At 33.9% G+C, this 256,722-nt stretch overlaps 4 protein-coding genes and 1 pseudogene across 13 annotated transcripts; 4 read left to right on the top strand and 1 right to left on the bottom strand.

Moving 5' to 3' along the window:
- The first annotated feature begins 13,541 nt into the window (after positions 1–13,541).
- Positions 13,542–14,235, top strand: LOC114102061 (ubiquitin-like protein ATG12 pseudogene; annotated as a pseudogene).
- A 3,317-nt stretch (positions 14,236–17,552) lies between these two features.
- Gnrhr (gonadotropin releasing hormone receptor) lies at positions 17,553–40,964 on the top strand. Its single transcript, XM_027947343.2, has 3 exons — positions 17,553–18,074; positions 37,518–37,737; positions 40,720–40,964. The coding sequence occupies exons 1-3, from the start codon at positions 17,553–17,555 to the stop codon at positions 40,962–40,964; spliced, it is 987 nt and encodes a 328-aa protein (XP_027803144.1).
- Positions 40,965–57,198: 16,234 nt separating this feature from the next.
- Positions 57,199–149,071, top strand: Uba6 (ubiquitin like modifier activating enzyme 6). Of its 3 annotated transcripts, none has more exons than XM_071614322.1 (35): positions 57,199–57,307; positions 59,572–59,634; positions 78,037–78,131; positions 78,815–78,843; positions 82,590–82,684; positions 83,298–83,409; positions 89,403–89,483; positions 92,521–92,643; positions 93,797–93,920; positions 96,163–96,266; positions 97,700–97,762; positions 98,481–98,557; positions 100,907–100,973; positions 106,497–106,640; positions 107,634–107,701; positions 109,279–109,357; positions 109,744–109,824; positions 113,040–113,117; positions 114,840–115,021; positions 116,297–116,402; positions 118,080–118,169; positions 118,278–118,358; positions 119,049–119,177; positions 121,003–121,054; positions 121,309–121,372; positions 122,337–122,406; positions 123,881–123,952; positions 126,720–126,837; positions 127,870–128,063; positions 129,002–129,129; positions 129,995–130,082; positions 131,045–131,139; positions 133,675–133,777; positions 136,754–136,793; positions 148,911–149,071. In XM_071614322.1, the coding sequence occupies exons 1-34, from the start codon at positions 57,237–57,239 to the stop codon at positions 136,775–136,777; spliced, it is 3,150 nt and encodes a 1,049-aa protein (XP_071470423.1). In that variant the 5' UTR covers positions 57,199–57,236; the 3' UTR covers positions 136,778–136,793; positions 148,911–149,071. The 3 variants fall into 3 exon arrangements, with proteins under 3 accessions (XP_071470423.1, XP_071470422.1, XP_027803117.2); XM_071614321.1 differs by lacking the exon at positions 148,911–149,071 and adding an exon at positions 137,818–138,312; XM_027947316.2 differs by lacking the exons at positions 136,754–136,793; positions 148,911–149,071 and having other exon boundaries at positions 133,675–135,965.
- Stap1 (signal transducing adaptor family member 1) lies at positions 141,500–173,432 on the bottom strand. Of its 5 annotated transcripts, none has more exons than XM_071614323.1 (10): positions 173,221–173,432; positions 169,041–169,112; positions 164,718–164,831; positions 162,653–162,709; positions 157,859–158,031; positions 155,951–156,079; positions 151,010–151,079; positions 149,040–149,161; positions 144,512–144,586; positions 141,500–142,079 (listed from the first exon to the last, which is right to left on the bottom strand). In XM_071614323.1, exons 1-10 carry the CDS (start codon positions 173,338–173,340, stop codon positions 142,022–142,024), a joined length of 990 nt encoding a protein of 329 aa, XP_071470424.1. In that variant the 5' UTR covers positions 173,341–173,432; the 3' UTR covers positions 141,500–142,021. The 5 variants fall into 5 exon arrangements, 4 of the variants coding, with proteins under 4 accessions (XP_071470424.1, XP_071470425.1, XP_027803119.1 ...); XM_071614324.1 differs by having other exon boundaries at positions 149,065–149,161; positions 173,221–173,431; XM_027947318.3 differs by lacking the exon at positions 144,512–144,586 and having other exon boundaries at positions 149,065–149,161; positions 173,221–173,430.
- A 6,865-nt stretch (positions 173,433–180,297) lies between these two features.
- Positions 180,298–240,667, top strand: Cenpc (centromere protein C). Of its 4 annotated transcripts, XM_071614319.1 has the most exons (20): positions 180,298–180,480; positions 185,256–185,302; positions 190,022–190,092; positions 191,894–191,988; positions 195,861–195,954; positions 202,593–202,878; positions 203,623–203,835; positions 208,088–208,284; positions 208,420–208,698; positions 211,591–211,767; positions 215,098–215,389; positions 216,996–217,142; positions 217,370–217,452; positions 226,159–226,218; positions 228,384–228,488; positions 229,234–229,362; positions 230,374–230,469; positions 232,433–232,587; positions 235,495–235,585; positions 236,648–240,667. In XM_071614319.1, exons 1-20 carry the CDS (start codon positions 180,463–180,465, stop codon positions 236,716–236,718), a joined length of 2,706 nt encoding a protein of 901 aa, XP_071470420.1. In that variant the 5' UTR covers positions 180,298–180,462; the 3' UTR covers positions 236,719–240,667. The 4 variants fall into 4 exon arrangements, with proteins under 4 accessions (XP_071470420.1, XP_071470421.1, XP_027803153.2 ...); XM_071614320.1 differs by lacking the exon at positions 208,420–208,698; XM_027947352.2 differs by having other exon boundaries at positions 208,088–208,698.
- Positions 240,668–256,722: the final 16,055 nt, after the last annotated feature.

Here is a 256,722-nt window from a genome sequence, read left to right as displayed (position 1 = left end):
AATGAACTTAAGCTTAACATCTCAGTTGGTTTCTTCTTTTACCTTCTTAAGCCCCATGCCTGTACCCTGCATCTCTTTGTTTTTTAGAATTTTTTAAAAATTTTAATTTGTTATATATGAGAACAGAATGCATTACAATTCATATTGCACATATATAGCACAATTTTTCATATCTCTGGTTGCCCACAAAGTAGAATCACATCCTTCATGTCTTCATACAAGTACTTAGGGTAATGATGACCATCACATTCACTGCCTTTCCTAACTCTGTGCCCCCTCCATTCCTCTCCTTCCCCTTTCCCCTTTGCCCTATATAGAGTTCATTTAATCCTCCCATTTCCCCCTCCCCAGAGCATATTATGAATCAGCATCCTTAAATCAGAGACATAGGCAGAGGCAATTAAATAAATCATAAAAATATTATTTTTCCAAAAAATACTATATTTTAAATATTTGTTAACTTATACTAATATTTCTAAGCTAATTTCAGTGGCACTATAACATACTCCTGCCATGTTGCTATTCTTACTATGATACCATATAAAATTAAATCTTTTTATTTTTTAATTTATTTTTTTATTTTTTTTATTATTATTTTTTCTCTTATTTTTTTTTAAGTTTTTTATTGTTGGTTATTCAAAACATTACATAGTTCTTGATATATCATATTTCACCCTTTGATTCAAGTGGGTTATGAGCTCCCATTTTTACCCCATATACAGATTGCAGAATCACATCAGTTACACATCCATTGATTTACATATTGCCATACTAGTGTCTGTTGTGTTCTGCTGCCTTTCCTATCCTCTACTATCCCCACTCCCCTCCCCTCCCCTCTTCTCTCTCTGCCCCCTCTACTGACATTCATTTGTCCCCCTTGTATTATTTTTCCCTTTCCCCTCACTTCCTCTTGTATGTACTTTTGTATAACCCTGAGGGTCTCCTTCCATTTCCATGCAATTTCCCTTCTCTCTCCCTTTCCCTCCCACCTCTCATCCCTGTTTAATGTTAATCTTCTTCTCATGCTCTTCAACCCTACTCTGTTCTTAGTTACTCTCCTTATATCAAAGAAGACATTTGGCATTTGTTTTTTAGGGATTGGCTAGCTTCACTTAGCATAATCTGCTCTAATGCCATCCATTTCCCTGCAAATTCTATGATTTTGTCATTTTTTAATGCAGAGTAATACTCCATTGTGTATAAATGCCACATTTTTTTATCCATTCGTCTATTGAAGGGCATCTAGGTTGGTTCCACAGTCTTGCTATTGTGAATTGTGCTGCTATGAACATCGATGTAGCAGTGTCCCTGTAGCATGCTCTTTTTAGGTCTTTAGGGAATAGACCAAGAAGGGGAATAGCTGGGTCAAATGGTGGCTCCATTCCCAGCTTTCCAAGAAATCTCCATACTGCTTTCCAAATTGGCTGCACCAATTTGCAGTCCCACCAGCAATGTACAAGTGTACCCTTTTCCCCACATCCTCGCCAGCACTTGTTGTTGTTTGACTTCATAATGGCTGCCAATCTTACTGGAGTGAGATGGTATCTTAAGGTGGTTTTGATTTGCATTTCACTGACTGCTAGAGATGGTGAGCATTTTTTCATGTACTTGTTGATTGATTGTATGTCCTCCTCTGAGAAGTGTCTGTTCAGGTCCTTGGCCCATTTGTTGATTGGGTTGTTTGTTATTTTATTGTCTAATTTTTTGAGTTCTTTGTATACTCTGGATATTAGGGCTCTATCTGAAGTGTGAGGAGTAAAGATTTGTTCCCAGGATGTAGGCTCCCTATTTACCTCTCTTATTGTTTCTTTTGCTGAGAAAAAACTTTTTAGTTTGAGTAAGTCCCATTTGTTGATTCTAGTTATTAACTTTTGTGCTATGGGTGTCCTATTGAGGAATTTGGAGCCCGACCCTACAGTATGTAGATCGTAGCCAACTTTTTCTTCTATCAGACGGCGTGTCTCTGATTTGATATCAAGCTCCTTGATCCATTTTGCATTAACTTTTGTGCATGGCGAGAGAAAGGGATTCAGTTTCATTTTGTTGCATATGGATTTCCAGTTTTCCCAGCACCATTTGTTGAAGATGCTATCCTTCCTCCATTGCATGCTTTTAGCCCCTTTATCAAATATAAGAAAGTTGTAGTTTTGTGGATTGGTCTCTGTGTCCTCTATTCTGTACCATTGGTCCACCCACCTGTTTTGGTACCAGTACCATGTTGTTTTTGTTACTATTGCTCTGTAGTATAGTTTGAAGTCTGGTATCGCTATACCGCCTGATTCACACTTCCTGCTTAGCATTGTTTTTGTTATTCTGGGTCTTTTATTTTTCCATATGAATTTCATGATTGCTTTCTCTATTTCTACAAGAAATGCCGTTGGGATTTTGATTGGCATTGCATTAAACCTATAGAGAACTTTTGGTAATATCGCCATTTTGATGATGTTAGTTCTGCCTATCCATGAACAGGGTATATTTTTCCATCTTCTAAGATCTTCTTCTATTTCTCTCTTTAGGGTTCTGTAGTTTTCATTGTATAAGACTTTCACCTCTTTTGTTAGGTTGATTCCCAAGTATTTTATTTTTTTTGAAGATATTGTGAATGGAGTGGTTGTCCTCATTTCCATTTCAGAGGATTTGTCGCTGATATACAGGAATGCCTTTGATTTATGCGTGTTGATTTTATATCCTACCACTTTGCTGAATTCATTTATTAGCTCTAATAGTTTCTTTGTAGACCCTTTTGGGTCTGCTAGGTATAGAATCATGTCATCAGCAAATAGTGATAATTTAAGTTCTTCTTTTCCTATTTTGATGCCTTTAATTTCTTTCGTCTGTCTAATTGCTCTGGCCAGTGTTTCGAGAACCATGTTGAACAGAAGTGGTGAGAGAGGGCATCCCTGTCTTGTTCCAGATTTTAGAGGGAATGCCTTCAATTTTTCTCCATTCAGAATGATGCTAGCCTGAGGCTTAGCATAGATTGCTTTTACAATATTGAGGTATGATCCTGTTATCCCTAGTTTTTCTAGAGTTTTGAACATAAAGGGATGCTGTACTTTGTCGAATGCTTTCTCCGCATCTATCGAGATGATCATATGGTTCTTATTTTTAAGTCTATTGATGTGGTGAATAACATTTATTGATTTCCGTATATTGAACCAGCCTTGCATCCCAGGGATGAATCCTACTTGATCATGGTGCACAATTTTTTTGATATGTTTTTGTATCCGATTCGCCAGAATTTTATTGAGGATTTTTGCATCTAGGTTCATTAGAGATATTGGTCTGTAGTTTTCTTTCTTTGAAGTGTCTTTGTCTGGTTTAGGTATCAGGGTGATGTTGGCCTCGTAGAATGAATTTGGAAGTTCTCCCTCTTTTTCTATTTCCTGAAGTAGCTTGAAAAGTATTGGTATTAGTTCCTCTGTAAGGTTTTGTAAAACTCTGCTGTATACGCATCCAGTCCTGGGCTTTTCTTAGTTGGTAGTCTTTTGATGGTTTCTTCTATTTCCTCAATTGATATTGGTCTCTTTAGGTTGTCTATATCTTCCTGACTCAATCTGGGCAGATCATATGACTTAAGAAATTTATCGATGCCTTCACTATCTTCTAATTTATTGGAGTATAAGGATTCAAAATAATTTTTGATTATCTTCTGTATTTCTGAAATGTCTGTTGTGATATTGCCTTTTTCATCCCGTATGCTAGTAATTTGAGTTCTCTCTCTTCTTCTCTTTGCTAGCATGGCTAAGGGTCTGTTGATTTTGTTTATTTTTTCAAAGAACCAACTTTTAGTTTTGTCAATTTTTTCACTTGTTTCTTTTGTTTCGATTTCATTAATTTCAGCTCTGATTTTAATTATTCCTTGCCTTCTACTTCTTTTGCTGTTGTTTTGCTCTTCTTTTTCAAGGATTTTGAGATGAAGTATGAGATCATTTATTTGTTGTTTTTTTCTTTTTTTAAGGAATGAACTCCAAGCAATGAATTTTCCTCTTAGAACTGCTTTCAATGTGTCCCATAGATTCCGATATGTTGTGTCTGTGTTTTCATTTATCTCTAAGAATTTTTTAATTTCCTCCTTGATGTCTTCTATAACCCATTGATCATTCAGTAACCTATTGTTCATTCTCCAAGTGATGTATGCTTTTGCCTTCCTTCTTTTATCGTTGATTTTCAGTTTCATTCCATTATGATCAGATAAGATGCATGGTATTATCTCTACTCCTTTATATTGTCTAAGAGTTGCCCTGTGACATAATATATGATCTATTTTTGAGAAGGATCCATGTGCTGCTGAGAAAAAAGTGTAACTGCTTGATGTTGGGTGGTATACTCTATATATGTCAATTAGGTCTAGGTTATTAATTGTGTTATTGAGTTCTATAGTTTCCTTATTCAACTTTTGTTTGGAAGATCTGTCCAGTGGTGAGAGAGGTGTGTTGAAGTCTCCCATGATTATGGTATGGTGGTCTATTAGACTCTTGAACTTGAGAAGAGTTTGTTTGACGAACATAGCTGCACCATTGTTTGGGGCATAAATATTTATGATTGTTATGTCTTGTTGGTGTATGGTTCCCTTAAGCAGTATGTAGTGTCCCTCTTTATCCCTTTTGATTAACTTTGGCTTGAAATCTATTTTATTTGATATGAGTATGGACACACCTGCTTGTTTCCGAAGTCCATATGAGTGATATGATTTTTCCCAACCTTTCACCTTCAGCCTATGTATGTCTTTTCCTATCAAATGCGTCTCCTGTAGGCAGCATATTGTTGGGTCTTGTTTTGTGATCCATTCTACTAGCCTGTGTCTCTTAATTGGTGAGTTTAAGCCATTAACATTTAGGGTTATTATTGAGATATGGGTTGTTCTTCCAGCCATATTTGTTTATTTCTGTTACTAAACATGGTTTGTTTTCCTCTTTGATTATTTTCCCCCCCTTTACTGTCCTACCTCCCACTGTTGGTTTTCATTGTTATTTTCCATTTCCTCTTCCTGTAATATTTTGCCGAGGATGTTTTGAAGAGATGGTTTTCTAGCTGCAAATTCGTTTAACTTTTGTTTATCGTGGAAGGTTTTAATTTCATCTTCCATCCTGAAGCTTAATTTCGCTGGATACACAATTCTTGGTTGCAACCCATTTTCTTTCAGTGTTTGAAATATGTTATTCCAGGATCTTCTAGCTTTCAGAGTCTGTGTTGAAAGATCAGCTGTTATCCTGATTGGCTTACCCCTAAATGTGATCTGCTTCCTTTCTCTTGTAGCTTTTAAAATTCTCTCCTTATTCTGTATGTTGGGCATCTTCATTATAATGTGTCTAGGTGTGGGTCTCTTATGATTTTGCACATTCGGCGTCCTGTAGGCTTCTAGGATTTGGGATTCTGTCTCATTCTTCAAGTCTGGGAAGTTTTCTCGCATTATTTCATTGAATAGATTGCTCATTCTTTTGGTTTGAAACTCTGTCCCTTCCTGTATCCCAATGACTCTTAAGTTTGGTCTCTTTATGTTATCCCATATTTCTTGGATGTTCTGCTCATGGTTTCTTAACAGTCTTGCTGAGCTGTCTATGTTCTTTTCAAGTTGAAATACTTTATCTTCATTGTCTGATATTCTGTCTTCTAAGTGTTCTACTCTGCTGGTAGTATTCTCAATTGAGTTTTTAAGTTGGTTTATTGCTTCCTGCATTTCTAGGATTTCTGTTTGTTTGTTTTTTATAACCTCTATCTCCCTGTATAGTTGATCTTTTGCTTCTTGGATTTGTTTATGTAATTCATTGTTGAAGTGATCTTTCATTGTCTGATTTTGCTGTCTGATGTCTTCCTTGAGACTCCAGATCATCTGAAGCATGTATATCCCGAATTCTTTATCTGACATTCCATCTGCTGCAGCTATTACCTCTTCTAACGTTGAGTTGACCTGCATTGCTTGTGGTCCTTTCTTTCCTTGTCTCTTCATACTGTTCGCGTTTCTTTCTGCTTGGTGAAACTTTGTGCTATTGAATTTTCCCCCTATATATTTATATTGGTCTTGTATAGTTGCAAAGTCTCCCTCGCAGGCGCGGGCGGCGGCTCTGCCCCTCCTCCAATTGGGGCAATATGCCTACCACGCCGGCAGGCCGCTGGGCCTGTTCTGCCGGTCGGTAGCAGGTCTGCCTACCTTGCAGGCGCGGGCGGCAGCTCTGTCCCTCTGCGGGCTGCTAGGCTTGTTCTGTCGGTGGTCGCAGTTCTGCCTACTTTGCAGGCGCAGGCAGCGGCACTGCCCCTCTGCAGGCCTCTGGGGCTGTTCTGCCGGTGGGTCGCAGATCCGCCTACCTTGCAGGCGCGGGGGGGGCGGCTCTACCCTTCCGCAGGCCACTGGGCCTGTTCTGTTTGTCGATTGCAGGTCTGGCCTGTTCTGTTGGTGGTCACAGTTCCGCCTACCTTGCAGGCGCGGTGGGGGGGGGGGCGGCTCTGCCTCTCAGCAGGCCGCTGCTCCTGTTCTGCCGGTGGGTCGCAGGCCCACCTACCTTGCAGGAGTGGTTGGCAGCTCTGCCCCCCGCGGGCCACTGGGCCTTTTCTGTCGGTGGTCACAGTTCTGCCTACCTGGCAGGCGCGGGTGTGGGGTGGGGTAGGGGGCAGCTCTGCCCCTCAGCAGGCTGCTGGGCCTGTTCTGTGGGTGGTCACAGTTCCATCTACCTTGCCGGCGCGGGGGGAGGGGGCGGCTCTGCCTCTCAGCAGGCCGCTGCTCCTGTTCTGCCGGTGGGTCGCAGGCCCGCCTACCTTGCAGGAGTGGTTGGCAGCTCTGCCCCTCCGTGGGCCACTGGGCCTTTTCTGTCGGTGGTCACAGTTCTGCCTACCTGGCAGTCGCGGGGGGTGGGGGGCGGCTCTGCTCCTCAGTAGGCCGCTGGGCCTGTTCTGTGGGTGGTCACAGTTCCGTCTACCTTGCCGGCGCGGGGGGAGGGGGCGGCTCTGCCTCTCAGCAGGCCGCTGTGCCTGTTCTGCCGGTGGGTCGCAGGCCCGCCTACCTTGCCGGTGTGGTTGGCAGCTCTGCCCCTCCGCGGGCCACTGGGCCTTTTCCGTTGGTGGTCACAGTTCCGCCTACCTGGCAGGCGCGGGGGGTGGGGGGCGGCTCTGCTCCTCAGTCTTTAATTTATTTTTTATTTCTATTTGACAGCGGAATGCATTACAATTCTTATTACACATATATAGGACAATTTTTCATATCTCTGGTTGTATACAAAGTATATTCACACCAATTCATGTCTTCCTACCTGTACTTTGGCTAATAATGATCATCACATTCTACCATCATTAATAACCCCATGTCCCCTCCCTTCTCCTCCAACCCATCTGCCCTTTCTAGAGTTCATCTATTCCTCCCATGCTCTCGCTCCCTATCCCACTATGAGTCAGCCTCCTTTTTAATTCTGCTAAGAAAAATTTTTTAAACCTCAACATTCTATACTGTGGAAATTATTAAAATTTTTTAAAGCAGGAAATATTGAGTATTTTTTAATAAATGCTTATTGAAAGGAACATCAAGGAATTGTATGAGTAAATGAACCTCTCTTAGAAACAGCAGAGACTTTATAGAAATACTTTGAAGAGTAGAATAAGAAAAAAGAAAAAAATTGATAATATATTATACAAAAATCAATAGGATATCAATTTCATGTTAGCTCAACCTTACAGAAACTTAGTTTGAAAAAAATTGATAATTTTATAATCATGCATATTTTTCTAAATTCCATTTTTAAACCATACTTATATTATTATATACTTCCATCATAAATTCTTAAATAATAGAGTTATTGGAAATCTAGCTTTCAAACTTCCAGTCCTGAAAATAGTAGAATTAAGATATATTTTAGAGTTTAATTAATTTATGAAATAGAAAAGCTAAGTGTGTCAATAGCTTATCAACAAAAGAATAAGATTAAAATCAAACTAAATTTAATAAAAGTAATCCACATGAAGTTTATGCAAATAAAATTTCACCAAAAATAATCATGAAATGTGTTTGGAAAGATAAGATAAAGAAATAAACTTTTAGCATTTCTTTGCTATCCACAAGTACAATGCCTAATATGAATGGTCAATAAATGTTACATTACATACTTTTTTTAATAAATATGATAATCTTGGTAGTTTCAGTTTGTTATATGTTCTTTTTTAAAATAGTAAAATGTTATTATTTTCAGTATTTAGTGAATATGTAATTTTTAAAAAATAAACTTGACAATTATGCTTGTTCTTTTGTCATTTCATATATTGATAATTTGTATTATATATGCTTTTTATAAATCTGATATCCATATATCTTACATTAATTTTAAATCAAATTTCTTATCATTTACCTCTGACACATCTATATTGAAAAAGTAGTGACCTGTCTCATGGTGTAATTCTTCAAATTAGATACATTCTAAGAAAATGAAGGTGAATTTGTCTTTTTACATGCTCTACATAATTTAACACAGCTCTAAAAAGTTTATGACTTTGAGAATTCAGACTCCAAGTATTTTTTGTGTAGATACTTCTTCATAAATAATAGTTGACATTCTTTCTTCAAATTCTATCAATTAAACTTCAATAAAAATACTTCTTGGGGCTGGGGATGTGGCTCAAGCGGTAGCGCGCTCACCTGGCATGCAACCGGCCCGGTTCGATCCTCAGTACCACATACAAAGATGTTGTGTCCGCCGAAAACTGAAAAATAAATATAAAAAATTCTCTCTCTCTCTCTCTCTCTCTCTCTCTCTTTAAAAAAAATACTTCTCTAAACCAAAAAAACTCTTAGCAAATATGAAAAAAATTTGATGCAATTCCTTGCATTTTATCATGATAATGGAATGAAATTACAAATCAAAACCAAAAAAAAAAAACCTACTGAAACTATAAACATATGGAAACTGAACAATACTCTTTTGAAAGATAAATGAGTGATAGGAGAAAGCAGGGGAGAATTTTAAAAATTCTTAGACTCAAATGAAACTAGTAATACAACATACAAGAACTTTTGGGATACTATGAAGGTGCTTTTAAGAGGAGAGTTTATAGCTGTGAGTTTCTATATAAGAAAATCAGAAAGATCCCAAATAAACAAACTTATGAGGCATCCCAAGGCCCTTGAAAAAAAGAAAAAACCTATTCCAAAACCAGAAGGAAGGAAATAATGAAGATCAGAGCTAAAATCAAGGAAACTGAGAAAAAGAAACAATACAAAGGATCAAAGAAACAAAAAGTTGATTCTTCAAAAAGATAAACAAGATTGATAAACCAAAATAACCAAAAGAAAAAGAGAGATTAATAAAATTAGAGATGAGAAAATGAGAAATCACCACAGATATCCCAGAGGTCTAACAGATCATTAGGGACTGTTTTGAAAACTTATACTCTAATCAATTAGAAAACCTAGAAGAAATGATACATTTCTAGATACATACAACCCACCAAAATGGAATCAAGAGGATATAGAAAATCTAAACAGACAAATAACTAGCAATGAGAAAAGCAGTAATAAAAAGCCTTCCAACAACAACAACAAAAAAAAGCCTAGGACTAGATGGATTCTCAGCTGAATTCTACTAGACTTTTAAAGAAGAACTAATGTCAATGTTTCTCAAATTATTCCATGAAACAGAAAGAGATGGAACACTTCCAAATTCATTCTACAAAGCCAGTATTATACATATACCAAAACCAGATAGGGACACATCAAGGAAAGAAAACTATAGATCAATATCCCTGATGAACTTATAGGCAAAAATACTTAATAAAATATTAGCAAATTGAGTTCAACAACATATTAAGAAGATTGTATACCATGACCAAGTGGGTTTTATTCCAGAGATGCAAGGATACTTTAATATATGCAGATCAACAAATGCAATTCATCACATACATAGAATTATGGACAAAAATTACTTGGTCATCTCAATAGATGCAGAGAAAGCCTTTGACAAAACTTAGCACCCTTTCTTGATACAAACACTGAAGAAACTAGGATAGAAAGAACCTATCTCAACATCAAAAAGGCCATACATGAAAAACTCAAAGTCAACCTCATAGGAAATGGGGAGAAATCAAAAACATTTCCTTTCAAATCTGGAACAAAACAAGGATGTCTACTTTCATCAGTCCTATTTAATATAATACTAGAGAAGAAGATTAACATTAAACTGGGATGAGAGGTGGGAGGGAAAGGGAGAGAGAAGGGAAATTGCATGGAAATGGAAGGAGACCCTCAGGGTTATACAAAATTTCATACAAGAGGAAGTGAGGGGAAAGGGGAAAATAATACAAGGGGGAGAAATGAATGACAGTAGAGGGGGTAGAGAGAGAAGAGGGGAGGGGAGGGGAGGGGAGGGGGGATAGTAGAGGATAGGAAAGGCAGCAGAATACAACAGACACTAGTATGGCAATATGTAAATCAATGGATGTGTAACTAATGTGATTCTGCAATTTGTGTACGGGGTAAAAATGGGAGTTCATAACCCACTTGAATCAAAGTGTGGAATATGATATATCAAGAACTATGTAATGTTTTGAACAACCAACAATAAAAAATTTAAAAATAATAATAATAATAATAATAATATAATACTAGAAATTCCAGCCAGAGCAATTAGGCAAGAGAAGAAAAATGAAAGGAAGAAGTCAATTTATCAGCATTTGTAGATGATATGATCTAAAAAGTTCCAAATAAGACTTCTAGAGCTAATAAGCAATTTTGGAAAAATAGAAGATTACAAAATCAACATATGAAAATCAACAGCTTTCCTATATACCAGTAATGAATCTGCTGATAAAGAAATCAGGAAAATAATCCCATTCACAATAGCTTCAAAAAATGAAATAAAACACATAGGGATAAATCTAACCAAAGAGGTGAAAAAAACTCTACAATGAAAAGTATAGAACATGAAGAAGAAAAAGGAGGAGAAGGAGGAGGAGGAGGAGGAGGAGGAGAAATAATGAGAAGATGAAAAAATATCCCATACTCATGAATAGGCAGAATTAATATTGTTAATATGGACATACTACCAAAAGGGATATACAGGTTTGATGCAATACCCACCAAAATACCAGTAGCTCGGGAAGTTGAAGCAAGAGGATCATTAGTTCAAAGCCAGCCTCAGCAACTTAGTGAAGCCCTAAGCAATTTAGCACAATCCTGTCTCAAAACAAAATATAAAAGGGGGCTGGGGATGTGGGTCAGTGGTTAAATGCTCCTGGGTTCAATCCCTGATACAAAAAAAAAAAAAACCAGGAGGTATAATACATGACTTAAAATTATACTACAGAGCTATTGTAACAAAAAGTCCATGGTACTGGTATAAAAACATACACATAGACTAGTAATACAGAACAGAAGGCACAGAGAAAAACCCACACAATGATCTGATCCTTGACAAAAATCCAAAAACGTACATTAGAGAAAAGAGTATCTTTAACATATGGTGCTGGGAAAACTTATTATCCATATGTAGAAGAATAAGACTTGACCCTTATATCTCATTCTGCACAAAAATCAACTCAAAATGGATCAAAGACCAAAGACTTAGACCAGAAACCATAAAACTCCTAGAAGAAAACAGAGTTAACACTCTAGCAAATAGGCATAGGCAAGGACTATCTCAATAGAACCCCTAAAGTTTAGGAAATAATGCTAAGAGTTAATAAATGGAATGGCATAAAATTAAAAAGCTTCTTCACAGCAAGGGAAACAATTAATAATATGAAGACAGAACCTATAGAGTAGGAAATAATCTTTTCTAGCTACTCTTCTGATAGAGAATTAATAAATAGAATACATAAACAACACAAAAAAAACTACCAAAAAAATCAATAAATGGGCAAATGAATTAAACAGACACTTCTCAAAATGGTCAACAAATATATGAAAATTTATTCAATATCATTACAATTAGAGAAATGCAAATCAAAACTATCCTGAGATGTCATCTCATACCATTCAGAATGGCAGTCATCAAGAATACAAACAGTAATACATACTAGAGAGGATATGAATAAAAAGGAACACTTTTACACTGTTGGTAGGATTATAAATTAGTATAACCGCTATGGAAATCAGTATGGAGCTTCCTCAAAAACTAAGAACAACCATATGACCCAGTTATACCACTCCTCGGTATTTATCCTAAAGAATTAATGTCAACATACTATATTGATACAAGCATACCTATGTTTATATCAGCACAATTCATAATAGCCAAACTGTGGAACCAGCCTAAGTATTCATCAACAGATAAATGAATAAATAAAATGTGATATATATGTAGTACATATGTGTATTATATATATATATATATATATATAGAGAGAGAGAGAGAGAGAGAGTGTTTTATTCAGCCATAAAGAAAAATGAAATTATGTCATTTGCAGGAAAATGGATAGACTTGGAGACCATTATGTTAAGCAAAATAAGCCAATCTCAGAAGGTCAATGGTAATGTTTTATCTTATATGTGAAAGCTAGAGAAGAAAAAGAAAAAGAAAGATGGGGGCAATCATATGAAAAAGAAAGGGATATCAGTAGAATAGAGGAAAGGGACCAAGGAGTAGAAGAAGAGAGAGGGAGGAGTGCTAGGGAAGGATATTGGACAAATTATATTGTTAAATTGTATGCATTCATTAATATGTAATGACAAATTTCACCATTATGTACAACTATTATGTACCAATAAAATGTGGAAAAAATTTCTGTTTTACCCATTTGGCAGTGGTTATAGACACAGTCATTCTTGATAAGTTGTGTTTTGAGGAAAAGGAGAGAGAAAAATAAAGGATAAAAAGGAAAACCAAAGGAAAGCAAAGGAGATAATAATGAAGCTCATTTTTTCTTTGCCTAAATGGAGATGACAAAAGGCAAAACATACTTTAGTAAAATTGGATTTTACCATGAACATTCTTCCTTTGTTCTTTTGGTTGCTCACCTACACATGATAGTTTTTCAAGCTTGTAAATCTACCCAGTGTTTACCTTGTTTTGTTTTGCTTCAAGCATATGGCCCTGATGAGATTAACTGATATAATATATATGCAAAGCCCATGAGTTCTTAATAAAAATAAATCAGGACTGTTTTGTTATAAGGAACCCATCATAGCTAATGTAATAGGTACAAGTTTTATGGTCACAAATCTTTGGTATAAAAAATCTCTCTAAACAAAAGGAATAAAAAAGTGATCTCATGAAAATAGAAGGGAAACCAATAGAATAGAGGAAAAGGGATTGAGCAGGAGTGAGGAGGGAGAACATGCAGAAGTACTGGGGTAAAAAGACCACCAAATTATGCTATGCCCATTTACAAATATACCACAATGAATCCCACTTTTATATATAATTATAGTGTAAAACCGAAGGTTAACAGAATTAGTGTATTATCCTCCTTCCAGGTACCTTAACTCCTAAGCTTACTTTCTCAATTGTGTTGCCCTCCTGAAGCTCCTCTGGAATTCAGGTTATAGCCAGGACCTCCCACCAATGAAAGCTATCCAAAGAAATGCTAGTGTTGGCCACTTCTGCTCTCGCTTTCCACTGTGCAATATGGCGGAGGAGCCTGAGTTGGCGTTGCAACTTCCTTCAACTGCTGCTGCTGGCGGTGAAGGACTTATGGATGTCTCCCCAGAAACAGCCACTCCAGAGCCCCCTTCTTCTGCTGCAGTCTCGCCGGGGACAGAGGAGCCTTCAGGCGACACCAAGAAAAAAAATGACATCCTACTGAAGGCTGTGGGAGACACCCCTATAATGAAAACAAAGAAGTGGGCTGTAGAGCGAACCCGAACCATCCAACCATCATTGACTTCATCAAGAAGTTCCTTAAACTTGTGGCCTCGGAACAGTTGTTTATTTATGTGAATCAGTCCTTTGCTCCTTCCCCAGACCAGGAAGTCAGAACCCTCTATGACTGTTTTGGTGGTGATGGTAAACTGGTCCTACATTACTGCAAATCTCAGGCCTGGGGATGAGCCACAGAGAAAAACAGCTTGCTACTCAAGATGATGTTTTCACAGAGGAAACGGCTCCATAAAGTTCTTATGCTGTGATGAGACTTAACAGATATCAACTACTCAGCATGTGTCTACTGTAACTCATATTTATACATAAGAAAACCTCTGTAGAGTGAATAGACTAACAAAAATATGATTTGTGTTAATACACAAGTCTTCATAAAAGATTGACATCACAGTATGCCTGTTACTCCTGCCTATTACTACCATTGTTTCAGATCTGCCTCCAAGATTGAAACTACATGAACTTTCATTACTAGTTTTCAAAATGATTGAAATTGTTTACTTATAGAACTGGCACTCTGCTGATTTCTTTCATGGTAAAAATTAATTTACTAATAGGTTTTTCTATTTCTTTTTAACTCATTCAAGGAAACGTCAGTTAGGGGTATAAGAGGTTTATATTTTTTCTGTTGAATTACCTTGTCAAACCAAGTCACATTGACCTCTTAGCTGAATACCTTACATAGTCCATTAGAGGGCAGTCCAGCTGATAAAAAGGGTTTGGTTAATCCGGTTCTACATCTTTGCCAGGTGAAAGGAAATAAGACTTTTCTTGTTAATTTCTGGCCAATATGTAGCCAAGAAAGCAAGTATGTTGACAAACTGGAAGACTTTGAGAAAATAATCACAATTTAATTATGCTGGGAAACAAAAATTTTACAAATTCTAGACAAATGAGTTTTACAGGATTTTTTTTTTGTACTATCATTTAAGATTGAGTCCCAGTGTTGTGCTGCTTTATAACTTATTTAAACAATGTCCAAAGAACTTGCTGAGTAAATCATTGTGTACTTCATATTATATTCAGATTGAAAGTATTCAAAGAATAATTGTAAAATAGCCTCAAATTTTATGTGTATGTCATGCCATGACTAAAAGAGTACCATTTTTACTGGTGTGGTTAGACTGCTCATTGCTTGAAGTGAGATTTAACTTTTTTTTCTTCTGTACTTTATTTATCATGCATAATATTTAAAGCCATTCCATAAATGGAATAGAATGTTCAAACAGGTTTTGTGACACGTACTATAATTTCGAGTGTTTGTTTTCAAAGATAATATCGTAGGAAGGATGTGATTTTTATGAAAGTACTTGAGCTACACTTACATCCTTTAAATCCCAGAGTGCACTTTATGGCTAGGGTTCAGCCACATATTAGCATGAGGATATGCTAAATAACAATTCACTTTACAGTGAAGAAATTGCTATTCAGTTCTCATTTTCTGCCTAAGAATGTGAATTCTTGATTTCCCTTATACCAATGACCCTTTATAATAAATGAATATGGCTAAAAAAAAAAAAGAAATGATAGTGTTTATGGGGCAACTTCCAAAGATAGGACCTGAGTTTCATAATCATTGTTTTCTACAAATTAGCTTCAGGGTCTTCACCAGTATATATGTCATTGTTATTATTCTTGTGGTTAATAAACATAATGATATAATGAAAAAAGTCTCTCTTTGATATCTGATATAAATATGATTTCACTTTCTCCCCTAAAATCTCAATACCTGAGGGTTCACAAAGTAATATCCTTTAAGCTAGTATGAATCTCTGGGATAAAATACTATTTTTTAATATTATGAACAGTTTATGTTTCTAATATACTTTAATTTACTGAGTATGGTATAGAAAATATTAAACTGATAAGTGAGGCAGGTTCTACAACTGTGGGAGGATTTTTTAAATACCTATTAATTGTTATACAGGGAAAGAGAGAAATAGATTTATCAATGTTGATGAAACTGGCTTATAAGACTTTGGCAAATGATCATATATAATGCAAATGGTGTTCTGGGTCACAGGAATCTAACCCTTTATTTTCTATAGGAGCAATGATTCAAGATTCACTAATTCAGTGTTGTGGTGACTTGATATAACTGAAAAATAATGATAATCAACTGATACTTGTGTATATTTGTGCTTAAAAATAGATAAAATAGATGTGTTACATTTTTCTTAAAGATATATTTCTCATAGTTTTTGACTTATTCATTCCTCCCACTAGTTATTCCAAAATAATATATTTCAAAACCAAAGTACTCTTATTAGAAAATATATCTAGACCTTTCAGAAAGTCACTTGGGAAGTCAAATTCCATCCAAGTCTGAAAGTAGTGAAAAAAGCCAGTAATTCTGGGCATATAGTAACAATCAAAGCAATGGTCTAAGCTGTTGAAGATCCAAGAAGCAGTCATTGCAAAGGGAAGCTGAAGAGACACATCAGACATGGCCGATATACCCATCTAACCCATTCTAGTACCAAACAAACTCCTGAAGGGCCTGAATGATGTGTTCACTTTTTATAATCAACAAAAGCTAAGAAAGTATATATAGTAGATATTTAGTAACTCTTTGTTAAATAAGTGAATATAAGACAAAATAAATGAATAAATAAACCAAGTAAAATGGACCATCTAAGTAAAAAAAAAAAAAAAAAAAAAAGTCACCTTTATCCCTGCTTTGGCTGCCACAGAAACAAACTAGTTGATAAAGTATTCAAATCAAACCAGTCCAATGTTCCTAAGTGACATCATCAAGCATTCGTCATGAAAGTTAAAATAGTAACACAGAGAAAGATTTTAAATAATCTCAATGTGGAATGATCAGATAAGATGTAAAGGAACATAAATATATACATATATAAGTATATGTATTTATATAAGAAGGAACATAAATGTATATATATAAATATAGTACAGTATTTATGCAAATCTTCTTGCCAATATCTAGTTGTTTTATGGAACTTTGTGCCATAATAATAATTTAAGTAAAATCTTTAGACAATTATAAAATCAAGGCAATAATTTTTAAATGGTTAATCTTTTTACACTAACTTAAGCTTGGATAATCTGACCGTAAAGACTGATTGATAAATTTGAATACAGCCTCATTTGTATTTGTTCAGATTGATTCTATAAAAGTAGTAATTTCTTGTTTTGCATAGGATAGTTTAAATTAACATATATGCCTAGTGCTTGAAAGTCAAGAATGCATATTTGAAAAACAAAACAAAGAAACATCTTTGAGAAATGTATTCAAATCTTAAGACAACAAATGTAACTGGATCAAGTATTTTTTTTCAGTATTTTCCTTCATTTTCATTTTGCACCTGTATGTTGAGCAGAACCCAAAAAAAGTTAATAGCATTTAAAAAATCTCTTCATTAAAGATATTCTAGTAATATTATGAGGAACTTTTAAAATTCAAAATTAGGCTGCAAGTATCCTTCTTCACTTAGGAAAAAATGTTGTGAAAACCAGGCCATCTGCTGAGGTGGTACAGTTACATTTGGCCCTCACAATGTGTTTTAAATCCTCTGTTTTAGTATTATGTTGGATTACAAACCCACAAAACAAGTTCACCTTGATCTTTTACACTAAGTCTAAAGTATCTCAGGGACAAAATTTGACATAAATCTAAACCTGTGATGTTCCCATCTAAAAAAAAAAAAGGCAGAATTAAAAGGGGACTTTAGGTTCAACTATAATAAAATATCAGAAGTACCAGAAATACAAGTCTGGAAGCTTTATCATTGGGGAAGTATGGCAAACAATGCCTCTCCTGAACAGAATCAGAATCACTGTTCAGCCATCAACAACAGCATCTCACTGATGCAGGAAAACCTCCCCACCCTGACCTTATCTGGAAAGATTCGAGTGACAGTGACTTTCTGCCTTTTTCTACTCTCCACCACCTTTAATGCTTCTTTCTTATTGAAACTTCAGAAGTGGACTCAGAAGAAAGAAAAAGGGAAAAAACTCTCCAGAATGAAGGTGCTTTTAAAACATTTGACATTAGCCAACTTGTTGGAGACTCTGATTGTCATGCCACTGGATGGTATGTGGAATATTACAGTCCAATGGTATGCAGGAGAGTTCCTCTGCAAAATCCTCAGCTACCTGAAGCTTTTCTCCATGTATGCCCCAGCTTTCATGATGGTGGTGATAAGCCTGGACCGTTCCCTGGCTATCACCAGACCACTAGCTGTGCAAAATAACCGCAAGCTTGAACAGTCCATGACCAGCCTGGCCTGGATTCTCAGTAGTATTTTTGCTGGACCACAGGTAATCCATTATTCATGAACTTGTATTATTATGGTGATCACAGATTTCCCATCTAAATCTGAGTAAAGGTCTTATTAAAGGAAGCACATGTTGCATTATTTTTAAGAACTGAGGGTCTAGTAGTCAAGGTGGTGTTTAATCCTGATCAGTTTCCTCAAGAAAATTTCTTAACATCTCTAGGGTTCTGCTCCTTTATTTATAAAATGGGGTAATACCTAATTCATGAGCCTTTATAATAATTAAATTAATCATGTATTAAAATATCTATTATAATATTTGATACATAGTAAATGTTCTCTAAAAAGTAGCTATGCTGAAATTGAACTCATCCGAATCCTTTTTTTTTTTTGAGATGGAGTCTCTCACTATGTTGCTGACTAGGATGATTCAAATTCACAATCCCATGTCTTAAATTGCTGAGTTCCTGGGATTACAAGCATGCACCACTGGACCCAGCTTCTTCCATTTTTCCTTTTCTTCTAATTGACATACTGTAATGGTTAATTGAGAGAATTTTTAGGAATTATTAAATTTGCATAAATATTTTATAACTGTTTTTATTTGAGGTTTGTTGAGTAGAAATTAAGAGTTTCATCACTACAGCTAAGGGAAAATTATTTTGACATGTATGTTGTTCTATAGTTTGCAGTTGGTAAAACTGAACAAAGAGAGAAAGTGTGAAATCTTAGACTGGAAAAAAATGAATACTTTCCTGATTTGGGCTCAAGTTAGGTTTTTTTTTTGTTTGTTTTTTTGTTTTTTTTTTTTTTTGGTGGTGGGTTTGGGGGAGCACTGCATATTGAACTCAGGGGCACTCACCCACTGAGCCACATCCCCAGCACTATTTTGTATTTTATTTAGAGAGAGGGTCTCACTGAGTTGCTTAGTGCTTCACTTTTGCTGAGGCTGGCTTTGAACTCCCAGTCCTCCTGCCTCAGACTCCCAAGTCGCTGGGATTACAGGTGTGCCCCACTAGAGAGATGTTGTTGATGAAGCTTTATTACCATGGGTGTGTAGGCAGCAGGCCCTTTTCCCACACCTCTGGAAGACATACATCTCTTCAGATTGCCTTCCATAGAAGGAGCATAACAGATTGACCTGCAGAATCTGCTTTTTCAACAATTACATCTCTGAAGAAAATAACAAATGCTTGCAAATAACAAGATCTTTTCACAACAAATTAATCAGTTGTCTCTATGCTTACAAATGCATTATATGGTAAATCCAAGGTACAAAATTGTGTTAAGAAGTAAAGTCAGAGTTTTCTAAAATCCTCCAAAAAATTTCCTTTTAAATTCTAAATCTAGGGGCTGGGATGTGGCTTGCCTCACATGCATGAAGCTCTGGGTTCAATCCCCAGCACCACAAAAAATAATAGTAATAATAAATCTATCTAGCCATTCTAATCTGGCCAGATAGTTTAAAAACAACAGGCCATGGGCTAGGGTTGTGAATTAGTAGTAGAGCGGTTGCCTAGCATGTATGAGGAATTGTGTTCGATCCTCAACATCTTTAGTAGTGATCAAATCAACACCACATTAAAAATAACTAACTAAAGTTAAAGTATTTAAAAAAACAGGCCAGGTGTGGGGGTGCACACCTATAATCCCGGCAACTCTGGAGGTTGAGGCATAAGGTATTTGGGCAAGAAAAAATAAATGAAGTATCAAATGTATTTTTCCAATAAAGGCTAAAAGGTATGATTAATTTTCATAAGAAACTTGTTGAAGTGAAAGACTGAGAGTTAGGAACAGTGAAAAATTAGATTTGGTGGTTTCTCCTTTCCTTTGATTTCATGATATTATAAAACACTGTGATTATATGTTTGTCTGCCTATGTTTGTCATTAAGGTAAACATTTTTACATGTACAGACTTTGTAGTATGCAGCTTAATATTTATTTTTCCTACTAAGATACCTAGTAAAACTTAAATTAAATGCTTGGATACTGGGGCTGGGATTGTGGCTCAGTGGTAGAGCCCTTGCCTGGATGTGTGAGCACTGGGTTGGATTCTCAGCACCACATATAAATAAATAAAAAATAAAGTTACATCAACAACTAAAAAATATTTTTAAAAAAATGCTTAGATACACTAATATATACAACTTGTGTTTATATCTCAATTAAAAATAAATTGAACAAAATGTTTTTAAAGATTGAACATTAAAAATGGGTAAGTGAATTAATGATTATGACATACTTATATTACAAAAGACATTGATAGCAATAAAAAATCTAAAATTAATGTGAGAACCTTTATGAGGCCTATATAAGGAGTAAAATGGCATTTCAATTTTTTTTAATTTTCAAAAAAGTAATTGTACATATTTATGTGATATAATGTTTCCATATATCACATTTAGTAGTAATCAAATCAAAATAACCTTCCCCTCAAACTGAAGTTACTTCTTTTAAACAAAAATATTTTTTAAAAATACATGTAGAGCCAAATAGGGTAAAGTAAGACAAAGAATCTTTTCAAATAATTTAGCAAGTAAGTGATTAAATTGAAGGTTGGGAATGGAATTGATAGTAAGAATAACATTTCAAATAACAACATCAAATAAAGCTTAGCAACAGGGCTGAGGTTGTGGCTTAGCAGTAGAGCTCTCACCTAGCATATGCGAGGCCTTGGGTTTGATCCTCAGCACCACATAAAAATAAATAAAATAAAGGTATTGTGTCCAACTACAACTAAAAATATAAATATTTTTAAAAGCTTAGCAACAAATTGGCTCTATTTAATAATACAGCAAAGGAAAATAAAGCTCCAATATTTTTAGCCAAAAAATTTGAATAGTAAAACCTCTGAAATAGGTAGATGGAGAAGTATTTTTCTGCCAGTCTGTTTGAAGACAGTGGGAAGGCAGAATGTGGGAATAGGTTTTAGCCAATTAAAAAAAAGGGGGGGGGGGATGACTTTAGGACATGACTAATGACAATGTAAGATCATTGTATAGATACAGCTATCAGGAAAATATTTGGGATACTCATATAGATGAAAATACAAACAGAAGTGGAAAATAAGACAGTTTGTGATAATAACTGAATGATATATCCACAGTTTCTTTCTCCTTGAAAGAAGTCTCTCAGAAGCTCTACCTAAAATATTGATTTATTAATTCAACTACTTTCCTCTAAATATATTATAGCAATAATAGAAAGACAATGCCATATACTGTACCTATCCATTTTGGCACAGCAAAAAGAAAATAAGAACTTAACTTTGAATTGTTTAGAAATTGCATGTAATGGTCTGACCTCAAATACATTGTTCTACCAGAGATTTATGTGACTATTTACTACAAAAAAAATGATAGTAATATTTTACTTTGTATAACAAATGACTCATTCTTACTTCCAATAATGCTTCTAAGTTTATAAAGCACTCTGCTAAAGTTTCCTGAAAAAAAAAACTCATGAATAAGAATTTTCTTTCTTTTTCTTTTTCTTTCTTCAGAGCTGGGCACACCCAGGGCCTTACACCTGTTAGTCAAGAGCTCTACCACTGAGCTACATCCATCTACAGACCTTTTTAAATTTTTATTTTAAGACAATCTCACTAAGTTGCTGAGGCTGACCTAGAACTTGAAATCCTCCTGTCTCAGCCACAAGTGTCACTGGGATTAAAACCATGCACCATCAAATAAAAAATAAAAAATCTAAAATTAAGCTCAATTGAAAATGGCTTATTATTTTGTTTTAATTCCTTGCCCTCTCATCAAGACACAGAAATTCTTTTCTATATGGGAAATAAATGCCATTTAAAATTCATATTGCAGTATGTATGGGGGAGAAGATGTGAGCCTTTTCAGTTGCTATGTAAGTTGTTCTATCTTGAATTAATCTATTTTTGCAATACTGGTGATTGAATTTAGGGCTTCATACTCACATGCTACATAAAGTTTCTTCCACTGAGCTGTACCCCTTTCCTTTTTGTTTCTCTCTCTTTTTCATTTTATTTATTTATTTATAGTACAGACTGAACCCAGTGGTGCTCCACCACTTAGCTACATTCCCTTTCTTGCTTATGTTTATACTTCTGTATGCATTTTTTAAATTTGAGGCAGGTTTCCCTTATTTTCCCAGACTGGGCTTGAATTTGCCATTCTCTGCCTTAGATCCCCTGAGTCAGATTATAGGTGGGTGGTTGCCATCTCACCCTAAGAACACACCCTAAAGCTAAGCCTAGCAACATGCAGTTCTTTATTGAGCACCTATTGTGTTACATGCATTGTTTCACATGCTGGATGCTTGAATTTAATCTAAGCAGATTAGATGTTACTTTTGCCAGCAGGGTGATACACATCTCTAATGCTAAAGACCAGGTTACCTGTGGCAGGACGACAATAGTCTGAGGCCAGTCTGGGCAACTTAGCAGATGCTGTATAAAGAAATGTTTGGGAATATAGCTCATTGCTTACCCTGTGTGACAATTTGAATTCAATACTCAGTACCACCACTACCAAAAAGAAAAAAAAACAGGGAGGAAGAAAATAAAGGAAAAAAGGCAGAAAAATAAAAGAAACAGAATTGGAGAGATTTACAGATTTTTTGAAGCTTATACTCTGGTGGTGGGTTAGACAAATCATAGACATAGGTAAAAATATATTGTAAGTGTTCAGGAAAAAAAGGAAGGGGAGAGGTTTAAAAAAATAACTCAAAAGTTTTTTTATTTGTAGACTGTGACACATAGAATGTGTCATGTGTTACCACATTCTATGGATAAGCCCATTGACAAAGTCATATCCTGTTGTGACCAATTTACATCAAAAGTGTGACTTTAATCTTCATTCTTTGATGCATATAATGGTTGTTTATTACTTATGTAATTCAAACCACAGTTAAAACAACAAACTAGTTGTCACAACTCAATCCTGGAAATCTGGGGATTTATGACATTTTGCTAGAGCTCACAATGAGCTATTTTAAATTGACCACCTTGGTTTTCTACCTTCCTAATTATTAACCTCAGAAGCTAAGTTCTATGATAGTTTGGGAATGAATGTGTTCTCAGAAGTTTCAGCAGAGTGTGGTAAAAATTTTAAACTACTTGCTAGTAATAGATTTTTTTTAAATCCTATGTGGAGTCCCAATAAACTAAATAAATGTAAGTGGACCCTTTCTGTTTCAAACAGGCATAAAGGAGAACCACTCTTCTTGGCTGTTCACTAGCCCCAATTCATACTCCCTTTAAAGATTTTGGATTGCCCAGGAACAAAGTTTGAAAGCCAGTAGGATTGTAGAAATGGCATTCAAATTTCAGTACTCTCTCTTAGAGTATGGGACTCTGAACAAATAACTAAATTTAAAAGAGTAACTGTAAAGAATAAATTATGTGACATATAAAATAATCCAGTATGAGACTTTACACTTTATTTTAAACTCTCAATTAATGTTTGTTTTCTTCTTTTCTTTTCTCCTTCCTTTTTTCTTTCTTTCATAATAGTTTTTGAGGTCAGGAAAGAAAAATACAGAAATATGAATAGTAAAATGGTTAATTTGTTAAGAAACAACAAAAATAAATGCTTATATAAGCCAGGTGCTATGGCACAGGCCTGTAATCCCAGTGGCTCCAGAGCCAGAGGCAGGAGGGTCAGGAGTTCAAAGCCAGCCTCAGCAAAGTCAAGGCACTAAGCAAGTTAGTAAACCCTGTCTCTAAATAAAATACAAAATAAGGCTATGGATGTGGCTTAGTGGTCAAGTGCCCCTGATTTAAATCCCTGGTACCCCCCTCTCCCCAAAAAAATGCTTATATAAAGATTAATCTCTTCAAATTTTTTTAAAATTATAGCTTGCCTTCTGACTGATCAGTAAACTTGGCAACTATTCTGTGGTCACAAAACTATACTACTCATTCTGAAAGTTATATATCCAGAGCATAATTCAAGTCTTGGAGGCATCATATCCAAAAGTAGGGTGGGAAAGAGGAAAGGAAATGAGAGAGGAAAGGAGAAAGGAAGGAAGTGAGGGAGAAGAGGAGAAAAGAAGGCAAGAAAAAGCAACTAACACACACCCTGGAAGTAGCTCTGATTTTAAACTATCTGTAGTTAGGCTGGTTATAAGTTGAGTAAAAAAACATTTCCTAAATTAGGTGTGGGTATATCTAATTAAAAATCACATGCTTTTTAATGAGAGTCATCTGAGACCACAAGAATTCCAGAGTAGCAGATTATTTAGAGAAAGAGTTCATATCCCTAGTTTATCTGACTTAATAGGGAGTATTACATATTGACAGTTTTAAAATTATAGTTAACTCAAGCCTGCAGGCAAGAAATGTGAGCCACTCCTTAGTCTTTGGTGTAAAGAAGTATGTTCTGGAGATGTGTGGAGGCTTGCCTTGACACATGAGAGAATTCCCTGGTGTAAAATGCACTTCTGAATTTGAAGAGCAGTTTAAATTCAATTAATATTTACTTCATATGTGCAATATGCCAAGTACTGTGCTAGAACATAGTAGAGCATGCTAGCAGTAGCAATAACAATGAGGATGATAAAGAATACTTGAAGATATAAATGTGTGCCAGGAATTGTGCTAAATACATGTAATATTTCATGAATGTTCCAACAACCCTATAAATTGGTTCAATTAGTATTCTTACTTTACACATGAAGAAACTAAGCCTATGAATATCATGTGATACCCATGATTGCTATCTAATGAGTAGAAATGTCAGTATATACTACCAACTCTGTAGAAAACAAAAATATCCCTTCTACCCCTTAGTTTTTATGTGGGTTCTTTGGATGGATCTAGGAACCCAATTAATACAAGGTGGTTAGCAAGAGAAAAGTGTAAAAATTTTGTTAAATTTATATGTATATCAGAATTTTACAAGACAGTGAAATTTGAAGAAATGACCAAAGCATGATACTTTTATACTTTTCAGGCAAAGAAAAACAACATTAGTGCAGAAACAATAGCATAAATGGATGTGTGGAATAGGGAACTAAATTCTAGGGGTGTTACTGACGACACATGAAGAATGTACAAGCTGGTGAAAGAGAAGCATTACTAAAAGAGTTTGTTATTCAGGTTACTGCAGCACCTGTTACAGTCTCTGATGGTCCAGGCTGTTTTCCAATCTTGGTATTTGAAGGATGTCCCTTCCCAAAGAATCTTTATGGCTTCCTGCATGTAGGGAAAATCAAGCTGAATGGCTCACTTCCTCAAGTTCTTTTCAGCTTGAAAAATCAATATACCAATTTGGCATATTTTTCCTTGACTATTTCAATTCCACAGCCAGAGCTTTAAACTACTGCATTCTACACCATTATGTATTCAGCTATTTCCCTTTTTCTGTAGAAGGCTAAGGAAAAGCTTAAGGTGAGACTAGAAGGATAAAAGACATCAAGAAAAAAATATGGTATGTATTTATAGATATATATTTATAGATAGATATATAAATACATATGGATACATATAGAAGTTGTGTGCCTTGAAAATATCATAATGGTTAAGATTAATATAGTGCTAACTGTGCACAGGCACTGTACCAATTGCTTTTCATGTAATAATTCATTTAATTGTCATAACATCCCCTAAAGGTAGGTACTATTGTTACCTGCACTTTAGAGGAAACTAAAGCATTCCATCTGAAGATAATTACCTTTGGAAAAATTAGGTAATTGTGTGATTACTGTGGGGTATGTGAGGGTTAAAGATAATATTCTAAGAAGAAATAAGCATTCAAAATTGCCTATGAAGAAGAAAAACAGAATGTTCTTATTTATGTCAAAATAAAGCAAACATCGATAAGAACTAGAGTTGGGGATAACAGAGGGAAAACACAGAAACTAAAGAAATATAATCCAAGGACAAAGGAATTACAGAGAGTAAAATGAATCCCTATATCAATCACTCAAATGAGCAGGCCTTGAAGCACAAAATAAACCAAAGCAAGACTAAAGCAAATTAATTGATAGGCAAGTAAGACTGCGAATTTCCATATACTTTTATGTATTTCTCTTTTAAAACTATCAGTCTATCTTGTCTCACAGGTGGCATATACATTCTATAATATCCACAACCAAATATTAAATTCCCTTATAGAAAGATATATCTGGCTTGTCTTTTACGGTAGAGGGCACCTGATATATTTATTTTTAGCAAGGAGTTGCTTAACAAATAAGCATTTATTAAATAAAAATGATAACCAGTAACTCAAATCATAGAACTACATTTGAAAGTCAGGGTTATTGAAAGTTTCATCATTAAGGCTTAAATATGTGAATTATTAAGGCAAGAATGTGGTACAGTGCAAAAGCAGAAAGACAAACTCAGGTCATCTGATTCCAAAGGGATGGAGGAAAATAGTAAACTTAAAACAAAAAAGAAAATCTAAGATTCTTGAGTTCTATGTGAATTAAACCCTCCAAAGATTTCAACTCACACATCTGTTTGGTATAATACAATACTAAACTTTAAATATGGTCAAATTAGAAAAAAGTATGAAAAACTGAAAGCCTCATTTCATAATGTGGGAAAAAGTTGGTCTGGATCATAAGATAAAATTAGTCAAATGTACTTTTGTTTCTTGACTTAGAGATTGATAATATGACTATTTGTTGCCCTCTAGTGGATTATTTTTAAATTATTTTCCCTTTGAGGTTGGAAAAAAAATGAAACTGAAAATCAACTTTCTAATTATAGACATAAGAAACAGGATTATTTTTCTACTCAAAAAAGAAAAGAAATATTTTGTGTTACCTTTTAAAGCATCATATTCTATTTCCACTACTATATTCCCCCCAATCCCAAAAAGGATAGAACCCCTGAACCTGTTAAATAAATTAAATGGTCTTAATTCAACAAAAAAAAAAAAAAAAGAAAGAAAGAAAGAAAGAAGAGAAAGAAAAAAGGTTACCACTAATTTAATTAAAAGTATTTGGTTCCTATTATTTGCTATCAGTTTAAGAACTTGGGCTCTCTTATCCTTTTATTTTAATAATGTTTCACAACAAAATGAAGTTTCTCAGTAGAAAGCTTGGAAAGGACTATATAACATGTGCTTGATAAATGAAGAAAAAATTAAATAAATTCCCATTAGAATTTATTCTTGAAAACTACTTGCAATAGTTAAAGAATTTAACTATAATGCTCTAATACAAATAAATAAAAAAATAAGTTTATTCAGGTTGAGCTTTTATAAGTTTTAGAATAAAGAAGGCTGTGTAACAATATAATTTCTCATTCAGAGAAAGATTGCAAGCATCATACAAATTTTTTTTGGATTTCTGTCATATATAGGATATCTATCTCTATATATGAAATGTAGATATTTCATATATAGAGATAGATATTCCCTAATATTAGCATTTTCCTATATTTGCTTATTTACTTTCTTTCTTCATACACATTTTTTAACTGTTTAAAAGTTTCAGATATTATATCTCTTTACTTCATTTTGTGTTTAAGACCTTGTTCACACATAGCCCCAGCATAAGTTTCTAAACAAGGAAATTAGCGTTGAAACAATACTATTATTCAACCTATGCACCATGTTTAAATCTCAACAGTTGTATTTAGTTTAATTTTATACTCTTCAAAAGCTAAATGAGGGGCTGGGATTGTGGCTCAGCGGTGGAGCGCTCGCCTAGCATGAGTGGGAACCGGGTTTGATCCTCAGCACCATATAAAGATGAAGGCATTGTGTTGTATCCATCTACACATAAAAAATAAATATTAAAGAAAAAACAAATGATTATGTGGTGGAGTCAGTTGCATGTCTCCTTAGTCTCCTTTTAGCTGGACCATTCCTCAGTCTTCTTTTGTGTTTCATAACATTGACCTTTTCTGAAGGGTGCAGGCAAGTTACTCTGTAGAATGCCCTTCAGTTTGGTTTTGTCTAATGTTTCTTCATAGTTAGATTCACTTTAAACAGTAATATCAAAGAAATGACACTAAGTTCTTCTCAATGCATTATCTAAGGAGGCAGATTCTGTGAATTGGTTTCATTATTGGTAGTGTGTGTGTGTGTGTGTATGTGTGTGTATACACAGAGATTTTCCTTACTTTTTTACGGTTTCACAGCACTCCATAGTGTGGTCTACCATTTAATTTATTCAGCCACTATTTTTAAAACTGTCATGTAGATTATTTTCAACATTTTCAGTGACAAATGCTACAACTAATAATCTTGTGCAGACGTATTTTCACATTACAGAGGTATAAGTGTATGTTCAGAGTAATTGCCTGGTGTAGGATTGCTGGATCAAAGGAAATCTTGCATTAGTTCTCCAAAGGAGCAGAACCAAAAAAAAAAAAAAAAAAAAAAAAAAAAAAATATATATATATATATATATATAGAGAGAGAGAGAGAGAGAGAGAGAGAGAGAGAGAGAGATTTATTAGATTGGTTTACATGAGAAGAGATTGGGCTCACAAAAGCCATCTGCAGGCTGCACAGCCAAGGAAACCAGTAGTTTCTCAGTCCAAGAAACTGGAAGCCTCAGAATAAGAGGGACCAATGATGCAGCCCCAGTCCTAGAGTGAAGACCTGGAAGCTCCCTGCAAAAGTGCTGGTACAAATCTGCATTCAAGGGCTAAAGAACATAAGGGGAAAAGGTTCATTTGTACCTTGTTGGTGGGACTGGTGACTAGTGTAATCACTCTGGCAAGCAGTATGGAGATTCCTCAAAAAAGTAGGGATGGAACTAACATAAGACCCAGCTGTCCCATTCTTGTGTATTTTCTAAAAAGATCTAAAATCAACATACTACAGCATGAAACCATCTCAATGTTTATAGCAGTGCAATTCACAATAGCTAAATTATGGAATCAACAATAGATAAATGGATTAAGAAATTTTGGTATATAGAGACAATTGAGTTCTACTCAGCCATGAAAAAGAATGAAATTATGGCTTTTGCTAGTAAATAGATGGAAATGAAGAATATCATGCTAAGTGAAATAAGTTAAACTCAGAAAATCAAACATCAAATGTTTCCTCTCATGTAGAAGCTAGAGTTAAAAAAAAAGGAAAGGGTGAGGAAATGATAGGTTAACATAAAGAATTAATGAAATATAAATTAATAGAGAAGCAAAAGGAAATCTAGCAGAGTAGAAGGAGAATGGGAGAGGGGAGGGACAATGGGAAAGAAAAGGGGAATCATGAACTGAAATCGATTTCCATGCATGTTTGAGTTTGTCGGGATGAACACAACTACTATGTATAACTATAAAGTTCTAATAAAAAATATATACATGGAGTCCACTGTCCACAGGAGATGACGGAACCAAAACAAGCACTTGCTCAAAAAGAGTGGGCCATGGGCATGGGACATTTTTTGTTCTGTCTAGACCCCCAGCCTATTAGATAGTGTCATACACATTCAGGGTGGGTCTTTCTCCCTTATTCGGCCTACCTACATGCCAATCATCTCTGGAAACACCTCAAAGACACACCCCCAAAGTGTGCTTTATCTAGGCAGCTCTCAATTCAGACAAGCTGACAATCAATATTAACCATAACAATGCATATGTAATTATAATAGTCATTAGCACATTTCCCTCCATAATGGTTGTGCCAATCTGCATTCCAAGTAGCATTGTACAAGGGTACTGATTTACCCACAGCCTTGCCAATAGAAGGTATTGCTGAACTTTTTTAATTTTTGCCAATCTCAATAGTAAAAATGGCATTTTGGTGTAACTATAATTGGCATTAATTCTATGAATAAGGATAAACATATTAGTTATGTCTGAGGACTTAACTTTTTTGGTAAAGCTTTTGTGTCTTTTGACTATTTATTTTTAAAATGTCAGTTCAATGGGGCTGTCCGTTTCTAAAATAAATTTTATTTTTTTTATTGGTTGTTCAAAACATTACAAAGCTCTTTTTTTTTTTTTTTTTTTTTAATTTTTTATTGTTGGCTGTTCAAAACATTACATAGTACTTGATATATCATATTTCACAATTTGATTCAAGTGGGTTATGAGCTCCCATTTTTACCCCATATACAGATTGCAGAATCACATCAGTTACACATCCATTGATTTACATATTGCCATACTAGTGTCTGTTGTATTCTGCTGCCTTTCCTATCCTCTACTATACCCCCCATTACAAAGCTCTTGACACATCATCTTTCATACATTTGATTCAAGTGGGTTATGAACTCCCATTTTTACCCCAAAATTCAGATTGCAGAATCACATTGGTTACACATCCACATTTTTAACATAATGCCATATTAGTGACTATTGTATTCTGCTAACTTTCCTATCCCCTACTATACCCCCTCCCCTCCCAGCCCCTCCCATCTTCTCACTCTACCCCATCTGCTGTAATTCAATTCTCTCCCTTGTTTTTTTTCCCCTTTCCACTCACAACCTTTTATATGTAATTTTGTGTAATAATGAGGGTCTCCTTCCATTTCCATGCAATTTCCCTTCTCTCTCCCTTTCCCTCCCACCATTTGTCTCTGTTTAATGTTAATCTTTTCCTCATGCTCTTCCTCCCTGCTCTGTTCTTAGTTGCTCTCCTTATATCAAAAAAGACATTTGGCATTTGTTTTTTAGGGATTGGCTAGCTTCACTTAGCATAATCTGCTCTAATGCCATCCATTTCCCTGCAAATTCCATGATTTTGTCATTTTTAGTGCTGCGTAATACTCCACTGTGTAGAAATGCCATATTTTTTTAATCCATTCATCTATTGAAGGGCATCTAGGTTGGTTCCACAGTCTAGCTATTGTGAATTGTGCTGCTATGATCATTGATGTGGCAGTATCCCTATAGTACGCTCTTTTAAGGGCTTCAGGGAATAGTCCGAGAAGGGCAATAGCTGGGTCAAATGGCGGTTCCATTCCCAGCTTTCCCAGGAATCTTCATACTGCTTTCCAAATTGGCCACACCAATTTGCAGTCCCACCAGCAATGTACAAGTGTACCCTTTTCCCCACATCCTCACCAGCACTTGTTGTTGTTTGACTTCATAATGGCTGCCAATCTTACTAGAGTGAGATGGTATCTTAGGGTGGTTTTGATTTGCATTTCTCTGACTGCTAGAGATGGTGAGCATTTTTTCATGCACTTGTTGATTGATTGTATGTCCTCCTCTGAGAAGTGTCTGTTCAGGTCCTTGGCCCATTTGTTGATTGGGTTGTTATCTTATTGTTTAATTTTTTGAGTTCTTTGTACACTCTGGATATTAGGGCTCTATCTGAAGTGTGAGGAGTAAAAATTTGTTCCCAGGATGTAGGCTCCCTATTTACCTCTCTTATTGTTTCTTTTGCTGAGAAAAAAACTTTTTAGTTTAAGTAAGTCCCATTTGTTTATTCTTGTTATTAACTCTTGTGCTATGGGTGTCCTATTAAGGAATTTGGAGCCTGACCCCACAATATGTAGATTGGAGCCAACTTTTTCTTCTATCAGATGCAGAGTCTCTGATTTGATATCAAGCTCTTTGATCCATTTTGAGTTAACTTTTGTGCATGGCGAGAGAAAGGGATTCAGTTTCATTTTGTTGCATATGGATTTCCAGTTTTCCCAGCACCATTTGTTGAAGATGCTATCCTTCCTCCATCGCATGCTTTTAGCCTCTTTATCAAATATAAGAAAGTTGTAATTTTGTGGATTGGTCTCTGTGTCCTCTATTCTGTACCATTGGTCCACCCGCCTGTTTTGGTACCAGTACCATGCTGTTTTTGTTACTATTGCTCTGTAGTATAGTTTGAAATCTGGTATCGCTATACCGCAAGATTCACACTTCCTGCTTAGAATTGTTTTTGCTATTCTGGGTCTTTTGTTTTTCCATATGAATTTCATGATTGCTTTATCTATTTCTACAAGAAATGCCGTTGGGATTTTGATTGGCATTGCATTAAACCTATAGAGAACTTTTGGTAATATCGCCATTTTGATGATGTTAGTTCTGCCTATCCATGAACAGGGTATATTTTTCCATCTTCTAAGATCTTCTTCTATTTCTCTCTTTAGGGTTCTGTAGTTTTCATTGTATAAATCTTTCACCTCTTTTGTTAGGTTGATTCCCAAGTATTTTATTTTTTTTTTTGAGGATATTGTGAATGGAGTGGTTTTCCTCATTTCCATGTTAGAAGCTTTGTTGCTGATATACAGGAATGCTTTTGATTTATGCGTGTTGATTTTATATCCTGCCACTTTGCTGAATTCATTTATTAGCTCTAGTAGTTTCTTTGTAGACCCTTTGGGGTCTGTTAGATATAGTATCATATCATTCACAAATAGTGATAATTTAAGTTCTTATTTTCCTATTTTTATGCCCTTAATTTCTTTTGTCTGTCTAATTGCTCTGGCTAGTATTTCAAGAACTAAATTGGATAGAAGTGGTGAGAGAGGGCATCCCTGTCTTGTTCCAGATTTTAGAGGGAATGCCTTCAGTTTTTCTCCATTTAGAATGATGCTAGCCTGAGGCTTAGCATATATAGCTTTTACAATGTTGAGGTAAGTTCCTGTTATCCCTAGTTTTTCTAGAGTTTTGAACATAAAGGGATGCTGTACTTTGTCGAATGCTTTTTCTGCATCTATCCAGATGATCATGTGGTTCTTATCGTTAAGTCTATTGATGTGGTGAATAACATTTATTGATTTCCGTATATTGAACCAGACTTGCATCCCAGGGATGAATCATACTTGATCATGGTGCACAATTTTTGATATGCTTTTGTATTCAATTCGCCAGGATTTTATTGAGGATTTTTGCATCTAAGTTCATTAGAGATAATGGTCTATAGTTTTTTTCTTTGAAGTGCCTTTGTCTGGTTTCAGATTCAGGGTAATGTTGGCCTCATAGAATGAATTTGGAAGAGCTCCTTCTATTTCTATTTCTTGAAATTACTTGAAAAGTATTGGTATTAATTCTTCTTTGAAGGTTTTGTAAAACTCCGCTGTATACCCATCGGGTCCAGGGCTTTTCTTGGTTGGTAGTCTTTTGATGGTTTCTTCTATTTCCTCTTTTGTTATTGGTCTGTTTAAATTGTGTGTGTCTTCCTGACTCAATCTGGGCAAATCATATGACTTAAGAAATTTATCTATATCTTCACTATCTTCTATTTTATTGGAATATAGGGTTTCAAAATAATTTCTAATTATCTTCTGTATTTCTGTAGTGTCCGTTGTGATATTGCCTTTTTCATCCCGTACGTTAGTAATTTGAGTTCTCTCTCTTCTTCTCTTCATTAGCATGGCTAAGGGTCTGTCGATCTTATTTATTTTTTCGAAGAACCAGCTTTTAGTTTTATCAATTTTTTCAATGGTTTTTTTTTGTTGTTTCAGTTTCGTTGATTTCCGCTCCGATTTTAATTATTTCTTGTCTTCTACTACATTTGCTGTTGTTTTGCTCTTCCTTTTCTAGGGTTTTGAGATGAAGTGTGAGCTCATTTATTTGTTGGTTTTTTTCTTTTTTTGAGGAATGAACTCCAGGCGATGAATTTCCCTCTTAAAACTGCTTTCATTGTGTCCCATAGATTCCGATATGTTATGTCTGTATTGTCATTTATCTCTAGAATTTTTTTATTTCCTCCTTTATGTCTTCTGTAACCCATTGATCATTCAGTAACATATTGTTCACTTTCCAGGTGATGCAGGATTTTTCCTTCCTTCTTTTATCATTGATTTCCAGTTTCATTCCATTATGATCAGATAAGATGCATGGTATTATCTCCACACCTTTATATTTACTAAGAGTTGCCCTATGGCATAATATATGGTCTATCTTTGAGAAGGATCCATGTGCTGCTGAGAAGAACGTGTATCCACTTGATGATGGTTGATATATTCTATATATGTTGGTTAAGTCTAGGTTATTGATTGTGTTGTTGAGTTCTATAGTTTCTTTATTCAGCTTTTGTCTGGAGGATCTGTCCAAGAGAGAGAGCAGTGTGTTGAACTCACCCATAATTATTGTGTTGTGGTCTATTTGACTCTTGAACTTGAGGAGAGTTTGTTTTATAAATGTTGCAGCACCATTGTTTGGTGCATACATATTGATAATTGTTATGTCTTGTTGGTGAATGGTTCCTTTTAACAGTATATAGTGTCCTTCTTTATCCCTTTTGATTAACTTAGGTTTGAAGTTGATTTTATTTGGTATGAGTATGGCCACTCCTGCTTGCTTCCGAGGACCATGTGAGTGGTATGATTTTTCCTAACCTTTCACCTTCAGCCTGTGTATGTCTTTTCCTATCATATGAGTCTCCTGAAGGCAGCATATTGTTGGATCTGTTTTTTTAAATCCAGGTTACTAGCCTATGTCTCTTGATTGGTGAATTTAAGCCACTAACATTTAGGGTTACTATTGATATATGATTTGTACCTCCAGTCATGCTTATTTATTTATTTATTTTAATTTGGCTAGTTTTTCCTCTTTGGTTATTTTTCTCCCCCTTTACTGAGATACCTCCCACTGTTAGTTTTGGGTGCTGTTTTTCAATTCCTCTTCTTGTAGTGTTTTGCTCAAAATGCCTTGCAGTGCTGGTTTTCTGGCTGCAAATTCTTTTAACTTTTGTTTATCGTGAAATATTTTAATTTCATTGTCAAATCTGAAGCTTAATTTTGCTGGATACAGTATTCTTGGTTGGAATCCATTATTTTTCAGCGTTTGAAATACGTTGTTCCAAGATCTTCTGGCTTTCAATGTCTGTGATAAAAAATCAGCCGTTAACCTAATTGGTTTACCCCTGAATGTAATCTGCCTCCTTTCTCTCGTAGCTTTTAATATTCTCTCCTTGTTCTGTATGTTGGATATCTTCATAATTACGTGTCTTGGAGTTGGTCTATTACAGTTTTGTATATTTGGGGTCCTGTAGGCTTCCAGGATTTGGCAATCTATTCCATCTTTCATACCTGGGAAGTTTTCTAAGATTATTTCATTCAACAGATTGTTCATTCCTTTGGTTTGAACCTCTATACCTTCTTCTATCCCAATGACTCTCAAGTTTGGTTTTTTTATGACATCCCATATCTCTTGGTTGCATTGCTCGTGATTTTTTAACATCCTTTCTGCATTGACTATATTCTTTTTGAGTTGATAAATTTTGTCTTCATTATCTGATGTTCTGACTTCTATTTGATCTAGTCTATTTGTAATATTCTCGTTTGAGTTTTTAATTTGGTTTATGGTTTCCTGCATTTCTAGGATTACTGGTTGATTTTTTTTTAAATCTCTATCTCCTGGTAGAGTTCATTCTTTGCAATTTGAATTTGCTTATGCAATTCATTATCAAAGTATTCTTTCATTGTTTCAACTTGCTGCTAATGACTTCTCTAAGATTCCATTCCATCTGAGTCAGGTATGCCTTGAGTTCTTTCTCTGTCCATTTTTCTGATGCCTCTAGGTTCTCCTGTAGATTTAAGTTGTCCTGCATTGTTTGTAATCCTTTTTTCCCTTGTTTTTTCATGTTGTTCACGTTACTTTCCAACTCTGTTTAACTGCTGTGTTTCTGTTTTCTCCTATAAATTTGTTTTGGTTTTGTATATCTCGGTGGTCTCTCCTTTGTGGTGGGAGACTATGCCTAGAAATGTTGGGCTTTATTGTACTTTAAAGCTGATTTATTCAATTCATAAAAAGCTTCTGGATTCTGTATGCATATAGTAATTTGTTGTTTGGTCTTAGGACTTTATGTTTAGGTTAGGTGCTATGATGGTATGAGGGTTAGTATGTCTTGGCTACTTTGGAAGATTGCTCTACTGAAGGGGGATATTAACAGGCGATTGGATCAGGGTGTTTGGTAATAGCTAGGTATTTAGGAGCCCTATAGACAGCCTCGAAATATTTACCTATTTGCATTTAGACAATTACACATAATGGAAGACGTAATGCTTGGGATGAAAGTTGGGGGGAAGGGGAAGGAAGGTGCTCTTAAAAAGAAAGAGGGAGAGATAGATAGAATAGAAGAGAATGGAAAGAACAATAAAACTTGAAAAAGGAAAGAAAGAAAGGAGGAACAGGGGAGAAAAAAACTAATAAAATAGAAATTTTTTAAAAAATGAAGTCTTAGAGATCCATTTTCTTCTCTTTTAGTAGGCGGAGCTGTGCCCTCCAAGCCGAGCTTCTGCCCTCTATGTGCCGACAGCAATTCCTGTAGGGCGGCTCCTGGGAGTCTCTCAATCCTGTTAGTCCAGAGCCATTTCACTTCTCTGGCCCCTCCCCCCTTCCTCCTGCCAACCAGCCAGGCCCCGCTCACCAGAGGTGTTCCCCAAGGATCTGGTTACACTTGCAGCCCCACTGCGTGCCCTATTTCCCGAATGACTGAGCACTCTCTCTGTCATTCATCTAAGCCCCAGTGTTGTGGAGCGGTGATCTGGGAACTGACAGTTTAATTTTTGGTGGGCACGCTCTCAGAATCTGGCGGCTAAGACCTTGGGTGTCGCCACTGGTGGTAAGCAGAGTTGGGGATCGAGAATCCCCTCTGCTTCCCTCGGCCCCTACAGTCACGCCCACACCGCTGGCGGCAGTGGGAGGTGGGGGTCGGGAGTCCCTTGGTCCCTACAGTCATGCCCACGGAGAGATTTTTGAGGTTTCCCGGCTGTATGTATCTAGTGGGGGTGGGAGTCACACACCTGCTAAAGCGGATTCCGCTGGGAAGGAATTCCGTCGGCCAAACTCTGGTGATGTCACCTCTCTGCTATGGCGCGCCCCAGGCTCCTTGCTGGAGTGTCCAAAAGGAGGGGTGGGACTGGCCTGTCTCTGGTCTGACCTGTTCTCGGTTGGTTTCGGTTCTGGGTTCGCTATTTCATGAAGGCTTGGTTAGAGACCTCTTCATAGGGTCCCTGCTCCACACCTGCTGAGCCGCCTCGGAGGCTGGTCGCTGCACAGCAGCGGCGGGTGGCGGGTCTGGACCTCCACGCCGTGTGGCGGAGATTCACTCGTCTGGGGCAAACTGTCATCTCCAATAATCCTACTAATTCCCAGCAGGTCTCACTTCAGTGAAATTTTGCTAGAAGTTTCTTAGCAGGTAGAATCTGAGCATATTAATGTGACTCTCTGACCCCATTATTGAGGAGGTACTGAAAGCGTTGCCTCCCCGCCCGCCGCCATGTTGGGTTCCCCACACACACCTCTAAAATAAATTTTAAACATGTATTTAAAGAGTCAGACCCTGTTTTCGGCAATGCGGATACACTATAAGCAAAATCACTTGCAAAAAGTTAATTCAACATAATTGTACTTGAAAATGAAAGAACGGACAAGGTTTAGAATCTTGGGTGATGATTATTCTGCAACATTGAATAATTTCCAAAAAAAACCCCAAAATACTATCATTCCATTCATACTTACTTAAATATATTTGAAGTATATATCCAATTATAAGTTAACACAGAAATGCTCAAAAAAATACCAAGGAGCTTAGAAATTGCTTTAGGTAACATATATTAGAAGGATAGCAGGATGCAAGAAAAAAGTTTCCAAATAGTGTTTAAAAAAATAACATAAGTTTTTTTCCTTATTTTCTCATACAGTTATATATATTCAGGATGATCCACCTAAGAGATGGTTCTGGACAAACAGAAATTTTCTCTCAATGTGTAACACACTGCAGTTTTCCACAATGGTGGCATCAAGCCTTTTATAACTTCTTCACTTTCAGCTGCCTCTTCATTATCCCTCTTCTCATCATGTTGATCTGCAATGCAAAAATCATCTTCACCCTGACACGGGTCCTTCATCATGATCCCCACAGTATGTATTATTTGGATTTAGTGCTAATTATGTGCAAACAGTTTTTAAATAACAAAACTAAAGCAGAATGACTCTTACCCTATGTGCCAGATACTGTTCTATAAAGTTTATATATATTAGCTCATTTATTATTTACAGTCACCCCATGAGGTAATTCTTTTATTATGTTCCTTATTTACATGAGATAATATTTTCTGATGTTCTAAATTTACATCGAGAAATTAAAGAAAAAATAATTACTCCACTAAAACTTAGAATAAGCATTAGAAAATTGTTACTGCTGGGCTGTGAAATAATATATCAACACCCAATATCTAGAATACAGCAAACAACCTATTAAATGCTAGCCAATAAATTTGTTGTTTTAGTCAGTTTTTTCACCACTATGAACAAAATACCTGACAAGAACAATTTTAGAGAAGGAAAAGTTTATTTGGGGGCTCATGGTTTCAGAGGTCTCAGTCCATAGACAGCAGGCTCCATTCCCTGGAGCTTGAGGTGAGGCAGAACATTATGGAAGTGGGGATGGGAACAGGAAAGACAGTAGAATGAATCAGACTTAACTTTCCTATGTTCATGTATGAATACACAACCAGTGTAATTCTGCATCATGTACAACCACAAGAATGGGAAGTTACACTCCATGTATGTATAATATGTCAAAATACATTCTACTGTCATGTATATCTAAAAAGAACAAATTACAAAAAATTTAAATCAATAAAAAAAAGGAACATCATGGTGGAAGAGTGTGGTGGAAGGAAGCAGCTCACACCAGGAAGCAGAGAGAGAGAGAGAGATCCCAAAAAAGACAAAATATAAACTCCAAGGGCATACCCCCATCAAACTACCTCCTCCAGTTACACCCTACCTGCCTATAATCACAACTTAGTCAATCTCTATCAGGGGATTAATGCATTGATTAGGTTAAGGCTTTCATAATCCAAACATTTCACCTATTTTCTTGCTTTATATAGAATCATAAGCTTTTGGGAGATACCTCACATCTAAACCATAACATTTGTTAAACTGATTCAAATTCCCTTAATATCCACAAACAGAAATTATGACATGTATGTGTATGTGAATGTATGCATATATGTGTGTATTCATAAGTCAAACAATGTTAAATATGTAATTATGTCATCCAAAATATCATAGATGTAGCTACACATTTTTTCCTTTTTTTTCTTCAGTAATCTGGTGCACTCCCAAAACTAAAATTTATGAAATAAGCATGATATTTTGGCATGACATCTCAAAGACATGCTACCAATGGCACAGTATATAAGTCATATCTGGTATAAATAAATAGGGAAATCATCTTAATTATTAAGGAATGATCAGTTTGGGTAGATATTATCAAAAGGAAATAATTATAGTGATGCTGTGTAAGTTTCCACTTGCCATCCCAAAATGCTATTTAATATTTCAAAAACAAAAAGAATAGTGCAAAACCAATTTGCTTCTCAAATCTTATCCAAGAGAGATTCAGTTATGTAAGGATTGTTTAAGAATGGGACATGTGGAATAAGAAGATGAATCAAAAATAGGGGTTAATCAGAAGAAATATGAGTAGTACAGAGATAGAAGAAAAAGACAGGAGTAATAGTTACATATTTACTAACACTTTTAGCCATTTACTTTTTTATTTACTTAACTAAAATGCACTGTCTGATACTGCTAGAAACCATACTAGGTGGCCTAGTATCTATCCTGTTTTCATAGAGTCCATAGTGTAGCACAAAAGTCGGAGAACAAACAGTAAACCAATAATCAAGTATGATAATATTTCTAAAGAAGAAGTACAGCATGCTGTATCTATATTTTATCACATTCAGCCATTGTGCTAAGCCAAGAAGCTTTTTTTAAAAAATGTGTTCATTCATGATTGCTTTATTAATATACATAATATTTACAGATATCAATGATTGAATGAAATAATGTGTGAAAAGAGGAAGGCCCGGGCTGGGGATGTGGCTCAAGCGGTAGTGCGCTCGCCTGGCATGCGTGCGGCCCGGGTTCGATTCTCAGCACCACATACAAACAAAGATGTTGTGTCCACCAAAAACTAAAAACTAAATATTAAAATTCTCTCTTTAAAAAAAAAAAAAAAAGAGGAAGGCCCATAGCAAGGGATGCATTAAATGGTAATTAGTTTTGTCTGCTCAAAAAAATCATGACCAGTCTATATTCAATAAAGTATTTATTTTAACATTTCTAGTCAAAAATTAACTTTATAACATAAATATAAATGTTTTCCTCCATATTTCCACTCTTGGGTGATCAGTGAAAAAGAAACTGTAAATAATTTCTAAATAGCATTGTATGTTTCCCTCAAAATATATAATATGTGAAAAGTATTTCTTATTTTTAAATAGCACTTTTGGATTACAAAATATAAGAACAGATTTTGAACATTTAGAACTGCAGCTTATAACTTTAAAAACTAAGTCTTTAAATTCTAAAAGGGAGCTGATTAAAGTCAGCAATTCCATTGATTTCAATAACTTTCTTCACAAGAATAACCTATGAACTCTAAAAGTTACATTAAAAGTGGAATTATTTCAGGTATCATAGAAAGAAACATGGCTGAAGTAGATAATTTGGAGCAGCACACTTTCATCCATACATCATTCTTACTATCCTTAGTGGCAGGGACACCCAGTGAATCGGAATTCAACTCAGCTTAGCCTCTGTTTTCTTAAATTTATATTTCAATTGTTTGGGTACCTCAAATTTTAAATACAGATTAGTCTGTTGTAAACTTAAAGAACACATGCCTCTTCAATATTTTCTATTCATTATGTGATACAGTGTAAAACAATAAAAGTATGCTTTTTAAATAAATTGTCCTTATTTAAAATGCTAGAAATTTTCTCCTATAATATTTATTAGGTTGAATTAGTGAGTTTCTCTTTTGGACTGTTTTGGTTGTATGAGAAAAACTATCTTTAAACACCTACGCTTTTTCCCTAATAGAACTACAATTGAATCAATCCAAGAACAATATACCAAGAGCACGGCTGAAGACCTTGAAGATGACAGTTGCATTTGCCACTTCATTTATTGTCTGCTGGACTCCCTACTATGTCCTAGGAATTTGGTATTGGTTTGATCCTGAAATGTTAAACAGGGTCTCAGACCCAGTAAATCATTTCTTCTTTCTCTTTGCTTTTTTAAACCCATGCTTTGATCCACTTATATATGGATATTTCTCTCTGTAATTGACAGATTACACATGAAGTAATATAAAGAAAAGCAAGGTAATGAATTTATCCACTTGGGAATGACAAGAACAAAGCTGCAACATATTACATATAAAAAAAGCAGGATTTAAGTTTCAGTTATCATTCTTATTCTTTTTAGAAATCACATTGTCAAAGTCTCACTTATTAAAAAAAAAATAACCAGGAAATGTACTGAAAATTTTCTCCTAATCATGAACTTCTAAATTAGCATCTGCCTTTTCTGTCATTTCTTTTCACTTTCTCTGTGTATAATAAAACAAAGAGCAATATTATTATGTTACTAAATATGATATTTAAAATAACCAACACCTAAGGCAAAAAGATGGCAAAAATTAAGACTAAGAAACCACAACACAGTCCTGATCTCAGCGTGCTTTATAAGTTTTTCTCCAAAAGTGACTGAGTGGCAATCACAACTATTTAAATACAAGTAAGAAAAGATATATATGGGTTATGTTATATGTATAATATAGCCTCTGTTTTAATAATGTAAGAAATTTTTTGTTTGTCACCTGATCTTACTAAATTCATACTCCATAAATCATTGAGAAAGTTAAAAAATCAAGTAAATGCATAAGCAAAAAGATGTCTGAGAAATAAAAGAAACTGGAGAGAAAACTGTACAGTTTCAGTCAGTGCAGACCAAAGACTGCAAACAGCATTTGAGGAAGAAAGGAAAAGAAAACTCTTTGTAAATGTGAAACTAACACCTACTGATATAGTTTCCAAAATTTGTCCATACAATATGTCTTTTATTTAATTCAAACGTATGTTTACCCCTTCCATGAAAAATGCTAGGATGTGAAAATAATGGAAGTATAATGTACATTTAATGAGAAAAATATTATATAGGACTTAAAATAAATTCAACCATTCTTTTGTATTTTTAAATGAATAAGATACAATTATTCATATGAATTATGTAATGCCACACAAAGTATGGAAATAGGAAGTAATTTCCAAATATTCCAGTGTTTGAAAAATTGTCGAGAGCAACCTGCTGAATAATGTAAGTCCTTACTTTTCTTATTTTTCTCCTCTCATGCTTTCAGTTTTGTAGTTTTATTGTGGGATTCTTGTTTTCACATCCCACCTTATTTTCCAAATATGTCTCTTTTGAGCTCCTTCTTTGTATTCTTTCATTTGTATCTTCTTTGTTACTCAATTCATAACTTTAATTAACCAATCCATAACTCAACTCTACAGTTTGGGCATGGCTCAAAATCTACAGTGTGCCAAAATGCTCAAAGTTTGCATATAGACTCAAATCAAGATTTTACAATTCTCTTATATATTATAGAGAAGTAGACAAGTTACAATAAAAGAAATCTCCTCAAGGGCTATTTATACTCATTCCTAAATTGATAATAAATCTTTCTTCTGGATATAAAGGAAAAATAAAATACCTGCACAAGCTGCAATTTAAGGGCTTCAATGCATATGTGTTTAATGAATATATCTTAGTTCAGTTCTTATGTATTAAAAAAACTTATTTAGGTACTCTCTTATGTATTAAAAAAACTTATTTAGGTACTCTCTATTCCTTTTCATAAAAAAGGCATTTAAAAATACCTTTAATAAAGGGCTAATCAAAATCTGGAATCAGGGGTCTTTAATCTATAGCCCATGAACAGAACTATATTTTCTCAAAATTGTTTTTGTGTTTCCCTATTCATATTATTTTACGCAATTTAAAAACGTTATTTGGAACTGGCTAAAAAAGAATGGCAGCAAGAAACACCTAGGAGGCCACAGGAATCAATTTTTGACCACACAGAGATGTCTTATTATCCTGATAAGGGGTTTATAGGCTATATCATACTGTCAATAAAAGGCACAAAAAAGTTGAGAATGTCTGCTTGCCTTGTCTGTATATTTACAAGGAAGTTTATTATAATAAAAATTAATTTAAATGTATTTGTTTTGATATATGCACAATAATGGATTATACGGAAACTATATTGTTCCAGTATGTTTAATCATTCTTTTTAAACTGAGAAACTCTCTTAAGGTTCAATATGTTATGAGAAACTTTACAGATATAATTACTCTAAATCAGTATTGTAGCCCATAAATTATAATATGAATATAAACTAAAATTCATAGCCCAAAAATTAAATGTGACTTTTCAACAAAAGGTTTATAACTCACTGGAGTATTTCACATCTGATGTTACTTTAATTTATTCTATTTTCCAACATAATAAAAGATGAAGTTTCTTTGTAAAAGAGGAAATATTCTGAAGAGTGACTCTAATATAAGGTGAATCCAATATAAATCAGGTATTCTAGACTGATTTCTTTATTTAACTTATAAACTAGTTAAAATTTGGATTTCTTACAGCAACTCAGTTTAGTAGCTAAGTGACATAAACCAATAGCATTGAATTGAACAATAAATACATTAATTCAATTTTAAGCTATTAAAATAGTCAAAAAATATTGTAGTGTGGTGGGGAGATAGTATCACAATTATCTCCCAGGAAATATAAATCAGCATAAATAAGTTTAAAATTATCTTAGTGACTTCATCTCAGAACTCACATGGTAGTTCTAAATCAGAAATAACAGTTAAAATATTTTTAGAATTTCAGAATCAATGTCTAAGGCTTTACTAATTACTCTAAAGTATTTCCATATTAATAAAAGAATGTAGTTTGATATAATCTTGCTTATAATTTTTATGATTACATTAAAAATCAGGTTGAAAATGATTAGTTTAATTTTAGAAGTTCCATAGCATGTAAATACATGCATAGAAACAATAGATAAGCACATGCAAAACATATAGTTATGTGAGTGACTTTAAAATTATTTCTTCCTTTTAAATTTCTGTAATTAAAAATTCTCAAATATATATATATATATATATTGATTTTATTATGAGAAAAAAACAATAAATGCTAAATGTGTGGGTGTTTGTATGACTTTTATTTTATGCATCTGGCTGCCTGTCTCTCTCCCTTTTTAAAGACATAATATCCCCTATGTTCCCAACACCATCAATCTCCTTTGCTAACAAATTGTTCCCACTGGCATATAAAAATGCTTTATTACTTGAATCTTTAAAAATATCCTCAGCTATATACTTAACTTCAGCTTCATCTTCCACCATCCATTTCTCTATTCCTTTTCATAAAAAAGAAATAAAAATTTTTTCAAGAGTTGTCCACACAACTTTACTTCTTCTGTTCTCATTTGATCCTCAACACATATTAACTTGGATACTGATCTTACTACTCATATTCTTCTTAAGGTCACCTAAACAAACAGAGGTTTATTTCTTTTTGATTTACTATAATGTTTATTAAGATTCAAATGATCATCCATCCTGTCTGTAAAGAATTCCAGTGGAGGAAGATTGGGCCATCTCTGGGTGAAAACTAGAGGGAGGAGAGGTACTGGCTTGAGAGAGATCACATGACAAAGATGTGGGTCAGGAGATTACCAAGCACCAGAGAACTACAAGAAAGCTAAATTGATGTCTTTCTTTGCACAGGATGCAATAACAAAATGCCACAAGAAATTTACTTTTCACATATTTAAACACTAAAAAATAAAAAAATCAGACAGCCGGCATGGCTGTGTTCTGGGGAGGGCCCTTTTCCTGGCTTGCAGAAACTGCCTTCATGCTACATCCTAAAATGACTTAATTTAAACCTCATTACCTTTCAAAGGACCCATCTCCTAAAACCATTGCATTGCAATTTCTGGAACCATTTTGGGGGTTCAACATATGCATTGGATGTGGGCACAAACTCTTGAATCCATAGCAATGTCTAAAGTCCACACCTCCCCCTTCAAGTGAGTAAATCACATTGCCTTCACTAAGAAGCCTTATGCTATTTTTCTGATCATTAGCCAGTGATAACCTTCCATTTTCAAATATTTGTACATCTTCCATTGATTATTCACAGAAATGGTCATTGTCCTAAAATAGTGCTATATGTAAATCATCCTTTTCATCAGTCTAGTACATTTTTATACCCCTGAAAGGGGAAGGGTGAGGTACGTATTTCTCAACACTGTAAAGAGTGGTGGTGCTATGGTAGAGAAAGCCTAACATGGACACTTGAGTGTCACTGGACAGTAATGAAATCCTACACCAATTCACAACCTACTTAAAACACTCTTCTTACCTCTGTGAAACTATCCTCTCCTAGTTTTCCTCCTACCTCATTGGCAGTGACCTAGTGTTGTATAAGGTTCAGGAATGAGCTAACCTAAATATAGGACTTTAGGCTTTCTTGAATTTCTGCTGGTTGGTGGTAAAATCAGTTTTTAATTTGCCTATTGTTGACCAAATTCTATATGTAATCAAAAGTTCTCCATTTATGCAGCTTCTTACCTTTCTTTTGAAATAGCTGAGGTCTGTCTTCACCTCCATATACCATGGAGCACTCTAATTGTCTTTATATTAAAGAAAGGGGCAGTCTATTATATATGTATGTAAACCTTGATATTGAGCATTAACTTATATTGCAACAACTTAAACACATTATCAACCAGATTGTATCCTCTATCACTTTTTCTCTCATATTTTATGTCTTAAATGTCCACATATCAGAATTCTATACAAACTTGTTCTCCACTCTAGCTTTACCTTGAATATGCTTCTTTCATACTGAATATAGTCTAGCCACATTAGCCTAGAAGAGTTCAAATAAAAATCATATGTTTACAAGTGTGTGTGTGTGTGTGTGTGTGTGTATCCCAGTTTTCTCTGCTTGGAAAACCTACCACAAACATTTTCTGTAGCAGAAATGACTAATGCTTGCCCATAGTTAGTCAATTAAGATATGAAATGTAACCATTGCAATGATAATTGTATGGTTCTCTGTCCATGGTATCACATAATACGGTTTTCACAAATATGAAGGCAGCACTCACCATTAAGATGAGGCTATAGATCAGTGCTTCCCTGACTTCAAGGTTGGCCTCCATTACCAGCCTCCCATGGCCAGTTCCAGTAGAGACTGCCAAAGTAAGGGAGATGTGGATTCACTGAAAACACTATCATCATAGCTGAGAGCTGGGCTAGCCTAGACCAGCTTGTCATGCCAAGAGTGCCTTTGTGCATTGTGCAGATAGGTGAGGAGATGGAGGAAGAGGAGTGTTCTAAAATAAAGATAAAGGTTATGAGACAGTCAATGTAGATTTAAGAGGATTGGAAAAAGGAGAGAAATATCCATTGTCCATTCCTTTTGGTTTATCATATCTACCTGACTTCAACTCAAATCACCAGTATCAGGTTGTGCCTGTATATTTTTTTTCTAGTTTTAGCCATGAAAGTGAAGGCATTTAGATACAGGTGTGTGTGTGTGTGTGTGTGTGTGTGTGTGTGTGTGTGTGTGTATGCATGCAGAGAGATAGATGACATCTCCACTCTAGCTTTACCTTGAATATACTTCTTTCATACTGACTATAGTCTAGCCACATTAGCCTAAAAGAGTTCAAATAAAAATCAGACATACATACAAACTTAAAAAGTATATACTTGAAGTATTCACAAATGAATTGAAAAATTAAAGCAAGATAAGTTAGTGAGTGAACATGATGAGGGGTGGTCAGAAAAAGATCCCCTAAGGAAATGATATTTGAGCAGTAGCTTGCATTCTGCGAAGGAACAGAGCATACATAGGTATGGTAGACAAACACCCTAGTATGGGAGTGGTACAAGTTAACTACCTCTTATTCAAAATGTTTGGAACTAGAAGTATTTTTAATTTTTTCAGATTTTGGGATATTCACATATTTATAATGAAATATCTTAGGGATGGGACCCAAGTCCAAACATGAAATTCATTTGTTTTATATATCTTACAAAAATAACCTGATGGCTGGGTTGAGGTTGTGGCTCAGTGGTAGAGCACTTGCCTAGCATGTGTGAAACACTAGGTTTGATTCTCAGCACCACATATAAATAAATAAAATAAAGATCCATTGACAACTAAATAATATTTTTAAAAAACAATAGCCTGATGGCAATTTTATACAATATTTTTAGTGTGTTGTGTTTTGACTGCAACCTATCACATGAGTTTAGGTATGGAATTCTCTACTTGTAGTATCATGTCTGTGTTCAAAAAGTCTTGAATTTTCCAGCATTTCAGATTTTGGATTTTCAGATTTGGGGCAGTCAACTTGTAGGTGTAAAACTCTTCAGAAGGATAAAAATTTCACATTTTCTGTATCATCTTCCCTCCTCTTGGTTAATACTAATTACTCCCTCCCGTGAAAAGACAAAGCATTCTGTTTACTGCACATTTATGAACAACAAATATGTTAGTCCAGTGCATGCAAAAATGAAAATCTGTCAAATGGAAAACAAAACTGAGAGGAGCCCCAGGTACCACTAGACATGTGTCAAGGCAGAATCCAGAGTAGAAAATCACAGATCAGAGCCAGGCAGAATGAAATAGCAAATACACCAGGCAACAGAAACCAAAAGACTAAATCAACAATCAGTGAAGGCCAGAATTCAATAAAGAAAAGCTGACTAAAGGTAAGGTTAGAGTTAATTCAAATTATGAGAGGAAGAGGGTTACAGCAGTACAAATTGTGGTCCTACATACAATCAATCAACAAGTACATGAAAAAATGCTCACCATCTCTAGCAGTCAGAGAAATGCAAATCAAAACCACCTTAAGATACCATCTTACTCCAGTAAGATTGGCAGCCATTATGAAGTCAAACAACAATAAGTGCTGGCGAGGATGTGGGGAAAAGGGTACACTTGTACATTGCTGGTGGGACTGCAAATTGGTGAGGCCAATTTGGAAAGCAGTATGGAGATTCCTGGGAAAGCTGGGAATGGATCCACCATTTGACCCAGCTATCGCCGTTCTCGGACTATTCCCTGAAGACCTTAAAAGAGCGTACTATAGGGATACTGCCACATCAATGATCATAGCAGCACAATTCACAATAGCTAGACTGTGGAACCAACCTAGATGCCCTTCAATAGATGAATGGATAAAAAAAAATGTGGCATTTATACACAATGGAGTATTACACAGCACTAAAAAATGACAAAATCATGGAATTTGCAGGGAAATGGATGGCATTAGAGCAGATTATGCTAAGCGAAGCTAGCCAATCCTTAAAAAACAAATGCCAAATGTCTTCCCTGATATAAAGAGAGCAACTAAGAACAGAACAGGGAGGAAGAGCATGAGGAAAAGATTAACATTAAACAGTGACGAGTGCGGGGAGAGAAAGGGAGAGAGAAGGGAAATCGTATGGAAATGGTAGGAGACCCTCAATGTTACACAAAATTACATATAAGAGGTTGTGAGGGGAAAGGGGGGGGAACAAGGGAGAGAACTGAACAACAGCAGATGAGGTAGAAAGGGAAGATGGGAGGGGAGGGGAGGGGGGATAGTAGGGGATAGGAAAGGTAGCAGAATACAACAGTCACTAATATGCCATTTTGTAAAAATGTCAGTGTGTAACCGATGTGATTCTGCAATTTGTATTTGGGGTAAAAATGGGAGTTCATAACCCACTTGAGTCAAATGTATGAAAGATGATATGTCATGAGCTTTGTAATGTTTTGAACAACCAATAAAAAAAAACAACAAACTGTGGTCCTAGAATAACAGGACATATGTCATCAGAGAACTTATTAAATATGCAATTTGTCAGGCCCCATCCACTGAAGCAGAAATACCAGTGTGATGCCTAGCAAAGGTGTGTAAACAAGTAGACCAGGTGATCTTAATGTCTGATGAAATCTGATACCAAGTGGGCTAAAGAATCTGGCTATCACTGGGCTGGGGTTGTGGCTCAGTGGTAGAATGCTCACGTAGCATGTCCTAGGTTCGATCCTCAGCACTACATAAAGATAAATAAAGGTATTGTGTTCATCTACAACTAAAAAAAATTTTTTAAAAAAGAATCTGGCTATCAAATCAATGAGGGAAGGCAATAAGATGAGAAGGAAGATGATCTGCACATTATTTCAGTCAAGGGAAAAAAAGATATAAAATAAAATAGAATGAGTTTAGATGGCAACTGGCTTAATGGTGAAGTGACCATGATTAGGATCCAAATCTCTGGAATAGGATTTTGAATATTCTCTTTCATAAAGGGGCTGAGGTGCTTATACTCCCTGGGCAAAGCAGATCTCAATGCAATTATAGCATATTGCTTAGAAGGCCATCTGTTTTGTTTTTTTTTTTTTTTAAACTCAGGAGCTTAACCACTGAGCCATATCCCTAGCTCTATTTTGTATTTTATTTAGAGACTAGGGTCTCACTGAATTGCTTAAGATCTTGCTAAGTTGCTGAGGCTAGCTTTGAACTCATGATTCTCCTGCTTCAGCATTTCAAGCCACTAGGATTTCAGATGTGCACCACCATCTCTGGCTTTTCATCTGCTTTATATCTATGTTAGTGGAAGGTTAAACTTAGGAGCATAGTCACTGTTGCTTAAGTAGTTAAACAATAAAGTGTCTAGGAAATTATATTTCAATTACTAGTTCATGATGTTTTTTTATTGTGCTATATAATTTTTCAAACTATTTCTGGAAAATGTGATATGCATATTGTTGGTCTGTTTAGGCTGTTAAAACAATTTACCATAGTTATAAAAAACAGAAATTCGTTTCTTACAGTTTCTGGAGGCTAGAAATTCCAAGATCAAGGTGCTGGCAGATTTGATGTCTAGTGAAGATGCTCTTTCTGGTTCCTAGATAGCCATGTTCTTGCTGCATCCTCATGTGGCCCAAGGGAAGAGGGAGATCTCTGACCTCTTATTTCCCAAAAGCCCCACCTTCAAATACCATCACAAGGGGGATTAGGTTTTAACATGCGAATTTTGTGGTACAAAAACATACTCTATAGCATACATATTGTAATTCACAAAGAATATAAGTAATTATTCATATTTTAATAGGGTTATTTTCTTTACCTCTAGGTTTTTCTAAAAAGTTCCAACCAGTTCAAAAGTGACTACAAAAACATTGAGCAAAGAAGCTTGTCTTAAATTTCAGGAGGTTGGTTTCTTTCCAAATGTGTTCATGGAGTCCTGATCTTAGTGTTCAGTATTTCCTATTCTTTTTGACAGTCATGAAGCAGGGATTCTAACTGTTAAGGTCTAGTCATAACATACTAAAAAAACACTAGAGTTGAAATAATACTGAATTTGAGTCATCTCTACCTACAATAATATGAATTTATTCAAGCCTTTTAACTGCCTTGGGTTATGCTTTGTAAAACAAAGGGGCTTTACATTTAGATGACTGTTAAACATCATTTCTGAGCTAATATCCAATAATTTAAATGTACAAAGTGAAAGAAGTACATTTAAATATACTATGTAATTATAAAATATAATAAAGATTATGTTGGCTATCTTTACAAGTTATAACATAAACCATTAGATTTATAGAAATTCAACTTGCATATAAGTTTTCACTTATATAGTGATTAAAATGGGTTGATTCTAAATGTATTATAGTATCCTGGATTAGATTCTGGAGCAGGAAAAAAAGAAAAGTAAAATTAATGGAGAAAAAAACCAGTTATATCCCAGTAAAGTGTATAGTTAATAGTAATATACCAATGGTAAGGTCTTAGATTTTAAAAATGCACCAGGATAATAAGATAAGATGTAATCATTAAGGAAAGTTGAGTGAAGGGTATACAACAATTCTCTACACTGTCTTCTGTAAATGCAATATTATTCCAAACAAATATTTCAAATGAAACTATTGTTAAGCCTTTGAAATATAAACATGCATTCACAGGATCACAGAAATAAAGAAAAGGACTGTCAGATCAAAGTGGAGAAGAAGGAGTGCAAGGAAAATCAAAGACATCAAGCAGCTTTATTTATTTATTTATTTATTTATTTTATTTTTTTAATACACAACAGCAGTGGAAAGCATTATGATTCTTATTACACATATAGAGCACAATTTTTCATATCTCTGTATATAAAGTATGTTCACGCCAATTTATGCCTTTATGCATGTACTTTGTTTTTTGCATTATAATTCTTAATACACATATATACCATAATTTTTGTATCTGTTTGTATATAAAATATGTTGACACCCAATTCAAGTCTTCATACATGTACTTTGTATAATGATGTCCATCACATTCCATCATCCTTGCTAATCCCCTGCCCCCTCCGTTTTCCTCCCACCCACTTCCCCATCTAGAATTCATCTGTTCTCCCATGCTCTCCCTCCCCTCCCTACCCCACTATGAGTCAACCTCCTTATATCAGAGAAAACATTTGGCATTTGTTTTTTTGGGATTGGCTAACTTCACTTAGAATTATCTTCTCCGATGCCATCCATTTACCTGCAAATGCCATGATTTTGTTCTTTTTTAATTCTGAGTAAAATTCAATTGTGTATATATGCCACATTTTTAAATCCACTCATCCACTGAAGAACATCTAGGTTGGCTCCACAGTTTATTGTGAATTGTACTGCTATAAACATTGATGTAGCTGTGTCCCTGTAGTATGCTGTTTTTAAGTCCTTTGGGTATAGTCCGAAGAGAGGGATATCTGGGTCAAATGGTGGTTCCATTCCCAGATTTCCAAGGAATCACCACAGTGCTTTCCAAATTGTCTGCACCAATTTGCAGTCCCACCAGCAATGTATGAGTTTCCCTTTTTCCCCACATCCTAGCCAACACTTATTGTTGTTTGTCTTCATAATAGATGCCATTCTGACTGAGATGAAATCTTAGAGTGGTTTTAATTTGCATTTCTCTGATTGCTAGAGATGATGAGCATTTTTTCATATATTTGTTGATTGATTGAATATCTTCTTCTGAGAAGTGTCTGTTCAGGTCCTTGGCCCATTTGTTGATTGGGTTTTTTGTTTTTGGTTTTTTTTTTTTTTTTTTGGTGTTTAGCATTTTGAATTCTTTATATACCCTAGAGATTAGTGCTCTATCTGATGTGTGTAGGGTAAAAATTTGCCCCAGGATGTAGGCTCTCTGTTCACCTCACAGATTGTTTCTTTTGCTGAAAAGAAACTTTTTAGTTTGATTCCATCCCATTTATTGATTCTTGGTTTTAATTCTTACACTATAGGAGTCTTATTAAAGAAATTGGGGCCTAATCCCACATGATGAAGATTAGGGCCTACTTTTTCTTCTATTAGACGCAGAGTCTCTATTAATTCCTAGGTCCTTGATCCATTTTGAGTTATGTTTTGTGCATGGTGAGAGATAGGGGCTTAATTTCATTTTGTTGCATATGGATTTCAAGTTTCCCCAGCACCATTTGTTGAAGAGGCTATCTTTTCTCCAGTGCATGTTTTTGGCAACTTTGTCTAATATAATTTTAATTTTGTCCTCTATTCTATACCATTGGTCTACCAGCCTGTTTGGGTGCCAATACCATGCTGTTTTTATTACTATTGCTCCATAGTATAGTTTAAGGTATGGTATAGTGATGCCACCTGCTTAACTCTTCCTGCCTAGGATTGCTTTAGCTATTCGGGGTCTCTTATTTTTCCAGATGAATTTCATGATTGCTTTTTCTATTTCTATGAGGAATGCCATTGGGATTTTGATTGGAATTTCATTAAATCTGTATAGTTCTTTTGAACATAGTTCTATGGTCATTTTGATAATATTAATTCTGTCTATCCAAGAGAAAGGTAGATCTTTCCATATTCTAAAGTCTTCTTTGATTTCTCTCTTTAAGGTTCTGTAGTTTTCATTGTATAGATCTTTCACCTCTTTTGTTGATTCCCAAGTAACTTATTTTTTTGAGGATTTTGTGAATGGGGTGGTTTTCCTCATTTCCTTCTCAGAGGATTTGTCACTGATACACAGAAATGCCTTTGATTTATGGGTGTTGATTTTATGTCCTGCTTCTGAATTCAGCTATATTTTTTAGCACAACACAAATGCAAGAGGCAGGAGAGCTCTCTGAAATTAGAAAATTTTTCCTGAGCCCCATGAAAAAGTAAAAATGGGCTTGGACTAAGAAAATAAAATGTACTTTGCCATTCATCAAGTATTTATAACAGACATAAACAAAGTCAGATGCTAAGTTAACAAAAACAAAGGTTCCTGTCAAGAACATGTTTTAAAGTGTTGCAAAGCCCTCCATTTGAGTTATTGTTGATTTTTCACCCACAGAGAACCCTTTTCTCTAAAAAAAAATCATAAATTGTCAAAAAATTTACTGTTTGAACTTCTATCATTAAGATAAACATCTCATTCTAGCTAGAAACTCTAAGTCACTTGGACACAGACAAACAGCCTGTATTTCCAAACAAGTTGCAGAACCTCAAAAAGGTGTTTGTTGCTGGTGCCATGGTACAGGGCTGTAATCCCAGCAACTCAGGAGGCTGAGGCAGGGGGTTCCCAAATTTGAGGCCAGGCTGGACAACTCAGGGAGATCCTGTCTCAAAATAAAAAATGCAAAGGGAAGCTGGGGTTGTGGCTCAGAGGTAGAACGTTTGCCTAGCACATGTGAGGAACTGGGTTTGATCCTTAGTGCCACATATAAATAAATGAATATATATATACAGGTATTGTGTCCAACTACAATTAAAAACATATATATTGGGCTGGGGATGTGGCCCAAGTGGTAATGTGATCTCCTGGCATGAGCGGGGCACTGGATTCGATCCTCAGCACCACATAAAATAAAAGATGTTGTGTCCACCGAAAACTGAAAAATAAATATTAAAAAATTTTCTCTCTCTTAAATAAATAAATAAATATATGAAATTAAAAGGACTAGGTCTGTACCTCAGTGGTAGAGGTTCAATCCCCAGTACGAACCCCCAACACATAAAAAAAAAAAAAAAGATGTTTGTGGACACATTCTATTTATATTTTAACTGAATTGTTTCCAAGAATACAGAGTCTTTTGTCCATGTTACAGTTCAGATCTAAAGTAGATTGCTTTACATAGAGTCTTTTGGACCTACCAAAATGCTATTTCATTTTAATATCTCATAAAATCCACACTTTTCCAAATTCCTTCAATAAATCTATCTTTTCCTTTGTTTGGTGTAGCATCCCATGATTCCTTAGGAATGTGGACTCCCTTCTTGCCATGTACCCGACTTTCTCAAAATAGAATTTATTCCTGGAAGATTTAGGCTTGTTGAACTAACAAGTGCACTTTATACTAAAAATTCAAGAATACTAATTCCACATAAAAAGTGAAGCAATAATAACAACAAAGAGCATCAGTACAAATCTAGTGCAAAGCTACATGGAAAAAGATAATGAGGAGCATAATATCATTATCACAGACAATGTAAATATGCCTGAAAGAGATGCCACAAAATAGAACTAAATTATAAGTTACTATTTGGAAACCGGCTAAATGACATTAAGAATATGGTACAACACATGAAAGAACATGATTCAGAATTAGAAAAACTTGGAAATATGATGACAATGCAGGAAAATTAGTAAGCAAAAATAAAGTAGGTGAAATACAAAAGCTAATAAACGCAATAGAGTTACCATGAAGAGCTTGATGCAATCCCCATGCCAATATTTGTCAACTTCTTTTGGTTGCTATAAATTCATTTTGTAATAATCATTCAAGAGAGGTTCATTAAAACGACAGTATAATCAGATGCTGATATCATATCAAATGAGGATAAACATTTGCACTCTTGAACGTAAGAGTTGGTTTTACTAGATAGAAAATCCTTGACTTAAAGTTTTTTCCCTTCAATATCCTAACTATGTTATCTTTCTTATGGCATAAAACTTCACTGTCAAACAGTCTGGTGATATTATAATTATTTTCCCATTAGGTTCCTGTTATATTGTATGTTTCAAATAATTTTTACCATATTTCATCAAATCTAAGATGCCTTATGCTATGGTTTGGGCTCATGTGTTAAAGGCCTTGTCCCTAGCCCCATATGCTATTGGGAGGTAGTAGAATCTTTTAAGTTGTGGGGCCTAATTGTAGAAAGTTAGGTCACTGAAGGCCTGAGTTTTAAGGGGATATTGGGATCCTGGACCCTTCTTCTCTCTTTGCTTCTCAGCTGCCATGAGATGACCAGGGCTCTTCTACCACATTCCCTCCGTGACACTGTGCTGATGAGGACCCAAAGCAACAATGCCAAGTGACCAGGTATTGAAACCTCTGTAACTTTACTCCATTTAAGTTGATTATCTCAGGCAATTGTTACAACAATGGAAAACTGACTAATAAAGTATACCATTATATTCCATAATGTTACATGAGAAAATATATACATTTCAGTTTCAGGAATGTTACAGTGTGAAGAAATGTGGCTCCTATATAAAGTACAATAAACTCTATTTCTATTGCTGCATAACAAACTACCATAAACTTAGTAACTAAAAAAAAACTACAAATCTATTAGCTTACAGTTGTATACCTCAGAATACAGTCATAGCATCAGTAGGGTCTCTGTTCAGAGTCTATAAGACTCTGAACAGTCTATCAGGGTATCATCTGACTACATTATGATCTGAAGTTTCAGAGTGTTCTTCAATCACATGCAGCTTGTTAACAAATTTAATTTCTTCTGTTGTAGACCAAGACTCCCATTTCCTTTCTTGGCTATTAGCTAGAGGTCACACTCAGCTCCTATTGGCCATAATACATGGCCCCTTTCTTCCCTCTCCAAATTCAACAATAGAAAATCTTTCTCACATTGAATCCCCCTCATACTGTGAATCTTTCTCCAGGAAAAAAAAAAAATCAGTCCTTTCGAAAGGGAGAGAGGCAATACAAAATAAACATAAAATTTTATAATAATATAAGATTATAAAATGCTAAAAGAAAAGTAAATTATATTTGCTGCACTCTCTGTTTAAATTCTCTTCTGCTAGATCTTCACATGGCTCACATTATCTAGGGTTTGGCTCAAATGACATTCTCTCAAGAAGTCATCCATTACTACTCTATTTAAAATTGTCTCCTCCACACCTCCTCCAAGTCTTTTTCAATATCTTTATCCTTTATTGTCTTTAACATACTTACCACTTTCAATAATTATGCTTGCATTTATTTTCTATTTTAGGCTTCCAGTAGTGATACTGATGAAATTAGGGTGTACTATTTCCTGTTCACCCATCTACTCACTAGGTCCTAATGTTTAATAGGCATTGAGTAAATACTCAGGGAGAAAAGAAATAGGAAAGGGAAATTGGAATGGGGAAACTGACAGTATCTGTGGGGATGGTTTAGCCAAAAATATTTATACTTGCTAACTTTATAATAAGGAGAAATGACAGGATAAACCTAGTGTTAGAGCAGAACCTTAAAAGAATAGGACATAAACCAAATTCATTTTAATGGTTATGTGGAAAAAGTCCACAACTGAATTGAGAAACCTATCCCATAAGTGAGTATCCATGATGCCAAATAAGAACAACATGAGGTTTCCAAGTTTTGCAGGTATGCAATTTTGAAAACAGAATTGAGAGGTCCAAAGGATAAAACGGTTTTATCTTTCCCCTTATTTTCATATGAGAAGAAATTCTAATTAAGTAAAACTATTATACATTACATAAAATTATGTAATACCCAAAGTATATGCCCATTTTTAAAATCCTGCAGACTTTTCAATTATATGATTGTGTCCAACTATTTTCCAAAAAAAGAATAAAATGGGAGTCAATGGAAAGATATTTAAATGAGCAATCTTTACTAAAACATGTGTTCTGGTAATCTGACATGGATTAGCTCTACGACCTTGTCCAAGCCACAATGATCAAGAAGTTCTTTTCCTTCACCCATAAAATAAAGGGGCAAACTTCATAGCTCTAAAAGCCACCTGATTCTATTAAATATATGACAGCGCCTCTTATGCAGGCCAAATTATTCAAGTGGAAACCCCAAAATCTGGAGCTATCACCAGCTTTTTTTTTTTTAATAAAACAAAGGAGTTTCCTCTACTTGCTATAAAACCAAGGAATTGCAAAGCAGTCTCCAAATTTCGCGGGTCACTAGAGTCCTGTAAATGTGGCTTCTACAGTCAGAGTGACAGGTAACTTCAGTGTTTTAGTTACGTTTGCATGAGACAGGTCCGGGCTCAATAATGCCGGCCACTTCACTCACCTGCAGCAAAGACCGCCCTGTGGCCACACCCAAACCGGAAGCCAAGACGTCCCTGGGGTTGACGGGAAAACGCCGCCCGACTTCCAGCTTCTCCGGTCCCGCCCCCTCTGATGACATCATTGCACGCCCCTTGACCCCCCGCAGCCCCGCCCCCTAGCCTCCCTCCCATAGCCGGCGGCTGTGGCGTTTTGGCGGATTATGGAGGGATCCGATCTGGTGACCGCGCCTCGCGGGGAAGAGGCTTCCTGCTCTTCCTGGGGAACCAGCAGGTGAGAAGATGATGTGGCTGCGGGGCTGCAGTACCCGGACTCTAGCACTCTACTTCCCTTCGGGCGGGCAGGGAGCGCGCGAGAGGCCACGGGCCCGGCCGAGCCGAGCCTTTCCTGGGAGGCCAGGGGAGCGTGCGGGGTGGGTGTGGCAGCGCGCGCTTGGGCCTCTGCAGCCCAAGACTTTTCCTAAGGCGAAAGTCCTCGTCCCGCCTCTTTCCGGGCTTTTTCAGTTCCGGTGAGGGTCCAGCATCCTGCATCCTCCTGGTTAACTGACGTGAGGGGCTCTGACCAGAGCTAGTCTGGCCTAAGTCTCTCGCTGTGAGCTTCTCTGCCAGGTGCCAATCACCTTTCTTTTCATTTTATGTTAAATGAAAGCTAAGAGCGCCACGGTGCATTATCCTCCACTGGGATCATCCTTTGAAAACTATTGCCAGAGCGAACAAGTAAGGATGAATCAGTAGCAGTCAGGGCACCCTGAAGCCTCTGTTGACTATGGTGAAAAGGGGTTGGGGAAAGCCAGGGACAAAATATACTAGATACCTATTCATATATCCCAGTTGGTTAATCTTGTTCTCCTTTGCATCGTTTCCGCCCCTGCAGAATTAAGGCGGGAGATGACCCTGCCTAGGCCCTTACCAAGATTTTAGTTAGTAGTTCCTCTTTCATGAAGCATGTATCCTGTCCTTTGTCATAATACAACTTATCAAATATAGAAATGATGGATGTATTAATTTTAGGTAGTATGACACTGTTTATATACCTGTAGAGTTTCCATTACTTTCAGACTGAAGGATATTTTAAATACCATGGTATTGTCTGCCCTTTTCAGGTCAAATTAACTTGGGAGATAATAGGTAATAAAAACAAAGCTGCCCCTTAAGGTGAAATATTTTTTATTGTCTTACAAATTAAAAGATATTCTTAAAACTTTCAGTAAGGCAGAACTTTCTAAAAAGTAAATGCCAGTTGTAAACATAAGAATCAGGCTGGTTAGAATATAGTTCTTATTTTTTACTAAGCAAGTTTACTCACTAAACTAATTGTGCCCCATGCAAGGAAAAGGAACATGCAAATGTAGTAGCTATAATAGGAAACTGTATAATGAAAATTTTTATTTGTATATTCTATTAGAATGCCAAAACAGTATATTGTGTGTGTACATTGTTTTTATTAGGTGATCTCTTAGAATGCAGCTATCTTCTGGTTTGCTTTCATGAGTGCAGTCAGGAGTTTTGTAATAGTTATCCATTTAATTAACTAGAAGCTGATATCATTTGATGATGCTAATCAGTGTTGGTAAGTAATTGATAACATTTTAATCACATGTGTTTACAAACCCCTTGGCTTATTTATCAATGTCAGGCTTTAAAAATAAGACTCAAATTTCCTGCTATCACATTATTTTCAGAACCCCATAATTGATAATAGTTTTGCTTCCCAGATCCAGGTTTGGATTGCACTTTTGCCAAGATGGTACTAATCTCAGCTTTCACTATAGCTCAGGCTTCTATACCCCGGGCTGGGTAATTGTCTACAAGCCATTTCTGCTTCCCATGTTTCCTACAGATATGATTTTGCTTTGTGTACTGTGCTGTGGAAAAATTGGGACACACTACTGTAAATAATATATCACTGAAGTATATATATTTTGTCACTCTAATAAGTTTTTTAGTTTTTTTTTTTAATTTTTAAAATTCATTCAACAGATGTTTCTTAAGTGCTTCCTTTATGCGTATCATGAGCAGCAGGGGGAATTGAATTCTGTTTGGGTTCCTAATGTTTGGGATACCAGTTAAATATCAGAATATAGTTGTTTTGGCAGGTGTATAAAATCTGTAGGACAGAAAAAATCATACATAAAGAAATAGGTTATTATGTTATATGCATATGTTATAGCATATGGTTAATTCTTTGGGAATAAATGAGTTTATTTAGGAAGAGTGTGATTATAGAAAAGGTTCGCGGGACAAAATTGTTAAAAATATAGATCCATGAGAATAAATGAGCAATAACAAAATACCTCTGAATAAAACAATCATGGGCTGTACAATTTAGTATACAAAAGATAAAGCAAGCAATTAATAAATTTTAATTTTAATACATTTTAAAAATCAATGATAGGTAATGATATATTTGGTATCTAAAACTCTTCAGTAAATCATGAATCTGATGCCGTATAACTGAATATTGCATTCTAAATTGTGAGTATTTAATAACCATATCATACTTAAAGGTTTAGTGTTTTTGTTATTTTTTCCCCTCAGTGCAAGTAAAAATTTGCCCATCATGTCAACAGAATCTGTGGAGATTGATGATGCATTATACAGGTAAGAGCCTCTTGGAAACTTAATTTCCCCATTGTCCTCAAGTAACAAAATAGTATATTTGAAAATGCCATTAGGCTTAGTCAGAATTTTATATGTATATCCTAAGAGTTCCTAGAAGGTTAAAATTAGGGTTTCTGTGTGTGTTTGACTTTGTACTATATGTAATCTGAAAGCTCTAATAAAATTTAAATATCAGTTTCTTTAGATTTGAGTGACAGAACTAAGAGGGATTTTGCTATCCAATACAAAATATACCTATATGGTCTCTGTATAAAAGTTATTAGATTTCCTTTATGTAGTCATAAAAATACACTTTATGTACGTAGAATTTGGAAAGATGGGCTCATTGTGTATCTTGAATTACTCTTTATATGTGTTTATTTTTATTTGGGATGCAGAGTCAGTTGTGAGCACTTTTTTGGGAGTTAATGTATACCATTTGAGATGTTGATTCCAAATTCTGTTTTGTACAATACTCTCAGATAAAAAGAATGGACAGGTGTTCTGTAAATGGTCTCCTGATCACAAAAATGAAGATACCTTAAATTTAGACTCTTGGTCTGTAATTATATTTTTAGTGTCTTTTTAGTCATTTTTCTTCTTGGAATAGCAATTAGCAGCTCCCTAACATCATATTGGCTAAAGTTATTTTTTCTTTTTTATGTCCTTCCAACCTTGTAAAGCTGATGTAAGAAACACAATATACAGTAGACATGACTACATTTTTGTTCATAAAGCTATGTAAATAAGTAGGTTGTAGTTTGCTTGACTGAAAATTGTAGAGCATAGCATTTCAGCTCTTATTAAGGTAAGCCATTTTCTTTTACCTGACAAACATTATCTTTGGGTGTAATTGCTTGCACTTTGGATGCATGTCTTGTTGAAAACATCTTCCAGTTGTTTCCTAATGTGCTTTTTAAAATTTCAATCTCCCTTAAAAAAAATGTTATAGTAAATGCAGGAATCAATTTAAAATGATAAAGCTAGAGGTTTGTGTGGGAACTACTATACTACTCAATGCTGAGTTACTGCTTATAAGTTATCTTATTAGGAATGCAAAAAGTGAATTGTATTATAAAGACCATATGTGAGATTTTCATCAAGAAACAACCTTTATTTTCTCAGATTTAGAAAATTAACCTTTGGGTTGGGGATATAGTTCAGTTGGTAGAGTGTTCACTTCGCATGCACAAGGGCCTGGATTTAATCCCCAACACCCCCCTCTCTCCACCCCCCAAAAATTAACCTTTTATTTTTAGTGACAGTTCTGGAGATTTTTATTATTAGTGACTGAACTAAAAGTTTGGAAGTTGGTTGGGTTTTGTTTGTTTTGTTAATACATATTTATTGCTTAGTGAGAACTAGTATTAGACTTAGGACTTTGGACAGTGATTTATCTTAGAGACACATTACCATCTGTTATATGGTATATATGTCCAAAAAGAACATGACCAAAAGGACACTAAGAATATAATTACAAATTAGGAATCCAAACTTAAGGTGCCTGGTCTGGGGATATAGCTCACTTGGTAGAGTGCTTGCCTTGCCTGCACAAGTCCCTGGGTTCGATCCCCAGCACCACAAAAAAAAAAAACAACCTACAAAACTTAAGGTGTATTCTGAAACATTTTATAATCAGGAGATAATCTATAATATAATTTTCATATGAGAAATATAAAGTATTGTAATATCTTAGTGCAACCAACACATTACTCCTATTTGTGGTGATGCTATTATAAACAAACTTCTAGCACTGCCAGTTGTATAAAAGCATAACACATACAATTAAAAGCAGCACATAATATCAATAATGATAATGAGCATCTATGTTCTGGTATATGTGTTTATTATACTTTTTTGGTGTTAATATTTTAGAGTGCATTCATTCTACTTATTAAAAAAAAAAAAAGTTTACTGCATACAGTATTCTGTGTTACACCAACCACCTCATACATCTAATTTACCATTTCTCATGTGGTTGGTTTAATCTCGTGTTGTTTTATTCATCATGGTACATGTTATGGTTTGGATATGAGATGTCCTCAAAAGCTCCTGTGTAAATACAGGAACGTTTGGAGCTGAAATGATTGGATTGTGAGAGTTGTAACCTACTAATCAGTCCATCCTGGTTTGAATGCAGTGGGTGGTAACTGTAGCAGGTGAAATGGCTGGAGGAAATAGGTCACTGGGGGCATGCCCTAGATGGGTTCATTTTCACTATAGCTCCTTTCCCCCTTTCCTTTCTTTGCTTCCTGACCAGTCATGAATTGAGCGATGCTCCTCTGCCATATCTTTCCACCGTGATGTTATATTACCTCATCTTGGGTCCAAAGCAATGGAGTTGTCTGCCAGGGACTAACATCTCTGGAAGCATAAGTCAGAATAACTTTTCCTCCTCTAAGTTGTTCTTTTGGGGTATTTTGTTCATAGCAGAGAAAAACGAATACATCCCTTAAGCATACAAAATGCACTGCTAATGTCAAAAAGAGGCAGTGTTGATCAGTTGATTTGGAAATGAAATGAAAATTTATTGAGGACTACAAGGGTGGAAAATCAGTGATTATTGCTCCCCTTTCAGGCATGTCACATTCCACCATAGCTAAGATCTTGAAGGATAAGAGCACAGTGACAGAAGCTGTTAGAGAATCTGCTTCATTGAAAGAATAGAGAATAACAGAAATTCAAGATGGGCCCTTGTGAGATTTGGAGAAACTTCTCATGATGTATGTAGATTGAAGCCAGATACAGAAACATTCCTATCAACACCATGATAATTACAGAAATTAAAAACCAAACCCATCTTTGATTTTAAATTTACTGCTAGCTCTAGATGATTTTTAATGATTCAAGAATCATTATTTATCACATAATATAAAAGTGAATGGTGAGTCTGCACATGCTGATGTGAAAGACATTTAAAGAACTTTTGGATACTCTGATTTTTGAAAGAAAATTGCTTGCCAGAGCAAATCTTCAATGCTTGAAACTCCCTAGTCTAGAAATAGATGCTATATCATTTAACTTAGATAATAATAAGCTATACCATCTAGGTTAGTATAAGTACACTCTTTCAGAAACTATTTACATTGTGTTCACACAATAACAAGATTGCTTAATGACATATTTCTCACAATATACCTATATCGTTAAGTGACTCAGGACTTGTACTTTCTGAATTCACTGAGATATTCATATGGCTTTTCCTCCCCCTTTCTATTTTTGGTTTCCTAATATTGTAAGCTACAATGATTAGTTTTAGAACATTATATAATCCTTGCATTCTATTTAGGGGATAAACCAAATTTAGTCATTGTCTTAAGTTTGTTCAGGCTGCTATAATAAAATACCTTATACTATGTAAACAGTAGATATAATATTGCTCACAATACTGTGGGCTGAGGAAGTCTAAGAATAAGATGCCAGCAGATTTGGTGTTCAGAGGGCTTTCCCTCTGCTCTGGATGATGCTTTCTTGTTGTGGTCCTCACATGGCAGAAGGAACAAATGTACTCTGTCAAATCTCTTTTTATAATGGCACTAATCCTATTGAGGGCTCTGCCCAAATCAGTTCCTAAAACTAATTCCCAAAAACCCTCCCCCATCTGAAAACCATCATATAGAGAATTCAGTTTTAACAGGTAAGTTTTAGGGTAACAGAAACATTTATACCATAGTTCTCATATTGTATTTTTACATGCTTGCGTGTGTGTGTATATCTCAATTTCAGAAATTTTTGTGTCTATGTATGTGAAGAATATTGATATAGAGCGTTTCTTCAATGATTTTTTTCTCTTGTTTGGTATCAGGGTAATATTATCTCATAGGATGAGTTGAGAAGTTTTCTTTTAAGTTTTTAAAAATATTTGTCATTGGAGTTGTCTTTGTGGGAAAGTTTCAACTGCAGATTCAGTTCTTTTAATAGATACAGGGATATTCAGAGTATATATTTCATGTTGAATGGTATTTGATAGTAGTATCATTTAAAGTACTATCATTCAACTCTGTTCTCCAAGAACTAGCTTTAAGTTTTGTTGATTTTTTTTTTCCTCTGTTAGTTTTCTGTTTTACATCTCATTGATTTTTTTTTGTTCTGTTTTAAGTTTTTTCTTCTGCTTATTTTGAGTTTAATTTACCTTTCTTAGTTTTTTTAAGGTAGAATTTAATATGATTGATGCTTGAGACCTTTTTTACTAATACTGTTGTGCGTTGCTTAAGGACTCAGATACGTTCTGAGTAATAAATATTAGGCTATTATGTGAACATTAATGAAGTGTGCTTACACAGAGTAAGATGGCTACATCATTATTAGGCACTGTAAACTTATGGAACCACCATATTATATGCAGTCCATTATTAACTTAAATGTCATTATAAGACAAATATCCATTACATACCAAACATTTCCCTCTAAACTCTGCTTTATCTGCATCCCATTTATATGTTGTTTTCATATTCATTCAGATCAGAGAACTATAATCTTTCATTAGATTTCTTTGACCCCCGAGTCATTTAAAAGTGTGTTGCTTGATTCCCAAATACTACTGAGGATTTTATCCAGATACTGTAGTATTGATGATTTCTAATTTTTCAAATTTTTTAAATTGACAAATATCACATGTATTTTGATATGTACCACATGATGTTTTATTATTATGTACATTTCACAATGACTAAATGAAGCTAAATTAACATTTTCTCATGTATTTTGCCCTTTTTTGTAGCAAAAACACTTTTTTTTTAAAGAGAGAGAGAATTTTTTAATATTTATTTTGTATTTTTCGGTGGACACAACTTCTTTATTTTTTATTTATTTTTTTATGTGGTGCTGAGGATCGAACCCAGTGCCCCGGGCGTGCAGGCCAGACGAGCTCACTACCGCTTGAGCCATATCCCCAGCCCCAATAAAAACACTTTTAAAAATATATTCGTTTTTTATTCAGCTTACTCACTGCTGTGACTAAAGATCTGATCAGAACAATTTTAGGGGAGGAAAAGCCTATTTGGGGGCTCATGGTTTCAGAAGTCTTAGTCCATAGAAAGCCAGCTCCATTCCTTGGGGCTCAAAGTGAGGCAGAAGAGTGTGGTAGAGTAAAGCAGCTCACATGGTGATCAGAAAACTCTTTGCTTCCAGATATCCACATATAAAACATATTTCATAGCCTGTCTCCAGCATCCACTCATTCAATCCCATCAGGGATCAATTCACTGATTAGATTAAGCCTATAACCCAGTCATTTCTCTTCCAAACCTTGCATTGTCTCACACATGAGCTTTTGGGGGACAACTTACATCCAAATCGTAACACTACTCTCTTAGCAGTTTTCAAGAATATAATTCTGTCCTTAGTAACTATAGTTAGCATGAGATTGTAATTCAGTAGACATACTTTGTATGGCTTGGATTTTATTTAAAAAAAATTTTTTTTTCAGAATATGGTCTGTCTTGACCAATGTTCTAAATACATTTGAAAAAAAAAATGGGTTCTGTTGTTTATTGGATTTTTCTATCAATGTATGGTCAAATTGAATGATAGTATTGTTCTTATGTTCTGCATGCTTATTCAGTTTATGTCTACTTTTTATATGAGAGGGATGTTGACTGTTATAGTGTTTTCATGGGTTTCTTACTTCATTTCTATCAGTTGTGATCAGGGCATAAATAGAATTGTTATGCCCTCTAGGTGTATTCACCCTTTTACTTTTAAGCTATTTGTATCTTTACATTAGACTCTTTATAAATAGCATATTATTAAGCTTTTTTCTTTTTCTTTCTTTTTTTCATACTTGTAGTTTATTTTTTAGCAAATAAATAAAAACAAATATTGTACATTTAAAAATTATACAGTGTGTCATTTTGGTACATATAGTGTACTATTTAAATCAGGTTTAATATAGTTTATTGATAATGAAAATATTCAAAATCTTTTCTACTAGTTTTTAAAAATATATTGTACATGGTTGTTTTCCACAGTCATCCTACTGTACAATAACACATCAGAACTTCTTGCTCCTATCTAACAGTAATTTAGTACCCTTTGATCAACCATTTCCCATCTCCTTTCCTACTACTCATGACTACCATTTCTGCTCTGAGCTTTTTCAGACTCTACACGAGTGAGATTATACAGTACTTATTTTTTCTGTGCCTAGTTTATTTCACTTATCCTAATAATCTTCAGTTCTGTCAATGTTGCTGCAAATGACAGAATTTTATTCCATTTTATGGCTGAATATTATTCTATGGTATTTATCCATGTGATGGACACTTCGATTGTTTCCATTTTGGGGCCATTATGAATAGTGCTGTAGTAAATATGCGTGTGTAAGTGTCTCTTTGATGTACTTATTTCATTTCTTTGAGATATATACCCAGTAGTGGAATGGCTGAGTTTCTCAAATGAATTGTTTGAGAAACTCTCATACCATCTTCCCTAGTGACTCTCTCTACTCATAAATGTTCTTACAGTGTGCAAGAGTTCCTTTAGTTCACGTTCTTACCTACTCTTAGTCTTTTTGATAGTAGCCATCTTATTGAGATAAGGTAATAATCTCATTATTTTTTTTTACTATGTGCTAGGCTCTGTGATTTATTCTTTTTTTTTTTTCATTGTGATTTTGATTTGTGCCTTCCTGTGGTTAGTGAGCTGTCAAATGCTGTTAAAATAAATAAATAAATAAAACTGAGAAAAACAACTTTAAGGAGGAAAGATTTATTTTGGCTCATGACATCAGAGGTTCCAGTCCATAATCAACTGGCTCCATTATTGCCCACACCCATAAGCGTGCTCTTATTCTGGCAAAATTGCAAGTTTTTCAAATCTTTATGCTCTGGTTTTTGCTCCTGATTCTCACTGTAAATCTTGTTTAAAGCAGGCAGCATTGCCCGTGCCACAGCCAGTATGCTGTGTTGCCTTGAAATTTCCTCTGGCAAGTTAATTATTCCATCACCTTTAAACTCCGCTTCATAGAAAGTCTTAGGGCACAAATAAAATGTAGGTAAGTTCTTTGCCAGAAAGTAATATCAAAGCCTTGTAATCCAGTTCCCAATGTTGTCCTCATTTCCATCTGAAACCTCAAGAGTGTGCCCTTTGCTGTTCTCATTCCTATCATCATTCTGGACTTCTGAGTTTATCCCAGAATCCAACCATTAAGTCCTTTTATAGCATCCTGAGCTTTGTCTAGCCTGCTCCTCCAAAGTTTTCCAGATTCCTCCAAAAAACCAGTTTCAATGGCTTCTGAACCATATGGTTAGGTTTAGTCACAAAAATGACCCCACTTGTCAGTACCAGTTTTCCAGTTTAGCTATTATTGCTAGGACAAAATACCTGAGAAAATTTAAGGGAGGAAAGATTTATTTCATCTAATGGTTTCAGTGGTTTAGTTTACTATTTCTTGGAGCCTTTGTTTTTTGGCCTGTGGTGACACAGAACATACTATCCTGGTAGAGAGGGCATGGTAGAGCAGAGCTGCTCACTTCATAGCAGCCAGGAAACAGAAAGTAAGCCAAGGTCCGTATACTCATCAATGGCATGTCACTATTAACCTGCTTCTTTCAACTCCACCTCCCAGGGTTTCCACATGTCACAATAACACCATCAGCTGGGAACCAAGCTTTCAACACACAAGCTTTGTGGAACTTTTAAGATCCAAACCATAACAGTGATGAAGTACATTTCTTTCTTAGACCTCTTAGCCATTTGTATGTCTTTTGAGAAATGACTGGATCTGTTACACATTTTTAATTGGTTTACTTTATTTTTTTATATTGAATTTCTTAAGTTCTCTATATCTTGTTAACTCCTTGTCAGATATATAATTTGCAGATATTTTCTGTTTTCTTTTGCTGTGGAGAAACTGTTCGCTTTTACTTTGTTTCCATTTAAGGTATTGCCCTATTAATATTCTAAAGCATTTCCCCAATAGTTTCATCTAGTATTGTGATAAATTCACATGTAAAATTTAAGTCTTTAATCCATTTGGAGTTGATATTTATAACTGGTAGGGAAATAGGTTCTAGTTTCATTCTTCCGCATATGGATACCCAGTTTTTTTAGCACCATATATTGTCAAGATTGTTCCTTTTCCAGTGCTTATTCTTAGTACCTTTGTTAAAACTCAACCATAGACACATGGTTTTATTTTAGGGTTCTTTGTTCTGCTCCTTTGGTCTATCTCTATTTTTATGACAATAACATGCTGTTTTTATTATTACTGTTTTATATTTTGGGTTGAATTCAAGTATATAATGCCTTTGAATTCAAGTAGTGTAAAAACTTTGTTGTTTTTTTATCATTTTCTTCAAGATTGCTTTGATTACTTGGGATTTTGTGTTTCCATACAAATTTTAAGATTTTTTTTTTTTTTTTAAGAATATCATTGGCATTTTGATAGAGATTGCATTGAATCTGTAGATCATTTTTGGTATTCTGGCCATTTTGACAATATGATTCTTTCAGTCTGTGAATGTGGGATGTTTTACCCTTGGTATGGGGTGTCTTTGTCCTCTTCAATTTCTTCCATCAGTGTTTTTTAGGTTTTATTATGGAGTTTTTTTTTTAATCTTTTGTTGAATTTATTCCTATATATTATTTATTCTATAGCCATTGTAAATGGATTTGCTTTCTTGATTTCTTCAGAGATTTGCTAATGGTCTGTGGCAATATTTCTGATTATGTGTTACAACTTTGCTAAGTTTGTTTATTAGTTTTAATAGTTTTTTGTGGGAATCTTTGCAGTTTTCTATATATAAGATCATGTCATCAGCAATCAGGGACAGTTTGCGTTCACATTGTGTCTTTCTGTTATCTGATGGCTCTAGCTAGGACTTCTCATACTATGTTGGCTAAAAGTTTTGAAAGAGTATATTATCATCTTGTGGCCTTTTATTTTCATTTGCTCTGACAATCTTTATTTGCATTGTTTATAGGATATATGTTTAACAGTCAATCACTAAGTATCCATGGGGATTATTGATTCCATGATACCCTACCCCTGTGGGTACCAAAGTCTACATAAAGATGCTCCAATCCCTTGTAAAATGGCTTAGTTATTTGCATAAAACCTACACATATCCTTTGGTATACTATAAATCATCTCTATGTAACTTATAGTGTAAATGCTGTGCATATAATTGTTATATGTTATTTTTGTGGAGTAATGACAAGGGAAAAGGTCTGTACGAGTTCAGGCCATACACTTTTTTCTGTAAATATTTTCAATACACAATTGGCTGAATCAGTGGAGACATAATCCATGAAACATTAATGCCATTTTTAATTTGTTTTCTATTGACTAGTCCCATTTTTGTTACTGTTTGTTTTAGTTAGCTTTTATGTTACTGTGTCCAAAATATCCTGCAAGCCAGGCACTGTGGCACAGGCCTGTAATCCCAGCAGCTTAGGAGGCTGAGGCAGGAGGATCGTGAGTTCAAAGCCAGCCTCAGCAAAAGCGAGGTGCTAAGCAACTCAGTAAGAACCTGTCTCTAAATAAAATACTAAAAAAATAAAATAGGGCTGGGGATGTAGCTCAGTGGTCAAGTGCCACAGAATTCAACCCTGATACCCTTTCCACCAAAAATATTCAACAAGAACAACTTAAGAGGACAGAAAGTTTATTTAAAATAGAATGCAGGATCTCAGAGGTATCAGTCAATGCTATTGCTCTGTGACTAAGATAAGGGAGTATGTCATGGAAGGAGGGCTTAGGAGAGGAATGCTGCTTAGTTTATGAAATGATGAGGAAACAGAGAGAGTGGAAGAGACCTCAGAAAGAACAACCCTTCCAGGGCATGCTTCCAATGACCCACCTCCTCCTACCATGCCCACCTGCCTACAGTTATCTTCTAGTCAGTCTGTTCATAGTAGGATAAACTGATTAGGTTACAGGTCTCACAGTTTAGTCATTTTACCTTCCAATATTCCTGCACTAACAGGGGCTCATATCCAAACCATAACATTCTATCCTTCCCCTTAAAAGCTCGTGTCCATCTCATAATGCAAAACACATTAAGTCCTAATCTCTAAGAGTCCCATAGTCTTACACAGTTTCAGCATTCCCCAGTCCAAGTCCAAAGTCTCCTCTGAGACTCAAGGCAAACTCTTCGCTTGGAACCCCTTTAAAAATCAAAAAAAAGTTATATATATTATCTCCAATATACAGTAGCACAGAGAAAGCATTCCCATTCCAAAAGAGAGGAAGTGAGGCGCGGAAAGAAGGGATGGGGCCAAAACAATGCAAAAACCCAGCTTGGCAAACAGATCCTATAACTGCATACAACACCTAAGACACAAGGCTATGATAATTATTTTCAAAGTACTTTTGCAGCCCTGCCCCTTTGGCCTTCCCAGTTGTAGCATACACCAACTGATTTAGCCTGGTCCTCTCCAAAACCCTTTCAATATATTTATCATTTCCAATATTCTCCATGCTTTTGTATAAATTCATATTACCATCTGATATCATTTTCTTTGTGCCTGAATGTCTTCCTTTAACCTTTCTTATATTGACAATTGGCCGGCTGTAAATTCTTTAAACTTTTATTTTTTTAATACGTATTTTTGCTGGGTATCGAATACTAATTCAACAGTGTTTTATTTTTTGTATTTAAAAATAAGTGTCATAGTCTTCTGATTTGCACTGCTTCCTGGAAAAAAATCATTTGACATTTTACCCTTTCCCATACATAATATCCTTAATTTTCTCTAGACACTTTTAATTTTTCTCTTCATTCCTGGCTTTATAATGTGCCTTGGCATAGTTTGCTTTACATTTCTGAGTCTGGAGTATGTTTACATTGTGGTCTTTGAGTTTATAATATTCCTGGAAAATTTTTAGCCATTAGTTACTCATATTTTCTTTTTCTTCTCCCCCCCCCCCCCAGTTTCTTTCAGGAACTCTAATTTCACTTATATTAGGCACGTCTCATAGCTTACTAATGGGCTTATTTGTGTATTTTGTTTTGTTTTTCCATTTTAAAAAAAAAAAAATCCCTGTGTTTTATTTTGGGCAGTTTCGATTTCTGTACCTTCAAGTTCTCTTTGTAGTATTAAATCTATTGTTAATTGCATCCAGTATATTTTTCTTCTTCACATTTTATAGTTTTAATCCCTAGAAGGTCTGTTTATGTTTTTCTTAATGTTCTTGAGCATATGGATCATATTTATAATTGTTCTAATGTCTTTGTCTTCTAGTTTTGTCATTTATGTAATTTCTTTGTGTGTTCTTACTGATTTACATCTCTGTTCATGATAGGTTGTGTTTTCCTGCTTTTTTGCATATCTGGTAGTTTTTTAAATAGATTCCAAGGGGCTGGGGTTGTAGCTCAGTAATAATGTGCTTGCCTAGTACATGTGAGGCACTGAGTTTGAGCCTCACCACCACATAAAAATGAAAGAGAGAGAGAGAGAAAGAAATTGTGTTTATCTACAGCTAAAAATATTTTTTTAAATAAATATATGCTAGGCATTTTGGAATTACCTTTTTTGATGCTGGATAATTTTGGATTCGTTTAAATATTCTTGAGCTTTGTTCAGGGTCAGTTAAGTTACTTGGAAACAGTTTGTTGTTGTTGTTGTTTCAAAGTTTGCTTTTAAAGTTTGGAAGAGACATTTGGGGCTGATTCCCACCCACCATTGATGTAATATTTCTTCTGAATATTCCATCCAGTGCCCTTTGTGTTCTGAAGTTTTGTGCATGGCTAAAGAGGACCACAAACTTTTTCAGGTTGTACTTGCACTTGCCCTTTTAGGTGGTTTTCCCCTCAACCTTAGGTTGTTTCTCCCATGCATGTTAATCTATACTCAGCTGAAGATCAACACCAAAAGTAGAAGACAGGAAATAATTAAAATCAGACCTGAAATCAATGAAATTGAAACAAAAGAAACAATTGGGAAAATTAACAATACGAAAAGTTGGTTCTTTGAAAAAATATAAACCTTTAACCATGCTAACGAAGAGAGGAAAGAAAACTCAAAGTACTAAAATCTGTGATGAAAAAGGAAATATCACAATGTACATTACAGAAATATAGAAGATAATTAGAAATTATTTTGAAAATTTGTACTCCAATAAAATAGAAAATATCAAAGACATTGACAAATTTCTAGTCTCATGATTTATCCACACTAAATCAGGATAATATTCATAGTTAAACAGATCACTTTGAATCAGTGAAATAGAAGACACCATCAAAAGCATACTGTTGTGGGGCAGGTCGCTCAGAAAACACACCAAGTCCCAGTTTTGTTCAAATTGAAGAGTCTTTATTGTCTGACCAGCCAAGACTGCTTCCTACAGGACCAAATTATCTCTGCAGGAGAACAGCCTTGAGCTTCAACAATTTAGGGTATTTAAAGGCAAAACCCACAAAAACCACAACCATGTTGACGTAGTTACAAGCAAGCAGGGTTCAGAAGTTGGATCGAGCAGTTAGCAAAACAATGCAATGTGTACATTGGTATTTCCCACCAGACTTTCCAGTTTGGCATAGCAGCAAGCAAGCAAGCAGAAGGGAAGTGGGTCAAAATGACCCTAGTTGAGTGCAAGTTAGAGAATGGCTACTAACGTCTAGTCGATCAATCTCTAACAGGGTACATTGCCCAGGAAAAATGGAAACCAAAGAGAGAACAATTTTACGTTGTATAAGAATTGCCATTTTGTATTGCCAAGTATGCTATGCTAGGTAACTATTAATGGGTACAAAGGTGGATCTTTCTCATTGGAGAAGCATTTCTTACATGAATGGAGTCTCAGGGTAAAATGGAATCTGTTTGGTCATTGCCCATATAGCCTGGCCTATAACACCTACCAACCAAGAAAGCCCTAGGACCAGAGAGATGATAGCTGAGTTCTAAAAGACCTTCAAAGAAGAACTAATGCCAATGCTCCTCAAATTATTCCATGAAAAAGAAAAAGAGGGAACACTCCAAACTTATTCTGTGAGGCCAGTATCACCTTGATTCCAAAACCAGACAAAGACAGATCAAAGAAAGAAAACTTCAGACCAATATCTCTAATGAATATAGATACAGAAATTCTCAATGAAATTCTGGCAAATCGCATACGAAAACATATTTTAAAAATAGTGCACCATGATCAAGTGGGGTTAATCCCAGGGATGCAAGGTTGGTTCAACATATGGAAATCAGTAAATGTAATTCAGCACATCAATAGACAAAGATAAGAATCATGATCATCTATCTCAATAGATGCAGAAAAAGCATTCGACAAAACACAGCACCCCTTCATGTTCAAGACACTAGAAAAACTAGGGATAATAGGAACATGTTTCAACATTGTAAAAGCTATCTATGCTAAACCCAAGGCTACGATCATTCTAAATGGAGAAAAATTGAAAGCATTCCCTCTAAAAACTGGAACAACACAGGGATACCCCTTTTCACCACTTCTATTTAACATGTCCTTGAAACGCTAGCCAAAGCAATTAGCCAGACGAAAGAAATTAAAGGGATACAAATAGGAAAAGAAGCACTCAAACTATCACTGTTAGTGACATGATCTGACAGGATCTGAAAAATTCCACCAGAAAACTTCTAGAACTAGTAAATGGATTCAGCAAAGTAGCAGGATATAAAATCAATACCCATAAATCAAATTCATTTCTGTACATCAGTAGCAAATTCTCTGAAAGAGAACTAGGAAAACTACCCTATTTACAATATCCTCAAATAAATAAATAAATAAAAATATTTGGGAATCAACGAAAGAGGTGAAAGACCTCTGCAATGAAAACTACAGAAAGAAATTAAAGAAGACCTTAAAAGAGGAGAACCATCTGCAGATCTCTGGCACTTATTCTACATCTCTCCATTCTTGTGCTTAGCTTATAAATCCTAGCTTTCTTGAATTTTTAGCTGTTTCTTTAATTCAGGGAGACCACCAGATTCTCTTTGCATTCCCCTCCCTCCATTGCAGCCTGAAAACTTTGCAAGTAAGAAATAAAACAAAGTTCGCTTCATTTGTTTTTCTCTTTTTTGATACTACTCTTCTGAGTTGTTATTATTTGGTGTCTAAAACCTGTTATTTTATTTATTTTGTCCAATTTTCAGTTGTTTAAGGCAAGAAAATAAATCTGGTCCTTATTACCTCACTGTGGCCAGTAGAAGTCCTATGACTATATTAACTAATTCTCATAAGCCATTTTTTTCTTCATGCTTACCTTTTCCCTAGTTTAATAGTCTAAACTAGGGAAAACACATTTCCTTTCATGATTTATCTTTGAACTCGTATTATTTCTTCAGAATTTATCTTGAATGAGCCCTCATTTGAAAACTTTCCATGTCTTGGATTGATGTAGATAATCCGTTCTTCTGTATTCCAGGTTTCCATACTTTTTGGTACTTATGTATAGTACTTAATCTTATAGAATTATATGATTATCTGTCTCTATCCTAGTAGCATATGTCTGTCTCCTAGTAGCCAGTACCTGGCTCAAAATAGTGTTTTAATAAACATATGCATGTATAAAAAAGATAACTGAAGTTCATTCAGAAGAAAGTGATTAGAGTATTTAGGGGTACTCATAAATGATGTCTTATTGCAATTAAAGAAATGGAAGGGTTACCTGGAAAGAGAAGACTCTGGATCTTGAGTAGCATCTTTAAATATTTGGAGGACTGTCATATCAAAAAGGGATTGGACAAGTTCTCTATGGCTTCAAAATTAGGACATAGTCAGTGAAAACTATAGGGAATATTGTTCCTTCAAAAAGGGAACATTTTTCTTGTCTTTTTACTTGGTATATTCAGTGTTAAGTGGCATGCTCACTTAATAGAGTCAACTATAATATAATAATGCTGGACTTGAGTAACTTAAATTTAGATACCATCTCTACTACTTCCTAACAGTAACAATTTCAAAGCATTTTAGTGTCATTAGATTGCAAAGTACCTGACATATTAGCTTGCACAAAGTAGATATTTAAATAGTAACCTTCCCTTAAGTGGCTAAACATTGAAAGGTGGGAGATCGGAGTGACTGGTGAGAAAAGGAGATTCTGTGGTTCTTTGGAAAACCTTAGTGCATGTATCTTGGTTTTATTCTTTTATTTAATTTCTTCTTTTTAGATATATATGACACTAGAGTGTATTTTTATTTACTTACATGGAGTATAACTTATTCTAGTTAGGATCTCATTCTTGTGGTTGTACATGATGTATAGTTTCACTGGTGGTGTATTCATATATAAACATAGGAAAGTTATGTAGATTCATTCTTCTGTCTTTCCTATCCTATCCCCCCTCACTTCCCTTCATTCCCCTTTGTCTAATCAACTGAACTTCTGTCTTCTCCCCATCCCTTGCTGTGTGTTAGCAACCACATATCAAAGAGAAAATGTGACCTTTGGTTTTTTGAGATTGACTTATTTCACTTAGCATGATAGTCTCTAGATCCATCCATTAACTGGAGAAAGTAATACAATCATTTCTTCCTATGGCTGAGTAATACTCATTGTGTATATATACAATTTCTTTATCCATTCATCAGTTGAGTGGCACCTAGGGTGGTTTTACAGCTTAGCTGTTATGAGTTGAGCTGCTATAAATGTTGATGTGGCTGCATCACTGTGTAGTATGCTGATTTTAACTTCTTTGGATAAATACCAAGGAGTTAAATAACTGGGTTGAATGGTTTCATTCCTAATTTTTTGAGAAACCTCCATTCTGCTTTCTAGAGTAGTTGCACCAGTTTGCATTCCCACCACACAGTACGGGTGTACCCTTTTTGCCCACATCCTCGCCAACACTTATTGTTACTTGTATTCTTGATAATTGCAATTCTGACTGGAATGAGATGGAATCTCAGTGTGGTTTTAATTTGCATTTCTCTGATTGCTAGAGATATTGAACATTTTTTCGTATATTTGTAACTTTTTATATTTCTTCTTCTGTGAAGTACCTTTTCAGTTTCTTTGCCATTTATTGATTGGATTATTTGGGGTTCTGGGTTTTTTTTTTTTTTAATCTGCATGTTTTTGTCATTTATAACTACATTCACGTGGTTATTATTTTATTTTAAAATTTATTTTATTTTAAATTTTATTTTAAAGGCAAGACTAAGATGGAAAATACTTTAAGCATAGTTCTTGTGACTGTAAACGTAGAAAAGAGGATTCAGTCTTTGAGAACATAGAAGTGTTGTTCTTGTGTACCAGCCAGTTCATTTCTTTCATTAAATTAGCAAATTGTTTTTTTGTGTCACAACGTGACAGGACCTTATTCATCACTGAGGAAGCAGTGACAAATAAGGCAAAGACCCTGCTTTGAATCCATGTATCACCTAGAAAAACAGACAAATAATGAATACACTGTAATAAGGTGTTACAGATGCACATAAACAGTGGTCTATCATTGTATTGAGAAAGGATAGGATTAAAGGAATCATAATATAGGAAAGTAAAGTATAAGCTGAGACTTTAAGGATGAATAGAAACTAGTCAGGCCTAGAATATTAGGAGAAAGGAATATTCTACAACCAAAGGAACGTACCACATTTGGAGAACTAAGAATCTTTATATTACACAGGAACATGGAGTTCCACAAAGGGTGACGAGAGATAAGATTGGAAAGCTAAGCAAGAACTAGATTATGAGTGGCCTTATGACAAATTTTAAAGAATTTGGACTTTTACAGTAAGGGAAATAGGAAACCATTAGGATTTTTAGAGTAAAAGAAGGATTAGTTAAGATTTGTACATTAGAAAGATTATTCATCTTTCTTAGGAAGTTAATAGGTAACATATAAAATGGGAGGGGGATCAAGAAATAAAAGTATAAGCATGTCATTTAGAGATAAAGATCGCAAATATTAGGAAAAAATAAATAAAAATAAATTCACGATGGCTGTCCTGGGGAGTAGGAATAAGTACAGGCAAGAATTAGGTTAGAGAAACTAATTGTTGTTGGGTTTGGTACCTCCCCCCATTATAAATTTTCTAGGATTATTTTTTTCCTCAATATACATATATTGTGGCATAGAGAGTAAGAGTAAATGCTAAGTCTTAACTACCTCAGTTAAATTTTACCTTCACTTCTTATGTTATTTAACCTCTCCGTGCTTAAGTTTTTCTGTTGTTTTGCATGATGGTGATGGTGCATAATAAAAACTTAAGTGTTAGCTACTGCTATTATATACCAGTCACTATTTAGATGGTTAAATACAAGGCATGTAGATACTGTTAACAACTGTAATACGAGTTTTTTGAAATGTTGCTTTTGCTGATTGAGAATAAAAACAGAAGAAAAACCAGAACCAGTATAGATAATTTTATCAACCTGATTATTAAAAGAAACCTAATGCACATATAGATAACGTTGTGGTGTGTTTTTGTTTGTTTGTTTTTTATTTGTTCTGAGTAGTCATACATGACAAAATGCATTTTGACACACCATACATAAATGGAGTATAACTTCTCATTCTTATGGTTGTGCATGATGTTGAATTACACTGGTTGTGTAATCATATATGCACATAGAGTAATAATGTCTGATTCATTCTATTATTCTTCCTACTCCTATACCCTCCTCCTCCTTTCACTCTGTCTAATCCAAAGGACCTCTATTCTTCCCTAGCCACCCACCCCCTTATTATGAATTAGCATCCACGGATCAGAGAAAACATTCAGCCTTTGGTTCTTTGGGATTGGCATATTTAACTTAGCACAGTGTTCTCTAGTTCCATCCATTTACAAATGCCATAATTGTTTGTTTTTTTTAATTTAAATTTTTTTTTTTTTTCAGTGCTAGGGATTTGAGTGTAGGCCCCAGTACATGCTAGACAAGTGTTCTACCATTGAGCTACTAGAACAGCATGATAAGAACATTGTGTCTTAAACAGCTGTAAAGTATACATTCTTTTCAGGAATACATGCAACATGTCTTAAATTGATCAAATACATGCTCAGATTTTAAAATGTGAATATATCAGATTGTGATATATGTTCATAGTCCATTTAAGCTAGAAGTCAATACAAAATATAGCTAAAAAATTCCCCATCAAGTTTAATATTTAAAAATACACTCTGGGTTATTAACCCATGTTATATTGTTCATGTAACCCTAAACAATATACTTACATTTTGCTTGTTTTTCAGCTTTTTATATAAATGAGATTGCTTTGAATGTCTTATTGTGTGTCTTGTTTCTTTGAATGAAATTTATGGGATTTATTCATATCAGTAAATGCAATGATATTTCAAAAAAATCTACATTGACAATTTATTGAATTTCTTTATCTGTTTCACTGCAATATTTAATTATTTTAAAATACCATACTTAGCTATTCTTCATTCTATAGTTTTGGGCATTCTCCTGGCTGTTAGTTTGCAAACAACTTTAAGGGATATGTAATTTTAAAACGTTAATCTTTTTTTCATTGTGCTTTACGTAGTCGACAGAGATATGTTCTTGGGGACACAGCAATGCAGAAGATGGCCAAGTCCCATGTTTTCTTAAGTGGTATGGGTGGTCTTGGTTTGGAAATTGGTAAGCAATATTTTATTATAATTTTATGTAATACTTTTGACCAGCATAAGTTTATTTTAAAGAATTTAATTCATTCTATTATTCTTTCTTATACATTCCATAAGGAAATTAGATCCACAAGCTTGATTGAATACTTTTTTTTTTTTTTTTTTTTGGTACTTGGGATTGAACTCAGTGGCCCTCAACCACTGAGCCATATCCCCAGCCCTATTTTGTATTTTATTTAGAAATAGGGTCTCAATGAGTTGCTTAGTGCCTTGCTATTGCTGAGGCTGGCTTTGAACTCACCATCCTCCTGCCTCAGCCTCCTAAGCCGCTTGGATTACAGGCATGTGCTACCACGCCCACCTTGAATTCAATTTTTATTTCTTTTGGCAAGATTATTTCATGACATTGTTATGTACTTTCACAAGGAACCAATAATGACTCTCTTTGCTTCAATTTTTGTGATGTTAATATCTATTAATGATTAATTGCCATATCCATTTATATATATTCATAAAAACATGTTTGTAAGAATATAGTAAAATTTTAAAAGTGGTTGCCTCTGGGTGGAATGATTATTCAAAATTGTATTTGTTTCTTTTTTGTTAATCTGTATTTTCTTTTTTTTGCAAGGGACATATATTTCTTGTATAATTACCAAAAAAAAGTCATTTAAACTATTTCTTTTCTCTTTATAGCAAAGAATCTTGTTCTTGCAGGGATTAAGGTAAGTGAATGTATGTCCTTTAGTAAGAAAAAATATGCTTACGATTTTGTTTTTGTTCACTTATAAAGGTAGTATTGTTTATACTTTGACTTATTGTGCCTTTGTTTAATAGAAAAATTGTTTTTATACACCTGTCCTTTATAAACAAACAGGAAATTTCAAAAATGTTGTAAAATAGAATAGTTTATTAAAACTTATGTACATATCACATAGTTTCATTTACCAATTCAGAGACACATATCCATCTATTTCCTTCTTATTTCTGACAGTCTGCAACTGCCAAATTATTTTAGTGGAAATCTTAGACATAGTATTTTATATATCATTCTTGAACACTTTAGTGAGGTACCTTTTGTAAATATTAATACAATACCATTTTCACACCTAAAAATGTAACAAATTCTAAATATTGTTTATATTACTTACCTGTTGCTATGAAATCATTTACCCACAAATTGGATAACTTAAACATTTCTTATCTCCAGTTTCTGTGGGTAAGGATTCAAGCATGAATTAACTGGTTCCTTTATGTGAAGATCTCTCATAATGCTTCCATTAAGGTTTTAGTAGGAATTGTAGTCATCTTGAAGCTAGCTAGTGGAGGATCTGCTTCAAGCTTGCTCTTCTTTTTGGCAGCATTTGGGTCTTCATGGGTTAGATTATTGGACTGAGGACCTCAGTTCCTTGCTGGCTCTTGGCCAGAGGTCATCCTTAGTTCATTGCTTTGTCATATTCTCCATAGGGCAGCTCATACTGTGGTAGCTTGCTTCATCAGTGTAAGTAAGGATAAGAAAGGGATTGTGCTAATAAATCAAGTTATAGTCTTTTATAACCTAATATTAGGAGTAAGTGCAGACCATACTCAAGAGGAAGGGCTTACCCAAAGACATATATATATATATATAGGAAATTGGAAGCATTGGGGTCATCTTTAAAGTCTGTTTAGCATAATCATAAGTTATCTTGAGTTCAGATTTTAGTAGTTTTCTTATATCTTTTTTTAAGGCTTTTTTGGTTCTCATAGGGATTCAAATAAAATTTATATATTGAACTTGTTTTATTTTAATCTGAGGATTTTTCTTCCTGGATTTAATTTTATCTTAGAATTTATTTGTCTAAGAAACTAGTCACTGGTAACATATTCCCTTATTCCTGCATTTCCTGTAAACCGGTAGTTATGTGCAGAGAATCAGAATCAGATTTGATTCTTGGGCTGGGGATATAGCTCAGTTGGTAGAGTGCTTGCCTTTGCATGCACAAGGCCTTGTGTTCAATCCTCAGCACAACACCCCCCCCCCCAAAAAAAAAAAAAAGGTTTGATTCTTTTTTTAATACCTTAATTTTTTTAAATATCTTTATTTTGTTTATTTTTATGTGGTGCTGAGGATTAAACCCAGTGCCTCGCCTCACATGTGCAAGGTAAGCACTCTGCCACTGAGCCACAACCTCAGCCCTGATTTGATTCTTTAGCAAGAATATTTTATAGGTAATATTGTATTCTCCCATCAGGAGTCAATAATATCCTGTTGTCCCTCTTTTCATGATGATTATTAGCCATTAGTGATCATTGCCTAGATCCATTGTTTCATTAGGGACCGCAGTTATATTCTCATTTATTAGCTGCATTAATATTTTAGAAAGAAAATTTTCTATTCCTTTCTTATTTAAGATCATACATATATGAAAGGCAAGATAATACTTGAATTTTCCTTCTTTAATTGCCAGCTTTATAAATCTGTGGATTCAGCCAGCCGGATGGTTCATGCCTGTAATCTCAGGAACTCTGGAGGCTGAGTCAGGATCAAAAGTTTTAAGCCAGCCTTAACAACTTAGCAAGACCCTGCCTCAAAATTTAAAAGAAAAAGGGGAAGGGATGTAGCTTAGTGATTAAACACTTGGGTTCTGTCCCTGGTACCAACCCCCCCGCCACACACACACACACAAAATATATAGTGGGTTCCTATCCCAAAAGAGACCTGTGAACTCAATATGTATGTGTGTATGGATATGTCGTGATAAATGCAAGGATTTAAGCATACTTAATGTGTTTTGATCCACATAGAGATTATTTTCATTGATGCTAAAATTGTTCCATCTTTGGTTATCGGAATTCTTTGCAACTTTTTAAGTTCTTTTGATACAACTCCAGTAGTGTTTGTCACTTATAAAGTCTTTTGGGTAGATAGAATTAGACAATTCTAATGGTCTAATAAGCACCAAAATTTCTGATTTTCAAGTTTAGGATTATAAGGGATTACTAAAATTTTTAATTCACATTTAGGATTGTTGGATATTACTACTTTGATTTTATATTTTAAGCTTTTTTATCTTACTGTATGTAGAGTCTTAGTTCCTAGTGAAATTAACCTATTTACTTGCAGGTGTTCATATATATGAGACATAGTTTCAGAATACCAATTTCAATATTATTAATAAAATATGTTATCAACAACAGTTCAAGGGTTTTTTTTTTTTCTTCTTCTTCTTTAAATCCTACTTGAATTTGACAGACAAATTAATGGATTTCTTAAGACACTTTAATTCCTCTGGGTAATTAGGCAAATGACTAAATATTTATATTAACAGTTTGGTTCATTTATTTATTTTGCTTTGGATTTTTAGGATTTGCTTTTAATTTAATTGTGCTGTTATGTGACATATTTGATTTCAAAGTCATATTTACAAAGCAATATATTTTCAGTATCTTTTCTTAACCCTGTTCCTTTATTCACTTATTATATTATGCCCTTTCTTTGATATTTTCTTCATTTGTTTTTTAATATAAGCAAATGTGTATAAACATACATGTGTATCTATATATGTGTATGTGTATTTATCGCTTTCTGTCTTTCTTAAGTGAGTTGCTTTTCTCTTCATCTTCCTTTTTTATCATTTAGTGGCATATCCTGATTTTCTAAATTTATAGTTGCATGGATATACATATGTGGATATATCACATATATGAAATTTTCCATATTGGAAAACTTGGACATTTTGATTATTTCTTTTTTAATAGTGCTACATTTAATACCCTTGTACATATGTCATTTTGTATGTTTCCCTGAGTGTCTTTTGGATAGTCCTAGAAGTGGAATTAGTATATCAAGGGATAAATGCATTTGTCTTCTTGAAAGAAATTGCTAAATTTCTTTCCATTGAAGTTGAGTCACTTCACATCCCCATCAGTAATTATGTGAGTGGTTGATTCCCTCACCCTCATTAGTACAGCATGTTGTCAAACTTTTGGACTTATTATGCCAGTCTAATGAGTGAGAAAAGGTATTTCTTTCCTGAGTATTGCCAAGCATCTTTACATATTTCTTACAAATTAATCTTGCCCTTTTTTCCTGTAAGATTTGAAAGGACCTTATATGGATTGCAAATATTGTTTTTCTAGCTTGTGAATTACTTTTATGACTTGGAACATGGCATATTTTAAAATGTTTATAAGAATTTTTTGAATTTTTATACATTGAGGTTTTTTAAGGTACTTATTTGATAAATTTAAATTCTCTTAAATGTTTAATGTTTTTTCTACCAGTGTATTGGGGTTTCTAGATGTTACATAATCATATATCATCTGCATATAGATCTAGCTTTGTATCCTTTTTGATTTTTATGCCTGAAATTATTTTTGTTGCATTTATGCATAAAAATATAGAAAGTATAGTGTAAATAATATTAGAGAAAGTTGAGTATCCTTGTCCTATTTTAGATTTCAACAGATACTTTCCTCTTTTCTGAAGGCACTTACAATCCATGATACAGAAAAATGCCAGGCATGGGATCTAGGAACCAACTTCTTTCTCTGCGAAGATGATGTTGTGAATGGGAGAAACAGGTAAAGATATGTTGATGTGTTATCATAGTTTTTAGAATTTTTAACTAAATAGAATATTTAGTTAAATAGAATATTTTCTGTGTCTGGAGCACCAGTTCAGTCATTACCATAAATTTACAGTACCATAGTTAAGTAAGTACTATCGTATGCTTATTTAATTATTTATATTGGGCTGGGGCTGTACCTCAGTGGTAGAGCACTTACCTTGCATGTGTGAGGCACTGGGTTCAATCCTCAGCACCACATAAAAATAAATAAAATAAAGGTATTTGTCCATCTAATTATTTATATTATCAAGGTTCTTATATAGTCATTGCTATCTAGAAAATAATTTCTTTGGGATTATTGAGCCATATCTTTAGTATTATTGAATCATTTAGACTTCTAGGACATGGAATTTAGAACCATAAGTGTACACTTTGAGATTATTTGGCTTTCTATGAATTATGACAATATATTTTTAAGATTATATAATTTTATGAAACATAAATTAGTTTTTTTCTTGTATAATTTATTGTTTCAATTAAAATTTCATAACATATTAAGTTCTTATGATGTCATTAAGTGTCCAACTTTAAGAGATTGAATGAAAGATGGTTAATTATTTTTTTAGGGCTGAAGCTATACTTTATCGTATTGCAGAACTAAATCCATATGTTCACGTCACATTATCTTCCGTACCTTTCAATGAATCCACAGATCTCTCCTTCTTACATAGATACCAGGTTAGTAAACCAATTTTGTATTAAATGTTATTGACTGATTCCCAGGCATATCATCAAGTACTAATACAGCATGACTGTTGTTAGTGTATTGAGCAAAACAAGAAAAATTCACATTAGAATTATTGGAGTAATACTTATTAGATATTTCATTTTTTAAGAGAGGACTTAAGAACTGATGACACAGAAATTTATTCGGCTATTTTAATAGTAATGTGCATAAAAACTACTGAAATTCATTTATACCAGCATGCAGTTATTTCTTATCTGCACGTCATTTAGGGGTTCTGCTGTGTACACTAAACTTAGCTTGAACTTCAGAGTCTGAGTATCTTAATATATCTCTTCTTGGACCAGGAGACCACACCATTCATGTTCTCATGTTATTAACAGAAAAACAAAAGGCAAGCCAACCTCTCAAGAACATTTCATTGTCCAAATAAGTCACATTGTCAAGGTCAAATTTAAGACGCAAGAAAGTACACTATTTTCTTCCTAAGGAGCCATAAAGAAACATTACAGATAGAGTGGAGTAAACATGGATCAATAATTCAGTCTTCCTTATGTACTAAAATTTTGTAGAATATTGGATATTCTAAAAGTACCTAGGTTGACCTTGTTTTTTTGGTTTTTTGTTTGTTTTGTTTTATTTTGTTTTGTTTTTCTTTGATTAAATTTTGTCATTTCTTGTTTAAAGATCAGTATATAGACTTACGTTCTGGACCAAATAACTTAAAATCTATTCTTCTGACACCTAGAATTCCACCCAAGAATTACTAACATACTTTCATTTAAATGACTACCTAACCAGAAAATAAAGTAAGTGATTAGAGGCCAGGTAAACACACTGTTGGTCACTCTCAGGGACAGAGCTACTTGTTGCAATACTTGTTCTTAGGAATTAATGGTGAGAGAAAATATGAGATGCAGATTTAGATCTACATGAGATAGAGAAATGGAATTGAGACCCAACTCCCTCTCTTCATGGAACTGAAATCTCAGAGACCTACAACCTTAGTGAAAGGACAGATAATAGTTTCTCCTTGCCTATCAGAACAGTAAACTTGTCTGATTTTTCTTGAGCTCTTGATGAAAAAACAAAGGTCTTCCCTAGAAATTTGTAACCATAGGCCTATACCCACACAGGTTTAGAAATCAGTATAATAATCTTTGTGGTCCAGAAATTCCTAAGCTAAAGATTTAATGTAAAAAACCAAAGTAGTAGTAGTATTTTGACTATACCCTAGAATGCCAGACAGAAGCTAAACAAATTTAGATAATGTACTCCGTCAGGCCACTTTGCATTCTAATATTTAAAGCCCCTTTGAGGAATTAACAATCTAAAACAACAAGATAATAAAAAGCAGTTCAATTGATCAAGAGTTGATGGATAGAACAAATTAGAGTTAAACCTCTCTAAGTATTTCAGAAAAAAGAATTGTTGGAAAAAACTGTAAATATAGTTTTCAAACTGAATAAATCTTAAAAGAAGGGAGTAAATATTTAATATAAAAATGAGACAGTATCAGAAAAGACCAGACAGATGTGGTAAAGAATTAAGTAGAAAATGTAGAAATGAAAATGTAGTCATAAAAATTAGAAATTAGTTGATAGATTAAGCAGTGGGTACACAGATATTAGATAATTGAATAATAGCTCTGAGGAAATTTAGGCTACAGTATATAGAAATAAGAGAAGATATGAGTAATAAAAGAAATGAGAGCTTGAATGGAAAGCTTTAATTTTTGAGATTGGATTTCTAGAAAGAAAGCATTAAGAAAAACAATACTCAAGGAAATTATGGCTAAGTCTTTTTCAGTATTGATAAAATACAGATCCTCAGATTCAATATGTATTGGTTTTTGTGTTAGATTTTATCTTACTTTCAGGCTAATAAGACCAAATAAATAGTTACAGATTTTTAAAAAAGGAGATATTACGAGTTACACCACAAAAATGCAAAGAATGAAAACCCAAACAGATCAATGACAAATAGTGATATTGAAGCAATAATTAAGTCTTCCAAGAAAGAAAACTATAGGACCAGACAGTTTCACTGCTAGATTTTTTTTTTTTTTTTTAAGAATACCTAATTCCAGTTCTTCTCAATCTATTCCAAAGGATTGAAAAGGAGGGAATCCTTACATAATCATTCTACAAGAGCAGGATTATCCCATTACTAAAACCAGACAAGGACACAACAAACAAACAAACAAACAAACAAAAAATACACACACACACACACACATATAGACCAATGTTGTCACTAATCAATAATGCAAAAATTCTTAACACAATTCTAACAAATCAGATCTAACAGCACATCAAAAGATAATTTACCATGATCAAGTTTATTTATCTCATGGTCACAAAGAGTTCCAATATACACAAACCAATAAATGTAATAAGAACAGAATGAAGAATAAAAATCATCCATTAACCATCCCTTAGACACAGAAAAAGTATTTGTGCTTGGTGTGGTAGCACATGCTGTAATCCCAGCTACTCAGGAGGCTGAGGCAGGAGGATTATAAATTCCAGGCCAGCCTGGGCAAATGAGCTATATCCTGTGTCAAAATGAAAAGGGTTAGGGATACACTTCAATGATAAAGCATTTGCCTAGTATGCACAAAGCCCTGCGTTCAATCCTAGTACCACAAAAAATTAAAAAGAAAAGAAAAATCATTTGATAAAATTTAACACCCCTTCAAAATAAAACCCCTGAACAAATAGGTATAGAACGATCATAACTCAACATTGTAAAGACAAAAATGATTCCTACAGCCATCATAATGAATGAGGAAGAGTTGAAAGTGTCCCATCTAGGATCTAGAACAAGATAAAGGTGTCCATTCTTACCATTCTTATTTAATAAAGTACTGGAAGTTTTAATGAGAGCATTTAGGCATGAGAAAGAAATAGAGGACATAAAAATAGGAAATGAGAAAGTAAAAATATTCCTATTGGCAGTGATACTATACATAGAAAAAACTAAAGTTCAAACAAACAAAAGGCTATTAGAACCAGTGAGCAAATTTAGTAATGTTGCAGAATACAAAATCAACATATAAAAATCAATAGCATTTTTATACAATAATAATGAGATTGCTGAGAAAGATATCATGAAAGCAGTCCCATTCACAATAGCTATAAATAACAACATCTAGAAATAAATTTAACTGAGGGAGTAAAAGACCTCTACAATGAAAATTAAAAAATGCTGATAAAAAATTAAAACACACAAAAAATGGAGAGCCCTCTTTTGTTCTTTTTTTTAATATATATATAATTTTATTTATTTTTTTATGTGATGCTGAGGATCAAACCCAATGCCTCATGCATGCTAGGCAAGCACCCTGCCACTGAGCCATAACCCCAGCCCCTCCTCTTGTGTTTTTGTATTGAAAAAATTAATGTTACTTAAATGTTATTACTACCAAAGTAATATATAGATTCGGTGCAATTATCATCAAAATACCAGTGATACTCTTTTCAAAATTAGACAAAAGCAATTCTAAAATTTATATAGAAGTAGATAGCCAAAATAGTTTTAAACAAAAAGAACAAAGAAAAGAAAATACTGGAGATATCAAAATACCTGCTTTCAAGACAACCACAGAACCATAGTAACAACCCCATGGTAGGGGCATAAAAACAGATGAACAACAGTGAAACAGAATAGAGATCCTAGAAATAAACCTGCACATCCACAGCCAACTAATTCTCAACAAAAGCACTAAAAACATACATCAGAAACAAGCCAGTCTCTCAAATGGTGCTAGGAAAACTGGACATTCATATATAAAAGACTGAAACTTGACCCCTATCTCTCACCCTATAGTAAAATCAACTCAAAATTTATAAAAGTCCTGAATGTAAGAGCTGAAGCTATGATTCTGCTAGAAAAAAAATAGGGAAAACAGTTTAAGACATTGGTGTAGGCAATGATTTTCTGGCTGTGACTGTAAAAGGACAAATAAAAAAAAATACGGCATTACATCAAAGTAAAATCTTCTACATAGTAAAAGAAAAAACAGTGAAGATCTAACCTACAGAATGAGAGGAAATATTTGCCAACTACCCATTGGCCAAAGGAGCCATGGTACCTAAGGAACTCAAAAAACCTAATGTAAAAACACGTAACCCAACTAGAAAATGGGCAAATGATCTGAATAGACATTTTTCAAAAGAAATGAAATAACAAAAAATATAAATATATGAAAAGTGATCACTATCATTAGCCATCAGGGAAGTGCAAATCAAAACTAAAATGAAATATCTCACCCCAATTAAAACAACTGTTATCAGAAAACCAAAAATGGCAAGGATGTGGAAAATAAAGACATTCTCATAAACTGTTGACGGGACTGTAGACTAGTGAAACCATTATGGGAAGCAGTATGGAGGTTCTTTTAAAAGCTGAAAATAGATCTACCATATGATCTAACATTCCTACTTCTGGGTATATATATCTAGAGTAAATTAAATCATACCAAAGATATGTCTGCACACCCATCGTTACTGCAGCACAGTTCACAATTATGAAAACATGGAATTAACATAGGTGCCCTTTTACATATGCTTAGCTAAAGAAAATTTCACAGATATACACAAATGTTTTTGAGCCATAAAAAAGAATGAAATACTGTTATTTGCAGCAAAATGGATGGAATTTGAGGACATCATTCTAAGTGACATAAGCTAGACATAAAAAGACAAGTACCAAATTTTCTGTCATGGAAATTAAAAAAAGAAAGTGGACTGAATATACAATGGTGATTAGTTTGGGAAGTGAGAAGGAGGTAGATAAAGGGAGGCTGAATTTGGTCGGTGCACACCTATATATGCATGTATTAACATATCACACTGAACCCCCTTAATTCGTACATGTTAAGTAATACACATTAATAAAAACTAACAAATTTTTTTAAATGTGGAAATTAGGTTTTATTTTATCACCATCATCGCCACCCTCCAATCCCACTAGTGTAACGCAAAGGGCTCAATGGATGCCTGTGCACGTAGTGCATTGCTTTAAGAGAAAACACTGAAGTTAGGAAATCTGCTGTTTTATAACATGCAGTAGATAAGTCTTTTCCCTTGAACTCCCTTATCCCTCAAGTTTTTAGTTGGTATATATAATCCAGAGATATGGCCCCAAGTTAAACTCTTAACATTTATGGCATACCCACATATAACATCAAGATTATGACTTTCCAAATGTCTCATTACAGGTAGCATACTATATTCTGACATAGGTAAATAAAACTAAATCAATACTTGAATATTGCTAGTAAAAACTAACATCCAATTCACTCAGACCAGCAGAGAGGAAACACAAGGGGACTGAGAATCTTGTTCTTTACTACTACACAGACAAATGACCTTAAGGAGGAAGTATTTGACCTCTTTGAATCTAAGGTAATTATAGTAAAATCTGATTTTAAAACCATCTAATTTTAGCAGAATTAAACATAAAAGATTAAGTACGCATTGGAAATTGTTGTTTGCTATAGGATTGAGTGATTTCACTAATAATATTGTCATTAAAAAGTTTATTTTTTTAGTCTGTTGAATTTCAGAAGTAAACGAAAGTTACACCAGCTAATATGTGTCTTTAAATTATAAGAGGCTTTTAGTTTGCATGAAAGTAGTATTCTGATAGCTAGATTGGTATTTTCATGGTAGTAACAGGTAAAACAATGCTCCAACCACTTGGACAGTGCACAGATACCACATAGGATATTAGGTTTTCTTCTAATAGTGAAGTCTCTAAGAATTTAATTTAATTTAATGGTAGATTTCCCCTGCATATGTTTTTACTTATAATATTTTGTGTCTCTGAAGGTAATAACCTTAGAGCGGAATACAATAGGGTAATAATTTTTTTAACAAGGATAGCATTTCAAACTAATGTGCTTCTAACTTTTAAGAAATTGTACTTTACTAAAAGAATTATTCATTTTGTAGTCTGTAATTTTTTTTATTGTCAACAGTGTGTGGTGGTGACTGAGATGAAACTTACATTGCAGAAGAAGATCAATGAGTATTGCCGTTCTCATTACCCTCCAATTAAGGTATTCTTATTTCATAATGATATGCAATTAATCAAAAGAGGAACACTTTTACTATTAAAATTTGTAGCTATTCATTGAGTTACAAAGAAGCTCTTTTTCCATGAGGACAATCACATAAGATTTCTCTGTTTAATTTTGGTATATTCATTTCCTGTTTTTAAAACAGGGATCTAAGTTTGGTTTATAGACAAATTGCCAAAATTAAGGGAGAGTTAAGATTAGGAATGGAAAGGTTGATAAACAGTAAATATATCATCCAGTTTTAAATATGATATAATGATGGTTTTCAAGAGGTGCATTATTTCATTCATCAAATATTCATTGAACATCTATGTGCCCGGTGCAGTTCTGGGCCCTAGAAAAACATTAGTGAACAGAACACAGATTTTCTTATTCATGAAACTTGCCATCTGCTAAGGAAGATGTATAATAAATAAGCAAAGAAAAAAAATCTGGGCAAAGAATAAAAGCAGTATCTGTATGAGGTTGAGAGAATACCCAGTGCCATTTCTGTTAGATTAGAAAGTCAAGGAAGTTCTCTTTGGGCTGATGACATTTGACTAGAACCCTGAGAAAGAATCAGCTATTTAAAGATCTGGAAAAGAACATTCGAAGCAGAGGAATGTATAAAAACCTGCAAGTTTAAAAATTAACTTGGAGTGTTTGAGCAACAAGAGGCAAGCCAAGATCATTAAAATGCAGTTAGAAAAAAGAAAAAAGGATGGTAGGAATAAACAAACTAGTGTATTAGGTGTAGAAAAGTAGGTAGAGGGCCATAGTTTATGGGATCTTTGAGGATATTTGAATTTTAAGCCCCTTAAACATTGATATGACTTACATTTTTAAAAGATCACTTTAGCTTGTTGTGTGGAGAGTAGACTGCAGCAGTGGTTTCCAAAGTGTGGTCTTAGCATAGTTTCTGAAGCCTTTTCAGGAGTTCTTCTCAAATTGTTTTCATAATGTTACATAATATTTCATAATATTACTTTTTCACTCTTACGGGGTACAGTGGATTTTTCCAGCATCTATATGATGTGTTTTTATATCAGTCCTCTGACACTTTGTGGAAATTGTCTGTTTTTGTATTTTAATTTTTTCTGTTTTAATCCCTTTTATTTTTTTATTTATTTTATTTATTTTTTACAGTACCCAGGGCTTCACACTTGGCTAGGAAAGCACTGTGCCATTGATCTAGCTGTCCTACTTCCCTAGCTTTCTTTTAAATAACAATAGGTATAACTCACATAAATAAAAGCCCTTTGAGCTTTTAATAATTTTTAAGAGTATGAGGTAATTATGAAAGTGATCCCAAAGAAAGAGAACTATTGGATTATAAGAGTAGCATAGGGACAGACAGACCAGTTAGGAATTATTGCAGTAGTCTAAATGAAAGATGCTGGTGTCCCAGATGAAAAATGAAGTGAAAATAGAGAAAATGAGAAATTGTTGAGTTTGAGGTAATTTTTTTTTTAAAGGCTGATATAACTTGTGCAGTTTTTTAAAAAAGAAAAAAAAAAAAAGCTGAGGGGCTGGGGTTATAGGTCAGTTGGTAGAGTGCTTGCCTCTCATGCTCAAGACCATGGGTTCATCCCCAGCACCAAAAAAGAAAAAAGAAAGAAAGGCTGATAGAACTTGTGAATGACTGGATGTTAGTTTTTAAAGAGTAAGCAAGAATGGCTCCTAGTTTTTGTTTTGGGTTTTTTTGGTCTAGCATAATTAGGTGCTTGGTGGTAACACTGGGAAGAAAGAAAAATCATAATCCTTCTCCTGTAATTGAATACACACAACTAACTCTACTTTGTTTTGGAGGTTACTGTTTTCTTTGGAAGAAAAAAAAAACTGTTACTTTAAGAACGGCATTAAGCCAAAATCATTCTGTTTAGTATAAGTATGCTAAAAAATTTTTCAGTTTGGGTATTTTCATAGTATATTTGTTCTCTCTGTGGGAAATTTGTGCTCTAGTTCACAATTTAAAAGTCAGTCAGGATAATCTGTAAACTTACAACAGGGAACAGAATTTTTACTAAGTAATTACATTAGATTATAAACTAAAATCTTTGTTTATGTAACTATTACACATATCTATATTTCAGAATTGTTTTGGGGAAAAAAATACATAAATTGTCCTGGAGTTTTCAGCTTTTAAACTTAAAAAAATAAAAATTAAATTAAAAAGAAGCAGCAACAGCAGCTGCGTATAAATTTCTGCCCAGCTTTATGTCTCAATAAAAGAACAACAAAAACTGTATATACCCATTTTAATCAATAAAGACAACACATGATCAAGCGGCACATACTTTAATAGCCATCTCATACTTTGAAAAATAGGAATTACTATTTTTATGAGATATACCCAAATATCACTGTATTTTATTTTTGTTAGAAAACTATTTTATGCTGGGTTAGATATGCTACAGAACAAGTATTTGTTATTTTTTAGCAATAGCTCTAAAAGTAGTTTTCAGCACAAAAATAATTTCTTTACAAATTCTTGACATAGAAACAATGCATTTTTTAAGAACATTGCTTTTAATAAAATACTTCAGATTTTGTTAAAGAATCTGATTTTTAATTTCACAACTTTGTTTTTTCACTTTTAGTTCCTCATCCTTTTTTTTTAGACTGTTAGCTTTTCATTCTGTTCTATTTTTCATTCATTTTACTCCTTTTAGTGAATGTATACTCATTTCTTTTTTTGCTAAGATATTCATTCCCAGGCCATTAAATCAAATAACTATTATATATTGTGCTCGAATTTTATGAGGACATAATTTTTGTTATTTAAAAATCATAAAATAAAAAATGGTGATATATACTTATTGTTCTTCTAACTTTGTTATACCAAATAATCCATTCACCAGATGACCAAATTTCTTGATTCTTAACCTGATCTATATACAGTTTATTCTACTCATGATTCATTTTATTTTCCAAAGAATATATTTACTATAAATGTAATTTTTTTATGAAAGAGTTTAGGTTTGAGGTGTTTTTCTCCTTCACATAAATTAAAAAACTTATTTTTGCCATTTCACAGTTCATCAGTGCAGATGTACATGGAATTTGGTCACGGTTGTTTTGTGATTTTGGTGAGAAATTTGAAGTTTCAGATACTACTGGAGAAGAACCAAAAGAAATTTTCATTTCAAATATAACGCAAGTATGATTATATTAAGGAACTTTTTAAACAAAATTTTTTTAAAGTGGATGTGAATGCTTCTTTTAAAAAGGAAATATTAACACAATATTCTAATAAGCAGAATAAATGAATATTTCCATTTATGATATTTTAAAATTATTAGGAAATATTTCTTGATTGTTATATTAAAACTAACTTGAAATTGGAATATTAATTTTAATAGTGTCTAGATGTACTTCATCATTATTTTCCACTTGATAGAACATTTGCATATTATAAAGTTTAGTTTCAGTTTTGTTCTATACCGAATAATTGTGATTCATTATTTACTAAGCTTTTTACTTTGTCACATCATGGATGGACTATATCATAAGTCACCTGGTCCAACACTGCATGTATAGGAAAAGGTAGAGAAAGACTTTTCTAATCCATTACATTCTAAAACAATATTTAGAAGGGAGAACAATTTAAGAATTGATTAACCTGTGAGTCAAAAGTAAATTAGAACCACACTTCCTTGATATCATGTAATCTTAATTTGTTGTTTCCTAAAAGAATGTAGAATTAATTCCTTTCTAATACTCACTTCTTTTAACCAAAGTAATTTATTTGTGCTCTTTGTAGTTATTATACATTAAAACCCAAAGCAGCCAATTACAAAGGAATAATATACCATGAAACAATAGTTGTGTTTCTGACTTCATGTTTTATTTTTAAACTTAGTATGATTCCTTTCTCACACCTTTTTTAAGAAAAATTAATTGAAAAATCATTTTGTATATCCCTGCTTAGAGTGGTTTGTTATTTTAAAGTGTCTATACACCTCCCATATGTTAAGATAGCTAGTGTTAGACTCTTAATTTTTAACACCTAGTTTTTTTATGTTTTACAAATCAAAAGAATCCTCAAATCTTTGAAATATCCAAAGTCTTTGGAATCTCTAAATGTCTCCCCTAAACTTGAAATTATATTTCAACATTCATTTTAAAAAGTACTAAGCTGATCATTTATTTGTGACAGTTCTTTAAAGGCTTGCTTTCACTTAATGTGAAAGAATGGCTTCGAATTTGGGTTTGAGGATTTTATGATAACATTGTCATTTTTCTGTGAGTTTTGGAATTTATACTAAAAGAATATGTGAACTTGATTTTTAATAGATAACTCTAATTTTTAGGCTAATCCTGGCATTGTCACTTGCCTTGAAAATCATCCCCACAAACTTGAGACAGGACAGCTTCTAACATTTCGAGAAGTTAATGGAATGACAGGTTTAAATGGATCTACACAACAAATAACTGGTAAGGTGATGTGTTTTATTGACTCATTTATAATTATTCATTATTCAGCACCTTTATAATTCAGATACTATGCTCAGTGTTGGGAACATAATGTCAACTGATACAAATCTGATTCATAGGTCTTGAGCATAAAACATTCAGTTCAAGTAAACAGTGATGATATTAAGAAAGTACAGACATTCTTAGAACTCCAAACTTAGTAAAGATACCTTGCCTGGTTGGAGGATAGCAACAGTGAGGATAGGGTAACCTGATAAAAACCTGAAGGTTGCAATGACTTCAGAAGGTACTGAAAAAGAACGTTCCAAACAGAGTTAAACAGTAAAAGTCTCAGATCCAAGATAGAACACAACTAATTGAAATGTGCTTTGATAGGGCTAGCAATGAGAATTAAAATTCCAAGAATCTTAAAACATTTAAAAAGAAACATTTTGTTATCATGGTAGTTGAGCAAATATCCTAATTGGATAACATTCATGTAAGGAGTACAAGAAAGAAGAAGAGAGTAGGTTTGGGACAGAAGATAATAAGTAGTTTAGGCTTGTCGAGTGAAGTATTCAAGTGAAGATAACTAGATATTGGTTGGATATATGTTATTGTTCAGTGGCTAAAAGAGAAGGGATGAATGGTTATGACTGCAAGCAAGTTTGAAAGTTAATTGACGAGAAGTCGTACTCATTTTTTTTTCTGGGTCTATGTGAGATTATTGCCCAAATTAGAGGGAAGGTGCTAAGGCCACAGTTTTGAGGAGAATAATCATTTTAACAAATGGAAATATTATCAAGCATCATAAGGGCCATTTGAAGTTGAGATAATGAAATTATGCCAACATTAATTTATGTAGTTTGTGGTTTTCCTCCTAAAAGAGTAAAAGACAGCTCTAGACAACCTCAACTGAACTGTAACTCAGCTGTAATTCAACTGAATGGCATGTTTACCCCAATTCAGGGAAGAGTGAGTTGATTTTGTCCTGATATGTTTGAAAATATAATTATGTGATTGGTATATAGACTATTAGTATTGCCTTTTTTCTTAACGACTATAATATATCTCTTAGAAAAAAATGAGTCCTTGTTACAAACTCTGTATAGATCTTTGTATCTATATTTAAACATCTTTGGTAACAACTGTTTGAATTTGTTTCTCAGTTACAACATCTTAAATACAGATTCAGATCACCAGTATTAATTATCTATTTTTGTGAAAATTGACTAATCCTTTGGGATTATCATTTGTTATTTTGGAGTCCATGCCTTAGTGGATTGTGGTCAGATTCTTGAGACTGCCTACATATGAAGAAGCAATCGGATAGCAAAGAATGGAGACAAAGAAAATCTACATTTTATATCAAAAATTTCTCTTACAATGAGGGATATTTAAATAAAGCTGTTATTTATGAAGCTTTTTAAAATGTTTATTGCTTAGTTATTGCAATAATTTTCTGTTTTGTGAAAAACGTTAAGTAACTGAAATAATACATTTACATACAGAAGTACACACCTCCTTTGTTCTCACCTGTTCACCACAAATAACTACTGTTCTTAGTTTATTGGGTATCCTTCTATGGTTTCCTTTTGCTTTTTTACACAGAAGGCAGCATATTACATGTAGCGCTGCCCTTTGACTTACCATTAAACAAAATGTCTTCATGATCTCTTCACATCAGTCTTTGCAGACAAACTTTTTTCTAAATTTTTTTCTTTTGTGACTATGTAATATTTCGTGTTATGAATGAAAATATTACCAGAGCAAAATATTAATTTATATTTTTTGTATTATGAATGAGATTCAATATCTTTTCCTATATTGCATAATTTTAACTTCATTGGTTTGAGATGCAATCTTTATTTGCCTTTATTGTGTCTATTGATGTACTTAAGTCTGTTCAGAATTCTCTGATCTGTTCCATTTGTCTCTTCATAAACCAGAACCTACTGTATGATTGATCAGTATCAATATATTATTGAAACTTTATAATGTATTTTAATGTTAATAATGAGTACCTCTTATTTCTCTCTGTTTTTTTCCTCTGAGTTTTCTTGATTTTTTTTTTTTAAGTCTTAAAGATCACATTGGAAAAAATACTCTATAGCTCCTCACGTTCCCCTACCCTATAAAAAATATCTATACTGGAATCTCTTAATTTTATAAATTAGAATTAATTTTTTTATAAAAATAAGTCTTCAAATATCAGTATTTATATTCCTGTATAATGGTTTTATTTATTTATTTTTTCTTCTAGTGGTATCACCATTTTCTTTTAGTATTGGTGATACTACAGAACTGGAACCATATTTACATGGAGGCATAGCTGTACAAGTTAAAACTCCTAAAACATTTTGCTTTGTAAGTAATTCTTTTTTTTTTTTGCTTCAAAAATATTTTTTTCTTGGGGCTGGGGTTGTGGTTCAGTGGTGGAGAGCTCGACTAGCATGCATGAAGCACTGGGTTCAATTCCTCAGCACCACATAAAAATAAAATAAAGGCATTGTGTTCACCTTCGACTAAAAAAATATATATAGATATATGTATATATATATATAGATATATACATATATCTATATATATATATCCTTCTATAAAAATAATAACTTAAGAGAAAAATGTAATACTCAGTTAACCAAACAGTTAATTTAAAAGCTGAATTAATTTTGTTTTCTTTTACTTTGTACTCACTTTGAGGAAAATGGAATCAATCTAAGAAACAAACTGATGTCAAAAACACTGTATAATTTTTGTTTAACTTGTACCCACTTTGAGGAAAATAGGATTAATATAAGAAACAAACTGATATCAAAAAATCTATATAAATCTATCTATATAATTCCTAAGAGATAAAACATACATATTTTCAAAAGATATATCAAAGGTTGTTTTGCTTTATTAGTTTATTTTTTAAGAAATATTTCTTTGTTATACTTGTTAATTCAAATTTAATTTAAAGTAAAAATTCTATTGAATTTTAATGCTTAAAGAAAAAACAATGTGTATATTGGAAATATAAAATAATTACCTGACATGAAAGTGTAAGTTGCTAAATAGAATATAGAGACCTATAGTCCTAAAATTAAGGGATCTCCTGCTGCTTAAGTCTTTAGGCTACTTCTCCATGTAATCTGTCTAACACATCTCTGATTGGTTGGTTTTTTGATGATGTTACTTGGAATTTGGGGAAGTTTTATTGCAAGATCTCAGGTTTTAACTTCATTGTCTTCCCCCACACCAGAACTGTTAACAGTAATAGTACTCCTCAAGGCTTGTTCAAGGCAAAACTAAAATAATAAAATATTATAGCTAGTCACATCTGCCCCTATATACTTCTTTCTTGCTCTGTCCCCAATTTTTAACTGAATAGTTTGTGCCTCAAGTAAGTTCAGATTGGGTGGGTATTTGGGGGTAATTGTCTTTCAGGTTTTTATTTGTTTTACCTTGATGGTTTTTTAATCCACAAAGGTTTTGTCTTAGAATATCTATTCTGGTCTTGTCAGACTTGTGAAGTGTGCTTAACAATATCTGTTTTTATAAATAACAATAAAGTTTTTGGAGTATAAAGATGTTCTTGTTAGTTCTTAAGTTTACTATGTAGAGCAGTTGTTTGCAGTGTGGTAATAGGGAGAATAGTAGATATTTTATATTTCAATTAAGACAAACTTCTTTACATTATTATTTTAGACCTTTGGGAAAGATTCATTGTTATGTCTATTGCATTGACATGTAACAGTGTATTTTGTCAAGTAATCACTCACTTGCTGTGAAATAATAAATTTTTTTCCTGTTAGGAACCATTGGAGAAGCAGATAAAACATCCAAAGTGCCTTATTGCGGATTTTAGCAAACCTGAGGTAAATACACACTTTTCAGGTTTGAAAGAGGCAACAGAGTGGGGGATGGGAATTGGTAAGTGATGATAAAGTTGAAATGGAGTAACCATGTATATTTCTTGCCCTCAGGTTTTCTTAATTAACTAATTAATTATACTCATATATCTGAAGTTGAAGAATTTATAACAGGAATTTGTATCATGGAAAAAAATGTTAGAATGATTAAAGTTTTACTTGATAGGATTTGTTAGCTTTGATTATAAAATGATTTCAATAACTTATACAAATTGATTTTATTAAGATTTTATTAACCATGTAGAGTTTATATAAGAGCAAACAAACTTAGGCATATATTTTTTTAAATCACTGGATATAATTTTGTAACAGATGTATTTGTGATAAGGAAGGAAGAAACAGTTTGCAAATTTGTAATTGTTGATAAAGAAAAAAGATTAGATGAACTTACACAAAAGTTTTATTACTGTTGTTCAATTAATATTGCTCTTAAGTTTCATATGAATAGCCTGATAATCACTAATTATTCCACCTTGGAGAGATTCCTTGAAAAATACCTTTATTGCCTTGAGGTCAAGTCATTTTACTTCTCTGGTCATGATCAGTATGAATAGTGTATCGCATGGGGATTAAAATTAAATAATATTTTAAAAGCATTTAGCCTAGTGTCTGACACATACTGTGCATTTAATAAATGAAGCCAATTTTTAATGTTTTTAAATAGGCACCTTTACAGATTCACACAGCTATGCTTGCATTGGACCAGTTTCAGGACAACTACAACCGCAAGCCAAATATTGGGTAACTTTTTGTTGTTGTTTTAAAAGAACTATTTTATATAAAAAAGGATCTCAAAAATTAGTGTTTTTTAAAGAAAGCCCCTGGTAATTGCAAAAGCAATAAATACAGTGACCTATATAAACATTTATTATGACTTTTTGAAGGCTTTAAAAGTTATAACTTAAAAAAAAAAAACTGTGGGCTGGGCTGGTGGCTCAGCGGTAGAGAGCTCACCTAGAACGTGCGAGGCCCTGGGTTCGGTCCTCAGCACCACATCAAAATAAACAAAACTACTGTGTCCAACTTAAAAAAATAAATAAATATTAAAAAAAAAAAAAACTGAGAATTACTGAGCTAGTCATACTTTTTTCTTTCTTACGTTAGAAGTACTGTTACAAAAGGATTTTGCTTTTTTTATTTAAAACTAAATCTTATTTATATAATGTTAGGTGATCATGGCTTTGAAGTAATTTATTTATTTGTAAACCAGAATCTTTAATTCTGTTGGCAGAATTCCTCATTCTTCATTGTAGTATATTCATATGTACATAGTATAGTTTGATCAGTTTCATTCCACCGTTCCTCCCTTTTCTCATTCCTCCACGTATGAGAGGAAACATTTGACCCTTGACTTTCTGGGCCCGGTTTATTTCGGTTAGCATGATGTTCCATTAATTTGTCAACAGATGTCATCATTTCATTCTTTATGGCAAGGTAAAATGCCATTGTCTATGTATACCACATTTTCTTTATCTGTCTCTTGAGAGGCATGTAGTCTGGTTACATAACTTGGCTATTGTGAACTGTGCTGCTATAAACATTGATATGTCTGTATCTTTACAGTATGCCTATTTCATTTTTTTTAAGTGCTGCAGGATTTTTTAAACTTGCTCTTTTTAGATATAATAGTAAAGTATATTTTGACATATTATACATGCATGGGGTATAATTTACTTTAATTAGGATCCCATTTTTGTGGTGATACATGATGTGGAGTTTCACTGGTCATGTATTCGTATATGTACATAGGAAAACTGTCCAGCTTATTCTACTGTCTTTCCTGCTCCTATCCCCCTTCCTTTTCATTCCCCTTTGTCTAATTCACTGAACTTCTCTGTTTTTCCCTCCCCCTCCTCATTGTGTGTTAGCATACACCTGTCAAAGAGAATACTGAGCCTTTGGTTTTGGGGATTCATTTATTTCACTTAGCATAATAGTCTCCAGATTCATCCATTTACTAGCAAATGCCATGGGGTCATTTTTCTTTATGGCTGAGTAATATGCTACTGTGTATATATGCCACATTTTCTTTATCCATTTATCTGTTGAAGGGCACCTAGGTTGATTCCGTAGGTTAGCTATTGTGAGTCTAGCTGCTTTACACATTGATGTGGCTGCATCACTGTAGTATGCTGATTTTAAGAACTTTGGATATATGGGGTTTTTTTTTATTTTAATTTGTTATATATGACAACAGAATGCATTACAATTCATATTACACATGTAGAGCACAATTTTTCATGTCTGGTTGTATACAGAGTCACATCCTTCTTATCATGTCTCTGGTTGAATATACAAAGTAGAGTCACATCCTTCTTATCTTCATACATGTACTTAGGGTAATGATGACTATCGCATTCCACCATCTTTCCTGTCCCTATGTCCCCTTTCCTCTTCTCCCTCCCCTTTTACCCTTTGCCCTATCTAGAGTTCATTTAATCCTCTCATCCCCAGAGAAATGCAGATCAAAACTACTATAAGATTTCATCTCACTCATTTCAGAGTGGCAGCTATTAAGAATACAAACAACAATAGTCTTGGCAAGAATGTGTGGGGAAAGGCACACTCATAAATTGCTGCAAATTGGTGTAGCCAATATGGAAAGCAGTGTAGAGAATCCTTATAAAACTGGGGTTGAAACCACCATTTGACCCAGCTCTCCCACTCCTCAGTCTATACCCAAGGACTTAAAAACAGCATACTGTAGGAACACAGCCACATCAATGTTTATAGCAGCACAATTCACAACAGCTAAACTGTGAACCAACCTAGATGCCCTTCAGTAGATTAATGGATAAAGAAACTGTGGTATATATACAGCATTAAAAGAGAATAAAATCATGGCATTTGCAGGTAAATGGATGGATGGAGCTGGAGAATATAATGCTAAGAGAAGTTAGCCAATCCCCAAAAAACAAATGCTGAATGATTTCTCTGATTTAAGGATTCTGATTCATAATATGCTGGACATACGTTTTTATAAAAAAAAAATCCACATCCATATATAAATATCTTATATTTTAGTTTTGAATATGAGCTTCTGTTTATGGCAATGGGAAATTGACATTGAGGTACCTTTATGAATTGTAGATGCCAACAAGATTCAGAAGAGCTGTTGAAACTAGCAACATCTATAAGTGAAACCTTGGAAGAGAAGGTAAATATTCAAAGTTCTGGTTGTTAAAAGATTTGTTTGTAACATGTAGATGTTGTATATATTAACATTTTTCTAAACTAGGCAGGACAGCACATACCTGTAATATTAACTACTCAGAAGGCTGAGGTAGGAGGAATACAAGAGGCTGAGGCAGGAGGAATATAAAAAGTTGGAGGCCAACCTTATTAACTTATCAAGACTTTGTCTCAAAATAAAAATTAAAAAGTTTTGAGGTTAAAACTCAGTGGTAGAGCACTTCTGGGTTAAATCCCCAATAACCCCACTCCTCTGCAACACACACACACACACAAATTACTCTTTCCTCCAGATCCCAGCTTGGTTGCTTATGGATTCTGTGACACTGGGTAATTTCTTTATTTTTTTCTACTTTATCTTTTAAGCCTATAAAATAGGATTGACCTACCTCATAAGATTGTTGTCAATATTATTGATTATTTTATAAACATAAATGATGTGATTTTGTAAAATACTTAGACTATTACTATTTGTTGCTGCTGTTGTTACATTAATGCTGTTTACATTATTTATCATTCTTTTCTGATTTACTCAATTTGTTAACCTGCTCAAACTCACTATAAAATTATGAACTTTTCTATATACCGTCTCTTTTATATGTGATACATACAAATCTCATAATTGTATTTTGCATATCACATTTGGACTTGAACATATAACCTAGAAAATGGTATTTTCATTTTATGATGCTAGTGCCTGCCTGCCAAACACTTTAGCAACTATCAACATAGCAATATTCATGTAATTATTTGAAAATATTTTTTCTCATTTTATAAAAATGAATGGGAAATGAAGAGCTTAACATAGGAAGCTTTTATCTGTTATGTAATTTTAAAAAAGAAAAAATAAATATACCACAGGTAATGAATCACCAGCCATAAATGAGAGACCATTCATTACATATGTAGTGGTTGTAGAAAAAAATATATGAAAGTTTAGAAATAGATTATTATAAATAGATTGTTTCAAAAGTTTTTAAAAATAAAAAAAAAGAAATAGATTATTGAAGTCTGTGATGAAAGGGAATATGATTAAGAATTTATCTGGCTGGTACAATTTATATAAGGTAAATTTCACCCATTTTAGGTGTAAACAAAATTCTTTACACAACTAATTTAGTGTACACCATGAATTCAAAGTATCATATCCACCACTGCCAAGATGTAAAACATTCCCATCAGGCCAAAATGTTCCCTTACGCCTCTTTATGATAATCTCTGAAGCCTGCAGCCAAACCCTGGTGACCACTGTTGTTTTTGCCTTTTCTAGAATGTCTCAATGGAATGGTATTAGTACATAGCATTTTATTTTTGTCTCAGAACTTTTATTTGTGATTCTTTTTAGAAATACGTAACAGTAGAGTGTATTTTGACATATTATTTATAACTTTGGATCTCATTCTTGTGGTTGTACATGATATGGAGTTTCACTGGTCATATATTCATAGATGAACATAGGAAAATTATGTCCGATTTATTCTATTGTCTTTCCTATTCCCACCCTCCTTTATTTTCTTTCATTCCCCTTTTGACTAATCCACGGAACTTTCTATTCTTCCCTTCTCTTCCTTGTTGTGTATTAGCATCCACATATCAAAGAGAACATTCAGCCTTTGGTTTTTTTGGGATTCGCTTATTTCACTTAGCATGATAGTTTCCAGATTCATCCATTTACTAGTAAGTGCCAAAAAACCATTTTTCTTTATGGTTGAGTTAATATTCCATTGTGTATATATGCCACATTTTCTTTATCCATTTATCTGTTGAAGGGCACCTAGGTTGGTTCCATAGCTTAGCTATTGTGAATTGAGCTGCTATAAACATTGAAATGGCAGCATCACTCTAGTATGCTGATTTTAAGTCCTTTAGATATATACTGAGGAATGGTATATCTGGGTCAAATGGTTCCATTCCAAGTTTTTAGAGGAGTCTTGGTATTGCTTTCCAGAGTAGCACCCACTAGCAATGTGTGAAAGTAACCTTTTCCACTCATCCTCACCAAAGTTTATTGTTACTTGTGTTCTCTTGATAACTGCCATTCTGACTGGAGTGAATAGAATCTCATCGTGGTTTTAATTTGGTTTTCTCTAATTGCTAGAGATGTGGAACTGTTTTGTTTTTGTTTTTTTAATTGACCATTTATATTTCTTCTGTGAACTGCCTGTTTAGTTCCTTTGCCCATTTATTGATTGGGTTATTTGATATTTTTTTTTTTTTTTTTGGTCTTAAGTTTTTTGAGTTCCTTGTATATTTAGAAATTAATGTTCAATCTAAGGTGCAGGTAGCAAAATTTTCTCTCATTCTGTAGTCTCTGTCTTCACATTCTTGATTGTTTGCTATGAAGAAGCTTTTTAGTTTGATGTTGTCCTATTAATTGATTCTTGATTTTACTTCTTGCACTTGGGAGTAGGTAGTGCACCTTGTTCAAGCGGTGTTTGTTCCCATGGATGCAAGCTTGCTTTAGCATTTGGAAATCAAGAATCACATTATTATCTCAGTAGATGCAGAAAAAATATTTGACAAAATATAGTATCCAGTCATATTCAAAACACTAGGGAAAGTAGGAATATAACCTCAACATTGTAAAAGCTATATGTTAAACCCAAAGCCAACATCATTCTGAATGGAGAGAAATTGAAAGCATTCCTTCAAACACTGGAACAATATAGGGATGCCCTCTTTTACCATTCCTATTCAACATATTCCTTGAAACTCCAGCCAGAGCAGTTAGACAAAAGAAAGAGATTAAAGTGATACAAGTAGGAAAAGAAGAACTCAAACTATCCCTATATGCCAAAGACATAATGCTACATTTAGAAGACCCAAAAAAACTCCACAGAAAACTTGCAGAACTCATAAACAAATTCAGCAAAGTAGCAGGATATAAAATTAACACCTATAAATCAATTGCGTTCCTATACACCAATGATAAAATAAACTGAAGCAAAATGAAATTAGGAAAACTATTCTATTCACAGCCTTAAAAAAAAAAAAAAAAAAAAAAACTTGGGAATCAGTCTAACAAAATAGGTGAAAGACCTCTACAATGAAAACTACAGAGCAATAAAGAAAGAAATTGAAGACCTTAGAAGATACAGAGTTTTTCCATGTTCTTGGATAGGCAAAAAAAAAAAGCAAATATTGTCAAAACGGACCATACTACCAAAAGTATTATCTATACTGATTGAACGCAGTTCCTATTAAAATTCCAGTTATGTTTGTTATTCTTAGAAATAGAAAGGACAGTCATGAAATTCATTTGGAAAAATAAGAGGCCCAGAATAGCCAAAGCAATCCTTAGCAAGAAAAGTAAAGCAATAATCATCACAATACCAGACCTTAAATTATACTACAGAGCTATAGTAACACAAACAGCATGATTTTGGCACAAAAACAAACAAGAAGACCACTGGAACAGAAGACACAGAAACAAACCCACATATATACAGTTATCTCATTCTAGACAAAAGCACCATAAATGTATATTGGAGAAAAGATAGCCTCTTCAATATTTATGTTCTTTTATATATTAAGAGAATTATTAATGTATTAGTATAATTATAATTTGCTAACTATAAATATAAACATAAGTTTAGTTCCTTTGTCCATTTATTGATTTATAAAAAATGGGGAAAAAACCCTCTACCAGGGTTTTTCACCATAGCCAGTACTGAGATCTTTCAAACTTTATATCTATGTTCAGTTTGTGGAATTTAGTGAGATTTTTCATTTTCTCAGGATGATTTTGACTATGCTTAGTAATCATTGGGCTTCCATTGTATGTACTATGTCTCTTCTTATTTCCTGCCTCATGGGCAGGCCCATAGCTTTGTCAGGTCCACAGTTATTTCTGTTGGAGTTTAGCATCCGCTCTACTTACAAGTAATTAAAGTTTATAATGTTCTTTTTCCTATCAATACTAAAGACCTGTCACATTTTTATTTTTGATTTTGTGTCTGTGAATGTTCTTTGGTGATTGAGATAATTAGACTATCCTAGGATAACTAAAAATTCTCAAGATTTGGATGTTTTTCATGTATTTTACTGAAAAATAACAGAATCTTGGGAAATAGTATAACAATGATAAAAATAAAGTTATGAAGTTGCACATTTTGCACTCAGATCCTGGCTTATCAGTTTACCAACTATAAAATCTTAAGTTACCTATTCTTTCAAAGTTTTGGGTTTTCACTTACATAATATAATAAAAATGATATTTCCTAGGATTATTTGGAAAATTTTATAGGAACTAGTATAAAACTTAGCACAATAGGTACTTACTCAATCTAACTTGCTCCTCTTATGCTCATCATTGCTTGTAATATTATTGCCACCAATATCAACATTTAAAAATGGCACAACTTAAATCACAGTTCTTGTGACTTAAGGTGAGTGCTAAATATTTGAAAATTATGAAATAGAAAATTGAACTGGAGGGGTAAAATAATGAGTAATTACTAACCGTTATTTTATCTTACATATCTTTGAGAATGTACCAAAACCCAACTGTCTCCCTTACTAAGTATTCAATAATGGTTAGTGTACTTAGGATTTCAGGAGATTAATTGAGCCCTACTGGAAGCTTCAAGTCAAAATTAAGGTTACTGATCTTGAAAGCATAGGAAGAGAAAGGAAAAACCAGAGTTTTTGAAAAGATCTTTGTTACAAATAAGTTGTGCTAAAACAACAGCTCCAAAATCCAGTTACCCATTGTTTATTTTAAAATGATAACATGTTATTTTGAGATATATAAGTTCAGTTTGTAATTATAGTCATTGAGAACTTTGTATTTTTAGCAATGTATTGTCCCATTATTTATCATAATTATACTTTTTACTTACCACTTCTCACATAAACTAATAGCTTCTTATTTTTACAGATCTTCTTATGTTTGTTTATCAAGGTTCAGGATTTTTTGTAATCTTTATTAATCTTTTTTGTAAATTCTGGTTGTTCATAAATATAACTGACATCAAAGAATTATTCTTTTGCCTGTAATCCCAATAGCTCAGGAGGCCAAGGCAGGAGGATCCTGAGTTCAAAGCCAGCCTCAGCAAAAACAAGGTGCTAAGCAACTCAGGAGACCCTGTTTCTAAATAAAATACAAAATGGGGCTGGGGATGTGGCTCAGTGATTGAGTACCCATGAGTTTAATCCCCGGTACCTTAAAAAAAAAGAACTATTCTTTAACAAAAACTGTAAATGGACAATATTCCTGTTAATTCTAAATGTTACCCTAGGCTAATGTAAAAACTCAGATAGCAAAACATGGGCAGGTACTGGAAAACAAATGCTGCGTAAGGTAACAGGCAAATGAGTCTTTTTATTGTGAGTTTGAAATAGTTTAGATTTTAAAATTGATTTAGTAGAGAAATGTAACATTTTTAGAAGTTACATACTAATAATTCTCAATTTAGTCACTGAAATTTTAAGGGCACTATCTGAATAATATTTACAGTATTATTGTCTTTCATGGTTTGTGTTTCAGCCTGAAGTAAATGCTGATATTGTTCATTGGCTTTCTTGGACTGCTCGAGGCTTTTTATCCCCACTTGCTGCAGCAGTAGGAGGTGTTGCCAGCCAAGAAGTATTGAAAGCTGTGACAGGAAAGTTTTCTCCTTTGTGCCAGTGGGTTAGTTTCTAATTTTACTATTTTTTTAACATTTAAGTTTTAATTTTCCATGCATAAAATGAATGTATAATGTATTATAATATAGTACTAATATGCTAGAAAAGCTACTTTAAAATATTATTTGATGCATGAGAGAGGCAAGTAATATGCCTCCAAAGCTTATTAGTTTTGTAGCTGAAAATAACAGGATCTTATGTTAGGACTATTGGAAAATAACCCAAAGTTCTTTTCTTAGTAGTATTTCCCTCTATTGTAAAAGTAAAGAAATGAATTCTCTCTCCTTATAGTTAGTTGTTCTCCAGTAATAGCTAAGCTTTCTTGGTTCTCTCGAACTTGTTTCATGAAAATTTTTGCCATTATAGGTCCTCAAGTTCCCTTCCTGGGTATAAAATTCTAAAGTTGGAAAACATAGGAATGATACAGGTTTGAGTTATATCAATTAAAAACAGTGACAAGATGGAATAAAGACCCTAATTTCTGTCATCAGAAGGAATAATTGGCAGAAAGTATTCTTCTGTCCCTTTCTGTTTTGAAACAGTGTAAATATTTTTAATATAATATTCACTTTTATATTATAAAAAGAACCCACGTAATGCAACTTTACTACTGAATTGTTTCTTCCAGCATGGGATACAAGTTGATTAGTAGAAAATCTGGTTCAGTTGTAACTGTTAACATCTTGGTTAGATTTAGAAGTAAATTTTCCTTTTGTTTCCAAGGTTTGAAAATAGCATCTTACGTGACTAAATGATATGGATTAGATTATATATCTTTTAACAGTTCCTTCACCTTTTACCATTGTTTTAAAAGAGAAAATATAGGAATAGGCATGGTGTTATAAAAAATTGTTTTAGTATTATTTTACTCCAAATTGACATTTTTAATCATCTTTTCCAATGATGATTATTAAATAACTATAGTAGAGAAGAGCTTCCTTTTTAAATAATTTATGCTATATACATGGTAATTATGTTTTTAATCTTCTACTTTAAGTTATATCTTGAAGCAGCAGACATTGTCGAATCCTTAGGCAAACCTGAATGTGAAGAATTTCTCCCACGGTAATACAGAAATTTCTGTTACTTTTTCTTACTTGTATGTTTATAAGAAACAAGAGTTTGAAAGTTTTTGTCTAAACATAGATTTATTTTAGATTTATTTTCTCTCATTAGTTATTGTTTCTTACCTGCTTAGGTGTTAAATGTCATATCTTTTTACCACTTTGTAAATAATGAATATAAAGGTTTAAACTTTATGTCATGAGAATGGTTAGCATTCAAAATATCAGAATAATATTAGATGAAAAAATGCTCTCTGCAGTCTGTCAGTCATATTTCACCTTTTTTGGGTTGTAAATCTCTTTCAGAATCTGATAAAAGTTGAGATTTTATTCTCCCTAGAGTAAACATAACCCAAAATTCTGCCATCAGTTTAAGTAGGTTAACTCTAAAGCCCATACATGGGTTACTCTAAGAACTTTCTTAAAAATCACTGGCTTAGCAAATTATTTTTCAAGATACATTAGTCCCCCTATCTGCAATTTCGTTATCTAAGATTTCAGTGATGTATGATCTGAAAATACAAAATGAAAATTCCAGAAATAGCAGTTTTTAAGTTTCAAATTCCATGCACTTCTGAGTGGCATGATAAAATCTTACCATTCTGCCTAGGACCCGAATCATCCTTTTATCCAGAGTATTTGTTGAATACCTCTTAATCATTTTGTAGCTGTGATTAGATCAACCATCAGTATCATAGTTGGTTTTGTTCAAGTAAACTCTTAGGTTTCTCAGTAATAACCCCAAAATGCAAGAGTAGTGATCCTAGCAATTTGGATAAACCAAAAACAAGAAATAAAGTACTATCTTTATTTATATTTATATATAAATATAGATGTATGTAAATATATGTATGTATATATTTTACTTATGTATAAGTGAAAATGTGAAAGTTCTCAACCTAAAGAAAGGAAAAAGGTTGTGTGCAGAAGTTATTAATATCTATGGTAAGGGGGCTGGGATTGTGGCTCAGCGGTGTAGTACTTGCCTAGCATGTGTGAGGCCCTAGATTCGATCCTCAGCACCACATAAAAAAATAAATAAATAAAATAAAGATATTGTGTCCAACTACAACTAAAATATAATTTAAAAAAAAAAGATCTATGGTAAGAAAGAGTCTGCTGTCTATCAAATTTTAAAGAAGGAAAAAGAAATTAGTGCTAGCTTTTCTTGTACCTCAAACTGCAAAAATTACAACCACAGCATGTGAGAGCTAAAATGAAAAAGGCATTAAATTTATGTCATGTATGTTTATGTAAGAGTATGCATAAGCTTCTGTAGTGTCCAAGGATTTGGGTATACTGGAGGTCTTTGAACAAATTCCCTCTGGATGAGAGGGAACTACTGTGAATTATAGTTATTGTCACTTAAGTTATTTGGACTTATTAAGTCAAATGGAAAGAGTAAAAGCTGATTTTGTGTGGTCTTTTCTCTTTCAGTTAAGGTAGTTCTGATAAGTTGGAGGATACTATTTAGTTTATTCTTTTTTAAAGCACATGAAATTTGTATTAATGACAATGAAACTAATCTAATATTTGTTTTTTTTTTCTATTTTTTGTGTTAAATGTTGTTTTCTTCAGAGGAGATAGATATGATGCCTTAAGAGCCTGCATTGGAGATACTTTGTGTCAAAAGCTACAGAATTTGAATGTCTTTTTAGTAAGTTAATAGTGATGGGAATTGTGATGTGATTTTTTTTTTTTCCATTAAAATGTTTTGTGGTGTTCATGTCTGTCTTACAAAAACTGAGCTCAGTATTTTGCTTTTGTTTGGAATTCTTTAATGTCTTCTGTTTAAATAAGTTATGAATATTTTGCTTTTTCTTATTTGGTTTATACTTTTTTTCCATCTTTGAGAAACTTGAAAAGATATAATAAATGTTAACTATTTTGAACTAAAAGGAGTCACAAATGGCCAGTAATTATTTTAAAGTACGTGTTATCATAACTTAGCATTTGAAGAAAATTTAGGTTGGAATTCTTCCTTGTTAAGTAGATATTATAGTTTTATTTTAATCTGGTACATATCATTTTTCTCCTGCATAGGTAGGATGTGGAGCCATAGGCTGTGAAATGTTAAAAAATTTTGCTTTACTTGGTGTTGGCACAGACAAGGAGAAGGGAATGGTAAGATATAAATTTTTGAGAGCTAAAAGTTTGTATTTCTCTTTTACCTTTTTTTGAACTGTATTTGACTATGTAGATCTGAAGTATTTTTTGAGATGAGAGCATTAAACCAGAAATTGGAAGAATCTGATATCTTCTAACCACTAATCAAGTTCTGTGACCCTATGACAAATTACTTTAATTCTCTGCTCCTCAGTTCCTTTCTCTAATGCTCTGAAACTGAAAACAACCACATTGTTGTTACTTCTGTTAGATACTATTAATTGTTAAATAAACCTTTAAGATGAGAGAAGACATTAGAAATTTACAGAGTAGTAGTTTAGATGTAGTTTCAATTAATGTCAACAGTAGTAGGAATAATATAAATTTTGGAATGCAATTTAAATTTTTAGCACTAAATATAAGTTAATTGTAAAGCTATGCCATATATTTAAATAAAAATAGATTTCATTGGTGGTGTTTCCCCTTTTAAGATATAAACTAACTTTTGTTAGTGATTTCTTAGATTTATCATAATGACTAACAAAATGACCATAAATAACTAAAATTTATATAATAGTTCACATTTTATAGTTTAACTTATTATTCCACTTTAAGAGGACATTTATTACTTTCGTAGATATTATATGTTTATATTATTTCTGCTTAGGATTTCCTCAATTTTATTCCATACACTACTATTAGTTCTATTGTTTTAAAAGGCATTTTAAAACAAAAAAAAAAAACCCTTGGTTGCCTAAGTTTGGGGATCACCTGAATACCTAAAATCATAGTGCATATCAGCATGTGAAGGTTAAAAAAAAAAAAAAACTGGTGAAGAAACCAGTTGAGTTCAGGCAACAAAATTGAGTAAGTTAATGTGGACAGACCTCTGAAATACCGCAAACACATAGACTTACTGTACAAATACTTTTTAACTTTTTTAATTTTAAAAATGTTTTTAATTTTAAAAATTGACCTATGATAGAACAAACTTTGAATTTAAAAATGATAGAAGATAAAAAGAAATAGAAATATGAAAAGAAATCAGCACTAAGATTTTTCCAAAATGTCTTGTAAGAATTTGTCTAATTGTAAACCTACAATTCAAATGCAGCTGAAAGTGAAATTTGACAAATAGAAGATAAATACAAGTACTCAGAAAGTAGTGTAGAAAAACTATTTTTTAAAAAATGAAAGCAGATGCATTTGCAATGTCCAGTGTAAATCTGGTGGAATTTCCAGGGAGAATAAACATGCTGGGGAAGAAACAATGTGTTTCCAAGATAATGACTAAAGTTCCTGGAGTTGAAGCAAGACAAGTATGTTCAAATTAAAAAGATGAAGATTTGGGCTGGGATTGTGGCACAGCAGTAGAGTGCTAGCCTAGCAAGGGTGGGACCCGGGTTTGATCCTCAGCACCACATAAAAATAAAGGCATTGTGTTTTGTCCATCTACACCTAAAAAATAAATGTTAAAAAAAAAAAGATAATGAACATTAATTTATTTAAAAAACAATGAAGATTCAAAAAGGAGGTTGTATAATAGACATCTGTCCAGCAATAAATGCTAGAAGATACATAGAACTTTATAGTTAAAGGGAAAATGACTATGAACATAAATTTCTATACTCAACTAATCTTTCAAGAGGGAGGACAAAGTAAAGATATCTAACCAATAAAATGATTAAAGATTACTTACCAGCATTGGTTCTTACTGCGAGTACTGTTAAGTAATGTGGGTACTGCTTGAAGGATAAACGGAGGCATTTATCAGCATTCTTAGGTTTAGATAAGAATTAATTTTAAAAAGTCTTTAGTTAAAATATTTACTGATTTAGGAGTATGGTTCAAAATAAAATATCTATAATGTTGTACATTGATGTCATCATTGAAAGTAGAAGGAAGAGTTGCAAGGTAAATAAGTTCCTGTATTCTCAGATTGTTCAGGAAGAGGACAGTTTAATTAATTTTAGAAGTTATATATACCTGTTAAAATTTTGAACATGACCATATAAAAATAGATGTATAACTTTCCAAACCAGTTGGAATTAAGAAAACTTGATGAATGTGGTAGAAAGCAAAATGGAGAGAATAAAAAGTGAATTTGGAAAAGGTAGAAAGACAAAGAGGTATACCCACAATCACAGTAATTATTGTGAGTTGAGGTAAGGGTTTGTTTTTTTTGTTTTGGAACTCCGGGATTGAACTAAGGGGTGCTTTACCAACTCAGCCCCTTTTATTTATTTATTTTGAGACAGGGTCTCAATAAGTTGCTTAGGGCCTACTCACTAAATTGCTTAGGCTGGCCTCAAACTTCAGATCCTCCTGACTCAGTGTCCTGAGTCACTGAGATTATGGTCATGTACTACAGCAGTTAACCTTGAGTAAGGTTTTTTATTAAAGGTCATTTTCTGCCTGGCTTTTTGTTGTTATTCCCATTAAAAAAGATACCTTCTAACATAATTAGACAGAAATATTAAAATATCTGGGAGATATCCACTAAAAGAAAATGAACATCTGTAAATACTGTTATTCAACATCTAATAACTAACATAGTCTGAGAGATATTACACCTAGGAAAATTGTGTTTAAAAATACTAGCTTGAATGGCAAATTATTTTGAATACTTTTCAGATTAATCTAAGTCTGTCACTTTTCTTGCATCCTTTGAAATGAAAGTCTATAAACTTTTTCTGAAAGAACCAGATTGCACATTTAGGTTTGACCAGGTATCGTCACAACTGTTCAGCTCTGCCCTCAGAGAATGAAAATAGCCATAGACAGTACACAAACAGTGTGACAGTGTGCCAGTAAAACTTTATTTACAGAAACAGGCAGCCTCCACTTTAGTTTGTAGACCTCATTAGCTGAAGTTCCTTTCAGATTGAAATGTGCAAGTATTCTTTTCAAACTATAATTCCCAAAGAATAAATTTAGAAAGAAGAGCTAGGTCCTCTATAGGTAATTAATTGCATGGGTCTAAAAGGTGATAGAGATGTTTTCAGCCTCTATTTTCTCATAAATAGTTGAAGAACATTTTTGAATAATGATTACAATTTATTCTACTACCTTGTTTAAGGTACTCCTATGCTGAATATCAATTATAATTAAATATAGGCATAAAAGCATAGTATTGGTAAGCCAAATAATTTAGAACAATTTGTAGAAGCTATTTTAGTCATTCCAAGATAAGTAAGATAGATTTACTTATTATGTTTTCCTTCCAATGTTAGGTTACAGTTACAGATCCTGACTTGATAGAAAAATCCAACTTAAATCGACAGTTCCTATTTCGTCCTCATCACATACAGGTATGTTGATATTCTGTTTCGAATTTAAGTCATCTGTTATATAAAAAAGAGTTTCCTTTTTGTAAATAGAAAATAGGATTGAATAAACAAAGTGTTTTAGAATTTTATTACTACTGAGAAAGATAAAAAGGAAAATATAAAATTATCTTTTAATATAAAATATTGGTTTTTGCATTGATTTTGGATATTAATTTGAATTGTGAAATATCAGAGTATTTTTTCATTCTGTAATCACGTAGGTATGTTTTCATATTTAATTTTAGAAAATAAATATATTGAAATAAATTTTATAATTTGAAGTTCTGACATAAATTTGGAGCTACTCTCATTTTTCAGTCTTATGAAACAGGTAAACTTTAGCACTTAGAACTTAAGTCAGGGAATGAAGGAGTTTAGTTAAGCAGATATGCTTTTATTTTTATTTTATTTTCCCTTTTTTGTTCAACAGCTCATTAACAGTCTTAGTACATTAAGCTTAGGAGTGTCATGAACAGAAAGTGACTATAACAGCATAGTTAACCTAATTGCCTTACTTGTACAGTTATAAAGGTTAAAGTAACAGGGCCTTTCATAAACTAAAATAGATTACAAAGTTTAAGCACTTTGTGAAGAACTAAAAAATCCTGTTTATTATTTTACTGAGTTATAACAAAGTTTCTGATTTGTATACTAAGAACAGTGAGACATGAAACATGTAAGCCTAACAATGCAGAAATACCATTAAAATGCTATGCATGAACTCAGAATGGGGCAAGAGAAATTAAGCATCACAGCTAGTACTCACAAATGATTGTGATAATACCTGAAATGGCACCAAAGATTGAATAATTACTAAATCTTTAAAAAAAGAATGAATTTTCATTTAGAGTATTCTTTTTATAAAACTGAAACATATACAGGGCACAGTGGTGCATGCCTATCATCTCAGCAGCTCAGGAGGCTGAGGTAGAAGGATCATAAGTTCGAGGTCAGCTTCAGCAACTTAGCGTGTCCCTCAAGCAATTTAGTGGGAACCTGTCTCAAAATAAAAAATGGGGTGGGGGGGAAACAGGCAAGGGATGTAGCTCAGTGATAAAGTACCCCTGAGTTCAATCCCCAGTACCAAAAAATAAATAAGAATTTTAAAAGATTAAGTATCAATGCATTAAAATCTCATACATCTACGAGCTTATTTTCTGCAGATCTGGATTTTCTATATTTTATTGAAGGTATTATGATTTTCTAGTCTCTAGCAAGTCACAATTACTGTGGGAACAAAATATATTAATTGAGCTGGGCATGGTGGTACAAAAACTAATCTCATCTACTCGAGACAGGCAGGAGTATCACAAGTTCAAAATAAAATTTTTTAAAAAAGAGCTGGGAATGTAGTTCAGTGGTAGACACTTACCTAGCATTCTCAAGGTCAGTCCCAAGAATTTTAAAAAGAAAAAAAAGTACTAATTGGACTTTTAGCTATTATTTTAAGAATTCTAAACCACTGAACCATGAAATAAAGGATCTTTAGATTTTTTTCATTAATGTGTATATTATTTGGACTAAGGTGCATTATTAAATATAGTGATTGCAGTAACTATAATTATCACAAACCAAAAATGAAAATGTCTCATTGCTTTACTTTCACCTTATATATCTATTTACAAGAAATTAGAATGTGTAAGTTCATAGTTCATCTTTTTCGTTTAACATTATTTCTTCTGTTTGTATTTGTTATTTGTTTAGAAACCTAAAAGCTATACTGCTGCTGATGCAACTATGAAAATAAATCCTCAGTTAAAGATAGATGCACACCTGAACAAAGTATGTCCGGCCACTGAGACCATTTACAATGATGAGTTTTATACTAAACAAGATATAATTATTACAGCATTAGATAATGTGGAAGCCAGGAGATATGTAGACAGGTAGGTTCTTATTCAGGATCATGAAGAATTATCTTTCATGTTTACTTCTATTTCTCACACCTGCTTATTGAAAAATTACAAATTTTCTGATTATTCTTTATGTTCTATAGTACTCATCAAACCCAAACTGATGATTTCCCATTATACTTAGAATAAAATGGAAAAGTGGAACTAGTCTAAATGTCTTTCATGCAGTAACTGCCGCTCGTCCACCACACTAGTGTAAAATATACCCAGGCGTTTTGGTTCCTCTTACTTATTCTAGTTACAGGTATATTCTTTCAGTTCTGACAAGGCCTTAAGTTCCCCCAACCCCCAATTTTTTCTCCAGTGTGTGGGGTAGAAACCAGGGCCTGAAGCATTAGGGAAAATGCTCTACCACTGAGCTACATCCCCAGCCCATTGCTTCAGCACTTTTTTTTTTTCCCCAAACCTCGGGAAGCTGATGTTTATCTTTCTCCAAAACTCCTGTCACTGAATTTGCCTATCACTTTTCAGTTTAAGTTTTTTCCTCATTCTGTTTTAGCCTAAATGTCTGTCTTAAAACAGACTTTCTCCCCAATATACTTTTTCCTTCATAACACTTTTCTTGACATGTATATTTATTTAATGTTTATTGCCTCAGTAAGTCATTCTTAGAAACCATTTATTTTTCATCACTATATCCTTAGTGTTCAACAGATGATATCATTCAGTAAATGTTTATGAAATAAGTAGATGAACGAATGATTATACATGTGTAAACCTTACATAGTCTTTCTTACATAATTATATGACTCCTTAATGTTGGGATGCTAGAGCAGATAATTAACAGGAAAATTTTATCAGTCAAAAAATGTAGTGAAAAGATTGTGGTCTTAAGCAGAAAACACACACACAAAAAAATATTAAAATGTGGACAATGTGGGTAATGTAAGTATGGAGAAGAAAAATTGATACTGTTTGAGATAAAGCAAATATTGAGAATATATAGTGGGATAGCACTTGTTGTTAGAAAATAATCAAAGAATAAATAGAAAGCAACCGAAGAAAGGATAAGTTAAGAATTAACCTAGCGATAAAAACCAACACAGCCCAAGACTAAGGTGGTAGTAGAAGGGAGAAACAAAAATGACTAGAAAGAGCAACAGAATTTGCATGCATGACAGATCTGGGAAGTAGAAATTTTCAGTGGGGTTTTTGGTGTTTATACATTTTGTTTCCTAATATATTCAGAAAAAGGTATCAATATGCAAAATGGCCAATGTGTTTTTTACATATTATGTTTTCAAACAGCCGTTGCTTAGCAAATCTACGGCCTCTCTTAGATTCTGGAACAATGGGCACTAAGGGACACACTGAAGTTATTATTCCTCACTTGACTGAATCTTATAATAGTCATGTAAGTGATCAACACTTTGAAATAAATGTTTTCTTTATATATCATTGGTTTTTGTCTTCATCACAAGTCAGCAAATTTGATTTAGCTTTCTTAATCCTTCTGTTTTTGCTCTGCCAGCTATGTCTATACCTATATACGTGGCATTTCTAAAAATGATAACTGAATTTTTTCAAAGTCATCAGAATTTTGTATCTAGTTTTCCTGTAGTAGTATTCATGTGTGTACTATTTATTTCTCAAAGCCTCTATTTAGTTTTCTAACAATTTTGGAGTTTAAGATTGCTTGATAAGAAAATTAAACTTTTAGATTGCGAATTGAGCTATCAACAAAGACAAAATTATTTTCATCTGCTGATCCTTTGATTTTTATTATATTATACATTAGCTGGTATCTAAGGAATAAAGAAGGCAAGGATAGTCATTGTACATCTGTGTCTAATGTTTATTCTCCTCAGGAATTTATACCTAGCCTACATTGTCAGAAATAACCTGTGAAACTTAATAAAAGTACAGACCCTGGTGATCCACCCAAAATATAACTGAAGAATCAGATTCTTAATAGGTGGGACCTAGCTGTCTGTGTACATATATTTTTACATAATGATGTAAGTGTAAGTTTTAAAACCCCATAAATAATTTTGAGATACTGCCAAAGTTCAAACGACTGGTCTCAGAAATAAAGCTTTACAACTTAAAAAGATCCACTCAGGTTAAAAAAAAAAAAAAAAGTGAAAAAATAATATTTTTGAAGCATCAGTATCCCTTTATTTAATGGGTATATTTGGTTTCAAAATTTTTATAAGGACATGTTTTTTCATGTCCTCTCATGAAATCAGAAATTAATGCATTTTCATTATATGTAATGAAAATGTTACAAAATTCAGAAGTTTAATTTGAAGGTGATTAGATGGAAAAAAAATCATGCTGATGTCATTGTAAGATTTCCAATATAAATCTCTCCTAAACCTTTTCCTCTTTTTTTGGCTTCAAACTCTTGAGAACCAGAATGTAATACTCTCCTGGCTTCACTCTTTAATTTATAAAATATTTAGTAGTGTTTTATAGGTCAAAAAACTCAAATCCAAATCTCTAAGTAAAAAAGAGACAAAGTGAGTCATTTTAGATTGGATAAATGAATAAGCCTCGCCTAACTGTACCCTATAATAAAGATTTCTTCAGTGCTCCTTTATCTACATGAGATAACTTAGCTTTTGCCATTTATTTAAGACACACTTTCTGTAAGAAACTATACCACTCATCCTTGGTTCCAAGTATTTTTCTCCATAGAGAGACTTATATTACCCTAGGACTCATGGTACTATATTTCGGATTCTTGAATTACTTTTCAATGTAGGCGGCAGTAGTGTTCTGAAATTTTAAATCTTACCTTTATTTCTGGAAAAAAAAAATGAGCTATGTGTGGTTATAAGCCGTGTGTACTACATGGTATACCAAATGATAGCACAGATGACAAAATGATAAAGTATTCATGTTTGTCCTTTGCTATTAACAAATAGGTTAAATGTCAAAAGAATTAATTTTAATTATGTAAGAGAAAATATTAAAATGTATGCTTGTACATGATTTTTTTATTTTTATATTGGTCTTAAGACTCAATTAAATCAATAAAAATTTATCGCTGCTTTTCTTAAGTATCTTTTGTCATGTGTTATAATAGCGAGATCCCCCAGAAGAGGAAATACCATTTTGTACCCTAAAATCCTTTCCAGCTGCTATCGAACACACTATACAGTGGGCAAGAGATAAGGTAAAAGTTCCTTTTTCAGAGAGTTTACCTTCTTTGAAGTGAGAATGTGATATATCCAACTTTAAAAAAAGACTTGTATATGGAACATTTTTCTGTTCTCCCTTACAGTTTGAGAGTTCCTTTTCACACAAGCCTTCATTGTTTAACAAATTTTGGCAAACCTATCTATCGGCAGAAGAAGTCTTACAGGTAAAATTAATGCATTTTAATACAAACTTAACATTTTGTGTCATTATAATCTTAATTTCAAGTTACCTGTCTTACCTCCATAAAGAATGGTTAAAACATTCGTGTTGTACCTAAAAATTTAAAACATACATGAGGAATCTTGAAATTATGTCACAGATGACCTTATTTTAGTTTGATTGAACTATATGAAATTGTCAATGTTTAACTATGTTTGATCTGCAATAATGATAATAAGAGCAACAAATAATAAAAGGACTTGCTAAGCTCTTAGGGGAAAAATTGAGGAAGTTTTAGTGAAAATGTTTGGAGTAAACAGTAATCTCAGACTTAACTGCTTTAATGATAAGGGCAACTTCAAAGATGTTTTCTTGTATTCCTTTATCATATACTACTGAAAAGTCAGCTTTTTATAAATATTATTAATAGAATTCTTTGTACTCTAAGTACATATGTAGTAATAATAACATAGCTAGGAAAACACCTATCTTGTGAGAGTTAAATTTTTCTATGTAATCTCCTACCATTCTCTTCCTATAAAAGATAAATTAAAAGAAAGAGGCAGAAGAGAAAGGTAGAGACAAGGAACTTAAGGTGAAAAATAGAATAAAAACATTTAACAGATTTAGAAAGTGTATATATGTGTTTTTAATTTGAAGTATATTCGTGTTTTCTTTTTCTCTTCCATTCTAGAAAATACAAAGTGGGCAGAGTTTAGAAGGCTGTTTTCAAGTCATTAAGTTACTTACTAGAAGACCTAGAAATTGGTCCCAGTGTGTAGAATTAGCAAGATTAAAGTTTGAAAAATATTTTAACCATAAGGTAAGTAAGCATTCTGGGACATTAAGGAAAAGTCTGACCTTGAATCAACTAGTTATTTCTAAATTAATTTTATTGACCTCAAATGTCTACTAATTTTTTTTTTTTTTTTTTTTTTTTTTTTTGGTCAAGGTTTTCAGAAATTAGTAACAGTGGGACTTGGTGACACACACCTATAATCTCAGTTGCTCAGGAGGCTGAGGCAGGAGGACCCCAAGTTCAAAGCCAGCCTCAGTAACTTATCAAGGCCCTATGCAACTCTGTGAGACCCCGTCTCTAAATAAAATACAAAAAAGAGCTATGGATGTACCTTGTGGTTAAGCGCCCCTGAATTCAATTCCTGGTACCAAAAAAAAAAAAATTAGTAATAAGCAAGAACGAGAGCACACACTAATTTCTCTTTCAATGTTACTCATTGGAGAAAGCATTTAAATTCCACTCATTGGCTTTTCTATTATGCATTTAACTGATTCTGTCTCCTTGTATTCAAAGTTGTGTTTCAGGTAGTTTTCTTTTCTAGGGAATAAGGAATATATTTTGCCTGTAGTCTAAAAGAAGTTTGTTTGAAATAGAAGTAAAAGTGAGAAAATAAGAGATCTTCAGTCAGAAATTTTTGTCACAACTTTAACCTATCCAATCATATTTGAGAAACACAATTTATATCTATTACCTCAAATGTAAATTGAGGATAATAAATTATCCTCATAGTATAGTATCTGATACTTAGGGGTGGACTGAGAATCAAATGAGTTAATACAGTTGAAATATTTAGAACAGCACATGGCACATGAGTAATCACTAAATATTACCTATTCTTACTTGCAATTACATACAGTTGCTAAAATGTTTACTGTAACTCTCTTTAGTCTCTCCCTCTCTTTTGGCTCTTACCTATAAGAATATAAAGTAAGTTCACCCTTTTTGGAAAAAAAAAAAAAATCTTTGATTTTATTTGTCTTTTAACTTCCTTCATGCCTTTGCTTCTTAGAAAAAATGGTTTAATCACCCAGTGATTAAATGTGACTTCTTTCCCAAATACTATTCAAATTGTTCTTACCATGATTGTCAGTGCCCTCTTTGTTTTAGAATTTTTTAAAAACTTCTTTTAATTCTTATTTTCTGTGGGTTTTTTTTTTAACTTTTTTTTAATATGGAAAAACTTCAATCTCATAAATGTGGAGGAAATAATATAATGAACCCACTGTGTCATAGTCATTTATCTTTCACCTCAGCTTAACCATTATCAATTTACAGATAATTTTGTTTCATCTATATTCCCATTCACATTCTCCCCTAGATGATTTTGAAGCAAATCCCAAATATCTTATCTCAAAATACTGTGGACTGTTACTTGTTATTTGTTGTAAGGATTAGCTCTTTATAAAAAACAAAGTGATATGTAAAATATGCCACCATTTTTATAATAGTGAATGAAGTAATGTACAGTTGTGTTTGCTAAAGATATTTAGAAAAAGGTTTTGATAAAAAATGACAATAGAGGTTTTTTCCAGGTATCGGGAGTAATAACAGGAAAATGGACAAGCAATATACAGATGACTGGGAACTTCACAATATACCTTTTAATGTTTTTTGATTCATGAAGCATGTATATATATTAACACATAGAAATGTTTAATTTTAATTTAAAAATTTAGTTGCTATCCAGGCTGATACCTGTAATCCTAGTGACTCAAAGGATTTAGCTCAGTGGTAAATTGCCCTGGAGTTCATTCCCCGGTACAATCAATCAATCAGTAGGTTCTCATGTACTATTGAGGGTTTCTTTAGTTCATGTTTTTTGTTTTTGTTGTTTTACTTTTTTCTTTAGGCTCTTCAGCTTCTTCACTGTTTTCCTCTGGACACACGATTAAAAGATGGCAGTAAGTGTAACCCAAGAGTCAATACGAAATTTTTTTTTTTTTTTTGTATAACAAAGAGGGTCTCCTTCCATCTTCCGTGCAATTCCCCTTCTCCCTTTTTTTTAATTTTTTTTTTTTAGTTTTTTATTTTTTTATCCCCCTCACGTCATCATACATGTATTTTGTATAACGACGAGGGAAGAAGAAATTTTTAACATAACTTAGTACTAAACTGTCAGCATATATTGAAAATAATATTTGAATCTTTTTGTTAGGTTTATTTTGGCAGTCACCAAAGAGACCGCCTTCTCCAATAAAATTTGATTTGAATGAACCTTTGTAAGTATTTATATCGATTTGTGTACATTTCTTAATTGCAAGGGCTTTAATGTTAAATGATTGCATAAGCAAATTATTAACAAGTAATTCTGACCACAACTTTTCATTTCACATAAATGTAAATCCATTTACTCACATGGTAAATAACTTCATTATTTATATCTACTGTAATGTAAAACCAAAATCATCTCATTAACTTTCTCAATAAAAAACATAAACTGATAATAAGTGTTTTATACTTAATAAAGCTGAGAATTTTTAATTATATGGAGGAAGCAGCAATTATTACTGAGTATCTCCCTAAATAATTTCAAATAAATTTTCAAAGGAATTGGTCTCATTTCTGGATGTACTATATTAATGCACATTAGATTCACGCTTATTTATATATTTTTATTAAACACTTATCTTGCCTTCACTAATCTTCCTTTCTACAAATAGCTCTTTGCTAAATTTTCTCATCCAGTGCTTGTAGGCCTCCAGTCACCTTATCCTGCTTCTCTATAAAGTTTAACCTTTTTTGTTTTTAAACAGTCTCTTGTTTAGATTGAACCTGATGTATACTCTTGAATACCTGGTATATAATATTTTCTTAGGAATTAAAATGAATTTTCTTCCACAGGTTTAAATTTTCTACTTCTCACCATTCACTCCTTTCCTCAAAGTAGTCATGATAACTACCTGAATATTATTACTGTTCAGTGTTTTTAAGAATAAACATTTAGGGCTGTGGTTGTAGCTCAGTGGTAGAGCCCTCTCTAGCTCTTGTGCAACACTAGGTTCAATCCTCAGGACCACATAAAAATAAATAAAGGTATCTATCGTGTCCATCTATAACTAAAAAAAAATTTTTAAATAAATATTTAATATTTTTTCTTTTATAATTTTGGCAGAGTTTTGTTCTAAACTGGAATTTTATTAAAACTGTGCATTCAAACTTTGCCTTAATTTTTTATTTCAAAAGGCACCTCAGTTTCCTTCAGAATGCTGCAAAACTATATGCTACAGTATATTGTGTTCCATTTTTAGAAAAGGTAAGATATTTTTCAATCCCTAACAATTAGATGTAAAACCAGGTTAAAATTAGTTGATTGAACTAAAATGTGTTTTTTACAAGAATAATTCTTTTTAAACAAAGTTTTTGTTGTATTGTCCATTCTAACATAGCAGAAGTATTCATTGCAGTATTACTAAATTGAAGAAAATTGAATTTTACTTTCTGAATTTGCATATGAAACAGTTATTATAAAAGCAGTCATACTTTATTTTTAAAATATTTCTAATCTGTTATTCTATTCTAAAAAGCTAAAATGAGCCATTTCATAGCAATTTTAAATACTCTTAGAGATTCTCTTCATTAATTATTTTTTACTTATTGTAATATTAACTTACATGTTTCCAGAAATCTAAAAACCCTCCCCTATATTGAACTTTCTTACCCTTATCAGTATAGTCACTGTCCTAGACATCATGTTTGTTGACTCATATCCGAAGGATCACATATAATCTTGCGAGAGAAGTGTGCATTGGTTGATTTTTCTTCACAAATGCATATTAGAGCTAAATAAATTGCTATACTGTCACATAGGCCAAATAAGGAAATATGAACTGGATCCATATTATACTGAATATATATATATATATATATATATATATATGTGTGTGTGTGTGTGTGTGTATATGATTTTATATATATATATATATATATATATATATATATATATATATATATATATATGATTATTTTGGATCCAGGTAAAATTGCCTATTATAAATCCAATCATTTTTTAGTTAATATATATAAAATATATCACAAATGTCTAATAGCAATAACAGTATTTTATAAGAGTAGTAATTGACCTCAGAAGCAGTATATTCATGCCTATAATCCTAGTGACTCAGGAGGCTGTAGCAGGAAGATCTGAAGTTCAAGGCTGACAACTTAAGTGAGAACCCTAGCAACTTATCAAGACACTCTCTAAATAAAAAGGTTTGGGGATATAGCTCAGTGGTAAAGTGCCCCGGAGTTCAATCCCTAGTACCAAAAAGAAAGAAAAGCCTGTGTCCAAGCAGCTTTTTAATAGTGAATATGGCTCCAAAAACCTTAAATTGATCTAAGTTCATCTTGAGTCATTTGAATATTTTTCTGTTTTTCAAAGTATGAAGTCCATTTGCTTATCTGTTGAACAGAATGTTATGCAAGGGACTTTGTAAAAACATTGGTGCTAAAAATAATAAAGGTAATCCCTTTTTTAAAATCTGCAAAAAGAGCTAAAATTTCAGGTTTGTTGACAGATAAGTACTTTTTCACCCCAGTCCCTCCTCCCCCTATAGCCATTATGGGTGATAATTTTATAGAAATAAACCTAAGTGTCTCAAATGGATGTAGCCTAAATATTTCAGATGGTAAATTATTCACAATTTGGGTAAAGGACTTTTTGGATGTTTTTAGCTTTAGAATTCAGAATTAGAGAATTATGTTTGTTTATTGCTTTTTTTAAAAAACAGGACTTGTCAACAGATGCCCTTGTGAGTATTCTTTCAGAAGTAAAGATTCAGGAATTCAAACCTTCCAACAAGGTAAATTTAGAAATTAATTCATTTAACAATAGTCTCACGGACTTTTGTTCATATCAAGTTCCAATCTAAACATGGAGAATACTACAATAAACCCTTACAGATGTTATATTTCAGTGGGACAGAGATGTACCATATGAAATGCCAATAAACATATAATAATATCAGTATAGACAGAAATGCTAAGAAAAAATCAATAGGGGAAAGAAATTAGAAAATATAAATATTTTGTGTTTTACTTTGAGATAAGAAGCTAGTGGATGATTTTTAAGCAGAGGAATAACAATATGTTAAAAGGATAAATGACTATAAGAATGAATGTTAAGACACACAGAAAAGCAGGAAAAGCTGTTCAAAAGTTCTTGTAAGAACACACAGGCAAGAGATAATGGTTTGAATAAGTGTAGTAGGTTACTGGTTGGGAAAGAATTGGATTGTCTATATAATTTACTGTAGTTGTGAGAGGATTTCTAAGGGATTTAAAGTGGAATGTGAGAGAAAAAAAGATTACATTCTTGGTTGAAATTAGAAGTAAGCTTAGTTGTTCAGAGTTAAGGAGATAAGAAGATAAAGGAAGTTAGTACAGAGAAAAGAAGGTATGAAATCATTGCCCAGTAGAGTGGAAAAGTCTCTTAATTTAAAATGTAGTAAAATTGCAAGACAACCCTGAAGACCCACTGTGCTTAACATATTCTACTAAATATTGGTGGAGAAAAAGATTATTACCATTTTTCAGTTACATTTAGCTGTTGGGGTACTATTATATTGTAGCATACGTGGAAAATTGGATATAGCTAAGACTGTGTGATTTTGTTTATCAAATATGCTAGGGTGCTGGGGCTGGGAATATGGTTCAGTGGTAGAGCACTTGCCTAGCAAGCACAAGGTCTTGCATTTGATCGCCAGCATCACAAAAACAAACAAATGGAGCTGGGGCTATAGCTAAGCGGCAGAGTGGTTGCCTAGCATGTATGAGGCACTAGGTATAATCCTTAGCACAACATAAAAATAAATAAACAAAGGCATTCTGTCCATCTACAACTACAAAAAACATTTTTTTAAAAAGGGGGGGTGGGGTTGTAGCTCAGTGGTAGAGCACTTGCCTCGCATGCTTGGCCCTGGGTTAAATCCTCAGCACCACATAAAGGTAAATAAATAAAAATAAAGATATTGTGTCCATCTACAGCTAAAAAAGTATTTTAAAAACACACAGAAAAGAAATATAATAAAGATGGATCAGAAAATTTAGGCAACATAAATAGGAAAGTTTGAAAATATCAAAGCATTTTTCTTTTTCACAAATTTAGTGTGTGTGCATTTTTTGCATGCACTCCTAAAGTCATCCACTTTTACCCTTTAACTATATGAGATAAAGTGGAATAATGACTTCCTGCAAAATTCAAGGAAGAATTAGTGTGTGCAGTCTTCCATTCTGCTTTTTACTTAGGAGGAAGTGAAGTCTTTTAGGCAGTTGTGCTATATGAAATGTTCATGACATGTAGCCTGTAAAGAATAAAAGTACAATAAAGATTAGTAGAAGTTTCAAATGAAGAAGTTTCCTAGCCCATGTTTCTCTCATGAATGAAACTAGACAGAAGCTAAGGAAACATGCTTCATTAACTTTACTGGCCTTTATTTCTCTTCCATCAGTATACTGGCTTTCATTGCTTCTATGTGTTATCAGAAGTTCAAGGATAATAAATTTTCCTGAGCAGTTAAGCTATGGTTTTAACATGAATTATGGTCTTTTTACAATTCTTTTAAGTAGTTCATACCAAAAGTATCAATTAGACATTCTGATATACAAAAGTTTCTGCTTTCTTGACTCTAACATGTTAAATATTTGTAATAATGTTTAATCTGTGAAAACATGAATTGGATGTATTTTTAAATGAGAAATAGTACTTTATTAAGTAATTATGAAACTAGTTTTTTATTTGAAACTATTCATATTCTATGGAATATTTAATAATTCCTTAACAATAATTATTTGTGATATATACCACTTTTAACATGATAAATTATTGTATTATGAAGAAAAACATTCTTTAGGAAAGAACTTTTTTTCAGCATTCAGTTTATATATTTTATATACTTTTATGTGTTATTTTATTCTTCAATTTCCTTTACTACATAAAACAGCTCTGCACTAACTTAGGCAGTTGATTGAAAGTAGATTTGTCAGAATCAAAATTATTTTAATATTAACTTCATTTTAGTGTGAAATTTTAAAGAACTACATAAGCTATTCAGTTAAAATATTTTTAACACCTAGTATGAAAAGGTTTGTTCTAGATATATTGGAGGTCTCTCAGTGAACAAGATAAATAAAGAGCCCTATTCTCACACAATGTATATGCCCAGTGTGAGAAGAGAGATAATAATCTAAACAAAAATATAACCAGGCATGGTGACACGTACCTGTACCCAACTCTTGGAAGACTGAGGTAAGAGGAAGTTGAAGGAAAGCCTGGGCAATTTAGCAAGATCCTATTTCAAAATTAAAAAATTTTTAAAGGGCCAGAGATATAGCTCAATGGTAGAGTTCTGGCCTAGCATTCATGAGTACCATATACTGCATGTACCCAGTACCACAAAACAAATATATAAATACCAGTAGTACTAAGGGAATATGTAACATATGTTAAACCATAATGATTAATAATCTGATTAAAATACATGGAGGAAATATTTTTTCTTTCTGACCTATTTGACAAAACAGATAAATGATGCAGAATGTGGTAATGTTAATAAATATGTCTATTTAAAGGTTGTTCAAACAGATGAAACTGCAAGGAAACCAGATCATGTTCCTATTAGTAGTGAAGATGAGAGGAATGCTATTTTCCAACTAGAAAAGGCTATTTCATCTAATGAAGCTACCAAAAGTAAGCAAAACTCTATATAAAAGATTTTTTTTAACAAAGCTCCATACCAAAGTTTGTAGGATTAAATAACAGTAGCAATATCAATCATATGAAAGTCACTATTCATCTTTCTCTGACTAAATTCATCATTTTCCCTACTATGACTCTACCTTCAGATGTTGAAATCTAATTCTCCAAATCACATTAACTGCTTTGTTGTACTTCTTATTGTTTAGTTATTCAGATAGTAAGCAGTCTAAAGAGATGAGCAAAGAACTCTTGTTTTTAAAATATTAAAAATTTAGGTTAATGGAGTCCTTATTGAGACTAATGTCTAGATAGACCCATTTAAATCACTTTAGAATAAAGAATCATACAGAATTCTTTTTATTCTCTGTAATTACTGTCCAGGAATATAAACTGACCTGTAAACTGACCTGTACATCTTTGCTGAATGGTCTTACATATTAAAATACAGGAAAACAGAACTTTCAGTTTTTTAAACACAGAACCATTTGCTCTTATGTTTAGGCTTTCTAACTATCTTTTGTTACATAAACCAGTGGTTCTAAGATTTTTGGGATTCTGTGTATGCACCAGTAAAATTTCAGAAAAAACAATTTAGAATAATCACTAGAATAACTGGAAATCTTCCGAAAAGATACATATTTTTACTTGACCAACTGACCCAAATAGTTGTCAGAGGGAAAATGTCCCAGGGTAGGATTTATGGAGTAAATTTTTAATAAGATCAAATATTGATGTTTTTATTATAAGCCATTTGGCAACAGATATGTGGTCTTTAGCTTTCTTATTTTGCTTTTTACTAGAAAGGGGTTTGAGAGAGAAAACTTCTAGTTTTGTGGTACTAAAGCCATTAATTTCTTTTTATATTCTCTATATAACTTAAGTTGTTTGGATTTTTCTTATATTTTTCAATCATTTAAAAATATAAAAGCAAATCTTTAAAAGTTATATATATATTGTTTTTTGCTTTACCATAATAACTTTACCACTTACTGAGAATTTTGTTCTTCTGTTCACTATGATTAGGTGACCTTCAGATGGCAGTGCTTTCATTTGAAAAAGATGATGATAGTAATGGACACATAGATTTCATCACAGCTGCATCCAATCTTCGTGCCAAAATGTATAGCATTGAACCAGCTGACCGTTTCAAAACAAAGCGCATAGCTGGTAAAATTATACCAGCTATAGCTACATCCACTGCTGCGGTTTCTGGCTTGGTACGTTTATTCTTCAGATAAAAATGTTTCTTTTTCATTGCCTGTTTCCGTTGTAGCCCCAGATAGTCACTCAGATGTTAGAGATGGTAGAATAAATATTGTGTCTTGCAATTAAAATTCTCAAGATTTTTTTGAATACACAATAATCTACACTTTGAGGTTTTATGTGTATAAACATTTTAACATAAAAAATGGCTTAGAAGAGATTATGATCAGTCATCACTGTGTTTTCCAAATAATGTAGTTAATTATCTGCCCCTATATTGAGTGGTTTTAGACTGATATATTTTTTGAGTTCTGTCATCTGTTTTCAGAGTAAGAATATTCCATAGTCAAATTAATATTTTTAAATAATTTTGCTTATTAAGTAAGGAATAGATTGAAAATTTACAAATAAGATATACTTGGGGTTGGGGATGTGGCTCAACCAGTAGCGCGCTTGCCTAGCATGCGTGCGGCCCGGGTTCAATCCTCAACACCACATACAAACAAAGATGTTGTGTCCGCCGAAAACTAAAATAAATAAATAAGTATTTAAAAAAAAAAAAAAAGATATACTAAAAATGTAGAGGCCTAAAAATATGAAATTACAGGTGGCGTACACCTGTAATAGCAGAGGCTCTGGAAGCTGAGGCAGGAGGATTTCGAGTTCAAAGCGAGCTTCAGCATGTCAAGGTGCTAAGCAACTCAGACCCTGTCTTTAAATAAAATACAAAATAGGGCTGGGAATATGGCTGAGTGGTCGAGTGCCCCTGAGTTCAATCCCTGGTATCCACCCACCAAAAAAAGAAAGAAATTCATTACTCCTTTCTTATAGCTGCTTTTACTCATTACAAAGAAGTACTTGAAAAGAACTTGGGAAAACCAAGTAGATCCAATTATAGTCACATGAGTATTTTTAGGCTATTTATATAATCAAATCACCTTCTTTCATCTAGGTTGCCTTGGAGATGATCAAAGTAACTGGTGGCTATCCTTTTGAAGCTTACAAAAATTGTTTCCTTAACTTAGCCATTCCAATTATAGTATTTACAGAGACGTCAGAAGTAAGAAAGACTGAAATCAGGTATGTATGAAGGATCTATTTCTCTTGCAGGAAAAGAATGAAATAACAGATTCTATCATTTCAAAGGGAAAATACTGGTTTCACCTCTCTTTCTGATATATAAATCCTTGTCATCACTTCAAGACCAGATCAAACCTTACCTTCATGAATCATTTCTGACTAAACTAGCCAGAAAACTCTCATAGCACTTGCTCTGTCACATAATTTAGCATTGTACTTTATGGTTTCATCTTACTGCCTAACCTACATAAATTAGAAGGCACTCTGGTGTCTGTGGGTCCTTAGGTTTAGAATCTAATTCCACAAGCTTGTGACAATGAAAAACAATTCCCTCCATTTTTCACATTTCAGGTTGACAATAACCAAAGACTTAAAAAAAAAAAAAAATCGTAGCAAAGATGTGCAAAAGTAAGCACTGTTATACTTTGAGGATGAGAATACAAAATAGTATTAGTACATAACAGAAATATGGCCCTGTATTTTATATTTGCAAATATATTTGTACACATCTTAAATTAAATATATGCAAGATAATCATTCTGGTATTGTTTATAATAGCCAATGATTGAAACAGCTCAAATGTCTGGTAATAAGGGTCCGGAACGTCCACACAATGAAACCTGTCTAGCTGTTAAAAAAGACAGCCAGCACTCTCTTAAGTGAAACATATTGATTTGTAATAGAACACTGAAAGGCTCAACAAGGTACAAATAAAAGTGATTACCTGATGTTATAGGAAATAAGTGGTGGACTATTTTAGCAATTATATTTTTTCTTTTTAATTGACTACAGGAGGTGGTGTTGTTGTTATTATTGAAGGGAAGAAAATTTAAATGTTTCTGTTCTGAATATTTTTTTGCAACAGAAATGGAATATCATTTACAATTTGGGACAGATGGACTGTACATGGAAAAGAAGATTTCACACTCTTGGATTTCATAAATGCAGTTAAAGTGAGATACTTTTTATTCTTTTAGTTTATTAGTAGCTTTGAGTCTAGTAGTCCCTTCTTATTCAGGTATTTCAAGACCCTCAGTGGATGCCTGAAACTACAAACAACACTGAACTCTTCATCTATTGTTTAATTTATAAATTAGGTACAGTAAAGATTAACAATGATAATAGTAAAATAGAACAATTATTATAGGGGCTGGGGTTGTGGCTCAGTGGTAGAGCACTTGCCTAGCATGCTTGAGGCACTAGGTTCGATCCTCAGCACCACATAAATATAAAATAAAGATATTGTGTACACCTAAAACTAAAAAATAAATATTTTTTAAAAATAGAACAATTATAATATATACTGTAATGAAAATGTCTTTCTTTCAAAACGCTTTTTGTACAGTAGATCTCAGTAACCTTGGCATAGGATTTTTTATTTCCTTATGAATTATAGAATTTTTACCGTTTCACTTGAAGCATTTTATAGCTTGTCTTTGGCATGTCTGAATTGCCAGCATCAATATTATTGCACATTGAGGCTCCTTATTATATAAAATAAGGGTTACTTGAACACTAGTATTGCAGCAAACGATCTGATAACCAGGACACCTACTAAGCACCTAGTGAGTGGGTAGCATCTGCAACAGGTATATGCTGAACCAAAGGATGATTCCAGTCCTGAATGAGTTAGAGCAGAACAGCTTGGGGTGTCATCATGGTACTGAACACAATTTAAAACTTTTGTCTGGATTTTTCATTTAATATTTTCAAACTATGGTTAACTTTGGGAAACAAAATCATGGATTAGTGGGACAACTAAGTTTTATCCCTAGCTTTAGGGACAACTAAGTTTTATCCCTAGCTTTACTGGAAGTTACAAATATTATTTATCATAAGCTTGTTCTCTTTTTACTGGTAATGTAACATTTTTACTCAAGTATTTCATTTTTCCCTCTTGGGTGTTCACTTTTAGGAGAAGTATGGAATTGAGCCAACAATGGTGGTACAAGGAGTAAAAATGCTCTATGTTCCTGTAATGCCTGGTCATGCAAAAAGATTAAAGTTAACGTAAGTATCAGGCATATACAAAAGAGTCAAAACATAAGCTGGATACAGATTGAAAAATTAAATATAGAAGATTTTGAAATCCATATAAAAGCATTACTTTTGTCTAATGACATTGGTAAAGACAGGGAATCTGCCAGGGGAAAGCCAATAATCTCTCAGAAGAAAATCATGGGATTACAGTACCTTTGTAAAGTTTTTGTAGATCAATCAGGTCTTTAGCTAACAGACTTAGAAACTTGATATAGTCAATACACTAAGTAAAAGTAGATCCATCTCATGTGGAAATGCAGTGATGACTGGGATCATGAGACTGAAGTATAAAACAAAAATGCCAAGCTGGCCATAGTGGCATACATGTCTAATCCCAGCTACTCAGGAGGCTGAGGTAGAAGGATTGCAAGTTTCAGCCAGCTTGGGCAATTTATCAAGACCTTATCTCAAGAAAGAGCTGGAAATACAACTCAGTGATAGAGTACTTGCCTAGTGTATGTAATACCTGGTTTCAATGCCCAGTACTGAAAGAAAAAAGAAGAAGAAGAAAAGAAAATGCCATTTAGTTTTATTCCTTTATTTGACTTGTTTTTGTTAAAGGTATGCGGTGTGTGCCAGGTTCTGCTCTAAGCATTAGATTTACATCAGTAAACAAAGCAGAGTCCCTTCCTACACAAGTGTGTCAGATGATAAATCATCTATAGGGAAAATAAAGAAAAAAAAAAAGAGAAAAGGAAATGTGGAAAGTGGGATTTTGAGTTGAAGTTAGTCTAGATATTCCCTGTGCCACTCATATTCTCACTTCGTAAGATGGCATAAGAGCAGAGAGAGAAAAGGGAGGCAGGGAGGGAGGGAGAACCAAAAAAGCTGAGGTTTTTAAAATAGTCTGCAAGGTCCCAGATGATCTGATTCTTAGTTTTCCCCCTAACTTACTTTCCTATTTTTCTTGTTCACGATATTACAGATACCCTGGCCTCCTTACTTTTCCATGATTACTCTAGCCATGGTCCAGCATGGGACCTTTGTTCTAGTTACTCCCCCTTATTATCATTCTTTGTGAGATGGAGAACTGGCTTATTCTCACCTTTGGTCTTTGTATTTCCTAAAAAATCTTTTCTCAACTGTATTTAATACTATAACCTGTGCTAACTCCAATCTAGTGTGCCCAACCCCCTTTTTCCTACTTTTTCATTTTTATATAGCACTAATAATTGTCTTATGGCTACTGTAAATTTTGCTTATATCCATTGTTTATCTTGTGTCTTCTCCCCACACCCACACTACAATATAAGTATCACAAGGACAGAAATCTTTGTTTTATCTGGTCATTTTTTTATCTTAAGCACTTAGACCAATATCTGACATATAATAGGTATCAATGCATATTTGTCATGAATCAATGAATCTCTACATGATGGTTTTCTTTAACATACCTGTGAGTCGTAACTATGTTTATCAATTAATGTTAATATAATCCTAATTATTTTTACCTATAAAAACAAAATTAGTATATTAGCTAAGGCATTAACTTGCCTTATTGTTTTTCATCAGGATCTCAAAGTGACTTTTGAATAAATTCAGAGTAGTATTTAGAATTCTTTTGTTATAAGCTACCAAGACATGAGTGGATATGTTGTGAAGTATATTGACTAATGGAATTTAAAATTTGCTTCAAATAAGAAAATTGAGAATTGACAAAGTATCTCCAGCATGATGGGCTTTTGAACAATATTTCTTATTACATTGTTCATTTAGCAGATAGTTGAGTTACCTATCAAGCATCTGGACACTTGAGGTCACTCAGTGACGTTATGGCTCAGAGCATGAGGTTGGCTTTAGAAAAACCTGGGTTCACATTGCTTATACAGCTACTTACTTGTTTTGATTACATAGTTCAGAGTCTGGCTTGAAGTTGGTACCCATTATCTGATAGATAATTTTTTTTTAATTTTTTTTTTAGTTGTCTTGATCCTTTGTTTATTTTTATGTGGTGCTGACAATCGAACCCAGGGCCTCACACATGCTAGGCAAGCACTCTACCACTGAGCCACAACCCCAGCCCCTGATAGATAATATTAGGCAACAGAACAACATCAAACTTATATTTTAAGAGAATTCTGGCAGCTGTATAGAGGAGAAGGAAACTAGAGACTGGAAATAACTTGAATTTTAAGATTTCTTACTTTTTTAAAAACAGAAATACTAGAGAATATGATGCCTCCAAACTTTCTAAGAGAGTATGGGAAAAGAATTAATTTTTCAAAATTATTGCTTACTTTTTTTTTTTTTTGCTCTCTTAGTAAATGGCCAGTATTCTTTATCATTACCAGCAATGGTCCAAATTGTTTCACTGTTAGGTAAAGAAGTATTTTTAAATTCAGAGCTTTCAGTAAAGAAAAATGATTATATAACAACAAATGGAATATTAGATTTTAAAATAAAGTCTAGATACAGGTTCTTATTCTTTGGATAGCATTAGTTAGCAAATCATTCTTGCATTTTACAGAATTTACCAAAGTATTCATCTTTGCTTATTTTTCTTAGAATGCACAAACTGGTGAAACCTTCTACTGAAAAAAAATATGTGGATCTTACTGTGTCATTTGCCCCAGACATTGATGGAGATGAAGATTTGCCAGGACCTCCTGTAAGATACTACTTCAGTCATGACACTGATTAATAGAAGTTGTCTTAAAGTTCCTCCAAGACTACTTGATTTTGGAAAGAGTGCACTTAATTCAGAAGCTAAAAAAAAAATCAGCTTATAATATTATGGATTTCTCTTTGATGAAGCCTTAATTTAAGGGAAACATCAGTAGAAAACTACACCGAATAATTATGAAACATTTTGTATACTGTACAGTTGTCTAATGCTTCACACGTGGCTGTGATCACAAGCAATTGTAAACTGGAATACCATTTTATAATGCTTACAACAAATTGGTGTATTAAGCTTTCTGGATGAAAAGAAGGAACAAAGTATTTGTGACCAGAAGAGAAAAGAATCAAGAAATGGAAAGTAGTGAACGCAGCCATCCAAAAGTTTAATTCTACTTTATAAATTTATTTTTTTGTTTAGTATCTGAGATCCGTTTTTCAATACAAATAGTGTTTAGCACCCTGCACCTCTTATATAATTAGGCTTTTGAAAATTTAATACCATGGTGAGAAGAGAGATTGTAGTGGTAGAGAAAGAGTTAGAAATTTTAAATTGTGTATAGTTTAGTATCCTGTTACCCCTGCTAGTTTAAAGAGAATTTATTATATCACTGTCTCCCCAAAATCAGGATTTTTGTTGATGTCGTCAGTGTTGTAAACCATGAGCAGTAGGTCAAATGACACATGTTAACTTGAAATAAATGTTAATAGTATTATACAGACTCTTGACAGCCCTGTTAGAAAATCCATGAATGTGAACAGATAAATGTGGCTAATCATTTGATTTTTAAATATACCTTCTAATGTGGGTATTTTATTTATTTGGAACTCCAAACTTGATTGTCATAATATATAAGACTAAAAGGTTTTGTAAAGGGAGTGTTAGAAATTAAAAAAATCATCACTAGTAGAGTCTTGATTTTTTTTCTTCCAGCAACCTAATGGATAGAAAAAATATTTTTGCTTTAAAAGGAAACATGTTGTTTTATTCCCCATTCCCAGAGAGGGAACTGACAAGGATAAAAAAAAAAAAAAAAAGATTATTTTTTTAAGTCTTTATCAAGAAAAACTTGTTTTCTATGGCAGATGTTCATATAAATGCTTTCATTAAAATGATGTAATAGTTCTCAACACTGTAAACTCAGTGAAAACAGCAGGTGATTCTTTTATTACTAAGACTATCATGCATTCTAAAGCAACTGGCATTTTATAACCTCAGGAAGTCATTTCCTCTAGCCCTTTTTCTTCTACTCTATTCTCCTGTTCACCAAAGTACCATTAATAGGTACTTTGATAACCAGAAACTAGATTCACATCAATATTGCTCCAGTTTGGTATCTCTGTATACTCTGTATTTATTTTCCTTTTCCATTTATAAATAGTTTAAATTGCTTTAGTTTAAATTGCTTTATCACCCAGATATTTTGTTTCCTTTTATAAAGGTATCCAATTGGAAAATGTATTTGGGAGTGGAGAGTGCATTTGATTAGTTAAATGATAATCTATTCATTGGGAGATAGAGAAAAGTAAAGAATGAGTTTTAAGGAAAAGGGTACCATTGAAATTAGCAATTTTTGTTCACCATGCACTACATTCTCCAATTTTCTGAAAATTCATCTTACATAAATTTGAATCCAGAAATATCAAGGCTGTATGGCTTGGAACTTTAGAGAGTAGGAATAAAAGGACTTTTGTGTAAGAAGCCTTTTTTCCACTTTTACTTTGTCTTATGTTCTTTGACAGTAATTGCTGTTTTCCAGGTAGCCATTCAGCAATCCTCAGTATGATCAAATGTCAGCTTGCTAATATTTTACTTAAGTCATCTCATCTCTTTAGAAGTAAATTCAGAACTATGCTATAAATTGTTGTGTATAGACATCTGTGCTGTAGCCAACATAAACAAAATCAGTGAGGATAAAGTTCATTTTGTAATTAAACTCACAGCCATTTCATTATTACTTTTTTTTTCCTGTAGGTAATAGCTGTTAACATCCTTTCTTCTAGTTAGTTCTACACTAGAAAGCCAGGGTGAAGTAAATGACAGTTTTTCTCATTGTTTTGTTTATGTACCATGAAATCACTGTTGGTGATTGAAATACCAGGTGCAAAAATGATTTTGTACAATTTCACTGAATAATTTTTTGTTAATTAAAAATAAATTAAGAAATTTGAGAACATCTTTCTGAACCATGTACAACAGTTGGCTCCACATATTCTGAGTTTGCTCTTCATTGTGTGAGAAATGTTGTTTTATATTGCCTACTATTTATGTTTTGCCGTTATGGAGATAAACATTCATGGATGTGGAGGGACATTACTTCAAGTGCTTTAGGCTTCTGGAAATTCTGTTAAAACATTGGGGGAGGGGCTGCGAATGTGGCTTCGTGGTAAAGCGCCTGCCCAACATGCGTCAGGACCTGGGTTCAAACCCAGCACCAGGGGAAAAAAAAACAAAAAACGGGAGGAATCATGGGTGTAGCTCAGTGGTAGTGTGTGCACTTAGCATGCACAAGGGTGTAAGTTCAATCTTCAACATCAAAAATAGATGGATAGTCAGGCGTTACCATGTAAAACCTAGATCTGGTAACTCCGAAACCATATACTGGGAATTTTGAAAATCCTTTCCTTTTTAGAGTTAAAAGCAGTTATGTTATTTAAATTTCTCGTAAATTGTCCCAAAGATAGAACTTGGAAATTAATATGTATCTTTATTTTTGTATTTTATATATTATGGCACATTCTGGTAGCAACTGTCAATGTTCAGCCATAGAGTCCACAATTTATAATTAGTGAAAAAGAAAACAGAAAATTGTTCTCCTGAAATCTTGATGGAAAAAAAAGAGAATCTCTTGACCTAATTTTTTCAATTACATTGAATATAATCATAAATTCATTGTTATTGCAACTGTCTGATCATTTAGTATGCATTCCTGTAGAATGGACATAACTATTTTACTTTTTACAGATTCAGAAACAAATCAGGCATTGAGATCTTGGAGAACAGTGTAAGTATCAATAGGTAATTTGTATACACTTCTTTCTTTTCATGTCTTAAAAATTTTGTTATTTGAATTGAGAATATTTATTCAAAAAAGTACATAAAATGTAAGCATGTGGGCTGGGGTTGTAGCTCAGTGGTAGAGTGCTCACCTCACATGTGGAAGGCACTGGGTTAGATCCTCAGCACCACATAAAAATAAAATACAGGCATTTTGTCCACTAAAAAAATAAATAAGCGTGCAGTTTAAGGAATAATTTTGAAGTAACTACATATATAACCAATACTTTCATTTAACAGAACATTGAAAGCAGCCCAGAAACTACCTCTGTACTCCTCAATCACATCCATCTTCCTCACACACCCTTTGCTAATTACCACTATTCTACCTTTTGTGATAACTTTATCCCCTTGTTCTTATAGTGGAATCTATGTTAGTAAGCCTAAACACAACAGTAACCTCTATTGGCTTTTGAACTTATGCCTGTTTTGAACCTCACCACCTTTTCCTGAAAAGTGTATTTTTCTCTTTTTTACTGCACTGCTACCAAGTGGCACTAGGATATATCCATTTGTGTATGTCTCTTTCTGAATTTTTTGTTCCTTTTCTTTCTCTGTGCAAGTATACTGTCTTCATCACTAATCGGATATATTTTTTATATTTGGCAAAACAAGTACTCCCAATTTATTGTTATGTAATAGTGTCTTGGTTATTCTTAGACCTTTGCATTTTCATTTCTTAAATTTGTAACTGTAAACATGCAAACCTGTCACTCTTGGAGTTTGCAGTGATTTTGCCAAAATTTGTAATCTCTTATTTACTTGAACATGAAAAACAATTATTTTATAGTCTATATCTAATAATCCCAGAATTTAAAACCTTCCTGTGGATCTATTTTTATTTTTATTTTATTTTCTGTCTTATTGTCTTGCATCCTGTGTCTCGTTATGTTCAGTTACTTGCCAATATTGTATATGAAAACTTATAGAAATAATTTGATGCCCAGGATGATATTTTCTGTTTTTACCAGATACTTGAGCACAGATTACTTAGGACCATTTTGATCCAGTTCCAGAGACTGAGATTTTTCTGGGCCTCCTGTGTGATTCAAACATGAACTACTAGACTATACTTGCACTGTGACTTCCTTCCTGTTCACCCTTACTCTTAAGTTTCCGCCATTCTACATTCTGTAGGATCAGTTGAGGTTACCAGAGCCTCTGCCTGTTAACTGACCTATGATCTACCTTTGAATCCCTAAACTAGAACCAAGGCTCCACGCAGCTAGCTTCTCAGTGACTTCTTGCAAATGTATATGTAAGTCATCTCAGGACACAATAGTTCCAAATAAAAGGTTTACAATTCTGAATATCTATGTTCTCCCATGTATTACCCTGGGAACTTGTTTACTAACATCAACTCCAATATTTTCCCATGTTTTTAAGAAATATACTTTATCCAAATTTTCTAAAGCATTCTAATTAGAATGTTAATGCAAATTATCTAGCCCACATAATTTCATAACTTGATTATGTGTAAATTACAGTTGATTTCTTTGTATTGCTTTTCCATTTGAAAACGTTCTAAACTCTTTAGTAATTCTTGTAAATTATTTGCAGTACTTTTTTTTTTTTCTCTATATCATCTTAACTTCAAAAAGGACAGTTTAGTCAGGTGCAATGGTGCTTGCCTGTAATCAGTGACTTTGGAAGCTGAGACAGAAGGATTGAAGTTTCAAAGTGAGGCCAGTTCAAGGCAACTTGGCAAGACAAAATGTTTCTAAAAAAAAAAAAAAAAAATTTAAGAAAGGCCTGAGGACTTAATAAAGTGCCTCTGGGTACAATCCTCGATACCCCACACACACAAAGCATAGTGACAGTTTAGTCTTCTACTCTCCAAATTCGGTTTTCTTGCTCCACTTTTTATATTTGAGTCTCATTGATTAATTTCTGCTTTATCAATAGTACTTTTTTTTTCATTTTATTAAGAGTTTTGTACTGTTCTTGTTTGTAACCTTTTGAAATGGATGTTACCTCATTCATTTTCAAATTGTCTTTTCCAATGTATGCATTTAAAAATTATCTCTACACTTTTGTAATATGAGTACATTATACTCTACTATTCTAACCATAGCCCAGAAGGTTTGACACATATTATTGTTCATATTTAACTAAAATACTTTTGAGCTTTCATTAGCATTTTCTCTTTATCCCTTGGGTTTTTTAGGAGAATATTTAATTTCCAAATGTATAGGTTTACTAATAATCTTTGTATTTTGATTTGTAGCTTAATTAAATTTTGTTCAGGAGAAAAAAGTGACTTTTCTAATTTTTTTTGGAATTGTCTATATATCTTCCTTTTAAAATCTTATTTATTTTTATTCCAATTTGTTATATACAACAGTAGAATAATGCTTTATAATTCATATTACACATATAGAGCACAATTTTTCATATCTCTGGTTGTATACAAAGTATATTCACACCATTTGTGTCTTCATACATGTTCTTAGGGTAATGATGTCCACTTTTTTCCACTATCATTTCTATCCCATCCCCCTCGCTTCCCCTCCCACACCTTTGCCCTATCTAGAGTTCATCTAATCCTCCCATGCGCCCCCTCCCAACCCCACTAAGAATCAGCCTCCTTATATCAGAGAAAACATTTGGCATTTGGTTTTTTGGGATTGGCTAACTTATCTTAGCATTATATTCTCCAATTCCACCCATTTACCTGCAAAGGCCATGATTTCATTCTCTTTTATTGCTGAGTAATACTCCATTGTGTATATATACCAGTTTTTTTATCCATTCATCTACTGAAGGGCATCTAGGTTGGTTCTACAGTTTAGCTATTGTGCATTTTGCTGCTATTAACACTGATATGGCTGTGTCCCTGTAGTATGCTGTTTTTAAGTCCTTTGGGTATACACCAAGGAGTGGGACAGCTGGGTCAAATGGTGGTTTCATTCCCAGTTTTCCAAGAGATCTCCATACTGCTTTCCAGAATGGCTGCACCAACTTGCAGTCCCACCAACTTGCAGTCCACCAGCAATGTATGAATGTGCCTTTTTCCCCACATCCTCGCCAACACTTGACCTGTCTGATTTTTAATGCTTTAAATTTACTTAAGATCCCTCTGTAGCCCAAAATATATCATTTTTTGTAGTAATTGTTATGCATTTAAAAAAATACATTCTGTAGTCATTAGGGGTACTTTGTTGCATATGTCAATTGTTAATTATATTATTTAAATCTTACTGGTTTTTAATAAACCTATTATGTCAATTATTAAAATAGGTAAATTAAAAATCACCCAATGATTTTTCCTAGTATTTTTTTCTATTTATACATACTAAAGCTGAATTACATGTTAATTTTCTAACTTGTGTATTTTCCTGGTGAATTATATCCTCTCACTGTGAATTGTATCTTGGTAATATATTTTTGCTTTAAAGTTGTGATTAATGTTTTCATGGGATAAATTTTCCATTCATTTATTTTTAGTTTTTCTGTATTTTTATTTTTTAGATATTTGTCAGATGCATAGCATAAAGTTTGAATTTTGATGGGTTTTGTCAATCCAATCTGATAATATTTGTCTTGTCACTGGAACACCTAGACTATTTACATTTAATGTAATTACCAACACATTTAGATTTGTTTCTGCCATTTAAAAGAAAGCCTTACTCAATTTTGTATATATTCGTTCACATATAATTTGTCTTAATATCACAGTAGATGTTAAAGGTTTTCAAACCTTGTTGTGTACAGCATACTAAAAACATTATCAAACCAACCCACAGAAATTATCATTCAGTGAGTCTAAGTTATGCTTAGAACTCTATATTCAGATATTCCAGGTAAGTTACTGAATTAGTTTGCTAGAGCTGCCATAACAAATATACTTTGTAGTTTAAACACCAAAAATGTTCTCACACTTCTGAAGACTAAAAGTCTAGATTAAGATATCAGATCATTTTTTTTTCCTGAGGCCACTCTCCTTGACTTGTAGGTGACCACTTCTCCCTCTGACTCTTGTAGTCTTTGCTTTGTATGTTTGCATCCTAATCATTTTTTATAAAGACACATCTTTATAAGATGTTGGAGCTAAAAGAACCTTAAGAATCTATTCTAACCCATTCATCTTTTCAGCTGAGGAAATCAATGAAGCCTATATAATTATCCCAGGACTATAATCCAGGTCATATCTTTTAATTCTTAGTTGATTCTATAAATGATTCCCAAAACTCCATCAAACTTGAGAATTTTGTTTTCAAAGAAAAAAATATGAAATAATATCACTGAGATTTTGATTCAATAGATATAGTGTGGAGCAGAGGTGTCCATATTTTTAAGAAATTTTGATTATAATCAGCTGATACTGCATCATATTTGGTTTATTTATTTGCTTTTATTTTTTGTTTTTTTCTTGGTACTGGGATTGAACCCAGGGCATTCTCCCACTACCCCTAGTCCTTTTTGTTTTTCATTTTGAGACAAGGTCTCATTCAGTTACCCAGGCTGGTCTTGAAGTCACGACCTCCTGCCTTAGCCTCCTGACTCACTAGATTACAAGCATGTACCACCATTCCCAGTCACTGCATTGTATTTGTAAAACAAGATGATGTATAGCCTTAAAACCATTCTTATAAAGATTTATGGGTAAGTTTTGAACTAGCAAAAAGACGAAATCAGGGAAAAATACAGAAGTGAATCAATTTCATTTATTTCCAGCAACAAAATATGTGGCATAGAATATTTCCATTGGAAAAGGGCTTCTGATTCACTTTATGTGTCTAGCTTCCAGCTAGTTAATTTAAATGCCTTATATTTGATAAATTGGTCAAACAGATTTTTTTTTAAATAGCCTTTTGAGGTTGTTTTGGAATTAGGATTTAGAACTAGAAAATTTGTTCTGAAGATTATATAGTTAAGTATCTAATTGAAGCCCAGAAATATAAACCTCCATTTAGAAAGAATTATATGTTTTTGGCTTATATTAGTGCATTGAAACACATGTATCTACAAATGAACCCACAACCACAGCCTATGGTTTTTCCCTGGGTTTCATTCTGATAAAATAGTGAAGTTGTGTGCTACTTTAACTCTGATGTCCAAGTGAGTGACTTGGAAATTAACAATTAGGATAAAAGAGGTAATTTTCTTTAAAAATGAGATCTTTTGAAAACAAATTATCGAATTACATGAAAGCAGTTTCACATTTTATTTCATTCAGTGTGTGGATTTTTCTTCAGCTTCTCGCTTATCCCTTCCATGTTGTGTTCTTGACCTAGAAATTACAAGTAGAAAAACTTGATTAATCAACGAACCAATATGGAATAACAAAGTGCTTTATATTTTCAATGGGAGTTTTTGGCTTGTACCCGAAACACTGGTGGTGTGTTTCATTGGTGGTTGTAAGGTAATAAGATGCTGAATACTAAGGTTTTTGTTTTGTTTTTATCCTAGATCTGTAACTAGGTTGCCAATAAGTATTTGCCTAGGAAAAATTATTTTCCTTTTCTTTAATGTCCTAATCTGCCCTACTATATTTTGAAGTGGCTTTGAAAATGCTAATTTTTGAAGTTGAGAAAAATAAATCAGGAAAAGTATCTGTGACCATTGTTCTTGCCTTCTGGTGTCAGACAGTTGAATGCTGACATGAGTTAACAAAGATCAAAGAAAATTCCATTTTATTTTATTTAGTATTTTATTGTCAACAGTAACTTTTTCCAAATCTCTAGATTGGAAAACTTATATGTTCTCTAATTCCCATTTCTCAGCTCAGGGAAAATAAAGTTAAGTGCTTTAGAAGTCCCAATGAAGCTTAGTTCATATTCCTGAAATAATGTTAGAGGTCCACAAAATTTTCTTAATGCTTCAGCGCTATTTGACAGTTTTAATTTTTGTAGCTTTTCTAGAAAGTTCTGTATTCCCATGTTTTCCATCCTGTTTTTGAAAATAAATGTTGTTCTACAGAAGATACTCTGATTATTTGAACTTTTTCTTCACATGCCTAATTTCATTTTACATCATTCCATATTCCAAACAAATCTGAAATGCAGCAAGAATGAGTAGTTTGTTCCTGAATACTAAGCAAATAGAACCAGGTCAGTCAGTCAGGTAGCAGAAGCAGTCTGGTTGTCTGTTTCTGAAGTCGTTGACATTTTACATCAAAAGCCTGTTTGTTCAATTATTTCTTTCTATTGTCTTTCTCTTTCCTGGTCCTGCTCTCAGGTGGCCCCTACTCAAATGTGCTGTACTGTTGTATGAGCACCTAAAACCTCAAGAGAATATTCTTGGAAATAAGGAAGAGTTAGCTCAGGGAAGCAAGGAAAGAGTTGGAAATATTTTTATTTTCTCTCTCTAGAGAGATTGGGCAGCCCCAGTCTCACAGAAATGCATGACATCACAGTGGCTCCAACTCTTCAAGAATTCCCATCTTGATGAACTGTGATGATGCATGCCTAAAATCAAACTATTGGGGAGACTGAACCAGGAAGATTGCAAGTTCAAGGTCAGCTTGGGCAACTTAGCAAGATCCTGTCTCAAAAATATAAAGGGTTGAGTCTATTCCTCAGTGATAGAGTGCTTACCCCTGTCTGCAACGAAAAAAAAAAAAAAAAAAAGCCCTTTCTTTCTAGCTAGAAAACCAGGGAAAAATGATCCTTGGTGTAGCTGGAAACATGAGAGTTGGAAAAGAGTATCCCCTGGTTTTATATGTGATATTACACAAGTTCCAGGTTCATTTTAGTTGTGCATGCACAAAACAACAAAGGCTTTGAGAATTAAGATATAAACCATTGCCCAAGTCCAATGCTAATAATCCCTGAGGTATTCAAACCCAAAGTAACATAATAAAGACTGAAAACTTAACTGATTTGGAAGCACTTCCCACAGAAAGTGAAATAGAACTAGTTCAATTTAATTGCCTCCTTAAATAAATAAATGCTCTAGAAAATTTCAACAGACCAAAAAAGCCATGAAAATAATATCCAAAATGCTCAAGACACAATCCAAAATTATTTAGTATTCAAAAGGTCAGAGAAATGTTGCCAATTCTCATAATTTTCCAATTTTCAAGGGAAAAGGCAACAGAAGCCAGTACTAATACATCCAAGATGTTGGAATTACTAGTTATGCTTCATGAAGTAGTCATAAACACTCTTAAGTCGCAAACTTTTAAACTTTTGCAATGAAAAAATGCCTGAAGTAAAAAATTCACTGAGCAAAGCACTTTGGTACACACCTGTAACCCTAGAGGCAGGAGGATCACATTGTCTAGGCAAGCCTGGGCAACTTAGCCATATTCTGTCTCAAAATTTTTACAAAATGTTTGGTGAGGTAGCTTAGTGATACAGCTCTTGAATCTGAGAAGCCCCTGGCTTCAATCCCCAGCATTAAAATTTTTTTCACTAAAATGTTTCTCAGACATGAAAATTTTAAATTATCAAATCAAATCCAAAAATACATTATAACCAAATGAGTTTATGTAAGATTTGGACAAAAACAGAAAATCAATATAACTCACCATAGTAACACCTACAAGGAAAAACCATACGATCATCTCAATAGATGCAGAAAGATCATTTGACAAAATTTAACATTCACAGAACAGAGAAGATAGCAAATTAGAGGAAGAGTGTACTTCCCAGCAGCTCCTTAGCACCAGATTAAAAAGTGGGAAGGGCTGGGATTGTGGCTCAGCGGTAGAGCGCTCACCTAGCACAGGTGGGACCCAGGTTCGATCCTCGGCACCATATAAAAATAAAGGCATTGTGTTGTGTCCATCTACACCTAAAAAACAAATATTAAAAGAAAATGGGAAGACTGCTCCTCAGGTAGGTAACTGTGGTAACTACTGAAATTCAACACTGGACAGCAAAAGAAACCATAGGCACAGAAAATCATAAGCTCTGAATATAATATAAAAAAATAATAGAGATAAAGTAGCTATGGCCTGCTGGGGAGAAGAGAACAGTACAGGGGAAAAAAAAAATTGGCTTGTGGAGTAGAGATGGAGGCTAATCTTAATGGACCCAGAGTCAATGGGAAAAGCTGTTGAGCAAAAAGCAACCAAAATCACTCAGCCCATAGGCCAGACAGTTTGAAGGGAAATGGGATCACTGGTGCAGGAATGATTTTTAAGCACTGCACAGCCACAAGCCCAGAGGCAGGAGATAGGGAACTTATAAAGGAAGTTGCCGTCTGACCCAGCAGTCACCTATTGTGGACCCCAGAGTACAACTGAAATAAGTATAAAGAAAGTTGTGCCCAGGGTATCTAGGCTCCAGATAGCAAGAAGGGAAAGCTCCCTTTGTTGCTAGCACCCCATAAGAGCTATTGAGGAGATAACCTATAGCAGCCATACAGGAGCAACTTCACTCCAGGGCTGCTACTGGGTAATTCACATCCATAGCAGTGAATGTGAAACCTGTGGAGGTTTAGATTTCACACCCAAAAGGTGGAATTTACAGGAGGCAAGACCCAAACATCCAACAGAAATGGGCATCTCCTAAGCAACAGGGAGTGTAGATCAAATCTCAAATCCACTGACAGAGTTCCAAGGGTCAACCAAGACCAAAACCTAGTAACTGGAACTTCCAAATTTAGAACTCTGCACCACCTCTACTACAAGAATGCACAATTTGTCTGCATTTAACAATCTATCCCACCACATACTGGGAGACAGGAAGCTGAGAGCTACTACAAGCAGCGCCGGCCCCTAGCCACAATGGCAGACAACTAAGTGAGGACCACAAAGACCTTGGACTTAACAAACTCCAACTCTTTACTCAAGGGTTACAGAGCCCAAAAATAAAAAGAATGAAAATCCCTCCTTGCCAATAATTTTGATCTCCTATGTGAAAAAAAAGCCCTTTATCTCTCATTAAGAATTTTTTCTTCATGTCCTTTTTTCCGTATTTCCCCTCCCTAATATTTTACATTTAATTTTTAAATTTTTTCAAATGTTTCATTATCATTTTTTTACTTTTTTTCTATACTGCAAGATGGTGTGTATATCGGTTTGTGAATGTGGGTGTTCTCACTGTGCAAATAGGTTTAAATATATATATATGTGTGTGTGTGTGCATATATATTTATATAAATATACATATAATCTTACTTTCATTTCATTGCTTTCTTCTTCATTTATTATTTAGCCTTGGTTTGACTTAGCTGAGGTATAATTATACATAGGTTTGAATTGTTTTTTGATCTTATATTTGTTTGTCCTTTGGTTTTTGTCCCTCTTATTGCTCCTTCACTCTCTTCCCCAACTAATAGTCAATTTTTCCTGTTCCCTCTTCCTCTCATTCATTTTTTATTACTTTTAGTTATTCTCCTCCTTTACAGCTGTCATCTGCTACCTATCTTCTGCCTTGTTATTTCAATATTTCAATATTCTCTTGCCTTGTTACCCTATTTTTTCTTAAGAAACTGAACTCCCACTGAGAATTATATAGTTTATCTAATTCCTACACTACTCTTGTTGCTCTGATTATTAATACAGTGGATGACACAATAGATACCTACTATTTAATGCCTGATCTAGTCTACATTTTTTTTGTTGTTGGTGCTGATGTTAAATGCTGACCCTACTATTCCTTTACAGGTGGCAATTAGTGTTACAGATATCAAAGTAGACAGGCCATTTATCTTAAGTCTGTACATATGTTGCTAACATTGGTACTATTCTTGGCTCCCCCATTCCTCTAAAGGGGTTTGGAAAGTGATAAGGGCACTTCAAGTTTACAGAGTGAAAATCAGGCTGAGAATATTTATAACAGCCAAGTAACAGCAAATCTCACCCCACATATGATCTAGCCACACCTGAGCCTTAACAGTATATCAACATATAGAATTAGGGAGGAAAAAAAACAAACCAACAACCAGGCCCCCCAAGGAAAAACAAGAGGGAAACCTCAAATTCTACTCCTAGAAATCTACTCATACATGAGACATAAGTCCCAGGGGGAAAAAAAAAAAAAAGGATAACTACACACAAAATGACATATATAAAAGAGGAAGGGGAATACATCTCAACTGATGCAGAAATCCAAGATCTGTGAAAACATAAAGAAAGAGGCAAACAAATCCCTTCCCAAATTCACAGTCCCTGGCAAAGGACCCCAGGGACATGAAAATGGATGAAATTCCAGAGAAAGACTATTAAAAAACTGATTGTTAAAATGTTCAATGAACTAAAAGAATATATAAGGAATGAATTAAGAGATTAAAAACAGAAAATGAAAGACCATTTCAATAAGAAATGGAAATAGTGAAAAGAAACCAATCAGAACACCCAGAAATTGAAGACACAATGAATCAAATTAAAAATTTATGTAAAATCATCATGAATTAGGTTGCATAGAAAATAAAACTTCAGACCTTGGGGACAGGGTATATAATCTCAAACACTCAGTACGTAATAAAGGAAAAAATAAATAAAAGACCATGAACAGAATAGACAAAAACTCTGAAACAGCATCAAGAGAACAAACCTGAGAATTTCTAGGATAAAAGAGAGCATAAATATATATGCTAAAGGCATTGAAAGCATCTTCAATGAGATAGTAACAGAAATTTTCCCCTATATTAGAAATGAGATAGACATTCACATACAGAAGACAAACTGGACACCAAATTGAGATCAGTGGCAGAAAAGGTCAGGATCAGAACAGAAACTCATGATCAAAATGCCTAACATAGAAAATAAGAAAAAAATATTAAAAGCTGCAAGAGAAAAATGTAAGGTCACTTAGAGGCAAACCGACAAGACTCACTTTAGCCTTTTCAACCAAGATCCTAAAATCAAAGAGGGCCTGGAATGAAATATTCCATTATCTAAAAGAAAACAGTTGCCTGCCAAGATTTCTGTGTCCAGCAAAGCTCTCTTTCAAAATTGATGAAAAAAATAAAAACTTTCCATGACAAGGATAAACTAAAAAAATTTATGACCAACAGGCCATCACTACAAAGAATACTCAAAAGATACACTGCACACAGAAGAACCCAGAAACAAACTCCAAAGCTCCCAAATAGGAATGAGTAGGTGTTGAGGAATTACAGATAAAGATTATATTTAGGACCAGCTACAAAATTTGTGAACCCCTTGTGCATAAATTAAGAATTTCAAAACAATGATAGAAGACCATTAAACCCAGCATGGGACCCTGTGCAATAGCACAGTTCACATACCCATGACATTAGAGAGGATAGAAAATCCAATATAACTTTCCTGCTGCGTGGATTATATTGTATCAGTTATCTAATGCTGTATAACAAGCTGCCCCAAAAAAGTAATGGTTATTTTCAACAAGCATTTTATTTTATCATGATCTATGGGTCAGAAATTCGGATTTGATTCAGTTGGGCAGTTCTACTTTCACTTGATGTCACTTATATGATTTGAAGTAACCAGTGGCTTGAGTGGGGCTGGATTGTCCCAGTGAGCTTTGGTCACACATCTGGTACTCTCAGCTAGGAGTGGCTTGACCTCTCTTCATCTCATCTCTAATCTTTAAAGATGATAATCCAGGCTATAATGATGGAGGCAGAGAACTAGACTGCCTAGATCATCCAAATAATCAAGTGACTCCAGGTAATTATCAAGGAAGAACACAGTAAATGGTAATGTCACTCTCACATGAGACCTCAGAGCAGCAAGGGAAAATGGTAGCTTCATGTTCTTGGACTAGCATTTATTTACTTATTTTAGGATTTTTTAAATTAAATTACAGACATAAAAATCAGTTAAGTTAGGCCTTTTGGTATAATACTTGGAATCACCATGCTGCTATTTACACAAAAATTCTCCTGGGATTTTTATTGGATTTGGTTAAATTTTCACACCAATTTTGGGAGAACAAAAAAGGATATCAGCTTCCTAATAAATTTTTAAAATGGTTATTAGTACAAGTAACTAATTCCTAACAGTCCCTGAGGATTTCCTAGTCTTCAAAATGCTTATCACAACAACATTCTATATTCTTGTAATAAATTCACTTTGGCCTAAATTAGGCATAGTTAGTTTCCTCTACTTGAAACAAATCATATCAGAGATTTTTGGTTTTCTTGTGATTTCCTTTTTTTTTTAATTTTTAATATTTATTTTTAGTTTTCAGCAAACACAACATCTTTGTTTGTATGTGGTGCTGAGGATCGAACCCGGGCCGCACGCATGCCAGGCATGCCAGGCGAGCACGCTACCACTTGAGCCACATCCCCAGCCTTGTGATTTCCTTACTTCAGCAACAAAGTGAAGAACATACCAAGCTTGTCCTCATTTGAATATATAAATGGTCTTAAATTTCCTCGAGTCTCCTTCACAAAATAATCAATAACACTGAAAAGGTTTGGGAGTGTTACCTGTATAAAGAGAAAGTGAAAGAAGGCTCAGAGTCACCCAGGTAAAGAGTAAGATATGCTCAACTGTAATTTAATGAGGATTCTTGTGTATTTCCTGAAAATCATGTCAGTAATTTACTTCTGTAGCTTACTGACTAACCGTAGTTTTCCTTACCCCTGTGTCTTATTTCTCCTTTCTGATAAGCATGTTGCAGTTCTCTGTTGAGGAATTACCCCTTACCTATTGAGTACAGTCTGGTGGACAATAATTAGCTACCTTGCTATCCTTCAATTAAGACATAAGAATTACTGAAGTTAGGCCAGAAATTTGAACTTGAGTAGAGGAACAAAAAAGAATAGCAGCTTTCTAATAAAATGGTTATTAGTACAAGTAACTAATTCCTAGTCAGTCCCTGAGGATTTCCTAGCCTTCAGAATGTTTATCAAAACAACATTCTATATTCTTGTAATAAATTCACTTTGGTCTAAATTAGGCATAGTTAGTTTTCTCTTCTTGAAACTAAAGAACACTTAAAGCCAGAGAATTTAAGCATTTTAATATCTCATTGTGTCAGGATAATTTACTGATCTAGGAGTAACTGAAATATAGCTTTACCCCCAACAAAAATTTTGTTGGTCACACAACTGGTGAAGTCTGCTTACATGTGAATATCCCAGGTAACCTTGAAGAGGAAAAAAATTCATCAAAATGCAATTTGGTTGAGTGACAGACAGGGTTGGGGAGAGTGAAAGAGGAAAGCAGCTGTGGAGACTAATGACAGAAACGAGTACCAGTCCACCAGTTACAAAGATGTACCAGTTACATTATTCTTCCTTGACCATAACTTGTAATCACTTGATTATTTGGATGATCCTGTAGCAACGAGTTCTCTGCCTCCTTAGTTAGAACTTTGTTTTAAAGCTTAGGAGGCATGGATCTGAGACATGAGAGGCACTGGGAGGCATTTATGGTGAAGATATAAGCAAGTCAAGTTACAGGAGTCAGCAGCTGCCTTGTTCTATAAGGGTTATGGGTAAAGTATAAAAAATTCGATCACACTATCCTTTTTCTGTTTGATCAACACAGTGGGCCTGGAGAAACAAAGAAATTCTTTAAGATTTACCAATTCCATTTAAGTGCTATTCAGAGACATTTTTCCGGGATCATCTTTCCTTTCTTACAGCCTAAAACTTAGCTGTATTCCTTTTTATTAGCATACTAGAACATAGGATACACCACCACATTTTCATCAGTTGAGACGAGTGTAAATAAATTTTCTCACCTGAATGAGAGGTATAATAATATCTACCTCAGACAAATGAAAAAGATTAAATTGTATATGTAAATTAGCTCTATGCCCAACATGGTATCAGGTAGTTAAGATTTGATATCTTTAGACACATGATAAGTCAGCTAGGATGGGAGAAAGGTTGAAGACAAGGAAGAAACCCTTTCTTCACTGGTATGTTGCTATTAAGAGGGAATTTCTGAACTTTTGCATTGCAAGTTTTAGAAGACTAGTCATTTGCAGATTTCTTCCCATAGCACATTTTAATGCTTATATGTAAAATAGATGCTTAATAAAAATATTTTCTCTCCCTGAAACAATTATATTGATAAGAACTTCACAAGAAAACAGTGGAATTTTTAGAAGCAGATTATCTTCTACTTTACTTCTACCACCTGTCCTTGCATCTCATTCTCACCCTAAATATCTTCCACCTGCAAGCCTCCTTAACTTGCCTATTTTTTGCCACTATATCCCAAAGGGGGAAAAAAATCTGCTTTTCCATTCTTTATATTCTATAAAGATAAGTTTGGGAGGAATCAGGGAAAAGTTCATCAATAGCAAAGAAATATCTACTTACAGGTTTTTCCAGTTCAATAGTGTAGTTTTTCCCTATGCTCATCACTTTGTAGTGCTTGATTCTTGGCATGCTAAAATGAAACAAATGGTTAATCTCCATTTGATTATATGACTGAGCCAATGCAAACTCAAGTGAATATAAAATATGACCTATCTACTAAACCTATGTGCCCATGACTATAGTGGAGTGGGGTGGGGGTTGGGAAACCATCCCATCCCTGCTGGGTTGTTTATTTTTTAAGCTGATTTACTGCATCTCTTTTGGGAGGCAACACATGGTAGATACAGGAAATCTAGCTCACTGAGTAAGTGAATGAGAAAGAATAAAAGGGAAAAAGAATTCAAGAACTAAAAATCATTCAGGTAGAAAAAAAAATTTTAAATGTCAGTAAGCCACAAAGTAGACATTATAAAATTTTATGTAGGTATATACAGATCTCTTTGTTAAAGAAGTAAAAAAAAAAAAATTATTGAAAGCAAATTGCTTTCTCCTCTGCCTCATCATTAATCTAACCAGAGAGCCCTCTATATCCCTTATTCATCGTAACTCAAATACCACCTGGATATCTACTAACTCCAGAGCAGTCTTAGAGAAAGGAAATGTATAGCAGATGAATCGAAACCTTGTCTTTTCTATTGTCAAATAACCCTCTAAATTATATGTCCCCCTAAATTCATGGTATTTTATTCATTATGAACTGCTGAAGAACAAAATATACATTTTATTCATCTTTGTATTACAGAATTAGGACATAATAAATATTTATGAAACTGAATTTTAAAAAGTTTAGAAGCACATATTCTGCTGCTATCTAGAACTAAACAAATTTATACAGTAAACAGAAGTCAGTGTCCATGTCAGTTATTTTTGAATAATAGTATGTTTGTCTTGAATTCCTTTGATTCATATGGCAATAGTGTTTAGAACCAAAACTTTTTCTAATGTTCAAAAGTCAACAGCATTTATGATGATGTTATTTGTTTAAATGACAAACTAATTCAACATTTGTCCTATGTTCAGAAGCTGTCTAAAGCAAAATAGTTCATCAGATTAATCTGGTCTACATGGCCTTTTCACCTTTTTTAAAAAAAAATTAGTTCTTTAGGGGCTGGGATTGTGGCTCAGGGGTAGAGCACTCGCTTAGCATGTACAAGGATCGAACTCAGCACCACATAAAAAAATAAATTAAATAAAATAAAGATATTGTGTCCAACTACAACTAAGACAAAAATAATTTTAAAAATTACTTCTTTGTCCATTTCTATTTCATACTTCTCTACGACTGAAGTATAAAGAAGCCTTCTAATCAGGGGACTTTCCTAATATACCATTAAATCCAACTGTCCTCTCAACTAAATACCATATTGAAAAATAATAATTATAATAAATTAATTCCAATGTATTACTTTCATAACATGGGATAAAATCTAACCAAACTTTCTCCTTCCTTAATGCTGATACTTCAGGTATCAGTTACAGACTAGTGAAAGAAACATTTTTGGACAGAGAATCTTACATGCACCCTTTTAGGGTGATTGACTCTGACTTTATGTTTACCCCGACCATGAAAAGATCTTCATAATCTGTTACTTTTGAAAATTCTCTTCAATTTCAGTTAGAATTCTTGAGTTCTATAAAATAAGCAATTTCCATTTTTTGGAAGATTGATAGAAAACTTGTTTCAAAATTCTGGTTCTATCATGTGCACTCTGTAAGCCCTCATTTTTCATCTATAAAATGGAGATGGTATGGCTAGGGTTGTGGCTCAGCGGTAGAGCACTCACCTAGCACTGCAAGGCCCGCACCACATAAAAAAATAAATAAATAAAGGTATTGTGTTCAACTACAACTAAAAAATAAATCTTAAAAAAAAATGGAGATGGTAATGATTTACCTACTGTACATATTGTGGGTTAATGCTTGCAAAGCTCTTTTTGTACAGTGTCTGATACATTTAAACACTCAGTATATTGCAACTACTTTTTACAACACTTTATTGTTTTAACTTGGCAGTTTCTGTGAGTGTTCATCCCTTCATTTGTAAAACATGGAAAAAACTGTCTTGCCTCAATGTTTTTCTTAAATCTGTTTTTTGTTCCCATGGTACTGGGAATCAAACCTAGGGTCTTGCATGCTAGGCAAGCACTCTACCACTGAACATTATCCCCATCCCTGTCTCAATATTTTTATTGTGCCTGAAGGAAGTTTTTGCCATCACTCAACACAGGATCCATGAATGGTGTTATGTAAGGAGAAGATGATGATTGTTGTTAATAATAGCCATAATCTTATCACCATTCAGGGGAAAGCTGTGAGAGAAAAAGCGACAGAAATAAAACTAGATTCTGAAGCAAAAATAAGGTGGAAAATTTTATTGAAGTCGTTCAGGCTTTCGCTCATTTTAAATTTTGTTTTCTTTCATATACTGTTTTTGTTTTGTTTTGTTTTGTTTTGTTTTGTTTTAGTTTTCTACAGGCATATATGGCAATAGTGTTTAGAACCAAAACTTGAGAAAAAGTCAAGATCATTAAAATTTGCTGTTTAAGATTTTCCTGATTATAACCTAAAAAATGAAGCAACTAGTCTTTTTTAAAAAGAAATGTGTGGCCTTAAATGTGGTTATAAGTACTTATTCCTAGTTTCTGATCTCAATTTTAGCCAAAAAGAAAAAATAAACTTTGGCTAAATGTTTTTTACTGCTTAATTAGCCAATGGCCTTTCAAAGTGTTTATAATACAAGCATGGTACCTAGCTGTAACAATTCCAAGAACATGAAGTTGTTGCAAGAATAGCTTTATGTCTGATCAATTCATTTGCCATTTGGCTGGGTAGAGATGGATGGTCTTCTCCACCAAAAGAGGAGTCACCTGGTATTTTGGCTTTGAATGACTTCTGTTTATTTATGATAACAGTCTTCCCTCCCACAGCTGATCTGTTAACAGATGGAAAACATTTTACTTTCAAGTATTGCTTTGTAAACCAACTTGTTCTTTTCAGCTCATGTTTTACCAGACACACTCTTCTAACTTGCATGACTGAACATTTCTCCTATAACCTTCCTGTAAGAAAATGAATTGGTTTGTGGGAAGCACAGGTGCTCCATAATAATCTAGATTTCTGCCAAATTCTTTAAGCTAAAATTCACATATTCTCTATAATTGCTATCTTTAAAAATTAAGTAACCTGTTAAATAGAAGATATTAAATTCAGACATTTTAAAAGGTCTGTTTGATACATTAGAGAACAAAAGTAATGATCCTAAACATAATATATCTATTTGGCTCACAAAGGGAATTTATGTGACAAGAGTTAAAATTTTCTAAGCCACTTCTATGTCTAAAATATCCTCCAAATCCTAAATAAGCACATACTGAAATAAATAATGCTTTAGTAAGACCATTCTACCTCAATGCTGGGTTTCTAAATGTAAACTGAGTGTGGGAGTTAGTTTTATCCAATCTTGTATAAATTTTTATGACCATCAGCTCATTTCAAACTAGGTCTGAGTATACTAAAATTAGAATTATGTAACTTTGATATGAACTTCTTTGCCAAACTATTTCTTATGATTTTGAAATATAGCTTAAATACAATTCAAATGTAAGTAAAACTGTGATGTTAAGTTCATGTCCTAAGCATACAAACACTGTTTGATCATAACTGGAAACAGTGTTGTTTCTCATAGCTAATTGCAAAGGTTGGATGTAGACTATCTTAAAATATTCTATTGTGCAGAAAATATATATATTTTTAAGTGGATCAAAAACAATTAGACCAAGAAAGAATACATGAAGAAAAAAAATTACTGTCTTTTATTGACCTAATTTTGCTTTTAAGCATTTAGATTATGTTTCTTTAAGAAAAGAAAATCATAAATAAATTTTAATTCAGTTTTATATTCTCTTATTTTTTATGGAAGGTCAGTTAAAGACATTCTATACTTTGGGAAATTACTCAATTTCCTAAACCCTGAAATATGTCAAACTCCTGGACCAGGAGACACGAAACAGAAAAATCTACTTTTTTCCTCAGGGGTTCTGGGCTCACTGACATTTAACAGCAATCTTAACTTTTTATTTATTTTTTTTATTTGTTTCAAGATAGTCAATTAAGTTATAAATCAAATATGTTGAACTAAAACATCTGTGATATTCTACTATATTCATTGGAGTTGAAAATCCAATGTTAATGTTTAGCTTATGATAACTTGTTATTATAGCATATGTTATCAGCTAACAAATATTGACTTACAGTAAACAAAAAACATAAAGAGGTCACAAAAAGGTTGACAGGTATTCCTTGTGAAAAAATACATGTATTGGGGGCTGGGGATGTGGCTCAAGCGGTAGAGCACACGCCTGGCATGCGTGCGGCCCGGGTTCGATCCTCAGCATCACGTACAAACAAAAAATGTTGTGTCCGCCAATAACTAAAAAGTAAACATTAAAAAATTCTCTCTCTGTCTGTCTCTTTAAAAAAAATAGAATCATGTTGTCAACAAAAAAGAAAAAATACATGTACAGATGTGCACATGCACACACACACAGAATGAGGACCTGATGTAGCATCTAACATTCTTGCCATCTATTCAGTGCATATGACAAGTATATAAAGAAAAGTATCTATTTATATGGAGTAACAGGCAAGTGAATGAAGCTTCACTGGATTTTTTTTTTCTCACTTCTATTTCCTTGGTGCTCAGAGAATTACTTTTCATATTGTAGTTACTCAATAAATATTTGTTAATTTGAAAGAATGAATACAACTATATTTTGTTGAGTTGAAAAAATATATTTTATGATATTCCCTCCCTATTCTTATGTTTATATTTTGGCCCCAGCAAAACATGTAGCAGGTACTGATCTGAATTTATATGACTTTGCTTTCTAAAGTGGTATCATGCTTTTAACAATTTCTCACATTTAAAAAAATTAAACATACTCTATCTCCTGTCTGATAGTGATGGAGTAGTTTCTACTATCACTACCAGGCCTCAGGATCATATTTCCCAAGGAAGGATTCTTCTCCAGCATCTCAGTGGCTTCTTTCCGGGAAACTGTATAAAAGCATCTACAGAGGTAAGACAGAAAACAGACTTTGTTTTTCACTGATGAATACAATTACTTAAAAATAATACTACCAAAATACCTTTGAGAGCTTTAGTTATTAGATTTTCTTAAAACTTCTAGTTATATATTATGTAACAATTACATAATTATTACTATATATTATTACAAGTGTGTGCCACTCTGAGTAAACTAATGCCAAGGGCCTCCTTCCTTCATTCTTCCAAAGCCCCTTGTTTTTAGGATAGCTGATCAGCATATACTGACCATTACCATTTGACAATCTAAAACAACAGTTAACAATATATTCTCAGTTTCAGTTGACAAACAAGATCTGGGATAATATCTTACGGTGGTTTCCTTTCAGGGTCAAAATACTTCTCTAAATGTTTTTCTTACTTGATCTCTGCTTTAAATAACTGATAGTAAGGTTATTTCTGAACTCAATCCTTTTGGTATAATATATCTTTATATGACACTGGTGGTATTTTTATGCATAAAATAAAAAATAAAGCATTTCCCATTTTATAATGTGTATTGTAATCAGTGAAATATATAGTCAAATTCATTGAAAAAAAAATCAGGCTGGATATGCAATATACCAAAAATAGTAATGGCAAATATCTCTGGATAGCAGGACAGGGAATGATCTTAAATTTCTCTTTATTTATCTGTAATAAACATATTAGTTGTTTAGTTGAGCAAAAAAGAAAAAGCAGTCTGTGACTTTTAACCTGCTAGTCCATCATTGTTTCTTGGTAAAAGTAATGGTTGGTGGGTTTCAGTGATTGTAGTATATATAGACAATGTATTAGAATCTAATGTCAAAGATGGTACCAGGACAGGTTTCACTGACAAGAACACCAAGATTCTAGAAGGAAAGGGCTCACGACCTTTTCAAGTAAATATAAGAGAAATGGAGGATGATGTTCAATTCAGCATGTTCTGTGCCCTTTCGTTTTCCCGACAACAGCACACATACTTTGGAAACGGCTTTCCTTACTACAAGCGTAATGACTACTTACTGATTTGTCAGCTGAACACATTCCAAGTATTTAAAATTATTTAGTATAATTTATGATAGAAGACAAGTCAATTATAGAGTGCCACAGTCTGGCTGGGCACAAAATAACCAAGCCGCCACGAGGCACTTGTAGGTTCAAACAGGAACTCCTTTATTGCCCGAACTCCCACAAACGCCACCCACTCGGCCCTTCCAGGAACACCCCCAACCGGAAATCCCTCCTCCGGAACTTCACCAACACGAACTCCCCAGGAATCCCCGAGAGAACTCCAAAGTAGCAGGGCGCCCAGGCGAACAGCAGGGGTCTATATACAACTGAATACGCAGCATGACTTAACCATTATCATCTCAATGGCTCCCTGGCGTCACCTCTCAACCACTCCCTTCTGGCAAAAATGCCATGTGTCATCCCGACTTGGCTGTGGCCCTCAACAATAGAGTTGTATGGTGAAAATATCTTTTCCTTCCTCCTTCATAGGAACTTTTATTTAGGTCTGAGCTCCGGAAAGGTTATCTGTTTGGTCTAAAGGTGTGGGTAGAAGGGGATTTCCTATGTGGTAAGAAGATTGGTTCAACTCTGCATTATGTTGAACATAACATAGAAGAGGAAATGTGGCAGGTACTCAAAAATACACAGCTTATCCTCAAAGAGTTTTTATTGTCCCAAATTTAATAAGGTCAAGTGGGTAGCTCTACTTAATAATTAGATTTTAATTAGTCTTAAGTGAATGAATAAACTGGAATTCATTGTGTACTTACACTGGCATAGGGTTCAGTACATCCACATAATCTTCAATTGGTTCCTTCTCTTTTTCCAGAGATGTATTTGGTACCTGCTGTGTCTCAATCCTCCTTTTCTTTTCTCTCTCTAGGACTTCATGCAGTCTAATAACTTGCCCAGGTAAAAGTGACACATGTTGTGGAACTGACAGCTGAAACCAGTTAAATAATAGGCAGATTAGAAAGACAGTTAAATTACATATTTATTTAGTAGAGATTATCCTATTATGATGCTAAGGGCTATAGTTACCTGACAGAGAAGAATGGGCAGAATCATGAAGAAAAGAACTTGATCTAGAGTGAATGTCTTAGAACTGCCCCTAAACCAACTAGAACCTGTGCAGGGTGACACCTGTCTTCCAATAAATCAACCTTATGACCTGGTCCCAAAGCAAGCTACATCTACCTTGTACTAAAAGTTAATTTAAGTAACAACCTCTCAATTTCATTCTAAGATCACTAGTACATTGATGCAGGAAAGTTCAAGAGTACAAATTAGAAAGTGAGAGCACAAATTAGAATACATTCCATTTTATTATGCAACATAGGATTGAGGTGGAGCTACCCAGTAGATGACAGAAGATCAGCAATCAGAGGTCTCTATTTTGGTGTGTTTCAAACATTCATTCGTATATTAACTTTTTTTTAAAAACATATTTATTTAGTTAGTTAGTTATTGGCAGACACAACATCTTTGTTGGTATGTGGTGCTGAGGATCGAACCCGGGCCACACGCATGCCAGACGAGCGTGCTACAGCTTGAGCCACATCCCCAGCCCCATTCATATATTAACTTAAGGTACTTTTGAAAGACCTAAGCAATCTCATTCTGCTTGGGACCTCATTTTGCTCTTAAACTTAACCTCTGACCTACTATAGTCCTAAAGTCAGGAAAATACTACAGAGAAGCTCTGTGGAAACAGTTCTCCGAAAAGCCGCAGATGGTGATCACCTAAGATAGGCCAAAATAACCACATATCTGAAATTCCAGATGGCCCCCACCTAGGTGTAGTGACCAGTATCTAAACTAGAAGCCCTGCAGTTTGGCACGTAGCCCCCTTGCGACATCCTCACGATTTAAACCAATCAATTTTAAGGGCGTCAACCCCTTGAACTAACCAATAATTCTTTCCAGATTGTTTCCCGCCACTTGATACACTAATCATGTTTTAGAGTTGTTATTTGATTTTCCCGCGGTGTGATGATTTGCTAAGAGACGCTATGATGTATGTGGAGGTCCCTGCCTTCTCCAAAGAATGTATAAAACTGCTGCAAACCCTGAGCTCGGGGCCTCTTAGCATCACCTGTTGCTGTGTGTGCGCGGAGGACTGAGCTAGCTGGCAATAAACACCTCTTTGCTGCTTACATCGATCTTGGTCTCTGGTGGTCTTTAGGGGGTCCCGAATTCGAGCATAACACTTTTACTATTCTATCGGTTTTGATGTTTTCTAGAGATATATTTTGGACTGATTCACCCATATATGTCCTCCTGAAGTCTATCTGTACCTCCAGTTTACTACCACATTATGACCAGCTGTATTCTCTTGGGGGTATAGTCTGAATGGCAGAATATTTTTCTATATGTGACACTTGCTAGTCTATATGTAGAGGCAGTCATAATTGATTATAATCTTTATAACCAGAGGGGAATGCATACTTTTCCAGTGGTATGCAAGATAGTCCATGTGAATATGAAAAGAAAACAAACAGAGCTGCACTTTGTATACTGTTTTTTTTTTTGCTTCATTTATTATCTATTGTATACATCTGTAAATATGAAATTTAAATAAAATTTACCAGTAGAGGCACATAATCAAAAACATTTAGAGATCATTCCCCTAGGTAACTAAGCTACTTAATAGCCAGCAAAGCTATTTCTTTATATACCAAACTAGAAAAAATAAAATTAGGGTTAAAAAAAAAACTAATAAAATAGTTATTCCTTAAATTTTAAATGTTATTTTAATTTTTTTTCCTTTCAGCTACTTTTTACTACTATTCTCAAGCATCATACACACAACAATGTTATAAGACATGATTGTCCCCTCTTTACAATTGAAAAAACAAAAACAACAATGACAAAAATTCCTCAAAAGATTAAATAACTAGTCAGGGTCACATAGCTAGGAAGCCGTGGAACCTGCACTCCAACTTGTGTTTGTTTATTTGACTCAAAAGCCATGTCTAACCTCTTCAGCTGGTATGTGTTTCTCACACTTCTCTACTATAATTCTAACAACATATGTGTATGACTGTCTACACATGGTGATCATGGTGATCTGGGACCATAGCACAAAACATTTATAGAGCACAAAAATCAAGAGAACTTGTCTTCTCTAAAATTTACATAAATTTTATTTTATGTGCATGTTTTAATAGAAAAATAATGTTGTTTATATCCTTACCTCAAAGAGTAAGTATAATTAGTGTATTGGAAGATGTACCAAGGTTTTTCTAGCATTCTCCCCGAGGCCTCCTCTCATATTCTTAGAATACTTGCACCCCAGCATAAGAAGCACAGAGGCATATGATGACACCTTTCCATTTTGTTAGGAAGAACTTGATCCAGGCAATGCCCTTTTGAAATGTATCCTCCATTTTAGAACAAGAGTCAAGCTTATTCTGATTCAGCCTGATTTAAACCCCAGACAACACTCTATTGTCATGCAAAGAAAGTAAATTGTTATCTGGGACTTGAATTCTGAAAACACCCAGTTCTACCTGGAACAGTGACTTCCTCAAAGAATAGAGGGGAAGACCACAAGGACCCTTTCCTGACAGCCCCTTAGCACAGGCCTAACGGCAATACTTCACTCATACCCCAAGTATATCTCAGTCTTCACTGAGTCCCCCTCTCTAAGTTTGTCCTGAATAAACCTGTGTTACTGTTGAGCCTCCTCTTCTTTATTTTCTTCATTCAGTTCTTTCCTTATATCCATGACAGAGGGAGAAAGTACAATTCCCCCAAGAGTTCCTTCCCCATGCTGACAAGTCAAAATGTCCTTCTCATCTTAAACTGGTTTACTTTTCTAACCTTTCATGATTTCCTTACATGGCAGATGAACCTCCAAGCTCTACCTGTCACTGGCTAAGATAAAGAACCAGCATCCAACATCTGCGTAAAGTGCAGTGCTTATTTCACGTGACTCCAAAGGTTTTACTTAGAAACTAGCTTTGGATAGAATCTGTGTTTAACTGACCCTAATAAATGTGGATTTTTTTCATTACCTTTAAAAGTATTAGAGAACATAGTGTTTTTGAGGGGCCTGGTTATCAAAGTATCTCCTGTTTTGAGTTCAATTGCTATATGGCTTTATTCAAATTAATGGTAGTTATCTTGTTACAACTGCTAACTCTAAATAGTTGATCTTACTATTTTCCTCTGACAAGATGCCATCCAATTAAACATAAACATCCCATCCATTTAAGATTCACTGAACAGGGCTGGGGATGTGGCTCAAGTGGTGGCGTGCTCGCCTGGCACGCGTGCGGCCCGGGTTCGATCCTCAGCACCACATACAAACAAAGATGTTGTGTCTGCCAATAACTAAACAATAAATATTTTTAAAAAAATCTCTTTCTCACTCTCTCTTAAAAAAATTAAAAAAAAAACAAGTTACTTCAGGAAGTGTTCTTTAAAAAAAAAAAGATTCACTGAACAAATGTTTAAAGGTGAGTTTTAATTTTTATGTCTCTCTTTTATGTTGTCTGTTATCCATAAAGTTCATCTCAGTAAATATTTTGTAAATGAATAAGAAAGGAATTGGAAATTATTTTAGAGAGTACTATATAAGCTACAAATGTTAGAATATACAAAGAACCTCTGTGTCAAAAAGATAAGATAGAAAAAGTAGATTCTCTAACCACCTGTTAGTCACTAGCATATTGACTGGTTTATTTTCTTTGCAACAATTATCACAATGTGAAATGATCCTGTTTGTTTACTTGTTTATTTTCTTTCTCCTGAAAAACCAGCCTCTACCTTAGAGCAAAGCCTGTCCAAGGAAGGGACATGACCTTAGTCCTCGGAAAAACCCACAGAGCACTCCTAAGCACATTCCCACCCTGCTAAGTTGTTTATCTACAAATAACAGGAGAGATCTGCTGTGCCAGGTGTCCCTGACTCAGTCAGGCTAGGTGGGGATCCATAGCAGCCCCCTAGCAGCCACCAATCAGCATGAGACAGGGAAATACCTGGGATGCCAGTGGTTTATGGTGGTTGATAACAAGTTGGGAAACCATGTAGTTCAGCATGTACACCCCTCTTGGCTCAAACCAATCAGTTCAAACGAATACCCCTTTTGTACTGACCAATCACCCCTACCCAACTTGTTCCCGCCAATGAATGTGCTAATCATGTTTTAGAGTTGTTATTTGATTTTCCTGCAGCGTATGATGATTTGCTAAGGGATGCTATGATGTATGTGAAGTCCCTGCCCTCTCCAAAAAATGTATAAAACTGCTGCAAACCCTGGGCTCGGGGCCTCTCAGCGTCACCAGTTGCTGTGTGTGCGCGTGGAGGACTGAGCTAGCTCGCAATAAACACCTCTTTGCTGCTTACATCGATCTTGGGTCTCTGGTGGTCTTTGGGGGTCCCGAATTCGAGCATAACACTCCCTCTCTACCCCCCTGATAAAAATGTGACTTTCAGGAGCAAGTGCAAGGATTTAGGGCTGTCTTTTTAAATTGCTATATATTTCGCCACTTACATGGTTCAGAGTAGGTCAGAAAATATGTGAATAAATGAATCAATCAATAGTAATGACCTCCCACCTCTGTTACTGTAAGAATGAAGCCTCTCCATTCTTCCCCACTTTCTGTGTTTTCTGTCTAAAGATGAAGACAAAAACAAAGACAAAGAAAACACATGAGTGATTATGAGCATTAATTCTTTGTTAACTTCAAATAACTTTAGACTTTCATATGATTATATTGTGACAAGATACATAATTCAACAGAACAGCAAGATTTACAAAATGCATATTCTTCTTTCAAAACACATTGTTTAAGGAAATAGTTGTAATTTTTCTAAAACACTTAAATTCAGCTGAAAGGAAGAAATAATTCATTTTTCTTATTTAGTTCTAATATGTGTTTCTTACAAAATATTTCAATACTGTTTTCTTTTATCAGAAAAAGAACTATGAACCTTTAATCTCTATGCTTACTAAACAAGTAAAATTGTACAAATTTATATACTTAGCTCAAAAAAATCAAATATTAGCAAACTCATTTCTGCAGTATATCAATTATTGCTTATTTTCTCCATTGCCATTCAGCATTAACCAGCTTAAAGTTTGGGGCAACTAATGTAGAAACTGAATTCTTAACTTTAAATACCACTACTATTAGCACTGCTACTCATAATAACAGTATCACCCAACATTTTTGGAGTGCTTATAATGGCAGCTACTGTTCTACACATGCCACAGGTACTATTTTGTTTAATATTGTTAAACAAACATAATAGGAGGACACTGTTTGGACTAGGCTTCTGCACTGAGTTCCTATAGGCCAGATTAAAAATCAAAATGGAGTCACTCATGCAACATAATTTCCACATCACTAATCCAAAACTAAGTTGTTATGTGACTAGTGGATAGAAGAGGGGAACAATGTTACAATTTTAATAAGATGGTTCAAATAGGCCCTAGTCAGAGGATTACATCTGAGTAAACATATTTCTGGGTGAAAAAAACAAGTGTGTAGAGAGCTTAAATAACTTGCCTACAATCACACAACTACTACCTAAATCAGCCCAAAATGAAAGGCAGACACCTGTTATGGTTTGGATATGAGGTATACCCTGAAAAGTTCATGTGTTAGGCAATGCAGGAATGTTAAGAGGTAAAATGATTAAAATATGAGAACTATAACCTCATCAGTGTATTAATCCATCTGGTAGATTAAATTTCTTGAAGGGACTATTCAATGGTAACTATAGATAGATGAGGGTGTGGCTGGAGGAAGTAGGGTGTGCCATTGGGGATTATAGAGTATATTATGTCCCTGGCTTCCTGTACTTACTTTCTCTCTCTCTCTCTCTCTCTCTCTCTCTCTCTCTCTCTCTCTCTCTCTCTCCCCCCCCCCCCCCCCCTTCCAAGCAGCCATGAGCTGAGCAGCTTCCCTGTGCTATTCCTTCCACCATGATGGGCTCACATCAAGCCTAGAGCAATGGAGCCAGTTGACCATAGACTGAAACTCTGAAACTGTGAGCCCCAAATACACTTTTCCTTCTCTAAGTTGTTCTTGTCAGGTATTTTTGGTCATGGCAACAAAAAGCTGACTAACACAACACCAGACTCTAATTCTGTGCTGTTAAACACTTTATCAGCTGGGGAACTTGCTTAAAATGTAGATTCTGGGTCTCAGGTTTACATGGGGTCTGGCTTTCCTAAATCCAGGTAATTCTTATTATGCTAAAGTTTAAAAACTATTGATTTCAAGGTCAATCAGTAATCTCTTGGCAGTATCTCCTATTACATCTTATTCAATTCCAAGTTGTTCTTTTTATGTTTATGTTATTACTACAGTTGTTGACTTATTATTAATTAGCTCACTTTGATGATTCAAGAACAACTTTTTAAAAACACCAGGTGGGATCCCTGACTTTGTCAAAGAATAGAAGTGTAAGCTTTCATTGTGTTTGTATACTAAATAAATGAACATGCTCTTCTAAAATCCAGTTCAGAAAAGTATACTTCTTGGTTAAGGGCAAGAAATATTAACAAAGTATAAACTTAGCCCCTCTTTTAATTCCTCTTTATTTTACCTACTGGGTTTTTAGAGGCAAATGCTATTATAATCACAGCTCTTTACAGACTGTCTCCTCACTCACCTTCAGCTGCACTTCCTCTTTTGGCAAAACAAGGGTGAATTTTGCACAATTCTTTTCAGTTGAATTTTGGTCAGTAAGGCATGTAAGGTCTATTATGTCTAGTTTGTCCACGTACTACAAAGATAAAAGAAAATCTCATTATTTCATGGATCATACATATTGTAGCAGGAAGAAAAATAATATTTAACTTTAAATTGATTAGTCATTTGCATGATACCCAACCCCAGAGGGTATTTGGAAGTGCTTATGAGGTGGTCTGTTGGACCTGAATCATATATGTTTGCAAAATTATTATGTTTTCATAAATTTTGCAAGTGAGTTGTTGAACATAGGCACTATTAAAAATTAAATTATATAGGGCTGGAGTTGTGGCTCAGTGGTAGAGTGCTTGCCTAGCATGTGTGAGGCACTGGGTTTGATCCTCAGCAGCACATTAAAATAAATAAATAAAATAAATGTTGACCAATAACTAATTTTTTTAAAAAATTAAATTATATAGATATAATTTATAAGTAATTATATTAAAACAAAATTATAATTAAAACTCAATTTATTATTTTCTAATTATATTACTACACTTTACCATGCTTTATGCTTTTGTGGTTATTTATGTCTTTGTTCTGTGTGGTAAATGCTGTATCGTGGTGCTACTGTGCTTTTATTCTCAATTTCTTGTTCAGTGAGGTCGCACTGATAGGTTTAAATCAGTCATGGCAGGAGTATTTATACGATTGGAATTGGTAAACTCCTTACAATTCAGGGCTTGATTGTCCCAGGGGCAGCTTTTGTTTGTTTGTTTGGTAAAATATCACATAGTAAAACTTAGGCATGAAGTCTCTGTTGCATATTCTTGTTTTTGTTTCTGTTTTTTCTTCACAAAATTTTAAAATGTAAAAGAAACAAATTCATAGCTCAGACTGTATAAAATCAACGCCAGATTTGGCAGGTTTGGTCCAAGGTCCACTGACTTCTGGCCACCATGCTAGGCTTAAAAAAGTAAATGAAAGAATGTTAATAAAGCAGATGAAACTTCTAAGTTTGTTGTAGCCGAAGCTGTTTCAATATAAATGAGAAAAAATTGACAAAATATTAACTAATTCATTGAAGAAGCTGATTCAGCAAAAATCAAGAAAAGCATTCTGTAAGAATCAATTTGCTAAAAAGGAAATTATAACAAAGGGAATTGTACATTGTTCTAATTGTGTGCTATACATTTTTATATCAATAACATTTATGTTTTTATGTACATATATTCATACATACATTTTTTCCAGAAAGCAATTTTCAACTTTTACCACACACCACTAGTTATGAGAATCTCATTAAAAAGTCACTATCTTATCTAAGTAAAAAAAAAAAATATATATATATATATATATATATATATATATATATATATATTTTTTTTTTTTTTCTTCAAAGCAGTTGGTCTATATGGACTGATCTACATGCAATGAGACAGCTTTGTCTTCTAGTATTAGAAAAAAAACAACTGTAGTAAGGTTTTTTAATGTGTGTGTTTGTTTTTGTTAAACTATCTTAATTCTGTTAGTTATGCTTAATGTAACTTGTTTTACTGTATTCTTATAAATGTTATTTTATTTTTTGAATCAGGTAGGACATGAAAATAGGAAAATAAAAATTTTCCATAGCCATTTCTATATTGATGAGGTTGAGAATAAATTTGGGTTGGTCTGTTTATGTTCAATGGACAAAGAAGACTTAAAAATAGAAGAAGAGGTACAAAGAAATGAAGTCAGACTTTAAAATTAAACAAAAAAAGTTTTTTTTTTTTTTTCCTAATGAACAGTCTAGATCAAGCTCAGTGAGTTTTGCAGCAAAAAAGAGGAAGCAACAAAGGAAGAAGTGGTAGAGTTAGATAGAGTGCTGTGGGCTGATCCATTGATTAGAAGAAAGGAAGTCACATATTTTGTTTTTAATTGTAGTGTCACAAAGAGTCTCAAAGGTCAGCTGTCTAATGTGGCTGCCACCTGATGCTTGACCCTGATCCAGGGTCTCCTGCCAGTAGTCCTTCAACCTATGGTTGAACATCTTCAATAAGAGGGAGCTCATGTCTCCCAAGTAGCTCTGCCTATTAGCAAGTTTTTGGTTGTACTTAGCTACAGCTTTCTTCCAGGTAAGTTCCATTTATTGGTGTTTGTTTGTCCATTTTCTCTAGAATAACCCTAAACAAATTCAGTGGCTCTTTCTCATGACTTAGAGTCCTATAGACATGTGAAGACAGTTTTAAATACTGCCCTGATGAAAGCTAAATAAATACCTACAATTCTCTCCTGATCTGTCCCAGTTTTATCTCCTGAGACGATCACCCCCCCAAAAAAAAAAACTTCCCAAAAAGTCTGCATCCTCTTTTGAATATCAAAATTGGTAAATGAGTAATTCTGCAGCATTTCATTTTAATAGCCTTTTCATGACGGAGTAGTTCAGAAGGCTGGCACATGAGCAAGACCTGTATTGTACCCCTTTTATTAGCTGTCTGATCTTGTACAATTTCCTAATCCTTAACTTCAATATTCTCATCTATAAAGTGGGAATTAAAAATGTACCAACTCTGCAGAGTTGCTGTGAGAAATAAATAGATATGGACATAAAATGTTTGAATGCTTATTATCTGCCATGTACTCGCTTACATTCTTACATGACCCATCTTGTAATTCTTTTAATATAGTCTTATGAGATGGACCATGTTTCATCCAACATTTAGTGATTTGAAGACTGAGAGTATGGATATCTCCTCTACAACTCTTTTTGTAGTTTGCCTCTCTAAATTCACTTATCCTTTTACTACCCAACTCTATGCCAGGAGAGGGACCTTTATGGATGACATTAAGGACTTCCCTTATTCTTTGACTTGTTGTTCTGTTGGACCACTGAGGAACACTGGCAGGCGATCAGAAGGGTGAGGAGAGTGAAGTTGGGTATTTCTTACTCTGTGTGGTTGTTTCCTCAACCAAAGATCCTATCTCTCTCAAGTATGATCTCTCTCATTCTTTTCTTTTTCTCCTTTTTCTTGGTAACAAGGCACTATTATTAGCTCCAGGGTTCTATACTATCCTTTGTGATGTCCTTACTGTGCCCATTGCTTTGAATATTTATTAAAACTTTATTATATTTTCTTCACGTTGTGCAATTTGAGATGTCATCATTTTTCTACCAGTTCTCTCTTTGGTACCCCGAGACACAAAGAGATTAGGTAAGTAGCCCAAGACCTCACAGTTAACAGTGGCAGGATGGGCAATGTCTGAGCACACCAGGTTCTCCAGTCACCATAGCTGTACTGCCTCTTGCCACATTGTAGTAAGTGAACAAGAACTGTTAACATTCTCATTTACTGTGCATCATACAAGGTTTTAGATGATGAGCTTTTGATTTACTAACATCAGTGGGAAGTTGAAATGCACAGCAGAGAACTTCATTTTTCAACAGTTTATTGTGGTTTCTGACAACACCCTTGTATAAATCTTGTTCATCCAGAGCTCTGGTGAAAGATGACCATTTTAAGTTTATTGTTTTTGTTTTTGTTTTTAATGGTTTTCATCTAGTTCACTGCTAATGGGGCTGAAATGCCTAAATGTGGGTACATTACACAGCTGTCTTTTTGTTTCTTTCATTAAATCAGGGTATGACAGCTCTAATAATGATGTTCTAAGAAGTATAGGCTACTATATTCATGATGTAAATACTTATATCTAAATAAGTTTATATCTGAATAAGTTACTGGCCCATAAAATTTCTTGTAAGTATAATATTCCAAGGTAGGCAAACACTTTCACTAAAATATCTTATTCATGAAATAAATGAAACATACAATTAAAATTTGAAATTAAAACAAATAAATCCCTTGTGTTGCTCTCATGCTTTGGGGGATATGTTTTTGTCTTTATAGAAAAATTAATTTGTGACATTATATGTTGTTTTTCTCTGGGTATCATCTTGTTTCAGATTATAACTGCATGCTACAGCAAGATAAGAAGTGAAGAAATTGAGGCTATCACTTGGTATTAAGTAATTTATATCCAGACAACCAAAATTTCCACCTTTTAACTAAGCTCTAATTATCAGGATCAGAAAGAAGAGAATGCTGAGTTTAAAACACTAGCTAATACCTTCTGAGTTGCCCAGGAAATTTTACCTTGAATTTATCATAATTTACAGCCATCAGATTCAAACTTTTTCAGCTGACTTGGTTTTACTACAACATCCTTATTTTTGGATGGCAGAAAATCCAAAACAAATAATAAACTGTGTGACAAGGGCATATTGGGGAAAAATTGAATCAATTGAATTTGTTTAACTACTTACTATTGTATTTTTCTTTTCGGTATAAAAGAAAAGTGTAGTTCCTCTTAACTCTGTCCAATAACGTTTAAACTCCTGTGGGAAAGAAATCATAGGCATTATTTCTTTAGTGTATATTCAACTATTTTCTTTTTAGATTTCTTAAATGTTTGTGAAGTTTCTTCTTTATCCTAAATGATTACCCTAATTTTAATGACTTAAGTTTATATTTCATTCTTGATTAAATTCTTGTCAAATTTAGTTTAGCATAATATTTGAGGTAAGAATACGGTTTGATTTGTATTTAGATAATTTTCCAAATTCTTCTCAATGATTTCAGACTGTTTATACAGTTTCAGTGGAAGCACATGAAAAGTGCTGTTTAAGGACCCAGAAAAGAACAAGGGTATGATATCTAACTTTCAGAACAGATGAAAAGATTGAATGAATTAATACATGCAAAGCACTTGGCAGAGAACACATTCATAGTTTAGGTTCAATAAATATTAGATATTATTGGTACAGATCAAGGAAATGTGAGAAATTGATAATGACAAAAATAATAATACCATCAAAGTTAAACTTTGAAGATTAAATTTCATTCATGTGTTATTTAATTATTAACACATTCACATTACTATGAATTCTATAGAAATATGATATTTTAAGTTTTAAAAAATTTCAATAACATCATCAGACTCTCATTTTACTCAAGTGAATGCCTATTTCAATAATTATGTAGATTGGCTATATTACAGAAGAATAACAAGTGAGTTTAAAGAATAAAGAATAAAATCTTTTTACATTTAAAAACTTACCTCCATATCTAGTTCTTTCCAAAAGTATCTTTTTAGGAATTCTAGTAGGCTTAATAGACATCTTGCTCAACCTTTCTTTTAGGATTGATTGATCAATATATCTATCTATCTATTTATTCATTTTTGTGCTCAGGGGCACTCGACCACTGAGCCACATTCCCAGCTCTATTTTGTATTTTATTTAGAGACAGGGTCTCATTGTGTTGCTTAGGGACTCACTTTTGCTGAGGTTGGCTTTGAATCTGCTATCCCTCCTGCCTCAGCCTCCTGAGCTGCTGGGATTATAAAAGTGCGCCACTGCACCCGGCATCTTTTAGGATTTAGTAAGTTGAATTTTTGCAATTTGTTGAGTCATTATGGCTCACATGTTGAGGATAGAGGTAAGAGCCACAGAAATAATTTTCTTAAATTTTTCCTAAATGTGAAGATACTTTTTACCTTAATATTTTTACCCTTTCCATATTGACATATCATTTTTTTTTTAAAGAGAGAGTGAGAAGGAAAGAGAGATAGAGAGAATTTTTTAAGACGGGTCTCACTAAGTTGCCCAGGCTGACCTCAAATTTGTAATCCTCTTGCCTCAGCCTCACAAGTTGCTGGGGTTACAGGCATAGCCTGCCACACCTAGCTGAGAGAACAAATCTTAATTTCAATCCCATTAGAAGTTTTTCTTTATTCTTTTCATACAGTATGCAAAGTGCATTGCCCCTTGCCTGGCAATTCTGCTGCCTATACTCTCCAACCTACACCGCATTATTGAATACTGCCAGAATGGATTATCTCCTCTGTAGAGAGTAGGATTGGTGAGTTGGGGAGGCAGCATGCTCAGTTCAGCCCCTTCCTGTCCTCCCTCAGCTCAGTCCATCAGGAGATAGTGGGTGTTCTGTTCCATTCCTTGCTGGGTGGCAAAGGACCTCTAAAAGTGAAGGTTTATGCCTGTCAAACTGAGTCATGACTTGAGGTAGTTCGAGACTACCTAAACCTTGGATAAACTGTTAGCCTTAAATCAAAATCACATATTGATAGACTTTAATCAATAATAAAGATAAGTAATAGATCTTAATTTGTGTGTTCCTGGTTTTAATTGGTTTCAAACTTGAGAGAGGAAAATCCCAATGAACAGGTCTAAAAATGTAAAACTCGGGATGACAGCTCATGGAGATTTGTTTTGGAATGATTAAAATGTTCTGGAAACAGTGGTGATAGCTGTACAGGTTTGTAAACATATTAAAACATACTAAATAATAATTATTATTATGCCTCCCTAGTTAGAGTTCACCTTTAAGGGACCAAGAATAGAAATAGTGAAACCAGCTTCTTGCTATTGCTTCATAGGATATTGAAGAACTGCATGAGATAATAAGGTAAATAAAAACATAGGACCTGAGATATAGCAAGTACTCAGTAAATGTTGATCATTTTAACAACAAAAATGAAGAAGAGTATTACTTCATCATTTACATTATTAATAGGTGTTTTGCACTTTTTTATCTTCATAATAATAACAAAAAAATTCAATTTTTTTGTGGGAGTTGATTTGTTTTATTTGGCTTATCATATTATTTTTTTAAAAATTAAGGCTTTCACATTCTGCCCTGTTGGTAAGCCTCTGCGATGAAAGGAGTAGGTCAAGGATATTTTGTATTTCAGAACTAGAATGGGGTTGAGGGAGAGTGCAGAAGGAGATGGGAATGTTGGTATATTGTTTAGGGAACTTAACTGTCTTCTAAGATTAAATCTAACTTCAAAACTAAGTGATTCTTGAAAGAAAGGAAAGCAAGAGAACCCCTGAACTCAAAGTCTACCATTGTTAATTTTTTAAACGAGTCCCATTCATTTAATTGTACATAGCTAGAATATCTAACATCAATAATAGCCAGCTAAGGTTCACTGAGTTCCTTCTGAATGTAAAAGCAGACATTAATTTGTGCTCCTGAGAAAAATTACAGACATATCCAGTCATAAGAAAATGATATTAATTGGGTAGATTTAATCAGGGAAAAATGGGAGAAAATGATATTAATTGGGTAGATTTAATCAGGGAAAAAGGGGAGTTTAACTGGCAAGCAATACCAAAAACTCATGGAAAGGATTAAGGAGGATTTATTAAAAGGGGGAAGAGGAAAGTTTAAAGGCACTGAGTTGAGTGAAAAAGCAGTCTTGGAGGAAAAGTAAGGTTACAAATAACAATAGGCCCCGTAAATTGCAATCACAGTCACAAACCTAAAGACAAAACAAACTTACATTCAGTATATAGAGACCTTCTGGTCACAGTCTTGATTTAGTTTCTGATAAGAACTCATGAATACCAGTATAATCTGAATCATCTATAAACATCAATCAATAATTAATATCTAGGTATACATATATAGCTATAGAGATACTTAAATATTTTTAAAAATTAATTTTGAAGGCTATATCTTTCAATGAAGAAAGTTTAGCCTAAAGATTCTTATTTTTTATATATGTGGGAAATATCAATGTCTCTTTAGAGATATTTTCATATACATAAGTTTTCCATAAGAATTAATGAATCCTCAAAAATATATCTTCATATCATCACTGAACATTTCTTAGTGACATCTCTGTAGACATTTAAAGTTTTTCCAATTTCAGTCAATACAAAAATTTTATAGTATTTGGCCTAAATTAATTATTTCATTCTTTCTTTAGTAACAGGCAATTTCATATTTATTTACCTTATTATTTTAAATTAACCACAATTATTATTTTAAAGGAAATTATTTTAACTAATTATATGTTTTAATTTTTATATTTTAAAAATATGAAGTGCTTTGTTAATATTTTGCTTTGAAAAAAATATTTTTATAGCTTACTATTCATATTAGCACCCTAAATATTATCTTTTAAAGTCACTATGTTGAATAGTGTTTTTAGAATGTATAACCATATTACACAGTATCAATTTTATCATTTCAAAAAGGTTTATCACTTAATTTGATCATTATAAACTTCAATATAACTGAGAATAATAGGAGTAGAAAGTTTAATTTTAATCAAAATATCATTAATTCATCATTGAAGCATAGTAGTAAATCATGGAGAAAATATAAAGAAACTATCTTCAAAGCTGATATCTTCTGTGATGTTTAAATGAACATTTTTGCTCTAAATTCGGACACTGACTATTGTATTAGTGGCCTAATACTAGAAACAGTATTATATACATTATACACACATATGCATATGTAAGCTATACAATGTATTTAAATTATGCAAAATTAGAATCAATTTTCTGAGTTCAAGGACAAAAAGAGGGAATAATTCAAATAGAAACAAAGATACTTTAACACATCATATCACCATGAGATGACTTTTATATTTAAACTGAAGTTTCGTGTTACCATTATCATCTGTACACTTACCTGGTATGCTGCCCGCTTGACTGACAAAAATCCTTCAAAGTACATGGGTAGAGCAGTAATCTTTAATCTTTCCTGGAAGATCCTGCGAGGGGCTGGTTTCGGGGGCTTCTTAGCCATCATACCCTCTGTGGTGTGTGGTTTGGTTTCAACTGTATCCAGTCTCAAACAAAATGAAATCTCCCTTGCGTGAGAGGAAAAGGCAACTGTTCAGAGAGGAAGTCCTGACTTGCTTTTTTAACTACAAAATACTACCACCAACAGGAGACACACAATTCCCCACCCCACCCCACCCCCCACACTTTTTTCCCTTTACATTTTGTGAAGTAAGAAAGAATAGTCATAGATCAAATTTTAGAGGGCAGTCTCTGAGTAAACAACATGTACTTAGATTTATAACAGGAAAATAAACAGAAGATTAACATCACCTGAGGATGAAAGAAATAGTCATAGAGATCATGGGCTTTAGGGGAGACATCAAGGACACATTTGTATTTTCCACATTTTTCATCGTGGTTATTTATTTTCAAAAGACATGGTATAAATAAACTCTACTTCATTAAAAATTACTCCATAGGATAATAATATTAGTGCTGATTCCATTGGTTAAATATTTAAGGGCCAAACATTGCTTAAATTTAAAAATAATACAACATGATTTTCCTTACACCATGCCCATTCTTCAGGTTCACTAAAATCCTTATATTATGGGAACACAGAAATTTTCACATTTGTGTCCCTAGGTATTTTGAGTATGTGGATTACCAGTATTTGGGAGGACAAGCCAGTAAAGAGAGCTATAAATTTCCAAACTTATAGTTTGTTATTTTATGCTTTCTGAGCTGTGAATCACTAATACTATGATATTTAATAAGATTCAAAGAGCTACACTGGGGCAAATAAGAATTCAATAGTTTCAGGTGAAAAATGGTCCTGGAGATGTACTATTTGGCCCAGCACAGCACAGGGAATAATGGGAGAAGGGAATGTTAGAAGGAATTTTGATTTGTCTTACAGAGGTTCTGACAATTTCTACCTTTGTCTATTTCATCTTCAGCATTTCAGAACTACTCTAAATTTAGGACGGCATGGGCCCAGTTTGACCAGCTTATTCCCTGAGATTAGAGCAATCCTGAAATCCTCAGTGGGAATGAATCCTCCTTTGCTAATGGAGAGACTATATATATTTTCCCCACTGCTATGGGTTCCACTGAATTGGCAGCTTTAGATATGGGGAATCCAAATTGTCTGTAAATTGAGTAGGGACCATACATACTGATTATCAGTAAGTCAGAGAAGAGTATTCAGATGCATTATGAAAATAAAAGAAATTTGAAAAATATGCTGGAAATTGAAGAGTCACAATTACTGCCCTGTTTTAATAATATGTCTAGACCTGCTTTCTTGTTACCTGAAACTTCAAATAATAAGATATAAGTCAAATTGGATTTCATAAGGACAAAATTATAACTACTTTTTAATTTTAGTATATGAAGAAAATGAGTTGAATGACATATAAAAACCTGATTTGATAAGTGATCAAATTCTCCTTTTGGAAGGCTGGTAGCTGATGTAATATGGGGAAGAAGTAAAAAGAGGCACGAGAAGTGAGAGATGAAGAGATAAAAGCAGAAGAAGATAGAATGCTAGATATCATCAGTGATTGGACTATGAGAAAAGTAATCATTGGCTTTATGGCTGTGAAATTTTTAAATATTTTTTAGTTGTTGATGGACCTTTATTTTATATATTTTTATGTGGTGCTGCGAATCAAACACAGTGCCTCACACATACTAGGCAAGCGCTCTACCACTGAGTCCCAGCCCCAGCCCATGGCTGTAAAATTTTATGGGAAAGAATAAAGAATGCCTCCAGAAAACTGTAAGGACAGAATAACTTTTGTAAAATAAGAATCTGGTTAATTATGTTTTTCTTATTTTAGAGAAATAAGCCATTTTTTTAAAAAAGACTCTAAGTTGCTTGGTCTGCTGATTTATAAGTAAAATTATTCCTAATGCATCAAGAATAAAATTGTCTTCCCTGCCAAATCAAAGTACAAAATGCAAAAATGTTTAAACATTATTAGCCAGTTAGACCTGTCTGCAATTTCTAACATCATTGTGCTCCTGCACCATTACAATGGCAGTTCTCTTATAGAATCTCAAAAACAGCCTACTAGTTTCCACTATCTTTCTTCTCTGATTCATTTAAAATGCAATCCAATCAAGATACTCTCCTGTTTACAACACTTTAATGGGTTCTTATTGCTTTTGAGATTCCTGCTTTCATTTCTTCATCGAATACTAAATACTTAGGAAGTACTAACAATGTGTCCCACTATGGCACACAAGGTCTTTAGTAATCCCATCTTTTAAAATCAAAATGCCTTTGGCTCTGGTAATTTTTCTTACTCCCAGTTGCCTCAATACCCTATGGTCTTTCCTACCATCCCATACCTTTCACTTACTGGGCTCCATGCTTGCATGTTCTTCTTTCCAACTTGTTTGTATGGTATGATTCATCCTTCAGGATCCAGGTTGACTCTGCCCTTGACTGTGAATATTTCCTGAAACTTTCCCAATCCACAAGGAAAATGTTATTACTCTCAATTCTGCATTCCCATAGCACTTTGCACACATTTTTTTTTATCACAGTATTTGTCCTTTGTGTATCATTTATTGATATATGTTTTGTACTACCAGGAAACTGAGTTTTCCAAAAGAATAGAATGTGTTGAAGCAGACGTTGATGAAAAGTAGGTTGCAATATTATTTAATGAATAGCTCCCAGCTCAAAAATAGGATTCAATTTAAACAGTTGTGACAGGAGTTTCCTTTTTCCTGATATGTGTGACTGTTGGTTGGCACAGGATTCTTTCATTGCCATGTAGAAGAATCATGTTACTATCAAACCATTGGAAATACATAGAACCCCAATTATTACAGTCATAGGAACATCTATGTCACAGGAGTTTGCTTTAAGTCGGGTTATATAGGAGATATATATAGGATGGTGTATAAGATTAACTCATAAAACCAAAATCTCAGTGCTTTTTTGAGTCATCTGTTTTCAATGCCATTCAAGTCAATGAATACACATGTTTATAATAGTTAAGGATCTCCCAATTACTTTACTATCAACTTATAACTGATTCAATCAACAATGAATAGGACCACCAATCCTTCTTTAGTATGTCACAATTTCTGACCCTTATTTTACTATTTATTGATGATTTATTGCCATATTCATTCCAGTTCACTATAATAGATTTCAGTTGAATTGAATTAAATACATTTATGTTTATTACCTATAAATGAAGAATACAGCTTTTATTTTAACCATTCTGTGGCATAATTATAATTTAGAATCAAATAGATGATGCAAAATTTAACTTATATAGCACTTTGCAATTAAAGGACTTATTTCAGACCTTAACAATTCATTACATAGAAAAACTGTGTTTTTGTGAAAATTGCTGCCACCTACCTGCACATTGCAAGTATACAGGATTAACTTGGTGATTATGATCCAGGACAGCATTTTTTCCTGAAGGTAGTTTTGTCAGAAAAGGCTATTTAATGTAAATCTCCTTCACAGTGGAACCAATATTTGGCAATAAAGAGTAAGAAAAAGATTAAATATTTATGTAAGAAAATAAAAACAGGTCAAGTATGGTGGTGCACACTTGTGATCCCAGTTACTGAGGAGGCTGAAACAGAAGGATCAAGTGTGAGCACAGCTTCAGCAACTTAGTGAGATGTTTGTCTCAAAATAAAAATGAAAAAGGAGTTCAGTTGTAAAATACCCCTGAGTTCAATCCCCAGGACCAAAAAAAAAGAAAAGCTTATTTCATCTTAACACATATTAATTCTTAATTGGAATTATGCTATACATTTTAGAATAAATTCTTTTAGTATAAATTTTTTGAAAAAATAATTTTATGATACTAACTTTCTAATTTTTACTTTTGACATTGATATTTCTAAAAAAATAATCAAAATGTCTGTCCTCTTTTACTTAATATAATGTTTCTGAGATTTATTCATAAGCTTGTATTTATCACTAGTTTGTCTTTATGGCTGAGAAGTATTCCACTGTATCAAAGTAATACAATTTATCTGTTCACAAAGACAGATGATTGTGCTCAACTGTAGTATGACTGAAGAGGACTAATTTTTTAAGCAGTCAGGTCACTTGTGAATATATTTGTGCTCTGACTTTTATTTCTTTATGGAGTCTTGTTATTAAAGAAACTTTAATATTAAATACCCATAACTATTCAATGGAAAATAAAGTTCTAGAATAAAATGCTCTTTGAAAATGTTTTACCATTCATAAATTTTAAATTAATTAAATTATAGGTAACTACAAGCTTTTACTTCCTTTTCAAACTAAATTTTTGGATCCTTTATTTTCCCTATATACTCATTTAATGTACACATGTACTTTCATAGACTGATACATTAACACACATAGCTTTTGCATGACACACACTTTTTACCAAGAAGTAGTGATAGAAACCTTAAAGATTTAATCAGTTGTTATAGTAGTTCATAAGGAATGATCTTGATGTATTTTCAAAGGGATTTATAATAACAAACCTGTTTTTTTAAAAAATAAATATCACTTCACCATCAATCAACAACCATATTTTAGGATATTAAAACCATGCTGTGGCTATTAAGTACTGTACTTGGATGGATATAAATGGAACTTGGAACTGAAAAGTTTGTGTGGAAACTGTGGTTTCCGTAACTATTTTCATAAGATTACGTTTCCATTTCTCTCTAGATTAGTCCATCTCTACCATGCTCTGTGCCTATTTTACATCAGAACAAGCCTTTGCATTTCAGTTTTCTTAAAATAATTGTGGGAGTTCCTGTTTCCAGTGGAAGCAGGAGGGTATAATTTTACATGTGTATTTTACATCTGTTATTGTGTTTGCTAAAATTCTCACTGGAAGCCAAGAGTGTAATGATTAAGAGCTCAGTTCTGGAGTCAGAATTCTTGGGTTAATACCCAGTTTGGCTATTTATTGGTGGTATGATTTGGGGCATGTTACTTAAGTCTCTATGTCCCAGTGCCCTTTGTCTATAAAATAGGGAAATAATTGTCCTCTCATAGGGATGTTCCAAATGCTCAAATGAATGTGATGCATTTATAGAGATTGGCATGTGGTATGCATTTTTATTATTATGTATTACCAATGTGATAATACCAAATTGTATATAATATAGATTGATTGGGAAAACTTTTAAACATAGTAAAATGAGAAACTTCCATAACCATACCAATTTCTTTCTTATTAAATTCTTACTGTCTTCCAAGACAGTAAGAATTTTTTTTCTTTAGCTTTTTTCCTTCAAAATACACTCAATATCAGTATCACAATGCTTAGATCTTAACAGGAACTGTTTAACCCTACAGCCTCAACAACGTTATAATAATTTCCATTTTACATGCAAGGAAATTGAGCAACAGATGATTTAATTAGATTGCTCATAAAGGCATAAGTAAAAGTGCAACACAGGTCTGTCTGATTTCAGAGTTTATAACCTCTTTCTTCTCAACCACTAAATAAAATTAGTAAAATAAAAACTTAGTTTTAATGGGTGACAGCATTTGTTACAGCATTACAAGTTTTTAAAAATTATTAGCTCAACTTATGATTAGTGAGTTTATTCAATAAGTAATCTACTTTCTGATTAAAATTTTCTTGTAATTTTTTAACTAAATCATAAAAATCAGACAGGATTTCATAGTCCTACACAAGTAAGGTGGGAAGAAGTCTTCAGAGTACCTAATTTATATTTCCATTGTATCACTAAGGAAACACCCAGAATGAAAACAAAATGTTGCTCTAGATGAATTAGCTACATAATGGTTAGGCCAACTTCAGATCTTCTGGTATAGATTTTTTTCCTTTAAAATACACTCAATATCAAATAATTTATCTAGAACCAGAATTAAAAGAATATTTGGCAGCTGTGAAATGTATGTTTATTTTGATACTTCTAATTAGGGTACAACTAATTCAGGACAAAGAACCAGCTTGATTTTATATTATTTCTTTAAGACTGATTTTTTTTTAAGAGAGGGAGAAGAGAAGAGAGAGAGAACGAGAATTTTTAAATATTTATTTTTCAGTTTTCGGTAGACACAGCATCTTTATTTTTATGAGGTGCTGAGGATGGAACCCAGCGCCACGCGCATGCCAGGCGTTTTACCGCTTGAGCCACATCCCCAGCCCAAGACTGATTTTTTTAATAGTATCAAATTTGGGATCCTCAAATTTGACGTTAGGGAAACATATTCATGTTTGCTTTATCACACATTTTTTAAGCTTAAAAAGCTCTTTCCAGCACTTGCTGATACTCTGGGTAGTATCAGCAGGTCCTCCAGATGCTTATCGCTTAGATTTGTATTCCCTAATTCTGTCCAGAAGAGTTTCCGTAGAAGGTCAAGTTCCTTATTAAATGCCTCCGCAGTAACATCCATTTTCCTCCGCAAAAGTGCGGACAGAGAGAGAGCAGCCTTAGCGCAGTCCGCTCCCAACATCATATTGATATATATTTACAAGATTATTTATTGTTGGTAATGCTTCATAAAAAATAATATCTACATACTTGAAAAAAGAATACAAGCCCTCCCTGTCATCACCATTATTATTTTCAGAGATGACGAATCAGCAAGGATAATCATTCTCTTCAAAAAGTGTTCTGCAATATCAACTTCTTGTCCAAGTATTATTTGTTGTTCCATAGTAGAATTTTGTTGAGAAGTTTTACAGCGGGCTCAGGGAGCAAATACGGTCTCAAGACTGTGCCTTCCGAATAAAACAGTCCAGCCTCGGGGCTGTCCACAGCTAGGGGCCGATGGGGGGAGGAACGCAAGAACAGACTGTACGCAGCCGGAACTAAGAACCCGGCTGCGGAAAAAGGGACTGTGCTAGCGCCGTGAGGGGGCGGGTCCAATAACGGCTTGTTTTCTATTGGGTGGTGCGGCCAGTTCTGCGCATGTGCGGGCCGTTTCAAACCCCGCAGCGGGCGGGTCTTCTTGTTTGTTGAGGAGGAAGCCAATTGGGCAGGGAGCGACGGAAGCGCGTGCACCCGGGAATTCAGGGGTGTTCCTGGGCCTGGGTCTAACCACCTGTCAGGTGTTTGGGTATGTGCTCTGCCTTCTCCAGCAGTAGCTCCCGTGGACTTCCTCCTCAGATTCCCTGCGTGGGCGGAGCTGGGCCGGAACATGGCGAAGTCGGGTCTGGTAAGTTCGGGCCCTGGGCCCTGGCCCCTGCCCGAGAATAGAAAAGCGGTCGCCCTTGGTTTGGGCGGCCTAGCTGGGGAGAAGGAAACATTGGGCCGAGGACACTGTGGCTCCTCCAGGATTTCCGTAGAAAACCATAATTTCCTTATATTATTTTCTCAGAGTTTCATGTAATTGCGTTTTTTCTCTAACTGCGTTTTCTCTCTATAAAACTTGTGATTTCTACCTGTTAGCTTAGTTGTATTTCCTAGACCTCCAAATGCGACCTACCTATATTAGACGTATACCTTTGTTTCAGTTTTGCTGGTCTGGAGAAAGAGATTACTGATTATGTAACGTGTCTGGAAAAAAAAAAAATCCGACGTACTCTTGTCAAAATGTTGAGACTTGTATGCAGTTGAGGCGAATATTTATGGGAGCATTTCTTATTGAGAAAATCTTATAAAAAGCAGCTATTAGTTAAAAGGTGCAACTTTGAATGACTAATGAGGACCAAGAACACTTTGTTTCCAAGTACCCTCAATATTCAATAGTCTGTATTTTAGACTTTGCTATGGTATTCTAAACTCACCATTTCTTATCCTAAGTTTGTATTTTCTGATTCATCTCTTTTAAGAAAATATTCAACATGATGATCCCCCATATGTAAAGTTGTGTATGCTTAGAGATATATGAAAGGATAGCATAGTGTGTGCTTCCTACGAAGAGCATGTACATTGTTTACGTTATACATAATCAGAAAAAAAGCCATTCTTGGGGAAGATGAGACTAGAACTTGCGGAATCACTACAGTTCTCTTTTTTAAAAATATTTTTAGTTGTAGATGAACACTTAATTTATTTTTTTATGTGGTGCTGAGAATCGAACCCATGCCTCACATGTGCTAGACAAGTGCTCTACCACTGAGCTACAACCCCAATCTCTACAGTTCATTTTTCAAATGCCTGTCATAAACTTAGAACTCTTTTTGAACCTTTTAATTCTAACATTTGACTGCTATAATCCATTTAAAAGACAAGGGGAAAGAGAAATTGGGAGGTTCTGCTCAGCCATTCCTGTGGTTCTCAAGGCAGGGGTGGGGGCAGAGGGTGAATTGCTCTGTGGAACGTATTTGGTAATGATTTGGAGAAATTTTTGTTTTTTCCTAGGTAGGGGTGATGTGGAGGATGAGGGAGTGCTACAGGTCACCTAGTGGGCAGAAGAGGAGGGTGCTGTTAAGCATTCTTAATGAATGGCACAGGCCCACACAACAAGGAATTATTCCATCTAAAATATCAGTAGTTGGGGTTGACAGATCCCAAATATTGATATACAATATTATATTTTTTGAGAAACATAATTTCACTTTGAATGAAAAAACCAACATTGAAATCAACTGAAGAATAAGTTGAAAGTGACAGTGTATATTTATTTTGAAAATTAGAAATTTTTATGTTCCGACTTGTAGAATTTAGGAACCTTATTTGTCTTGTTCATCACTGGCTTTCTTTCTTTCTTTCTTTTTTCATTACTGGCTTTCTAGTGTGCTTAAATAGCACTTGGCATTCTGATAGATTAGTATTTGTTGGACAAACAAATTTCCTGGAATCTTGGCCTTAAAATTTTCCTATTTAAAAGAAGAACAGGTAGTACTTTACAGGTTTTAAGTTTCAGGGTGCAGATTGGGAACGCCTTCAATTTATTAAGTGAAATAGAAAAGTGGCTATAAATTATGCTTTGGAAGTTTGTGTAATATTCTTAGAGTTGAATTTTTACTTTATTGTTTCACAGTGTTGAGTACTAGAAAGAGACGTAGGTGCTTGAATTAAAAGTTCCCATCTTTGTTTTACTCTAATCAAGAGTGGTGAAGATCAAAAATACAAACAATAATAAATGCTGGTGAGGTTGTGGGGAGAAAGGAACACTTATACATTGCTGGTGGAACCGCAAACTAGTACAACCACTCTGGAAAGCAGTTTGGAGATTGCTCAGAAAACTAGGGATGGTACCTCTATGTGACCTAGCTATCCCACTCCTGGGTATTTTCCTCAAAGATCTAAAATTGGCCTACTACAGTGACACAGCCACATCAATATTTATAGCAATATAATTCACAATAGCTAAATTGTGGAATCAACCCAGATACCTGTCAGTAGATGAATGGATTAAGAAATTGTGTTCATGTTCTATTCAGCCATTAAAAAGAATGAAATTATGGCATTTGCTGGTAAATGTATGGAAATGGAGACAATTGTGCTAAGTGAAATTAGCCAAACTAAAAAACTCAAAGGTCAAATGTTTTCTCTCATATGATAAAGCTGGAGTAAAATAAAGGAAAGGGAGAGGGAAAACTAGGAAAACATAAAGAACCAATCAAATAAATTAATAGATGAGTGAAGGGAAGTCTAGTAGAGTAGAAGAAGAAGATGGGGAGGTTGGGAGGATTGGAGGGAAAAGGGGGGATCATGAACTGAAATTGATTTCCATGCATGTATGAGTTTATTGGGATGAACCCAACTACTATGTGTAACCATTAAGCTAAAAAAAAAAGTCTCCATCTTTGAATAATAGCAAAACTATTGTAATAACAGGACAGAGGGTATATATAGCACAGTAGTAGAGTACTTGGTCTAGCCTGCACAGGGTGCTGGGTTTGATTCCCAGCACTCGAAAACCAAACAACAACAACAACAAAAAGACTTATAGGGCTGGGGTTGTGGCTCAGCAGTAGAGCGTTCTTCTTGCATGTGCGAGGCCCTGGGTTCAATCCTCAGCAACACATAAAATTGAATAAAATAAAAGTATATATAAAAAAAAGACTTGTAAAATAACAGAGACCTGATAGATATTTCTGTCTCTTAGTTTGTCATCTGTAAAATACATTCCATCTTTTATTTCTTAGGTACTTCGTGAATATGATAAACTCTCACCTTCATTAAAGAAAGACTTTTAAAATAAATTTTCTTATTGACATCTCTTTTTCTAATTTTTTAAAATTGTGGATGAATCTTTATTTTATTTATGTATCTTTTTTGATATTAATATGGCCTACAGACTAGGCAAAGGTCTGGGAAGAATATAAATTAGCTCAAGACAAAGTTCTTAAGTTTCTTAAAATCTAATAGAGGCTTTTGTTTTTCTATTTCTGTTTTTCTTCCTTTCCTAAATAATTCAATTCTAAAACCATTAAGTGGGGCCAAGCAAGACAAGTATCCCTGTGGGTGGGGAACTCTAGTGGCTCAGAGCAGGTATGTAGGACCCTAAGCAGGGTTGAGAGGTTAGCCTTTTCAGGATGCCAGTGTGTGAGTCAGGTGAATATTGCATCCATGTGAGTAGAGGACAGCTTATGTGGGGCATATGAGTTCAAGCACAAATAGGAGATATGCACATAGGAGGATTCCTGGAAAGGTGTTGGAACCCCAAGTGAGGTGAAGGGATCATTCCTATGGATAGACGTTTTAGTGTGGAGTAGGGAAGGCATGTATGCAGAAGGGGAAATCTTGGCCTAACATGGTAAGTGAGCCTAAGTGGTATCACAAGGACATCTTCACAGGACAGTGCCTTGCCTAAGGTGTCAGAGCCTGAGCTGAGTAAAGAGGGAATATGTATGACAGAGGAGATTGAGTCCCAGGGGGAGAGCTTCTGTAACTGAGAGGAACGTGGGAAGTTTGAGGCCTAGCAGTGTGCGGAAGTGCCATGATAGGGGTTAGTACTTATCTCCAAGTTGATAGACTTGGAGAATGCTCAAATAAGTGAGGGAGTATGTGTGTATTTTTCATTATTAAGAATCTTTCTTGCTCTTTGTTCAGTGTTTATAGTATGCTACTTTGGTTTTATGAATCTAGCATTTCAGATATCTCTTGAAGGTATTAGAACTTTCTTATTTTTGAGGTTTTCTTCTTTCCCATCATTGATATTAGTTTTTCCTTGGATCTTTTTTTTTATTTTTTTAAAAATTATATCTTCATTTTTTTTTTCCATTTTTGTTTCAGGGACTTACATGTGTGGCAATCCATAATTGTTAATTATATTTGAGACTGAGACAAACGAATACTGTTTGGGATAGGAGAAGCTTGAGTCTACTGTTCTGTATAGAGGTTTTCCTTTAATTGTACTGCTTTTATTCTCTTTTCTTGATCCTTGCCTCCTTTAGTTCTTAATTTCCTACTTACGCACTTTTTAATGGCTTTTTCCTAGCCAAATCAGCATCCCTTCTCATTGACAACAGTATCCTATGAGCTTACTTTAGGCTGCTATTGCTTTCATTTCTGTTTCATCATTTATTACTCTTCATGTATTTTTTTATCTTCCAGTAATTTGTTAAGTTTGTTTATGTAAATGGTGTTATCTTTCATGATCCTTTTTCATAGTTGTTTTATGTCATGTTAGTTCTTTATTATTCTTTTAGTGGGAATCTTCCTATGGGGAAGGGATATAGTAGATATTGGTAGTCAACCAACTTGAATTACTGGAAGCCCAGATAGTTAGATTTTTGATAATGGAAAAGGTATGAGTGGAGGTGAAGGAAGAAGAGGAATAAAATAAATTATACCTGGTTAGGGGTGAGGAGATAACATCAAAAATGTTTGGAAATAGTAGGTATGAGGTGTATTTCTCTTCTACTCGATCCATTCTCTCTCATTGTAACATTATGATAGGTGATTAAAAATACTTAATAAATAAAGAAATGAACATTTTTGGCATGCCATTATTGGAATGAAATTAGTTTGAAAGTAAGTTGTATTTGATTACATTTGAAGTAAAAGTAGTAAATTGCTAATTAACTTTTCTTTCAGGATCATCTCAAAAATGGCTACAGAAGAAGATTTTGCCGACCTTCCAGGTAATTTATATATATTTAACCTTGTAAGACTTATGTTCTAATACTGACTCTGCATTATTATCTTTGGCACATCATCTTTATTTTGGTCTTTAGAAAGTGGATTTTTAAATGAAGAAAGGAAAAACTGTTCCTTTCTAATATATATTATGATTTGTGAGTACATGCACATATATTGTGATTTGTCAGTAGCAGACAGACCTGATTTTAAAAAGTAAATATGTTAGGTAGAAGTTAAAAAAACTAGATCATATGAATCAGAGCCAGAAGACTGATATGTTAGGCATTAGGTATCTTTTATACACTTGAATAATCTGTTCTAAAATCCTCTTGGAATAGGCCAACCAGATGTAAATACACACAAACCCATGTAGATGCACACTTTATAAAAAGCAAAGAAGATGGTATTTGTAGAATAGCTTAATGCAGGGGTTGTAGTAATCAAGGTTTGGTGGAGTGGTTTTATATTAAGGTATTAATGAGAATGGGGAAGAAGAGATGAATTGGAGAAAATTTTTCAAAAATTTCAATACTTGGTAAGTATAAATTATTTTTTGTCTTATAAAAATTCAGAGACTTTATTCAGTATGCTAGCTGCCAGATTGTATCCATACTATGTCATTTAGATTTCTTGTTTGACAGTCTGGTTGATAGTGACATATGTTCTAATACTGACTCTGCATTATCTATCTTTGGCAAGTCATCTGATTTATCCCAGATTTATGCTTCATAAACATCTGATTCACCCTAAAAAAGATGATCTAACTAGTCTCAGGGAAATGACTGATTTTGTGTTTTTCTGCAAAGTTCTATAGGAAAGTTTATGCATATATTGGGATGATAATTATTGGTCTAGGTATTTCTGAGATCTTTCAGTAATAAAATTCTGTGATGCATTTTTAGTCAGCTTTTTTTGTGACTGTGACCCCAAAACCCAACAAGAACAATTAGAAAAGGAAAAGTTAATTTTGGCTCAGTTTCAGAGGTCTCATTCGATGATAGATGACTGACTCCATAGCTCTGGGCTTGATGTGAGGCAGAACATAATGTCAGAGGGGTATGGTGGAGGAAAGTGGCTAAGGACAAGGCCACCAGGAAGCAGAAAGAGAACCACTTACCAGGACAAAATATAAACCCCAAAGGCATTCCCTCAGTGATCTATTTCCTCCAGCCACACTTGACCTGCCTATAGTTATGGACCAGTTAATCCCTGTCAGTGGATTCATACACTGAGTTGGTTAAGTTCTTATAACCCAATCAATTCACCTCTTACACTTTCTTGCGTTGTCTCACACATGAGCTTTTAGGGAACACCTCATATCTAAGTAATAACAGTGGATAACCTATTAATGTATTGTGGATCACAGTCTTGAGTTACTTTATAACATAATACTTTTCTAATTCAAGAATAAAAGGAATGTAAATGAGGAGTTAATAAACTACAGCCCATAGACTGGCTAATTGTTTTGTCACAGATTTTGGTTCAGTTTTATTGGAACAGAGCTAGAATGGCACAGTTGAGTAATTGTGACAGACTATACGGTTTATAAGTTAAAATATTGACCAATTAGTCTCTTGAGCCAAAGTGTGCCCTTGTCAGAGGTGCATATCAGAATTTTGTACTGATTGAAATCTACATGTCTTTCAGCAGGTAGATGATTAAGACTGTGGTACACTGCAGCATAGGATACTATTTAGCACTGAATATGAATGAACTGTTGATACATAGTACTTGTGGAAACACATATAATATGTATGAATCTCCAGAGAATTATGCTAAGTGAAAAATTTCAATGCATGCTTTTTGATTATTTATATACATTTTTTTTTTTTCTTTTTAATGACAGAACTTTAGAAATGGGGGCCAGATTAGTGCTTGCCAGGAGTTAGGAATGTGAGGTTAGAGAGAGGTGGACATATTTATAAAAGGCAATAGGGAGATCTTTATGTTTATCCGACAGTTCAGTATTTAGACTCTGATTGTGATATTAGAACCTACAGATATAGTATGTGGTATAGAACTAAATACACACCTACAAACAGACTTACAGAAATGAGTGCATATAGAACTGGAAATCTGATAGGTAGATTTTTATCAATAACGTCCTGGTTGTGATATTATGCTGTAATTTTGCAAAGTGATACTGTTGGAGGGAACTGGATAAAGTGAACAAAGGAGCTCCTTTATTTTGTATAACTGAATGTGAATCTAAAATCAATGTATTTCTATAATCAGTATACTTGTTACTGAACTGACTGATAAGCTGTTAAATTAATGATATTGAGTCAAAAGTGTAGAATTTGTAGAGGTGTAGGTTGCTATTAGGACTTGTGACTGTAAAGTCATCATTAAAGAAGGTGCTTTTAGATAGGCAGAATTGATATTATCAAAATGGCCATACTTACAAAAGCACTATACAGATTTAATGCAATTCTGATCAAAATTCCAATGACATTCCTCATAGAAATAGAAAAGGCAAACATGAAATTCCTCTGGAAAAAGACCCAGAATGGCTAAATGAATCCTTAGCAGGAAGAGTGAAGCAGGTGGCATCACTATACCAGACCTTAAACTATACTACAGAGCAATAGTAACAGAAACAGCATCGTATTGGCACCAAAACAGACTGATAGACCAATGGTACAGAATAGAGGACACAGAGACTAACCCACAAAACTATAATTATCTTATATTAGACAAAGGTGCCAAGAATATGCATTGGAGAGAATATAGCCTCGTCAACAAATGGTGCTGGGAAAACTGGAAATCCATATGCAACAAAATAAAATTAAATCCCTATCTCTCACTATGCACAAAACTCAACTCAAAATGGGTCAAGGACTTAGGAATACAACCAGATACCTGTGTATAATAGAAGAAATAGTAGGCCCTAATCTTCCATCATGTGGGATTAGGCCCCAACTTCCTTAATAAGACTCCTATTGCACAAGAATTAAAACCAAGAATCAATAAATGTGATGGACTCAAACTAAAAAGTTTCTTCTCAGCCAAAGAAACAATCTGTGAGGTGAATAGAGAGCCTACATCCTGGGTACAAATTTTTACCCCTCACACATCAAATAGAGCACTAATCACTAGCAGATATAAAGAACTCAAAAAACTAGACACCAAAAAACCAAATAACCCAATCAATATATGGACCAAGGACTTGAAGAGAACTTCTCAGAAGATGAGGTACAATCAATCAATAAACACATGAAAAAATGTTCATCATCACTAGCAATTAGAGAAATGCAAGTCAAAAGTATTCTAAGAGTTCATCTCACTCCTGTCAGAATGACAGCTATTATAAAGACAAACAACAGTAAGTGTTGGTGAGGATGTGGGAAAAAAGGTACATTCATACACTGCTGGTGTGGGACTGCAAATTGTTGCAGCCAATATGGAAAGCAGTATGGAGATTTCTTAGAAAATTGGTAACAGAACTACCATTTGACCCAGCTATCCCTCTCCCCGGTCTATACCCAAAGGACTTAAAAACAGCATACTACAGGGACACAGCCACATCAAGGTTTATAGCAGCACAATTCACAATAGCTAAATTGTGGAACCAACCTAGATGCCCTTCAGTAGATGAATGGATTAAAAAATGTGGCATATATACACAATGGAATATTACTCAGCAATAAAAGAGAATAAAATCATGGCATTTGCAGGTAAATGGATGCAGTTGGAGAAGATAATGCTTAGTGAAGTTAGCCAATCTCAAAAAAACAAATGGTGAATGTTTTCTTTCATGTAAGGTAACTGACTCATAGTGGGGTAGGGAGAGGGAGCATGGGAGGAATAGAGGAACTCTATATAGGGCAGAGGGTTGGGAGGGAAAGGGAGGGGACATGGGGTAATTAATGATGATTGAATATGATGATCATTATTATCCAAAGTACATGTATGAGGACACGAATTGGTATGAATATACTATGTATATAACTCGAAATATGAAAAATTGAGCTCTATATATGTAATAACACTTGTAATGCATTCTACTGTTATATATAAATTTTTAAAAAGTTAAAAAAAAAAGCATTTCAGGGCTGGGGATAATAATAGTTCAGTGGTAGATCTCTTGACTTGAATGTGCAAGGCCTTGAGTTTATTCCCTACCATCACATTTAAAAGAAGAAAAAAAGCATTTCAGGATTAATGGGATTCATTCAAAAAACTTTGTTATTGAAATACAGCTGTAGTCTAAAACAATTTTTAACAATTAATATTTAACAGGAATAAAATTGTTTATGTAACATGACATACTTTTTTTCATATTATAAAGAGAAGAGTTCACTTGAGGGAACTCTTGGACCCTTAAGTACTTTTTTTGTGTTCAAATAGTAAAAATATTTTTTCTAAGCTGAATGTGATGGTGCATACCTGTAATTCCAGTGACTCAACAGACTGAGGCAAAAGAATCACAAGTTTGAGGCCAGTCTCATCATCTTATTGAGATCCTGTCTCAAAATAAAAAAGACTGGGGATATGGCTTAGTGGTAAAGCACCTCTGAGTTTAGTCCCTAGTGCGAGAGTGGGTGAGTGGGGGCATGCATACACACACACACACACACACACACACACACACATATGTTTTTCTGTTAAATTAAATAATTGACAATTCTTGGTGATAAGATATGGATTTTCAAATAAATGGTAATGAATAATAAGTATCTTTCAGTAATGATACATTTTCCCTTTTTTTTTTTTTTTAGCGTACCTGATATTAATACAGGGCAAGGCCAAAACATGCTGGAAATCTTACAAGACTGTTTTGAAGAAAAAAGTAAGACTTCATTTCTGGATAGACTTTGAGGGTTGGAATGAATGAAAATGTAAATTTGTCATGTTAATTAATATCAAATGCAGCAAATATATTCTAGTGTTTAAACTTATATAAAATATTTTCCTCAGAATTTTGAGTATATATACAATTTTTTTTGCAACTACTGCTATATTAAGTACAGTATTGATTTTTTTAAAAACACAGTAATTTGCAGTGATTTGTAATCTGGAATTCCACACATAATTATTATACACAAGACAAAGTATTTCATTTATGAGTTGAGCATCCCTAATGTGAAAATCCAAAATCTGACATGCTCCAAAATCTAAAATTTTGAGTGTGGACATGATGTTACAAGTGGAAATTTCCATATGAGGAATCTTTTATTTCATGCCCCAGATTATTAAGCATTATGTAAAATTACCTTCATAACAATGTATCAGGTATATATGAATCAAATAAATTTTGTGTTTATACCTGGGATCTTTCCCCAAGATCTCATGTATTCACAGATATTCCAAAATTTGAAATTATAAAATCCAAGTCACTTGTGGGCCTAAGCATTTTGGATAAAGAAAACTCTGATAGAAATAAATGTGCAGAAGTCTTGGGATCAGTAGAGTTTGAGATAATTTTTGCTAGTTTATATCCCTTTCTAAGTAGCAAATTATGGCAAAAAAAATTTAAGTGCTGATCAGCATCAGAAGGTATTCAAATAAGAAAGAAGGCCAACCAAGAAAATAATGAGTGTTTTAGCTAGCTTTTTTGCTGCTGTGACTAAAAGACCTGACAAGAACAATTTTAGGAAGGAAAAGTTTATTTTGGAACTCATGATTGCAGAGATCTCAGTTCATAAACAGCTGGCTCTATATCTCAGTGCTTGAGGTACAGCAGAACAACATGTCAAAGAGTATGTTGGAGGGAAATAGCTCACATAATGATCAGGAAGCAGAGAGAGACTTCACTTGCCAAATATATATACCCCAAAGCTATGCCTCCAATGACCATTTCCTTCAGTCACACCCTATCCACTTTCAGTTACCACTCAAGTTAATTCCATTAGAGGATTAATTGACTGATTGTGTTAGGGCTCTCATAACCCAATCATTTCTCCTGTGTATCTTGCATTGTCTCACACATGAGCTTATGGGGGACACCTCCCATCTAAACCATAATAATGAGAGATAGATGGTGGATGCTGTGGTTGGATTATGTCCTCCCAAAAGTATGTGTTGGAAATTTAATCCCCAGTGCAACAACTTCAAGAGATGAGACTTTTGAGAGGTGATCAGACCATGAGGGCTTTGCCTTCTTGAATGGATTAAAACTTGTTACTAAAGGTCTTGAGGCATGAGTTTAATCTCTTGCTCTCTAGTTTGCTCATACTCTCCTGCCTTCTTCTGTTTTCTGCCTTGGGATGATATAGCAAGGCCCTTTCCAGATGCAGGCTTCTTAATATTGAACTTCCCAATCTTCAGTGCCATAAGAAATAAATCTGTTTTTTGTAAGTAACCTGGTCTCAGGAGTTCTGTTATTACAGCATAAAATAGACTAAGACATTGGAAATGTGACTCCTGTATGAGCTCTGAAAAAAGAACTGGCACATACTTTCTGAGAAATCTTGTTTGCTGTTCTGTTTCTGATGTCTTTCAGAAACATTTGAATTTTAATGTCTGTACTACTTTTAGGTTGATTGTGTATAGAATTAACAGACAATTCTTCACATGTCATATAGAGCTACGTTGAATTGTAATCAATAGATATTGCATTTTGTTTTTAAAATTTCTCACTTTTCTTTTAGGTCTTACCAATGATTTTAGCATAAATTCTACAAAATCAGTGCGTTATTCGACACCCAGAGTGAAAGACAATTCTATTCATTCCCCAAGCAAAGAGGTAAGCCAAAAAAGGAGAACTGATACAGGTTAATTATTTTAATGAATGAAACTGCACAATGTACTTGTGTACCTTTCAGTTGTTTGTCTTATTTTGAAAGGAGAATGCTATATCCAAAGGATTTAACATTAGAATACTTTAGTGATGCAGCCACATCAATATTTATAGCAGCTCAGTTCACAATAGCTAAGCTTTGGAACCAACCTAGGTGCCCTTCAACAGATGAATGGATAAAAGAAATGTGATATCCATGCACACAATGGAATATTATTTAGCTGTAAAGAAAAATGTAATTATGGCATTTGCCAGTGAATGAATGGAACTGGAGACTTTCATGCTAAATGAAATAAGCCAATCCCCCAAACCAAAGGCGGAATGTTCTCTCTGATATGCAGATGCTAATACACAATGTGAGGTGGAGGGAAGAATAGAAGTACTTTGGGTTAGACAGAAGGATTGTAGGGAAGGGAACGGGGTTGGGAATAGAAAAGACAGTAGAATGAATCAGACATAACTGTCCTATGTTCATACATGAATACACCACCAGTGTAACTCCAAATCACATACAACCACAAGAATGGAAAGTTATATTCCATGTATGTATAATATGTCAAAATACGTTCTACTGTCATAAAAAGAACAAATTAAAGAATAAAAAAATTAAGAGAGAATCCTGTATTCCCGTTCATTTTAAGAAGATAGGTTGATTTAACTATGCAATATATTATATTTTCTATTGAGATCTTTTTTCACTTTGTTTTTGCAGTTCCTGGGTTCATACCAAGTACTGCCCTGTGTATGCTAAGCACACACACCACTGAATTATAGTTTCCGCCCTAGTTATTTTATTTTATTTTTTTAAGTAAAACATGATATGACTCTTATTTTTAGCTTAAACATAACCTTGCTTCATAAATTTAATTATTTCTCTTTTCTGTTTTTTATGAGAATTTGAATAAGCAAAAATGATCTGTACCTTTAAATTTAGATCATTTGTAAAACAATTGGGGCTGTTTTGTTGGAGGTATTGGTGACCAATTTATTTAATGATTATCTGGAAATTTTCCTGCTTTTTGGCAGTTTTGGCTTTTTATTTTTTTCTTAAAATGATCTGTTTCCTCTATTCTCAATTTTTTCTATAGTTAGTGTTCTTTTCTGATCCTTCTCATAAGGATCATACCTCTCTTTTTATTCAACATGTTGCTCATTTGTATCTTATGTTAATTCACTATTCTTCCTTCTCTTTTTACATATTTAAAAAAAATTTAGAAGAATGATTTTTATAATCAAAGGTATTATGTACATAGAAGTTAAAATAGCTCCATAAGGCTTGTATTATGAAAAACAGTAGACCCTACTTTTCCCCCAAAATTCTGCCTTGTTCACAATAGCTAAGCTCTGGAACCAACCTTTGACTCTTAGCTATTTCTTATGTCTATTTTGCCTCTGTTTTTAAATAATGCTTTGCCACTATATTGTGGTATTTTTAGGCTGGAGATTACTTTCCCTTACATTTTTTTTAAAAAGACATTGCTTTATTATTTTTACTTTATTTATTTTATTTTTTAATCTTTTACAACAGTGCTGCTTTTTTTTTCAGCTTTTCCTGTTGTTAAGACTATTGTTTTGATTCCTTGATCCTTTGTGAGTGACTACTTTTTCCTTTTTGTAAGTTTTTAAGATCATGTCTTTTTTAGTGATCTAAAATTTTATTACATTAATTTCTTCTTGCAGTTTGTTTCCTATAAGTACTTTTTTTGGCTTGCTTTGCTCTTTGCCTTTTTTTTTTTTTTTTAAAGATCCTTTTGTCAAATGCTAGTGGTCTTTAGCCATCTCCTTTTATTTAAGAGTAGAAAACTAAAATGGATGAGAAGTTCTATATTCATAGTAAAATTTACAGATTGTTGGATTTGTGGATATCTAGGTATTAATATCTATAGTTTTTTTCTCTTAGCCTGCTAAATTTTTGTGACAAAAGAAGCTTCTAATTGGGGATGTGATTCTGACGAGGAGTATTCTCAGCTCTGTTGACAAAGGGAAAGGTGCAGTTTTAATGCTCTTACCTAATATCTCTTGTTTTTAAGTACATTACCCTTACCTTTAACCATCTTATACCACTGAGTTCATAGTCTCTGATGCTGAAACTTAAAAGAGTAAATATCTAATCTGATATGGCTAGGAGGGAAGGGGCTCTTTGTGTTATTAATTTTCTGTGCTGGCTTTTAACAATGATGTTTGAGGGAACCACCTGCAATCCCTCTTTTAGAAGTGTGTTATACCTTTAATTAGTGTCTTTATGGACTTTTTCATAAATATGAGGCTGTCTGCTTCTGGGCTTTCTCCATTGCTAGCATATTTTAGTTTTTTCTTGTCTTGAGTAGTTGCCACTAATCTGCTTTTCAACTTCAAAAATTTGTTGTTGATATCTCTTGTCCCTTCTTTTCCTCTTCGTCCCTCTGGGTTTATACATTTAATAAAAAAAAATTATTAGTAAGGTCTCAAGAGGGAGCAGAGTAAATGAAAGCCAGCCTTTGTTTCTTTGTGGAGTTGAGTTCAATATTGTATCTAGTGAACAGTAATACAGTGATCCCATTGTTATTTATTTCCCAGTTGGTCGATTGTTAGGTTGTTTCCATCTATTTATTATCTCAGTGATACAGTGAACATCTTTGTTTATACCTCCTTGTATACATAAATTGAATTCCTGAGGATATGCATATTTGAAATGAAATCATTGAATATTCATGGCTTGGAATATTTCTGTTTACAAAATAATGTGTAATGCTTGTAAGATTAAAAATAATATACATGAACTGACATATATACTCATCACTCGGTGTAAGAAATATGAATATCTTGCAAGTATTAATACCTTTACTGATCCTATTTTTCTTCTCTGTATAGAGGTAACTACTATTTTGAATTTCATTTTCTTTTCCATTCTAGCACATATTATGTATGCTGATATCTGTGTCAGCACTTCTACTGCCACTTGTGACAGATGTCTCACTACCATACAGAGTTATTAATGCTTCACTCATGAAGGACTCATGAGACTGGCATATAGTTGTCTTCATGACTGATTTGTTATAGCCATATAGTGAGGATACACAGCTGGGTCAGTAAGAGAAAGAGACATTAGGCAGACTGTACAGGAATTCATGTGCAGGCTTTCTGTGCTCCTTAAAGGGGCCATGCATTCATTGCTACCAGTAGTGAAATGCAGTAATGTGTGTAGTCTTTCTACTCAGGAAAGGCTTTTGAAACAGCTTGTTTTTATTGGTGTCTTGTACCATAAACACTCTTCTTTCCACCAAAAAGTTCTATATTCTAGAGTACCTAGAAAGGAAACAGGTGTTTACCATAAATCACATAGTTTATGTAGATAGTCTAGTTAGGCTGCCATAGAATGGTTGGTAGGGGAGCGAATATTCTGAAAGCCAAGTCACCACATGCTATGTAGGAGCTAGGAAGCCCTGTAAGAAGACCCTTTAAATGTTCAGCTGTGTTAACTCTTTCCTGCATAGAGTGAATTCCTAAATATAGTATTTTCTATTTCCTTACATCTATCTGGACTTTACCTAATTGGGATTATGTAATTTTGCAACTTTGTAAAATTGTTTGTAAAACAACTTTGTAAAACAATCATTTCTTCATTCAATTCATATTACTATGGTTTGTTTTACTGTTAGCATATGTAATATTAGATGAATATGCCATAATGTGTTCAGTACCAGAAGTTACTTTAGCATATTGTCTCTAACAACTGGTTTGTTGTTTTAAAATGTTTTTTTTTCCATTTTAAGAACAAATGTGTTTAATAAGAATTGATAATTTAATAAAGTAGATCTAATGTATTTCTTCTATGCTAGAAATCACATTCAAAGTCAGTTCCAGTTTCTTCAAGGAAGAAGGAAGCCCCTCTGCAAGACATTATAGAACCAAATGAAACTGCCCACAAATCAGGTTGGTTACATCCTTGTGGGTGTTATTGCCTAGATGTAATTTCTAGTTTCTAGTTTCTAAAAAGTTAGAAATGCCAACGGTGGAGCATGTGTTGGCTCAAGTGAAGAGGTTAGGGTCAGCCTTGGTAGAAATGAGTGTGGTGTTGTTTTTGGCATATTGTGTGTGTGTGTGTGTGTGTGTGTGTGTGAGAGAGAGAGAGAGAGAGAAACTGATGGATGTGTTTTTGAATCTCAAGTCATGATCAGTACTTTTTGTTTGTCTTCTTTTGTTTTTTGTTTTTTTTTTTCCTTTTGTTCCATATCCTTTATTCAGTGAACTTGCTACCATTAAGAATTGAACCCAGGGGCACTCCATCACTGAGCCACACATTCCCAGCCCTTTTTATTTTGTAGTTTGAGATATAGTCTCACTAAGTTACTCAGGTTAACCTAGGAGTTGTTATACTCTTATTTACCTCCTGAGTTGCTGGGATTACAGGTCTGTGCCACCTTTCCTGGCTAAGTTTTCTTTATCTTTATTTTTCAAATTAGAAGAGTACTCCATTTGAGGGAACAGAGTCAAAGATTTAAAAGAAAAATCTTATCATTACTCCATCATCCTGGTGAGGTAACCAACTTTTGAGAATCCATCCTTGCTTTTGTTGGTGCTCATAAGTAAAAAAATGTCTAAGCACATGTGTGGGTATGTGTCTATGTCTTTATGTTCTTTCTGAAGAGACTGTTAAAAATTTTCTTTCAATCCAACAATGTAAGAGTAATTTTTACCTGATAGACTATTATTCTAATATTTTGTAAGATTTTGATAGTTCTGTTGGTGTTAAGCAATTTCATTGTTACTTTAGTGTCCATTTCCATGATTGCCATTGAGTTTGAATATTTTTCCTTAAGTTTATTGGCTTTTGGAATATGATTTTATCAGATTATAATGAATTGTCTATGTCTGTTCATATCCTTTTCCTATTTTATTTCCAATTGAAATAAAATTTAACTCTTGAAACCATTTATCTTTGGCTGGGGGTTGTTGAAAAGTAATGCTGAGTTACCCTAGGTATAGAGCTTTTATTGGATGATGAAAAAGTTCTAGATAATGGTAAAAGCTCCATATTGCTCTGAATGTGCTAATATCACAGAATTTTTGTGCTTATAGATGGCTAGAGTGGCGAATTCTAGTTATTTTATATTTTGCAGTGAAAAAAAAAACTTTAAAAAATGTTAGTCTGTCTCCTGCCTCCTCATCTACTTCACTGTTTAGTTTTAGCTTACCAAATTTCTTATTAAGGTTAATTCTAGCTGTATTATAGTTTTTGCTCTGTTCTGAATAGAACTTAGTAATAAGGGGCTAATTATTTAAATACAGAAAATTTTTAATCTAACACCAAGATTTTTAAAAAATTAATTCCAAACATTAAAATATCCGAATCTGGATTTTAGGTTTTTTAAAGCCATTTGACTATGTCATCGAATAAGGAGAGGTATCTGTTATTTTATGTCTATTGTTCTTGGTGTAGTATTGACTTGTGAGACCTTTCCTCTTCAAATGTATGCATTTTGTATAAAGTTCTTTCTCAGCACTGCTGTAACCACATTTCTATAGATTTTGGTGTTTTCTATTGATTTCACTTATTTCTATATTTTTTAAATATCCTTTAGGACTTCCTTAACATACTGGTTATTTAGAAGTGCATTAATTTTTAAGAATTTGGAATATTTTTTATTTTTTCCTAATTTCTAATCTTGATTCTTTTGTGGCACAGCCTGTACTATATGACTTTATTTCTTTAAAGTTTGTGAAAATTTATTTTATGACACAGGATGTTATCTGTCTTCATCAATGATTTGTAGACACTTGAAAACGTTTGCTCTTGTTGTACTATGAATGTCAGTTATCATGTGTGCATTACTGCTCTTTACATACCTGTTGTTGGGTGTGATTTGTTGAAATTTTTTTGAGGATTTTTGCATACAAGTTTATTGGAAATGTTGATCTATAGTTTTATTTTTTAAATGCTGTTTGTATGGTTTGGGTAGAAGGTAGTACTTGCCTTAAATGAATTGGAAATTATTTCCTTTTCTAAGAGAAACTGTCAAATGGGTATTAATTCATTGAATGTTTTCTGTAATATTCTCCAATGAAATCACCAGATTGAGGAAATTTCTTTTTTAAGAGCTTCTAAACTACAAATTTAATTCTGTAATAGTTATAGGATTTTTTAGGTTATCTATTTCATGTTGGCTAAACTTTTATATTTTTGTAGATTTTAAGGAATTCATCAATTTCTTATAATTTTAATTTATGAGCTCAAGGTTGTTCATAGCATTATCCTATTATCTTTTCAGAGGCTATAGGATCTGTTGTGATATACCCTGTTTTCTTCCAGATGTTGATTCCTTTTTTTTTTAATCTTTGTCAATTTTGATAGAGGTTTATCAATTTTATTAATTTTTTCCAAAGAACTATCTTTTTATTTCATTAATTTTTTGTATAGTTTTCCTGTTGTCAGTTTCATTGGCTTCTACTGTTTTTCTGTTCCTTTGCTTGGCTTGTGTTTGTCTTGCTCTTTTTTTCTACTTTTTGAGGTAAGAACTTTATTTTATACTTTGATTTATAGTCCAATAGCATTTATTAATTTTGTTATACAAATTGCGATAGCTTTGGCCATTATATACTCTTTCATTAGCTTGTGTGTACCTTTGCTATACCCCATTTTTGTTGTTGTTTTTGAGTACATTATTATTTTCTGGAGCTACAAGATGCTCCAGATTTATCTTAAGTATTTGCTGACTCTATTGTAGAGATTGTAGAGATATCCATTGCTTCAAGGAAGAATATTTTTTTTTTTAAACTGATTTTTTTTAAAAAAAACTGAATCTGAGTCTATACTGATGTCTCCAACTTGAATGAATTGTTGTGTGGATTATTCTGTATATTCCCATGTTTGTAAGTACCCATTCCATGAGTGAAAAGCCTGGCATACATCATTTACCATTCATTCATTTAGTTTTTAAATTTCTTTTACATATATAACCATATCATAATTGTTGACTCACACCCTATGGAAATCATTTTAATCAACCAAACTATAGAACTTATATAGTCACTGCCTTTGGTCTTGTAGATTGCACTCATTTCTAAATTTGCTTTGGTCAGTATTGCCGTATACCCGGGATGGCGACCTGAGCTGGGTTCACAAGAGCTGGCTGCACCAATAACTTAAGAAAATGACGAAAGAAGCAAGCAACACACAGAAATATCTTTTGCTTGCAGGAATCAGGGATGTCTCTTGACTTTAAGGGTCCATTGAAAAAAGAGAGAGCGAACCACCTGAAAATCCTCTATTTAATTGGGGAGAAAGACATTCAACCCAAATGAGAATAGAGATTGGGTTTCAGTGGGGTGTAGTCCAGTTTCATTGGGTGATGCCCACTCCCAGAGCATCATTCCCCTGCTGAGAGGAGGTGAGATCCACCTGTTTCAGCACGCAGCAGAAACCAGTCTCTGTCGCTCAAGGCTTAGGGTCTGTGCTCACTTCTGTGTGGTAGCTCCCAACAGGTCAGCATCATTTTCCCCAGCCCACTTCAATGAGATTGTTTCTATATATCCTGTATTAAATATGGAATATGTAATATTATCAACTTCCAAGATTAGGTTATCAAAAGCTGTATGACTGTCTTTGGCTTGTTGGAGATATCAAAATCCCTATTTCTCTGTCTCTTTTCTCTTTTCACATTTGTCCTTTGTGGATGAAAGTCCATATGGTAAGAAATAGGCACCCAGCCTCTAGCCAGAATCAGGTATCAGACATTTAAGCAAGTTTTCAGATGATTCCTGGCCCCAGACTTAGGAGCATGATTCTAGGCCCTGTGGGAGCAGAGATAAGGTATACTTATTGGGCCTGCCAGATTTGTGGCCCATAGGCTCCATAAACCTAAGTGGTGATTTTATGTGACCATGTTATATAGAGTTATTTACTATGCAGATCTAATAACTAGAAAAACTTTTTCAACTTTCATACTATTATCAAATCTATTTTTATTTTTACTTATTTTTTAAAAAATTTGTTTTGCAGTACTGGGAATAGAACATAGGGTGTCTTACCCCTGGTTTACATTCCCAGTTTTTAAAATTTTTAAACTTTTAGACAAGGTCTTACTAAATAGTTAAGGTTGCACTCCTCCTGTCTGAGCCTCCCCAGTATCAGGAATTATAGGTGTGTACTTCCATGCCTGGCTATTTTTAATTTTTAAAAAATCTATTATATTTTCTTGGTATCATTTTATATTTCTACAGGCAGTGATTATGGGTTCTAATTTCTTCACATTATCACTAATAGTTATTTTCTGTTTTGTTGTTTTTGTTTAATAACTGTCCTAATGGTGCATAGTAGTCTCTTATTGTGGTTTTGATTTGTTCAACATTATTGTCATTAGAGAGCTTTAAATTAAAACATTTCGATAGTTATGTTCATCTATAAAAAGGGCTAATTTTCAAAAAGCTAGTTTTTTTTGATAACTCTGGAGTTTCTGTCTTTTATTTCAGGAGCGTTGTAATTGTTAAAACATTTTATGGTATCTACTTTTAAATATCGTTAAATGATTCCAACATCTAATAGATCTCATCCATTTATTTTCTTGTTCAGATTATGTTTTATTCTGTTCTTTTTTATATGTTAATGATTCATTTTTATTGTATTTTGGATATTTGGGTTTTTAGGTTAGTAAATTTTTGATCACATTTAAGTCTGTTGTTATAACACATAGTTGACTTGTTTTGTTTTAATGTGTAGGTTTTTCCTTACTTGTGTGGTCTTTATTCCTAGCAGTGGTATTTTGTTCTGCTTCATTTTCTGATGATTTTAGAATTCTAGTTCAATTCATGTTCATGGGTTTAAAATGTCTCTGGGGTGGGTGTAAAGTACTTTCTTGAGCTTCCTGATGTCCTGTTATTCATGGTCGATTGCAGTCAGAAACTGCTAGGCTTGGGTCTCCTTATATGGGGTATGCTAGACTTTCTTAAATCTTTCTTAAATGTTGTTCTTCCCTCAGATTAAACTGTCTAACTGCCTTGGCTGTGAAGTGTGGTACACATTCAAATATTAACTTAGAATGTGAAGTAGGGGCTAGAAATAACAGAAGTTTCACTGTTCTGCAGTGTTTATGGGTCATACTTCTTGTCACCACTGATTGTTGGAATGAGACCTAAATTGATAGGGGCTTTCCTTCTCTACTGTTGTTCTATAGCACAGTCCATGGCTTTGTTGCTGTGCCACAGTAAACAGAATGGAGTACCCCTTGGACTATGTTGTAGAGGGTTGAGATTTCCCACTAGTCTCTGTTGTGTTTTCCTTATTCAGAGAATGTGAATTTCCTCTTTCCCCTTTTGCCTACTGTTGATCTGGGTTGCATGCCTCATCATGGCCCAGTCCAGAAGTGTGTGACAGATAAACAGGAAAACAAAAAGACTTACTGCATTGTCTGTTGTTCTTTAACCTGTTTTGTCCTATCTTCTCAGATCTGGAACACCTATAAAGACTTTAATATGTAATAGTAAATATATAATACCATGATGAGAATAATTATATGATTATGTTGTATTAATATTATTAATTAATATAATTATGTATGTAGTCTCTAGATTATGATTTCCAACCTATTTTAATGCACCTATGTCAATTTTGTTGAAATATTCATAGAATTGAAAGCTTGGGCCTTAATGGTTTAAGTCTTGAGATTGCTAGTTGAGTCTGCCTTCTTTCTCCCAGCTTTGAGAGTCCTATTATTGTTGATTGACGGAGAGTTTCTAATGAATTTAGGATACTTACAGGGAGAAACAAGTAAATGCTATCTCATTCCAGAACCAAAAGCCCTTTTTTTTTTTTTTTAAAGAGAGAGAGAGAATTTTAATATTTATTTTTTTTAGTTTTCGGCAGACACAACATCTTTGTTTGTATGTGGTGCTGAGGATCGAACCCGGGCCGCACACATGCCAGGCGAGCGCGCTATCGCTTGAGCCACATCCCCAGCTCCCCAACAGCCCTTTTTGGTTGTACTTTAAGTTTTTAGGCTTTGTTTTTTATGGTATGAATTATTATGAATGCTACCCAGCCATTTTTTTTCCTTGATTTTTGAAGATTGAGGGTTAAGGAAGAATATACATATGTGTTTGTAAATTCATGTATATGTATATATAGATTAATAGATATATACATAGGCACCATCTTCATATGTACACACATAAATATGAATTGCTTTATACAAACTGTGTATCGTGTGTGTGTGTGTGTGTGTGTGTATGCTCTTTAATTGTCCTTGCTTACTAGCTTTTAGCTAAAGATAGAAGAATCTTTGTGATTACTCTAGGTTACTTTATTATTTTAGCTTTTCATAGATTTTTCATATTTTGAGATGTTATCAATAAACTTGTGAATTTTCTTTGAGTATTTCTGTCTTTTCAGAGCTTTAGATAACAAGTTTAGTTCATTAATTGATAATTAGAACTTTTAAAGTATTTTTGTATTTTAATCATGTCTTTGATTATGAATGTTCTGAAAACAGTCTTCTGAAAACTTCTAATTAAAATATTGCACCTTTAATTCTAATACTATTTTAATGAACAAGAATCCTTGTATAATTTTCTTCTAGTACAGGGCCATGAAGTTCTTCAGAAAATCCTGGCAACTGATATTGTTTCTAGAAATACACCCGACTTGAAAAAAATGTCAAGTAAAAAACCAAGTGACCATCCTAGTGAAGCTGAGGAAGAATTTTACTTATCTGTTGGCTCACCTGCTGTTCTTTTGGATGCAAAAACATCTGTATCACAAAATACTAGTTCATCTCTTGCTCAAAAGAGAGAGACTTATACTTTTGGAAATTCGTTAAATATGCTGTCTTCAAGTACAGAGATTTCTCTTAAAACCAAAAAAAGGTAATCTTTATTTAAATAGTAGTAATCATGCTTTAAAAATTTTTCTATTTGTAAATAGTATTTTACTATTAAATAGTGGTAATTCGGTCTTCCATGTAGTTTTGCAGTGATTATTAATGGGTTTTAACATGTCATGAGAAAAACAATATCTCTTTCTATATCTTCATTTTATGATTGATAAAGAAGACCTTAAAAGTTTACTTGAGAGAAGTGAGGAAGTAAACCTTTTTATAGTCTCCGGGAAAATTATTGTTCTGGTGTAAGTTTTCTATAACTTCCTAAAGAACAACCTATCCCTACTATATTATTTAAAATTGCAAATGTAGGTCATTTCTGGGCTAGGAAAGAGTATATGTTATTGTAGATGAATTGTAAATCTAGTTCCATTTCTTGGAGTCCCTTTGACCTTTAGGAAGAAAAGTAGGTTATTTAAGATCCTTTGTTATTGTAGGCTTTTACAATGAATCTAATATCTGATCTGTCTTATGTGTTTCCTGGAGCTAAGGAGTTAAGTCTTAATATTTTTGTCTGAATATTCTAAGACTTTACTATTTAAAGTGTAGTCTGTCACAGTACTCTGAGAACCAGTGTTCTAAGCTACACATTTTCTTGGTTAATAATTTAACCATTGTAAGGCTCAGTGCAAAATTTCATAAGTGGTCTGTACCAATACTGTAAGTTCAGTAAGACTCAAATAACAGAGTTTATGGGTGCACTTAGCTTGTTTTTCTCTTGCCCTTTTAGGTTAAACTTTGAAGATTTTATTTTAAAAAAAGTAGAAATAGAGAATAAAGTATCAGAAGTAGAGAATAAAATACCAGAAGGACAACAAGAAAGGAAGCCATCAGAAACATTTCAGAAAAGTGTACAGGATTTGGAACATGAAATTCAACCACAAACTAAAAAGAGCTTTTCAACATTGTTTTTAGAAACTGTAAAAAGAAAAAGTGAATTCAGGTGAGTTATTAAGAAACTGTCCTTTGAGACATTTTTTTTTTCCTTTTCTATTCTATGAACCATATCTTCAAATTCCTACTGTTCATTTATCTAGAAATAAATCATTTAATTGGTTAAAATTTTATTTTTATTTTTTGAGATGGGGTCTTGTTACATTGCTTAGACTGGCCCCAAACTCAGGATTCTCCTGCCTTAGCCACCCAGGTTGCTAATTAATGCAAATTTTTATTGAAATTTTGCCTGCTCTATAGAGGTAATTTTTTCATTTTTTTAAAAAATGTATTTTTTAGTTGTAGTTGGACACAGTATCTTTATTTTATTTATTTTTATGTGGTGCTAAGGATTGAACCCAGGACCTCACAAATGCTAGGCAAGGGCTCTACCGCTGAGCCACAATCCCAGCACCAATTTTTTCATTTTTTAAACCAGTAAATCACTCCCCAAACCATTCTTTAATAGACACTAAATTAGATATGAAAAAAAAAAAATGAGTTTATTCAGTTCTCATTGCTCTGGCTCATCATTTTTTCTGGTTTGTGATATCAAAAAATGAAGACAGTCTTTATAAATAGAATTATATAAGACTACTTGTATTTCACTATTTCAGGTTTTAAATCTTTTTTCTATTTCTTCTGTGTCAGTAAAATGATAATCCTAAAATAAATTTAATGTGTTCATTTCTATTTAACCCACTAAGTCCCAACTTTTAAATTCTTCAGATATTTCAATGAAATTGACACAGGTGCATTAAAAGGGTTTGGAAATCATAATCTAGAGCTTATATTGCTACATTAATGTTAATATTATTATTAACATTATTATTGTATAATAATGTTATATCATTGCATTATATACTGTATACTATATTTAAGTCTTCATAGGTATTCCACATCTGGGACAATGGGGAAAAATGGATCAAAGACCTTCCTTGGTTTTGAAATATCTGTGTAGTGATTTTAACCCTGGCTTCACATTTATATAAATAATGTCAGTCAGGATTGAGAAGTATTGGTCCATAGAACAAATTTCAGCTGGTATTTCACCCTCCCTAATTATCTGTTTTTATCTTCTTGGTCTTATATATTTGCATATGTATTTGCTTTGCCATAGATTTTTCCTTTTTCATCTGCTAATTGCTGTTTCTTTTTAAGGTCTATACTAGACTTCTACATTTTTAAAGTTTTACTTTATTGTTTTGTTTTGTTTAGATAGTTGCTTGCTTCATATTATAGTTTTACAATTTTAGGTATGTATTTTTAGTTAAGATGTAAGTCTCCCATTCCAGGAGTTTAGAGTTGTTTTATATTTTCTGTTCAGTCTATTAGAGTACTTATCAACATATTAGGATGTTTTTTATAAAAACATGTTGAATCAATAAATGAAATTCCCATTTTCTTCAGTCTCTGTTCCCATAATTAATTTCCCAGTTACACACACACACACACACACACACACACACAAAATCACTTATATGCATGTGTTCCCCACCAATTGAGACAAATATGTTACACTTGGGGTTAGTTATAGCGTTTGAAAGGGTAATTGTGTGTTTTTTAATGTCCTTTTTGATAAACTAGTAAATAAAGGTAGTTTACTTGCTAGAGCCAAATGTAGCAAGTCATTATTTCCTGTGCTTTCTAGTATCACTGCTTTTACTTATGGTCTTCCTTCTGTTTATGTTTCTTGCATTTCCTCATGACCAACTTCTTGCAGCTCAAAGGCCGCAAAGTCTTTCTCACTTAGTCAGAAGTAATCGTGGCCTATTCTTTCTCACTTAGTCAGAAGTAATCGTGGCCTATTCTGAACTTTAATAGTGTCAAAGTTGTTTCCTAAGGGTATCTTTGGTTTGAATAACTGACTAGATGGAAATCCCTTGAAGTAGAAGGGGAACAAATTTGGCAGTTCTTAATTGGCTAGTTGGAAAGACTTCATTTAAAAATTCTTAGCTTTACCTCTTTATATACAAAAACTAATAGATGTTACAAATAATATACTATAAATCTAATTGTATTTATTTGTAACAGTTTGATTATTTACTTAAAAGTAGGAAAAACAATATATCCATTGGGCATTCAGTCATTGTGGTCTTTTATTCGTGTTTCATATATATATATATTTTTTTAATTTGTTGCTAACATAAATGCGATTTTCTTTTTTTAATTTTTTTTGTTCTTTTTAGTTATACATGACAGTAGAATGTATTTTGACATATCATACATACATGGAGTGTAACTTCCTGTTATAGTAAGCTTTTTCACCACTGTGACTAAAAGACCCAACCAGAACAAGTGTAGAGGAGAAAAAGTTTATCTCGGGGCTCATGTTTTCAGAGGTCTTAGTCCATAGAAGTCCTGCTCCATTCCTGAAAGCTGGGTGAGGCAGGACATCATGGTGGAAGAGTGTGGCAGAGGGAAGCAACTCACATGATGGTCAGGAAACAGAAAGAGAGAGAGATCTCCACTTGCCAGATACAAACATATACCCCAAACCCATGCCCCCAATCCTCACATCTTCCCTTCTATTTCAGTTACCACTCAATTAATCCCTGTTGGGCGATTAATTCACTGATTGGGTTAAGAGTCACAACCCAGTCATTTCTCCTGAACCTTCTTACATTGTCTCACACATGAGCTTTGGGGGACACCTCACATCTAAACCATGATACTTCCCATTTTTGTGATTGTACATGATGTAGAGTTACACTAGTGGTGTATTCATATATTAGCTTAGGAAAATTATGTCCCATTCATTCTACTGTCTTTCCCATCTCCATCCCCCTCCCTTCTCTTCACTCACTCCTCCCTGTCCAATCTGGTACTCCCCCCACACCCCCATTGTGAGTCATCATCTGCATATTAGAGAGAACATTTGGCCTTCAGGTTTTGGGATTGGCTTACTTCACTTATCATGATAGTCTCCAGTTCCATCCATGTACTGGCAAATGCCATAATGTAATTTTCTTTGTGGCTGAGTGACATTGCATTGTGTACATGTACTACTGTGTTAGTTTTTACACAGTTTTCTAATTACATAAATCTGTAAAACTCTACTACCAGCAGTGTATTAACATTCTCTGTTTTATAAGATTTATTAGGAGTATGAGATTAAAAGAGTAGAGAAGGAATTTTATCTTAGAATCCTCTAATAAAAAGGGAAAGAAAGGTAATCTTTTTTTTTCTATTCTACCTTTGCTTCTGCTTTGACTAAACATTAAGGAAACATCCTTATCCAATTGAAAAAGGCGGAAACCAGGAGTGTATATGCCAGCTTTGGAGTTTCGAAATTTATCCTAAGTTTTGATTTTGCATATCTCATTAAAGCCTGTGGTTTACTCAAGTCTGTTACCATAAAAGCAAGGAAATGTAAGATGAATCCATCAGCTTACTATCCTTTGAATAATTAGATTGTATTAGAGTTAATATTAGATTGTAGATTGTACTTAATGTTAGATTGGGATTGTAGTTAACAATTTTCAAATTGTTTTGTTATCCCTTTATAGCACTAAATGTGGGAAATTATGACAATATTTATATAATATAATAAGTTAGGTTGGGATGTGGAAAAAGAGGGCTAGAATATGCAAACATGATTAGATTCCATTTGTGCTTATGCTACCTTTAAATATCATCCAATTATGATTATAGTATTGAAATGTATGTGAACATGTGTGAAATATTCAAACTTGGAATGAATTTTTACATTATATTTGGTGGTTCTATGTATGAAGTCCTTTGGGATATGAAAAAATTAGAAGAAATTAGTCCCTTGTAATTTAGTAGAGTTCAATTAAAATATTAGATTTGGAGGTTTCTCAGAAATAATACTGTCAATATGAAGAAATTCAGACCCCAAAAGGCATCTGTTTAACTTATAATTTAATAAAATATTATGTGTGTTTCTGTGTGTGTGTGTGTGTGTGTGTGTGTGTGTGTGTTTATGTATACACACACTATCATCCATTTTGGATTATAAGTTAATGTTTCTGGGTTATGATTTCTCATCTGGGTTTCATTTTTTAGTTTATATTGGGGGGCATCAAATTAGTTGCCATCTCTAAATTTTTACGATCCTGTTAGTGACATAAATGAGAGTGATCATTTAAAAGGAAGGATTTATAAAATTAAGGGAAAATTGAGAAGTATGAACTGCTCTTTTAACAGATATGTAGATTTTATTTCTTATATAATTTTTTTCAGTAAACAAAGATAAAACTTCATTTTTTTAAGCTGTTAAAATAATAATCCTGTTTTAGTCCCATTGTTAAGCATATAGTGACTGCTCCACCTCATTCATCTCCTCTAAATGATATGAAGTTGTTAGAAGATGAATTTGTAATTGATGAGTCAGATAGAAGTTTTGCCAGTGGATCTTGGATTACAATACCAAGAAAGGGTGGATCTCTGAAACAACCCACAATATCCCCTGCTGAGAGCACTGCAGTCCTTCAAGGTAAGAAGGCAAGAGAAAAACATCGCAGTGTATTACCTAACACTTTGAAAAGTGACCAGCATTTGCATAAAGCTCACCCAGAACAGAAATTTCAACCCTGTGATGAAAAAAAAGTGGATACAAGTTCTTTGACAGATGAATTGGAAAATATTGATAGATCTACAAAATATGAAATCTCTTCTGAAAATGCCAAAAAACCATCTGAAAACAAAACGCCAATAAAACAAAATCAGAGAAGAAAATTTAAGGCCAATGTAGTTAAAAAACAGCTTGATCTGGAACAGTCTAAAGATAAAAATGTAAATATGTCACACTCTGCTCAAGACAAGTTGCAAAAAAATTTAGACAGAAATGGAGAAGATTGTGAAGGGATGAGAAATGATAATATATTCAAAACACCTATACTACCTGTGGGTAAGTATTTACGTTGAATATTAACTGAATATTATTTTATAATTTACATTTTTAACATCCCTGTGTAGCTTTGAGAAGTAGGCAAAGTAAACCTAAATCTACAGAGAGTTTCAAAATTCTATAGGTTCATTTTTAGAATCAGTTTATGTTATGTATAATTTAATTTCAACTTTAATTTTTGTTTAGTTTCTAAGATCCCATCACATATAGAGGGAAGAATAAAAGGCAAAGATTAGTTTTTAAAACACAAGTGAAACAGAATCAAATTCTTAAGAGTATTAAAATATAAATGGGGTAAAACCTATTATACCCAATATACCCACTGTATATCAGTATAGCTACATACATGCTCTTCTATCATTCACTAATTTATGTTATTAAGTGCCAGACAGTTTTGGTATGAAAATCAAAAAGATTACTGAAACATAATTTCTACTGTTAACAGTATCATTTTAGTGGGGTCTGTAGACCAACAGATAAATGTACTTACATGTACAAAATGAACGTGGAGGCACAAAAAACAATTATCTAACCAAGATCACAGTAGATATTTGTATCTTAGGTGGTCCTATAATTTATCATCCTAATGAGGCTACTTTTATGAATGAGAATGTCAGGACAATAAGTATAAACTGGAATTGTCCTATACTTAGAGTGTGGCTGCTCTCCTTAATATATCATCATTGTTTAGTGATTGGGATTTGTAGTTACATTTAGTCATGAAGAAAAGGTCAGTTTATAGTCTTCTTCTTCTTTTTTATTTTTTTAATAGAGGATAATGAAATCAAGGGCATTTTTTAAAAATATTTTTTTAGTTGTCAGTGGACCTTTATTTATATGCAGTGCTGAGAATTGAACCCAGTGCCTCACATGCTAGGCAAGCGCTTTACCACAGAGCCACAACTCCAGCTCCTCAGTTTATGTTCTTTGTAACACTTTCAGTTAATAGAAAAGGGGTCATAGAATTGAATTCTCTTAAGAACAGTTAATGGAAGAAAAAAACACTAGCAAATTTATTGGGCACCTTTATAAATGTATATAATGTAATTTAATCCTTCTTGACAATCTTGTAAAGGAGGAAGTAACACTGAAAAAAGATTAAAATAAATCTTGTCCAGGATCTGTCCTACCATACAGCTCCTATTTTTTCAGTTCTGCTAAGAAATTTTTTAAAATGTGAAGATATTTTCAATGCTCAGTGGAAAAAATAGCTAACCAGAAAATGCTGTTGACTAACCAGAATTGTGTATGTACCTGAAAATTCTAGATGACTACATGATATTGCAAATACAGAGGTGAGAAAGAGTATATTAGAATATAATATTAAAGGTTATTTTTTGGGCTGGGGATGTGGCTCAATCGGTAGTGCGCTCACCTGGCATGCGTGCGGCCGGGTTCAATCCTCAGCACCACATACAAACAAAGATATTGTGTCCGCCGAAAACTAAAAAATAAATATTAAAAAAATTCTCTCTCTCTCTCTCTCTCAAAAAAAAGGTTATTTTTGTTAAAAAAAATCCAGTTTAATAAGGTTATCAATGAATTATTTAATTTTTGTGCTCTTTTGGTATACTCTGTAAGATAGACTGTATATTACCCAAAGTAGTAGTTTACAAGTTTTGTCTGTTTGCCTTTCTTTATTCTGCTTGAAGTAGAGGTGGAAAAAACTACCTTTTCTATTTTGAGGACCCCTTTTGTAAATGTTGGCCATGTCCTATATTCTTTTTATCATATTTGTTCTTTATTTTTTAAATTTCCTTTAGTTTCTAATAATTTGTTGGCCATTTTAAGAATCTGACTAATCTAACGGTGATATTATAAGAAAGTTTTTATCTTAACTATTCCCTTAAGCAGAATATGATTTTACAAAATTTTAAAGTAGAGAATTTTGATCAATCCATGATTTCTTAAGAGAAGACAATAAATGAAGGATGTATACTTGAAGAATGGTTCCTGTAGTTGAAATATTATACATTTATTGAGTACCTATACACTTTAACACGTTGTCCTGTCTAGATTGTTCTGTGAATATGATGTTCTGTTTAATCATTATACCAGTTGTAATTTTCTCCACCGCCCCCCCCCCCATTCTTCCTGTCCAATCCAGTGAACCTCCCCTTCATTCTTTTTTATGGCTGAGAAATATTCCATTGTGATATGTACTACATTTTCTTTATCCTTTCATCTGTTGAAGGGTTCCATAGTTTAGTTATTGTGAATTTTCTGTTTTAAAAAATTACCATACACTTAGTATCTTAAAACAACACATATTTAATAACTTATAGTACTATAGGTCAGAAGTTTCACTGGGCTAAAACCAATGTGTTGGTGGAACTGTATTTCCTTCTGGTGACTTTGCAAGAATATCTGTTCCCTTGCCTTTTCTTCTTGAAACGTATATTCCTTGGCTCATGATCCTCCTCCATCATCAAAACCAGCAATGCCAGACTTGTTATGTTTTGAATTTTTCTTGCCTCTTCTGTCATCCTGTATCTGACTACAGATTAAATAACACATGCAGTTTTAACTATGCATAAATTTGGCCAATCTGAATAGTCCAAAATAATTTATTTTCAAGGCTTATAATTTAAAATCTTCCAAAAAATAGATTGTAAAAAATCATTAATTATTTCAAAATGAAAAACAGTAGTTACCTATTTTAACTTGATTTTAACTTGGTAAGTGGTAAGAAGGAACAATATATTTTTTTCCTTTTGTAAGCTAATTTATATTTTAGTTTAGTAGTATATCAGAATTATCAAGCCATATGAAAGCTTGCATTTAATCAGAAAGTTAGAAATCTTAAAAACATGTAAATTTTAAAAACTTGAGATGAAGTCTATAGGCTCAATTTAGTAAGTTCTATTTTTTTTTTTTTTTTTTTGATTTTAGGAGATAAGAAAATAAATAGAGGCACCAAAAACAATAAGGAAGAATCTAGAAAGAAGCATTTTTCAAGTGAGTCCAAGAAGAATAAACTTGTATCCGAAGAAGTGACTATTGCTGTCATGAGAAGTCATAGGATTTCCAGGCGTCCATCTGATTGGTGGGTGGTAAAATCAGATGAAAGTAAGTATTTTTATTTAAATTATATTCATTAAGAGGTACTAAAAAATTACTGTGTAAGGGGTTTTTTGTTTGATTTATACTCCTATTATATAGAAAAAAATCTTGAGGACATAATTTAATTGGGTCATCGATAGACATTTTGTTTAAATCAATTATGCAGAAATTCCTAGGTAAAAAAATAAATAAATAAATAGATAGATAGATAGGTAAAAATGGGCTGGGGATGTGGCTCAAGCTCACCTGGCATGCGTGCGGCCCGGGTTCGATCCTCAGTACCACATACAAACAAAGATGTTGTGTCTGCTGAAAACTAAAAAATAAATATTAAAAAAAAAAAAAAAAGAAATTCCTAGGTGTAGGGAAATAGCTGTGGAAAAACAAAGCCATGAACAAAGTCCCTTGCTCATGTAGTTTACATTCTAGAGGGACAATACAGATAAGTATTTCATACACTGATAGATGAGAAGGACAAACAAAGCAGATAATGTATGGACATGGAAAGGAGGTTATAGGAATGGAAGTGAACAAAAGGATAGAGTGTGATACTAGTTTATAATGGTAGTATAAGAGGCTATTATGATCTTTCAGAGCCCATATATGAGTAGAGGGAGGGAGCCATACAAATAACTAGATGTAGAGTATATCAAATCAAGGGAACAGTAATTGTAATTCCTGGTGGGGCATACTTGCCTTGTCTCAGGAAAATTAAGAGAGCGAGTGTGGCTGGAGCTGAGTGAGCTAGGGAAGATAAATTTGGACAGTCAGGCCATGATAGAGAGGTTAGATAAAATATATCGAGAAACTACTTGAAGATTTAAAAAATAAAGTGGATGTGTAACCAATGTGAATCTGCAATATGTATATGGGGTAAAAATGGGAGTTCATAATCTGCTTGAATCAAATGTATGAAATATGATATGTCAAAAAAAATAAAATAAAATAAAATTCACATGTGAAAAAAAATAAAAGTGGGTGGGGAATAAAAATAAAAAAATAAAGTGACACAGTTGACTCATCTTTTAAAAGGATCATTTTTACTGCTCAGGAGAGAGGAAACCAGGACTAAGCAAAAATGGAAACCTGGTGTGACTAGTTTTAGGAGGATGGTGAAGGGAGGAGATGGGAATTGTTAGATTCAGGATATTTTGTGAAGATAACACTAAGGAAATATAAATGGATTAGAGTGAGAGAAATAGCTACTGTTTACTGAGATGAGGAAAGGAATGAGAGAAAAAAAATTTCAAAGGATTTTAAGATTTCAGGTTTTCGTATGTTAATTTTGAGGTGTTATTAGATATCAAAATAGTATATTCAGGATATATTTAGATCAATAAGTGAGAGAATAGTACAGATAAGGTACAACATCTGTGAAGACTTGTTACTATGAATTATTGACTCATAAGAACTTCTATTGAATTATTGGTAATACAAATGAGACATTATCATAGAAAACTTATGGAGACACTTGGCCTCAGAGTTACGTCAGTTCAAGCTCTTACTTGCATGACCCCAAAGTGGTTACCTTCTTTAATTTTCTGCCTGAGTACAGTATTTCTTTATGATAGTGTACCCCATTGGTATACATTAGGAGTACAAAAGTAGGTAAAATATAGTCAATTCCTTGATCTCCAGGAATTATCAGTCTGCTGGAGGAGAGGGATAGAGATAAGTAAACAGTCAGATATGTAATAAATATTATCAAATGATTAAGAGATAGTTATACTAAGACTTGGGAATTAGTGAAAGCTTCCTGAAGAATGAATTAGAAGTCAGCTAGTTGGATGGTGTGAGAAGGAACGATGTCATTTTTGAACAGACATAGCTTGTGCAGGGATCTGGAGCTGAGGGGTTGACTTTTTTGTTTGTTTGTTTAGTGTGTCTCAGAATAATCTAAAAGGCTTATTAAAACATTTCTGGCCCTGTTTTGCAAGTTGGTTTGTGTTGATTGAAGCTAGAGCATGAGAATTTGCATTTCAGACAAATTCCCAGATGATGCTGATCTTATGATATAAAGACCACATTTTAAGAACAAATACTTTAGAGAAACTACAGATATTTCTGTACTGCTGGTTTTATTTGTTTGAAAGGACATGGTTGAGAGTTGTAGGTTATGAAGTAAACAATCTAGATGTAGAAATAAATTGATGTTAAAGTATTTAGACTTAATCCTGAAGCTGTAGATACTCACTGTAAGATTTTACGTTTTGTTTCTTTGAGACAGGTTGTCCCTTTGTTGCGCAGACTGGTCTACAACTCATGAGCTTAAGTGATCTTCTTGAGAGGCTGAGGCTATAGGTGTGTGCCACCATGCACAGCCTCTTACTAAAGGATTTTAAACAGGGTTATAACAATCCTATTTATGTTTTCCAAAGATAATTTTAAATCAATATAAAGATTGGGTTGAATAACAAGGGTACAAAAGGGAAAAACTGTTAAAGAGCTGTTTTATTAATCTAGGAATGAAAGGGCAAGGGCTCTGCTAATGACAGGCAGTACAGCATGAAAGAAGCACATTTGAGAACTATGGAGTGGCACTTGTAACAACACATCCCATCATTATGTATAACTATAATGCACTGATTTTTAAAAAATGGAAAAAAAATAAAAAGGGGTAGGACTGATGGGTTTTAGGGATTGATTGTGGGTAAGGGCAAGATGACTCTGATTTTTTATTTAGGCATCTGGATAGTTATACTTATCATAAATATAGGAATAAAATGAGAAAAAGATTTAAGGATGAGTGGTAGATGTATATTATTCGTGTCATCATATAGGTATCAATTCAAGCTATGGATAGATAAGTCCCCCAAAGAAAGTACATACAGTAAAAAGTTATAGGTGGAACCTTGGGAAATACCAGAATCTTAAGGATTATCGGAGAGTACTAGGTAAATACAGTGAGAAGGTTATTTGGTAAGCTTATGATGCATTTAAAGGATCTGGTGCATGTCTTTCTAAATTGAATTTAAATAATTTTTAAAGGGGGGAATAGGAAGGGTAGCAGAATACAATAGACACTAATATGGCTGTATGTATAAACGTGGCCGTGAAACCAATGTGATACTGCAAGCTGTACACGTGGAAAAAAAAGAATTCATACCCCACTTGAATCAAATGTATGATATGTCAAGATCATTGTAATGTTTTGAGCAACTAATAAAAAAATTTAAAAAAAAAAGAATTTTTAAAGAATTTAATGTGGAAACAAATTTACCCTGAGACTAGTCTGTGTGTATGTGTTTATATATAAATATGAATGACATTGGCATTTTAGTGAGCCAAATCATCTGGACAAACACGATAACTTTAAATTTTCATTGAATCTTTCAGGTCCTGTTCATAGCAATTCTTCAATAAAAAATGAATTATCAGTGTATCACAACCCTAGACAAAAATCTGCTAAGAAAACAAATCAGCCATCTAGGAATACTGGGAAAAAAGCCATTCCATTAAAAAAGCAGAAGACAGCTATGCAAGGCAGCTCAAGAGTACAGAAATTTTTAAATGTTAAAGGTTCTGAGTTTATTAGCAACCATGAAAAACTTCCCAGTTGTTCCCAGAATGAGCCATCAGAAAGTGACAAAGCTGACCTGGCTGCGAAGAAAAGTCTTGATTGTTCTGGGTAATGTCTGTTATGTTTACAATATAGTTATTGTTCCACATTTAATATTTTGTCTATGTTATTTAACCATTTATAGAAAGAGCGTATCAACCTAAAGGACTCCATACTCTGACAGATCTGGTATTAAATCTAGGCTCTGCCTTTAGCAGAGCAAAGTAGTAATCTGATCTTGTTTCCTCATATTAATATAGGTAATAATAATAGCACATAGGATTGTGAATGTTAGATCTAATGAATTATTATTTTTGCCTGAGTTGCTAATTTTTTAAAAATAATGACAAAAGATGCACAATAAAATTATTGTCTTAATCACTTTGAAGTACATAGTTTTTGTTTTGTTTTTTTACCTTTTAAAGTGAGATGAGGGGCTGGGATTGTGGCTCAGCGGTAGAGAGCTCGGCTAGCACGGGCGGGACCCGGGTTCGATCCTCAGCACCACATAAAAATAAAGGCATTGTGTTGTGTCCATCTACACCTAAAAAATAAATATTTAAAAAAAATAAATAAATAAAGTGAGATGAATGTGATGTCAGTTTGAAACATGTCAGTAATTTTCCTTTTAATATAATAGTTAACATTTTTGGAGTACCTACTAAGTACTAAATGATTTTTAATAAATTCTGTTGAGCTAATTCTGTTTTTATAAATTCTTGCTTTTTGCTGTAGCATGCATTCAACGAATATTTAATGCATACAGTATTAGAAACAGCAAGGTGGGGCTAGGGTTGTGGCTCAGAGGTAGAGCATTTGCCTAGCATGTGTGAGGCGCTGGGTTCGATCCTCAGCACCACATTAAAAAAAAAAAAAAAGTATTAAAAAATAAAGGAAAGAAAGAAACAGCAAGGCACTGGCGGTTAATTGGGGGAAATAAATGATTAGAATTGCCTAAAATATATTTTGAGTATGTCATTAGTGTATATAAAAAAAGATCCCATATATATTCCCAAGTTTAATTTCTTCAGATTATTTTTTAAAGATTAAAATTTTAAAGATTAATTTCTTCAGATTATTTTTTTAAAGAAATCTTGCTAGATTTGGTTTCATCAAAGTTCTTGTTGGTATATAGTTGTTCATAGTATTCTCTTACAGTTGCATTTTTTTTTTTTGACTCTGATGGTAGGACTCCAGAAATAAAATTTCAAAAGGAATAGAGTTGTTTGCATATATTTGGGGTAAATTGATCAGCTGGAAGCTACCAATGACATGAGCTTTGTCCCTCTGAGGACCCTACTGCTGACCTAGTGTATCAAAGAAAATTACTTAAGTTGCTTATGGTTTCTCCAGTAAACTGATATTAGACTAATTCTAGAATATACATTATAAGCTACCTATAGGTAATATCTTCTCATGTCCTTCTGTCATTTGCTCCCATAGTAGTTAGACCAGGTTTGCACTAGTTCTCTCATTGGAATTTTTCGAATTGGAAATCTTGATAGGTTCTAGAATCAGTTTTTTACCTGAGCCAGTTGTAGGTCTTAGGGCCCGAACATGGTGAGCTGATATTTGTTATAGCCAACATTACATTGTTTATATACCCACTATATATTGTTTCTGGTAGAAATATTTTTTGAAGATGTATGAACAGTTTTAAACTTCATTTTTGTAGAACTACAGAGCGCTCCAAGAATCAATGTGGTGTTACAACTGCACAAAATGTTCGTTTAAAGTCTCATACCAGTGACCATACTTGCAAGACACCAACAGAGTCTAATTTGGATTCTGGAAAGTGTAAAACTTCAGTTTTGGAAGAAAGGTATGCATGTATTCTAAGATTAATAAGTTTTACTTATTTATATTAGGTACCCATTGCTATGTAACCAGTTACCTCAAAACTTAATTTTGTTATAGGCTGATAAGCTTAAAAGGTTATGAAAAACAGCTATGGCAGTTTTAGGAGAAAAATGATAAGTAAGCTTAAATACATTAAATATATGTATTATAAAAACATGGATTTTTATGGTTTATTTATTTTTTCTTAAGTGGACCATCCAGGATCAAGAACTATTTAATGTTTGGGAAGAATAATTCTGATGTGTGTGATGAAGAAGTTCAGGAAAGGTTAGGTAAGTTATTGTTTATTTCTACTGTATTGATTTTTATGGAGTTATATATATATATTATAAGGTATGATGTGTTTTATTTAGTTAAACTTGGACTGATGGGAAATATGTATTGAGACTTACAATATATTTAGAGATTTGTAAGAGGCTAATAAAATGTTGGCATGTAAGGTATCTATTCCATTGTTGACAAGGGGACACGTGACGCAAAATTAACTATCTATTGGTGGTTGCTGAAGCTGGGTGAGGATGTTTGAGGTTCATACTGTTTTCCTCTTTTTTGAATAGTTCTGAAATTTTTCATATAGGTTTTTTAAATACTTTATTTTAAAAAAATTGGTTCTTTTTAGTTATACATGACAGTAGAATCCATTTTGACATAATCGTATAAGCATAGAATATATTTTGTTCTAGTTCAGACCCCATTACACTTTTTCCCCTTCCCTCTTGCCACCTCCTGCTTCCCGTCTCTATTGATCTTTCTGCCATTTACCATATTTATTTTTTAAATTACTTTCTAGTGGATTTACACCACGAGATTTACTGTGATATATTGATATATGTACATAGGAGGGTTGTGTCGGATTCATTCCACTGCCATTCCTTTTCCTATCTTCCTGAACTTCTATCACCACCCCCCTGCCTTGTTGTGGGTTAGCTTCCACATATTAGAGAAAACATTTGACTTTTGGTTTTTTGGAATTGGCTTATTTTATTTAGCATGACAATCTTCACATTCATCCATTTACCAGCAAATGATATAAACTCATTCTTCTTTATGGCTGAGTGATATTCTATTGTTCCTGTATACTACATTTTTTTTTTATTCATTCATCTGTTGAAGGGCCCCTAGTTTGCCTTTTTAGCTTAGCTATTGTGAATTGTGCTAATTGTGGGTCTTTGATCCATTTTGAGTTAAGTTTTGTGCAGGGTGAGGGGGGCGTTAAATTTTGTTTTTCTACATATGAATTTCCAGTTTTCCTAGCACCATTTGTTTAAGAGGCTATCTTTTCTCCAATGTACATTGTTGGCAACTTGTCTAGTTTGAGATGGATGTATTTATGTGTGTTTGTCTCTCTGTTTTCGTGTTCCATTGGTCTTCCCGAGTATTTTATTTTTTGAGGCTATTTTGAATGGAATAGTTTTCCTAATTTCTTTTTTCAGCTGATTTATCATTGGAGTTTAGCAATGTGATTGATTTAGGAGTGTTTATTTTATGTACTGCTACTTTGCTGAATTCATTAATGTGTTCTACAACAGTTCTGCTGGAGTGTTTTGGGTCTTCTAAATATAGTTTTATGTTGTTGGTAAACAGTTTGAGCTCTACTTTTCCTATTTGCATCCCTTTAATTTTTTCTTTCCCCTAATTGCTCTGGCTAGAGTTTCAAGGACTATGTTGAATAGAAATGGTAGAAAAAGGAGGGCATCCCTGTCTTATTCCTGTTTTTAGATTGAATGCTTTCAGTTTTTCTTTATTCACAATGATGTTAGCCTTGGGTTTTATATAGCTTTTATGATGTTGAGGGAGGTTCCTTCTATCCCTAGTTTTTCTGGTGTTTTAAACATGAATGGGTGCTGTATTTTATCATACTTTTTCTGCATCTTTGATATAGTCATGTCATTCTTGTATTTAAGTCTTTTTTTATAGTGAGTCAACTATCGATTTTGGAATGTTGAGCCTACCTTTCATCCCTAGGATGAAACCTATTTGATCATGGTGCACTGTCTTTTTGATGTGTTTTTGTATGAGATTTGTCACTGTTTTATTGAGAATTTTTGCATCTGTGTTCATAAAGGATATTGGTCTAAAGTTTTTTTTCCTTGATGTGTCTTTGTCTGGCTTTGATATCAGGATGATACTGGTTTTATAGAATGAGTTTAGAAGATTTCTCTCCTTTTCTATTTCCTGGAATAATTTGAGGAGGATTGGTTTTAGGTCTGGTAGAACTTGGCTGAGAACACATCCAGTCCTGTACTTTTCTTTTTTTGGTAGGCTTTGATGGCTTCTTTAATTTCTTTCTCTTTTTTTTGGAGATTTTCTCCTTTTTAAATCAATGATCATCTTATCCAGCTTCAGAAACCTGGACAAAGGGGCTGGGGATGTGCCTCAAGCGGTAGCGCGCTTGCCTGGCATCCTGCGGCCCGGGTTCGATCCTCAGCACCACATACAAACAAAGATGTTGTGTCCGCCGATAACTAAAAAAAAAAAAAAAAATTAAAAATTAAAAAAAAAAAAAAGAAAAAAGAAACCTGGACAAAGAGGAAGCTGAGAGGGGACCTGGTTCAGTGTCAGAGGTCTTTGAGTGATTTTGTGTCAGCACATGGAGGCTTCTTCAGTTTGATTACTTGAAATTGAAACGTTTAAAGTTTCTATGCCTTCTAGGTTCAAATTGTATAGGTCATATGACTCCAGGAATTTGTTGATGTCAAGATTTTCTTCTTTATTGGAATATAAATTTCAAAATACTTTCTGATAATCCTCGGTATTTGAGTAGTGTTTGTGGTGATATTTTCTTTTTCATCATGTGTTTTATTAGCTTGAGTTTTTCCCTTTCAATTTTTTAAATTTTTGTATCTCAATTTCATTCTGGTTTTATTTATTTCCTATATTCTACTGCTTTTGGTTTTGATTTGTTCTTCTTGAGATATAACATTAGATTATTTATTTGGTATCTTTCTGTTCTTTTAATATATGAGCTCCATGGTATGAACTGTCCTCTTAGAACTGCCTTCATTGTTTTCAGAGATTTTGATGTTGTATCATTATTCTCATTTACCTCTTAAGTTTTTTTTTTTTTCCACCCTGATTTCTTTTGCTGTCCATTTAAGAGTGTCTTATTTAGTCTCCAGGTTTTGGAGTGGTTTCTGTTTTTTATCTTATGGATTTGTAATTTCATTCCATTATGATCTACTAAAATGCAAGGTATTATCTCTATTTTTTTTTATTTGCTAAGACTTCCTTTGTGCTTAATATAAGATATATTTTAGAAAATGTTTCATGTGCTACTGTGAACAAAGTATATTCATATTCAGTCATTAATGAATGAAATATTCAACAGATATCTGTTAAGTGTGAATTATTAATTGTATTTTTAAATTCCATATCATTTTTACTTAGTTTTTGTTTGAACAGTCTATCCAGTGGTGAAAGAGGTGTCTTAAAGTCACCTGGTATTATTCTTTTCTGATCTATTTGATTCTTAATATTGAGAAGGGTTTGTTTGATGTACACAGATGCTCCATTGTTTGGGGCATAAATATTTATGATTGTTATTTCTTGTTTTATGATTCCCTGAAACAGTATGAAATGATCTTATTTATTCTGATTAATTTTGGCTTGAAGTCTGCATTATATAATATGAGAATAGTAATCCCTGGTTATTTATGAGATCCATGTGAATGGTATGTTTTTTTTCATACTTTCACTTTCAGCTTGTGGATGTCTTTGCCTATGAGGTGAGTGTTTTGGTAACAGCATATTGTTGGGTCTTGTTTCTTTCTTTTATTTTCATTAATTGATTGATGATGCAAAGGATCTTATTTCTTAGTCCAATCTACCAGTTTATGTCTTTTGATTGATGAGTTTAGGTTATTTATCTTCAGTGTTATTATTCAGAAATGATTTTTATTCCCTGGTATTTTGATTTATTTCTGATTTTTAAATTGAATTTGAGTCTCCTTTTATTGATGATTCTTTGAGTGTAGTTCCTCTCTCTGCTGGTTTTCAGTTTTATCTTTCATTTCTTCTTCATGAAATTCTTCTTACTGTATTGCTCACTAAGTTGCCAGTGGAGTTCAAAAATTCTCAGCTTCCCTTCTTAGCAGTATGAAGTAGAATGGGATGGAAAGTACTGTCAGCTGGAGTTTGGTTTGCATAGACCAAGTTGATGCACTCCCAGGGTGGGGCCACTGCAGAGTTCTCACAAAGAAATGTATTTAACTTGAGTCTTGGTACACAGGGTAATAAGAAATGCGGCCTTCCACTAGCCCACCACCTTGCTTCCTTAAATGCCTCTTAGTAGAGAGGTTTATAAAATTTTTCATGCTCATAGAGAATATAATGTTTTGGTATTTTTTTTCTTTCTCAATTCTTTTTACTTTTTAACCCCCCACCACCATTTTATTTATATGTATGTGTGTGTGTGTGTGTGTGTATATATATATATATATTTTTTTTTTTTTTTTTTCTCTCTCTCTCTTGTAACTTGAATACTTTGTGTTTCTTTTACTTTTTATTTGGTAAAGAAGAAACAATGACTATACTTGTATAACTTTGGCTTCATTTTATATGTGTTGCTATGTAGTGTGATATACTCTTAATTTACCATGATGATTTTTCTTTGACCAATGAGTTACTTAAATAGTAAAGATATTGGTGTCTAGAGACCTGGAATTAAACCCTTTATTATTGTTTACCAGCTGTGTTATCTTGAAATGAAAAATTTCAAAATTTTTCATATATTTTTCAATATCCTTTTTATACTCCTCCTTTCTTTTAAACACAACAGATCACCAAATAGAGAATGAATTCTGATTTATTATCTTTTTTCCTTTAAACTATTCATTTATTACTCTTTTGCTTTATGAGGTAATGGATATGAATAGAAATTTGAGGGCATTCTGCTGCCTTTAGTCTAATACTTTTTCTTTACAGATAACCTGCTTTCTTTCATCTTCATGCTTATAAAGTGTCTTTAAACTTTGAAATTCAGGAGTTGTCTCTGTGTTGATTACCTTAAAAAAATTTTTTTTGAAGTAATTTCAAACTTTACACAGATATCCCTTAATCCTTTAACCCCTTCATCTAAATTCCACATTTTATAACATTTGTTCCATCTTTATCCCTGCCTCCTCTATATAGTTATATGTTTATTATCATTCATCCTTTTTTGAACTATTTGAGATGCAGTTGAAGTTGTAATGTATTATTTCTCTTAAATAGCCCAAAATGTATTTCAGTAAGACAAGGGCATAACCACCCTCGAAGTATTCAAACCAGGAAATCAACATTAATATAAAATTGCTGCTTCTTATCACAGATTCCATTTAAATTTCACCAGTAGTGCCCTCAGAGTCTTTTCCCATTTGCTTAAAGTCCAATTCTGGGTCCTGGATTGCATTTAACTGTCATGCCCCTTCAATTTTCTTCATGGTTAATCTTTTCCTAACTAACCTAGTTTTGACATTTGAATATAGGCTTTTTGTTCTTCAAAATGACCTTTATTCTGTCTCTTGTTTCCTCATGATTGAATGCATACCAAGCCTTTTGAGAAGAATACTATATAAATGATGTTATGTTCAAGTTATTGTCTGCCAGGTTTTTCTTACTGTAAAGATACATTTTTATGGTAATTGATATTTTTGTGAAGTGAAATTCTGATACTGCTTCCGTAACTTGTTCCTTATCTAACCTCTGTTTACTAACCTTAACATCCATTGAAGACTTTTACTTGAATCATCAACTACTAGTAGTGCTACTAAATTATTTTCTGTTATTCCTTTTCCATTAATTATTGTCAGTCTCTTAAGAAACAGTATTCCTCCTACCCCATTTTGTATATTCATTATTTATTTATTGGTGTAGATGCTTATACACTACTGGGTTCATATTTTATTCCATGGGTTTGTAGTCTTTATTATTTATTCTTTTTTAATATTTTATTTTTTAGTTGTAGATGGACACAATATCTTTATTTTATTTTTATGTGGGGCTGAGGATCAAACCTAGGGCCTTGCACGTGCTAGGCGTGCACTCTACCGCTGAGCAACAACCCCAGCCCTATTATTTATTCTAATACTCAGATTGATGTCCAGTTGGTATTCTTTGAACTGGTTTCTGGTTTTCTTTCATGTTTCTGTTAAGAATTCTTGGACTACTATCTTCTTCTCGCTCCCTCTCTCCCTCCCCTTTTCTTAAGCATATAATGTTCTAGGCTACCTCCCCTTCCTAAACCCTTCCCAAATTCCTTCTCTCTGAAGGAACCCAGTTCTCTTTAATGAAAAATTGCATTTAAAATCCCATATCTGGTTACTTGGTATTTCCTATTACTAGAATATCCTTATTTTAGGCTTCCTCAGTGGATAGACACAGGAAATACACAAGCACAAACACACATGCGTTCGCACGCGCACACACACAACCCACATGCTACAGGGATATCTGAATCTATTTCTGTTTATATTTAGGAACTATGAATTTACATCAATCCCTCTAATTCCAGTACAACACAGACTTTTCCCTTTCTGTTTTTTCTTTTATATTTTTTTAAGTTGTTAATGGACCTTTATTCATTTATTTATATGCGGTGCTGAGAATCGAACCCAGTGCCTCACACATGCTAGGCAAGTGCTCCACCACTGAGCCACACCTCAGCCCTCCCCTTTTTTGTTTTTTATAAACCCCTTCTCAAATGGCAAGACAACAAACTCCCATTATCCTCAGTACATTTATTTATTTGCTTGGGTCCTTTTTTGACCTTACTAGCTGCCTCCAAAGACCAATTGCTTTGAGAAGTTTTCAACAAACATGAAACTTCTATTTGTTGTACTGGGGATTGCTTGAGTAATTTGATGGGGGTGGGTGGGTAATAGCTTTTTATTGAGATAGATTTTACACATAATCAATTAACCCACATATAGTGTACAAATCAATGATGTGCACCCAGCACCACAGTTTTAGAAGACTTTTTTTTTTTTTCTTTTACCTGCTGAAAGAAACACTCTACTTAGCAGCCATCTTCCATCCCTTTTCCAAGGCTAGGTAACCACTCATCTACTTTTAATCTCTGCAGAAAAATTTGCCTATTTTAGACAGGAAATTCAATTTTATGATCACTGAATTTTCTTCCAAATCAGCAATTTTATAAGGTTTTTACTTCAATCATTTGTAACTTTGCTTTCATCATCTCATATGAGAATATGTTCTTATTTCTACTTCATAGGGAAATATATATTACATACAACGGAAGTGGTTCATGGACTTGTAGTGTTCCAGTTACATATTGCTTCATAACAAAACACTCCCAAAACTTAGTGTTTTATTCCAACTATTGGTTTCTTCTATGTGGTTCTGTGAATTTTCTTGGTTTAGCTAGACAATTAGTTAGGTGCTGTTGGACTGAGGCTTAGACCCTGGGAAACAAATGCAGAATCCTAGCAGGTGAAGAAGATGCAAGGCACAATTGGGATATAAGTATGCTTTATTTGGGGGCGGCAGCAACCTCCAGCCCCAGCCTTCAGCCTCCTGAGTCCTTCCATCAGCCTTTTTAAAAATATAAAGGCTCTTTGTGTTACCAGTACTGGTGAACTCATAATTGGTCAAAGGGAGAGGCCAAAAGTGCCTTTTAAAATCTGTGTTCTCTCTGTGGGACCTGATCAGCTAACATGTACCTTGGTGGGGGGCATTCATTAATGACCCATGGTGTCACAAGGAGATCACATTCCAAACTTTTCCACATGGGTCCAGGAGCTAGAGGATAAAGGCTGCTGAAACCTCTTAACGCATGTTTACTATCCCAACAGCACCTCATATCATTTTCCACCTGTGATGATCCTGAATCTGGTTCCTAGAGTCTGAGTCTTAGCCCAATAGTGCTTTCACAATTTTATAGTTAGATGTAAGCTGCTGAACTGGAGTCATCTGAAAGTTCACTTGGGCTGAATCTCCAAGATGACTTCCTCACTTCTGTATTTGGTATCCAGATAGAATGGCTGGAATGGTGAAGCCTGCCATCTCTTTTCTTTAACATGGCCATCTTAGACTTTCTTATAGCATGGTAACCTTTGGTAGTCAATCTTCATATAATGTTATTCTTCCCTCAATGTGAGATCCCTAGGGGGAACCACTATGTTGTATAAGGCCTTAGCTTTTTAAAGTCCTAGAAAATCATTTATTTTGCATTCTATTATTCATACAAGTCTTAAATAAAATAGAGGTTCAAGAAAGAAATGAGTCTTTGCTTGTTGATAAAGAATAGTTGGGGAATGGGGTTGTGGCTCAGTGGAAGAATGGTTGCATAGCATGTGTGAGGCACTGGGTTCAATTCTCAGCACCACACATAAATAAGTAAATAAAATAAGGGTCCATCAATAACTTTATGCATGGGAAGGGAAAGAATTGATAATAACTATCTTTAGTGCTGTTTATCATACGTAAAATTGAGAACCCCAGAGTTCTTTGACACTCTGGTAAATTGAGGACATTTGTACTGTTTTAGAATTTTAAAGAGAAAGTTGCAGATAAGTCATAGATGACATAATTAGCATATTATGAATTCATTATCATGCCCTGCATTTTTATCCACCAATAGCTTATTCCTGTGTCCATAAGCGATAGAAAACTTGTTTGGTTGGGTTTTGTTTGTTTTAACCTTTAATTAATTCATTAATTGATTGATTGATTGATTGATTTTTCTTTATGTGGTGCTGAGGATTGAACCCAGTGCCTCACATATGCCAGACAATCACTCTACTGCTGAACCACAATCCAGCCCTGGTTTTTGTTATTTTTAAATGTTACACTTTCAAGATGTGTTCATGGAAGCACTGTTTTTCCTTAGTTTTTATTTCTTTGTAATGAAAGCAAAATGTTATGAAATGTATTATTAGGGCAGTATTTAAAATATTTACACAGAAGTTGGCAAAATGACATACTTTGTCAACATGGAATTAAGAACCATTGCTCATTATGCTATCTTTTGCATTTTTCAGATGACTCAAGACTGAAAAGAACTAAAGTGTCACCAGAGAAGAAAACACATCATAAATTAAGTAAAATAATTTTATCTTGTAATACTTCCATTAAAGAAAACTAGAATTAAGTTTGTTTCTAAATATAGCTTAATTTTTTGTAAGCAGGGGAAGTAATAATACTATTTGGATTTCTTTGTAGATAAATTAAAATCACACATTTAGTTCTAATGAATTTTATAATAAGTCGTCATAGGCCACTGAGTCAGTCTGTTAACCATTTATAAGGTTTTATAGTCTTCTCATTCTGCCTGTAGTAGGTAGCGATTTTTCATTTTGTGTAATCAAAATTTAAAATTCTCTGAAAATGTAATTGCTGAGTAGATAATATCCATCCCCAACAGCTTCTTCCACTTTCATACAGTTAATTCTTAAGTGGCTCGAATGGTAAATAGACAAAGTTGAGAACTGTGAGCCCATGAAGAGATTCATGTGACGATTCAAAATCCACGGTTCCCCAGAAGATACTTACCAGTCAAGATTCATGGAACAGCTCATGTTTGTGTGATGGAGTGGCTTTCTATGCCATATGTAAAGTAGTATGTCGATAAAATAATGTGATCACAGAGTGGCACCCCGCTACTTTTGACATAGTTGTTGATTAGAACAAAGTCATGGTTCTCTAAAGTACAGGTCTCTACCATACTTTAAAGAGGAGATTATAGAAGGGTGTGTGTGACCCATTGCCCATTAGCTTAGGATATATCTACCACATGATATGACATAATATGTCAGGGAATTTTTAAGTGCTTAACTAAGGATTTTTAGAGATATACCTTGTAATCCTGGTTATTTAACAAAACTTGGCATGATAAAGAGGAAATGATATGGTGGGGAGGAAAGGTGCAAAAAAGGGGTAGTAAAAGTAGTATAAAATGTGTCATTTTTACCAGTGATATCTTGCTTGATAATAGGGTTATATGTTTTATTTTTATTTTTTGGCAGTGCTGAGGACTGGACTCAGCTTGCTGCCAGGCAAGTGCTTTACCATTGAACTATAACTCTAGTTCCAGGGCTATCAGTTTGATATAATCATAGAGTATCAGGAATGGGAAGGTAACCAATATTAAAGTAAAAAAGCACAGCAAATCCTTGAAGTTACCAAGAAAAGAATGGAGAAAATAAATGGTCATTTAATCAAACTAATGAAAATGAAGACAAAGAAGACTCATTGATGTAAAGTAACTCATATTAATATAAATAAGATGGCAGGTCATGGTGGTGCATACCTGTAATCCCAGTGATTTGGGAGCCTGAGGCAGGAGGATTGCAAGTTTGAGGTGGGCCTCAGCAACTTAGTAAGAGACCCTAAGCAACTTTGTGAGATCCTGTTTCAAAAAACAAATAAAATATAAGAGGGCTAGGAGGGCTAGGGATGTAGCTCAGTGGTTAAGCTCCCCTGCATCGAATTCCTGATATCAATCAATAAATCAGTAAATAAATAGAGATGAAGGGAATTAAAGGAAGCAGGTTGTTAAACTGAACAAATGTGAATGGATTGACTTTCTCAAGTATTGGGTTTGGTTAAATAATACAAACCTATCTGTTTTTAAAAAATACTTAGGTTTTAAAATAAAAAGTTAAAAATAATTAGGAAGATTACTGTGAACAAAAAGAAAATAGTCTAGTGTTAATATTAGGCAAAGTAGGAGTTAAGGTTAAAACTGATAAATGTGATAAGGAAGAACATATAATGATAAAGTGAGCACTTTAAGAGGACAGAGAAAGTATAAATTTGTGTACCAACAATTTATCAATTAATATTCATAAACAAAAATGACTAGATAAAGCAAGAAAATTTTAATTTAAACAATATAATTAGGAGGGAGATTTTAATTCACTGCTTTCAGAATTGAATTAAGCAAAAAAAATAGATAAAACAAAAATAGGTAAGAACATAGGAATTTGATAATATAGCCAACAAACTATTTATATATGGAACTTAACATTTTTCAGATAACACTGTCAACCCTGGGTATTAAAGTTTTATGTCTTTACCAATCTAAAGGCCTAATTTTTTACTCTCTTTAATCATTATCCCAAATGTATCTTAAAAGTTTTTTCTTGTCTTTTATCTAGAACCATTCATCTTTTAAAAGGTAATATTAATCTTTCCACTGCTTAATATAATCCAACTAAACATTTATATGTGTTTTTTTTTTTTTTTTTTTTTTACATTTTTATAGTTTTGCCCTCCAACACACCAAATGTCCGCAGGACCAAGAGAATACGTTTTAAACCTTTGGAATACTGGCGAGGAGAGCGAATAGATTATCAAGAAACATCATCAGGTAAAACCTAATTTACATTGTAGTGTCTGATAATAAAAACAATAAGAAGATTAAATATAACTTACTTATGATTAGTATGTGCTAGACACTGTCCTGCAATTTAGGTACATTACTTTATTTAATCATCATTTCTCCCCCAATGTGATAAGAAAAGGATTCAAATCCTTATTGGTCTGATTACTATAGAGATGCTGATTTTTTTTTTCTTTTTGGTAGGTGTATTTTTGTGTATGGTTTTGTAGAGTATTGTTATAGTTTTATCTGACAAGGATTTTAATTGTATAAAAATCTGCATTGTTAGAACATGAGAAAATTATTATTCTTACAAGCCATTTTCTTATCATAGTTTTCTACAAAATGATAGAGGTTGAGTTAAGAAGTATAGTGTTATCTTTAAGTTATTTCCTTCCTTTGATGGATATAGCTAAGTCAAAGGGCACTCATATGTGGCTTACTACTAATAGTTTATCACCAGCTTCTGCTTTTTTTGTTTTGTTTTAAACCCTCTACTGATAACTGCTGATTTCAAGGAATTAACAAAGATCAATCCTATTTTATCAATGCTTCTAGATTAGCATGTTAAAGATACAAGTGCAATTGATTATTATTTGAACTACTAAAATTTAGTAACAGTAATATTTTCTTTGTTTCTTTGAAAGGAAATGTACCATATTTAAAGAGTTTTGTTTCGAACTTTTTACTTTTACAGATATAATATTGTATCTTTTTTGTTGTTAAATTTCAGGAGAATTTGTGATTGGTGGAATATTGTCCCCAGTCACAGTAACATCTAAAAGAAAGGCAAAAGGAAATGTGGAAAGAGTCAAAAAAGTAACTAATAGGAAAAGGATGTGTCTTCATAATGATGAAAGAAGTATGAACTTATTTCTGAAAGTAACTTTTAGATTTTGTTTGTTTGTTGTTTGTTTATTGGGCACTGGGGATTGAACTCAAGGGCACTTGACTACTAAGCCACATCCCCAGCCCTACTTTGTATTTTATTTAGAGACAGAGTCTCACTGAGTTGCTTAGCACTTTGCTTTTGCTGAGGCTGGATTGGAATTTGTAATCCTTCTGCCTCAGCCTCCCGAGCTGCTGGGATTACAGGCATGTGCAACTGTGCCAGCTTAGATTGTATTTTCAATAACATAGTACTTTGAGAAGAACTCACTCCAAAAATTGTTATTTACCTCTAAAACCTTCAGATATAATACTATAGGTAAAATTCACTTTTTAATGTCCACTTTTTCCCAAATTTTGAAAGCATTGAGCTGGGTGCCCTAGTACATGCATATAATCCCAGTGACTCAGGAGCTTGAAGTAGGAGGATCACAAGTTCAAGGCCCACCTCAATAACTTAGTGAAACCTTGTCTCAAAATGAAAAAGAAAAAAAAAAAAAAATGCAGCTTGGTGGTAAAGCACCCCTGGGTTCAATTTCCAGTACCAGAAAGAAAAAAAAAACATGAGTAAATTTACTTTTCATGTGTTAATTCCCCAGTCTAATGAATCTTAAAAGTTATCCATACTGAAACTATGCTTACAACAGACATGTTAAATGAATTTTTTTTGAAGTATATTGCGTGTCTCAGGAAATATGCAGAACATTGTTTGGCTTTTTTGATGTTGTAAGAATTTAAGAGTTGACATGTTATAATGTCCCTTATAGGGAATCGGAAGTTTAGGGTGTTTGCTTCTATTTTAAATATTGTGGGTTTTTTAATTATTATTTTTATTTATTATAGTAGTCATTTATAAGTAGGAAGAGTCTGTTATGTCTCTGACAGTTTGCAACTTGTCTGTTGCTATATTTTGTACTGTATTTTTTTATAATTGAGAATTAATTTTAAGTAACTAGTTTATATTTCATTGGTATTTCTTTTGCAGAGAATAAATTAATACTAAATGTTGATATATCTCTAAGAGATCCTTTGCAGCCAACACCAGTAAAGGACCCAGAAACAAGAGAGATTGTTCTCATGGGTAAGATCAGAAATGATACAGAAAATATCTAATTTACCAATAAGAAAGAGGAAACTCTTGGCTTGATGATCAATCCACATACTCCCCCGCCGTGCCCCCCCCACCCCCCCCCCCCCCCCCCCGGCTCTTTCAGTACTAAATTTCAGTTCAAATAAGTAGCCTATATGAAGACAACTTTGGGGGGCATTGATGGTAGATAGCCTCCAAGGACATGTATTATCAGGCATTTGTCCTCTGGAGTACAGGTGCTAACACTACCATCGGGAGTGTTGTCTCCTCACATGGGGTCTAGGACATATGGTTGTAGGGTCTTTTCATGGGGAATGGTGAATTTTACCATGTTAGCTGGCAGATCCCAGGATATACTCTTACTGTGGGAGCAAGCAGGAATTATTGGCCTGGCACAGATACTCTTCTGGTCCTACAAATGCCAGTAATGGTACCTGGATTGTGAAACTTTTGTGAGGATCACCATCAAGGGCATCAATCAGCCATACAAATGCTAGCCTTAACTTGAAGGCTGGCACAAGATCCTAGAAGCCTCCTACTCTATTATACAGGTATTAAACACTTAGTTCTGGGAGGCCATAAGAGGTTCCAAGGGACATGTTATAGTGGGGTGGGGGTTTAGGGAAAATTTAGCTTTTTACCAACCAGGCAATATTTATATGTGAGAAATACTTAAATATCTTCAAAACTGTTAGTTGTACCAGTTAGTACTGAAGATTCTTTGTCTTAAGTCAGAAGACCAGTAAGGTCATTATTGTATTCCACTTAAAATTTTGGCTGTGAAATAGATTCCATTTGATATGTTATGTCTTAGCTAAAGTATTTCTACATTGAGATTATTTGACAACAGAGGTTAAAAAAAAGAAAAGTGTTTAGTGTAAAAAACATTGATATTTAAAAAGTGTTTTTTTTTTTTTTTTTTTAGTCATGCATAATGTTAGGAGTCATTTTAATACCCTTCTAACAGTCAAGCATCTTATTTTCAATGATTTCTCATACTGTAGTTTATATTTTGCTGTGCTTCTTCTGTAGGAATTTCTCTATTCTCTTTTTTAATTCATTAACTGTGTGTTTGTTTACAAATTTAATCTACTTTTTAAATTCTATAATCCTAGTTGGTCCTCTCTTGACTTTTGTATTCAAGTTTAGTAATCCTATGTTCTGGTTTCCTGAATGTTATTAAATTGATTTAAAAAAAATTGCTATTCTCTAGTAGGTTAGAAAAGTTGTGAGTGTTGTTAACAGTTCACGTTCTTTGGTAAATCTGCACATTTTCTGCATCTGGGGGAACACTAATGTTCCCAGAGAAATAATAATGTCAGAAACTGATGATTAAGGAGTATATTAATTACAGGTCCAGAAAGGAAGTTTTTAAATAAAAGGGAGCTTTTTGAAATTGAGATAGTAATTTGTGAGCAACAGTTAAAACTCTGACTTCTAGTAGCCTTTTCTTGATAAATAAAAATCTCATTATTTAAACATCAGTCAAGTAGAAAATTAGCAGCAGCAGAAAATAATTTATTGTTATGATGATCATAAATTTGTATTTTGGTCCATGTGAAACTTTTTAAAGATACTGAGTTTTTTCTTGTTTCTCATTTAATTTTATTTTCCATCTTGGTTGTAACAAAGCACTCACTTTGTGTCAGACATTGTTTTAAATTGTTTGCATACATTAACTCCTTGATGTTCACAGCAACTCTTTAATACAGATTAACTATCATTATTCATTTTTACAGAAAAGGAAATTGAGGTACAGAGAGAGAGCTTAATGTAAGAAATGCAAGATTTGATTTCTGGCATTCCAGCTACAAAATCAATGATCTTAATTATTTTTGTCTTTCTAAGGCAGGTTTTATATCTAGAAGTACACATAATATACATGTGTACATGTTTTTGTCATTGAGCATTATCATTGCTATTATTTTATATTTATATTACTATTTCCTCTTAGATCTTATAAAGCCACAAGATACATATCAGTTTTTTGTGGAACATGGTGGATTGAAAGTATATAAAACTTTGGATACACCTTTATTTTCTACTGGGAAATTGATATTAGGACCCTATGAAGAAAAGGGAAAACAGCATGTTGGCCAAGATATATTAGTAAGTATATTTCTTCATTTATTTATGCTTTGTTATAGATGCTACTTCACTTTATTGGATTGGATGGGGCATTAAAATGCTGTTTCCTTACTAATGAAATTCTATCACTACAATGCATAAATTTTTTTTTATTTTTTTAAATATTTATTTTTTAGTTTTAGGTGGACACAATGTCTTTATTTGATTTTTATGTGGTGCTGAGGATCGAACCCATTGCCTCACTCATGCTAGGTGAGCACTGTACCACTGAGCCGCAACCCCAGCCCAGATGTTTTATTTTTTGTTTAAAATCTGTTCAGAATCAACCAGCCAACTTAACAGCACCTTTTCTGTATATAGCACTATAACCTTGAGGTTCCTAGTTCTAAGGAATGGTCTTTATTTAAAATCTAGTTTTCTTAAAATCAAGTTTTCAAACAAATCATTAGAATTTTACAGCTGAGGGCTGGGGTTATAGCTCAGTGGTAGAGCACTTGCCTCTCATGCATGAGGCACTGGGTTTGATCCTCAGCACCACATAAAAATAAAGATATAGGGTTCATCTACAACTAAAAAAATATTTTTAAAAAAGAATTTTATATCTGAGGGGATTTTGGAGATCAAGTTTAATTCCAAATTTCTCTGGTCATGCAGTTGAGAAACAGAAGTTAAAAGACTTAAAAAATTTAAGTAGTTAGCAGTAGACTCAAGATTAAGAGCTAGTTGCTTTAGTAAGTACTAGGTAAAAAACTATTATATATATATATAACACTATTACTGATTAAAGTTATAATGAGGTTCAAAGTGAAACAGTCACTCAGTCTTTCTCCCTCTTTAATACCCTCTTGGAGCTATTCTGAAAAATTGGTCTTTTAGTATATGTATGCATATATCTGTATATTTCTGTATTTTTAATTTGAAAATTGTAGAATTTGGAAAGCGTCAAATTTTAAGGATGTTTAACATTATAACATCACTTTAAAAATGATATAACTAAGGAATATCATTTGGTATGGGACATTTGAGGAATCTGTGAAATCATGAGTTATTGAAGTATCACATTCAAAATAATTTTTACTGACAAAGTAAGGTCAAAGGGGAGGAAGTATAACAAGAATTCTGTTTTTGAGTAATTTGAAATTTTCATGAATTCAGTCTTAACATGCTCTTATCTCCATGCATTATTTAAAGAATAAAATAACATTTTTAAAGCATAAATATTCCCTGTGAAATGATGAAAGAATATTAATGAAGACAATATTATGGTATCATCACTATACTGCCTTTTTATGTAAAAAGGAAACTTGAATAAAAAACATTTGAAAGTATTTAACCTGCTTAATACTTAGAGTACTCAGGGTGATTCAAATTTAAAAACAAATAACACTTTACAGTTACTCAGTTAGTACAAATTATTGGAAAAATATTCATACCCTGTGACTTATGGATGTCATTTCTAGAAATTTTTCCTAGGGTAATAATTTTAAAGTTGGGAGGAGAAGAAGCTGATCATATGTATTTATTGTAACATTGACTATAATTGCAAAAGTTGGAAATTAGTAAAATGTGCTGCAGGAGGAAAATGGTTATATTTTTATTTTGACTTAATAGGATGAGCTTTTATATGATATAATAAATATTATAGCACTTCCAGGCACTGCACTGAGCATTTAAAAATTATTTTTAGCATATTAGTTTCACGACTAGTCATAAAATTACCTTTGCAGTAATGTTTATGGTACAATATAGAAAATACTTTATCTTTTTTCCTGTCTACAATTTCAAAATGTAAATGACAAGTTAAAAAGAATGTAGAAAAGTAACCTTACTGTGTGATTATACTTGATAATTATTTCTTTTAACTATTCTCTAATTTTCTTATAAAAATGAGAGTTAAGGTGTTTTTCTTAGTAATAATAATATGAAGAGTATTTTTACATTTTTAAAACATGAAACACATGCTTTAAAAAGCAATAAAGGGACAAGGTAGAGAACCAGTGTAGGCTGTAACTTTCTTTAAAATGTTGGTGGGTCTGTGTTCTTTTGTGGAGACTGACTCTGAGGATGAATCAGGTTACAAATTTTTCTAGTTTTATACATATTGTTGACAGAATTCAGTTCATTGTGTTTATAGGACTGAGGTTTTCATTTGGTCTCTGGCTGTTGGCCAGGATCTTATTCTCAACTTATAGAAATAATCCATGCTCCTTGGCCAATGGTTTCCTTTTATAGCAATACAAAGTCTTTTTGTGCTTCAAATTTCTCTGCCTTCTCTTTCTGCCTTGTTTTTCCTCTGCTTCCTGGAGAAAGTTTTTTATTTTTTAAAGTCTCATATAATTAGGAAGAAAAGTTTATTTTGGATCATGGTTTCAGTGACTCAGTCCGTGGTTGAGAGCATTTAGCCCCTAGGCCTGGTGTGAGGCAGAAGGGAGACAGAAAATCATGGTGGAAGAGTGTGCTGGAGGAGAACTACTCAGTTCATGCCAGCTACTAAGGAAAGAGGGAGGATGAGGGGTGGGGAAGGGAAGGGAGAGGGAGGGACAGGCAGAGACAAAAGTTTAAACCCTCAGTGATTTACTTTCTTTAGCCACACCCTAACCCTACCTGCTTATAGTTTCCACCCATTTAATCCATTCAAATGAATTAATGTATTGATCAGAGTTATGACTGTTGTAATCCAATAATTTCATCTCTGAACATTCTTGCATTTTCTCACATAGGAGTTTTTGGGAGTTACCCTATATCCAAACCATAACCTTACTAAGGATTATTAATCTGCCATCTCAAGATCCTGTTTGCTAACATATTTATAGGTTCTACATATTAGAGCATCATCATCTGTGGGGAGTTGTTATTCTGACTACTGCATTTCCTTTGATGGTTTTTGAAGTTCAATTTGAAATGAGATTTTACTTTTTGATTTTACAGATCTTTTATGTTCACTTTGGTGACCTTTTGTGTACTTTATATGAATCACCTTATTTAATAACTACTGGGGATTCTTTCTATGTTCCTTCAGGTAAGAATAACTAAAGACATTTTATTTCACATAGTTATAGTCTCCATATAGTTGTTCACATGCAGCATGAAAATGGAAGCCTTAGTTATCAACAAAGTGCAACACAATTGATTACAAAGCAGTTTGGTACATATTTTTCTTTCATCATTAGGTAAGTATATTAGTATATTGATACATGAAAATTGAATAAGTTTATGTTAGAATATAAAAATACTAATTAGAACATATGTTGCATTCTGTTAGTAAAGGGTAATTATTTCCTCCCTGGTATCTCTGAGATATTGTAGCTGAACAGTTTTTAGTGGATTATTTTAAACATATAAAATAATGTGCTATTGAAGTACACAAATTTTTGGAAACAGATACTTTAATTCATTCATTTGTTCATTCATCCATTTGACAAATTTAAGTTAAGAGTTTACTATGACCAAGCATTGCTTTAAGAGTTTGGGATAAATATAGTGAACAAAACAGGAAAAAATTTAAACTTAACAAAGCTTACATTATGTAGGGAGACAATAATAATAACTGTGTTTATGTAGTCTGTAGTATGTGCTAATACTGTTGTAAATATGAATTTGGTCAATATGTATCAATTTCTGATAAACAGAAAATCACAGAAATAATACTTAATACTAATATACCTACTGTATGTGATGCTGACCATGGATATTTCACTTTTGTTATTTATTACATTATTTATTATTATTAAGAACAGTCTTTGTCTTTTTTAAATGTTGAGATTTTATTTTACTTAACACTGTATACGTATTTAGGGAAATCCACAGCAATTTCAAAGATTGATTTCAAAAAGAGATTTCCTTTCCCTGTGCCCTTGTCTAACTTAACTCTGCATTTGTTATGAAATAATGTAAATTTTGTATTTTTCAAGCCTTATCTGGATCAATAGATGGTGGTTAGCTCTTGGATCTTTCAGTTTAAGTGAATTCTTTTTATCTTATGTTTTATGTACTGTAACTTTCAGGTGATGACTAAATACTTAATTCAAAAGTAAATGATTCCTGTGAAAATAATTTTATTTTCTTATTATTTTACTTTTAGGTAATTATTACAACATCAAAAATCTCCTGAATGATGAAAGTATTCTTCTTTTTACTCAAATTAAGAGATGAAGGATGAAGCAAGTTTAAATATGTGTGGGTATTTATGTATATGTGTATAAAATATACATGTACACACATGTATAAAGCAGCTTGTATAGTTGACATTTATTTTTGTAATTACTTGTGTTATTTTAAAATAAAAATTTTATTCAGCTTTGTGTAAATGTGTATTAGATAAACATTTCATACTCGGACGAGTATCTTCGAATTTTTTGTGAACACACATCATCTGTAGTGATATTATTTTAACAACATGAAAAGCATACCAAAACCACTACTCCTTTAATGAATATAGGACATATATTTTTACCAGAAGAGAGCTGATTAATGTCAGTTGATTTAAAATTAGTTTTGCCAAATTCTCATTTTTAATTATTGAGCATTAAAGAACTGTGGTAAATGTTTGTTTCTAGGGCTTCTGTAACAAATTATTACAAACTGAGTGACTTAAAATAATAGAAATTTGTTATCTTAGTTATGGAGGCTTGAAGTCTGAAATTAAGGTGTTGTGAGGGCCATGATGTCTCAGAAACCTGGAGAAATAATGATTCCTTCCCTCTTTCTGATTTCTCTTGAAATGCTGGCAATCTTTGGTATTCCTTGGCTTGCACCTACTACTACTACAATCCCTGCCTCCATTGTCAAATGATATTCTTGCTTGGCATGCAAATGTCCTCACATGACATTTGTTTAATTATAACAATTCGAACTTTTCTTCCATCTTGTTTCCGTTTGTATTTTCTGCTGGAAGTGGTACCCTGCGCCATTGCTTTCTGCATGTGGCCTCCTTAGCTCCTTTTAATATTAAAAGGAAATGCTTCAGGAAACAACTCTGCTAACAAAGTTGAATTTTGATTTTTTTTGGGGGGGGGCTATAAATATATATTATAAGATTGTCAGTTCTAAAGAAGTTTATTTCATGTGAATTATTTTTAGGCTGACCCTCTTCATGCCTCTTTAATAGTTAAATATACATACACATTGAAAACAGGTTTGGTATCTGGGGTCTGAGAAAGAATGAAGTTATGATAGGCTTTGTTAAACCACATTTTTTTTGTGTTTTTTTTTTTTTTTATTTCATTAAAAAAAAAATAAGAGTTGGGTGCAATCGTGTACACCTGAAACCCTAGAGGCTTGGGAAGCTAAGACAGGATGATCATGAGTTCAAAACCAGCTTCAGCACAAGCGAGATGCTCAGCAACTCAGTGAGACACCCTGTCTGTAAATAGAATACAAAATAGGGCTGGGGATGTGTCTCAGTGGTTGAGTACCCAAGTTCAATCCCCACCCCCCACCCCCCAAAAAAAGGAATTATTCCTCTTTACATGACAAATAATACCATAGAGATAAGTTGATCTCACAATACATACTGGCTACAAATTTATTTGTGTTACAGTTGCCAAATATAATGCTTCTCAAGGGGATTGGGAAGTTAAAAATTATTTAATGGGTATCTGGCACAGAAATAATGACAGTTTAGACCTAAGGAGTTACATCATTTAAATGGTTTTAATCCTGGGAATATGTTAAAACATTCAGTATGATATGTTTTTGCTACTAATTCTCTTTTGTGTTGTAATAATAGGTTGCCATATCTTCCAGCAAGGCATCTGAGAACTTCAAATACTAGCTCATCACTTGTGCTTAAAAAAAAAAAAAGAAAAGAAAAAAAAAAAACAAAGGGGGAGATGTTGAGAATGGTGAATGGATTATGATCTTTGAACTGCCAAGTGACAGGCAATACCTCCCTTGGGAATTTTTTAATGCATTTGAGAGCCAACCCTTGAAAAATTGGCCTCAACAAAGAGTGTTAGATAAAACTGATTAGGAAAATACATTAATTTAGGCACATAAAGCTCAAATATGAATTTGCCATGAAATCATGAGCTCAAAAATATAGGGTTTTTTAAAGAGCAAAACAAAAGCCATAATTATTCTTGTAAAGAGACATGTTGAACAACTTTATGAGATCAGTTCACTTTGAGTTCAGATTAGAGTAAGTTCAGATATTTAAAATATAGAGTAAAATCTTCAGAAAAGTTTTTTTAAAAAGGGAAAACATATATTTAGAATCTTTCCATTGTTTCCTCTTGGTGCTCAAGCATTCAGGGGAGGTTATTAACAGTGTGGTAAAGATACCTAGTTAAGGCAGAACAGAAGAGGCTCAGATTTAAACATGACATCTTTTTCTCTTTAGGCCGTCAAGTCAGAAATCACTTGAATTTTTAAAAGGGCTACTTTTTTCCTGTGGTCTTAAATCTTACATGATTCTCTGAAAATGTGGTGCTATAGTTTATGTTTTTTCTGAAGAACCTATCCCAATGAGGTTTTAACCGAGGAGGCAAAATTGTCTGTCTATATTTGTGATTTACATTCATTACCCTAATGTTTATCACAATGGCTGCATGGGCAGAGGCCTGGTTTGTTTTTATGACCAGATAACTGCTGATAGTCTCTGGCCAAGCGTCTAGGCTCACTTCCTTTTGGAATTTTAAGTTTTTAAGTTTTCCAGGAAGGCTGAAAAACTCTTTTAATTTTTTTTTAATTGTTGATGGACCTTTATTTTTAATCATTTGTTTATATGAAAAAGAAGCCAGTGCCTCACACATGCAAAGCAAGCACTCTACCACTGAGCCACAACTCCAGCCCTGCAAAACTTCTGTTAAAGCTGTGGCCAGAGTTTCAACTCCCACTCACATTTCAGGAAACAGCTTCTACTGAGCAGGGGAAGGGCTGTAGGAGATGCTACAGGCTGAAGAGTGTTTATTTTTTACAGCCTTTAACAGTGTTTCTAAAGCCAGAAATCAGGTCAGAAGCCAAACATTTCATGTGATTACAAGATGGATCAAGACAATTTCATATCAAAGACCATGGGGATTTTGTCCAGTTCCTTGGTCACATAGCTAGCATGCATGTTCACTGAGTTTCTCCCATGACTTTACACCTACCGCTCCCTCCTCAAGTAACCAAGGAAAAGTTTTAATAACAAATTCTAAAAGCTGTGGCAACTGCCTTCTCTATGGGGCTGTCCTGTAATTTAAACATAGTCTTCAACATAGTAACATAGGGATCCCTTTCTTCTAAACTGTCCTGAATTTTACAGCAAGCTATGTATAAAGACTCGCTTGTCTCCTTCCTACTTTAATGGACATGTATCTTTTTTAGGAGCATCCCACTCACCTTGAAAAGTGAATTCCTTGTGTGTCTGTGTTGGTCCCTGTTCAGGTGCCAAATGTCCATCCTGTGTGAAAGTGTATTCAGGGCAACACAAACTAGTCAGTAAGGGGATTATGAAAAGACACATAAACTAGAGGAAAAGGCAGGGTGGTTTGGTTCAGCCTGCCTCTGGTGGAGGAAGACTGACCACAAGCAAGCTTGGCACATTAATTATATAGGTTTAAACATCAGAAGGATTTATTGTCAGAAAGCCTCTTCAAGATAAAACTGAAGCTGAGGGTAAAAGCAGCCCATTAGGCTTATCAGCTTTTGGCTATAATTCTCTACCTCTGGGCAGCAAGTATTTGAACCCAAGGTTATGAACTAAAACTTGGCTAGTAAGGAATTTCCCTTTGAACAGGGTGTTACCATACAATTGGCTGGTTTTTTCTTTGCCTTTGCACTAAGACATTCCCAAGGGAGTTGTCTCCTCTGTTTCTGGGAGGTTCAAAGACCCGTATTTCATTGCCTTTCCTGAGTTTCCACATTTTTTGTTAAATTGATTGGTAGGCATTGCATGTTTCTTAATGCTGTGGTAAATTTTATTTTTTCATTTTCCAAGTGCTAATTTCTAATGTATAGAAGTACAACTTATTTTTGTATATATTTTTTGTTTATATTCCATGACCACGTCAAATTCAGATCATTAGTTTTTTGTTTTTAGGATTCCATAGGATTTTCTATGCATATATTATGTGTATACTGTCAACATCTGTGAATAAAGACATTTTGACTTCTTTTAGTCTTTGCATTTTATATATTTTCATCTTGCTTTATTCTAGGACTTTCAGTATACTGTTGAGTGGAAGCAGTCTTCCTGCTTTGTGCTCAAGCATTCAGTTTTTTAATATGAAGTATAATGTTGGCTGTAAACTTTTCACATATGTTTTATCATATTAAGAAAGTTCTTCATATTTTTATTTTGATGAGATTTTTTAGAAATTAAGATTCTGTTTATCTTTGTCTACTGAAACAGTCATTTGGTTTTCTTGTTTCTTCTGTTGGTGAAAAAAAAATTTTAAACTCTACTTACATTTCTGTATAAAAAACCCTTGGTTATGCTATGGTATTTACAAATCATTGGATTCAACTTGTTAATATTATTAAAATTTTAAATTTTATTAAAGATTTTTTGTTTTGTCTAGATCCATGAAGGAATTTTTCTGCTTATTATGACTTGGCCAGGTGTTAGTATGAAGGTCATTCAGATCTTATAAAGTGCAATTCATTTACATCTCAAGTGTTAGAAAGAATTATAAGTACTGCCATACAGACCTGGAATTTTCTTTATGGAAAGATTTTTAATTATGGCGTTAGCTTCTTTTATAAGTATCATTGTTGATGATTTCTATTTCTTCAGTTTTAATAAATTTGGCTTATATCTAAATTTGGAAGAATTTGTCTTTAATTTTTTCCAGTTGATTTTCATAATGTTCATAATCTCCCTCAAAGTCTCAATAGCTTGAGATTGAAAGTCTTCAAGGAAATGTTTAGGTTAATATAAAAAGCTCACTGCAGTATCTGGAGCACACATGTGCAATGTAGTTGTTTAATTTTTCTTCTTTTTTCTTAGTCTTTCTAGCTAATCTAGCATAAACTAGCTAAATCAGTTTTGTTGCACTTTTGAAATAATTAATCTTTTGATTTTGTTGATTTTCTTCCTTTGTGTTTCTATTTCATTGATTTTTGATCTGATAATTTTTTTCCTACCTACTTTAGTCTTGATTTGCTCTTCCATTTGTAGTTTTTTAAGGTGGAGGCTTTTTCTTTGTTTAAGCTGCAAAATTCCTTAGTGCTATTTTGGCCTTATCTCGTGTATTTTACGATGACATGTTTTCATTTTAATTTAGTTCTCGCTATTTCCTAATTTTTCTTGTGATGTTCTCATTGACCAGTGGTTTATTTTTGTTTGTCTATGAGTTCCAAACATTTGAGAATTTCCTGAGTTATTTTTCTGCAATTGTTGCCTTTGTATTTATAAAATTTTGTTCCCAGCTACTCAGTTCTGCATGGCATTAAGGAATGGTTGTAATTAAACTCCAAAAAAACTGTTTATTCAAAATAGTGTGAGCTGCATTCTTCCTGTGGGTTTGGTTTGCCAGCCACTGATGTGGTTCGTGAATACCGTTGTATAATTTCAATCCTTCTTTCATCTATTGAGATGATTTTATGATCAACATTGTACATTGGAGAATATGTACCTTGGAGAATGTTTCTTATGTGAACTAGAAACATATGCTCTGTTGGGTAAAGTATTCTATGTCTGTTCAACAGGTTGGTTGATAGTATTGTTTGTTGTATGCCTGATTCTCTATGTGGCTGTTACATTACTAATATAGCAATGTCACTACCTCTCTTTCTGTAGAGTATCTCTGCTTTTAAATCTGTCAATTATTGCTTCATATATTTTGAGGCTATATTGTAAAATTTATATGTTCATTTATCACTGTTATATCTTCTTGCTCTATTGACCTTTTATTATTTATTTCAAGTTTTATCCTGGCTCCTGAGGGCTGGCTCCTGTGTCTGTATACCTTAATAGTCCATTAATGATCTGAACAGAGAAGGACATCAGATATTTTGAGTCTATAAACTTTCTGATGATTTTTCTGTGTGTGGGATGGGGGATTATCGAATGTTGCAGCCAGATCTCAAGTCCCCATTTGCTTTACTTTTTGCTGTGCTCCCTTGAATCTCCCCAGTGCTTGCATCATTCCAGAGTTAAGTCAGATTTGGAAAATTTGTTTTAGCTCTTCTATGGTTCTTTTTTCCTTGTATTTGGTTACATTTTTGGCTGCTTTGTTGCTCTGTAATAACTGGGACTGTAACATTTGGCTAGCAAATGGAGGCTTTTCCTGTTTTTAAGAACAGTTTTAAGAAGGAAAAGTTTATTTGGAGGCTCATGGTTTCCAGATATCTCAATCTATAGACTGCCAACTTCATTCCTTTGGGCCTGAGGTGAGGCAGAACATTGTGGAGGGAAGTGTGTGACAGGAAAGCTTCTGGTGACATGGCACCAGGAAGCACAGAGAGACCCTTCACCACAGACAAAAAGTATACCCTAAAGGCATGACTCCAGTAACGCACTTCCTCCCCCCCACACCCTACCCACCTACAGTTAGTTAATTTCTATCAGGGATCAATGTGTTATAGTTAAAGCTTTGTCCCGGGGTTTCATAAACTGACTTCCAGACCACTCACATATAATCGAATCAAGCCTTTATTGAAGCACACTGGTGGCAGCTGACCAGAACATAAAGCTGTGCATAAATCCCCTGATCAGCCCTGAACAAATGCAAGAGCGCCCCCTGTTATAAGCCTGAAAACCGCAAAAAGGATGTTCAGGGGTCTAGCCAATGCAAGCAAGCCAGGTTACAAAAGCAGGAAAGGGAGAGAGAAGGGAAATTGCATGGAAATGGAAGGAGACCCTCAGGGTTATACAGTGGAGGGGGTAGAGAGGAGAGGAGAGGAGGGGAGGGGAGGGGAGGGGAGAGGTGGGGAGGGGGGATGGTAGAGGATGGGAAAGGCAGCAGAGCACAACAGACACTAGTATGGCAATATGTAAATCAATGGATGTGTAACTGATGTGATTCTGCAATCTGTATGGGGTGAAGGTGGGAGTTCATAACCCACTTGAATCAAAGTGTGGAATATGATATGTCAAGAAATTTGTAATGTTTTGAACAACCAACAATAAAAAATTAAAAAAAAAAAAAAAAAAAGCAGGAGAGTGCGGTCAAGCGGCAGGAAGCCTAACCAATCAGCCCAGTCACCCCAGTTTCAGAAACAGAACCCCATTACCCTAGTTACAGAAACAATGCCCCATTGGGTAGTTCCGTGTTCTTAAAGGTTTCTATAACAAAAGGAAAAGAACATCTTGCCCCAGTCATGACCCTTCTACTTGGCATGGTTGTTTTACAGGATGAAGTATAAAACAAAATGGAGTCACACTTTGTTGCTTCTATCACATTCCCCACTGTTTTAGTAGGTTTGATGTCAATCTTGCACATCATTAGGCCTCAGTTTCTTTTTCATCCTTTTGTGTCTAAGGGACCACATTGAGCTCGCAAGACCATAAGTCTGACCTCACCTACATTTTTGTATATATGATTTAGGAGGGTTTTTAAGAGGCATGGTCCTACAGTAATCCCAATCAGGAGAAGGACTAGGGGCCCAACTACAGCTGAAATGATGGTAGTCAACCAAGGAGATCATGAGAATAGGTTTTGGGAACCAATTGCCTGAAGTTTCTAGTGCTTTCCCTCTTTCCTTTAACTTGTTTCTCACTAGTGCCAAACTGTTCTTTATTATCCCAGAATGGTTTGCATAGAAACAAATTTCTCCTGGAACCATACAAAGTCCTCCTTGTTTCAGAAAGAGACCATCTAGATCTCATCTGTTTTGTAAGACTATTTCTGTCAGTCTAGTGAAACCTCTAGTTTGGAGATTGACCTTTTTAATTTTTCTAAATCTATATCTATTTGGCAGCTAAGGGACTTAAAATTCTTCGAGCCAGTGATAAGAGCTGCAGTTCCTAAAGCAGTAGATCTAGCTATTCCCAAACCAGCCAGGAGGGGAACTAAATGGGGGCAGCCAGTCTGTTGATAAATCAGTGGGCCCTGGCCTTGTAATAAGTCCAGGTGTTCTTTTCCTTTTACTCCATCAAAATAGTAGATTACATAGTTCAGAGTTATTGACAGTTTGGAGATTTAGGCAAGGAGTTTGAAGTGGGACCAGGGAAGCACAATTTTTGGCGAACGGGGAGTTGTTCCATTTATAAGTTGGGTTGTGGAAGCAAGTGTCTTTCTGGGAGATTACCCAGGGTGATCTTGGGAGTAGTTTCCCAGATACATCTTCCTGAGCTAGACATATTGGCGAACATCTATTGTTGAGAGCCACAGCTGAAGGGGCCCCAGCAAACTTCCAGCTGCCAGCTGATGATTGGCTCACAGCGGCCCCAGCAAACTTCTAGCTGCCAACTGATTGGCTCCTCTGCGGTGATGCTCATTGGGCTGTTTCCCTGCCCTTTCAGACCACGGAGCTACTCTTTGGGGACTTTTTTGGCTTCACCCACGTGACCCAGCCAATCGGCCTCAAGAGCAGGAGGAGTGGGGGAGGTTGAGAGGCTTGTGGGAAGCCGGTGGTGGCAGTTGGGCTCTGAGGGTTTTCTTGAGGAGCTGTGTGGTGTGGTGTGTGTGTTCTAAAAATAAAGTTCGTTTCTTTTGACAAGTGGCTCCTGAATTGTGCCCAGCCAGACTGCGGCAATCTATATTGACTATATATATATATATATATATATATATATATAGATATAGATATAGATATATAGATATATAGATATATTTTTTTTTCTAATGTTAGGGACCCCCTACTCCTGTAAGGGAAAAGGGTGATGACCATTCTTGCTACTTTGAGCTGAGAGGGGCCGGTGTGCAGTGGGCAAGCAGTTTGGAGTCCCTTGACAGAATCAAAGAGTCCATGGTAAAAATCTGTTTCAGGAAGAACAGGTTGTAAATTTACTTGGGAGTAGGCACTTCTATGAGAGAAACAACAACAACAAAAACATGACTAGTATTGAAACAAGATTAATACAAAATAGCAGTTGTAGCACCTGAAAACCTGTCCATGAATATCATGAAAATGACAGAAATTAATAATTGTTTATCAGGAGGTGGAAATACCTGAGAAATTGTCCCCATAACAAGGCCTAACAAAGCCTAATAAGGTCCTTTTTAGGGAATAATCTTTAACATTGTCAGAATTATCAGGAATGTAGACATAACATTTAGTTAAGTTAGTTAATATCTGATTTTTGTAAAATATCTTTATTGGCATGACCCCTGTGTATAGTAGAGATCCCTTTATATTTGTTATTTAGGGCTAGATAATTATACTAGCAAACATTGATTAAGTCTACCTGTGTAGGAAGTTAGGAAGATCTGTAGGCCTTAAACTGACTGAAAACTTCTAGCAATGTTTATTGGTAGTTATCAGGCATTTTTGCCTAAGAATCTCTCTTCTGTTGTCTCCAATCTTACTTATTTTGAGGGGTGTTAACACAAGTGTACATTTTAAGTTACATCAAAATAACTGTTTTTTTTTAATGCCCAGGAATGGCTGTGCTTTGGTTTTTAACTGTTTTTGCTAGGTGTTTAAGACCAAGCTGGTCAAACTGACCTTGTTTCTATATATTGGTAAGAGTCAGCTGAGTTTTCTTGGAGGACATTCTTGGAGAACTTGTGAGCAGCATTTTAGCTCTGTTAGTGTCATCTTTATTAGGATGGGTCAGGGTCTTGCTGACCATATGGCTTCCCTTGGAAACATCAGGCATGTCTCCCTTTTTCGATGACCTTCCTCTTTTGCAGCATGTATCCTCATTGGCTTTCTGTTCTCCAGGAGTCTCATTAATCTCCCTTATCGGGAGGTTATGTGGCCTGGAGTTGCAAAGCTTTTCCCCCTGTCCTGAGTTCAGGCAGACTCAGAGGGCAAGAGCCAAATATTAGTTTCTTTGGCCCCTTTATTTTAACCTTAATATTTAAGTTTGGACTTAAACATCCAGCAAGTCAGTTTTACCAGTTTTAAAGTAAGAATGCTGGGCTTTAACTTTAATATTTATAACTTTACAGTTAATTTTTACATAACACAATATCCTTATTTTATTTATTAATTTATGTAATGTTGAAGATCTGCCTGAAGGCAGAGGATGACACCTTAGTATCTATTGTGTGATCCAATCACTATATGCCTGTGGTGAGCCGCTTCTGCCGTTTCTGCAGACTATGGTCGCCATTACGAGATGGCGCTGGCTCCGCTGTGGTATGTGACAAACAACTCCTTATCTGAGAGAGTTGGCACATGATTTTTCACCACCCTGTGAGAAAGCTCCACGCGGCAGCTTTGCATTGGGGCTTGGGATGCTTTATTAAGGCTGGGAGGGCATCCGGGAAAGAGAGAAGAAGAAAGAATATGAAATATCAAGGGACCTGAATAAACTGCTGAGAGAAGATTCCTGAGTTGCGTCTTCCTTGCGGGCAAGGGGTCACGACAAGTGGTGCCGAAACCCGGGAACCAGAACTTTCAGCAGTCAGGGGTGGTGCACCGGTTAGTCCCAGGTAAGTGGGATCCGCGACCAAAGCGGGGTTAATCCCAGGTAAGTGGGATCCACGACCAAAGCGGGGTTAGTCCCTAGTAAATGGGATCCGCGACCAAAGCGGGGCAGCTCCTCTGTAAACACAGAGAGAGCCTTACATTTTATTGCAGCTGCACTGTGTACTTTCGCTTTTGTTTTTTGTGCTTCTTTTGTTGTTGTGTCATGGGTGCCGCATCTTCAAGTCCGCTTCTCCTGGCCCTAGATGGCCTGTTGCATTACAAGGGCCTGGAAGTGAAACAGTACTTTACAGAGATTTTTACGGAAGATAGATATCGCTGCACTGTGGTTTGCATTTTCGGGCAGCCTTACTGTACCTAGTTGGGATAAATTAGGCAAAGATCTTGACTTTGCTTCTGAGCAGGGCATATTAGAGGGTGGAATGATACCCCTTTGGAAAATGGTCCATAGTTGCCTTACAGATGGTAAATGCCAAGAAGCTGTGAGTGAGGGTCAGGCCGTTCTTGAACAACTACATGAGGAAAAATCTGAAGGGTCACATAGTGAAGTGGCAGAGAGTATCAAAAGTAAGAGTAGTGAGAAGGCAAAAGAGCCTGAAAATAAAAATAGGAGAAGGCTCTATCCAGACTTGACCGAATTCAAAACATCTGAGGACACAAGCGGCTCAGAGTGTTCTGAGGACCTTGATATATTGTTGCAACAACTACACAAGATAAAAGTAAAAAAGAAGAAAAGGGAGACACAAGGCATGCAAGCCTACTGCAAGAAGGGAGAGGGATCTAATATCGGTCAACAAAACTCTGAGGAGGAGGAGATAGAATATCTAGAAAAAGATATGGTGCCAGCTGTCCCACCCCCGTATGTGGGGGGGAACCAAAGTTCTGGGAGATCTTTTCATGCACAAGTTTGGAGGACAGTTAATACCGATATGGGACTTGCCTACCCGGTGTTTCAGGACAATAATAGAGGAAGATATCATGAGCCTTTAGACTTTAAGATAGTTAAAACCTTGGCAGAATCTGTCCGCACTTATGGCATAGATGCCGCTTTCACTCTCACTCAAGTGGAGGGACTTACTAGATTTTGTATGATTCCCTCAGATTGGGCTAGTCTAGTCCGCGCTTGTGTTTCCCCAGGGAAATATTAGGAGTCCAAAGTTGGCTGTTTAATGTTTCTGGCATTACCCAAGACTCGGAGCGAAATAGGAGGCTTAAAATTTTTGCAAATAATTCACAATTATCTAATGCTACATTACCTTCCGCAGCAGTCTATCTCCAATCTCCGTTCCTGTTTCTTTTGGCTAATGTTACATTACAGGGGATGCTTAATTGTTCTAATGTTACTTGCTACTTGTCTGAGTGTTGGAATGGCTCCTGGACTATGGCAGTGATTATGAAAATTCCAACCTTTGTCCCGATCCCGGTTACTGCAGATCCAGAATACTTTCCTATTGTTGAATTGATTAGAACCCATAGAGATTTTGGAATTACGGCAGCTATAGTGACAGCTGTGGCAGTGTCTGCTGCTGCAACGGTTACGGCCGGAGTGGCCATGGCCAGTCAAGTACAAACTGCTGCCACCATTAATCAAGTTGTTCAACAAACTTCCACTATACTTGAATCCCAAAATACAATTAATCAACATATTTTGTCAGGGATTTTAGCTGCCAACCAAAGAATAGATTTACTCCAAGCTCAGGTAGAAGAATTGGCCGACTTGGTGCTTTTGGGTTGTGTTGACCAACGTGCACATTTATGTATAACCTCTGTCAGATTTAATGATTCCAGGAATGCCTCCCGCATCATTGGCGAATATTTGGCCAGAAATTGGTCCATGGCAGCGGAAGACATGATCCAGTCTCAACTAACTCAGATTGCTGTTTTGAATAGTACCCGTGTTGAACCAGTGACTTTGGGTCAATTCACCGATTGGATATCTTCTGCTTTTTCCTTCTTCAAAGAGTGGATGGGAGTAGGCATTTTTGGTGCAATGTGTTGCTTCAGTGTTATACTTTGTTTGTGGTTTCTCTGTCGCCTTAAAACTCGCCATGCACAAGAAAAGGCTATAATCATACAAGCTCTTGCAGCTTTAGAAAATGGCAACTCACCTCAAGTCTGGCTTGCGCATCTTAAACAGTAAACCTTTGTCATGGTCGTTGCACCCCAAGTTATTATAACATTGCACTGGGATCGACATGACTTTCCTTGTTATTCTCTTAGTGTTGGAAAGCCCTTGCACTCTGCCGGTCTTGCTGCCATTGCACGCAGATGGGTTTCCACACTAGTGCTTTACTATTGCTTTAAAGTCCGTGACTTTCTTTCAGGGTGCTGTCAACTTGTTTGTCATTAATACAGCCACAGTTCAGCCTCAGCTATCCCCCTTCGTCCACCATCGTCACGATACAGGATGCGAGGCAAGGCACTGCACTTGAGTGATCCTTGACGTGGACCTCAAGGAAAGCATGTCCTATTGCATGCGGGTTAGACGCGTCCACGCCCCGCCCCACGAAAAAAGGCGTCGGCTGATATGGCCTCGGATCTGGGGAAGGGCCCTCCTTAGGACTGAGCCATACTATGCAGCCACTTCTGCACAGTGGGATAGGACCTCTACTCTCGCCTGTATTGTTTTAATAAAACAGAAAGGGGGAACTGTGGTGAGCCGCTTCTGCCGTTTCTGCAGACTATGGTCGCCATTACGAGATGGCGCTGGCTCCGCTGTGGTATGTGACAAACAACTCCTTATCTGAGAGAGTTGGCACATGATTTTTCACCACCCTGTGAGAAAGCTCCACGCGGCAGCTTTGCATTGGGGCTTGGGATGCTTTATTAAGGCTGGGAGGGCATCCGGGAAAGAGAGAAGAAGAAAGAATATGAAATATCAAGGGACCTGAATAAACTGCTGAGAGAAGATTCCTGAGTTGCGTCTTCCTTGCGGGCAAGGGGTCACGACATATGCCAACAAGGCAGCTTGCAGACCCAGAGACCCCATTAAATTTTGGCTATAAAAACTCTCTCTTGCCAGGTCCTCCTCTCTTGCTCTCTCCTTTTTCTCTCACTTTCCCAGTCTCTCATTCTCCCTCTCACTTTCTCCTCTCTCTCTCTCTTTCTCTCTCTCTCGTGTTAATCAGACACTGCCACAATAAAGGTCTCTTGGTTTCTCTGAGTGTCGTGGTAAATTTTCTTTTAGTTATAATGAAAATACAAAGTGAAATTAACAATAGTAAAAATATTTAGCTTGTATATAATTTTGAACCTTGGCTGTTATACTTTATATTTCCTATTTGAGATCACAGTAATCTTTCCAATAAAATTAATTTTTGATATAACTTTAAATCAACTGAAATCTGGCCTACTTTGAAGTTATTTTGACATGCTGTAAGGTGGGAAGCAGAGCCTTATCTCAGGTAAGGCAGGGCTCTTTACAAATCTTAGGTAAAGTATTTTAGTTCTAAAGATGATCTTTGTCTCTCTTTTTAGATATCATTTTATAAAGTTTACATATATTGTAAAAGGTATGAATGTTAGTAGCACAATATGACATACATCTGAAACATTAATTAAGGAAAGTCTGAGAGCCCTTAACATTTTTTTTTCCATGTGGAAAAGTGGCAAAGTGTTTTATAATATTAATCTTTAAATAGATTAGGCTCTCATTACTTTTTAAAGTATCTTTAAATTTTTATATTTTAGTGTAAAAGGTAACATAAGATTTGGTTACAAAACATCAAATAATATAAATAAATCCCCAATAAAATCTATTATCTTTATAAGTTTAAATTACCATTACAGACAATTTTAGTTTGGAGATACCAGCTTGATAAAATGTTCCTTTAAACCTTTTACCTTAAAGACTTGTATACCTGAAAGATATGAACACATTTAATCTGTAAAGAAGAGTAATGTATCACACTTTTATTGACATTTTTATATTAACCAAGGTTAGCTTTTAAAGGAAAATCTAGACTCTGTAATGTAGGAGGATACTTTAAAATAACAGTTGTTGTTTAGCCACAGATTTACAAACCTTAATTTCTCCAAGATTACTTGTTCTAGGGGATAAAACTTAATAGACACAATGAAATTAATATTTTTAGAAGTTTTTGTCATTTTAACATGTAAATATATCAGTACATTATTATTTGTCCTTAGGAAACAACCTTGAATAGTTTTAACTATTTGTGTTACATATATAACAAACTTAGTTACATATAAACCTTTTAATATTTGTCTTTTATTTATAGACCTTTTATTACTTAATTAGACCCTTTTGTTGTTTACTTAGTTGTATTATAATTATACTTTACCACATAAAGACTTTTTACCTGGAAACGTTTTTCATTAAATATATTTTTATATTTAGAACTTTTAAATAATTTTTAATTCATTGATCCTTTTTTTGTTTGTACCTTGAAATAACCCTTATAAATTTCTGAATTTAGATAAATTAATCCATTTTAATAAGATGAAATATTTGTTATTTACAGTACTTTAATTGAAATACAGTTGAAACCTCTTGACTCCTTGTATGTAGAATTATACCTGTTGGGACTTTGTAATTTATAGAAACCTTGTTTTTATAATAACACAAAATAATTTTATCCTTTTTAGTTTACCAGTTTATGAAAACACCAACATTGTTTAAGTATTTTACCTTATGGAATTTAAGGAGTTAAGAGTACTTGATATTATATTTAACAGTCAGCATTTTAACTTTGTACCAATTAGATGTCTCTAACAAACACATCCATGATTAATTTTATATATGTTCAGATGTAATTTATGTATCGTTTTTAAAAACAAGGTTTCAGACAAGTGCATTAAATAGTATTAGTAATCTTTTTTTTCCTGTTGAAGAAAAATCCTAGAGACAATGGATGTCAGACACTTTATAGACATTAACATTTTAACAGCTGTTTAACCATCTGGAAACAAAACTGTGCATTAGTAACTTTAAAGACATTTGTACTTTTATCTATTTTCCCAATTTGAATTGAACCTTTTGAATCATATTAACCAAAAGTATTTAGATCCATTTTTTTAAAATTATAATTTATGAGCTCATATGTCAATTTTTTTTACCAAATATATGTAGACATGGCAATACATGTAGACAAACAGTACACCAGTGCACCCACACAAAGCAAACAGACAAACAATTGCCTTGTAGTTTATTTTTTTAAAACCTATTAGACTGAGAGTTAGCCTTTGTAAATTGGCCTTAGAATAAAGCAGAATGTAATCAGAAAAACATATTAACCTAAGCGTATTAGATCAAAATTATGAATTTAACAAATATAGAATTTAAAAAGTTTTCTGACCTTTTTCCTGAGGTGCTCCTGTTCATCAAAGCTGAAAAGAGTTGAGGGAACATAGATAAATGAAGGGGTCTTATTTTTCCTGAAGGAACTTCCCCAAAACGTAGCTCCATTGGTTTCCTTGGGAGATTCCCCCGGTTGGGGTCTCATTCTAAACTGGTTTTTCTGGTTTCTTGGGTAGCAGCCACCAAATTTTAGCCTGACATTGAAAAATCTTTGGACAATTTTTAATAGTTGGGAGTTATTCATGCTTAAAATACTGAGAGGCAAAAGCCAAATCTTTTAGACAAAATTATGCTTTTTGTTATACAATTTAAGAATAATAATTTTATAAAACACTTTAGTTTTAATCTGTCCTCTATAGGAACTGACATGATTTACCCAGTTGGCCACCTGGCCCAGTTCCTAAATGAAGGCAATCTCTAGAATGCCTTTTTCTTTTTACCTTTAGCTTTTATTTTTGACAACTCTTTTAGTCCTATTGGCAGCACTTTACATTTTAATACAAGCTGTAGTGAGCACTGTTTAAACCGTTTTAACCATTTTTTTTTTTCCACATTAGAAACAAACTAAGGTAGAAATAAACACAGAACACAAAGGGAACAAACAAAAACAAACCAACAGACAAAGTCCTGAAAATTGTTAGGAGAACAAGTTAAAAGCGTACAGGTAGAGATCTCTGTAGTGCTTCCTTGTCCCACGATGTTGGTGGAGCCAAGGAGTCCTGATGAAAGAAGAGCGGTTATGAGAACAAGAAAAGGGCCCACACACAACACATGGACAGATAAACACAAGACAAACGGCCAGCGAACAGACACTGGACAAATGACAAACAGCAAGGCAGACACTGGACTATACACTGGTGAAGGTGATCCCCCACTCAGTGTCTTGACAGGGTCACAGTGAGGATGAATGCTGGCAAAGCCACGCTGGTTGGTGGGAAACCGAAACCATAAGACCCCTTTTTTTTTTTATGTAATTGGGACTTTTCATTTTCATGCTTATGTTCCTGACAGGAGGCATGAGTATGTTAAATGCCAAACAAATTAAATTTCAGATGGCTAGAACAAAACAGGTAGTTCATGCCTTGAAGGCTGTTCTACTACCCCTCAGCATATCAAGGACAAAGTAGAAGGCTGTTCTTCTATCTCAGTACATTGAGGACAAATCTGATAATGGACAACAATCATCCTCTGAAAGGTCATGAGAATTTTAGGCACCACATTGATTATATCAAATAGAACCCAAGCTCATATTTCCGGCCTCTTAGAAAACCTAATCATTATGCTTATTTTACAAAGCCTACCATATGTCGTCTCTCATTCTTGATTGAGGAAAGTTATGTTATACACTTAGGAAAGTTAAAACATATAAAGATATATTCTTCTCTTTTTATAAACCCTTTTTTACTTTATATAGGGATTTATGATGAGCATAGTTAATATTGGTGGAAAGTGGACTGATGTTTAGAACTTACTTTCTATTGAGAAAGATTATAAAGATATGAGAACTAGTGCTCCTTGACTGAGAAACAAAGAAACTCTTTGAGAAAGCAGCTCAACCAATTTTATGAGAATAAATTTAGGAATTAATTAATGTAGCTTTATACGATATATTTTTAGAACAATGTTAGAAATATTATCCTATTTAGATTTTTGGGTTTAGAAATTCTTAAGTTTTTTAGTTATGTGGGTTTCTGATATGTTTTAAGAATGATTTATAAACTTTAGGATATTTTAAGTGTAAGATTTAAGGGGATATTTTAGATTAGAAATAAAGTAAAGGTGTAGTTTAAACTTAAAGGTTAATGATAGGTTAGGAGACTTAGAGTCTGGTTATGTAGATTGGCATTAGTTAATAAGAAAATAGCATATTTTGGGGAAAATAGTAAATCTTGGGAAAATCTGAAAAATGTAAATTAGTGATGCATTTTATTAATGATTCTGTAATTTTAATAATTAAAAAACTAAAGGTCATATCCTGGAAAATGTAAATTAATGTTATATTTTTTGTACCCCTAATCATGGTTAAGGAAATGTCATGTCTTGGCAAAAGTTTTAAATTGTATAATCAATGACATATTCTGAATCCATAATGATGAGAAAAATTGCAATAAAAGATGACCCAGAGAAAGCTGCATTAGAGCTCTCTCTCTGGAGATTGCTCCAATGGAACGACTCCTGTCTCATCTTTTCCCCGACGCCACTCATCCTTCAGGACTCCCTGGACCCCACTAGGGCAGGACCCCGGCAATACATGAATAGATAAACAGGACAAACGGCTGGCAAACTGACACTGGACAAATGACAAACAGCAGAACAGACACAGGACAAGCAACAATCGCTGAGGTCACACAGGGAGACCTCTAATGGGGCAGAGACCACATCTCATCCTGCCCCCAAACAGATGAGGCCTCCTAGGGAGGCCTCCAATGGGTCCTAGATACAGACAGATGAGGTCACATTGGGAGACCTCCAGGGAGACAGTGACAATGTCTCGTCCAGTCCCAGGAAAGGTGTAAGCAAATGCGTCCAAGCTGACCTTTTCCCTCCAGAAGAGTCCACTCACCAGAACTGACAGGCCAGCAGGAGGCTTTTCAGAGCATCCTAGGATGATTAGAGTTGTCCAGGAGTGAAGCTGAGGAACGTCTCTCAGGAGCTCCCCTCTACTCCAGGGTCGAGGTCCAAAGGCCCGTCATTGGAGGCAAATTTGGCATGAGGATAGGGAAGAAATGGATCCCGGACGAGCCCCCAGATGTTATAGTTAAAGCTTTGTCCCAGGGTTTCATAAACTGACTTCCAGACCACGTATAATCGAATCAAGCTTCAGCACACCAGTGGCAGCTGACCAAAACATAAAGCTGTTCCCCTGATCAGCCCCCAACAATTGCAAGGGCACTCCTTATAAGCCTGAAAACCACAAAAGGGATGTTGGGGGGGGGGGGTCTAGCCAAAGCAAGCAAGCCAGGTTACAGAAGCAGGAGAGTGCAGTCAAGCGGTGGGAAACCTAACCAATCACAGTTAGCCCAGTCACCCCAGTTACAGAAACAGAGCCCCGTTACTCTAGTTACAGAAACAATGCTCCATTAGGTAGTTCCATGTTCTTAAAGGTTTCTATAGCAAAAGGAAAAGAATATCTTGCCCCAGTCATGACCCTTCTACTTGGCATGGTTGTTTTACAGGATGAAGTCATAAAACAAAATGGAGTCACATTTGCTCCTACTATCACAAATGCACTGATTAGGTTAAGGCTCTTAACCCAATCATTTCACCTCTAAATTTTCTCACACTGTCTAACACATTGTTTCTTTTGGGGGGACTTCTCATATCTAACCCATAGGACATAAAATTGCTATGGGATTTAAATAAGAACAGTACCTGGCAAATGTAAGGGCTATGTGAGTATTCTTACTATTTTGGAGCCCTTTAGAAAATGTGGAAAGTATAAGAGATTTTTCCATGTTAGTAATATTTTTAAATAGCATGTGTTAACTATTGCCAGATTAATGACATGTAACTATGGCAAAATTTCAGTATCACTTAACATTAAACATTTTAGTTAGTGTATGAGTGTATAGGGGTTTTCTACTTTGGGCTTGGCTTGAACAGTGCTGACTGGATTTACTTGTCTGCAATTAGAAGCTGGTTGGCTAGAGCATTCTGTTAATTTTAGGTGTACTCACTCAAGTTGGGAGTGAGTACATCTAAAATTAATGCCCCCAGACAGATGAGGCCTCACAGGAAGGCCTCCAGTGGGCCCCCAGATACAGACAGATGAGGTCACACAGGGAGACCGCCAGGGATAATATTTTGTTTTTTACTTGTAGTTGGACCCAATACCTTTATTTTATTTTTATGTGGTGCTGAGGATCAAACCCAATGCTAGGCGAGCTCTCTACTGCTGAGCCACACCCCCAGCCTGAGTCAGCTAACTTTTCTTATCTAAAAAACTTTGGCTGTGTGACTGGGGACAACTTGGCCCATCTATCTTCCCTTTCCTAGCAACCAACCTAGCTAGACTAGATATGTTTGTTCCCTTGGCAATGGTAGAAAGAAAAGAGCAAGCATACAAAAAGTTTAAGGTCTCTGTAGAACCTTATACTTACTCATTTGGCCAAGGCAAGTCATTGGGGACGTCCTGATTTTATGGGAAAATAGATCCTACCTTTCTGGTAAGAATTAAAAGTCATGAGGCAAGAGGTATAGGCACAAGGAGAAATTAAAAAAAAAAAACTGTTGAAAATTTGTCATGGTATTTAATTTTATTGTTGAAGCTATTAAGACATTACTTTTGTCATTAAATATTTTTATGGTTATTTCTGGGATATTAGAGAACAGTCAAATCTCCATGTTTATCCACTATGTAGTCACTTTAT

The sequence above is a fragment of the Marmota flaviventris genome, chromosome 7 (genome assembly GCF_047511675.1).
Source record: "Marmota flaviventris isolate mMarFla1 chromosome 7, mMarFla1.hap1, whole genome shotgun sequence".
Lineage (NCBI taxonomy): Eukaryota > Metazoa > Chordata > Mammalia > Rodentia > Sciuridae > Marmota > Marmota flaviventris.
Note: the sequence above shows the minus strand (reverse complement) of the source record. Positions and strands in the feature narration are given on the sequence as shown.

Bases quoted from the DNA above. Each gene is read 5' to 3' on its own strand.
- Gnrhr (XM_027947343.2), top strand. From the start codon at position 17,553: ATGGCAAACAATGCCTCTCCTGAACAGAATCAGAATCACTGTTCAGCC. The intron at 18,075-37,517 runs GTAATCCATTAT...TTTCTCATACAG, and splicing joins GTATTTTTGCTGGACCACAG to TTATATATATTCAGGATGAT. The intron at 37,738-40,719 runs GTATGTATTATT...TTTCCCTAATAG, and splicing joins CCTTCATCATGATCCCCACA to AACTACAATTGAATCAATCC.
- Uba6 (XM_027947316.2), top strand. From the start codon at position 57,237: ATGGAGGGATCCGATCTGGTGACCGCGCCTCGCGGGGAAGAGGCTTCC. The intron at 78,844-82,589 runs GTAAGTGAATGT...TCTTTTCTGAAG, and splicing joins TTGTTCTTGCAGGGATTAAG to GCACTTACAATCCATGATAC. The intron at 93,921-96,162 runs GTAAGGTGATGT...TTTTTCTTCTAG, and splicing joins ATCTACACAACAAATAACTG to TGGTATCACCATTTTCTTTT.
- Stap1 (XM_071614323.1), bottom strand. From the start codon at position 173,340: ATGATGGCTAAGAAGCCCCCGAAACCAGCCCCTCGCAGGATCTTCCAG. The intron at 164,832-169,040 runs GTAAGTAGTTAA...TTATCTTTGTAG, and splicing joins CCGAAAAGAAAAATACAATA to TACGTGGACAAACTAGACAT. The intron at 156,080-157,858 runs GTAAGTACACAA...TTACCTCTGTAG, and splicing joins GTACTGAACCCTATGCCAGT to ATGCTTTTATACAGTTTCCC.
- Cenpc (XM_027947352.2), top strand. The intron at 215,390-216,995 runs GTAATGTCTGTT...TCATTTTTGTAG, and splicing joins AAAAGTCTTGATTGTTCTGG to AACTACAGAGCGCTCCAAGA. The intron at 229,363-230,373 runs GTATGAACTTAT...TTTCTTTTGCAG, and splicing joins TCTTCATAATGATGAAAGAA to AGAATAAATTAATACTAAAT.